Source organism: Canis lupus, chromosome 4 (assembly GCF_003254725.2).
Source record: "Canis lupus dingo isolate Sandy chromosome 4, ASM325472v2, whole genome shotgun sequence".
Lineage (NCBI taxonomy): Eukaryota > Metazoa > Chordata > Mammalia > Carnivora > Canidae > Canis > Canis lupus.
Window position 1 is genome coordinate 73,109,651 of NC_064246.1, and position 218,484 is coordinate 73,328,134.

General features: G+C 38.7%; 2 protein-coding genes and 1 long non-coding RNA gene across 19 annotated transcripts; 1 reads left to right on the top strand and 2 right to left on the bottom strand.

Annotated features, from left to right (window-relative positions):
• Window positions 1-27,520: 27,520 nt before the first annotated feature.
• On the bottom strand, window positions 27,521-198,680 carry SPEF2 (sperm flagellar 2). 15 transcript variants are annotated; one of them, XM_049109377.1, is made up of 37 exons: window positions 198,432-198,680; window positions 187,065-187,167; window positions 180,418-180,670; window positions 177,143-177,313; window positions 174,874-175,014; window positions 173,111-173,175; window positions 168,555-168,741; window positions 162,159-162,347; window positions 155,201-155,388; window positions 145,272-145,440; window positions 128,980-129,199; window positions 127,358-127,512; window positions 125,847-125,922; window positions 124,430-124,491; window positions 121,308-121,411; window positions 119,693-119,949; window positions 112,058-112,166; window positions 110,868-111,025; window positions 107,782-107,955; window positions 104,302-104,376; window positions 99,112-99,260; window positions 94,066-94,193; window positions 93,844-93,982; window positions 89,718-89,855; window positions 84,055-84,209; window positions 80,153-80,333; window positions 73,554-73,701; window positions 71,488-71,616; window positions 70,251-70,389; window positions 67,193-67,422; window positions 54,891-54,997; window positions 54,009-54,191; window positions 48,057-48,149; window positions 41,162-41,341; window positions 34,162-34,401; window positions 33,843-33,965; window positions 27,521-27,852 (listed from the first exon to the last, which is right to left on the bottom strand). In XM_049109377.1, exons 1-37 carry the CDS (start codon window positions 198,487-198,489, stop codon window positions 27,763-27,765), a joined length of 5,466 nt encoding a protein of 1,821 aa, XP_048965334.1. In that variant the 5' UTR covers window positions 198,490-198,680; the 3' UTR covers window positions 27,521-27,762. The 15 variants fall into 15 exon arrangements, 14 of the variants coding, with proteins under 14 accessions (XP_048965334.1, XP_048965332.1, XP_048965333.1 ...); XM_049109368.1 differs by lacking the exon at window positions 177,143-177,313 and adding an exon at window positions 186,629-186,693 and having other exon boundaries at window positions 27,528-27,852; window positions 198,436-198,679; XM_049109369.1 differs by lacking the exon at window positions 177,143-177,313 and adding an exon at window positions 186,629-186,755 and having other exon boundaries at window positions 27,528-27,852; window positions 198,436-198,679.
• LOC112652659 (uncharacterized) lies at window positions 47,241-141,522 on the top strand. 3 transcript variants are annotated; one of them, XR_004815056.2, is made up of 10 exons: window positions 47,250-47,442; window positions 80,038-80,081; window positions 80,928-81,032; window positions 93,892-94,079; window positions 98,849-99,004; window positions 119,841-119,941; window positions 132,791-132,924; window positions 134,247-134,297; window positions 136,696-137,132; window positions 141,255-141,522. It is a non-coding gene; the product is annotated as an uncharacterized LOC112652659 (long non-coding RNA). The 3 variants fall into 3 exon arrangements; XR_004815058.2 differs by having other exon boundaries at window positions 47,241-47,442; window positions 136,961-141,522; XR_007410383.1 differs by having other exon boundaries at window positions 47,241-47,442; window positions 136,990-141,522.
• Window positions 56,102-67,186, bottom strand: LOC125755006 (zinc finger protein 862-like). Its single transcript, XM_049109378.1, has 5 exons — window positions 58,370-67,186; window positions 58,025-58,242; window positions 57,695-57,903; window positions 57,476-57,599; window positions 56,102-57,394 (listed from the first exon to the last, which is right to left on the bottom strand). Exons 1-5 carry the CDS (start codon window positions 59,513-59,515, stop codon window positions 57,040-57,042), a joined length of 2,052 nt encoding a protein of 683 aa, XP_048965335.1. The 5' UTR covers window positions 59,516-67,186; the 3' UTR covers window positions 56,102-57,039.
• Window positions 198,681-218,484: the final 19,804 nt, after the last annotated feature.

The window sequence follows — 218,484 nt, forward strand, 5'->3', positions numbered from 1 at the left end:
CACTTGGGAGGTGAGTCAGAGCCAGCTTCTTTCCACTCTGGGGACCCTGCACAATATCATAATTCAGAGCTCTGCCAGCCATCCTCCCCACAGGAAATAGTAAGGACTTCACTTTACCATAGATATCACTTTCCTCTCCAATTTCTCAGAGAGGACAATGCTCTGATATGGTCTGGCTTTCCCCCCCAACAAAGTGTCAGATGACTACTAAGTCCTGGAGGAGAATGGCCATTCAGGTGGGGCTGGAAATTGAGAAAAGAAAATCCCTCTGTCTTCCTATTCCCCCACAGATGGACTATACTTGAGGGAGGGACTGAAGGAACCAATGAGAGAATACTCTGAGCCAGAAGAATAGTTACCTTCCTCCTGCTTAAAATCTGTTTTATAATGTAGTTTTCTGTGTAGGATTTTGTCTAGAAAATAAGTGAGGTCTACTGCTTAAAAATTAAAAATCTCTAGGTTCTAGTGAATAGGGCATGGCTTTGGAATCATACCTGGGTTGCAATTCTACTCTAGCAAGTGCCTCTCATCAACAAAATATGGTAATAATATTTAATTCTGAGGGTCACTCTATGGTTGAATATATGCTTCAGTGCCTGTCACATAGGTATTTAGTGCAGGCAAGGTTTCTCCACTATCTGCTTTCATCAAGAGGGTAACAAAAGTGGCAGGTGATATAAAATGTTAAATCATGTGTCTTCCCAGTCACTAACTTTTACCCAATGATCCTCCCCCAAAGATCTCTATTGCCCCAAGTGAAATTTTTGATAATAGAGAACAGAGACTTCAAATTTCTAGCTTTTAATTTCTTGATTGTGTTTTTCTTTTTTTTAAAATATTTTATTTATTTATTTGACAGAGAGAACACAAGAGCACAAGCAGGCAGAGCAGCAGGCAGAGGGACAGGGGGAAGCAGGTTCCTCACAGAGCAGAGAAAGCCCCATGCAGGGCTTTATCCCAGGCTCCTAGGATCATGACCTGAGCCAAAGGCAGATGCTTAACCGACCGAACCACCCGGGCGCCCCTCTAGCTTTCAATTTCAAAACCATACTCTGTAAAGTAGGAAAAAATTAGAACAATTGTTTTTCAGACAAGATATGTTGTCCTTTCCCTACCTCATTTGAAGCCAATCCTATATACAACTCACTCCTACTCATGCCCCTCTCTCCTTCTCTCATAACTAGATAGAGAACATATAACTGAGGAAGGAGAAGAGTCAGAGCAGAAAAGAGAGAGTTGAGTGTTGGTGAGCACTCATGATATGGAGCCCAGTATCCTAACACCTCCCTGCACAAGGATATGAATCCAAGATGAAGGAGAAGGTCCCTAGATAGGCTGGGAGGATGGGAGAGTAGAAGGGTGCTTCACTTCTCACCAGCATCCTGGGAGGTGGCCATCCCACAGGTCTCCCTAAACCTCTAGAGCACTGGAAAATAGAGTAGAGGTGGTACTGTAGTTCCTGGTAGTGCAGTAACTGTGCCTTTATACTATAGCTTTGTAATTAAGGGTTTTTTTTTTTTTAAGATTTATTTATTTATTTGAGAGAGAGAGGGAATGGGGTGAGGGGTAGAAGAAGAGAGAGGGAGAGAATCTCAAGCAGACTCCCCATTGAGCATGGAGTCAATGCAGAGCTCAATCCCAGGTCCCAAAGATCATGACCCAAGCTGAAAACAAGAGTTGGCTGCTTAACTGACTGAGCCACCCGGTGCCCTTGTAGTTAAGTTTTGAAATCAGGAAGTGTGAGTCCTCCAACTTCATTCTTTTCTTCAAGAATGTTTTGAGTATTTTGGGTGCCTTGCATTTCTGTGAATTTTAGGATTAGGTTGCCAATTTCTGCATATAAGGCAGCTGGAATTTGATAGGATTACATGAAATCTGAAAAATGCTTTTGGGAGCATTGATATATGAACAATATTAAGTCTTCCAATACAGGGAATTTTTCCATTTTTAAGGCTTTCACTAATGTTTTAAAAAATTAAAACAAAACTAAAAGCAGTAAGGATTTCATTATACAAATCACACTCTTTTTTGTTACATTTATTCCTAGGAAATTTAATCCTTTTGATGCTCCTGTAAATGGTCTTGTCTTAATTTCCTTTTTATGTTATTTGCTTGCATATAATAATATAATTGCTTTGAGAATATGGATTTCACATCTTATAATCTTTCTCAACTCATTTATTCTAGTAGTAGTTTTTTTTTTCCTTATGGATTGATTAGTAATTTCTATACACAAATCATGTCATTTTTGAATAAAGGTAGTTTTTCTACTTTCTTTCTGATCTGGAACATGTTTAATTCTTTTACTAGACCAATTGCCCTGGTTAGAGTTTCTGGTACAATGCTAAATAGAACTAGTGAGAGTGGACACCCTTGTCTTGTAGGGGGAAAGCATTCAACCATTCATCACTGAACATGATGTCAGCTATGGGTTTTTGTTAGTTTCCTTTTACCAGGTTGAGGAATTTCCTTCCTATCCCTACTTTGTTGAGTATTTTAATTGTGAAAAGGTATTATATTTTGTCAAATGCTTTTTCATCTGTTGAGATGATAACGTGAATTTTGTCTTTTATTTTACTTGTATTAATTTTCAGATGTTAAACCAATCTTCTATTCTTTGGTAATGACCTTGTTATGTTACTGGAGTCAATTTCGCTAGTTGTAGATTTTTGCATCTATATTCATACAGAATCCGTAGTTTTTTCTTGTGATGTCTTTGTTTCATTTTGATATAGGGTAATACTGGCATCTTAAGATAAATTTGGAAGTCTCCCAAGCTCTTTTACCTTTTGGAAGGATTTGTGAAAGATTAGTATTAGATCTCTAAATATTTGATAGGACTTATAACTGAAGCCTTGTAGCTTTTTTCATTGTGGAAAGTTTCAAGCTTACTTATTCAATCTCTTTATTTGTTTAGGGTCGTTCAGATCTTCTATTTCTTCTTGAGTAAGTTTTCATAGTTCATGCCTTCCTAGGAATTCATTTATCACCTCAATGATTTAATTTGTTGTCATATGGTTGTTTATAGTGTTCCCTTATAATCCTTTTTATTATTGTAGGATTGATAATGATGTCTCTTCTTTCATTCCTGAATTTAGCAATTTGAATCTTTTTCTTTTTTTGTCTAGTTAAAGGTTTTTGTAAATTTTGTTGATCTCTTCAAATGTCTTTCTAATTTACCATAGGCATATATATTTTTTTATGAAAATCATGGAGAGGAGAGAAGGGAGGGGAATACATTGTGAGACTATCCCTTACAGTCCCATATCTGATTAGGGAAAGTATTACTAACAAAAGAGTCCTACTTTAGTATTATAGTATGATAAGCTAGAATCACAGCACAAATACAGGAAAAGACAAATCATAGCTCAGATGATGTGATTTAAAGAATTGTATGTTGTTAGTGGGATTCCAATGAGAAAATTTCTTATTTCACATTGCATAATAAGCTCACAGATATGCAGACAAGATTAACGTATGGCTGAATGGATGGTGGTTAGATGTTCAGAATTTGGCTCCTTCCAAGGTATATCATCTTTAAATTATATTCTTTGGGTCAATTGATATAGCAGTTAAGAGAGTGTGTTTGGAATCATACAGATCTGCATTTTTAAAATAGCAGTGTGACCCTGGAGAGGTTATTCAATATCTCAAATTCTGAGCTTCCTACTAAATAAGGTTGTTATCATAATCAAATGAGATAAAAGAAGATATTCAGCATGTATTAGTGATGATGGTAGTGTTGATGATGAGGATGATAATAATGATGATGATGAAGAGTAGTGAGCCCCACACATGTGCATTTACTCACTTGACTCTTTATGGAGATATTGGTAATGTCAAGCCTCTTCAGACTTGCCCTTCTCTCATTGCAATGCAGCTCTTCAGTAGGCTGCTTTTCACCGGTACCTTTCCTACCATGAGCTATATATTTTCTCTCCTATATGGGCTTTTTCCACTCATCATTCAGAACTTTCAGACTATTATTTTGATAAAAGTACTCATAGTTCCTTCTCCCCTTTCCTCCACCCCCAATTATGGTTGTATCAATTCATAATTACCAGCTGGCATTCATAAAAGATTCTTACTTTACATCAGTCAATCCCTCAATTGTTTTATAAACAAACATTTCTTATAATTGTAAAACATCTACCTAGAAAGTTGAGGGAAAGGGTTGGTTTCTTTTTTCAGTGTTAATCAGAGAAAGTCTGAAAGTGATGCCTTATGACTAACTTTTGAAGAAATGAGACAATTCATGTTGATGAAGTCTTTGTCTGGAGTTAGTGGTTAGCATTTAGTACATACTTCTAACATCCTTTTTCATTATCTTGACTAAAGTTTAAAATTTCATATTCCAAGTGATGAAATTTAAAATTTCCCAATAACAATAACTTTAAACACTGCAAAATATACTTTTGGATCTTATTTTTCAGTTCATTTGGAAATGTGAAACACAGTGATGAGTTACTGTCTTTTTGACAAAAGGAGAAAAAGTGCTATGCCACAGTAAACCAAAATCAATGGGAATACAAAGGTGGAAAGGGGAACACAACCTACATCTACATACAAGAACACTGGCCACAAAAAAACATTTATTATCATTATTATTGTTTTTGCCAAATGAGGGACAAATGAAAACTCATGTGAAGTAAGAAAGAAAGATAAATGTAGAGAATATATGTCTACCAGAAAGTATTGAAATAAATGCAGACAGTAGTGAAGACTGCTTATTTTATAATCTCCTTCCATTGGTAAGTTGAATTTTTAAAATCATTCTAAGGGAGTAGGCAGTTTTATTTCTTCTTCCCTGGCTATGTATCTCCTCCATCCTCCTAGGAGCAGATTAACTTGGGAGGTAACAGCTCAAGGACTACATCTACACAACGACAGAACAGGAGGCTGTAAGAGGGAAATACTCAATTCATTGTGTGACTGACCTCCAAAGATTAATTTGCCTGCTTTTATTTTAATTGCCTGACTCTGAGGATTTAATAGAATGATTCCAGGTTTGCATGGAATCAGAGGAAGGTAGCAGAATCAATTTTTGGTACAGAAGACAACAACAAAAAAAGCAGATCTGAGGGCCCAGCCAGCAGTAATAACCACCATTTGCTGAATACCTGTTATATGCCAGGTTCCTGGTAAATGCTTTAAAGCTCTTTTGCTGAGGTCTGTAGACATCAAGAATTGCTACTCGTGGGTTTTCCAAAAAGCCTTCACATGCAAGGTGAACATAACTAAAATACATGCAAAGCTGAAATCCTTCATGTTTTTATTGCTGTACCATCTCCCAGCCCTTTGGCTCTCTGAAATGTTTCTTCAGTGTCTCTCCATTTAGTTAAGATCAATTCTCAAATCAAGCTGCACTTTATTTATTTATTTATTTATTTATTTATTTATTTATTTTTATTTATTTATGAGAAGAGAGAGAGAGAGAAGAAGCAGAGGGAGAGGAAAAGGGAAAATCTCAGGCAGGCTCCTCACTGAATGTAGAGCCCCACTTGGGGCTGGAGGTGAGGCTGGATCCCAGGACCCTGATATCAACACCTGAGTTGAAATCAAGAGTTGGCTCCTTAACTGACTCAGCCACCGAGACTCACTGAAAGCAAGCTTTAGTCTTAAACATGTTTTTGCCCATTTTTCTTTCTCTTTGGTTCCTTTCCTCTTTTTGTTGCAGATGAGAAACAATTGGCCTCATTCTGGTTGGCTACAGCTATTCTTGTCCTTGTTATCTTGCAGTGAGTTACTATGTTAAGCGATGTCTTAACCATTGCAGGCAAGTACCTTGATGTTTCCCAATGATTTACCAATGTGCTTGCTGAACAACAACAAAAAAAGGTGTTTGGGTAGGAAATTTTAGAGATTAGGTTTTCCTGTTTACATAGTTTAGGCAATAGTTCTATCTTGACACACTGGCTTTTATTTTTGTGATGCATCAGAAATTGATTTTGTTTTACTTAGAAGTAGTGGTGCATAAAAAAAAAAAAAAAAAAAGTAGCAGTGGGCCCTGAGACAGTTCAAGTGAGTAGGATTTGATTTTTTTTTTCAGACAATGGAAACACAATAAAAATATAGAGCCTATTTTAAATTGAAATTAAGAGGATCCCCCACACCGTTCTGCTTGGTTTCTGAGGCTAGTTCATCCTAAACCATTTTATATCTATCAACCTGTTACCTTTTAAGCTGTTAGCCAACTTATGGTCTCAGTCAGCATTTAAGGCCACAACTGTGTTGATATCAAATTTTGCTTACAGATGCAAATTGTTCTTGAACAAATTGTGGGAACAAAGGGCTTTGTTAATGTGACACTCTGCTTGTGGTTTATAGGTGTTAAAAACATTTTCCCCAATAAGGGAACACCCAAAACACATGTAATTAGCACTTTGGTAATTATATAATAAAAATGAATGGATGGATGGTTTCTATGGATAATTCTGAAACTTACAAATGCTAGACTCTCCAAAAACTCTAGTGCCATTTTGGGTTGTATTTCCATGTGTCCTCAATAAAGAATATTTTATGTGCAGCAGTATTCAGTATCAAAAATGTGATATCCAAGCAATGTCTTATATGATACTCCAAAAAAAAAAGAAAGAAAGAAAGAAAGAAGAAAGAAAGAAAGAAAGAAAGAAGAAGAAAGAAAGAAAGAAAGAAAGAAAGAAAGAAAGAAAGAAAGAAAGAAAGAAAGAAAAAGAAAACTCACTAGTTAATTTGATCAAGTCCTGCAAACAGGTTTTTTATTTGAGAGATTCAAAAAAATTTTTTCAGCTACAAGTCACTATTCTAGTAAGATGAATTAAATCAGTCACTTTAAAAGAAGGTAAGAATTGACTAAAGGAGCAGTTTTGTTCTTAAGAATGATTCTTGATAAATTAAAAACACTCAAGGAGAAAAAAGAACACAGAAAAAAATGTTGCTATCTAAATAGCAGAGTAGAATAGGATTGGTAATAATATTTTCTGTAATTTGTTCCAATCTGATTGTAGAGGCAATTCCATAATGATTTTAATTCATGTTCCCTCTCAGTAAGTGTTTCAGAGAAGCCTTATAGAATTGGAAATAGGTCAGCCAGTGTCAGTTAGTGATTTACAATTGTGCAACACATTCTCATCAAAGTAGGTCAGGTCAATGTCCTGCTAAGCACAATTCTACTTGTGTAAGGAGTTCAGCTTTCACAATACACATCTATGTATCATTTAAAAAGAAGAAAGAAAAAAGATTGGGGTCACACAGCCCTCTTTCCAAAGGGATGGGATGAAATATGAGTTGCAGTCCATTCAGTAGAATTTTGGGTAGAATTATAAGACTAGCCTGTCAGGCTTCGGGCTGGGATAGAAACAGATAGACAATAAATATCTGACAAAAATTGCCTTTAAAGCAAGATGTCATTACTGTGGTATCAAAAACTTCAGAAGTTTAGCAAATGAGGTAACCCAGAGGGATGATTAATTAGGTGCTATCAATAAATAAACACTCCTTAGGGCAACACATGGTTAAAAAAAAAACACAAAAAAGCTGAGAGGGTATAATTACAGGAAAACTTACTTGATGAGTACTTACAATTGCTTTAGAACCAACAACATTGATATGTGAATTTGATATTGTTCTTATTTCCTGCAATTCCCCCAAATTGAGATGACATTAATCGTAAGGTTCATTCTAATTTTTAAGATATTCAATCATGGGGGAAAAATCCATCTTTTGAATCAGGAACCACTTTTGTCATACTCGTCCCTGTAAACACATGTCTTTGATATTGGAAACAATAGAATTATACAGCTTGGAGAATGTTACATTGCTTATTCTTGTCTTTAATTCAGAAAGCATTCCTTATTAAATCATACAAATGAATATCATGCCATGAAACAGAATCAGGGGACTCGCAAGTTGCAAAACGCATGATTTGTGTGCCAAATCTAAGTTTTTTTTTCCCCTTCAAATTTTTATTTAAATTCTCATTAGTTAACATACAGTGCAATCTTGGCTTCAGGAGTAGAATTCAGTGATTCATCACTTAAATACAACACTCAGTGATGGACACAAGTGCCCTCCTTGATGTCCATCCCCCATCTGGCCCATCCCCTACCCACCTCCCTCCATCAACCTGCAGTTTATTCTCTATCTTTAAGAGTCTCTATAGGAAAAAAAAAAAGAGTCTCTATGGAAAAAAAAAAGTCTCATGGGGTTTGTTTCCCTCTCTTTCTTTTTATCCCCCTCCCATATGTTCATCTGTTTGGTTTCTTAAATTCCATATATGACTGAAATCAGGTGGTATTTGTCTTGCTCTGACTTATTTCTCTTAGCATAATACTCTCTAGCTCCATTCATGCCACCACAAGTGGCAAATATCCCATTCTTTTTGATTACTGAGTAATACTGTGTAATATTCCATTGTGTACATATACTATACCTTCAGTGGTAGGACATTTGGGCTCTTTCTATAGTTTGGCTGTTGTCGATAATGCCGCTGTAAACATCTGGGTGCAAGTACTCCTTTCAATCTGTATTTTTGGATCCTTCGGGTAAATATCTAGTAGTTCAAGTAGGGTAGTTCTATTTTTAATTTTTTTGAGGAACTTTCATACTATTTTCCAGAGTAGCTACACTAGTTTACACTCCCACCAACAGTGCAAGAGGGTTCCCCTTTCTCCACTTCCTCTCCAACACTCATTGTTTCTCATGTTGTTAATTTTAGCCATTCCAACAGGTGTGAGGTGGTATCTCGTCATGCTTTTGATGTGTATTTCCCTGATGACGAATGATTTTGAACATCTTTTCATGTGCTAATAGCCATTTTTGATGTCTTCTTTGGAGAAATGTTTTATTCATGCCTTCTGCCCATTTCTTAACTGGGTTATTCATTTTTTGGGTGTTGAGTTTGATAAGTTCTTTAAAATTTTGGATACGAACCCTTTATCAGATAAGTCATTTGCAAATATCTTCTCCCATTCCATAGGTTGCCTTTTAGTTTTGGTTGATTATTTCCTTTACTTTGTAGCTTTTTATCCTGATGAAGTCCCAATAGTTCATTTTTGCTTTTCTTTCCCTTGCCTCTGGCGACATGTGTACTAAGAAGTTGCTACCGCCAAGGTCAGAGAGGTTTCTATCTGTGTTCTCCTCCAGAATCTTGATGACTTCCTGTCTCACATTCAGGTCTTTTATTCAATTTGAGTTTATTTTTGCTTATGGTGTAAGAAAGTGGTCCAGTTTCATTCTTCTACATTTTGCTGTCCAGTTTTCCTAACACTATTTGTTAAAGAGACGGTCATTTTTCCATTGGATATTCTTTCCTGCTTTGTCAAAGATTAGTTGACCACACAGTTGTGGGGCCATTCCTGGGTTTTCTATTCTGTTCCATTGAACTGTGTGTTTGTTTTTGCACCTGTACCATACTGTCTTGATGACTACAGCTTTGTAATATAGCTTAAAATCTGGAATCAGGATGCCTCCAGTTTTGTTTTTCTTTTTCAGGATTGCTTTGGCTATTTGGTGTCTTTTGTAGTTTCATAAAAATTTTGGGATTGTTTGTTCTAGCTCTGTAAAAAATGCTGGTAGTACTTTGATAGGGATTGTGTTAAATGTGTAGATTTCTCTGGGTGGTATAGACATTTTAACAATGTTTGTTTTTTCAATCCATGAACATGAATGCTTTTATACTTTGTGTGTGTGCCTCTTCAATATCTTTTGTAAGTGTTCTATAGTTACCTGAGTACACATCTTTTACCTCTTTGGTTTAAGTTTATTCCTAGATATCTTATGCGTTTTGGTGCAATTGCAAATGGGACTGATGCCTAGATTTCTTTTTCTGCTGTTTCATTATTCATGCAACAGATTTCCATACATTGATTTTATATTCTGTGACCTTGCTGAATTCATGTGTTAGTTCTAGCAATTTTTTGAAGTCTTTAGGGTTTTCCACATAGTGTATCATGTCATCTGCAAATAGTGAAAATTTGACTTATTCCTTGCCAATTTGGATGCCTTTTATTTCTTTTTTGTTGTCTAATTGCTGAGGCTAAGACTTCCAGTACTGTGTTAAATAGTAATAGTGAGAATGGACATCCTTGTCTTGTTCTTAACCATAGGGGAAAGGCTCTTAGTTTTTCTCCATTGAGAATGACTTTAGCTGTGGGTCTTTTGTATATGGCCTTTGTGATGTTGGGGTATGTTCCTTCTGTTCCTATTTTGTTGGGGTTTTTATCAAGAATGGATGCTGTATTTTATCAAATACTTTTTCTACATCTATTGAGAGGATCCTATGGTTCTTATCCTTTCTTTTATTAGTGTGGTATATCACACTGATTGATTTGTGAATACAGAACCAGCCCTGCACCCTTAGAAAAAAATCCCACTTGATCGCAGTGGATAATTCTTCTAATGTACTGTTGATTTCAGTATGCTAGTATTTTGTTGAGAATTTTTGCTTCCATGTACACCATGGATATTGGTCTGTTATTCTCCTTTAAAGTGAGGTCTTTGGTTTTGGAATCAAGATAATGCTGGCCTCATAGAATGAGTTTGAAAGTTTTCCTTCCATTTCTATTTTTTGGAACAGTTTGAGAAGAATGGGTAGTAACTCTTCTCTAAATGCCTTGCAGAATTCCCCCAGGAAGCCATCTGGCCCTGGAATTTTGTTTTTTGGGAGATTTTTAAAAAAATGTTTTACTTATTTATTTGAGAGAAGAGAGAGAGAGAGAAAGAGAGCAAAAGCAGGAGAGAGGGAGAGAGAAGCAGACTCCCTGCTAAGCAGGGAGCCTGATGTGGACCTGGATGCCAGGACCCTGGGATCATGACCTGAGCCAAAGGCAGACACTTAACCAACTGAACCACCCAGGTGCCCTAGTTTTGGGGAGATTTTTACTGGTTATGAGTCTGTTCAAATTTTCTATTTCTTACTGTTTCAGTTTGGGTAGTTTGTAAGTTTCTAGGAAATTGCCCATTTCTTCCAGATTGCCCATTCTGTTAGCATATAATTTTTTGTAATATTGCCTTATAATTGTTTTTATTTCTGTGGTGTTAGTTGTTTTTTTGTTTTTTTGTTTTTTTTTTTTGTGGTGTTAGTTGTGATCTCTCCCCTTTCATTTGTGATTTTTATCTATTTGTGTCATTTCTATTCTTTTTCTTGGCATATCTGGTGAGGGATTATCAATTTTATTAATTCTTTCAAAGGATCAGCTCTTAGTTTTGTTGACCTGTTCTACTGATTTTTTATTTGTCTGTTTATATGTTTATTTCTGCTCTGATCTTTATTATTTCCTCTCTTCTCCTGGCTGCAGGCTCTATTTGTTGTTCCTTTTCTAGATCCTTTAGATCTAAGGTTAGGTTATGTATTTGAGACTTTTCTTGCTTCTTCAGTTAGGCCTGTATTGCAATATACTTTCTTCTTAGGACTGCCTTTGCAGCATCCCAAAGGTTTTGGATTACTATGTTTTCATTTGCATTTGCTTCCTTGTACTTTTTATTTCTTCTCTAATTTCCTGGTTAACCCATCTATTCTTTTTAGTAAGATGTCCTTAACCTCCATGTATTTGTGTTCTTTCTGAATTATGGTTGACTTTAAGTTTCATAGCATTAGAGTCTGAAAATATGCATAATATGATCTCAATGTTTTTGTTGAGGGCTGATTTGTGACCCAGTATGTGATCTATTCTAGAGAATGTTCCATGTGTGTGGGAAAAGATTGTGTATTCTGCTGCTTTAGGATAAAATGTTCTGAATATATCTGTTAAGTCCCTCCAATCCAGTGTGCCATTTGAAGCCATTGTTTCTGTATTGATTCTGCTTAGATGATCTGTCCTTTGTTTTAAGTGGGGGTGTGGGATGTTAAAGTCCCCTACTATTATTGTGTTATTATCAATGAGTTTCTTTATGTTTGTTATTCATTGATTTATATATTTTGGTACTCCCAGGTTGGGGGTATAAATATTTATAATTGTTAGATCTTGATGATAGACCCCTTAGTTATGATATAAAGCCCTTCTTCATCTCTTGTTACAGTCTTTGTTTTAAAATCTGGTTTGCCTAATATAGATATGGTTATGCTGGCTTTCATTTGATGTCTATAGGCAAGATAGATGGTTCTCTAACCCCTCACTTTCTTTTTAAAACATTTTATTTATTTGAGGGGGGACAGAGGGAGAGAGAGAAAAGGGGAGAAAGAGAAGCAGACTCCTTGCTGATGCGAGGCTTGGTCCCAGGACCTGGAGATCACGACCTGAGCTGAAGTCACTTAACCAGCTGAGCCACTCAGGTGTCCCTCCATCCCATCACTTTCAATCCAGAGGTGTCTTTAGGTCTAAAATGAATCTCCTGTAGGCAGTATATAGATGGATCTTGTTTGTTTGTTTGTTTGTTTATCCATTGTGATACCTTGTGTCTTTTGTTTGGAGCATTTAATCCCTTTACATTTAGAGTGATTATTGCAAGATATGAAATTAGTGCCATTGTGTTACCTATAGAGCTAGTGTTTCTAGTAATGTTCTCTGTTCCTTTCTAGTCTTTGTTGCTTTTGGCCTTTCTTTTCCACTCAAAGAGTCCCCCTTAATATTTCTTGCAGGGCTGATTCTGTGGTCACAAACTCCTTTCGTTTTTGTTTGCCTGGGAAACTCTATCTCTTCTATTCTGAAAAACAGCCTTGTTGGATAAAATGTTCTTGGCTGCATATTTCTGCCATTCAGTGCATTGAATATATCTTATCATTCTCTTCTGGCTGTCAAGTTTCTGTGGACAGATCTGCTGCAAACCTGATCTATCTTCCCCTGTAAGTTAAGGACTTTTTTTCCTCTTGCTGTTTTTAAGATTCTTTTCTTGTCTGTGTATTTTGTGAATTTGACTATGATATGCTTTGGTGATGGCTGGCTTTGTTGAATTTATTGGAAGTTCTCTGTGCTTCTTGGATTTTGATGTCTGTGTCCTTCCTCAGATTAGTGAAGTTTTCAACTATCATTTGTTTGAGTAAACCTTCTGGTCCTTTTTCTCTCTCTTCATCTTCAATTCCCATGTCACAAATGTTATTCCATTTTAATGAGTAGCTGAGTTTCCTAAGTCTACTTTTGTGATCTATTACCCTTGGTTCCCTCTTCTTTTCAGCTTCATTATTTTCATTATTTTATTTTCTATATCATTAATTCATTCCTCTGCTTCATCATCCTTGTTGTTATGAAACTCATTCAGGTTTGCATCTCCACTGTAATATTTTTAATTTTGAATTGACTATATTTTTAGCTCTTTCATCTCGGCAATAAAGGATTCTTTAGTATATTCTATGTTTTTTTTATCAAGCCCAGCTAGTCTCCTTATAATTGTTGTTTTAAATTCTAGTCTAGATATCTTACTTATATCTATATGGATTAAATCCCTAACCATCATTTCTTCCTGTTCTTTCTTTTGGAGTGAATTCCTCTGTCTTGTCATTTTAGAGATCAAATAAATTAATTAATTAATTAAAGAAAACAAAGTAAAGTTAAATTTAAAAATTAAAGAAAAAAATAACTGAATAAACGAAGCTAGATCCTAGATGTGATTTGGTCTGCTTAGGAGAATCTTGATAGGAAAAAAAGGATAAATATTTTAAAAATAAACTTTAAAAATTGCTCATTCTGTATCCAAACACAAAAACAACAAAAAATCAACCATCCAAACAAACAAAGAAACCCAAAGGAAGCTAAATACTATTTCCCCTAGAGTTGAAGCTTTGTAGCACTCCATGATCAGTAGAGTTGGTGTGTGCAAGGGTTTTGTGCTGGTTTTCAGGAGGCGTGCCTTGCTACTCTGATTCTCAGGTGGACTTACCCTAGTGGAGATGTGCTTGCAGAGCGCAGGGGGCCTGGCTTGTTGTAGTGGCTCCATTCCCCACTTTGTAACACAGGTTAGCTCACTGAGGTGGATCAATGCTGGTGGTCAAGGAGTAAAAATGGCTTTGCCCTGCTGTCTCATTTCTAGAGTGGGAAGTTTGTGTCCACCACTCTTCAGGAAGCCTTCACAGATATAAAAACAATCACTTTTTCTGTGTCCCCAGCTTCCATCAGATCCCCACCTTCACCTTGTCCTTATATAAGCTGTCCACCTGCCAGTTGGCACAGAATTCCTGTATTTTATCTCAGGCATGCTGAGATAAAATCAGAGATCCTCCAACAAGTGGACCTATGCTGATCCTCTGGGGGAGGGTCTTGTGCTACAGCCAGTGTTGGCTTTTCCCAGAAAATAGTTGCATGATTGTGCAGTGGTTTGGAGTTAATGGGAAATCACAACAGCCCCACAAGGGTTTGCTGCCTTCAGGCAGAGTCTTTGTTCTTATGCTGGTGAATGGGGCAGCTCAAGGTTGCTCAGAGTCTTTTGCCCAAGGAAAGGCCATATCTCCTCTACCAATCACACTAAACTGGGGAACTACTTCTCCCTGAGTGACCCAGAGGATCCTTAGACTGTGCTGCTTGCTCCTGGGGCTCTATCCTGCTTCTCCATTGGGGCTCCACCAGGCATGACCCTGGCTATGGCACTGACCTCTGAAACTTCAGACTCTGTGCTCTGCTGTTTATAAAAAACTAGTGATATTGAAAGCTCTCCTTTTTCCCAGTCAATGGTTTGGGGGAACAGTTTTCTTGTGCAGTCCCCTGCATGTGTTTTCACTCTTTTTTCCCCCACTTTTTCTCTTTCCCTCTCATTCTCTCTCCCTACTCTCTCTGTGATCAGGGCTCCCTGCCCTCCACAGTGCTCATGGCTCCTTTCTCCCACAAATCAACTTTCTGCAGTTCTTACCTTCCAGAGGTCATTTTTTTTCCTGTTTGTAGACATGCAACTTTGCTCTCTAAGGCTTCCAATCAATTTATTGGGTGTTCAGAATGATTCTATATTTATCTAACTGTGTTTGAGGAAAGAGGCAAGCGTAGGATCACCCTACTCCTCCACATCTTAACCCTAAATGGCTTGTGTGCTATGTCTTATGTCTCACCAAGGAGAATCCCTCCCAGTCTATGGATCAACCTGGATCTTTCTGCAGTACTGATTGGTTACACTTCCAGGAAAGAGTAACAGATCTAGAGTCCTGAATTCCCAATTGACTTTCACATTCTTAAGGCATTGGGAAGGGGACAACATGTGACTGTCACTCTGGTGCCTTTTTAACCCATACAGATTAATGCCTTGTCAGGGAAGGAGGCCTGGACAATTACTGCCTGGTGGCAGTTCAGTCTTTGGCTGGAATAAGAAGTTATAGAAGATCAAAGACTCTGGTTCTCCTAATTGCATTGATGATGGCCTCCACCACTTTGTTTTGGGGACTCCTTGTCTACTGGATGGATGGTACTTCATTCCCACAGGAGGAGGAGAAGAATACAGAGTTATTTGCCAAGGAAGACTAAATGTTTATATCTAATTGGCATCTGAATCCCTTAGGGCTCCAACTTTTGCAGACTCATCTTAACAAACCATCATAAACAGTATACTACCTATCAACACTCTTCTAAAAAAATGAATACAGATAAAAAAGGAAGATGAGAGAAATAAACTGTCTTTGTCCTATTCTATGGTTACAACTTTCCTTCAGGAAGGAAACTTCTTAGAAAGGAAGGAAGTGGATAGCAGATGTTTTGGATGTCTATATGACCAGATATCTCAGTCCTTTTCAATTTACCATAGAAATAAACATTTTGGGTAATAGTAACTGAACATATTAGATTACTTATTTGTGTAGGTCTAATAGCTTTGCCATTGAAGTAAAAAAAATCCATTCTGTATTTTACAAGGGGAAAAATTTAAAAACCTGCATTCTGGTCTATTTCTGAAATGGTTAAAGCATTGCCCTGGACTATAAAACCAGAACCATGGTTTGGAAACAATCTTACAGATTATCTGAAAATCTTCAAAACAAAATGCAAGTGTGGCCATATTTTTTTAAGCTGATTTGCAGTACATGTATTTTAGGTGTCTGTCTGATTGCACTCAGATGTGGGTAAGCAGCGGGGAGGAAAAAATAATGTTTCTTTACTCTGTGGATAAAAAGACTTCAAATTACGTGCATCTCACATACTTTGGTAATCTGCCCCACATTCTGTACCATGATGTGGGCTAGATACTGCTAATTTGATGTTTATTTCTTTGGGGGAAAACAAGCTTTGAAGAGTGTGCTCTTACAAATAGGCGGCAATTTCTGAACTGTGTGAAGAGAAACTGGTGATAACTCTCAATGAAGACCTCAGGGAGATTTAATCACACTTATGGTGGCTACCCTTATGAGCAATTGATTTTGGGAATCCCAAATTATGTTCTCCCTGGCCACTATTGACACATCAATCTTCACTATTTTTTTTCTCTTGAAAGCAACTAAATGAAGAGATACCATGTAGGCACCAAAACTGAGAACTTTCAAATATTCATACTAAAAGTCTTCTCAAGGAAGTTTAGAGAGTGGGACCATGTTCTGAGAACATTGAAGTCTCATATATCTTTTTTATAGATTTTATTTATTCATGAGAGACACAGAGAAAGAGAGACACAGAGAGAGAGAGAGAGAGACAGAGACAGAGACGCAGGCAGAGGGAGGAGCAGTTTCCACACAGGGAGCCCGACATGGGACTCGATTCCGGGTCTCCAGGATCACACCCTGGACTGAAAGCAGCGCTAAACCACTGAACCACCGAGGCTGCCCGAAGTCTCATATTTTATCTTCAAATGAGTATGTAATTTGTTCTTGATGCCATACATAGGTATTTAATATAAAAATAAGATTTTTCCAATATTTTATGTATTAGCATATTCACACACATAATTTTATATAAATATAATAATTTATACATGCTATTTTAATACCATTTTCTTCATTTTCTTTTTCATTTGTCCCTTTTCATTCACAATCATGTCCTAACTCCTAAATCCATAACTTACTGTGTATCTTCTCATATTTTTATTTGCTCATAGAATCATATATAACATATACACGTCAATGTGTATACACACTACACACATGTATGTGAATACACTATAGAATACATATATTACATACATGTATAAGCAAACACATATGCTTTTAGTTTTTGTCTTTTATTTTGCAAAAAATAGGATCATTTAATACATACTTCACTGAATTTGGCTTTACTCATTCAACAATACCTGGTGGAAATTTCTTTAAAGCTACTAGTTACCTTCTGAAGCTTTTCTCTCTGTCCTTTTTTTTTTTTTTTTTTTTAATGACTGAGCAATGCTTCATGATATAGATATATCACAGTTAACTCAATCATTTCCTATAAGTGGGCTTTCCTTCATGTGTTTCCAGGGCAATAAATGAATGAATATTTACATATATACACACATACATATAATAATAAGTGTATAGATACATATATATAATAATGAACAATGCTTTCCTCTGGGTTAGAATGGGATTGCTGTGTTGGAGACTTCATGATTTTTAATTTTAGCAGTGTTGTAAGATTGCTTTCTGAAAAATCATGTGTTAATTCACATTTTTACCTCCTTAGTTCACATTAGAGTAAATACAAGGTTCTAAATACCTGCTATTCGGTGTGTGACCCACGATGGACCAAGAGCCTTGGCATCATCACCTGGGGAGCTTGTCAGAAATGCAGAATCCTAGTCCTACTCAAGATTTACTGAATCAAAATCAGTATCTTAAGGAAATCCCCAGATGATTCATGCATACTTTACCATCTGAAAATCACAGTTTTAAATCATTTGCAATCTGTGTTAAATTAGAATGGGGTGTATCTTCTCCGGAAGGATAATTAAGAAATTAGTAATAGTAGTTGACTCTTGGATGTAGCCCTGGTGGGACGGGCAGACAGGAATGGGAAAGGAAACTTACTTTTCACCATATATCTGTGTAACCTTTGAACTTCTCTATGTGTGTGTATTATTTATTTGGACAAATTTTAAGAGCAACTTCTTGCAAATATAGCAATTACTTTCCCCTCTCAAATCTCTAGGGAGATGGTGGCTCTGTGGCTCCATGGGTCCTCCATACACATGACTGCTGACTTTGTCATGCTAGTGTACTCTGGCTTAAGAAGTGCGGTGGGAAAGGAAAATTCTCCAAGTCACATGGCTTACTTTTTGAGGATATGAGAATGTAATGATGTCACTGGGGGTTTATCTGCCAAGTGAGCATTTGACGGAGGAGGTAGAATGAGTCACTCACATGAGGTACCTTCACGCTCTTCCTGCAAATCCCCCCATTCAAACTATGATAATAATCTGGGTGTGAAGTTGGCAATAATATCTGATTTCTCAATAGCCAAATGCTGCATTAAGAATGTTACAACTGATTCAACTTCTTGAGCTATTAGGGTTCTCAGGTTTCTTGTGAGTCAGAGAACATCAAAGTTTCAGGGTCTACACTGGATATGCGGACATATCCAGTTGAAGAGGGGTAGGCAGCTCCATCTCCTAAGGTCAGACATGGAGTGTCCCCACCACCCTGATGCTTCCTGGAAATCTTCCCAGGACAGGAATCCCCTTCTACCTCAGTGATCCATTGGACATACAACTGATTCTAGAAAACACCGCAGGCAAAAGATAAAATATATGGAAATCTTACAAAGGCTCTGAAGATTAAAATACACAAATCTTTTCAATTTGGTTTCTCCAGTGTCACTACCTATGGGTAGTGACTTTACGTTACAATAATTTCAACTTCTCTGGCCCCTGAACCTACCCACTCTCTCGGGACCACTAGACTCCTGAAAAATGTTGCCCAAGCATTTGAGGGGGGTGATCTTTGAGAAGACTGAAATGGTTCTTATATGTGCTCACAAACAAATGAGGCTGCCCCGCAAAGAATCTGTCATTTCTTACTTTTCACTGGGTTTGCCTCTTTCCTCTGGGCATCACCACTCCTGCCAGGAATTCTTTTTCTTCTGCAGAGTATCTTTCTCCTAAGGGGCATCTGTCTCCAGCTGCATCTGGGACACTGGAGTCCTAGGGTGTGTGTGGAGGGGTCGGGGAGGGGATTGAGGCCCCATGGCATTCTGGATGGGAGAAAAAAATGTTGTCTTCTTTTAGTTTCATTCTCTTTTAGAGACTCCATGTCCCAGGGTTTTAGTGAAACTGTTCTTTTAGCGTTTGCTGTCTCTAGTGTGGGAATGGAGATCTGTTGTATCCTGTGCAGGAAAGAGCAGCACACGTTGCCTCACAGGAAAGTTGAAGGAAAGGAGATTGTTTTTCATTCATAGGTGCCACGATGCCCCCAGAACTGCTGCCCACATGTAGCTCAGCTATGAGGTTGTTTGGTGCTCGTGAGTGGGTGGGGACAGAGATGCGGAACCAGAGGATGAAAGGAGAACCAGGGGAGGGCCTTCACCCAGAGCACCCCTATAATCAGTAACAAGGTTTCCAAAAGATATATTTATTTTCATAATCATTCTTTCCCCAAAGAATAAAGGGGATGTGATTGTAGCAATAAGAGGGACAGGATTGGCATGGGGAATAATATATCTTCTTACCATGTTCTTCTGTCTCTGGGAATTTCTTTGAGAAGGGAGAAACTTATAAAGTGCGTCCACAGCCAACTGGAAATAGATCCACCAGCTGTGGCTTCCGGAACAATAGTTTGATCATAACTGATATGTGAGTTGCTAGTAATCACCACTTCAGTGGTCTTGCCCTGTTCTTAGTCACAGGGGGAGGGATGAATACAGGAAGTTGTGCTGACTTTTCCATTTCAACTTAGCCTTGGAGATAAAATTGAGAGTTAGGAAGAAAGTTGCATTGCTAGACAACCACCTAAGGCAAAGGAACATGTGGGCAAATGCATTTACAGGCTGTATGATGTGTTTTTGTGCTTAATACTAGACCTGTCCAAGGCTACCACCTCCAGGCTTCTTTAAGGCTCAGCCTCATCCCATGCATGTGTTTAATATCTCTTTTCTACTCAACTGTGTCTAGCATGGGTGAGAGATGCAGGCAATAAGACAATAGGTTGTAGAGGGGGTTGTACCCTGGTCTTGGTTGAGCTGTGCACCCCTGGCCTCCTGGTAAGGGGCTCAAATGCTGGGAAGACAAGGAGTTGCATGATAGCTGGAGAACTTTGGCCTTCCTTCTTCAGACTAGTTTTTCATTCACATGGTTTGAGTGTCCAGATATGCTGAGTGAAGCCATACAAAGTCTGCTGTAGATGACTGGGCAGTTTGTGCATTGCAAAAATGCAACCATTTGAGAGGAAGATGGGGGCTGAACTTTATTCCCTGATATGTTGTGTCCTGCCATGTATTATATGAGTCTAAAGGAAGGGATGTCTCCCAGAGAGTGCCTTGTGGGGAGTCACACAAAGATGCTATATGAGCTAGTTGTGGCCCTGTACACACGGTACTGTGAAGCATTGGGTTTGGTGGCCTCTACTCTTGCTGCTACAACCACTCTGTGACTTGCTGTGAATGACCTACTTTGGGATACCGGACAATGGAAAATGGATCAGCAATGGACCACATATAAGGCCCACAAATATAATCATTTGGTTTACACAGAACTGGCTCTCACAATGTTTTAAAATATTTGAATGAAAAAAATACTTGAAAGAGTTGTCAATATTTCCAATTTAAGAGATTTTGCATGTGGATCAGAATTTCAGGCTTCAGCCACCTGGGTGGTTCAGTTGATTAAGCGTCTGTCTTCAGCTCAGGTTGTGATCTGGTGTCCTGGGATTGGGCCTCATGTTAGGCTCTCTGCTCAGTGGGGAGCCTGCTTCCCCCTCTCCCTCTGCTACTCCCCTTGCTTGTGTACTCTCTCTCTCTCTCTCTGTCAAATAAATAAATAAATAAACAAATAAATATTCTTAAAGAAAAAAAAAAAAAAAAGAATTCCAGACTTCTCCCAGTACTACTGGGTAGCACTTGGTAGCAGCCAGTTAGTGTGTGACTCATCATGCATGCCTTGTGGCCTCTCTGCCACTGACAATGAAGGTTAATTGTGTTTGTCATGATGCATATGCTCTGTTTTCCTATAGTAGAACTAAAAGTGAAATCTTCCCTGTGCTCTCTTAAAAGTGGGAAAATTAAAAATAGACTGAGAAGTCATGCTTTTAAGAAATCAGACATGCAACCACAGTTTTCAAATGCTAGTCCCTCTGGCATTGTGTTTGCAGCCTGTGTTCTCATGTCAAATGGTCTCAGAATCATGCAGTCAAGGAAACTGGAGAAGTTCAGTTAGAGCACATGTCCATTAAATTAACCTGTGACTGACAGAAGAAACTTGATTTATCATGATGGCTTTGCAGGAGAGGGCTTCGCAGGGGAAAAGTGTTCTGGAGACTCATCTGTCTCACCATACTCTGTCCAAAGTATTTGTCAAGAGAAAGGGTTTAGACCCTTCCCACTGAGCGGGGGGCTAGATGGTGAATGGACCACATGCGTTAGTTCAAGGGTCAAAAAGAGAGATGTTGTGATCAGATTTATGAAGATCTGAATAAGGGGGAGGAAGGAGAGTGAAATTAGCAATTCAGCCAAGGCAAGCCAGGAGGCCACAAAAAGTCAGGTATGTAGGTGAATGGAGTCATCTTCCATAGACCAAGAACCCTGATGGCAAAATTCTGTCAGCAGGGAGGCAATGCTCAAAGGGCAGAGGGTTCAAGAAACCAGTCCTTGGCTGAGGGGAGCTCCTGGGGACTTAAACACATGGTTATACCTTGCGATGTCTCTACCTGAACCACCCTTGGAGGGTTGAGCATAAAGACTGGGGAAGCAGATCACTTCCCTCCCTGGTTGGAATCCTAGACCCTCAGCAGCTATGTGGGTTAGGTGAGCTGCTTAACCTTCACACCTCAGCAGTGAGAGTAGCAATATACCTACCTTATGAGTTCTCTCTAGATGAGAATGAAATGAGTTAATTCTTAGAAAGTGCTTAGAATAGTGGTTGGCACATGTCAAATACCCAAGAAGTATTTATTACTACCTGCTTGCTACCTTAGGGAAATGCAGTGTTTAGAAACATGGTTATCAGCTTGGAGGAAATTGCTCTCTGCAAGAAATAACAGCTGCATGGTTTTACAAGTGGTACTTTAGCATTGTAAAAGAACTTTCCAAATAATCCCGCTGGCACGATGGGTAAACTTTGCGAAGGGCCCCTGAGTTCAGGAAAAAATGGTCACAGTCTCCTGTAGCATGAGCAAGCTAAGTGATGTTTTCCAATGCACTCTTCCTGTAGACACTTTTGCAAGGAGGCTGGTGGGAAAGGCTCTCCTTGATTTACAGGGACTGTACCATGAAATGGGCTCAAACAGTGAAACTAGTGGGAGAGGAGTAAGCCTTCGAGCGCATAGTAAGGTCTGCCGCGTGCGAGAAGGATGTTGTGGTTTCAGCCTGGTTTGTGGGGGCACAGCAAGGTGAGGCTGTTTCAGACAGTGCTCAGTGTCACTGTCTCTTTGTGGTTAGCATGAAGTGAGCAAAGACACAACAGCAGTTGCTTGGAGCTCAAGCGCTCATGGCGCTGCTTTGAGCCCAGGGTGGCCCCTTTGGGACATCTCTTTCCAGATTTGTTTTGACACAGGCTTAAAAAACAAAATTTCACTCCATTCTTATGCTAAGAATCTGAGAGTGAATGTGCTCATCGATTTATTTATCCCTAGCTTAACAGGATCTTTGGTGATGCCTCCAGGAACAGAGGATGCCCTCCTAAGTCTGTCAGAGAACATGAGAACTACTGCAGGCGGAGCTACTCCAACAGGCAACATAAATTCATTATTAAGTCAAATATGCCAGTAAAATAGGAGAGAAGACAGAAGAAGTTGCAAACGGTGTTGGGGCACAGTTAGGGCCCTTTGTTTAGAGGGCTAAGGTGTGGGGGAGGAGCTCAGGCAGAGCCCAGACAGTGGGGTCTGCTGGGCTGACCCATTCAGGTTTAGACCAGGCTCCATGTCCTCAGAGTGGACATGTCCTGATCACGGTGGAATTCTTGGTTCTCATTAGCTTGCATGAGTCAACCAGCCTCTAGGAGATGTACCCTGATGTCACTCAGCCTGTCTTCTCCAGAGCTGCAGGAAGCCATCTGGGGAGGAGGAAAGTGACCCTCTTACCACCTCCATACACATACTCTCACACACAAATGATCCTAAAAAGACAAAATCAATTCTCTCAATAGATCTGATGCAAGGGGTGAAAAAGATTATAGGAACATCTTTATTCTAAAAAGTTGCTCTCATCTTTTAGAATTTCTGGTAAAAGGAAACATCCCTCTTCATTCATTACTCTGTACTGTATTTGTTATCTGTAAGTATCAGAGGCTATGTTGAGTGAAGCTATATGAAGCTGAGAGTGAGAAAAAGATGATGAGTATAGAAAGAGTCAGATTCTAAGTAATATTCTAAGAGATGTGGAATTTTTTGACAGCAAGGATTCAGAGGGAACTTTTAAGCAAAAATGTGACATGCTTAAGCAGAGTTTCAGGAAGATTATTTTAAGAGTAGTGCGGAGGCTGGATTGGGGCAGAAAAAGGGAAGATGTAGAAGGCCCAGAAAGTAGGGGGTCAATTGAGAGCTAAAAGAGCCTAGAAGAAAGATTTTGAGGGTTCTTGAAATAAGCTGGGGATGGTGGGAACTGAAAGGGGAAGACAGATATGAGAGATATTTATAGGGGGTAATAAGACTCCAACTTGAAGGGGGAGAGACAGCCAGGAGGCAAGGACCTGGTACAAATTCTGAGTGTCAAAGACCGGGAGAATGGAAAGTGTTGCCATTAGTGGAGAATTAGGAGTTAGAAAGAGGAGCTGTTCTCAAAGAAGCTCAGAGATGGATAGGGCATCCTGCCAAATGCCCCATCCAATGTCTGTATCCCACCTGCACCCATTGTAATCCTCCTTTAGGGAGCCCTCGGCTGGCTCGGACAGAGTTAACAGCTAAGTGGCTGGAGTATGGCATTGGGCTCTATGGGTAGGGCTTCTGGTGCAAGGAAATAGAGGGTGCTCAAACTGTGGCACAAGCCTAATCAAAGTGCTCTAAAGAAAAGTGAGATCCATACATAAGGAAGACCAAGCTGGAGAGGCCCTTTGAGGAGATGGAAGTTGAGGTAGCAGAGCTGAGAAGCTGATTCAATAGAGACAAGAATTGCAGTAGGAGTAGGACCAGGGGTAAAGCTCTGGACTCTTGTCATGGCCACCAAATGTTTTGCCACTTGGTACTTGCCTTTGTCAGGATTCTTCTAGTAACTGGGAGCTTGCAGCTTCTGAAAACTGGATGGTGCAACATTCCCACTAGTGTTGGTTTATTCCTGGGGACTGCAGAGAGTACTCCTCTGTCCCTTAATGTGGAAGCTTCTCTACTCAGCCTAAGGCAAAGGGGCTTGAATTTTCTCACTTCTGAATAAAAAAAATCAGTTTCTCTGCATATATAAACTCTGCATATATTGAAGCGTGTGACCGTGAACTGCACGCAGAATTGCTGCCTGAGGTCTGGCCACCACAGATCAGAGGAAAGTCAGCATCTTCCTTACAACCACTAATTCTCTGAGGGCATTGGATTCTTTAGGGGCCACATTGCACAGCAAACTAGTCAAATTGCTCTGAATAAAACCCTTAGTTTTTTTTTTTAAAGGATTTTATTTATTTATTCATGAGAGAGAGAGAGAGAGAGAGAGAGAGAGGGGCAGAGACATAGGCAGAGGGAGAAGCTGGCTTGCTGCAGGAAGCCCAATGTGGGACTCGATCCCAGGACCCCGGGATCATGCCCTGCGCCAAAGGCAGACGCTCAACTGCTGAGCCACCCAGAGTCTCTGTTTTTATTTTTAAACACAGTTAAGCCATACTTCCTCCATCCTGTGCTTGTGCAATTTTTTTTTTTTTTTTGTATATAAGTTGAGCAAAATGGGTAAGAGGATGGCTTTTGGTGTTAATATCGAGTTCCTACTCTATTACTTACCAGCTGTGTGACTTAGGGCAAGTTAATCATCTCTCCGAATGTCGTTTTCATTCTATGTAAATGGCAATCCTAAGAGTACCTACCTTACAGGGTTGTGAGAACTAATGGAGACAATGCTTGGAAAGCTCTCGGTGGCATGCCTGCCTCATAGTAAACCCTCAAAACTAGCAGCTATTACTATCTATAGTCACCTATATTAGTCCCTTAAACTTGTTATTGGGTCCTCTTTCTCTTATTAAACATAGTTTAATTCAAATCTCTTCCAACACTATCTGCCATAATTACAGTTCACCTGGATCCTGGATCCCTTTTTGAATGTCTTTGTTGATGTTTTGCATCATAGAGATCAGTAAGACAGACAGGGGTAGTAGTTCCTGTAGCTAGCTGGCAGTCCACTGAGGAAGACACATAATGAATAATTTGTGTGATGAATCTTTTGTGTCCCTCCACTGGTTCCAAACTCACTTGTCCTTGCACTCAGTCCATAATTGTTGACTTTGTTCCCAAGGGTATTATGAATAATCCTGTAAAGGCCACAGTGATATCCAGAGAAAGGTAGCTGATATCCAGCTACAAAGGTAGTAGCTGGAGGACATAGCAATATTTAGTGCAAAAGCAGCACCAAAATCCTTTGAAGATAGTTAGGCATTTTCTAGACTTTTAAGACTTGAGAGGTCCTCAGGTAGATGAGTTCTAGCACATTCTTCCTTTGTCTGGGAGAATCCCATACAGCTTCTGGTTTCGATGTGAAGTCCCACGCTTTGTCTGCTCTAGGACCTGTGTGGGAGAGCTCCTTTCACAGCTTTGGGTAATGCCCAGTCACATCTGCTCAGTCTTGGTGATGATTAAGAGATTGTGACATGGTAGCGAATACCCACCAGGGAGACCTTTCATGTGGTGGTTGTTCTCCTACTACTTAGATGAGTCAATGGGCCCCAGGAGGACAGTTCTGCAATTTCCTTATTTAACAATGTTGTGCAAGAACATTAGGAGAGCGAGGGATATTGTTAGCTCTGCTTTTATTTTTTTTCTATTGCAAAGTACTGTTGCCTTGCCTTGTTCAATCCTTGATGAAATGTGGATTCGTTTATTGCCTGCATCCTCATCATATTTTACTTGTTTGAACTTGATTTTCAGTTATTCTTCTCCTCCCTTCTCTAGAATAACTAGAATTATCTGGTAATAACTGGAATTGCATGTGAACCAGCTAGATTGAATTTGGAAATCTCTGGCAGAATTTCTTTTCCATTCCTGTGCTTCTGGGTCACCACCATCCTCCAACATTTTGAAGATAAGGATTCTGGTAATGGAGCCCACAGGAAGTAAACTAAGGAGATGTATAACTCTCTGAAAGAGAATATAATTATTAATAACAATAGAAATTGTCTTTGGATTTCTTGTTGTTTTAGTGATCAATCCTAATGTGATATTTCCACACATTTTGCACAAATGTATTAATACAACTTAAAGCTGGCTATGAGTTTAGTCTTAGGTCTAAGAGCGTTGCAATGAAGAAAATACAAGAGACTCTCTGACTTCATGGAACTTACAACCTAGTGGAGTGATGGGCAAACAAAAGAATAAACGTAGTTTGTCAGATGTTGATAAGTACAATGGAAAATAATATGTTGTGTTGGGTTGCGGGTTATGTCTAGTTTGTTATGTGTTGAAGGAAGGCTTCCTGACAAAGTGTCATTTAAACAGGCACCTAAAACAAGCCATGCAGATATTTGGGAGAAAATCATTCCAGGCAGAGAAAAAAGTACATACAAAGGACCCGAGACCGAAGTGTGCTGGTGTGTTCTAGGTTCAACAAGGTGGATTTGTCACTTAAGTAGAGTGGGCAAAGGGCAAAACAGTAGGAGATAAGATCAGAGAGGTAACAAGTAAGCTCAAGGTGAGAACTTGGGCTGGGGGCTGCATGAGATAGGATGCTGAGAGAGGGTTGGAGCTGAGGGGTAACAAGACCTCACTTATATTAAGAAAGGCCCCCAGCATTGGCTTGGACAGATTGAGTTTACAATGACTAAGATATATAATCAAATGGACGGTATGACTGAAGTTTGGATTCTGGGGGATGATGGGAATGGAAATTTCAGTGTTAGCCTCTATAATACCCACAAACTAATGGAAATGGTTGAGTCATCCAAGGATTGACTGTAGATGGAGAAGGCTGAGATCTGAGGTCCTCCAATATTTGGAGGTTGAGTGAAAAAGGAGGATCCAGAAGCCAGGGATTCTCAGAAGGAGCAGCCAGGAGGGATGGAGATCAAGCAGGGGTTTCACATAAGGCCCACCACTGAGAATGCATTATCACTCACAAATTTTTTTTTTTTTTGTCTTGAGATAAGTATCACTGGCTTTGAGTCACTAATTTACACAAATAAAAAGATATAATTGTGCAAATACATCTATCTAGATAGGAAACATTATATTCTATTAGGAATAGATGATAGGAGCATGGCCGTACCAGCAGCTGATAACACAATCTTCTCTTCGGCTAGTGGGATGAACCTCAGAATTCTACTGCACATGGAGCAAGAATGATGAAATGTATGTATCAATACTTCCCTGATGTGGAACTTCGGGGGATTTTCACTAAGTTTGCCTAATGTAAGTACTTCTCACGGGGACTTTCATGACTTACGTTTGTGTTTATTTTTGAACATATTGTCCTGGTGCCGTCTATTCAGAATCACTTCAAAATGAATTCCTTCTTAGGATTTTTGCTCTGTAATTAAGGTTTATTATAGAATATTCTCTGGGTTAAAGAAGGCCCCTTTTTCATTACTCTTCATAACTTGGTAGGGGTCATTTCTATACTTCTAATGACAACACGTATGACAAACACCTTGTTTACATTTCATGTTTGGAAGATCCATTGCCAAATTATAAAAATCACACCCTTGTCTTCATTTCTTTTCCTCTGTAAGTCTTGAAGGAGATCTTTCTCCATCACTTCCTTGTACATGCTCACTCCTTTGGAGAATTATTTTAATATCCTAAGCAAAGAGATACAAAGAGAAGCAACAAAAGTTAATTAAGTGATTTAGGATTAATGATCATCTAATATATGGCAGTGATGAAACAGTGTTTTCATTTTTACTTTTTTCTTTAAGAAAATGGTTTTCTATTTATTTTAAATGTCACTTAGCATCTTACAGGCTGTACCCTTGGAAAGAGATCAAAGATCTTGGAGCCTTTGTTTCCTAATTTAATAATGAATGAAACTGTCCTATTATATTAAATAATAGTCGTAAAAAGCAATTACATAGGATTTGGCACATGATGAACAAGCCCAAGTGTTATGTCCCTGTTAATGAATGAACTGTATTCATTTTGTATTAAAGAAAAATCCTAATGCCAAATCAATCATGTCTACAGATTTGTAGAATTTCAGACCAGTAGATTTTTTTTTTTTGCAGGGGAGATTTTCTCATTTTTCCATGTTTTTTTAATATTAGGAATAGAAGATATGCTTTTCATCCATTTAAAATACCAGCATCTTACATTTTAAATCACAGATATTGAAAACATAAATTTAAAATTTTATCAAAATGTAGAGGGGTACAAACACGTGGAAAATGTAGAATTATATATATGTGGTTTCTTTTCTTCTCCACAATTTTGGGGAAATGTTTTAAGAGTGTAAGTTTCTTTTCCTCAGAGCTGAGTTCCAAAGGTTTCGATTTGACTGAGGTCATTTTACTCATAGAGACATGAGTTAGTTGACTATCTGAGCTGACCCCTGCCAAGTGACACACACATTGCTTATCATAAGTCATGCCAGGAATCAAAGTGAATCATTTTCTTGTGAGACCTTATTCTTTGAAAATACAGATTTCCTGCAGCCAGAGGTCAAACCTGAGTGAACTAAGTGAAAAAGAACATCCACTCACCATTGATCTTTCTGGTCCTATCCACCACAGTTGTTATTAACATATCACTTTTGAATAGTGTACTTTTGATAACTAATGCTGACTACTGAATGCTCATTTGGGGGTGAAGGAGTGAGCTGACCTGTGATCACCTGACACTCGGCAGCATGGACAAAATCATAAACTCCAGATGTTTAAACCAGCCCTGGGTAAGTTTGCCGTTGAAGTCAGAGGCCATAGTTTTCAATAGCAGGTAATGGGGGATGAGCTGAGAGAGTCTGGAATTGTTTGACATGTGTGCCTTGAAAACACAAGGCACCAAAGCAGCCATCATATTTTGTTATGAAGATAAAGGAGAAGGTTGGGGAATATTTTAAAGTCAGATACCCTGAAGTAATAGTGGGATGAAAATTCCTTCAAGTCATTAATTCCTTCTATTTTTAAACACCTTAATATTTCATATTTTGTCCTCACATAATGGGTCCTGACTCACTTGCTTATAGAAATTCTCCTGTGACATTCGGATTTTAACACTAAAAGATTTATTATTATCTCCTATTGAATGAAAACCCAAATGTTAAGGATGTACAGGTTTACAGGTTTGCTAAAAGTAATTTACATTTGATCAGCATGTGTTCATTATAAGAAACTACATTTATTTGGTTAGTATAGAAAATCATGTATTCATTTATATTTGTAAATATATTGGTCATGGGAAATTGATTCTGCTAACAACCCAGTTACAGTATCCTCATTGATCTTATTACATTTATTTCACCAAAGCATTTTCTTAATAATTTAGGAACATCATTTGGAATGACCTCTTTGTATAAGAACTATGAAAGTTGGGCAGCCTGGGTGGCTCAGCGGTTTAGCTCTGCCTTCAGCCCAGGGTGTGATCCTAGAGACCCGGGATGGAGTCCCATGTCAGGCTTCCTTCATGGAGCCTGCTTCTCCCTCTGCCTGCGTCTCTGCCTCTCTCTCTTTCTGTGTCTCTCATGAATAAATAAATAAATAAAATCTTAAAAAAAAAAAAAGGAACTATGAAAGTAGAAGTTAAATAAATTACTTTAATCGAATGATTATAAAATCCAACACAAAATCTGGATTTTCCCCATGTGTGGTCACGTGGGGATTTCTGAGACATCGGTTTGGATTCTTTGTCATCATAGCACCACAAACAAATGAAAGCCTTTTCTTTCTTTCCAAAGAGGAGACACTGAATTCAGGAGATGAAATGCCAGCTTATTTATTTATCCACATGTAATTTCACATGGCTCAGAAATACTTCCTGGGCATTACAACTACCAGCAAACCAGAAATAGTAGGAAGAGTGATAATAATCATAATGTCTAACATTTATTACCGGGTGCTTTCTACCTGCCAACCACTGAGCTAGGCACTTTGTACATTATCTAATCCATACAGGAGCCCTTTGAGGGTCTGGTAATCCTATCTTACAGATAGAGAAACCAAGGCACCATGAGGTCACTTGCCCAAGGTCACACAGTTTGTAGGTGTGAACCCAATCAGTGTGGCTCCTGGGCCCACTCTCTCAACCACAAAGCCAGGCCTCCTCCCAATAGGAGCAAAAATAAAACCTACCAAAATCATTATGAATACCCATTTTTTTCAAATACACATTTTAAAATGTTGCTGCTTCCAAACACAAAGCTGGTAAACACAGAGCTATCAGGCAACAACCTTCGCTTCCCACTGTTTATAACAGCAAACAACATTTTAACCTGAAAAACCACATTCTAGCTTTTGCTCTACTTATCTTGAAAGATCTTCAAATAACATCGCTGTGGTTAAAGTTCATTTTAAAATGTGATCTATTTACTTGTACATGGATATCTGGAGCAGCAATGGTGACAGGATGGGTTTGACAGAAACTGAGTCTTCGGAGATTTTTTTTTTCCTTTTCCCTTATTTATTTATTTATTTATTTTTCTCTCTCTTTTCTTTTTTGCTTAGTGAAAATGAGAGCAGAGTGTCTTACTGGAAAGGGAAGTGCTTTCAGTTTAGAGTATCGAGGCTTCAGCTTTTTAGGTGACAGTCTCAGCTCTCTGATCGACGGTCACAGGGATGAGTCCTAGGCAGTTCTCGACTGGAGGTGGAGGGGCAGGGAGGAGGGTGGGGGGTGCGGGCACAGGGGGCCGAGGCCGCTGACCCTGCAGAAGCCCTTGGGCAACGAAGGAATGGACAGACTGGTGACAAGCCAACCGGCTTTCCGCTGTCGAGGGTCAGGCCGTGCTGGTCCTGGGACTCCCTGGAGGTGGGACCCCCCACGCCAGCTGGCTCTCAGCCAGAGGGTGCAGCACACATTGGGGGGTGCGCAGAATGTGTGGACAGGGTGCTGGAGGTCAGGATGTAGGATCGCTCCTGGGACCAAGTAGGCCGCAGCCCCACGTCCTGGCAGACATCCCACCTTGCTGGAGACAGAGCTGCGAGGCCAGCACGGGGGGTGGGGGTGTGGGGGTGGGGGGGTACTGCAGGTGATCAAATTCCTTCCAAAATGCGGGAAATAATACATCAGTTAAAAAGAGCCCCACGGACTCTCACTTTCCCTAGGAGTCAGAACACCTTTTCAAGGGGCTGACTCAAAGGCAGTCATCCACTGGCTCTTTTCTTTTCTGGGGAAAATGCTGAACAGACTCTTCTCTGCAAGTTAATTATATCTAGTCTGGCCAGAGTAAAGATGCTCCCAAAATCATCTGACTTCGTAAGGAGGAAATAATTGCAGCATCACTTTATGTTCCTACTGGTTCTTGGTAATATAAGATGAATTCTAACATACAGACTTCTAAGGGGTTTCAAAAATTATCTGACAGGTTCAAAATGAGAGGGCTATTCCCTGAAACATAGAACAGCCATGCAGGATGAGATGTAGTCAAGGTGATGTGCCTCTGGAATCTACCTTACACAGAATGATGCTGGCTCAGAAGAAAGCAAGAAAGGGGGGTAGGTCCCCACAACTGGAGACTCTCTCCCATCCTCTCTCACCCTCTTCTCGCCATCCCTTCGTCTAGTTCCGGTGTGCTCTGTCCCCACTAATTCTAGGGTCACACTGACCTATGCCCTCCTCCTCCCAAGTGGGGAAAGGAGCTAGTCTTTATTAAATGAAAATCTGAGGTATAAGAAATCAAAAAGGGACATGTAACATATCAGTTTTGATGCAAACAGTAAATGTTTGTGGAACGAATGAGTATAGCAACTTGGAATAATTGCTAACCACGTTTCCAGATATTTTAGCCTATTTATATAAAGAGACACAACTTTTTCTTTAAGAGCTCTATTACATGTAGACACATAATGATATGATATGGTGAAGATACAAGAAAAAAAAAGCACTTCGGGATGAAGATGCTGATGTCACATCAGACCCTTGCTCAGAAGCCAACTAGCTCCCCTTCCTCCCACGCAGCCCTGAGTCCACACCTTTGCACCCGCCTCTCCTTTTCCCTGTGATGCTGTTCTCTCTCCACCCCGACAGCAAATCCATGTACACCTCATCTCCTGTCCCTCCACTTTCAACAATCCTGGCCACCTTTGAAGACTCAGCTTCTAGGAAAAAAGCACGTCCTATGTTTTGAATTCCTATAATGTGCTTGGGTGGCTTACCTTCTATCATTCTCTTGTAATTCTTGCATGTAAAAATTCTGTTGCAAACAGAAGTGGAATTTGTTTGAGAGTGGAAACTAAGTTTCGTACTTCTTTTGTCTCTCATGGAAACTTATATTACTAGCATTAGTAGTAAGTGCTCAGTAGTGAAGAGTAATTGTAAGAGCCGTCACTGCTGAAGTATCTGCTGAGTGTCTGGAACCATGCCATATGCTTCCTACGCATGATCTCATTTAATTCTACCACAATCCTTTGAGTAGGAATGGCTGTTATTCCCATTTAACAGATGAGAAAGCCGAGACGAAGAGAAAGTTAAAGTCGGATATCAAGTAAGTAGTATACCCGAGATTCAGTCCCATGACTCCTGAGTTCTTAAATGCTATCATCACACTTCACTACTAGATGAGAGTCTGTTAGCTTGTCAGAATCCATCTCAGTGATTTGACCAACATAGGTCATAGAATCTCCATGTAAAAAGAAAGATCCGTGGTTTAGAACAAATTTGGGTCTGAAGATATTCAAGTCACAGTAGTCTCACTTCTGGGCATGGAAGCTTATCACTGAGAAGTCAGGAGAAATGCATCTGAGATCACCTTCATTTTATCAAAGTGAAAGTGCTTTTATCTTAAACGCAGCAAATGCTTTATAGTCCAATAAACAACTAACAGGAGCCAAATAAGGAGATTTCATAGGGCCAAACTGCTATGGGAAGGGGTTGCACGCTTACCCCACTGTTAAAGGGGGTCTGCCTCTGTCTGCCTTAGCCCTTGCTGTAGGACACCTGGCACCATCCTGGTGGATGCACGTCCAGCACGTGTGGTACAGACTTGTCGGGTTACTGTGAACTCTGGGAGGCAGCTCTTCTTTTCTTGCTTCCTCCTTCTGAGTTGGTCCAGTCTCTCTGGGTTTTGTCCTCAGTTTCTCCATCTTGCCCAGTGTTTCCCTGATGGACCTGCCAGCCAGTCTTTTGTGTGCACTGTCACTATAATGCATTACACCAACGATGCATGATTAGAGTGCGGTGACGATGTCGGCACTTGGTGGGGGTCATAGTCTCCTTAGTTCTCTTTGGCAAAGGGGGATTCTAGTCTCCATACTCCTCAGTCATGAGCTAGTCATCAGAGGGCTGAAATGATCTGGAACACTAATACTGCCACTCACTCAACTTTAATCTCATCTACTCCAGCCTTCTGTCGTAGGTCCAAGGTAGCCCTGATAAGGCTGATGAGGCATGTGTGATGAGGCAGCTCCGTAATGCTGAGAGTATCATCCATGGAACTGCTAGCTACCTCTACTCTCCTGGACCTTGCTGCCCTCTGTGTATCATAGTCTGGCCTGTCTGAGCTGGTGCTATTACCAGTTTAGCTTCTCCTAACCCTGGTTTGGCCAACTCTAGCTTTCCCCCTGTCTCTGTCATCCCCACGGGAGTTGTCCCACCATGTCCTGATCCTGAGCTCAACCGAATTAGGAGAACTTTGGGTAATACTCACAGGGATTTTATAGTCTGAATAATTTGAAATCAGGTCTTGAATAAAAGGATGCTTCAAGAGAACAGCAACTTCAACTGGCTCCAGATCCTTGGCACCTAGGTCTTGAAATACTTTTACGAAGTTCTTTAAAGAAGAAAAAAAATGAAGTTAATTAACTTTATGATCCTGCAGATGTTAAACCTTATTTTCCTTAATAAAGGAATTTTGCCATAATTTCTATACAATGATAAATTTGAGAGCACTTCCAGGAAACTATGTTAAACTTGAGGTAACTTTTCTTATGTACAGACTGTCCCTTTTATGAAAGAATTTAACCAACCTCTGAGTAAGTGTTCTCTATCTGTAGGTGGCTGGTGAATCTGTTAGCATCCTGTACTTCTTTTCCTCCTTGGAACACTTTGAGTAGTCTTTCCAGGGATATCTTTTCAGTGTTTGCATTCTCAGGGATTTCTACTTCCTTTTCCTCCCTGTCTTCTTTTAATTCTCCTTCCTCATGCATAAAGTTTCCCTCGAGTTCAGGATACTCCTCAACTGGACTTGCATCAGTCAAGGAGGAGGACTGCATGATTAAATGAAGAGAATATGAAGTCAGGCTGAAGTCTTTCCAGTAGTGGAGACATTGAGAACACACCAATGTTGCCATACACTTTTCATGCAATGGAATCATGGTGCCTCCCACAACCTAGCCAGAGTATAGATGAGAATGTGCTAGCTGTACTGGAGATCACACCAAGATTCTAGACCAGTTTTGCCTGTAGGTTACAGATGCCTTGTGTGGGGTGTGTCTTAATGTCTTACCTCCATACATGCTTTGGCTTACTACGCTGCCAGGTGTTTTCCTCCATAAAGTGGACACTGGAGTGAATTCGTGTAACTGGTGTCAGATTTCTACACATGGATGTCAATTTTTAAAAGGATTTGCTTTGGAAATTGACTGTAGTTGAGAGCTTATGGCAAGTTAATTGCTCAAGCTTGATTGATTACAAGAGCTTCAGAAACATTTGCATACTAGAGGTTAAACCCAACTAAACATTCAGAAGGCAAGACAAAAAACAAATTGAACACAGAAAGTCAGGTGGGATTGTTATGGCTGCTCCTTGAAATGTGGTCAAGAGCCATGAAGTCAGCCACTGGCCCTGTGAGTATGGGAAATAGTACATTATTTCTGGTGTAATTTCTTGTTTATCAAAAGCTTAAAAAATATTCCTGCCTGCTGACCCTGTAGCTACAGGTCTAGGAGTTGACTGTAAAGAAATATATGTGTGCAGGAAGACTTTTGTATATGGATGTTCGTTCAGTGTTACTGACAGTAAACACAGAAGATCTGCAATTCCTAAAATGGGGAGTGGTGAATAAATTATAGTAGATTTCTGTGGTGAAATACTATACTGCCATGAAAATCGTAGTTTAGAAGAATACTTAGTGACATGAGGAAGCACTCATGGAATAAGTGCAAAATGAAAACAACACAAAATAATAAATACACTAGGATCCTCATTTTCTTATCTATAAATGCTTATTAGTCAAAAAAAGAAAGACACAGTAGAGTTAACAATGGTTACTCCCGGTAGGTACCGGTAGGTAGTGAAACAGGTGATGTCTTTTTCACTCAGTTTTGTACTTTCCAAATACTCTACAGATTTGTATTTGTTGTATTTCCTGTGATAAATGTGTATATGTGTGTGTGTGTTTCATGACAAAATAATCGATATTTGATGATTTGCCTTGGAAAAATGGGTGTTTTTAGAATTCTGATAGGCCAGATGTCAGAAAACACCTGAATACTGATTCTGTTTCCCAAAAAAAGGAAAAATGCTAAATTTAGGCTTTAAATAAAAGGAGCATTCCAGTTCTATAAATATTCACTTCAGTAGAAGTATTAGGTGCAAGTTAATTAATCATGCACATTAAAAAAAAAATTAATCATGCACATTCTTTCCAAATAGTTATAAAAGTCCCATGTATAAAAAGTTTTATGATACAGCAGCGAATTAAGCCTCTGATAGTTGCCAATCCTTTTAGGAGATTTGTAAGGGTCATGAGCAGTGTAATGAAGACAGGTTTCATTTGCCCTAGCTCTGTGTTTCTATATCCTTCAGTAAATTGTGAATTTAAACTAATGTAAGAGAGAGACAGAGAGAGAGAGAGAGAGAGAATGCTTTGCCAGGTGAAGGTTTTGGAATTAAGTATAAATATCTCTATCTATCTATCATCATCTATCTTCTATCACCCATCTGTTCAACCTTTTCTCTATTTTAAATATAAATAATAGTGAAAGGGAATATAAGGGAAGGGAGAAGAAATGTGTGGGAAATATCAGAAAGGGAGACAGAACATAAAGACTCCAAACTCTGGGAAACGAACTAGGGGTGGTGGAAGGGGAGGAGGGCGGGGGGTGGGGTGAATGGGGGACGGGCACTGAGGGGGGCACTTGATGGGATGAGCACTGGGTGTTATGCTGTATGTTGGCAAATTTGGGGAATATAAATAATAGTGAAAGGGAAAATAAGGGAAGGGAGAAGAAATGTGTGGGAAATATCAGAAAGGGAGACAGAACATAAAGACTGCTAACTCTGGGAAACGAACTAGGGGTGGTAGAAGGGGAGGAGGGCGGGGGGTGGGAGTGAATGGGTGACGGGCACTGGGTGTTATTCTGTATGTTAGTAAATTGAACACCAATAAAAAAAAATAAAATAAAAAAAAAAAAAAAAAAAAAAAAAAAAAAAAATAAAATAAAAAATAAATTTATTATAAAAAATAAAAAATAAAAAATAAAAAAATAAAAATAAACACAATGAAAAAAAAATTGAAATGTTACATTGCAAAAATGTGAAACTAGCCTTTCTCTGTCCACCTAGGAGTCTTAGGGATCATTATACTGGCTGCTTATCAATGATTTCCCAGGGCAACAGAATATTTAGTGTAGTGAAATGTACACAATCAAGATGTAAGACATCTTGCTGAGTGGTGTAGGATAAATGGATTCCTACCCAGACTGAAGCATAAATGCTGCATGGACATGATAAAGATAGAACCTGCGGGTGAGCAAATGACTAGTCAGATTAGACAAGCAGGTGATAAGTGATACCTAAATTAAACAGAGAAAGAGCCCTGTCTCTCTGCAGTATTTCCATAATTAAAGAGGGATTAATTTTTCTGAGACCCAATATAATCATCATGGGTCAAATGAATTGTTACCAAAAGGTAATGATTTAAACATTCGAAATTTTAATGAGGAATCCTTATTAATGTTAGAGCATACTTTTGCTATTTTTGCTCTTTTTGTTCTCCATAGTGTTGGGACAGAGTAGATTTAATGGTTCAGTGAGAGGGCAAGAAGAGAGGGGAAGGTGAGATGGGAATCGAAGGAGCCAGATAAGCTTCCTGGCCAGACTGTGGAGAGTGCAAGAAGGAGGCTCTCTTCACTAGACATCTCTGAAAGAGCACAATTTTGAATGTGGATGTATGAACAAAACAAGCAATGCCAATTCGAAGAAAAGCCAGTACTCCTGAATGAGCAATTACTAGCAGCATCAAAACTCTGTGTGAGTCACATTATCATCTGAGCAGCAGGACAGGCTGTGGCGCTAGCAAACACGATGTCCCATTCAGTTACTCTCAGAGGCTCAAAGTCTCTCCAAAAATGTGTCCCCAGAATGGTGCCTGGCCATCCATTTCTATCACTCACTCATTCCAGTTCCACATCTCAGAGGTCAGTCCTTGGGACTAATGTGGGCTAAGTATCAAAAGAGTAAGATGGAATGTAAATTTATATGTTTCGAACCCCAGCACCTCAAATGCTCTGCCAAGATGCTTTAACAACTTCTTCAAAATGGGGGAGTCTCAAGCTCACAATTTACTGAATTCCTACACCATAACCCCGTACCATTAAGCCAGAATGAACTATTTTTCCAAATGACAGCTTACTTAAAGCTTCACTAGGACTAGTGCATACTCATGAATGCTTCGCTCTTGAGCTTCTTTTAAATTACCCAAGCAGCCATGGATTTGAACAGGTCTGTGCCACACTGAATATAACAGCATGAGTCACAGAAATGGAGTGAAGGAGGAATGAACTATTGAGGAGCTTTCCAGTTGTTTATGTGGAAAGCAAAAGCAGAGATCTGATTTAATGTCTTGGGAGTGAATGTGGATCCTTTGGAGGTGTTATTTCTGAGCAGGCTCATTCTGGCTTCCTGGGATGAGGTTGCCCAGGAAACTAGAACACAGCAGGAAAGGGCACAGTAACAGAGTAGCATAATTGGAGGCAGGATGGCAAGAACAGGGGCTGAGTAAGAATGAGGGATGTGGGAGGATCCTGCATCTCAAAAGCTCAAGCTCAGAAAGTTCCCCCAGGGCCAGAACAAGCCTCTGTGTGTGGTCCTTCACAGGCATGCTCTCTGCCCTCTGCCCCTCCGGCTGGTTGTCTCTGTGGTGCAGTGGTTAAGGAGCAGTTCCTGTGCAGTGTCCTTGGACTTTAGAGGAGCTCTGGAGAGAAGCACTTCAGGGGTTTGCTTCCCTGGTGGGGCACTAGCTTCTGTCTGTGGGGACAGAGGGGATGCAGAGTCTTCCTGTGCTAACTAGCCTGGCTGTGACTCACCCAGGCAGCTGTTTGCTGCTAGGACAATAGTTCTAGCACATGCTTCCTTTTTTTCCTGGACTTTCCAGCTCATTGCAGTCTCCTGGATCGGCTATTGCTTCTGCTGGGAATGTTCGCTCTCTTCCTTTTTACATTGAGGAGACAGGATTCCATTCCTCCTCCCTTCTTTCCCATCATGTTTACAAACATTAGTTGAGCACTTTCTATGTGGCAGCTACTGTCTGGAACATAAAGATGGGTAGCATGTTGTCCCCAATTCAAGGTAGAAATAACTTAGCGGTAGGATTCAACAGACAGACTGCTGCCTGACTTACTGGCTCTTCTTATTTCCCTCCTTTCTCCCCCTACACTCTGCTCTCGACACTGTGGCCAGAGAGATCTCCATATATTTTAAGTCGGATAGCCATGTTCCGATAACTTCTCATTTCCTATCTTGGCAGAGTCAAAGCAAAGGTCCTACAGTGGCCCTCAGGGCCCTCTCCCCCTCATGTTTTTTTCTGTTTACTCTCCTTCAGCTCATTGTTCTTCAACTACAATGGCTGGTCTTTGGAATTAGGGCTTTGGCATCCACTGCTGTCTTTACACATGATTGCAATTACCTTGTTCATCTTCCCAGCATTGCAACCCACCTCAACACCTGTATTTTTCCCTATATTCTTTTTCTTTTCCTGTAGCATTTATTACCATATCACATAGTCTATATGTTACTTATTTTATCCCCAGGTCAAGGGGATACTACACTACACAGAAAAGCTGGATAAATATTTGTTGAATAAATGCATGTATGTATGCAGTAGTACTCAGCCCTCTCAGGGAAGATCTGAATATAAGGGGCCCTCGTTGAGAATGCTCAGTGTTGCTCTTGAGTGTCAAGGGGGAGCTTTGTCAGTCATCTGGTAGTCGAAAAAGGCCTGGGATACCAGGAAGGCCTTGGACCCTTCAGGATGAGATGAAGGTACTCCAAGTGGGAGCAATAGCAACAACAAAGATAGGGAAGTGGGAAAGAAGAAGGTGTAGACACTGCTTCTGATCATTAAGACCTTGTGTTAATCTGTCCTTTATACTGTGTTTCTTCCATGTTTGGGACATTTTTCTCCCATTCTTTTTTGCATGGATGGGGGCAATTAGAGTCCCTTGAGGGGTGAAAATTTGGCTTCTTCTGTGTCCCTTGCAGATCACAGGGCTATGCAGAGGGCATGATTTACAAAATTAATTAATTAATTAACTGATCCACTCAATGAAATTTTTGCTGAACTCTGTATCAGTAATTCGGGTTCAGGGTTGTGGCAGGTTCAGAACAAGATAGATGGCCCCTCTGCCCCTAGGGTGCTTAAAGTCTAGAAAAGAAGCTGACCTGAAGAAGTAGTTAGTGTGAAGAGTACTGTGTAAGAAGCACAGAATGCTCTGGAAACATATGGAAGGGGGTGCCTGACATCATCTGAGGTCAGGGAAGCTCTCCTGCATGACAGACATTTGACTGAGACCTCCTGGCAGGCCACAATCCATGCCAGGGTTGCCTGAGGCAGGCCCAGCCTATAAGGGGAGACAAGAACATCCCTGGGGAAGTGGGAAATGCAGTCCCAGTAAAGGCAGTTCACATCCAACTCCTTATTTACTTGGGAAAACTGAAACTGGCCTTCTGCTGTCTAAGAAGACAGAATTCTTGAGTGAAACCAACAGTCCTTGCTATACTTTCTGTCACTGTGTAAAAGTTGAAGTAGCATCTACAGCACGTCGGGCTAAAGAGTCCTGAGTGGTCAGCTTCCTAGGTACCAGTCCAGCCTCACTCTGGCCATGGTGGAAGGGGAAGGGCAACTCTTGTCCATTTGCTCAGGGTCAAAATTCAGGGTTGCATCTAAGAGTTTATTTCTTCCCAGATGTGAGAGCTGTCACAGAAACTTCGCCAACTTTTTTTTTTTTTTTTTTAAGGCAACCCAGCATACTGTATTTTGAAAGGCATGTATGAAAGGCAAATAAGTGTGGCTGGGACATCTGGAGAGTTTTTACTAGGCAGTATCTCTTTCTCTTCTGTGTCCATAAAAGATGGACAGGGAAAAAGCGTTTCATTACAAGGACCACAACTCTGTCCCCAAAGGGTCAAGGGAATACTAAAAAGTCAAAATTGGCACCTAATAAGTACATTAGTTAGCACCCTGTTCTGAGGCTTTTCCAACCAAAAAAGCTAGGGAATGCCAACCCGTTAGAAATCTAAAGGAGAATGTGAGGTTTTATTAGCTATTAAGCTTCTTCGTCCTTGGATGCAGGAGATACAAGGTACCTGTGGATTTCAGGTGGCTGGGTTTTGGCCTGAAATACTATCAGGTGAACATATATGTGGGATGTTTGAGGCCTGAACTTGTTTCACGTAGAATTTCCACATAGTATGACAGAGTGGATTGATACCCACTTCTTTTTCATTTATAAGGATCAGCACTTTACGTAAACTAAAGGCTGTCTTTTACAGAACAAACCTGGATTCCATCAAGAAACTTTGAGCAAATTTTGATTTTACTACAAAGGTATATTTTTGGATAGTGAGTCTCTAGTTCTTAATCCAATTGAGTAAAGCTTTATGAAGACCTACTTTGTGTAAAGTGCTGTGTTAGGCACCCAGAAAAATACAAAGATGAAAAAACCAAGCCTCTGTTGTTATAAGTTTAGGATCCTCTGGCATCCCCCTCCAAACCCCAATGCTAGTCCATTTCTGGAACATGATTACCTTTTCTCCAATAATAGCAATAGTTTCGACTGGTTGGAAGACATGAGTTCCTATGGCCACACTGAGGGCCCTGTAGACCCCTTCCATAGCATCTGGATGGCAAGCAAAATAGAGCAGCATCTGTGTGTAGTCAAGTTGAGGTGGATCCTTCTCATGGTCAGCAAATAGCCTAAAGAAAAACTGCCACACAAAAAGAATTTCAATCAAAGATAAAAGGCTTAAAATGAGTAGTCACTGGATGGACAGGCAATGACGGATCCTTCCAAGAGCTTTGGAAAGACCACTTTCTGAGGATTGAATCAGTAAACGTAATACATAATGAATGGTATTAACTGAAGAGTATGCTAAGTTAAAAAACAGAATAAGTAAGGCTCACAATTCTAATGTTAAAGAAATTATATGCTAGCATATATAATTATATTATATGCTATATGCTTTGTATCAACAAACTTGTTGATACAAACTTAGGAAAGAATGTGCTAATAAAGGTGGTGGGGACTATATTTTAAGCAGGAAAAGGGAGCTACAGAGCAAGAACCTATCTGTCTATCCTAATCACCACTCTGACAAATTGAGTCTTGACTCCTAAATATAAAGCTTCCACTCTGTTCCTGTATGGAGAGCCCCTGGGACTTTAGCCATTAAAATCTTTCAACCAAGGTGCCTGGGTGGCTGAGTTGGTTAAACATATGCCTTCAGCTCAGGTCATGATCCCAGGGTCCTGGGATTGAGCCCTGGGTCTGACTCCCTGCTCAGCCCAGAGTCTGCTTCTCCCCCTGCTTGTGCTGCGCTCTCTCTCTCTTTTTCAAATACATAAATACAATCGTAAAAAAAAAAAAAAAAAAAAAAAAAAATCTTTCAACTGGCCAACAGTGCTCTGAACTCCATACTCAACCTGTTGGTAATAACGTGACTTTTTCCACCGTGGATTCGCTCTGGAGGAGTGTGCTAACCACTGAATACCAGTGTTTTTTGGTAATTTCTCTCTCACTCTAAATGACTGAGCTGGAAGTCAGCTCTATAATGTAGTGTGCTGTGCATCTGGCGGTAAGAAAAGTTGGTGTGTGGCAACCCAATATCCCCTGTGGCAAAGCAGCTCAAACCCTGGGACTCACAGGTCACACCTAAGCAGTAAAGCACCTACGTGGCACTGCTTGAAGAGGACACTGGCTTCCTTATGAGCTCTTCTCAAACATGTACATTTAATGACCTGGAGAATCTTCTTCTAAAATTTAGATTTTTATTAAGTAGATGGTTCTGGAGTGATATAATGTTCTGCACATATAGTAAGCTCTTAGATGCTTCTAACACTACCGGTCCTGGCCTACACATTGAGGTACAAGTGCCCAAATGCCTAGATCCATAGATACCAAGTGCCTAGGCTATTCTCCATTACCTACAGTTCTTACAACTATGAACAAATTTAATTAGATGGTTGGGAGAATAAGTTTCTGATACTTGACAAATCCAATAAAAATTTAAATAAAACTCACGTTGATAGGAAACTGCATAAAATCTGTTATGTTACAAAGCAGGAAGGAGTCTTAGAGGTCAATGGAATCTGGAAGTTCATTCATTTAGTCACTTATTTCAAGGTTAACTGAGTTGCAGGTCTGTTATAAGCCAGGCAGAGTTATCCTGAGATGCTTAAAAACACTCTAACGGTAAGGCATCCTTTGATTTTTTTCATGATCCAGCTGGTGGGTTCCTTCAGGACTCTGTTTTCTTCATCCCCTCTTGCCTCTCAGTTACTTCAGGGATTTCCAGCAGGATTAGGAGTAGAAGGGGGACTGACACTAACAGATAACCACCAAAGGGTCCCTGAGGGCCTATCTTCCAGTTCTTCCACAGGAATTGTTGAAGTCTGCTAGGATTTCCACTGAATTGCCCTTATAAATGCTCTGCAGATGCAATGCATCATTATTTTCATTAACAAAGCAACTGAATATCCTATCTTGAAAAAAAGATGTGCAAAATGAAATAAGCTGATATTTGGGCTCTTTCTGTAATTACATGGCCTTGATTTTAAGTCAATGGATAGGACATTCATAAAAGGTAAGGCTCCCTGTATTCCTAAGATCATTTAAAATATCATAGTAGGTAGAATTCTAAGAAACTTTCAAAGGTTCCCACTCTCTGGCATATATATCTTGTATCATCTCCTCTCCTTGTGTGTGCATAGGGCTTGTGGCTGTGATGGGAAATCATTCCCAGAGCATCTGGGTGGCTCAGTTGGTTAAGCATCTGCCTTTGGTTCAGGTCATGATCCCAGGGTCCTAGGATCAAGCCTCACCTTGGGCTCCCTGCTCAGCAGGAAGCCTGCTTCTCCCTCTCCCTCTGCTGCTCTCCCTGCTTGTGCTCCCTCTCTCTCTCTCGCAAATAAATAAATAAAATCTTTAAAAAAAAAAAAGAAAATCATTCCCATTTAGTAAGTCACCTTATATAACAAAGATAAAGAGATTTTTGCAGATGTAATTAAGGTCCTTAATCAGATGATTTTGATCTAATCAAAATGAAGTCTACTGTTGGGCCTGACCTAATCAGGTGAGGCCTTAAGGGAGAGATTTAAAGCCAGAGAGATGCTTTTCTTCTGGCCATGGAGACTCAAACTGTCCAGTTGTGGAGAGGGCCATGTGGCAGGGAACAACAGGCAGCCTCTTATGGCTGAAATTCTCAATCCTACAACTACATGGATCTGAATCCTGCCAATAATCCATCTTGAAAGGCAGTCTCAGAACCAATCTTGGAATTGGCCTTGGATGAGATTACAATTGCAGCTGATGCCTTGATATCAGCCTTCTGAGACCCCCAAGCAGAGGACTCATCTAAGCCATGTCTGGACTTCTGATTCACAGAAACTGTGAGCTAATGAATGGGTATTGGCAAGGACTTATTGAACAAATATGATGAGCTAGGTATAGTCCATACCTAGCTCTGAGAATACATTCACTAAGAAAGAGATAAAGATGCCTGCTCTCAATCTCTGTCTTCTAGAAGGGGAAGACAGACAATGAAGAATACATAAAATAAGTTAGGTAAACTAGGTAGTGATTATGGAAACACATGCAAAAGGCAGGTCATGAAAAGAGGTTAGGAGTGAAGAGTGGGGCAGATTGCACAGCTGAGAAGGTAAAATTTGAAGATTGGAGGGTGTTAGACAGGGAGTATATCCGGGGTGGGAGCCTTACAAGCAGAGGGAATTGCTAAGTCAATGACCTAAGGCAGGGGCATGCCTCACAGGGTTGCTCCGTAAGAAGGCCAGGGTAGCTGCAGCAGAGTGCGCCAGGGCACAGCAGGCGATGAGGGGAGGGAGGAACAGGGTCAAGGCCAGGTTAGCTATTTAAGGATTTGGGCTTTTCCTCTGAGTAAAATGCAGAGCCATGGGAGGATATGAGTGGAGGCTGCTACGATCTGAACCAAGACAAGGAGACGCAGGGAGACCCATCATGTGGCTGTTGCAGTCTTCCAGGGGAGGACGCCTGTGGCTTGTTCCAGTGATGGCCATGGGGCTAGAAGAAGCAGTTTGGTCCTCAGTATATTTTGAGGATAGAACCACCAGGATTTCCTGAGGAATCGAATGTGGGCTTTGAAAAAGAAGATTTGGGGATGTGTAGTAGGACGTTGGCAACTGGAAGGTCCGAGTTGCCAGTGACTAAGAGGGACAGGGCTCTGAGTGAAGATCGGAGGGGTGGGGTGGAGGGGATGGGAGTCCAGGTAGCTAGCTTTGGACACAGAGTTTGAAATATCTACTAGAATATTCAAGTGGAGATGTCAAATGGGCAATTGCATGAAGGAGGTTTGCAAGGGAGGCCTGAGGCAGAAATAGGCACTTAGGATCTGTTAACAAACAACTAGTGTTTGAAACCTGGCTTCAACAAATATTACCAGTCCAAAGTAATAGAAGGATTTCACAGGAAAGGAAGCTGTGGAGAGATTAAGACAACACTTGTGAATTTGAATATGGCAAAATCAAATTGCCTTGTCAATTTATATGGCAATCGCTAAGGATTTTTAAATACTGGAGTAGTTGCTCTTGGTATTGAGTGTGTGGGATGCCAGGACATGACCTGTGGAACCCGGTCAGTCATAATGAAGTATGCCGTTACTGTCAGGGGACATCACTGTGATTGTGACACAGACATGTCTCAGAGTTCCTTTCTTGGAGGCAACGGGGCCTTTCATCCAGTGCCTGGGACTCTGGGGTCATCCAAGCCCCTGGTCTGTGCTAATGGCTTATGTCCAGGAGCCCCTGCCAGTGTGGCTCAGAGGTGGGCCCTGGGTCAGAGAGAGCACAAATGACAAAGCAGGGGCTCTGGGTGGGACCTGAGCCTGTAGTCCAGGGCTTCTCCTTAAGAGGGTAAAGAGTCCCTCAGAGGGAAGTGACCTGATCAGCATCCTACAGTGTGACAGACCTGGGGACAGAGCTCAGGGCTCCTGACCCTCAGAATTCCCTCTTCATGGGGCATTCCATCTCCACCCCCATTTGGTCTTTCCTATTCTAATTACAGCCAAAGGGGTAAAGTTGGTTTGTTGTTGTTGTTGTTTTAATTTTTATTTATTTATGATAGTCACACAGAGAGAGAGAGGCAGAGACACAGGCAGAGGGAGAAGCAGGCTCCATGTACCCGGAGCCCGACGTGGGATTCGATCCCGGGTCTCCAGGATCGCGCCCTGGGACAAAGGCAGGTGCCAAACCGCTGCGCCACCCGGGGATCCTGGTTTGTTGTTTTATCTTTTTTCTTTGCACCCCTTTCTTTAGCATGGTACCCATGAACCATTCTTCAACCAAGTACAGTTAGCGTGGCTGGTTTCTGCTTGGCTAACACGTACCCAGGGCTTACTCTGTGCCAATCACTCACTCTGCACAACAACCCTGCTGGAGACGGATAAAAGTAAACTAAGACACAGAGGGGTTAGGTAACTTCATCAAGACTTTGAAGCATACAAGCATTGGAATCTGTGCTTTTAATCCCAGTTTAAGAGCACTGAGACTAAAAAAAAAAAAAAAAGAGCACTGAGGCTTATGTAATCCTGAGCATCCAGTGTCTGAGTCATGAGGGGTGGAAAGTGCCACTCCTTTCCATCCTCCGGACATCAGACTGATGCACACACACACTCCCACACACACACCAGCCATCCCATCCTTTGCCCCACTGCTTTCTCAGGCTTCATGGTCCTGGCTCTACCGCCAACTTTGTTCTGTTCCTCCAAGCCATTCTCCAGCAGTCTGGGCACCAATAGGTGGCAGCCACTCCCTCCCTTGGCACCCAAAGGCCCCTTTCCTGCTTCACTGCCTTGCAGTCCTCAGGGCGCCATCTCAGGGCACAGTCTGCTGGCATTAGCTGCTGGGTGAGCAACTAAAGGGCTCTACCCTCAGTCAACATTTCTAAAACTTGTGACTGGAAGGGAAAGTGCTTTGACTTGACATCATATTCAGACTGCCCATTTCTTCACAGAAGAACCTGTTTACTGCTGGCAGATTTTGGCCTCCTGATGGCTTTACAGGGTTGGTCTCCATCTTCCAGTTTCACATTGAAAACTCCCACCACAATGAAGACAAAAAGCTGCTCCTGCACCTGCCAGTCTTAGGTCTTGGACTCTGGTGACGCCTTGACCTCTTTCTCTTACCTGCTCTCCTGCTAGCTCGGGAGAGGTGCTCGGAAACTATGCATCCAATTGAAGGAAACTGTTCACTTTAAGGCCGTAACTGGAGTCACGTACAATCTCCTATTGCAGTTTTAAACTAATGGCTGGCTGGAAATTGGACCGTTGATACACCTAGTTTGCTGAGCTGTCTAAATCCCTATTCAACTTTTCTCATATCCTGTTGAATTTGGTTGTGTTAGGTATATTTTTATGTTTTAAACACTTCACTGAAGCCAGAGTACTTTACAATATTAAGGTCCTGCTTTCTTTTGTGGGCTCAGGGATAGAGGTTAGTAATATCATTATTGGTGATAATAATATTGATAATAATAATCCAGTGGGTCATGGGCAATACTTATGCAACCCTTGGTATGTTGTACAAGTCAATGAAAGTCAAAGAGGAATAAACAAAAACATATACAGTAGTCCCCATTATCTGTGGTTTTGCTTTCTGTGGTTTCAGTTACCCACGGTCCACTGTGGTCCACCTCAGTCCGGAAGCAGATGATCCTCCTCTTCACAAATCATCGGAGGGTCACTAGTGGCCTAACACTACCTCACAACACCTATGTCATTCATCTCAATTCATCTCATCACATGGGCATTTTGTCATCTTACATCATCACAGGAAGAGTGTGAGTACAGCACAAAAATTTTTTTTTGAGAGAGAGAGAAAGGGAGAGAGAGAGAGACCATAGTCACATGACTTTCATTGCAGAATTATTTTTACAGTTGTTTTATTTTAATATTAACTATTACTGCTCGTCTCTCACTGTGCCTAATTTATAAGTTTAACTTATAAAAGCAGTATATATAGGGTTTGGTACTATTCACAATTTAGGTATACGACTGGGGTCTTGGGATGTATCATACCCAAGGGGGGATTGCTGTGTTGGTAAAATAACAGTTCTTATCCTAAGCTTTTAGAATTGGAAGGACACTCAGGGCAAATATGTCAAGTAACAGCTTACTTTGACAGATGAGAAAAGTGAGACCCAAGGGATTATGAAAATTGTTCAAGATCATACAGAGAGTTAACAATGGGACTCTGTTTAAGATTTTGGTCCCTCCCTCCTCCCTCCAAATTTTTCTGTGCTGCCTTATGAACATTAAAGTCTACATTCTAGGGATACAACAAAGGATCTGGGGGCGGGGGTGATGGAATCCAAAACAAATTACATGAGTGGAAGAAAAGACAGAAATTACCAGTGTTATAGTAGTGAATTTTGTAAAGGATCTCAGCAATTACCTCTATAAGATGCTCCTGCCTATTGAACGGCAGAGGTTCAAGAGGATTTTCTGGAATTTTTATATATTCATCTCCTGTAAACCACAGACCAGCCTATACAAAAAATAAAAATGAAAATTATTAAAGTAGCATTCCTCTAAAAGCCACAGGGATTGAACCCATCTTGTTCAACACTCTAAGAGTAGTGGTCTCCAAAATATGGGGTCAAAAACCAAGGGAAACAGGAGAAAATACTAGAACTTCCATTTATACATATTTTTGATATCACTCTTATATAATTTTTATTCTTAAATATTTGATAATATAAATAATGTATTCGTGCAGTAGTACACATGCATAATTTATAAATTAAAATCCACATATTGGGGATATTAGCTATATCTTAGCTGTCAGAGCATGTGATGAAGTTTGGAGGTCACTGCCCTGATTTTGCCTGCATGGCAACATTCTGGAGGGGTCTTCACTCATAACACTAGCTCACATTCCACATGTCCTGTTCATGTGACTATCTATTCTCAGAGCCTAGCGTGGTGCCAGAAAAATCTTTGTGAGTGAATGACTGACTCAAAAGCTCAATGGCCTGCTTTTTAATGACATCCCTCTTTCTCAACCCATATGTGATACCAATTATCGAAACCTTCGATTTCTATATGGCAATGAATCTCCCTTCTCTTCCTTCCCTCTAACCCTACTCCTGCCATCTTGGGGAAGAGCCTCTTTCCTGTCACAGGCCACCCCCGTAAGCTCCAAACTGTTTTCATCTCTAGTCTCCTTCTTATTTGTTTCAGCTTGTACCATGCAACCATATCAATTTCTTCAAGACTTTAATTTGTCATATTCTCTTCTTGGAACCATTTCCTGTTCTTGCTCTTCCATTCACATCATCCCTCCTACCTGGTGACTTCCTGTCCACCCATGTAAACCTGCACATCTCTCTGGGCTCCATTCTGATCACATCACCTTAGAGATGCCTTCCTTGATCTTGCTTCTGAATTCCAGTTTGATGTGTCTACACCACACAATGGACTTTTAGTCCATTGTGGTGCCACTCATGTTTACTATTGAGTATCAGGTATAAATTCCTTGGGTTTAAAGAATACATCATGCCAACCTTAATTTTTGTACATGGTAAGCACTTCATATACATATGCATTTTGTTCCCAGGTTTAGCTCTCTTACCATCTTCCAGTGTGATAACATACTCTCAGCACTGTTGCCAAGAGCCCCTAGCTTGCCTAACCTGACTCTGGCCTATGTTCTATGCTTTCTTTCCTTCTAAGTATCACCTGTGCTTTGAGAGAAGGCTGGAATGGCTTTAGGTAACTTGTAAGGGGATGAAGCTCCCAAAGGTGAGAACTGGAGGTTCTTTCATTTGGAACAAAGGAGATGTTGGCCACATGGAACCCTGTGAGAGAGAAGACTCAGAAGAAACTTAAGATCCAGTATGGGCTCGAGCTTTGAATATGCTTTTGCACTGAAGAGACCCTTGCCCAATAGCTAATCCATGGAAGGTAAGTACTACTCAATGGGAGGATAGAGAGATGAGGAACATAGGTAAGGAGTATGATGGAGCACCAAAGTTCAGAATTACTCTCCTGCTTTAAACAACAAGAAAAATGAACAAGATATCTGAAATTTTTTCTGACATTAGACAATAGGCAACATAAGAGAGTAATTCTTGAACTAAAGGAAGTAACCAAGGAGTCCTTTCAGTGTTTTAGCCTGGAGGGAGTTCCCAGGCTGTAGTGCCAGGAGAGACATCCAAATAGAGCCTGGTGATCTCTCTGAGTTGAGAAGATAGATTTTGCTGTTGAGGGAGGACAAGATGGCTAGAATTTTCAGGACAGAATACTAGTGATATACTGAGAGGGAGAGCAAGCCCAGAGATTCACAGATGGATTTCCGTAAGTCTTGACTCGCCAATCTGGTGATGTGTGTTTGTGGAAGATACCATAAGCTGGAGAGAGAACCACAAGAAAGGAGTAAGCTGAACAATTCCTGAGCCTCACATGGGGCTGGGAGGAAGAGTCCATGTCACCACCAGGCAGAGTGGAATGATCTCCTCAAACATAAGCATTGGATAGAGTCCCCAGGAGATAATTACCTTAGCAGTGGGAACTGATTAGCCCTCACCTAAAGGCCACACTGGACCCAGCCTTACAAATATTATTGTAACCTTGAAAGGATAAAAGTGATTCCAAGTAGCACCCACCAATATAGGAATCACAACGTCTGGCATCCAATATAAAGTTACTAAGTATACAAAAAAAAAGCCATATTACACGCCCATAGAAAAAACATCAATCAATAACAACAAACACAAAAATGACACAGGTGATAGAATGAATACAGAATATTCCTTCAGCTGTTCTAAATATATTTCATTTTTTCATGGAGATAAAGAAAAAAATATGCACATGAAGAGAGAAATGAAAGATATAAAATAGAAACAACTTGAACTACTAGAGACAAAAAAAAATCAATATCTGAAATGAAAAATACACTGCATGGTATTCATAACAGATTCAGCTTTGCAGAGGAAATGATCAGTGAACTCGAAGACCTAGGAATAGAAATAAATACAAAGTAAAGCAAAGAGAAAAAAAGACAAAAAAAAAAATGAACCAAACATCAGTGACCCATGGGATAGTAAGGACATGACTGGATTTTGAGAAGGGGTGGGTGTGCAGAAAAAGTATTTAAGAAAAAAAATCCTGAAAAGTTTCCAATCTGACCAGAATGGCAAAACCCATGGAGATTCAAGAGCTCAGTGAACCAAGCAGAAGAAACATGAAGAAAACCACACAAAGAAACACAATAATCAAATTGCTGAAAACCGGGAGCAAAGGGGAAATATTAAAAGAAGCTAGAAGGGAAAAAAGAAATAGAGATTGGATCCCAATTCCTCCTACCATTTCTCAGCCATTGCATAAATGGTATTGCATAAATGAGAACATTGTGTATTTCTCACACAAGAGGGCCACATTAGAAAGGAAAAAAAAAATAACCTGACTGGAAAACGACTTAAGATTTTTAAAAAGTCATCCGTGAAAATTTTAGCAATATGAAATGTTAAACGTAAACCTGGATAGTAGGGTTTAAATTAATAAAGCAAGGTTGTGTCAACCATATCCTGCCTCACTGAATTATTAAGTGATTTTTCCTTAAAAGATGGAAATGTCCCTTGTGCTCTCTTGCTAAAACATGGTCTGCTATAGGAAAAATATTAGGGTTTGAACCTGACGGCCAAGAAAGAATTCTTGAGATGTCTTTGGTGCAAAAGGGTGGTTTTATTAAAGCATGGGGACAGAACCCATGGGCAGAAAGAACTGTACTGGGGTCATGAGAAGTGGCCCATCATACGCTTCAAGTTGGGAAGGAGTTAGGGATAGGGTAAGTCTCCCAGGTATTTTGGAAACAAGGCTTCCAGGATCCTGAGGGGGCTAGCTATTGCTGGGAAAGGTCGTTTCTTACTGTTTAGTAAAAACTTGATCATGAAACCCTTCAGATGTTTATGGTCGGTCATGTACTTGGGGGTGATTGCCAACACTGTATCTTGGGGAGTAGAGATAAAGGGAGTTTCCAAAGGAATTTTTATATGTTAAAGTAGACTTACAGGGTCCTGGGCTGACTCATTAAGCCTGTAATCACATGCATTCTCACAGACAGAAGGTGAGCTGAGAGTTTAATATCAAAGAATCCTACATGGAGTGGCTCAGCCTCCTCAGACAGTGGAGGCAAGCATGTGACAGCAGCAGGGGGACTAGGGGTAGAGGGCAAACAGGCCCAGGTACACAGCCCTGTCGACGTCACCAACTCTCTCATTCCAGTTTAGAAGTTGGGGCAATCAGCACGCTCTTAAGTGACTGTTGTGACCTTGCAATTAGTCAAAAGAAAAGAAAAAAGATAAAATAAAAAGCAGTGCAAAGAGGCCTTCTCTCCCAGAGAACTCCATTTCAGCGATGCGTGCTATGCTCTCTTCCTGTTCTATATAGCATTTTTAACAAATCTCATAACATTTTGCTCTAAAAATGGTTTTGACTTTTCCCATATAACTTTTTCTTTCTTTCTTTCTTTCTCTTTCTTTCTTTCTCTTTCTTTCTTTCTTTCTTTCTTTCTTTCTTTCTTTCTTCTTTCTTTCTTTCTTTCTTTCTTTCTTTCTTTCTTTTCTTCTTTCTTTATTTCTTTTCTTTTTTCTTTTTTTTTTGGTTTTGTTTCTGGCGTGTGTGTGTGAGCTGGCAAGTGTTGGAAATCTGTGAAAGTCATGTGGGATGACCAACTGAGCCTTTCCAAATGGCCTCCTTCTCCTGGGGCTCCTGTGGACGAGGAATTGGGTGGGTGGGGAAGAGTGCTGAGTTCAGAAATCGGAAATCTACTGCTCCCCAAACACAGGAGGTGTTCAAATAAGTACTTCTGTGTTTCTTTTAAATGCAGTGACCAACTTTCTCTAAGAAATTTACACTTTTGGTAAAGGAGCTTTCTGGTTTTGGCTCAGCATTTTGGTAAAAATTGCCAACATCCTTTGTTTGTCTCATGTTTTGTACAAAAGGATGTTTAAATTGATAGCCTGGAGTAATTGGCACATACTGTAGTGAAGGTTGGTAATTTCGCAAGTGCTCACTTTTAAAATCTTTCAGTGATGAAACCAGAGTGAGTTTTGCTCTGTTTTTGTTTTTAGACAAAATCGTTTTCACAAGTTTTAAGTCAAGATCAGCGATAGTATCCATAAATCGTTCTACTAGGGAAGCAAATATATCAAAGCCCAATCAGCCAAGCACCTGCTTTGACCAGCCTTGAAGGAACCTTCTTCTATTCAAGTGTTATTTCCTCTGGCTGAACAGCACAAGCTTGGGAACATCGGGGCTGTCTATAAGCATACCATCCATTAAGGACAAAAAGAGAAGCAGGAAGGGACGTGCTCTTTCAATATTGAAATACACATGAGACACAGGCACTTAAAGAGTATTACCCTATTTCAAAATTAGAACCTTATAATTGCTTCCATCTTTTGTGTTTACCAGCAATGTGAAATGATGAGCAATAAGATGATTTCAATTAGTAGACACAAAATTAAGTAATTCAGTCCCCCTTAGTTATGGGGTTTCATTCTCCTTCCCTACCCAAACTTCTAAAAACTGAATTGACTTTTATCTTCACTTCCTAGAGATCTATTCATGTAATCAATCCTATGCAATCTGGATTCTGTACCCTACCAACATTGCTCTGGAAAAGGTCACCTGTTATATATCCTTCCTACCCAGTCCAGTGGCCAGGTTTCATGCTACTGAGTTATTCATCACTTTCGACACTTCCTTTGGGTATCTCGTCCCTTCCTAAATTTAACGACTGCCTACATGATAGTGACTTGCAATCTGTTCTGCATCTGCTATATCAGATTGGACGTTTCTGTCTGCACTTCTCTCAGACATTTCAAGCTTAACTTGTCAAAAACTATCTCATCATTCACCATGATCATGACCAAATGGAGAAAAAAAAAACAAAAAACCAAAAAAAAAAACAAAAAACAAAAAACAAACCTTCCCCTCTCCCTGTGTTCATTTCCCTGGGTAGTACTACTGTTACTACTCCCAGAGTATTGGGTATTGGACACTAGATGTATTAAAAGCTCTGAAGGCGATTCTAATTTTTGGCCATGGTTTAGAACCATTGTGTAGGAGCTAGGAAAAGGACAATGAAGCTGATGTGACTTCTTTCAGAACTCTTAGTTCTCCTAGCAGCTCTGACTTTTTCCAGATCCTTTCCCCTGGAGGTGGAAGCTAGACTTCCATCTGGCACTTGGACAGTGGCTGCACTGCCTCTGGGTGCCCAGACATGGACAGCCAAAGGGAAGAACACTGGCCCAAGACCTGGCAATGTGATATCAGTGGGTTATACGTTTCTTAGGCTAAAAGTACTCCAGTATTATTAGTGCCACCAGACCCTGGTAGCAACCTGCATATACTGCTCAAAAGTGATGGTGCCCAACTGCTCTTCATCCACCGCCTTGAACCTCTGCAGGGTTTCGAGGAGCTCTTCCTCCATGGGGATGGGCCAAGGCATCGAGATTACTAATAGGAATTTCCGCCAGTCCACAAACTCCGAATTTACTATTACTAAAGATGTTAACTCCTGCAACTAGAAGAAAACAGGAAATGCCATTGGAATATTTGTATGACTCTACCTTGAAACTCTATCAGTTCATGTTTTTTATGGGACATTCAGATGAAGGAAGGAGGAGTTTATATGGGTGAATAGATTGAGTCAGTTCTCAGGCTTATTTCCTCCGGTTCTACTAATCAATCCACATCAGATACTTAGGTACTTTTACTTTTTTGCTTCCTTGACATTTGGGTTTTTGCTTACTGTTATACAATGAATTTACACATGTGACTCCAGTGACTCTGTACCTTTTCAAGAGGGAAGATAAAGATTCTAGATGTGACTGTGCAAGGGCTCCACAGCCTGTAAGGAAAACTATAACCATTTTGTTTTCTGGTACATTCTTAAGGAACAGATTACACTGAAAAGCAAGAATGCCAGAATCATCTACTGTTACTAGTCAGGATCATTCCCTCTGTTAGTAACATATACAAGCTCACAGACTGAGCCTCCTGGGCTCCATGATGTTTCATTGACTGTCGGTGGCATCATTCATTCATTCAATACTGGGCACATGCATAGTGCATCTTACATTCAAGTTTGTTTGCTCTTCATTCAAATTTTATTGATTGCCTCCTAAAATGTCAGATACTGCAAGTACTGATGATTTAAAACTATTGTCTTAATTCAAATAAGAATTCTGAGTTTTGAAACCCAAACAAAATGGAAGCTTACTTCTGGTTGCGTGAGGTGCATCCAACTACTAGGTAAGTTGTTTGTTCCAAGGTTCAGGGTTACCAGATCCAGCAGAATGTCAGTAAATGCTTTATGTCCTATTATGCCTAGAGCATAATGAAAAATATTTTTTAATTATGTTATATGACACGGCTTTTTTTCTTTTGCTAAAGCAGAACAAAAATAGGCATTTGTATAATCACTTTATTCATGTTATATAAAACTATAATCTTTAGCAACAGAAGACATTTGAAAATATAAAAATACTAATCAGTTTCCTGATGTGCTCTCATTGTCTCAGCTAAGTTGTAATGTATTTTTCGGCTGGGTAATAAATCACTTCGGATTGGGCAAAAACACTGAGAATTTATACTTGAATTTTGAATATTCCCTTGACTTTTTGCTCAGAGTAGAATTAGTAAAATAAAAAAAAAAAAACCTCTTAAGTATTCCTATATACAGTAGGGTATAAGAATAAACTACTTTGGTGAGTGTGGGATAAAAGTGTTTCAAATGCATACAAATCACCACTGTAATCATGATAACACATTTATCCTCATTTTGCACTTAGTTCAGCAGAGATTTGTTTTTGTAAATGTGGGGAGACTTGAATTGTTAGCCCACTGGACTGGAAGTGACAATTTCATTATCTAACTGCCTCTATATTTTATCCTGTACAGAAGAGAGTCTGTCTCTCATTTCAAATTGCATGCACATGCATTAAAAAGAAATAGGAAAAAAATAGGAAAACAAAAATAAATGAATCTACTTAAAAAATGTCTGTCTACCCCTCTGACAGAAGTACCTTCTAGAGTCAGGAGAGACTCCTACATGTATTCGGTCTTTCAGGTCCAGAGTATAGAGCTATCCTTCTTTATTTAGAGATAAAAAGAGTAGAAATAGAAACATAGATGTAGCATCTCAAATTCTTTTTACATCTGAATTTTTAGCATTTATGAAAGTCCCATGTGAACCTTAACATTTTTTCTAACCTTTAAGAAAATGCATGAATCCTTTTTAAATGTCAGTGGTTCAAACCAAATACACAATTTTGAGTTTTGGAAATTATTTTTTTGGGTGGCAAGAGCAGAATCTATCTTTCTTTGATATGACTGGCCATCCAACAGGTCATTCAGAAATAAATTCTCTATCCTTTTTGATCAAACCCATGTATCCAATTTTAAAGAGATGAGAAACATTTTCCCAGGTAGTAGAGTTTTCAATAAAATGAGCTTTATTTTCAGGAAAAACCACATTGTCTTTAGACAAGTTAGAAATAATCCCTCATGTTCTTCAAGATGAAACCATAAATAAATTCTCTTTTATGAAACCATGAGGAGGCTCTAAGTATTTAAAAATTATGTACAATATAGTTCCACTTTCTTTAATAGCTGTGGTGCAAGCAAAGTGTTGTAAGACAATACTTCCAGCTTACACAGTAATTATTTATGTGGCGACCTTAGTGTGAAATGTGAAAAGTATTTTAATATATGATCTTGACATTGCCAAGGCATATGGTGATATGACCTTCACATAAAATGTGATAACATAGACAGATAAACTTAGAAATTTTATTCATGGATCTAAACAAACAAGCAAATGAACCTCTTTTTCGGTTTGGCCCAAGTTAGTTATCTAATGCAGCTGTCATTTAGAACTATGGGAAGGTTCTAGGCCAAAGGGAATTCAGACCATAGTCATAGTCTAGCCACCCTTAGCAATAACTCTGCAAAAGATGACATCAAAATAACACACTGCATCCAAAGAACGTGAAGGAATGTGTGGATATAGAAGTAGACTTAGAAAGGTACAGGATGGGGTGCCTGGTGGCTCAGTCAGTTAAGAGGCCAATTCTTGATTTCAGCTCAAGTCATGATCTTGGCATCCTGGAATCTGCCCTCAGCGGGGAGTCTGTGTTAGGATTCTCTCTCTCCCTCTGCACCCCCCCTCTTGCTCCCTCATGCACACTCTCTCTCTAAAATAAATACATCTTTTTTTTTTAAAGGAAAGTACAGAGAATTTTCACTTTGATAAGATGCCAAATGCCTTTCGTGTTTGATATGAAGAGTGCTACTTTTTTACTTCTAAATTTCAGATTACAAAGAATTTGTTTTTGCTTTGATCAGTGACAAAGTCAACATTTGTCATATTACGAATCGCTTTCATCATGGCTTTCGGAGTTTGATGAATAAGCAGAATTAGGTCTTGTGTCATCAGCTGAAGATGGTGTTCTTGTGTTCCATAAATGGATAGCTTTCCGAGGGTCAAAGTTATTAATGTCCGGAGAATTCAACTGAATTACAAGGAGATCCGTCATACTTTCAGCCTTGATTTTGGCACGCATTTGTGACTTGGTGAGTTTCATCTGACTAAAGCCACGTTCTGCCTCCGCGGAACTTGCAGGGAGGGTCAGCACGAGGTCCACTAACGTCAAGATATTTGGATACTTGTGTAAGTAAACAGAATTCACAAAATCCCAGGTCAATTTGCGGATGTTCTGAAATCTAGCGGGGAAGAATGAAAAATATAAATTATTGAGACTCCCAAGTGCCATTCAAACATTTGTAAATACCAACCATGCTTACCTAGCATACATCTCTAATTTCAGCATGCTCCACTCAGCGTCCACTTCGTCGATTTCCACGTTGGCAGCTTCCAGTACTGGTTCATAATGGGCAATCAGGGTGGATACCTCTTTTTCTCCAAATTCTGCCATCGATATACAAGAGAAAGAGTCACACATAAGAAAGAAACCTACAGACAGCCAAAGTACAAAAGGTTTGGAGTTAGTGCATACAGGGTACCTTGATTTATCTTCGCAGGCCACAGTTTAAAGCTTCCAATCATGGTTGCCTTCAGCACATCTTGGCTGGCATCTCTGAAGCAACCTTGCAGCCTCTTGATAAGATGTGTTAAGACTACTCTTCTCACATCAGAAATGTCTCCCTTTCCTCCCAGGCAGTTGCCATGAAAGTGCGTGACCGAATCCACCCAACGTTCCTTTGGTCCTGGTCTGGGGAGGAGAAAAAAAAATTCCCCAAATAAACAATTAAATGAAAAAGCACCTGGCAAATAATGTCCCCAGTCATGCTGTCTAGTTTGACAGACCCTCAGACCATTTCCCAACTCCTCACCTTGTTTGATATATTCTGAGCATTTCCAGTGTTGATTCTAATGTGGCAAATACATCAGCAATGGAAGAATTTCTGTTTTGATTGACACGGGAAAGAATGCTAAGGACATTAATGACATCCACTAAGAAGTGGATAAATTTAACAATGTTTGCTTGGAGAAGGAACCCCAGGAGTTCCTTGGCTTTCTGATGACTGGTGTCACTCCTGCCTTCATCTCCCTGTAACATAGATCAGGAATAAAATACTGGTTTGTCTTTCTCAGAGTTATGATTTCAAATTGCTTAATAAAAATATTCTCTGTCACTCTGGAAAGCTAACACAGCGTGGTATTTCAAAATTACTTACCGAATGCAGTTGCTGGACTATTGCAGGATATCCCTTGAGAAAGTTCTGGAGAGCTGCCTGTAGTTCCTGAAGCCACCTCCTGCCCCCTACTTGAGAAGGCATCACAGGTCGAAGGTGAAGGCCTTTGAAAGCAGTTACCAGAGAACTCCTGTGCAGAGGGGAACTGTGGTAGAAGTGGTAGATGCTGTGAAGAAGATTTCTGACGTCGTTGTACAGGGGAACGCTTTGGAACACCGCCTTGTAAGACAGTTCAAGATGGTGTGCAAAGCAGTATACAGTCAGAGCACATGGCTGGATTTCTCTTAAAAGCAGGGCCACCCTGCTGTTTTCTCTCCCTGAGCCAAGGGCACCATCACTTCCAAAACCAACCAGTTTCTTGGCCCAGTCTTGGTCTGATAGCTTAAGTTGAAGATTTCTCTCTAGAGTTCTTTCAATGGCATCTCTTATTGCCAAAGGATCCTCCCTTTCTACTGTCTGTACCCCAGCAATTTGGCAATGCACTTTTCCCGCGTGTGCAAACTGCACGTAGACAAGTTCAGCCGCCTTGGTTGAACTGTCTGTGATTCCGTCACTGAGGACAGAGAAAAATTTACTTTGTTCTAGTTTCTCCCTAAGATTTTTCCGTTCCACTTCAGCAATAAAATATGTAAAGGTTCTTGCTGATTTGTTAGTTCTGAATACGGGGCCGATATCGACCCCCTTCATATCATCCAACTTGCACATCCAGATAAAGTCTTTGAGAGGACGTCCCGTCTTGGCGATAGCATGGCATGATCTGAATAAGTTCTCTACTCTCCCGAGGGTGATTTTGCTCATGGTTGTCACCATGAGCTCTGTGGTGGCGACATTCACTGGAGAACCATTTGTTGCTTCCATTAGTGAAGCCTTGGCATGAGCCTCACTGAGATGATGTGCATTGAGAAATTCTGTCCTAAAGTTGTCAGTGCCATAAAAAAAACTCACTTGATTTCCCTTTGACTTCACTCCATGTTTACGACACAGGCCACAGAACATAAGATTTAACATCTCATCATATATAAGCCAAGGGTATTTTTTCAGCCAGATTTTCAAAAATTGATCGTTCCTTTTTGGAAGGTAATGGTCAAGCTTCTGCAGCCTTTTCTGCTTTTCAGTGACTCGGTTCATGTCACCTGGAGGATCCCTGCCTTTAAAATAACTCCACGTTGTTATTTTCAGCAACCCCCAATGTCTACCTTCAGTTTTGCTTATCTCTGACCCCAAAACTTGCTCACTATTTCTGGGAAAAACTACAGTGAGTGCTTACAAGTAGTATGTCAGGCATTCTGGCTAGTGCTTTAAGTGGCTTATACCACTTAATCCTCATAATCCATCATCTCCATTTTATAGGTAAGAAAATATACCAATTACTTGTCATTTTTATGGATTAAAAAAAAAACAAGGGTACAAAGAGATTGATTAATTTGTCTGTTGTCCCGGTGCTGGTGAGTGGTGGAGTAGTGGATCGCTAGCAGGCAATCCTACTCTACAGCCCTCATGCTTACTCACTTCACTATCACAGATTTCTCATAAGGGCAAAGGCTGCTACGCTCTCCTTCACTCTAGAATCTTGTTCTCTACGCATAAGAGAGACATTGCTTTTTGCTGACATTTGCTTCCTGTAGTGAGAAGAAAGAGTAACAGGACACGCAAGGCGGCATGTCTACAAGATTCACCTTGGCCATCTCTTCCCTCCCACCTCAGTCCATCCTCACTGGCAGTACTAGAGCCAGCCTGTTCATTTACAGAAAGGGCTTCAGGCTTCGAGACCTGTCCCAGGTGGTTTCAAGGAGCCATGCCTCATGCCTCATCTTTTTCTTTTCCCCAAAGATCTAATATCTGAAACATACATTTTGGAGACTGGAATATATATATTTATCTGGACCTAAGGACAAAAAATTTAAATTACACAAAGCAATGTCCTAAAATACAGGTTTTCTCTAAAGGCAGGCAGCCTAGGCCACCCATTTATTTCCCTCCTGTGACTTCGGTAACCCTCCCGATCATTAGATTATTTTGTCCTATGTTATAGGTTAACAGGAAAGTGGAACATGTGTTTGTGTGATATTGTACTAAATTACCTCATGTCAACATACAAGCTCAGCATTTCATTTCGTTTCACTGCTTTCCTGTCCTAGGCTGACTGACAGCTAGATTTTAAACTCTTCTGACAGAACCACACTTCTTTCCTTTGTGCTCTATCATGCCTAGGTGAGCGCGAAGCACTTGGCAGATGTCTAGGAAAATAAACATCCCTAACTGATTTTCATGATCACATATCTCTTAACGTCTTCTACTTGGAAGCCTTCAACATTAGTCAACCTGCTGCTGCCTTCTTCCCCGATTTGCACCTAACTTCTATTTTGCCTTTTAATCAGTTTTTTTTTTTTTTTTGCAGTTGTTACTGTTAAAACACATCCCTGTTTTCTCCACCCCCCACCAGATCCTAAATATTAACTGTTGTCATTTTCCTAGATCCTAACTATGAATTGTGTCCTGAAGTGAGCCCCCTTGTGGTTAATACGTCCGGCCTTCATTCTAGACCCTACTTGGGTTATCAAGTCTCCCACGCTAGACCTTGGGTCCCAAGCCGGTGCGTGCTCCACGCACATCCGTGCTGGTGAACCCAGGAATGAATACGTGAGACAAGAGGTCTCTAGTTACTGAAGGGAAGGACTTTAACTTTCACTACCGATTTGGCTAGCTTTTACATTTGTAGTTTTATGAGCAGATTTTCCAGAAGGTGTTATCTTGATTCTGAGCACATACTTCTCATTTGCCTCATGTAAATTCTCTGGCTTCATGAGAATGTGGTTCCTCCTGAAGAAGTAGCTGAAACTCTGCCCACAAATGGTTTTAACAGGTCCAAAGGCTTCTAGATTTACTACTGCATTTCCGTGATCTTCACCCACCGAGAGAACCACAGGACATACAGGGGCCTTACTCCTTTTTTGCATAATCCCTAGATTTTGTCACCTGGAGAGGTATTTCTGTTAATAACATCAATCCTTCCCTAGGGTACCTTTTGTAAGAAATCCTTCTGTATTTTTTGATTTGTGTAAAGTCAGACTAATTTAAGCAGGTTTCAGATTACATGGGGCTTACCTTCCTGCAAATATATAGAGTATCCTATTTCTACAATTTTCTCAGAGACACTAGCTTAAAAAGATCCACTGAACTTTCTAATGATCCCCCCACCCCACCCTCCATGCCCTTAAATCCTGTCTTCCTGTTGGCCAAGGCTCTGTAGCGACACAGAGCAGCATCTGCTGAGTTCTCAGACAGTCTCTTCCTCCCTGTAATCCACTCACCACAGCATCTGGCTCTAAAGGCCTTTGATAATCCTTTCCTGTGTGTCCTTTGCAAGCCACTGTGAGACTTGACAATCTGCCCACAAAGCCTTTGTGGTCCTTACCTCCTGCCTCCTGCCCCAATTGGTCTGTTGGCTGTCCCTTGAATATGTCATGCAACTTCAAAAATTTCAATGTCTACTCTCTTTTCCCCTTTGTATGCTTTCCCCTGCTTTTCTTCCTGGAAGCTTCCTTTAACAATTCTCCTCTGAGTTAACCCCTATTCTGACCTGCACAGGCAGCAGTAACTACTTCCTCCTTTGAATTCTTGTAAAAACCATGTAGCCGAATGATCTAGCTTAGCCACCACAGACAAGAGTTCTGTTTGTGCCTTATGTCTCTGAGGCCAATCATTGAACCTAAGGGTCTCTAAAAAAGAGCCTCTCAAAGGAGGTCCCCTTCCCAGTTTTTAGAACAGTATCATAACCTTGAACAACTACAAGCTGCCTCTCTTGAAGAAGTGATGCAGATGTGGAATTTGCTGGGCTGTGTTCTCTCAAGCAGAGCCACTCAAGCAGAAGCCAAAATAGCCATGAACCAAATATCTACAGGCATTACATGGAATACTGATGGGTTTACAAAGAAAAGGAGTTCTTTTGGTTTAAGTGGGGCCTGAGGAACATTGCTAAAGTGTTCTGGTTTCAACAGAATCCAAATAGCTTCCATTGGAAAAAGACTGTCTTCCTGATGTGCTTGGCACTTGATGTTTAGAGACAAGATGTTCCTCCCAGAGCTTAATGCAGTACACAAAATGAGTGTTTTTGTTTGAGATGTTTATGGTCCCCTTGGGGAGCCACATACCTTATGGTTTAATTCTATCAGGTGGTGTAATTTTTTTTTTTTCTGGAAATGTTCCAGAGTAATGCTCTAGATGCCTGTTGTGGTATGTGTACCTTCAGCATATGGAGCTAACATTTTAGGTAATAATTGAAATAGTTTGATTCACTATTGTATTGTATAATGTTACATGTTATATAATAATAAATATTATTTACATATATACAAATATTACTTTATAATATTATATATAATAATATATTACCATAATAATATAATTAGGGATCCCTGGGTGGCGCAGCGGTTTGGCGCCTGCCTTTGGCCCAGGGCGCGATCCTGGAGACCCGGGATCGAATCCCACATCGGGCTCCCGGTGCATGGAGCCTGCTTCTCCCTCTGCCTGTGTCTCTGCCTCTCTCTCTCTCTCTCTGTGACTATCGTGAATAAATAAATTTTAAAAAAATCTTTAAAAAAATAAATAAATGACAATGGCTTATATTACATTTAAATTACACATTCTATGTGCCAGACTCTAAATATTTTACTTATATTAATTACTTTAATGCTTATAGCAACTCCATTGAAATATCCGATTTTCCAGAGGAGGAAGTTGAGAAGAGAGAGGGTAAATAACTTACCCAAGATCATATACAATCATTTGACAAAAGGTAGATTTGAAAAGAGCTGTCTGACCCTTCTTAACCATAGCGGCGTCTTTTTACTCAGCCAGCCATGTGTAAGAAGTGAATCAACATGGAAATGCTAGCATGGGGCCTGACACCATGCCAATATTGGCTGTTGTTATAATTCAGAGGACGTTCACTAAATTTCACCCTGTGCTGGAAGTACGCTCATGGAAATGATTCCCGGGACAGTCAATAAAAGAATGTCTTGTCGATGCACTGGCTTTCTCTTACTTAAGCTGCTCCTGAGATTCTAAAGTATGGATCTTTGCTGGGTAGCATGGAAAATGCCAGCATGACAAATTGTTTCCTTGCATTTTGTACGATCTTGTTGGATTATCATGCATACAGTCATTTTTCCTTTCTGGCATTTTTGTGATGATCATATCAACAGATGGTATTTTATTTCTCATGACTACCTTTACTAAAGGAGATTTAAAATCATCACAAGTGGCAGATTTTGACCACGAGAGGAGTGTTGAATATATAAGCATTGCGGTATACGATGCATTTTCAATTTTCCATTATCTTTAGTAAGGACTATTTTATTTTTATTTTTTTATTTTTATTTTTTTTAGTAAGGACTATTTTAATGAAGACTTCTATTTTTCAAGTAGAGTAGCTAATACTCAGCAAAAAACTCCATAAGCTTTGGTTCTTTCTGTTTATATCCTGATACTAGTTACAAGTATTTAAAGTCACTTGTTTTACTTAAGGATTTTCAATTTCCATCAATAAATTTATTTATGCAACATAATTAAAAGTTACCAAAGTGAAACTTCATGACATCACCATTCCTTATAAATGTGCTAAAACATCCTCTGGTAGACCTGGTCATATAATGACGATGTGTAAATATGTATGCTTTTTTCCTAGAGAAACATCCATCTGTTCATCATATTTTACCATATTTTAGTAAGCTTCAAAGTTACATCTTAGATACCATAGGTTACATTGGCATTTATGAAATAGTTTAAGGAAATGCTCATATTTCTTGGCTTAAAAATAACAGCAATTTTCAAGCTCAAGGAAGAAGTTCTGTAGGATCACACATTCAGAAATGTGCCACTTTTAGCCAGTTGCTCCATACTTTGAAAACCGATCACTTCAACTAAGATTGTCTTTTGAAACTGTAGAGTTCTAAGGTAAACACAGTGGAAGGTATCATAAAAGACTGTTTTCTAGTTCTCGGAAGGAATATGACAAAAGACTTCACTTAAAAGATGGATGGCTGTATATTATTTAAGGCAGTGGACAACAATCACAGAGCTGAGGAAGAAAGACAAAGGATCTTTTTGGGGCTAAGGGAATTGGTGAGAAAGGGTGACTGGTAACTACTGGACTTCCTCAGGGAGGGCCAATGTCAACATTTGCAGCCTGACTTCTAAGAAATCATCACAGATCTGTGACTCTGGGATGCAGAAAATGGAATGATCATTATTTTGCCTTCCTTTATAACATTAGCAAGACTAATTACAATGAATATTACTTTTAATGATAGACTACCTGATACTGTGCTAAATCTTACATGTACTTGAAAAGCAATGAATATGTGTGTGTATATGTATTCAAATAGCATAATTGAGCAAATAATAAAGAATGTAAACTGATTTATTGAACCTGTAAGACTTCCAAATCTCACAGTATTGTATAGCCTTGTAACTTGTGCAGTAATTACAATGGTTATTCTTAAATCTGGGTGGATTCTCCAGCTTGGGTGGCTGGTGGTGGTTCCTCAGACAGAAAAGCCTTCCCCATCTGTTTGCCTGCTGCTCGTGCAGTTGGGGAAGGAGAAGCAAAACAGTCTCCTGACCTTTCCCTGAACATTCACACCCATGCCTCTTATTTGCATGTTGGCTAGTGGCTGTTCCTCTAACTTTAGATATCCTCTGTATCCCTGACCTACTTTCACTGGGCACTGATCCTCTCTTGCTCTGCATTTTTACACACTTTTATAAAGTTCATATTCTGTTCCAGAAAGAAACTCAATAGAAGTTTATATTTTCTTCTTCCATGCTTGCCTTTTCAAATTACATTCTAAGTCCCTGGGGCAAGTGGTTTTCCTTTTACATCTACATTTTAAATATATATATATATATATATATATATATATATATATATATATATATAAAACTATTTCTCCTCTGTCCCTCTTTTCCTTTCTTCCTCCTTCCTTCCTCTTTCTACCATACTTTGAAAGCTGTTGCATTCATTCTACTGTATTTAGAAAACAGATAAATGTATCAGTTGACATATTTTAGTCCCAAAGGCTTTTAGAGTTAATCTTCTAAGACATGCACATGCCAACTTATAGCTGCTGTTTGTTGTTTTTAAACGTTTAGTTGAAGTGCAGGCTCTGGTTTTGAGGTTGGATCCAGGAATGTATTGTGGTTATCATCATAAATACTAAGGTCTCTTTTAAAAGGGATTATGAGTGGCTGACAATTTTCAAAATCCTCTTCTACCTCCTGAAATGTCCCCAAATGCTTTTAGTTTTGACCTGCTAATTGGATGATTTCCATCCCATCACCCTAATGTAGGATTAAATCAAATCATATGTCATATTCAGGGTCTTTATACATGTATCTTTGTATTTTATATAAAAAATAGTGTGGATAAAATGAAGGGCAAAAGCAACCTTTGAGAAGGGAATATGTAATAAGAGGGCCTTGTGAAACCCACACGGTGGGGAAGAGAATGGAATCTGCTTGACCAAACAATGGAAGAGATTTTGTGGACTCAGCTTTATAAAACTGAGATTGTTTGGTACCTGCCAATGGCCACATTTCCTTCCTGCCCAAACACTGCCAACCAGTGTTGGTGTCCATCCACAGTTGTCATGTGTGCCTTTATATATTCGAGGTGGAGACCCACTCAAGCTGATTAGATGAGCTGATGTGTGCCAGGGTAGAGGGTCACCCAGGTGTATAAGATTTCACCTGTTTCACCCACTAGGCTTAGCAAAGAGGTGTTCAGATTTAGAGTAAAGGAATGTCCTTTGACTAATGAGATTTGATGTGGGTTTCCGGAAATAATGAACTTTTAAAAAACAAATGAAATATAATCACTATGAAAGTAGAAGTGTGTTAGGGCTAGACTAAAGTCAGTTGGCTATTCTCTAGGGAAAAAGTAATGATTTTCCAATAGGTGGATGTTGGAAGATAAAATAAACTTGTTTCTGAGAGGTGACTTAGTTCAATGAGAAGAGGCAAGAGCTTTGAATCTGAAGAGGACTGGATGACATATGATCATATGTAAAAACTGCTCTGTGACTCAGTGTCCAGCCCAGTAAAATGGAGATGAGATGCTAGACCTACATGATCTGTCTGAATTACTTGTGCTGTCAACTGATGTAATTCATTGAAGAATATCTGGAAGTCGAAAGAGACTGAATTAAAAAAAAAAAAAAAGCCCATGCACATACTATAGAGCCATAATGATAGCAAGTGAAGGAAATAAAGTGTCATAGGCATAAAATTCTATGTATACATACATGTGAACACATTACTCAATTAGGTAAATATTTTGGTGACAGCTTATCTGGTTCTGTTCTTAGTTTATGAAGCACTGAGAGAAAAGGGAAGTTCTCTACCCTGGTCTCCCTCCCCAGACTAGTGGGGGAGACAGAAACGCAAACTCATGATCCCAATCCAAACCCTCGACTGGACATATATACAGAGGCTGTCTCTCTCAGCTGCCATAGTCAGACTCAAGTTTACCCGCTTTCTGGCCAGGGCAGGGTTGGGCCAAAGAGGAGAATTGCCAGGAAGGAGGATCATCACCCTGCTGAAGTATTAGTCACTATCTTCCTCCTGTTTGTTTCATTCATATCTATGTTGCATAAAGCAAACATGTGGCAAGCTGGAACACAGTGAGGGCATCTTTTTGGTGACACGTGATCCCAGAGGGCTGATGTTATTTGTGAACAGGTTAACTGCTACCCTGATTAGTCTTAACTTTTTCTGTGGTTTTTCCACGGTAATTATTTTTCCTACCTTTGGGTGCAATATCTAAGAACTGATCTTTAAGACTGTCAAGCTGTTCGATGGTCAGGGTGCCATTTTCTTCCTTTTCCACAGGTGGGGGGCGCACTGGGGGAGGGGGATCTGGAAAGACTTTCAGATCTCCATTAATGAAGAAATCTTCTTGGTCTAGGTAAAGTTCATTCTGAATTTTTGTTGATGTTTCAATGTGATAACGGGCCACCTCAGTTAATTTTTCCACACTGAAAATGAAAAAATGAATAGCGTTATCCCCACTAAATACTACTGGGTTATCAGTGCTTAGGAGACAGATACACAAAGTCTACACACCGTACAGCTAAGGAAGACAATTCAACCTGCATGTTTACAAATTCCAGCTCTCTTCAAATCCACTTTTTGAAAAGGTGGAATAATAAATGCAGATTGGAAATAAAATATATGCTCATTATAGAGCTCACAGTCACATATTTTATACAAAGTGAAACAAAAGGGACTTCATCAAATATGGTTTTATTAACATTAGAACATATTTTTACTGTGTAAGCAAGATGATGTCAAGAGATATATTTCATTCTAAGTATGTACCAAAATATAGTTACTCATTCTAACTATGCAAAATAAGTATGCAGAAAAGCCTGTAAAATATAACTGTTAGAATGACACATTTACTTGGAATCAGGAAAAATTGTAAAGTTAATCAAATTTGATTATGGATTTCTAGAAGAGTGGCTTTTCTCTAACTTTGTATCAGGGAGTTTGAAGTTATTTAAGACACGATTGTCAGATGAACTCTAATAATATGAACCCACTGAAATTGCTTTCTATTTTTACAAATAATAATTCCTAGTTAAATCGTGTAGTATAAGCAGTAATAGTGAGGTACAGTGGAAAGAACATTGGAAGCTGCGTTATTATTCTAGAACACTCTGTAGCCATGGGTCCTTGGGAACTTATTTAAGCTCTCCAAATTTCCTTATTTTTGCATGGAGCTAGTAACACATAACTCCATACTTTATGGTTATTAATGTGAAATCATACAGGGAATGGATTTAACCTATACTGGGGATTATAGTTATGGCCCTAATCAAAGGGCCATTTCAAAAGCCAGAGAAGTTTTGTACAGGAAGAAATACAATATACTGCTTTACAGAAATGATTGTTTATAGTTTGCATTAACGATTGGACGTGACAGAAATATCCATTTTTAATCTGCTCATACGCAACACAGAACACCAAAATATATATACAGAAAATGTTTTAAAAATAGTATTAGTTGCTTTCTCTGAAACTAGAATTCAACTCCAGCATGCTGTACTGGTGAGCGTCCACATAGTGCGTATTCTCTAATTAGTTTATGCCTCGTGGGGTGTGTGTGTCTTGGGTGCAGAGGAGAAGGCACTGGAAGCAAGTAAGTTCCAAGCTTGTTGTGAGGACCGCCTCCCACTGCAGACCAAGACCCAGCGGTGACCAGGATCTCAAAATGGGTGTGCACCACCTAGTGGAGGTTACCAGGCATACCCTTCTCACAAATGGAAGAGCTTCAAAAATGCCTCCGGAATGAAAAAGCAAGATTTGAAGTTCCAATGGATGGACAGCTCTCTCTATATCTTCCTTCTATCACCAGAGAGTTTTTGTGATAACCAAAACAGAATGCATAGCTGGACAGTTCTAGGTTTAACTTCTTGTGGCCACATTGAGGGGTCAGATATTTGTACACCATACAAATCTGAGAAATTGGAGTATAAGAAGCATTGACGTAATGGGCACTGAGTATTATGTAAGACTGATGAATCACTCACCTCTATCTCTGAAATCAATAATACATTATATGTTGATTAATTGAATTTAAATAAAAATTTTAAAATGCCGAGAGAGAGAGAGAGAGAGAGAGAGAGAGAGAGAGAGAGAATTTACTATTGATGGCCACATGGATGGGAGGGTAATGTGAATTCTAGGAATTAAGAAGATATGTTTTCATTTGTAAGTGGTAGGAAGAGAACAGAACTGAACACCACTGCTCTATGATGCTAAGGAGTAATCAACTTGGCCATCCAGTGGTACAATTATTTTAAGCCTTACTGCAGTTAGGTTACCAGGCTGAGGGGTGTGTAAATGTGTGTGTGTGTGTGTGTGTGTGTGTGTTACTATATAGCATGACAGATATAAAAAAAACTAGGCTGAAGATTTTACAACAGAACTTTCATTATGAGACAAGGATTGCAGAAAAACCATAACAACTCTCTTTCAGGTGGCAGTCGTTTCTGAGAATACTTGCCATTTGTATTCTATGTAGGTAGTAACCTCTAAATTTTCAGTAAATGTTTATTGCACACTATAGTGTTCATAGAACCTAGATCTAGTAGAAACTTCTGAAATAGCCTGGTTGCTGTGTTTCCTTTTATAGATGAAGCCCATGGGCCCCAAGTGAATAGGCATGCTGCTCCTTTGTGGACAGTGAGGGAATCCCCGTCTCTTGGAACATCATGTTTCCTCTCACCTGAGGGCTATTTCTGCTTGGCTGAGCTGATTTTTGAGGGAGAATTAAGAGAATGGGATTCTCTGCCCCACATTAGAGATGAGAAGTCTGAAAAACTTTTGGAACCCAACAGCAAGCTAGAACTGGGTATTACCCTTACAAGGAATCAGCCTAACTGGTGTAACATTCCAATGACTGGCTTCTTAGTCTCCCACTAACTGGTCCTGATTAATAATAAGTCTGGCGTTAAAAAGATCAGAAGTAAGATATTATCTTACTTCTGAAAAATATTTTAAAATTGCCTATAATCAGACCTTGTAAACTAAGGTCCTCATTAAGCAGGGTAAAAACCACACTCAGAAATGATGTGCAAACCTGGACATTGCAATAGGACACTTTGATACATGACTCACTGTTTGAAAAGAACATAATATAAATACAATAGAGCATAATACAAATATATATGTGATTCCCTAAAAAGCCAAAACATCTATTTGTAAATGTAATTTACGTTTGTAAATGCCTAAAAATCTGCCAGTTTTGGCCTTTAGGAATTAAAAAAATACATTTTGAAAAGCCCATGCAGTACATTACCTGGCCATTTCATTCAAGTACCTCTCACCAAGCCACTTTTCCAAGAGTTTATATACATCGACCACCTTTGTTAGTAAATCTTCAAGGAAAGCCAATGCTTTTGTCTTTATCAGTTCAAGCCGGAACTGTGTGGCTATCTCTAATTTAAAAAGAAAGTGAAGGATTTTAAAATGTATTATATATACATGCATTTTGTAATCGATTTTTAAACCACTCATGCTTCTATTTGTGAAGATGTAGGTGCACATTTAATATACGACTATTGATAATATCCAATCTATGTCACTGAGAAAAAAAGTAAAATGCATGGTCGTGTAATTTGACAGCTTATTTAAGCCAAAACTATAAACTGAGCTAACATTTATGGCACTTTATAGCAATATATTCTTTGATAAATTGGAATGGGAAAATGCAAACAGATAATTTCTGAATTTCAAAAAGGGGAAAGTACAAGTCTCTTGATGATCTCCCTACTTTAGAACCTCAGGATAGCAACATCATTGTATTTTCTCAGCCCTGGTAAAACTAGGGTAAATGCTCTGTATCCCAGGGCCTCTTGCTGCCCATGGCACACTCTGTCTGTGGATTTTACCTCTGAAATAGTTTTCCCAGGTTTCCGCTTTGCTTCTTCCACTACCACTGGCCTAATTTGCTGATGTTTCTGATTTTTTTTTCAAAGTCCATTTTGAGCCGCATTATAAAACAAGTGGAAGAGCCAGGAGAATAGATCTTATAAAATCATTGCTATCTATAGAAAAGGAGGCTCTTGAACATTATTAATCCATTACTGGCTCTTCTATGGCCTCTGTTACCAAGAACTCACTTTTGGGGGCTGTTAGCCTTCAGTAAGGATTTATTTTCCTAATGAGAGGCCTAAATTATTCTTATCATATAAAACCACCTATGTGTATGTGGCTCTAAGCCTTCTTTCAACCTGTAAAATCACTCTGACTCTAACATATTCTTTTCATTTCTATTCTTTGGGATTGTAATCATTGCTGGTGTTCTCCTAACCCCTTCCCAACTTTTCTTTGTCTCTTTTGGAGATCCCAGCAGACAATTATAGAATAGTTGAATCTAGCCCTCATGGGGTCATATGAAAACAACCAACTAAGTGTTGTACTTTTTGATCGCTTTGCATTGTGTCCTCCTTGAGGACTTGAGCCAGTCATGGGCTGGTTGCCTCCTGGCCTATTTTCCCCTGAAAAGAATCATCTTGGTTCTTTTCCACTGCTACCTTCAAACTGCAGGGCAGCGAGGTGCTCTTCCTTGATTTTGAGCATCAGTTCGTTTCTCTTCTCCTTTTGGGTAATCTCCTCTGCTGTGACTGTCACAGGCGTGGCTTCTGCTGTCGGCGGGGATCTGCCTGAAAGGACAGTAGGAACTCAGGGAGGAGCGAGCGACATCCAATGGATGCACAGTTACTTGGACAAAATGAGGACGAAGTGAGATGTGCGGGTCTGTAGTAAATCTGTTGGGGTTTGGAAAGGACCGATCCTAGTCCTGACTGAGTGTGAAATGCTGATCTTTCCTTGTGAATTTTCCGTGTGTTATCTAGGCTACACACGAATACAAACGCCCCTATTGTGTAGCATCATGGAAAGATGAGGTGTGCAGTGAGGGGCAGACATGGTTATAGACTTCAAACAAGGTGCGATGCAGAGTCTGGGGACAGAAATGAGCAAACTGCAATATACCACGGATGCCATGAGCCCCATGGAGCAGAAGGACTGCTCCGTAAGAGGTCCTAGCATTAGCCAAAGGCCTCCCAGGTCTTCACGGAGAAAAGACCAGGGAACAACCTCCACGAGATGTGGCTGAAATGTGGCTCATGGTTAAGAATCTGTAACCTACGAAACAATCTTTTCACAGATTGCAATCTTGCAATCTTTAACTGCAAGTACTTCAGTGATTACATAAGATAATTAGAAAATAAGGATTTGTCAGCATTTTTCGGACAATTCACTCTTGAGAAACGACAGTGGGATTCCAGCTGCAGGCCCCGTCCACATATTTCTACTCAGTGCAACGAATCTGTCTTGAAGGTCTGACCCCAAGGGGTTCAAATCATGTGAAGATGACATAATTGTAAACAAAGCAACGGTAAGAACCCGTAATTGCAACAGTAGACCGATGCATAAATTACAGGTGAAAGGGAGCTTAATCTCGTTGGATTTCTGTTTTATCATCTGTAAAATTAAGGGGCTGGACTCAACCGCTCATCTATCAAGGTAAATTGAAGGGGTGCCTGGGTGGCTCAGTGGTTGAGCATCTGCCTTTGGCTCAGGTCGTGATCGCAGGGTCCTGGGTTCATGTCCCTCATCAGGCTCCTTATAGGGAGCCTGCTTCTCCCTTTCCCTGTGTCTCTGCCTCTCTGTGTGTCCTTCATGAATAAATTAATACAATCTTTAAAAAATAAAAATTTAAAAAAAATTGAAGCATGTCCTTCAAATACAGCTTATTTCTTTCGCATCTGAGATGGACTACATGGTGTGTTTTTTCTCGTGGTGCTATTATTCTCTTCGCTCGGGCGTCCCCCCCAGGGCCCACATCCTCAGCTCCTCCTCTCGCTCCTCCGCAGGGCTGCCTCAGTGTACCCCAGCTGCGAAGTGCCGCCCCCCTCCTGGCTCTCCGGGTCGCCTATCCCTCCCCTGCTAAGGAACAGTGATCAGTCACATGTCCTTCCCTGCCTCTAGCCTAGAGTCCCCACCAGGGCAGGGGCCAGTCTGGAAGCATCCCGCCTGCGTCCAGCCGCGGCCTAACCAGCACGTGTGAGCAACCGACTGGTGAGGCAGACTTCTGCTCTGGAGCTCCCGTCTCTCCCCCTCTTGCCTCGCCTTACCCTAACTGTGTCCACGTGGAGACATTCAGAGGGGAGGGTAACCGTTGTGCCCGAGTTGACCCCCAAGGTTGACAGGGGTCTCTCCCAGCCTCTGCTCCCTCCCAGGCGTCTCGGAGGCTGAGATGAGGCAGGAGGCCTCTGGGAGAGAGGAACCTCCTTGGATTAAGCCAGAAACCTGAATTCAACCTGAAACATATGTACGTATAGACTCGTTTCTCACCCCTTTGTGCACACATTTCAGATCACACAGTGTCATCTTGGAGTTCTTCCAGCATGTTCCAAATGCCCGGCTATTTGGATAAATAAGTCAGGTGAGGCTGGTACCCAGTATGACTAGTCAGCCAACACCACCACAGGAGCGTGTGGGCTCGGAACTAAACCTAGCCCACAGTAGCTTCATCGTGTGTGTTCTAGAGAGAGGCTGAAGCATCCACAGCTTCGGATGCCACAACCGTGAATACCTTTTGCTTTTTTGTCTGCCTTTTCTTTCTTGGGTGGTTCCTCTTTGGCTTTTTTATTTGTCCCCATCTGAGGAGATTTTTCTTTTGTGTCTGCTGGTTGGTTTTCCTTTTCTTCTTCCATGAGCCTCTGATGAATTTCAGCAGCCACCTGGTTGTAATCGAGCAAGATTTCAATTAATGCGACACTTGGGAAATCTGAGAGCCACGTGCATTTAGTCATCCCCGAGTTCCACTGAGGCCTCATCTCCTGTAAACGACCGTGCCACGTACTCAGTCTCTACAGAAAGCGCACTTCAGGGTTTTAGTGACACGGCAGCCTGGCCCTGGCCCCAAGAGGTGGCTTCTCTGCAGCTGTCTGTGCGCAGGTTGGTCACTTTCTCAAGCGCTGCCTGCACCGCAACCTTACGTTTCCTCAGGGCTGCCTCCAGACAGCTCCATGACGATGCTTTTGTTAGAAAGCTTTCTTTTTAATATCAGACTCTATGAATTTAACACCCACTATTCCTCCAGCGTATTCCCCTATACTAATGTTTCTCGCTTTTATATTATTTATTATTATTATATATTAATTATATTCATATATTAACTCCCCCAAGAGAGTTTTAAAGACAATTTTCCTAATAGTCCTACTCTATGAAATTTTAGTACTGCAAAAGTGTATCTGTCTACCTATTTTATATATGATTATGCTTTATACATAAAATGGGTAAGAGTTTCTCATGCCTCCTACCCAAGTTTCGGGATGGCATGCGCAATATTATTTGGATTCATGGACACTTGAATTCTGCGCTTTCACTGCGATGGTTGTGAGGATAACCTATCCCACAGGCTAACCTCATCTTTGTTGTCAGCTTCCTCTACTCGGGGGACATGCAGCTTCCTGCCATCTCAGTAGCTCCCTCCTTTCACTCACACATGTGTCCTGGTTTGAGTCATTAGTTGCGGGGCCACCCCATCTTAGCTGAGGAATGGGGAGTGTGGGGTGCGCTTGGGACCCCTCCATCTCTCCTCTGCGGCTCTGTGTTTCAGGCAGCAGGAAAACCTCCTCTTGAGGTTTAAGCAACTGGGGCCGTGCCTGTAGTTTCAAAGGCCAGACCTTTTGCAATAAGTCCAACCACCCCTGGAGAGGTGAAGAGCACTTAGGAGGATAGCCCTGAGAAATGAGAGCTGAGTAAAGACTCCCAAGAGGGAGAAAGAAAACCCATATACAGTGAGGAGGGAGGAGCAACATCCAGTTGAAAACTTTAAAATCTAAATAAAGCAACTGGTGAAGAAATGGGGGCTGTGAGAATTTATTTACTATATCCAAGCCTGTTGTTATTTCTGGGGAGGGCCTGGGTAAGGGGCTAGGAGGAGAAAGAGGAAGTTGACTGAAGGTGAATAGAGAGATGAATAAGGCACAGGCTCTCCCCACAAAGACATTTAGTTTTGGCCAGATATGCCATCCAATTCTGGCTCTCCCCAGATTCCTGCACACTTCATACCCTGGGGCTCAGCATGTAACTGTCCCCAGCTGGTCTATGAATGTTAAATGTGGTTCCACCCTCCAAATGGGCTTCAAGCAGCTTTTAGCACCTGCTATACTCATAGAGGATGCTCAGGAAATGATTATTAATAGATGGACTTTCTTTTAAAATAATCATATTCCACAGAACATACCCACAGTTTCTTTAAGATCAGTGGAACTTCAGAGAAATACAGAAAGGTTTCAGAGAACAAGCCAGTTTTGTGTGCATGTATGTATGTGGTTTTAATCAGATGCCCTTAATCCACAAAAATGGATTTCATGATATCTACTGTACTTTAAAATTCTTGGTAAAGCTGAAAGCAGACTTGTTAACATCCCTCCACCTAAATTGCAAGCAATTCATTTTTTTGAATCTGTTTTTGCAAAGCACAGTAAGTTAGCAATTTCCTTTAAAATTGGATTTTTCTCCTTTTAAACAACCTTATGGTGCTGGTGGTGGTGGTGGTGGTGGTGATGATGATAATTATCATCATCTGCATATTTTTGGTCCACTCCCTCAAAGACCTCTGGGTGTCTTTCAAAAATTAACATAATTTACAATACATCCAGTAATCTACCTGTAAGGCTAAAGAAACTCTATAAGTAATGTCTTGACATTGTGGGTGTTAACTATGATTTGTTTCTTTGAAATCATTGCATACCTGCTAATTACAAGAAAGTTTTTCTAAAAATTAGCATAGCACACTAAATGGGTAGCTCTTGGTGAGACTGTTGTGTAGAAAAAGTCTGAGTTAAAGCTCTCTCATTTCAGCTGTGCTAATCCTCACTGGCACTGTTTGCCCTACAACGCTTTGTCCAGATCATGTCTGTCTCACTTAAAACTCCCTAAAGGTCATGTGACATCAAGGTCATAAAACTTTATTAGAAACATAAAAGCAGGATTCAAATATAATTATTAGGAATACTGATTAGATCAGTAATGACTAAACTTTTCTCGCTTGCTTTCTATGTGATTTTTGAAGTCCACAAGGAAAATAGTACAGTTTTGAATACCTTTTTAACGTCATGATCTATTATATTTACAATTTCCAAAACACTTTGGTATACATTATTTCACTGGATCTTTCAACCATTCATGGAAGAAAAGATACATGGAATGTCTCCCATGTAATAGATTAAGGAATTGAAGACTGAAAGAGTTTAAGTCATTTCTGTAAAATCATACAATTTAACCAAGAGGGGTAGCCAATGTTCTTTATGCTGTATGCTACTCTTTCTAATAATGTAATATTCTGCAATATCATTTCCCCTAGGCAATTCTAATGGGATTTGTAAGACTTGTAAATTGCTTTATGTAGCTCAATAGGAATAAAAATTCATTCCTTCCCTTCAAACTCCTAGCTCTGGTTTCCCCACTTTCTGGTACTTGGTAGTGGTTATTTTGCAGTGATCACCATGGGCACTGCCATCATCATCAGTAGTAACAGCGTCATTGGTATAGCAGCAGTCCTATGTCCGATTGTGCTGAGGGCCTAGTATCATAATAGATGTGGGCATTATGCTAGGTGTAAGGTGTATAAACAGTCTTAGAATCCAATCAAGTGTTTAGGAAAATGATGAGATATAAATTACAATCACCTAGAAAAGAAGAGCTGAATGCCTGGGGAGGTACGACTGCTACAGGGATTGGAAGACCATGTGAACAATGAAGGCAAGGCTTCAAACAGGCAACCATCTAGTCAGGAATCAAAGCAGGTACTGGCTTCTGAAGACTTATAGGAAGCATATCATTTAATCAAAAAGAAGGAAGGAAGAACATATTTTAGGCGAGAAAGATGACATTAGCTGAGGCATGGAAATTGTTAATATCCACGGGATACGTAGGAAGCAACATCTAGTTGGTTTACAAGGGGGTTTGATGAGTTGGTACCAGTAAGATGGGGAGCCCTGAGCCTCTGGGTTAAGGGTTTAGGATTCCATGGCAGCTACTAGTGGTCATCACACACTACATCATTCTCTTCTCTGGTCGGTAACAGAAGATCATTTCTGTGTTCTTATAAGTATCATGTGCCTTTTAAAAAATAAATCAATCCCTTATCTGGATCATTTTGCCCTTATAAATATAAAGTAGCTATCAATATATTTGGGGTATACATTTACCATCTTACTATGTGCTTTCTATTGTATTGCTTGTCCTAAATCTTTTTCTGTTCTCCTTTCTTTTCTTATTTTGGATTTCACATTTTAAATTTATTCACCCTTTTTTTCTATCTTAGTTTGGAATTAACACACATTAATTCACTTAGTGGCCACTCTAGGAATAACACCATGAATTACTGACTAAATAATAGTTAGACTTTGATAAGTTTAAAATTTATGGTGTAATTCCTAGGGTAACCACTAAGAGAACAGTAATAGAATGCACTATTTCCAAAAGTAAGTAGGGGGTAAAAAGCAAGTAAGAAAAGATACAGAAAGGATAAAAATAAGAGGATGAACAAAGATATAACATGTAATTGATATTTAAAAGTCTAATTTCCAAAAAAAAAAAAAAAAGCATTGTAGACAAAGATTACCTCCCAGTAATAAAAAAGTTTAGTTCACCAGGCCTAGATGGCTTCTTGGTGAACACCACTAAACATTTCAAGAGGAAATAATTCCAACTTCCTCAGACTCTTCTAAAGAATAGAAATCAAACATATTCTGACTTGATTTATGAGGCTAGTATGTGGATGCTAAAAGTTGACAAGGACAGTATGAGAAAGAAAAGTTATAGGATTTCCTCACTCATTAACAAAAATTCAAAAATCCTAAACAAATTATTAGCAAAACAAATCCAGCAATATGAAAAAAGGATAATGCTTCATTATAATGTTGGACTTATCCCAGGATGTGATGTTAAGTTTAATATTAGAAAACTGACCAGTATGATATTTCATATTAATAGAAAACAGAAAAATATCATGCCAATCTCAATAGATGTGGAGAAAGCATTTGTTAATACATTTATGAAAAAACCCCACAATAAGCTAGAAATGAAACTTACATAATCTGATGAATATCATCTAAAAAAATCAATGGTCAACAGTTTTATGAATTTTGACAAGCTAACTTAATAATTTATATGGAAAGGCCAAGAACGAAGAAGAGCCAAAATGCTCTGGACAGATGACAAGGTGGGAAGATTTCCTCATCTAGATAATGAATAAATAATATGACATTATGCGGTTTTGGTACAAGGATGGAAAAATACAGCAATGTAACAGACCTAATTTATGATACGTGGTCACCTAATTTATGACAAGGATGATACTGCAGTGAAATGGGGAAAGAATTTGGTATAACTTATGCAAACTGAAGTATTATTTATAGTATAATCTACTGACATTGGAGATAGCCAATATTCTTAGCCATATATACAATGGTTGTGTGGGCATATGTGCTCCAGTAGACAAGTAGGTGAATGTCTACTGGAGCACATTGCAAGGATACCCATAATGGCACAAATTGGAAGCAGACTAGTTAAATAAATTATGATAAATTTATGTAATGAAACAATATACAGCAACAAGAATGAACAGACTACAGCTTCAGTCAACAACGTAGGATGAATCTCGTAAACAATGTTGGAGACAAAAGGTATGAGTCCATGCATTTAAAGCTCAAAGCAAGCAAAGGTAAACTATACTGTTTAGAGATACAGACTTGGGTGATAAAAACTCATGAATATGAAGGCAATGGTAAATAAAAAGGCAGATGGAGGGTTGGTGTTGTAGGGATGGGGGTTTAGGATGGGGAAGGGGCACAAAGACTTGGTAGATATGGACCTTCTCCACATGTGGTGGTTCCTCCGGTATCTACCTTAGATGCATCCATCAAGCCCTGCAGGTATACTTCATGTACTTTTTTTAGGTGTGCCAAAATCCACACTAAAATTCTTTATAGATACAGCAAGACAATTAAAGGATTCTACAATCATTTTTGAGAGGGAGAAATGAAAGAAGAAGAACAGAAGATAGAGAGGGAGAACAGAAAGGAGGCACGGAGGCTGCTGTAGGATAAATCAGAGAAAAGAACCCTGGAGGCAGAGTGGCCAGGAAGGGACTTGAGAAATGTCCCATCAGAAGTGTTGACTCCTAGCTCTGAGATCCTGAGGCAAGCTCCTTGGCTGCTTCTCCCACAGAGTCTTTGGGAAGGTCCACACTGCCTGTTTGGATGGAATATTTCAGGGAAACTCAAAGGAGGCCTGGCACAGAATGAGAACAAACCACGTTGGGCACCCAGGACTGTAGGATGTGGGAACACTGGTCATCCAAGCCAAACTCTGAGTGCACCTTCTGTACAGGTGGAAGCTTCTCCTGACATGAAAGTTATCTGCATGTTTTTCCCTTCTCTTCTGATTTGATCCGGGCCCCTTGCAGTCAGGGACCATTGTCCCTCCACCTCCCAGTAAATCAGAAAAAGGACATGAACTTTGAACTCATATAGTCCTAGGTTCAGATCTCCTTTTTGACACGTAACATGCTAAGTGACCTTTTAACCTTTCTGGATCCTCATTTTCCATGGTAAAGAGAATAATACTTACCTCATAGGTAACTTCTGTAAACTGGAGGCCTACAGGCCAGAGGTGAGTTTTGCCTGGCTCTGGAGAGTTTTACAAATTTGATTTCATTTCTAACATGCTAAAATCAGTAGGTTTCATATACAAATCTGGATTTCTGTCTTTTCTTGGAAAATTGGAAAATTTGGCTATTTATCATTCTGAAATGGGAAAGTTGGTCAGGGTAGATGGAGTAGCACATACCTCTTTAGGAGGATGATTTCCACTTGGCCCCAGTCCCATCTCTCCCTATTGCATTATACTTGACCCATGTCATTGTCTTTTCCTGACTGGCCCTTTTGGTCTTTGTGCTTGAAACCTTGGCCCAGCAGAGAAAATAATCTACATGTTGGTTTACTCCATTCTTGAACTCATATATTTGTTGACTGAATTGTTTCACTTCTTATTTCTTTCAGAAAACGAAACAAGTTCCCGAAGATATATATTTATACAACGCTGTGTAAGTTTTCTACCCATAGCATATTACCAACATTGGTACTTAGTGAAAATGTAGTAACGAGTCTTGCTCACCATGTGAGATATTGCTAAAGAAGCCTGCTGCCAGGTGTCCATCACCAACTTCTCATCTGCCTCAAAGTTTAACTCCACATTTTCCAGCGAGTAATCGATCTTGCCCTTTAGTATGGCCTTTGTTTTTGGTTTGGTCATAGCGGAATCCGGGGAAATGGATATTCGTGGAATTAGAGGAATTCTTTGAAAAGACAAACAAACAAAAAGGAAATATAAATATTTTATTGAACAGAATTCTATTTTTATGACCATGTGACTTTGGGAATTTTGTTGTCTTGCTTTAATCTCAATTTCCAAATTTGTCCTGGAAGAACTCTTCAAATGAAGAGAAGACTAAAAAAGACTGCATTCAAGGGGCACCTGGGTGGCTCAGTCAGTTAAATGACGGAGTCTCAATTTTAACTCAGGTCATGATTTAAGGTTGTGAGACCAAGCCCGGAATTGGGCTCTGCACTGGTGTGGGGCCTCCTTTGCTTGAGATTCTCTTTCTCCCTTTTCCTCTGCCCCTCTCCCCACCCCTGTCTTATAAAAAAAAAAAAAAAACCAGAATGTATTCAAATTTCTATAGTCTTATCAGCATGAATAAACTAGAAACAAATAGTAATACAACAAAATTTTTAGGTTTAATTCTCATTGATTACAAGGAGGGAAAAAGAAACAATGGCAATCTTGAAGAAATGCAATTTCGAAATATATCCAGGGCATAAACTTCTGACAAGAAACAAATCAGCCATAAAAAAACAAATCAAATAAAACTGTACATCATTCCTTTAAGATGACTAACATCATTTGGCTTCCTGAAGTTGGACAGTAAAAAAGCAGGATATGAAGAGGTGAAGACTGCAAGGAGAAATCCCATGGAGGCAACGGAGTTTTGGTGGTGAGTGGGGGAGAAATTCACCAGCCCTCCCCAGTTTAGAGTATGGATGATGAAATCTTCTCCTTGCTTTGTAAAGTTCTGTGAGAACACAGAGGTAAGCTCTCTCTCTCTCCAGTCTTTCAGCCACATTGCTGCCCCTATGTAGAAATTTTAGAGCTGCTCCCAGGAACATTCTATCCCCTAAGGACTTTCAAATCTTAAATGCTAAGGGAAGCAGGAAGAGGCCCACAGGGAAGAATGTTTATTATGATTGGGGTCCACCTTAGTAGTCCAAAGTGCAAAGAACCGTCTGCTGGGCATGGAAAGGGGGAGAGAGAAGCTCCAAGGATGCCTTTGTTGAAACTTGAGGAGTGTCAGGAACAAGCATTTGGTCTGGCTGACTTAAGCACCTGGGGGAACAGAGTGGTGATCCAGAAAGCTGTTTGTGACCTCCAGCAAACAATTAGCTTGGTCTTGTTTTGAAGCATTAGATGTGGTTTCTCGAACTTAACTCTTTGATTCTTATAGTATTTGTAATTCTGATAGTGTACTGTGCCTATAAAGGCAATGTGCTGAGGTTATTCTACGTAGCACACATCTACACACAAGGACAACTTACATTTTAATAATCAAGTAATACTAAATGTCAGTCACTGAGACACCGAGATTCATGTGTCTAACAAGCTAAGGTAAAGGTTGTGTGATCCATCTGTAAATGTTTAATATAGTACAACATGCATTTCCTAACACTTTTGCTTTGGAGGACAGCAATGGTGGCATATCATTTAGAAACAAAAGTTGGGAGCACATGGGTGGTACAGTGGTTGAGCATCTGCCTTTGGCTCAGGTTGTGATTCGGGTCCTGGGATTCAGTCCCATATCACGCTTTCCACAGGGAGCCTGCTTCTCCCTTTGCCTATGTCTCTGCCTTTCTCTCTGTGTGTCTCATGAATAAATAAGTAAAATCTTAAAAAAAATAAATAAGAAGAAATAAAATTTGGGGTTAGAATTCATTTACAGGAAAAAATTCTGGTCTAGCTAGCTCTGCCACTGTCAATGGATATGAATTGGGGCATGTCACGTGACTCTGGAGCTCCTTTCCTTGAATAATACAAATATATGACTACTACTATTACTACTGTTACTAATTCTTAGTCATTGCCAATTATTAGTTATCAACAAATTATTAGTTGCTATCATGTTGTTGTTACAAGAATAAAATTGACAGCTATGTGGAAATGATTAACAGTATGCTTGTTTCCCTTATTTATTTTAAAGAGACTATAGTTGATTGGTTGGTTGGTACACTGAGTTTCAGTAGATATTCATAGCAGTGATTTGAGCTTGAGACTGGTGCAAGGTTGTTTTGCAGAAATTAAGAACTGGCTGTTCTTTTCCCTGTTTCATTCTGCTAACCAACTTTAATAGCTTCCCCAATATGCCTGACTTGCTATTTTGTGCTAAGAACAGAATGCACTGCTACTGCGGACATTGGAACTTGGCCTCTTTTAATGGCTTTGATGGTTCATATTGCCTTTGGAATTTTTTATTGTTTTCAATTTCAAAGTTCTCTCTCAGTAGCTTGCTGAGTCAAACATTTCTCTTGTATTCGTATCAAAAAGATGTTACTTCTTGTGTTTTCTTGCTTACACATGGGCATGATGGGGACATGATAGGACTACATTGAGGAAATCTAGAGAGAGAAGAAGTGGGTCTCAGATCTTATGTATAACCCTATCATGTTCAGGTATCTCAAATCCTGTTTGGCACAAGGGAGGATAAAGCAAAGCAAGAACATTCTCACAATTAAAATATTGCATGTAAGTTATTGTCATAATATGTAATAATAGTCCCTACTTATTGAGAGTTATTGAGAGTGGATCTCAAGTCTTCTGATCCCCAGACATGGTACTCAGTGCTTTGAGGATTTCAGTTTCTGTAATCTTCACAATAACTCTACTTTATAGATAATAAAAACAAGGCTTAAGAAAGTTGAGGTGACTTTCCCCCAAATAAATTGTTCTAATTTATTCACATATGACTAGTAAATAACAGACCCAGGATTGAAACCACATCTATCTCTTCAAAACATATTCACTATACCATGTTTAGTTTCTACAACTTGTGTTACCTGCGTTGACCTGAGCATACTTGTAAAATAAAGTACATATACTGCTTTCAATCTTCAATACATATATCTTTGGAGATTTAAATTTAATGTTCATCCTGTATATTATTTTTTAAGTCTAACTTCTTTCTTTTTCCCCTCTTAACATTGTAGGTTCTTGTTTTCTCATTGACCTCTTTATTGGTCATGAGAAAATATTACTTTAATTCTTAATGCAGACATTTTTCTATCTGTTCATAGCTTCTCTGAGTTTGGGATCTTGCCCTTCCCCTGCTCCCACCCATTTGGTCTATAAATGCAATTATTTACAAACTTTTGTATTGAATAGGAATATTTGGTTGAAAATACGATTCCTTATTTTATTGCTCTGGCAGGAGTTTGATTTTAGACTATTGACAAGTCTTTCAGTCTCATGAAGTCATAATCAATGATTGAACCTTTACTGTTTCTCAGTTTCCTTACCTGTAAAAGAAGACTCACAACCTCTTCCATTTTCATTTACATGCCATACACACACACACACACACACACACACACACACACACGTACTTGGGACCTTTCATAAAAGTGATAGAGATTCAGGATTCCTTGCTGAAAACTCTTGGGCCAAAAGTTTTTCAGAATTCAAAATTTATAGACACTACATAACCCCTAATATCCGCAGCAGAGTTTGCTGGAAGCACTTCATAATGAAATGCACTATACCTCTCCAGCAAAGTACATAGTCACCATAATTTGGATAATAACGCATATCAACCGTCTTAAATTGAAGTTAGAAAATTTTTCACTTTTTGGAGCTTTTTTCAATTTTGGATTTGCAGATACAAGAGTGTGGTTTTTTATTACTGGCATTCAACTTAAAATCATGAGGTTTTTATGTTCAGACCAATTACAGCACTACATAGTCTACCTTACCTGAGTTGGCTTTCCAAAATGTCTCTACTACTATCCAGCTGGACCAACGGGATTCGAGTAAATCTCTTACTGTCATCGATTGGAATTTTGCATTCCATTCCCCTGTAATAATCTTGAAGGAGTCTCTTTGTATCTTGGAAACGGTTCAGTTCTGTCTTTAATAGCAAATATGAATGTTAATACCCAAGAAAAAAACGAACTAATCTTTACATATTTCCCATATAGGCTCTGTAAGCACTATTTAAAAATATTTCAGTTGAAATCAATTTTCTGGAAATTAAGAAAGAATTGGCTATAGTTGTGGATCTAAGGGCATATATCTTTCATAACAATGAAAGATAACTGGTGACTTGTGTTCTCTGTACTCATTGAGTATGATTCCACTCAACAAGATGGTATTTCTATGCCTCTTGACTTTATGACAAAAGATTATAGTATGTATGACAGCTGAAGTAGTACATATTATTCATTACTGTGACATTAAGAATTCCTGTGTCCTATATTCAATCACCCAATACCTTAACAAACATGTGAATGCCTTCTATTTTATCTATAGTATAAAATAAAATTACCATTCATATATTGTTTTAAATTATAAAGCATGTTTTAAATATTTGGATTTTAAACATAAATATAAATTTAAGTAAATTTTCAAACTAGCATTTTGAAATGATTAGGAAACTAAACAGTTTTTTCCTGCAGAGCAACCAAATTAAGTTTTAAAATATTCATATATGGATAAATCTCACAGTGCAATAAGTATTTGCACTTGTCATGCTTAAAGACAGAATCCTAGTTTTGAAGAGAATGTAACAAGTTAGTTGATTTGGGAGACACCAAAAATACGATATATACAAATAAAAAATACAAATACAGGTACAGGGAACCCTGGGTGGCGCAGTGGTTTAGTGCCTGCCTTTGGCCCAGGGCGCGATCCTGGAGACCGGGGATCGAATCCCACTTCGGGCTCCCAGTGCATGGAGCCCGCTTCTCCCTCTGCCTATGTCTCTGCCTCTCTCTCTCTCTCTCTGTGACTATCATAAATAAATAAAAATTAAAAAAAACAAATACAGGTACAAATACAAAAAAAAACTTGAAATATAAAGCAAGATTAGGTTTTGGTGCTGTAGGACTGTTTAACATAATTGTGGAGAAATGACAAGGTAAGGCAAAGTGGTAATGGGTAGTTCTCTTTTCACAGTTTCTATTCTTGCTCAATATGTATAGTAGGGAGACCATCTCCCCATGCTCCCAGCAAACCTTGTCTGTTGGTGTTGCCAGTACTGCCTTGAGAGAAATGGAGAACATAGAAGAAGTGGTGATAAGTCAGGCATCAGTCACTCACTAGGGACTCCCTTCCAGCCAAGGCACATCCTTTTGCAGTAATGAGGAAATGCATGCATGTCTGAGTGCCAAACACAGAAATGTAGACCATGAGTTTTCCAATCCCTTCTCCCATTAGGTGTCAGATCAGTTGGCATGTCCATGTTCCCCTTTGGTATTGTAAACATGACCTCCAAAATTTGATTTGGTTAGTGGGGCTACTTATACCAGTACCTGGGGGCCTAAAGACTGAAACTCTTCTGTAGAAGTATTCCATGATATGTAGTTAATAATAGCATATTTTCCAAAATGAACAAAACTGACCTAGTGTTCAAAGCCCTTAGCTGAACCTAACCCAAGGATATTTATGAAGGGATCCCAATATTTATCAAGCAATTAATGTTGCTATTTATTTCATAAAACATCAAGAAATAGTCTTGTACTGCCATATTCACAATTTAGAATAGATCACTGCTTTCACATTATAGTCTACAACAGAAGACAAAAACAGTTTCAGTACGTTTGGTTTTGATACAAAAAAGAGTAAGCCAAATTGCTCTTGAAAAGCTGTCTTGTACATCATTAAACTTTTCTAGGCAAATGAGTGAAACAGGAAAATGTTCACCTGGTTAAATTGAATCTATAGTATAAAATAAAATTACCATTCATATATTGTTTTAAATTATAAAGCATGTTTTAAATATTTGGATTTTAAACATAAATATAAATTTAAGTAATTTTTCAAACCAGCATTTTGAAATGATTAGGAAACTACAGTTTTTTCCTGCAGAGCAACCAAATTAAGTTTTAAAATATTCATATATGGACAAATCTCACAGTGCAATATGTATTTGCACTTGTCATTCTTAAAGACAGAATCCTAGTTTTGAAGAGAATGTTAGAAAATCATTCAGCTGGAACTATAGGATATTATGCTAAGTGAAATAAGTCTATCAGAGAAAGACAATTATTATATGATCTCACTCATATGCGGAATTTAAGAAACAAAACAGAGAATCATAGGAGAAGAGAGAAAAAAAATAAAACAAGATGAAATCAGAGAGGGACACAAATCATAAGAGACTCTTGATCATAGGAAACAAACTGAGGGTTGTTGGAGGGGTGGAAGGATGGGATAATTCGGTGATGGGCATTAAGGAGGGCATGTGATAGAATGAATTCTGGGGTGTTACATAAGACTGAGGAATCACTGACCTCTACCTCTGAAACCAAAAATACATTATATGTTAAGTAATTGAATTTAAATAAAATTTTTTAAAAAGAAAATCATCTGGGCAGCCCAGGTGGCGCAGCGGTTTAGCGCCGCCTTCAGCCCCGGGCCTGATCCTGGAGATCCAGGATCAAGTCCCACGTCAGGCTTCCTGCATGGAGCCTGCTTCTCCCTCTGCCTGTGTCTCTGCCATTCTCTCTCTCTCTCTCTCTCTCGAATAAATAAATAAAATATTAAAAAAAGAAAATCATCTAGCATAGCATTTTTAAAAATTTAATAGGTAGAAAACTTGTCCCATAGGCTGTGAGTACCTTGCTGGGGATAAAACAAACAAAACTTTGCAATGTCAAATTGTTTCAGAAATGCTGGGTTAATGTATCAAAAAGGTTTCTTTATGACATCTTGATGTCCTAGTATGTCAATATGTTTGTCGATCTCCCAAGGATAGGGAAGCACAGTGTGCAGTACCTCCCAATCTCATTTGATCATTGAGTCCTTTTCTGTGAACCGTTGTGTAAAACTAGTGTCCTGTGGAATGCACTTTGGGAAATGCTTATCTAGTTGTCTGTAACTCAGTACTGCAGGCCTTGAAGACTTTCACAAAGATTCTTTCCCTCATCCTCCATAGACATGGGCTTATAAGTTTCCCGGACAAGCAGCTCAGTTGCTTCAAAAGTCTGTTACTTGATGGATAGTTCTAGTCATTAGGCTCTTTCTTCATTTATTGGACTAAAAATCCCCTACCTATAATTTCCAGCTTTGGTTTTCTTAAGGTCCTTTGCTGTTCCACATGGCGGGCCTTCAACTATTTGAACAATGTTGAAGGATTGTACAGAAGTCCCGGCACAGGGTTGTTGCGAAGGTTTCATGTAACCTACGTCAGTCCTTCAAGCAGTGCCTGGCACGTACAGAGTAAAGAGTAAGGAATTAATGAAGAGCAGCTTTTATTTGCTGCCCAGGCCTTTCTCTTCTTTCCTCCTCATTAGATTTAGATGTAGATTCAGCTTCTCAGGACCAGAGCCTTCAATCTAGGTTCTTGCTGAGGTCTGAGACTTCTAACATTCCCCAGAGAGTCATGTACTCCTCGGACTAATGAGAAATGATTCACAAAAATTCTCTATTCCCTTTGCCTTCATTACTGGATTTCAGTTATTTCTGCCAGAAGCTTCTGACGCCCCTGTTCCAACAGTCAATCTCTGCTTGCCCAAACCAGTACCCCAGCAACGCTGCCCAGCATGGCTGAGGCTGCTTGGCTGGCTCACTTTAATCCTTTGTACAACCCACGCCTGGATCCCAGAGCTGGTATTCAGTGACACTGCTCCTGGGTCTCCACTTTCTGCTGACTTTTCAGGCCTCCTGTGGTTCAATCTGCCCCTGCACCACAGGCTTATCCTTCTGAAGGTTGGAAGTATCAGCATTCATGGGCATTGGCTGAATGAGCCTTTATCGAACACCTACTGTGCCCTAGCTTGGCTTGTCAGCTACACAGCCCTCTCTCCTGCCATATCGCCTCATGTAAGTCAATCATCAATCAGTTGAAGACTAAAACCGTACCCTTTTCCATTCTCTACCCTCACTGCTATGCTCTTAGGAAAAAATACTCATGAAGACACAGCTTGACCAACATAGGCTTACTATTCCCCTCAGCTCGGCTGAACTTTAGACAGTCTTCTTCCTATCTTGACACTCCTGGCCACTCCTTTTCTAATTTACTTTAGAAAATTTGTCATTGTAAATCCTTGCTCTGTCCCTTTGAGTTGTCTTTTTTTTTTTTTTAAGATTTTATTTATGAGAGAGAGAAAGCATGAACAGGGAGGGAGGGGCAAAGGGAGAGGGAGAAGCAGCCTCCCCACTGAGCAGAGAGCCCAATGACATGGGGCTCCATTCCAGGACCCTGAGATCCTAACCTGAGCCAAAGGCAAACACTTAACTGACTGAGCCACCAGGTGCCCCTCAGATGTAAATCTTTTTTTTTTTTTAAAGGTTTTATTTATTTATTCATGAGAGACACGGGGGGGGGGGTGGTAGGGGCAGAGACACAGGCAGAGGGAGAGGGAGAAGCAGGCTCCATGCAGGGAGTCTGATGTGGGACTCAATCCCCGGACTCCAGGATCACGCCCTGGGCTGAAGGCAGGTGCTCAGCCGCTGAGCCACCCAGGGATCCCCAGATGTAAATGTTTTTAAAAGCTTCTTGCCAGTTGTAGATCTCAAAACTGTCTTTCCTGAGTATCTGGGCACCATCTCTTTGAAATGTAAGCATCAAGGAACATAACACCCCTGTCCACCAGTTCCTCTGGGAGGGGAGGAGCCTAACTTGCTCCTTGAGGGTATCTTACTCCCAGTGGTAAAACTAGGTGAAGATAGGAAGGATCCTATTTGTACTACTGTTGACAACACTCTTGGAATAAGAGCAATGTCTATCTTCTTATCTCATCTAGTGCAAATTTTATTTAACAGGCTGCAAATGAGGTTATTCTGGTGAATGGTGGTTTTGTTTCTTTGTTTTTTTGTTTTTTTTTTTCAATCTGGACATAAACTTTTTTTCTGGAATCAAATGCCTGCTGCCATTGACCTTGCCCATGCTTTGTGGCAGAGATGCTTTCCTGGGCTTCTGCTGGCTACTTTGGGTGTCCATTGTGAGGCGCTGATGAGGCAACAACCAGTAGGGAGAGCATTTCTTCTGTCCCTCTCCACACTTCTAAGCCACCTGGTGCAAAGCTGGTTGGTGGTTGCTTGGAATGCTCTAGTGTGTGTGTGTGTGTGTGTGTGTGTGTGTGTGTGTGTGTGTGTGTATGTGTGTGTGTGTGTTTAATCAGACTCCATGTCCAGCTTCACAGGGTCTTGAGACCAGGACCTGAGCTGAGGTCAAGAGCTAAACACTTAACTGACTGAGCCACCCAGGCACCCAGGGACGCTTCCAGTTCTGGTGTTTGTTTGGCCCCGGACTAAAATGATTTATTTCAGCTAACTTTCTCAGCAAGTTGGAGCTCAGGCCAGGCAGAGTGCTGTGAGTAAAATGAGGCCTGAACAGGCCCCTCACACTCCCAAAGGGAGGGACAGGACACAGCTGTGGAGACAAGAGTCTGTGTTGTTGACAAGCCACTCTTACCTGCATTAGTGAGAAGAAATGGTTCATCGTTATTCCGATTGAGTCTTGCAACCAGCTCTCGTTAATGATATCCTGACGCTCCTGCTCTGCTTCTTCCTTCCGGGCATCACAGATGTCCCACAGGCGGTCTCTTAAATCCTGAACAGAAAGAACACAGTTGTGCTTTAGAACATGGCTCGAATTACCTCAGGGTAATGAAAATAGAATATTTTACCTGCCTTAAAAATGTCTCCAAAGAAAATTAGACCTAATGCACTCATGGATTTTATTCCTTCATTCAACAGATATTTATTTTGCTTCTTCTCTATGCCAGGCCCTTACTTTGTAAAACCAGCTCACCAAATCATATGCACAAATTCACTGCAGTTCACTTTATTTATGGGTGGCTATGTTTTATGTAGTATTCTAGTCCTTTCCCAGAAAATTTGTTTAGTTGAAGAAGTCCTGGGGTGCCTGTATGGCTCAGTTCGGTTAAGCATCTGATTTCAGCTCATGTCATGATCTCAGGGTCATGAGATCGAGCCCTGCATCAGGCTCTGCACTGGGTCTGCTTAAGATTCTCCGTCTCTCTGGCCACCCTCCACCCAGTTCTCTCTTTGTCTCTCTCTAAAAAAAATTAAGAAGTCCTTTCAGGGAATTTTTGTGGAAATGGCATATTGTTGGTGGATGAAATATGCAGCTGTATTTAATCCAAGGGCATAAGCCTATTCATTCACCATAAGTGGAACATGTCATTCACCAAGAAGTGCTGTCTGAACTTAATAGGATTGTCCAAAAATAAGCTTTCTACTAAAGAGCTAGCAGTAAAAAAAAATATTTTAAAGATCCCAGCTCTGCCATTTAGATAACAAAACAATAGCTACCATGTACTGAGGTCTTTCCATGGGTGTCAGTGTGTCAGAATGGAAGTCACTGTACTGATATCAACTCATTTAATGCCTCGCAACAACTTGAGGTACTATTATAATGTTAATTTTGCAGATGAGTTATAGAGAGGTTATCTTCCTAAAGGCACACAAAAAGTTGGTGGTGGATCCAAGATAGGAGTCTGTGCTCTTGAGTAATATACACCACTATTTCAGGTCTTATATACTTTACCTCTTACCTCTCGTGTGTGCTAAATTAGCTTATGTATTTAAAGTGCTTAGCACAGTATTTAGCATATGATAATCCCACAGTTAATAAAATATATCTTATAAGAATATAATATTATTTATAGCAATAAAATATTTCTTTAATAAAATATCCCATTAATGAAATATAGACAGTCAATTAAAATGTGACAGTTCTCACAATAATAATTTATTGAATGTTACTATGGGTTGGGCATTGTGGGTAAGTGCTTTACATGGATTACCTTGCTAGTCTCCACAATAACCAGGAGTAAATTCTGGTGAAAAAATTGATGCCCAGAGAGGTTAAGTCACTTGGCTATGGTTTCAGTGTGGGGTGGAGCCAGGAATCCTAATGCAAGCAGTTTCATTCAAGCATTTCCATTTCAGCCAGTGCCCACAGTGGGTTTTATTTCTGTGATATTGTGTTAATGGAACACTTAGCACTTTGGTTTGTTACCTTCAGGGAACTGGACATAAAAATGAAAGTATCACAACCATTTTTATAGTCATATGCTAAGTGTCAGCACAAAACATCATTATTTTAGAGCCGATCTTGATATCTTCATGGTCTTTCCACAGCTGCTCTGGCAGACATTCAGTGCATACTGGCTTGCGCTTACCAAGTATTTGTACATTTCTGAGAGCTAGAAGAGTTCTCTTTTTGTTCCTGCTTCACTATGAGGCCTTGGCAAGTACTAGCATCTCTGTGGCTCAGATTTCTGATGGTAGAGTGAAGACAATGCAATAGCAGAACCTCTCCATTAACTTCTCAGAATTGGAATGAAGTAAGTCAAGAACAAGCACATTGACAGAGCATAGAGAGGGTCCAGGATTATCCAGAGGCACAGCTGGTTTTCACACTTTATTTGGCAAAAACTAGGGAATTATTATATATCCCTGAATAATCAGAGTGGGTTGTTTTAAAGAAAAACTCATAGCTATTAATTGTGAAAGTCGTGCAGACAAAAATCATTAAAAATGATCACTTTCACAAAAGTTTTCAATGTTTTCTGCTGGGTCAAGAGCCCAAATTCAACTTATATATGACTTACTAGAGTCTCATATAAAATAATAGGACACAAAAAGGTCAAAAGTCAAAACTTATATGAGATAAACACAAATAAATAAAGCAAGGTTCCAGTATTGATATCAGATACAATAGAATTCAATACAAAAAAAGTACTTTGGGGCAAAGATGGTTATTTTATACTCTACAGAGTATAGGAGACCATGAAGAGATAGCTTGTCATGCTTCTTCATGGGTCAAATAATGCTGCATCAGAGCTGCAGTTAATTCAATACCTCTTGGGTTAATGCTCCAGCACCCAGATCATCTAAATCAGTATAATACCTTCACTTAATTTCAGTAGCTTCGCAATTGGTTTCCCAGCCTGGTCTCCCTTTTACTCCACTATAGACAGATCCTCTTAAAAACCAAAAACTAAGGCTTCAACTCTCATTCAGATCAATACCAATATCCTAATAATGACCTCCAAGGCCTTAGATAATGTGATCCCTTATGATCTCTCTGACCTCATCACCATCCACCTGGCCTGCTCATTCTGTTCCTCTAGCCACCCCCGTCAACTTACTGTTCTTTAAACACACTACTCATCCTTCCACTTCAGTGCCTTTGGCTTTTCTTCCCTCTGTGCCTGATACACTCTTCCCCAAATATCTACACAGTTCACTCAATCACACCTGTTCTGAGTTTGCTCAAGTGTCACGTTCTCAGTGGGCCTTTCCACAACCACCATATATAAAATGGTACATCAACATTCCTTTCCTGCCTCCTTTCTTGTTCTTCACAAAGCTCTCATTACCAATGACACACACTCATGGTATATTCTATATACTCATTTGTTTATTGCTTATCCTCTGTCTTTTGGCTACCAGAATATAAACATCTTGAGGTCATAGACTTCTTGTTCACTGTTGAGTTTCAAGACACTTGAATAGTGCTAGGACCATGATAGATGTTCAATAAATATTTGTAGAGAAGATAAATGGCTCATAGGATAGGTTTTGGCACTTTTTTGGTTATATAAATAAATATTAAGATTATAATCAGATTTGACTACCAGTAACCTATATTTTGGGAGTGGCAAGGGAAGGAATTCCTGTGACAGAAAAAGGGGCTCTGTAAATTTATACAGGAAAGACAAAAGGTAAGATATTGAAATCAGGCTTCTTGGATATCAGGAGTCCTTTTCTAAAGCATCAGGGTAATATATCCCATTTATGAAAATCTGCCTATTACGTGGCAGGCACTGTGCCTGCTGGAGATACAAAGATGTAAAAGATTTGCTACCTCCCCTCACAGGATCTATTCAATATTGGCAGGCTTTTAGGTTTTCCACGAAGTCCCCTCTTCCCTTCCTTGACATCATCCAACCATATGACTGCACTCAAGGTAGGCATGTGCTTAATACCAAGCATGGAGATAGTTACAATGCCAAACAAAGCTTTGGGTTAGGAGTCTACAAAAGAGATCCCAAGAATGCTCTTGCTTTACTGGACTTGGGTCCTTTCTCTGGAAGTATTGGCCAGCATGTTCTCATTCTGAACTCAAGTCTGGTCTCTCTCTGCCTTTCTCTGTGTGTCTCTCATGAATAAATAAATAAATCTTGAAAAAAAAATCCTGTTTAAAAAAAGTGAGGTGCCTGGATGGCTCAGTGGTTGAGCATCTCCCTTTCGGGTCAGGTTGTGGTCCCTGGTCCAGGGATTGAGTCTGCATTGGGCTCCCTATGAGGAGACTGCTTCTCCCCCTGCCTGTGTCTTGGCCTCTTTCCTGTGTCTCTCATGAATAAATAAATAAATCTTAAAAAAAAATCCTGTTTGAACTCAAGTTTGGAAGAGCCATTGCTCTTGAAAGTTGGTAGATAAATGTTCAAACCATTTCCCTCCTCACCCTCACACCTCATGGAAGAAGAAAGGAATGAGTTAGGCTTCTGCAGTACAATATTCATGTGTGTGGAGACCCTGGTGCAGCAGGTTGCAGATTTCCTTACATTTACTCTTTGGTGTAGTTCAGACTTTGTTTCTTCATCATCCCACAGGTCATCAGGAAGAGCATTGAAATCAGCCTGCCATTGAGATACAAAATCTTGCTTGTGATCTGGACGCCATAGAAACTGCTGGAAATTTGTTCTGTAAGGCATTAAGAGAGTGAGATGGAGCTTACACAACATGCCTGTAGACTACAAAATTCTGACTTTGGAAATTTTACTTACCTAACCTCGTATAAGTAAGCAACCACACTATGCTGTTCTTCTCTCAGATGCCTGAGTACTGTTTTGATGGAGTTTATGTAGGAATTTTCGATTAGTTCCCAGTAAGGCACTAAAAATGAAGGCATTTCCTGTTAAATGGTAAAGCATAAAATTAATCATTTCAAAGTGATAATTCTCTTGAATAATTGAGTCAGAAGAGCAATACTCAGCAAGAAGATCAAGATGAAACCATCTAAAGCATTCTTTTTTTTTTTTAAGATTTTATTTATTTATTCATGAGAGACACACACACACCTAGAGAGAGAGAGAGAGAGAGAGAGAGGCAGAGACACAGGCAGAGGGAGAAGCAGGCTCCATGCAGGGAGCCCAGGTCTCCAGGATCAGGCCCTGGGCTAAAGGCGGTGCTAAACCGCTAAGCCACGGGGCTGCCCTATCTAAAGCATTCTTTGTGAAACTTCTAGCCCTTCCTTCTCTCCCCTCCCCCAGCTAATCACTAATTCAAATACTTCTTCATGTCTCAGTTCAGACAAATTTCTTTCAGAAATCCTCCTCTGATTAGAAAAGTATTGAGGGCAGCCCGGGAGGCTCAGCGGTTTAGCCACCATCAGCCCAGGTCCTGGAGACCTGGGATCAAGTCCCACATCAGGCTCCCTGCATGGAGCTGCTTCTCCCTCTGCCTGTGTTTCTGCCTCTCTCTCTCTCTCTCTCTTTCTCTCTCTCTCTCCCCATGTCTCTCATGAATAAATAAATAAAATCTTTTTTTTTTTTTTTTTTAAAGAAAAGTGTTGAAGGTCATCCTCTAAAGTTCTGGAGTCCTATCTCAGTACCCTGCACTCAGCACTTTCTCCCATTATAGTAAGGATGACATTAATGGCAACTGCTCATTCATTTGTCCATATTCTCCTCTAGAATACCAGTCTCATAAAGAACAATGAGACCAATGCTGGTTTTAGTCACCACTCTCTCATTTTTCTTAAAATCACTACAGTGTCTGGGACACAAAAGGTACTCAAATATTTATTGAATGAATAAATAGATGTCAGATTTTGCCTACGTTGGAAAACTGCCTGTCATGGACAATATCTAACATTCATGTCATGGTGGTGATGAATCATTTCTCTGCATTTGCCCAAGTGGTTTTATCTTTGCTGTGTGCACCATGAAAGTTAGAAAATTTCTTTATATTATCTTTGATGATGCAAATAAACAACCAAAACCAAGAAATAATTGAAATGAAATAAAACTAAAGATACATATTATATCCAATATAAATTCTCTGTACTAAATATTACCTTATTGGTTGTGCATTTATTTACTCAGGATATTACACATGGGGCTTGGAGAGGTTATTTGGTTAATCTCCCTTCCACTAAGAAATACCAAATATTAAGGATAAGTTATCCCTCCATAGATCTCACTGAAACATTTCAGGGCAGGCCCTCTGGTGCCACACAACTATGTTCCTGGAAATTTTTCCTGTGTGTTGAGCAGAAATTTGCCTTCCTTTCCACATATCAGCCCTAGCTGTGCCCTTTGGAGAAGGGCACTACATTCATACAGTGTTCCTTATGACAGCATGTCAGATATTTCAAGACAGTAAGGAGGTAGGCTGGGATTCAGGATGAAACTCGCTTGTTTGTGTAGTCCTGGCATCTAGTACAGCATTTGCACATAACGGGCCCTCAATAAATTTTACTATGTAGACACCCCTGAGCCCAGTTTTATCAGCAGTTAAATTTTTAGGAGACTGGCTGGCTCCATCTAGTTCTAAAGGCCTATGATTTAATGTCTAGACACACTTGAAGTACTCATTTATCTAACTTAAACATTTACAGTTTCTTTAATGTTCCTCCTCTGACATTGTTTTGTTGTTGTTGTTGTTTTTAAGATTTTATTTATTTATTCATGAAAGACACAGAGAAAGAGGCAGAGACACAGGCAGAGGGAGAAGCAGGCTCCATGCAGGGATCCTGATGTGGGACTCGATCCCGGGACTCCAGGATCATGCCCTGGGCCAAAGGCAGACCCTCAACCACTGAGCCACCCAGGTGTCCCCCGACATTGTTTTTAACACCCTTCCCCCACCCCAGTTCCTCCCTCTGGTTTCTACTTTTTCATGATCTCTCTCAAAAGATGCGGTACCCAGAATGGTGCTGAAGACCATTTTAAAGAAGCCCACTACTAAACCTCCCTCCTGGATGACTTTAATCCATTAATTCACACTCTGTGTTACCTCCTAGAAATAGACCTAATTAAAGTAACACTCTGCTCACAGATCTCATTCGTTTCTAAGAACTTCATGAGAAATACTATTCAAAATACTATTTTGAACTCAAGATACACCTCCCTGATCCTTCTATTCAACCTTGCTGCCAAGGAAAAGGAATGGGCCAGTTCAGCAGGACTTAGTGAACCTGTGTGGGCTCTGGGGGAGCATTTTTGTCACTTAGGTGTGCTCAGAAGTCATACTTCTAACAATTTTCTCTCAAATTGTGTCAGTCCTGGTCTGTATGTAACTAAATCCCATCAGCCTTTTATTAAACATTTGGATGTTTGCCTATATCTGGTCTTCTGGACCCATATCCTCAGTGATTTCTATGAGTTATTGATAATGCCATATCTATAGGTTCTTCTGGTCTCTGGGATGTAATTTTTTTTAGCCTGGGCACTTAACTCTCATGATGTGACTAGATGTGTTCAGATCTATACTTTCCAATTAAATAGTCTTCTTTTCATTGGATAAGACTGAGGATAATTGGAAATCAGTAGCCAAAGCAAATATGCTCCAAAGCTTCAGAAGCTATAAAGAAAGACCTCTCACTCTGTCTTCTTGGTCCTGTCTGCAACCTCTCTTGTGGCTGACAAAGGGACAAGGACCCAGGCTCCTCTGGAACTTGACTGCTGCCTCCACCCGGGAGAGCCAGATATGAAAGCAATCTCTCTCAATCTCTCAACCTTTCTCTCTCTCTCTTTCAATCTACCTTCCCCTTTCCCCTCTATCTCCCCTCTCCCTTCCTCGATCTGTCTACATGCCTACTGAGGGAGGTAGATATGGGGTCCTTGAAAGGCCTGCAACTAGGGTTACCAGATAAAGTATAGGGGGCCCACTTAAAGCCATTGTTAATCTGAAATTAAAATTTAACTGGGCATCTGTCTTGCTTCTTCTTTGGCAGGTAAGCTCTGTAGCTGCCAAAGTGTGAGAAGCTTAGGGTGGGAAAAGGACTAGAGTGGATTATGTGGCTGCTTTGTGCTGCATATCTGTCTCTTGTCCCTCTAGACCAAGTCCTATCCTTCATTCTTCATGCTACTCAGTGCCCTGGAAGGCTGACTTATGTGAACTACTTCAGGAAACTGCCCTGCCTTCCATCTTCTGGGCAAGAGATGGGAGAGCAGAAAGATACGAGGTCTGGTTCTGAATCTCCCCGCTCTTCTCGGCCGCACCACTGTGGGTGGCTACATCCCTCTGCTGAAGGCCTCAGCTCCTGTCAGATGGCACTCTCCACATAAGTCCCCTCAAGTTCCAAGCATCTGCTCCCTTTCCTCACTTTCTCAGTCCTATAGGCCATATAGCTCCTGGCTATCCCTTGTTGGGGTATTAATTGAATCCTTATATTTTCCCTTATTTTTTATCCTTTATTAAACTCTCCTTAAATTATTATCTGTTTTCTGCCAGAATCCTGACTGCTAGAAGATCTACATGGGAGCCGATGTCGATGTCGTATCTCAGTGTTAATGTTTACTTTTTTACTTCTGTCCTCTATTCCTTCTTGTCCTCTATAAATTTATTTCTCTCATGAGCTTCAAGGTTTGGAGTTAAGGATTGCATTTTAATATTTTTGTCTCTCACTCTCCAGCCCTGCCAGATAATACCATTTTTATTTTATTTTTGTCCCAACAACCATTTCTATATCCTGATTCTATGACAAATTTTTTAATGTATTTATTTCAAAAAGTAGCTTCTGTTTGGCTGAGTGATATTACACACATCTACAATTATATCATTTAATATTATCACCTCCAAATATTTTCTAACTTCCTTATCAATGCTAATTAATTAAATCATTAGAGTTCCATCAAGAATCTACATTGTGTTTGATTCTGTATTGAATAGAGCTGATTATCCCACATGTTCCCAACCTTCTCTCAAAGAGTTTATAATCTAATTGGGGAGATAAGACATGTCCCTAGGAAAGATCAATAATAACAGCAACACCACAACCACTGAAATTCATCATGGGGTCTCAGATGTCTGGCACAGGCAGTCAGTGTTCAGAGTTCATAAGAGGAAGAATTCACTGAGAACTGCAATGAAGAAAAGAGGGGCTGCATCATTTACAAAGCTCTTTGTCTTTGAAAAAAAAATGTGAAAGTCCATTCTTGATTTTTTCTTAAGATGATTTATCTATTGAAGCAACCAGATTTTTCTAGGTGGAACTGGGCTTTGTGGTTGTCAGAGAACAAAGAACTGAATGGAGCTTCCCGGGCTCACCTGGGGGCATCTCCTCACCTTATACTGGCATACCTATTTAAAGTTCTCAGGCCAGACAGTGACCTGTTCTTTTGTTAGTTTAGTTAGCTTCAAAAAATTTCTTCTATTTCTCAAAAGTGAGAGGTTAAACTTCATTTGAAAGCATTATAATGTGGGCATGAGAACATGGATGGAGGGCTATAATTTGCTAGATATGTGTTCTGAGGAAGTCATTCTTCCAAGAAACTGCATCTCTGCTTGTCCTTAGGGAGAAAATTGGTCCTCACAGAACCCATTTTGTTCTCCTGCTTTCAGCACTTAATAGCCATTCAAAGCATGACTCAGAAACTCGAAGGAGTAGAGAAGAGGATACAATGTGATTGAATGTGTAGTCTCAAAAATTCACCTTGGCTTTTTGATGAAGATACATATCACCAGCTATGAAAGGCCTTCTGGATAGTGCAAATAAAGGTATGAATCTTACTTAAAAAAAAAAAAAAAGAGAGAGAGAGAGAGAGAGAGAGAGAGATTGAGAGAGAGAGACTAGTTTCTACTAGCTTAAATCTAAACCATCATACCTCAGGAATTGGTTCATTCACGTAGACCCATTCTTCTGATCCTGGCTTGGGTGGTGTTGGCACTATGGGAACAGGTGACATGTCTGTAGAATCAGCAGGTGATTTCTTTAGTGGTCCTTTCCCTCCTGGTGATTTTCCTTTAGGAGAACCTTAAATATGCATATTAAATCATTCTGTTACAAGTAGGTGAATAGAACCAGATTCTGGTAGATGAATAAAGCTAGAATTACCGTGGACTTAAGGCAAAACATCAAGCAATTTTGGGAAGACTTAACAAATCAAAAATCAAAAACTCTATTCTCTACAGCCTCCAAATTAACCAGTAGTAACAGTAACAGGTTTTTTTTTTTTTTAAAGCTACTTAGTTTCTTTTGTCCAGTTGGCTATGAAAAACAACTTGATATTTTATTTTTGTCTCTGTCCTTGCTTCTAAAATGAACAGTTTAGACTGTAAAGTGCATTTCATTTACTACTGCAAATACTAGTAAATTAAATTCTCATTCTGAATGAGAAAGAGAGTAAGTGTACTATGAGCAGGGCTCTTGATGGTTGTTTTTGCTTTTGTTTTTGTTTTGAAGCTCAGGATAGGATCAGGGAAGAAGGAAGTTACTATAAGAGTCAGCCAGAGTTAGTAAAGAATGCAAGGAAGGAGATAGGGTATTGCAGCTCCTGAATATTCCAACATTCCCTGAATGAGAAACAGGGTTTCTGAGTGGGAAACTATATTTCTTGCTACACTCAGGGAGTATGGATGAAAGTACTTGCTGTGCCATAAGCCTGGATGAACTAAGGCATTAAAGAGAGAGAGAGAGAGAGAAGGGAGCAAAGAGGAAGAGAGAAAAGGGAGAAAGAGGAAGTAGAGGAGGAAAAAGAGGAGCAAGAGAAAGAATACTAATGTTCAGTTGAGAATCCAAAAAGAACATATGCTTCACTTCCCCTGAGAGCATCAGGAAGGAAATCTAGACCAGTTGGGTGGCATGGCACTCTTATGGTCTGAAAGATCCTGTGATTGATGAAAATAGCTTAACTCAGAAAGCCTAATATGTCCTAACAGGATCAAGGTTATTATGGTTTAGAAATTCATTCAGTTTAAATTACACTTACCTTCAGAATAATTATTGAGATTTTAGATGCAGTTTATAGATGCCTACAGATGTGGGAACACTTTATTTCCCAAACTATATTTCCTTAATGAGTATTATTTAATGATAATGATATTTAGAAAAGTAAATATTCCTTACATTTTCATGCTATTCAAAAATATACAGACTATAAGTAGAGAGGAATCTGTCATTATGTCTCATGTCACCCCTAAATAGGTGACTTCTATTAAAAATAGTATCCATTACCCACAGGTCTGAAGTTGTACCTAGATCTTTTTATATTTAGAAAAATTTAAGAAAATCTTTGTTCAGGCAATAACTAGCAGTGTTCATAATTTGGTATATATTTCAATATGGTGATTTTCCATTATTTGACCTGTATTTTCAGTGAAATAAAAATGATAACACTATGGCCACTTTAAGATGAATTTCTCTAAGAAGAATTCCTAAGATATTTGCAATTATAAGTGTAGGACTGGAATGAGTTTATTATTTCTTCTTTTCTTACATATCATGATCATTCAGTGAAAACTAAGAGCCGGGTATTATTTTTGGACCATTGCACTTTGATTCCATTTAACTTTTATCTATTTTTTTAACAATGGAAATACTAAGGAGGAAAAATTTTAATGAATAAAAATATATCTATGCCATAGGGAATTAATATAGCTGTAATTTTTGAACAAAATCTGCCAGCATGTTAAATGTAACAAGGGGCATCTCTTCCTCAATATCACTCACCCGACCACATGGAAGCTTCAGTTTTTAATGAGAGACTGGCTTTTGCTTGAAAGCTGGATCATTTAGTCCTCAGTGTAGCCATTCAATGTTGAAATGGAAATAGTTCATATATATGTTTTTTCTAAATTGTAATCTAATTTAAATATTTTGGGGATGAGGCATATAAATAATACGTTAGAAATAATTGAATGTTTCTGATATTCCAATGGCGATAGTAGAGCAGTAATTCTTGGGCTCCAGTTTAATAGTTCTCCAATTTAGAATTCCCTAGAGAGCCTATTAAAACACAAATTGCTGGTCCCCCACAGGAGTTCTAGATTCGGTAGATCTGGGGTGGGGCCAAGTATTTGTGTTTTTAGGAGGTTCTCAGGTGATTTGGATGCTACTGGTCCAGGGACCATACTTAAAGAGCCACTGCAGCCAGGTATCTCAATTTTATTAGCCTTTTATTTTTTTTCCTCTGTTTTTCCATGCCCTTCCAGTTAAATGTCACTAATGTTTATAACACTGACATTTCATTTATTGCTAAGTGGCCTGGTAGCACTTACAACAATAAGTCAAGTCAGAAGGCAAGCACTGGAACAATGCCAATGCCAATATATGAGCAGGCCAGTGGAACAAAGACAAAATTATTCCCCAATGTTTGTTCCATAAAACTCTAGCTCCAGTGGAAACTGCTCCAAGAGAGAATTCTGCAGCCAAAATATTTTGGGATATTACATATTGTATCTCCCACTCCCTTAGAGGTGCATATTGATATATTTTTTTAATTAAAGACTTTTTAACTTGGCATAACTCAGTATTTTCTGCAATTAGTTGATTATGGAAAACTTTCTTCATTTTGTCCCTAATTAACAACTGATAGGTAAGGTCATAGTGTTGAAGAGCTGTTGTTTTATGAAGCAATAACCTGGGACAATGGCATATGGGTTGAAGAGAATAAGAAATGCTTTAAGAACACCAAAATACACTTGGCAATGGCATTTCACTGTCAAGATTTGGGGAGAAAATAGGTAGAGGTTGATCTATTATGCAGAGAAGAATAGGACTGAGTCGAAGATGTCAACAGCAGGAAATAAGGATAAATTTGAAGAATGGATATAACTCCTTAAACCATAAGAGTTGACTTCTACATCAGGACTACAAATTCACCTATTTCAAATATTATTAAACACAACAGAAATTCGGTAAAATAAAAGCAAAAAAATGTTTGAAAGTTATTAGTTAATTATATTGAGCTAACTGCAGCTAACTGACTCAGGTTAACTAACTGATTAAACTTGCATTTGCTTATGGTGTATACTTTTAACAGAATGTGTCTACTTTTTTTTGTTTTGTTTTGTTTTTTGTTTTTTTTTTTTTTTTTAGAATGTGTCTACTTTTAACTAAGGATGCTGTTAAAGCAAGTACATTATTATATTTAACTTGACTTGGTAACTAATGTGCATAGTATATTTAATTTTTCTTTAATTTGTATTTTTGAAGATTCTATCGTGATCCTTCATTTGCTTTTGTTGATCACAATGAGAAGCAAGGAATAAATAATGTAAACGTGAAAATTACTCTCCTATTAGTAAATAAGTAGAGCTGAGCATAAATTTTAAGATTTATGCTAAGATTTTTTTTAAAGATTTATTTATTTAGCTTAAGATTTTAGCTAAGATTTTTTTAAAGATTTATTTATTTATGATAGACATAGAGAGAGAGAGAGAGAGGCAGAGAGAGAGAGGCAGAGACACAGGAGGAGGGAGAAGCGGGCTCCATGCCAGGAGCCCGACGCAGGACTCCAGGATCACGCCCTTTTTTTTTTTTTTTTAATTATTTGATGCCTTTATTGATTCTAGGCAACTGGCCCAGATAGACCGATTTTAGTACAAGTTCCTTTACCCACAATACACATGAAACAGCACCATTCTCGAAGTCAACCTTTTACAGTTATTAAACTTCACTTAAGGAGCTTGAGGGCAGTGTTGAAAGGGGCCAGGTTCTCACATGCCCTCATCCACTCTGCACATTGGCTGGCACTGTCACGTTGCAGCCTCCCGTGTGCTGGAGCACAGACCATAACACAACATCTGCAACAGTGAGTTCATTCCCAACAAGCCAGGGGCTCTTCCCAAGAGCAGAGTTCATGGAGCGGAACACAGCAGGACTCCAGGATCACTCCCTGGGCCAAAGGCAGGCACTAAACTGCTGAGCCACCCAGGGATCCCCTAACTAAGATTTAAATCTCAGTGTTAACTCACCAGCTGGCTCTAGTTATACGTCATGTTACATAACCAGAGAAGGGTGAGATTCTCTTTGGGAATCATGGTTATGTATTTTTAAATGGCAAAATAAAGATCCTTTTCAGCTCATCAGTTTGTGAACTTGCATACTCCTGGCTTGCCCTGCATTTGGCAATTTGTAATGAAAAATTAAACAAAGGTACACACTCATGACAACCTTATTTGAATGTACCCTGAAAAAGCCAACTGTATATATTTATAACTGCATTTCAATCTTTAATTGGTTGTTATAGCAGCTTCAAATAAATCTGTTTTTAAGAGCCCAGGATTTTCTGCCAACTATTACTTGAAAATTATATCCCCTCTATTTCACAGAAACAGTTAAGGTAAAACAGAAAAAAAATTAAGTGAAAGTAGGGTGAGGAAAAGTACAACTTAAAGTGGAACGGTCAAAACTGGAAGAGGTATTAGGAAACCGATATCGAGATCTAGGAAAACTCTATCGATATCTCTTGCACAGATATGGCGACTAGTTTGGTTCTGAACTTCTGGACAGCCAAAATAGAAAAGGAAATATCATCATTTCGATGTGCTAATCATCTAACCACTCAGATGAAGAAAGATTTTCCTGTCCCTTGATTCTGAATGAAATGTCTCACCCGGGATTTCCTATAGGGACCATTAAATGATTTAGTGGGCATACCATCCCCCCAGAAAATGAAATACCAGGTTATTATTGGTATAATGCAAGTTTCACCTCCACTGCTATGTTACACTGTGAAAGGAGTTGAGTACTCTATACTGAAGGGCGTGTCAGTGAAGGCAATTTGACGGAAGCTCAAGAAAATATGGTTCACTGTATGTCTCTCTGATGGCCTAGCATAGCCCAAGGGTAACACCTGTAATTTCTATGATGGATGGATATTCTGTATGTTAGGTGTTTCTAAATTATTTCCCACAAGCATCACTTTTCTCAGCAGAACTTTTGCTAAAATCCGAGCTACAGAACAGCTGAGGTTATATTCTTTGGCAAGGGCTTATGGCTTACAAATGCCTGAGAGAAGTATTCGATGTATACAGAACCATGTCAAAACCGTATCTATCTTTAACTGCGGTACCTTTTCTTTTGAGTGAAGTGTCCCCTTTCTTTCCTTTTCCTTCCTGAAGAGAGTCTGGCTTACCAGTCAAGGGTTCTAAACAAAATTCAAGACATAAACATTATTGATGATTTTCTTTAATATCCTGGGCTATATTATTCATGAGCAATCAAATGTTATTCCTCACAGATAAACAGTCTTATTTCTGAGGTCTTTACTGTGAGCTAAAATTAATCTGAAGACAGATTGGATTAAAACTTCTTGAATGACAGCCCTGAGAGTGCTATTCCATTTGTCACGCTGAGAAGTTTAGTCTTAAGTTTAATGTCAATATTTGTTAGTGGATTTGGTGACAAACTCTTCAATGCAACAGAGCTGCAGAGTTTTAAAAGTTAGTTACAAGTTCATTTGAAGCAGATGGCTCTATTTTGACTTATTTCAATGAAATGATCCTTATATAATAAGATCACTAAATCTGTAATAAGAATGATGCCAAAAGAGCTTGAGGAAGAGCTGAATAACCACATTGTTTTGATATGGTGTATCCTGACCTCATGACTTGTGATTTCTACATTTCCACTTTGCATGGACTATAACTTGCAATGTAAAGGATGGTTTGGGTATGGTTATCTTGGATTCCTTGGACTCTAGTTCAAAACTGCACTGGAAGGGGGAAAATGGGAATCTGTTCATCTCAAGCTCAATATGGCATCCCAAATAATAAATTAGTTCCTTGAAAAAATTCCCTTCATCCCACATAAGTCACCAAACAAATGCAATCATTACCTACCCTTTGCCCTGGGCTACAGTTTATTCTTCATTGGAAGATTGGACAGATGAAGCAATTTAAATGCCTGTGATGGAGAAACCCTGTCTGACCTATTATATTTAGAAGTGATAATTATAAGAATGTGTAAATGGGTAGCACATGTCATATTTAAACTTCCCAGAACCAACAACCAAGACTTCGAAGAACTAAAACATAGAGAAGGATAACCTTGGAATTCAGTAAACTTCTATAAAAAGGCTTTTAAGTATCCAAATAGCCAACCACCAAACTCAAAAATAAGTAAATAAACAAATAATTAAAAACTAAATATTTGTTGAACTAGTTGCTTTTTTAGAAATAAGCTTAATAATAATAATAATAATAATAATAACGTTTAGATAAGCTCCTAGTTCCTTTAATAACAATATTTTGGATAACCAACTTTTTAGCTCTAAACAAACTCTAAACAAGGCAACAGAGAAAAGAAATTACAAAGAGATACTGGAATTTATAAAGCATGATGAGCAAGTCTAATTTCACCTGGGGGCAGCATGCACTCTACCTGTTTTTGTTTTATTTTTAATCAGTTCCTAAACAGATTCTGAAATCTCAAAAATTATTTTTAAATAGCAGCATGGATATAGTACTATTGTATTGTCACACTGACAACTTTAGTTTTAAATTAAATTCTGAAGCTTGGTAGTGGATTTGATAATAGACCCTTTAATGGAACATAATTGTGAACTCCTTCAAATTTAATCCCAAGCACGTTGGAAGCAGATACAAAATGCAGAATCACACAGGGGCACAATGACTGTTCGTACTCAGCGCACTATGCCCCCTTCTTTAGTCTGTTTCCACCCTGTTGGGTTTTTGTTTTTTGTCGTTTTTTGGTAAATAATTCCTCTTTTCATCTCAACTTCTAAAGATGGTTGTTGGGTATTTGAGCTGGGCATGTTCAGAAGCCTCAGGCTTTCATTTCTGAAAATGCTTTCATTTGAAAAAGAATTTGTAGATTATTTATATGAAAATAGTCAAACCTGCCAGGAACTTTTCCCCCTAAAATCGCTTCACTAAGCTTCCCTGAGCTGTAAGGGCAGCCGCCTGCTTCACTGCCTTGCTCTACTGCCCCACTGATGCCCAAAAGCACTGAAATCTCTTTCCATTAAGCATTATTGTTGGAAGGCAATAATTAGGCCTCTGGAGATGAACACTTGGATAAGTTTTTAAAGATCAGGCTCTAGGCCCGTCCTTGGTGAAAAAAAAGAGACAGATGCAAGCATTCTTTTAAGCAATGATAGCTTTATTATTCCTCTCACGCACAGTATTAAAGAATACAATTTTAAAATCGCAAGCAAACTTCAGAAACTTAAAGATGGAACTATGTTATAAGCAGAAACACCAGAGACTGGTTTCAGGGAATGGCTCAAGTACACAGTCCTCCAGATAGCAGGCAGACTGAGGGGGAGGTCGTGGTGAGGAGAGTCATGGTTATAGGTTAAAGAACTATATTGGATAAGTCTAGGCTTACTCGAGCCATCGTGGAAACTGTTTTCCCCAGTTCTAAACAGCATTTTAAAGGTTTTTATCTTTACTCCAGACCTCTGAATTTTTTTTTAATTCCTAATGGTTCACGGGAAAAGTACATATATATTTAATTTATGGCTTTGTGCTTTATTATTCCTATGATTAAAAAAAACATGTCTTTAGAATTTGCGCATATTTTGCCCTTTAGACAAGCCCCATTTTATTGGATATGATGGTCTTTAATAGACCATAATATATGTTACTTAAGTCTTTAAATGTATTTGTTCAACATAAAGAAATTCAATTAAAAAATTCACATCCATCTCAAATGTCCATGAAGCACAAAGATTCTGGAGTTTAAAAATGTGATGCTGGCACAAGATCAAAGATTCCTAGGTAGACTTGGGTAATGCGCGGCCAGCTACTTACAGAGCTGAAACTAGACACGACAGCCAGGTTTGCTTCTATGCACAGCACCAAACTGATAGTGACATTCTACCAATATGGTGCACTACAACAACTGAGCACTTCACTTTGGTCATTATCTTTATTGTCTACCACTCAAGTTAATGGTCCTTCGTGTTTAAGGATCTAGAAAGAACTTCAGGTAAAACATATTCCCTACACCAACTCGATCCATATATATTATAAATTACAAACATACACATTTACTGAGATGCCAGGTGCTCATTTCTATCCTTTTTATTATCACACAGACTCACACAGATGAGTAAGTTACATATGAATTCTAGGCTCTGATGAATGCTGTTGATTTGTTCCCTTTTTCTTGGGAAAAACTGGCTATGCTAACTCTCATTTTTTGAAGATGTTCTCACTCTACAAAAACAGAAGTCTACAGTTCAGCAAACAGTTGTGTGTCCTTTTGATGTGCTCTAAGTTCCTTCTGGTTACTCTCTGTGCCTATCCTATTCTCATCTGTGGTCTTATTCTAATCAGTAGAACTGGGTATGAGGACTCCACATTCCCTCCCACACAGGAAAGTACATGGGCCTTGGGACAACCACGCTGTTGGCTGGCTACTAAGGGCTTTTCCACTCCCATATGAGTGCATAACTTGGTTCCATACAATTGAAGTTGCTCAAAGTCTGAATCTAAACAAATGCATAGGTCTTGCAACTTATAATTCTTTTCTAAGTGAAAATAAGAAACTGGCAAACAGGATTATAAATTATTCTGTCAATCACCTGCTGGTGGTTTCCCTTTTGCAGTAGGAGTTTTTGAATGCTCTCGTTGAGGATGGGTTTCCTTCTCTTTTTCTGGCTCAGGAGGAGGAGGGGGAGGGGGAGGAGGAGGAGGCGGAGGCTCACCCAGGGGAACTTCTTTTTTCTCAGCTTCCTTTTCTTCTAATTTCTTTTTAACTTCAAAAAGATGATAAGAACAGACCTTTATTAGAGACTCTAGACACCTGCTATTTTACTTGAACCAAGATAAGCCTTAATTAACATATAACTGCCTATACTGATTTAAATTTACATCCATATTTTAAGGCTCTCCCTTAAATCATACAGTCCTTAAAGCTAGGATTTGAAGCCTTTTCTGCCTTGTTAGAAATGTTGTTTTCTTTGCCAATGATGGTGATGATGATGATAATGGTGATGTGTATGTGTGTAGCAGGTAGAAGGGCTTGTTGACAAAGGGTGCCAAAAGTAAAAGTAATAATCTAGATGTACCTAATGTAGTGGAATAGGAAAAGAAAGGATTATTTCAAAATTCCAGTGGAAAACCAAGGTGAAGAAAGCATGAAGAGAAGGTGAAGAACAATGTTACAGAAGCCGAGGGTGAGGAGGTCACAGAGGGGGTAAGACCTGTGCTCTATAGACTTCTGAGAGCAAATATGTGCAAAATATTTAGGATAGCGCATAGTACTCAAGTCTTCTTAGCAATTGGTTAACTCAAGCAGCAACTATTTATTGTATTTGAATTGTGCCTTGAAGGAAAGTAAGGGTAATACCAATGAGGTAAAACAACCTCCACTGCTGCTAATAATAGTAGTACAAACGACAGTAGCCACAGTTCTGGTTGCCAGAGATAGATCATCACAACAAAAAAAAAGAAAAATCCCGACCTTGTGAAGTTTGCATTTTAGTGGTTGTTGGCAAACCATAAACATGATGAGTAAGTTAATTTATATAAGGGGTGGTGGTATGTACTGTGGAAAAAAACAGAACAGAGTAAAGAGGATCAGGAGTGCAGTGGGGCAGCTTTTTAAGTTTTAAATGGAGGGTTGAACAGGGTAGGTACCTCACTGAGGTAACATTTGAGGAAAGACTTGAAGAGAATCAGGAAGTGCCACCCCACAGAGAAGCCAGTCAGCCTGGGGGCCTAGAGAGATGGAATGGGGCTGGGTGTGCTTTTTTAGGTATCTCTTGCTGTTATGGCTCTTTGCCTCTCACCCTTCAGGTTCACCCTTCCTGTCATGTCCTCCTGGGCCTCCCGTTACTTCCTTGCTGGGACCTTACCACTGGCAATGAACACCCACCCCCACCCTTGTGTGGCTATTTCTTTTCATATGTATTCCCTCTGCCCTTAGATTCTTCTTTTCTTCTTTTCTTTTTTTCTTTCTTTCTTTTTTTTTTTTTTTAGATTCTTCTTTTCAAGTCAGCAAGCAAGGGGCCTTTATTCTATTAAGATGTTTTCTCAAAGTGGAAAGTAAGGTGTTTTTTTATTTTCTGATTATAAAAATAATACAGAATTATTGTTTGCAAAAATCCAACAATTTAGACAAATAAGCAGAAAGGGAAATTGCCTGTTAAGTCTCTTTGCTCTTCTTCCTCCCATACCACCAAGTACTGTATAGACTGTCAGATTCTTTTCTGTGCATATATATTTAATACATAGACATACTTTTAAAAACAAAACAGGGCTATTTTATATATAACCAGCTTCTTCCTACTTAACAGTATATAATGGTCTTTTTTATTTTTTTTTTACCCCAGGGTATGTGTGTGTGTGTGTGTATATATATATATATTATATATATATATGTATATATATATATATATACCTTTTATTTTTTAATTTTCTTAACTTAGGATGTTTAATTCAGAGTGTTGGGCTAGGTCAATGTTTACGGTTTTAATGATAAAATATTTGTTAAAGTGATTAACCTATACTTGAATAAGACGCAGTTGAGTTGTTAATATATTCAGTGATTAGAATGTAAAATCTTCAGGAAAATATTGAAGTGAGTTTGACAGCTGGCAAAAACAAACTGATTCTAACCCGTAGATATTTGAAGCTACAGCTTAGAATTGGTATTTTTTTCCTTCCCAACCAAGACTCTAAGATTGCTGTGAGAGGTTTCTTCCAGCCTCCAGTCTAATTTCTGACTGTTAAATAACACATTAAGCCTCTTAAATAATATGCAAATTGGTATTTGTTTTATCTGCGAGTTTCAATGGCTGGCTACGGGGAGTAGACATTTGGATGTGGGAGCTTGTCTTTCTAAGTGCACATTCCTAGATCCTCACAGCAATTACAGCTTATAGTTATGTGCTATTTTGGGGTCAATCAATTGATACATTATGGTGGTTAGATTATAAATGAAGTGACAGGAGACAGCATGTTATCAAGGCAGTTTTAGAATCCTTGTGGTATTATTAACTTTGATTGTTTTTATTATACCAAGAAACTTCAGTTGTCAACACAATTAGGGCTGAATGATAAACAAAAGAGACAGATTTATTTTTCAAATCATTTTGCAAAGGTAAAATTGTCTGTTGAAGTTTGGCTTTGGCAGTGTATTAGCCTAAGATCCCTTTCAATAGTAAATTTCAATAATTCCATGAGAAGCTAGTGGGCAATTCTTATTCGTTGAATGAAGGAGGAAAGAGATCAGGATGGTTTGTGATGAGACGAATTCCAGAAGAAGGTTTGTAAATAAGTAGTTAATAATCAGTAAATTCACATCACATCAAGATTGAGGGAAATAAACTGCCCAGGGTATCCATCCTAAAAGGAGGGTTAACTCCTGAGGTTAATATTAAAATCTTTACTCTTTTCTGTGACATTTTAAATCTTAACTCTATTTTTTTTTATATGAGAACAATGTTTTGAGAACATCTCATAAGTGAGATGACTTATCCTGATTAAATTAAAACAGAGAAAAATAACACCTGCAGCAGAGAGCTAAAGTCCAAAGAATATACTTATAGATAGTATAACTCAAATAAAAGAGAGAACTTTGCAATTGCATTTTCATTTTTTCCTAAACTCATTAAATCCACACATCTTATTACATAAGTTCAAAGTTATAAAGAAATATAATTACCTTTATTCTCTTTTTTCATTATTTCAGTCATAAACATTTCTTTTACTTTATTGCATAAAGACTCTTTATCTACTTCAGCATTGATATTTATCAAAATATTTTCTGGCTCTGTAAACCATTGCTCCAACAAAGGCCAGTTGTCCAAGAAGCCTATAATTCTGCAAAAATATTGTATTGTAATGATTAAAATATGTCACTAATATTAAGCATAATTTACCTGACATGCATAATTAAAAAGTAAGCTGCCAATATAGTTAAGACTGAAAAAAACAACTCTAAGAATTATACAGACAGTGCAATATTATCTACTTTGAAGAAGAAATTATTTAATACTATCAAGCCATATTTTTTTGAGATATATGAAAGAGTAAAAGAAGATTTGAAAATGCCACCATTTCAGAAAAACTTCAGTGTAAGTTCGATTTCACTGTAGAAGTGAAAATCAACAGGAAGATCAACTGCACTCAGTAGAATTAACTGAGTAGAATTAGCTTCTTATGGGAGCTACAGCCTGAGGTCATCTGTTTTTCTCTTAGAGAAATCAAATAAATCTTTGAGTAAGTGTAGGTAGCTCAGATTCACTTGTCTGACTGAAAAATAATCTTGGAATGATTCTTGAAACTTTCTTGTCTTCCTTGAGAATAGATAAGCTTAATAAAGCTAATTAGCTAATTAATGTAGAAAATTACTTTTCTCTGGCTCACCTCCTATTTTTAGATTTCCTCAGGTTTCATAAAATTGTCTAACTCTGTTTTCTTTTCCAATGAATAAGTGGGTGTTTTTTGTTTTGTTTTGTTCTGTTTTGTATAACATCATTTTAGCAAAATGGAAGTCATTTTAAACTATACTCTGTGGTCTGATGCCTAGCTCTTTGAAATATCATGATCTTCACTGGCATTTGTTGAATGAGGACTAAATTAGGACTCCATGCAATGAACCAGAAAGGGAAGTATCACCTCATCTAATTGTTCTCTTCCCAGTCTATGATAATTTGTGTTCTGAATATGAGAGCCAACACATAAATATTTCACTCAATATCAAAACTATTTATTTATTTATTTTTTACTTGTTAAAAGGCTCAGTGCTAGAAAATACATCTTTTTTCTAGATCTGAAGATGCCAAAGTGACTAACGGTCAGTCTGTTCGAAGGGCAAGAAATAAGATGCAGGACACTGAGTTTTAAACTAACCTGTGCTGAATCTGGTCTCTTAAATTCTGGTCCTCATTCATATCTTGCTTTTCAGCAGTTACACGTTGAGTGATGTCTTCATGAGAAGTTTCACTTGAAAATGCTTCAGCTATGAAATGAAAATTTGCTAAACCAAAGTTGCAGAAGCACTGCTAAAATGTACTGATGCAAGACAACCAAATCGATATGATCTTACCATTGGTCCAATATTAATTAAAATGTTTAACAACATGTTGAAAGAGTATAGTTTTGGGATTGGAATTCAAATTTTCCTTGGAAATTGAGGAAAATGACACACCATACAATATTTCAATGTGTAGGATCCCAAGATTGACTGTGAAGAGGTGAAAATGAAAAGTGATGGGTCATCATGAATAACAAACTAGGAAACAATGAGAAAATCAACACTGTGGTGTAAAGAGTAAGAATGAAATAACAGGGTGGCCATAAAGTCAAACATGTAAAAATTATTTGTCCGTGATATGTTACAATCCAATCAAGTAAATTACCTTTCTTTCTAGACTCTGTGATCTTTTGTTATAGGGTAGACATAAAGGAACCAACCACAAGAATCCAAAAACAAAAACTAAAACATCCTCAAGTGGAATATTACTCAGCCATTAGAAATGACAAATACCCACCATTTGCTTCAACGTGGATGGAACTGGAGGGTATTATGCTGAGTGAAATAGGTCAATCGGAGAAGGACAAACATTATATGGTCTCATTCATTTGGGGAATATAAATAATAGTGAAAGGGAATAGAAGGGAAGGGAGAAGAAATGTGTGGGAAATATCAGAAAGGGAGACAGAACATGAAGACTCCTAACTCTGGGAAACGAACTAGGGGTGGTGGAAGGGGAGGAGAGCGGGGGGGTGGGGGTGAATGGGTGGCGGGCACTGAGGGGGGCACATGACGGGATGAGCACTGGGTGTTATTCTGTATGTTGGCAAATTGAACACCAATAAAAAATAAATTTATTATTTAAAAAAAATCCTCAAGATCTGATTGAATCCTATTTAGGATTGAATGTTACAAAGTCATGAACTTAGAATAAATGGAAAATAAGAAAGAGGGAAGAGAGCCTTGTACTAGATTAAAAGGAATTCAGTCAGTGCAACAGAACACTGAATAGTGTTCAGGAAAATGGAGGACCCTCACAGGATATAGCAATCAGTTTTTCTCTATCTACATTCAAGAGAGAAAAAGATGAAGTGATTTAAAATACAGAATAATGCTTTTTTTTTTTTAGTTATAATGGGCATTTTATTATTTTTATAACTTTATTTTTTATTGGTGTTCAATTTGCCAACATATAGAATAACACCCAGTGCTCATCCCATGAAGTGCCCCCCTCAGTGCCCATCACCCAGTCACCCCAGGGATGTCCACTCTCACCACTGCTATTCAACATAGTACTCGAAGTCCTAGCCTTAGCAATCAGACAACAAAAACAAATAAAAGCCATTCAAATTGGCAAATAAGAAGTGAAACTCTCCCTCTTCGCCGATGACATGATACTCTACATAGAAAACCCAAAAGACTCCACCTCAAGATTGCTAGAACTCATAAAGAAATTTAGCAGTGTGGCAGGATACAAAATCAATGCCCAGAAGTCAGTGGCATTTCTATACACTAACAATGAAACTGAAGAAAGAGAAATTAAGGAGCCAATCCCATTTACAATTGCACCCAAAAGCATAAGATACCTAGGAATAAACCTAACCAAAGAGGTAAAGGATCTATACCCTAAAAATTACAGAACACTTCTGAAAGAAATTGAGGAAGACACAAAGAGATGGAAAAATATTCCATGCTCATGGATGAAAGAATTAATATTGTGAAAATGTCAATGTTACCCACGTTTAATGCAATCCCTATCAAAATACCACGGACTTTCTTCAGAGAGTTGGAACAAATTATTTTAAGATTTGTGTGGAATCAGAAAAGACCCCGAATAGCCAGGGGAATATTAAAAAAGAAAACCATAGCTGGAGGCATCACAATGCCAGATTTCAGGTTGTACTACAAAGCTGTGGTCATCAAGACAGGGTGGTACTGGCACAAAAACAGACACATAGATCAATGGAACAGAATAGAGAATCCAGAAGTGGACCATCAACTTTATGGTCAACTAATATTCGACAAGGGAGGAAAGACTATCCACTGGAAAAAAGACAGTTTCTTCAATAAATGGTGCTGGGAAATTAGACATCCACATGCAGAAGAATGAAACTAGACCACTCTCTTGCACCATACACAAAGATAAACTCAAAATAGATGAAAGATCTAAATGTGAGACAAGATTCCATCAAGATCCTAGAGGAGAACACAGGCAACACCCTTTTTGAACTAGGCCACAGTAACTTCTTGCAAGATACATCCATGAAGGAAAGAGAAACAAAAGCAAAAATGAATTATTGGGACTTCATCAAGATAAGAATAATGCTTTTAGGTTACTTATAAAACCCAAAGATTACTGGCGTCAATGAAGGGTGGCAGAAGAAGGCTGTGGGGGTCTTTTCAAAAGGTGCTATCATGCACCATCTCCTACTCCTACTATTTGTCTTTCTAGCACTCCCACATAGCTGATGAATCTTTCCAATATCATCTAGTCCCTACACCCTTTCTCCCAAATTTACCATTATCTTGACTTTTTATTTTCCAGAAAACCTAGTCACAGGGTTGCACACTTCAGCTTCTCTCCCTCATTCAACAACTTCAATTTATGTCCTTCTGTTACACCAGCCTTAGATGATATTTATCTCTTTCCAAGTCTCTGCTCATACTGGTGGGCATCTTCCAAGGAAAATACACAATTTTGTGACTTGTAACCTTACTAATTCCTTGGCTCAAAAATCAGCTGAGCTGATGATGATAGATAGATAGATAGATAGATAGATAGATAGATAGATAGATAGATGGTAGATAGATGGTAGATAATCTTAGGTAAGCTTCTTGAGAGTTATCTTCACCCATGCTCTCCACCTCCTCACCTCTCCTTCATGCCCAGTCCACCCCGGACCATCCTTCCTGGTCCCCTATTCCATTGAAATAGCTCTCATTCCAGTCACCAAAAACATCAAGTCCAATGGACATGTTTCAGTTCTTATTTTACTTGATTTCTCTGTTGTATTTATAGGTAAAATTTAGCACATAATTCTTAAGTACTTTTACATATATTATCTTATTTTCACAACATAACTTGAAAGCAAGATTATGATTCTGTAATGGGCCCCAAATTGCACAGCTCATAAATGACAAAGAAGGGCTTTGATTCCAGTCAATCTGACTCCAGGCTCTGGACTTCTTTTTAATGTTTAAACTGTTTGTTGAACTATACCCACCGAAAAGAATGCATACATGAATATATAGCTCAGTGACCTTACAAACTGAAAACAGCACCCAGATTAATGAACATCATCAGCCTCGAGAGCATTTCCTGTTTCTTCTCAGTGGCTGCACTCAAAACCTCTCTATAGCTCTCTCCATATTATGAACACTGTTGCTCCCTCTCAGCTGGCTGATGGACTGAGGTATTGGCTAAAACCCAGGCAGCCACCTGTCTTCCATTCTGACACAGCCTTATGCTCCTAGACTGCTTGCTTCCTTTTGTCAGGTCTCCCTGGTTTCCTGCCTGTTGGCTTTGAGTCTGGTCCATTCCTCTCTGCATAGCCTTGGCTGGCCTGATGTCCAGGCTTTAAGCACACCTGGCTTTGGCTGTAGGCTGCTTCCTTCTGTTGCTGTTCTTCAGGCTTCTCCACAGACTCGAGCATTGCAGGACAGCTTGTTGCATCCAACCATAGAGACTGGGCTCCCACACCCCAGCTTGAACCTCAGGACTCCAGCCCCTACTGGTGTGGGATGGGAATAATACAACTCAATTTTGAAAATCTGTCCTTTCTTGGCTTATGAGACACTACTTTCCCTGATTTTCTTCCTCTCTCTCTAGCTGCTGCCTCTAAACACTTCTTCTCTTGCTCTCCCAATAAATTCTGATGTTTTCTGAGGGTCATACTGAATCTTTTTTTAAAGAATATTTTTATCCCTAGGTGATGTCTCTTACCTTCAAATTCTTAACTTTGGTACATGCTTCTTTCCTGATACCTAGCCCCATTTAGAGAATTGTACTCTGAACATGATAGCTTAAAAATCAATTCAAACTCACCATTTCCCTAAAAGATCTCTATGTGTAAATGGTATCATCATTCAAAAACTGTGAAGGTTAGAAATTTGCATTCATTTCTTTCTCCTTGTGCCACATCTCTTATCCTCACTGATCACTCATTTCTGTGGTTTGGCCCATAAATATCACTTGAAGCTGACCATTCCCATCTTGCCTCTCCCAGCTGTAAAAATGCCTCTGAAGTTTTTTAAAGAACAGTAGTTTTACTTGTTTTATTGCTTTCAACCTCACTCTCCTTTCAATGCATCCTCTACCCTGAGCCAGAATGACCATTATAAAAAGCATATCCATATCTAATCACATTAAATATCAGCTTTAATATCATTTATTGACTTCAGGAAGATGTTCCAACACCTTAGCTTGGGGCACGACTCTTCAGCTGGCTCATGCCTACTCTCCAGGCACATTTCTGCCCCTCCATACCTTGCTGTCTCTTGGCCCTACTAGGTCTTTGCTGTTCTCTAGCATAGACCATGCTCACTTGTCAAGGTTTGTGATGTGTTTCTCTCTACCTCTCTCCCTTTCTTGGTCTGATAGACCTCTTCCCATGCTGGGCAGACCTAACTATATTATAACAGCAGATAACTAACTATATTATAATAATCAGCTTACTTTGCTTCTTCTTACACTACATTGTAAACTACTTGAGGATAGGGATTTGCCTTTCAGTTGTATCTTATTAGTTCCTGGCAGATTATGAATCTTAAATGTTCACTAGTAGCACCATTTTAGCTCCCTTCACTCTAGACTAGTGCTAGGTTCTCCACAGGTCTGTGTGTGCACTTCATAACAACTTGACATATCCACTTTCAAGTCAGATTGATCTTGAGTTCAGGGTCCTGTTCTCTCACTAGTGGGCCATGGGTTGGCAGTGTTCTCAGCCAGTTCTCAGCTATGTCCTGAACAGGATGGGGAAGTTGGTTGGACAAGCAGAATCACTGCAGTCAGCATTGCTCCTACTCCCTTCTATGGATAGAAGTAAGTTCTCTCTTTTTAAGATCTGGTGGACAGCATCCAGTTTAAACTACTGGGCTCAACAGCTAAAGTATTATCTAACAGTTTTGTCATTTCATTTAAGTAAATGATGAGAGAAAACATGAAAATTACACAAACTCAAAATAAGGATGAGTGTGACCCGGACAGTCAAGTGCTCATGCTTTAAACTCTCAACTATAGGGGATCCCTGGGTGGCGCAGCGGTTTAGCGCCTGCCTTTGGCCCAGGGCGCGATCCTGGAGACCCGGGATCGAGTCCCACGTCGGGCTCCCGGTGCATGGAGCCTGCTTCTCCCTCTGCCTATGTCTCTGCCTCTCTCTCTGCGACTATCATAAATAAAAAAAAAAAAATTAAAAAAAAATTAAACTCTCAACTATAAATAAAATTATTGAAATAGATGATCCCTAGGCCTCTCCTAGCTCTGAATGTCACTGTATTAGTAATAACAGCAGTAATAAAAGAATGGTATGTTAACAACCAGTTCAAATGAGAATCTAACAGTCATATCTACAATCAGGAATGCTAAAATAGATGTTAATAGACGAAAAACTGGTCACTATGTATAGAGCGATCTAATACTCATAATTTATTCAAAAGTTTAGAAATTAATATATATTGATTAAAATTAATTTGCATGTCTATGCATAAGAATCATTTGAACTGCTATTGGTTTCTTACAACTTATAGTTATAGAAGATTTGAGTCAAAACCAATGAAAGGCATAGACTCCTATAGATGCAGACAGTCCAAAGTGTCCAAAAGACTGTATTCAGCCTTCTACTGAAAGGATATCTAATAATCTCTTGTTCATTTTGAAGTCTTCCATAACTCTTCCTGATGCATTTGCTACATGTTTATTACACTGTGCCAGATTCCATCCTAAGTGTTTTACATTGATCACATTTAATATCTGTGATACTGTGGTTTAATAAAAAATACATACTTGGGTCTTTTTCTCTGGCTCCTGACAAAGAACTTGGAAAACTCTTGTAATTTCTTGAGTGATAGGTGTGAGGAGTATTTTTCCTTATTCATAATAAGTCCCTTTCAATCTTATTTGAGTTTATGCTAATGAGGTGACTCTTGGAAGATGGGGCCTAGTTGCCAGAGGAACCAACCATGTAATTAGAAGGCTGGAACTTAAAGCCTTGACACTAGACTTCTTGGGAGGGGTAAGGGGATGAGGGCTGAGTTAATCACGAATGATCAAAGATTTAACAAATCATGCTTTTTAGAACCTCCAGAAAAGCTCTAAACCAAGGGCTTTAGAGAGCTTCTGGGATGGTGAACACATCCACATGCCAGGAGGGTAGTGTAACCCAAACTCCACAGAGACCAAAGTTTCTGGGCTTGAGACTCTTCCAGACCTTGCACTATATTCCTCTTCATCTGGCTGTTCATTTCTATCCTTTATGATATCCTTTATAATAAACCAGTAACAGTAAGCATTCTATGAGTTCTATTAACTATTCTAGAAAATTCAAACCTGAGGAAGGGTCATGGAAACCCTCAATTTGTAACCCAGACAGAAGAATGGGTAACCTGGAGATCTACTACTTGAAATTGGCATCTAAAATTGGGGGCAGTCTGGTGGGGCCAGGCCCTTAACCTATGGAATCTGCCCTAACTCCCAACAGTTAGTGCTAGAACTAGATTAAATTGTAGAACACCCAGTTGGTCTCTCCTGAGAAGTGGAGAATTGGGTGATGTGGGAAACCCACACATTTGGTGTCAGAAGTGTTGTGAGTAAAGAGAGTTTTCCTTTAACATCTATAACAATACAATGAGGCATTTTATTATATAGATTGTGGAACTCAGATTTAGAATAAAGAAGTACCTTTTCCAAGGTCAAATTCCTCATAACTTGGAAAGACAAGGTTCAAGAAGATATGCTTTTCCCCTAAGTATTTCATTTATATAATAAAGTATTACTTCCAGTTCAATGGTAAAAAGTAGTTAAATAAACCATGAGTGTTGGAAGGTCTATTCAACTTCACCATGTAAGGACTTTAGTCAACTGATACCTATTTCTGATTTTACACATAATCTCGGGGAAGGATGTTGCCAGACCCTTGCTTGCAGAACAGATGTGGTTTATGACCTTTATTAGAGTGACCCCCCAGGAAGTAGTAGACAGCCCCAGGAAGCTCCTCCATGCATGCAAATCTCATAGAGGGCACCTCTGGGCCAGGGTTGCTGCCAAGTTGAGGGAAGGGTTCAGTGAGATGTTTGCAGTCAGCATAGCATTCCCTGCTAGTTCTCTGCAGTGCTGAACACCAACAGTCAGAGCAAGAGGCAAATGTGCTTTGGAAATCTGAAATGGATTCCTTATCACCACTTCTAACTGTCAGTGGGAATATTCACTGACAGTTCAAAGATGAAATGAACAAAGAGCTTTGAATTATAAAAAAAAAAAAAGACTACCAAAACAAAGGAAAAAGTGTCCAGCTTACCCATTGTGTAATTCATGCGGTCCAGCAAGGAATTATCTGAAATATCTAATAACATGACAAAGTCAAATGCAGAAGGGGGAAGAGGCACTTCTTTGGAGGTGCTAGCATCAACAGCCAATGTGGGTATTTGTGTTTTTTTTTCTTCCAGTTCTAGGGCCTCTCTGTTGTAGCCCGTGAGAGCTTCCTCCAGAAGCTTTGCTTGGTTTAACGTCATTGGAAAACCATCCAAGACCCAGCCTTGATCCACAGGTACCTCACTAAATTGAAAATGGACACACCATTAACATTTTAATAGATACAAGTACTTTGGAAGTAACAACACAATCTATCTTGCCTTTACCTTTCGTTTAACTCCACAGTAACCTCCTTCCACACAAATGTTATTACTTTACAGCTAAGAGTGGGCTTATTAATGTACCACAATCACTCCTTTGCTTAAAAGCTTTCTGTAGGTCCCTGCTGCCCTCCAAATCTATTCCAGAGACCATAACATCATATTTAAAACTAAATGGCCATGACTTACTTCCCTATGATGTCTTGTCTCTCAGTCTTGAACCATTTACTTCACACAAACTGATCTCCTCACTGTTAGGTGAGGGTGTGCTGCATTTCCTAGCCTGTGTTCATAGGCAGTTCCTCCTTTGAACCTGTTTCTCATCTACACATAGTAGGATAACACACCTCACAGGGCCATTCTGAGGATAAATTGAAATGATTCATTTAAAAAACCCAGCACTGAGCTTAGCACAAGTGGATACTTGCCTTGCCAACCAGGAGACCTCTCTTACTCCACCCAACCCAGCAAGGAGACACAACTGCCTAATCTGAACTCCTCAAGCTCTCACTCACTTCATTATACAATCAATAATTATTGCATTTTTTGAGTAAGAAAAAATCAAATGAGTCTTCCTTATATCAGTTATAATTTATAAGGTTCCTATAGTGTGAGGAGCATTTCTTGGGTTTTTGCCTTCAATGCAGCATCCTCCATAGAGAATAGGAATTCCAGGAATTATTAGTTAAGGTCTTTACATTAAAAAATGATTTGAAAAGGGAAGAAACTTCAACTCTGCCCTTCTAAATCCCCAATTATGTAAAATTGAGAGTTTATTTTTGGATTCAAAGTTATGATTTCATTTCTTTCTCTTTTAGAACTCATATTAAACAATATAGAATTTCCTTTCTTCCCTGGGCAATCTCTCATTTCTTGTTGCCTTTCTATCCAGCACTGACCAGCCTTTGGATCCCTGGGTTCACTTCTTCCTCCTTAAACATAAAACAAGGAAGGGCACTGACCTGTGACCATACAGGTAGTGTTCCTTCCCTCTATAATGTGTCGCTTGGCTTTTCCAAGTATCTAACTTTTCCTTGAATTCCCAGCAGGGAATAGAACCTGACCTGTGCTCACATCTGGGTGGTGAAGTCAAGACTAGTAAAGTGGGGGGAAGTGAAATATAAGCATGCAAATTACAAAACATATCTTCATCTTGCTGTATGTTTTCTAATGTAGACAAGCAGTATCTATTCGATATTAAAAATAAGAAACATTTCTATATTATTCTTTATATACTTCCACTTGATAAAAAATATATTAGTAGATTAAAAAAATACATACTTAATAGCATTTACCAAGATATTAACTAGCAACATGTCAGAAATGCTCTTTCCTTTCTTCAGCATCTTTTCTGATTTTGCACCAAGCTGAGCCCGCACAGTCAGCTGTGAAAATAAACAATGAATGGTAGAGTACAGCTAATTTAAAAGTCAGAATCTGAATATTTCGGGGAAAAATTAAATGAGCATGCTCTCTTGTAAAGACACTGATCATCTGGCATAATTCTGGAGTCAGCCAAGCATTTAGGGGAAATGTTTAGGCAGATTTTGATGCTGTGTTGTGGTTCCCATCTTTCCAAGATCTTCCTCTCAATTTCTAGCTACTCTGACATCCCCAACCTTCATTTGCTAATACCTTAAATTGAAACTATTCAAGATTCTGCTTGAGTTCTAGTCATTCTTATGCTATGAAGACGTGACTTGTCTCTGGAAGTTCCCTTCATTCAATGATCCAATTCCATACAATTTCTGTCTGACTGGTTTATGCTGCTTGTCTGCCGCCTTTGCTTTTTACTGTCTGCTTTTGACCTTCAAATCATTCTCTTTTCTATCTTGTCCAGCATTTATAGCATTATCTGTAGTAGGGCTAGTCCAATAAAGCTGCTCTATCATCAGGAAATTCCCTAGATTTTATTCTTAAATCGGCCTCTAGTGAGTATTTTATTTTTTTAAAAAGATTTTATTTACTTATTCATGAGAGAGAGAGAGAGAGAGAGAGAGAGAGAGAGATGCAGAGACACAGGCAGAGGGAGAAGCAGGCTCCATGCAGGGAACCTGACATGGAACTTGATCCATGACTCCAGGGACTCCAGGATCACGTCCTGGGCCGAAGCAGGTGCTAAACCACTGAGCCACCCAGGGATCCCCATCCAGTGAGTATTTTATAAGTCAAATGATATTAGATCTCTACTCAAAACCCTGTAAAGTTTCCTGGTTTACACTGAATGTCCTAATCATGCCTATAAGGCTGACTTGATTTTTCTCCCTTCCTGCTCATCTCTCTAACCTCAGGGCTTACTATTATCCCACCTTGCTGGCCAGGCACCTTCCTGCCTCATTGCTACCAGACAGCTATTCTTACTTCCTGAAATGCTACACCACATGCACTTGGCAAGTTCTCTCAATCTTCTTTCAATCTGGTAAAACCTCACTTTCTCAAGGAAGCCTACTCTATTTCATATAGTAACCCTCCCTCTTTTCCCATATCCTTAGTCTTGGCCTGTGCTTCTTATCCCTTACTCCTCTCTACATTTTCTTTCTTCCTGGTTTCATTACTATCTAATGGATCATATAATTCATTTACTGTGTGTATGGTTTGTTATCTATCTCTATTAGAGTATAGATTCCTTAAGGTCCAGGAATCCCATCTTTTCTTTTCACTGATATATCCCAAATAATTACAATGGCATACAAAAAAAAGTATGCCCTTTGAATTAAATATAGAATTTGGAGGATTTATAACTCAACAAAGGCAAATATAAAAAATACACTTAGCCTTTCTGCTAATTTATATTTCAAATATATGAAGTAAAAATTGTAAATTCTCCTTTATCACTTCTAAGCCCATTTATCTCCCCACTGGCTGTCATATTTATATTTTGGTGTATATCCTTCCAAAACTTTTTCTGTCTTTAAATAATTCTGAAATCTAAAATATTAGAAATCTAAAATATTAGAAATCTAAAACTATTTTCTAGAGGTGCCTGGGTGGCTCAATCAGTTAAGCATCTGACTCTTGATTTCAGCTCAGGTCGTGATCTCAGGATTGTGAGATTGAGCCCCAAGTTGAGCTCTGTGCTAGCGTGGAGCCTGCTTAGGATTCTCTTTCTCCCAAGGGGAACCATCTTATACCTTGGTGGGACTGGATAAAATAGATGTGATACACACACACACACACACACAATAGAATACTACTCAGCCATCAAAGAAATGACGTGTTGTCATTTGCAATGACACAGATGGAACTAGAGGGTATTATGCTGAACGAAATAAGTCAGTCAAGGAAAGACAAATACCATATGATTTCACTCATATGTGAAATTTAAGAAACAAAACAGATGAACATAGGGGAAGGGAAGGAAAAATAAAATAAGATGAAAACAGAGAGGAAGGCAAACCATAAGAGATTCTTAACTATAGGAAACAAACTGAGGGTCGCTAGAGGTGGAGGGATGGGGTAACTGGGTGATGGGCGTTAAGGATGGCACTTGAAGTAATTAGCACTGAGTTCTGTATGCAACTGATGAATCACTAAATTCTACCTCTGAAACTAATAATACAATATATGTTAATTTAACTTAAGTAAAAAAAAATTTTTAAAGACATTAGTTGAAAAAAAAAAAAAGATTCTCTTTCTCTCTCTGCCCCTGCCCCACACCAAATAAAAATAAAGAAAAAATAAAACTATTTCCCAAGGTGAAATGCATAATAAAAGTAATTAAATGTAATAAAAGTAAAGCAAATAAAATCTCACTTGATTAATCTGGACATTCTATTCGATGACAAAAAGATGTCTCCATATACAGAAAAGCAATGCTACACAAGGAAATACCAGCTTCCATTAGAAGTAATAGTCAGTGACTTACAAATATTTCTTGCAGGGATTAATCAAAATTCTGTAGAGTCACCACTAAGTATAAGGAGAAATTCTTGGGAAAAAATTATTTAAAGGTAAAGAGAGTAGGACAAGAAATGAAAGTAATAAATTAAGCAGTAGATAAAAATACATAAATATAAATTTGACATAAGACTAACATTTTTAAAAAGCACATATTTACCTTCTTATCTGGCAAAACTGAGTAACAATTTCCACCACTTTAGAGATAAAGAATATAAAGAAAATTAAGTAACTCAGATTCAGCTAATATGTTACCATCATATTTACCGTAAGTAGGCTCCATGCACAGTATGGAGCCCAACATGGGGCTTGAACTTACGATCCTGAGATCAAGACTCAGGCACGTAAAACCGACTAAACACCCTCCCCTAGTGCACCATCATCATATTTACTTTAAACCAAAGAGAAGCACACTGCTATTTCATTTCATTTGAAGAAATACCAAGAAACTATGAATCATAACATATTTCCATATACTAGTAGCCAAAATTAGACCATGTACTTACTTCAGAGAAACTATCACTTGATTTGACTTCTTCAGCTTTTGGAGTTTTATTTGTATCAGTACCTAGCAACAGGAAAAGTGGTAAGAAAAAAATTCTGGTATCTACCACTAACAATCATGTTAGTATTTGATCATCTATGGTTTGGGCAGATGGGCTATCGGTTCCAGCCATGCCCGAGATGCTCAGAGGAGGCAGTAACAGGGTCACCGCAGAATGGCATCACCTTCCTTCCACCACATGAAAATCCTGGCCATCATGTGGCCAGGCATTTTCCACTTCCTTCTTTCCATGAAGACTCACCCATAATATCATTAGAAGAACATTAATATAGCTTAGGTTTTCTTTTCATAAAACTAGCCAAATTTCTCAAGAAACTTTGTTAAAATGTTAATTCATTAATTTTTATTTTCCTGAATTATCAAGTTATAGGTAGTAAATATGGGTAAAAGTAGAAAACTCTAGAAGCCCGAAGGTTGTTAGTTAAAATCTATAGAATAAAACACAAGTTTTCAGAGTCCATTTATAATTAACTGGAGTTTTGTAATACATCATACAATACTTGTAATAGTTTAAAAGTCCATTAAAATTATCTTGTATGAAACACATAACTGAAATAATGGACAGGTTATACCTTTTAAAATATAGGAAACTCAGCTGCTCTAGGAGAGCTGCATGCTCACCACACCATTCAGGGGTGATGGTGATAATGACGTTGTCATAGGAGGATCTGAACTTTATGCTAGAATGTGAGGAAACTATTAAACATGGCAAGCCTTCACCAGCCTAGTCAGAAAAGATATTTAGGACTTAACATTGTTTTCCTTCAATGTTTCTTTTTAGCGTCTGAAAGACTAGAACCAACCCAGATCCCAAGTGAGATAACTTTTCATCGGGTTTGAAAGCTTGTTTCTATTTATTTGCCTTGCCCACAGCTGGAAATAAACTTAACTTTATCTAGAGAACCACTCTTCAGGTGGGTGCAAGAGGCCAGGCCCTACAGCCTCCCTCAGCACAGTGAACAATACAGGGCAGTACGCAGGGGGCCGCAACAGTACCACTCATGGGGATCTGCATAGGCCAGAAGAAACAATAAAATACAAAATACTGTCTCCCTGCAAAGCCAGGAAGAGGGAGGATTCTCCTGTTACCATAAATCCAACAAAACTGAGCAACTACTTGAAGGGGTATAAAAAGGTTCCTTCATTAATATTCATCTCTTATCCCTAGTTGTAGACACAGGTTAGGGACTCTTGTGTTTGTCTTACTTCCTCTGTTAAGTGACCAGGGAGACAACTATGTGAAACTCCCCTTCCTTTCCCTGAAAGCAAGTTTGTGCTCACATACATGTGTACTCACTATTTATCTGTCCATCTATCTAACGTAAATAACGGATGATTTTTTTTGATATCTCACTTACTAAGTATAGTTTTATCTTCTGTTTCTGGTAACGCTTCTTCTGAAACTGGATGAGGTGAAAATGCATTCTGTAGATCCTTTGGGAAGAAAACACATACACACACACACACACACACACATAAATTTTAACACTGTTATATTTTAATAACATTTAAAATTTTATTTCTATAAGTAAGGTTTATGCTCTTTCATCTATAACATTGATAATAAGAAGAACTGAATGATTTCTGAAAACAAGAAAAATTTGATGATTATTCTTACAGAAACACACAGTAACCTATGATGTACTCTTTCAAATGCCCTTCAATTCTATGTAAAATACAGCAACTGCTATTTTGAAAATACAGCAAAACCTGAGAAAGGTAGAGTTTGTAGAAAGCCATTTTAGAAAGAACAATCCTAGAGGTGTCAGCCATAGCCACAAAGGAATAAAGAAAAATCATGTCCATTATCTATCATACAATTGATTAGAAAACAGAATAAGAGGCAGCCCGCACTTCTCCCGGTTATTTTCATAATTCGTAGTTAAATGGTATTTATCTTGCAGCCCATGCAAATGATCCAGATTAGATTCTCTGCTAATTTCTTCAGTTGCAGAGACAACATAAGGTAGGGGAAGGAATGTTGGATTTAGAATCTGGGTTTCCACCCACAACACTCATCAACAAGCCTTCTGCCTCCAAGCAAACCAATTCACACTTAGGACCTCTATTGTCTTCCCTTTAAAATGAGGGTGCTGGACCATGTTAGGACTCTCAAGGTGGGGCCACATTTTCATATTTTCTGCAGTAATGTAGCAAGATGTGATACTAATGGGAACGCAATACAGGTAAGAACCACAGAAAGACCTCCCCCTTTTCCACCGCCCTTCGAATTGACATCTCCTCACAGATCAAATTCAGCCAGCCAACTGTTTTATATGTGTTCCCTGGGCATCCTTCTGCAGAATAGCATCGTGAGCCAGGGGACTAAGCCTGGCATCCCCCTCTGCCCCTTCTCTGCTCTGATCTAGCATCCGCCTCAGCACTGGTCTTTAACTATGCAATGGATACTCTGCTATTGGCCACTGCCAGGGTCTCAGTGGTGAAATATCACTCTAGGAGCTGGTGACTTGGTGAACTCCCCCCACCCCAACACCCATACCCTACCCTCCTCCAATTCCTTGCAATTCAGCCCCTTCACCCCTTACCAGTCTTATCAGCCTGTGGCTCTTTCTTCAGGAGTGTCTCCAGCTGATGGTAGCTGGACACAAAGTGGGCCAATAACCCTGGATGACCAACTAGGCAAACAGTGTGTTGAGGGGGTGGCAGGGAGGAATTTCCTCTCTCATTATATAAATGCCCACATAATAACCTTGATTTTGCCTCTTGGTTCACAAAATGTAAAATCTTTTCTCTCTGGGCTTTTCCAGAAAACTTTGCTAACCTCTGGTCTAGAAGATCTCTTAGATTCCATACGGTTTCCAATCTCTAGAATAGGAGGAGCATAAAAGAAAACTAAAATCACACTTGCCTGGCTTTCTTTGTTCTTCTCTTGCAGAACTGGTAGAGACTTTTCTTCAGCTTCTTTCTCAATTGGTAGAGCCTCACTGATTTTTTCATTGTCATGGAATGCTTTGATTGCTTCTTGGACAAGAGTGTCAATAGAAAGTACCTGAATAGGAAAGTCTAAAGGGCAAAAGAATTCTATTAATAACTTGTCATTTAGGAAACTGACATAATTATCCTTCTGTGACAGCCCCATCCAATAACACTGTCTCTAGGGTCTCCTAAAACTGTCTTTTGGATGAAGCTGCTTATTTTTTTTATTGTGGTAAAATTCACATAAAATAAATCTAACCATTTTAGATACACCTCAGTGGTACTTAGGTCATTTATTTTGTCCAACCATCACCACTATCTTGTTCTAAAACATTTTCATCATCCAAAAAGGAAACCCTGTACCCATTAGGCAGTCACTCCTTATCTCTCTATCCCTGATCCTGCAACCACTAATTTGTCTTCTGTTTCTATGGATTTGTCTATTCTGGACATTTTACATCAATGAAGTAATATAATATGTGGCCTTTAGTGTCTCCTTTTTTTCATTTAGCTTCATGTTTTCAAGGTTCATCCGTGTTGTAGCAGCTAAGAGTATTTCACTCTTTTTTCATGGCTAAGTAATATTTCATTGTATAGATACACCACTTTTGTTATCCATTCATCAGGTGACAAGCATATGGATTCCCCCCCCATACCTTTTGACTATTATTAATAGTGCTGCTATGAATGTGCTGCTATGACTATTCCTACACAATATTTTGAACACCTGTTTTCGCTCCTTTGGGGTACATATCCCATAGTGGAATTGTTGGGGTCATATGGTAATTCTTTAATTTACTGAGGAACTTTCAACCACTTTCTATAGTGGCAACACCATTTCACATTTCCACCAGCAATATATAAGGGTTCCAACAACACTTCCTCACCAACACTTGTTATTTTCCTTTTCTTTTTATTATACCCATCCCAGTGGGTGTGAAGTGGCATCTCAATGTGCCTTTGTCAAACTTTTTAAGGAGGTCCTTTAAAATCTCAATATAATATACCCTTGTCTGTCTCAGAATAGTTTTAGATGGACTAGTCTCTACAAATGGTGAGTTTTTCCAGTGAAAACAGCAAAAAATAAGTGTAATTGAATAAAAACTAATTAAACAGAAGGAAATCTTCTAACAGAATGAGCTTCAAAAGAAAAAGCCAAAGGTTCACTAAAAAGACAGAACTCAACAAATGTGAAGAAATAAAATGTTTATAATTTTAAGTGCATTTCTTTTGTATTTGTTATAAATTATTAATTTCCCCTTCATTAGTAGGTAAATAAAATATATGAGTCAAAGTTGACAACTTGTTATTTCTCAAGGCTATGCACCAGCATTATATAACATATCCATATATCCAGGTTTGCCAGTTTATGACTCTAAAATCCTCAAATTGTCTGCCTTGGACAAGTAATTATATGATCACTCTATTATAAAATTTTTGATGATGAGAGATTCCCAATATATCAGCAGATTATGTATGTTGCCCACAGACATAGTCATTTGCTACAGTCAATGTAACTAGAATCCAATAAGTGAAAAAAAAAAGAAATTCTACCTTTTTGTAGAGCCTTTAGAGCAGTAGTTTTTCCACTAAATGTTTTTCCAACTAAGCACCCTTTAATAGCAAATGAAGGTAATTCTAGTACTGTTGATTTGACTTGAGGAGGATGAGATTTTTCAATTAATCTGTGAATCACATGACCCAATATGGTATTGTTGGAGGGTGGTAAATTATCAACCATTTCTTCTGGTAAAGCCCACTCTCCAACCATATTCTGCAACATAACAATGAAACAAACCAGAACATCCTTAAAAATGTAATTTAGGCATATACAAAATTTTAATATTGAAAATAAACAAATTATAGCAAACAAAAGTAATACTTTAAATAATTATATTACATAAGTAATAACATAAATAATATGTTCATAGTAGAGAACAAAAAAAATGAGCTTCTTATGTAAAAATAAAAATGAAAAACTCAAAAATCCTTAACAGTTTATGAAAGTAAGCATATTGAGTTTATTGAGACAAACTGTAACTCAGGTTGAGCATTAAGATACTTAAATTGAAGCTACCCTCAGTAAACAGATAAAAGAGAATAATAGTTATCTGCTATCTTATGCAAATACTAAACTGATTTTAAAATATTTTGTTATAAGAAAAATAAAGGAGAACATTCATGCCCAATATGGTGTGCTCTAAATCTATTGTTTGACTCCCAGTTACTTTGAGTTTCTTGCTGAAATGATCAAATAACTATAGGTTTAAAAACAAACTACAGACCACAATCTCTGAAATAAAACTAGAAACTGATTTTAGAAATATATGAGAAATATAAACATTTAAAAATTAAAAGCATTCTTTTAAAATAATTCTGGGATTAAAGAAGAAATTAAAATTAAAAATGTCCAAAAAAGAACATTAAAACAATAGATTTATTAAAAATATGGTATGGGATCAATCTGTACTCAGAGGAAAAGTCATAGCCCCATACAATGCCAGATCTAAAATTTTAAAAAGGGAAACAGTGTTAAAATAGGAAAAAATAATTTTAAATAAATAAATGAGGGAGGAACTCATAAAAATGGAAATGTGTAGAGAGCACAACTATCAAGATACTTTTTATATATTTCTAGAACTTGTCCAGACTAAACACAATAAGGAAATTGCTACTAATTCTGAACAAAGGTGAGGAAAGCAAGTATCAATTTTGTAACACACTATGAAAGAAACAAGAGATTTTAAGGATATCTACAAAAACGTTAAAAATTTTCTTATTTTATTTACATTCAGTTAATTAACATATAGTGCATCATTAGGTTTCCAGAGGTAGAGCTCAGAGATTCTTCAGTTGTATATAACACCCAGTGCTCATCACATCACATGCCCTCCATAATGCCCATTACTCTGTTACCCTATCCTCCCATCCCTCTCCCCTCCAGCAACCCTTGCTTCCTATGGTTAAGAGTCTCTTATATTTTGTCCAATTTCTTATTATGTCTTATTTTATTTTTCCCTTCTTTTCTCTGTGCTTTTCTGTTTTGTTTCCTAATTTCTACATGAATGAAATCATGATAATTGTCTTTCTCTGATTGACTTATTTTGCTCAGCATAATACCTACCATTTACATTGGTATGGATGGAACTGGAGAGTATTATGCTGAGTGAAATAAGTCAAGGAGAGAAAGACAATGATATGGCTTCACTCATGTGTGGAATATAAGAAATAGCACAGATGATCATAGGAATCAGAGAGGGAGACAAACCAGGAGAGACTTAACTATAGGAAACAAACAAGGTTATGGAGGGGAGGTGGGAGGGGTTAGGGTAGCTGGATGATGGGCATTATGGAAGGCACGTGGTGTGACGAGCACTGGGTATTATATGCAACAATGAGTAGCTGAACTCTATATCTTAAACTAATGAGGTACTGTATGTTGGCTAACTGAATTTAAATTTTAAAAAGAGGGGCATCTAGGTGGCTCAGTCAGTTAAGCATCTGCCTTCGGCTCGGTGGTGAACTCTGGGGCCTGGGATCAAGCCTCACCTTGGACTCCATGCTCAGCAGAGAGCCTGCTTTTCCCTCTCCCTCTACAGGTCCCCCTGCTTGTCCACTCTCTCTCTCTCTGTCTCATAAAAAAATTTTTTTTAAATCTTTAAAATAGATAAATAAAATGAATAATGAAAAAAATGAGTTTCAGAAAGATACAAATTTCATCAGTGCACAAAAATATAAATTCTATAAATAAGGCTAAGTATATGTAGAAATGTAGTACATAATAAGGTTTATATTTCACAGCTGCAGAGAAGGAGATTATTTCACAATCGGTATTAGAATAATTTATGCCCTTATATGTGAAAATAACAAAGTTGGATATCCTTATATTTTTCATGAAAATAGATTTTGGAACCAAGAAATAATGAGGGCACCAAAATCTGGATGAACATTTATATGTTCCATGAAAACCATAAAATAAAAGGCTGATAAATCTGATTATATAAAAATAAAATATTCTACACTCCCCCCACATAAACATACTTACATACACACAATTTTAAAATAAAGAACAAAAGGAAAGTGTCTGTAAACACATCATGTTTGACAAAGGGTTAAGAGTCTTAGTTTATAAAAAGCTGTAAGCAATAATATGAAAAAGAAAAATATCCCAACAGAAAGGCACAAAGAATATGAACAGTCAGTACCCAAAATAGAATAAAATGGTCAACAAGTTTTTGAAGCAAGGTTCAAATTCACAGAAATAAAGATATCCAAATAAAGCAGTGATGCATCATATTTTGCTTAACACAAAAAAGATTAGTCATACTTCTCATTCAATATCAGTGGGAGAGTAAATTAGCACATTATTTTATTTTCTAACGTGCCCAAAGTTGCTGTAACATCACCATAATAATAATAAAAAATAAAAATAATTAAAGATATAAAAACATAAGAATTAGAGTTTAATTTACACATAAATCACTGCAAAATTAGGTCTGATAGTATTTTTCTGAAGTCACTTAAAGATCTTAAAAAATTATCTTTGGTGAATATAAAAAATTTAGTAACATAAGTAGGTAACAATTTCATTATATAAATATTCCATTCACAATCTACCAGAAACGAGTAACAATATATGTCATTTATGATATATTTGAAGATTACTTGGAAATATACTGAACTCTAATCTGAGAATAATGATGTACTAAATGTTGGGTAACTAAATTTAAATTTAAAGATTATTTGGAATTAGTACATGCAACCTATTTATTCAACTTCAAAATGCTCTAATGTATTGTTTCAGTGGTGCAGAACATTATGAATTCAAGATATATCAGCTTATTGGCTTTTTAAAAAATCATGTGTAAGTCTTCCCCAATCCTTATTAAAGATGATCCATTTTATTAGTACTTTTTTATTATGTCCCTTGCCCCCGGTCAACTTGCCCCCAACCACCTTAACTTAATCTTCTTAGTCCAAATAATTGGGATGGAAAAACAGGAGCAGTAGCCACTGGGGGAGAAACTGAGCTTCCTCAAAAACATATGCCTTCATGAAAACAAAAACAAAAGACAGTTCATTATATTTCTTCACGAAACACTGACCAATTTTTCAACTTCTGCTAATCTGAATTGTCTTACGACATTTTTTATTTGAGAGGAAGATATATGTCTTTGTTCTGACTATACGTCAGGATTTATATCTTAATATTTGTTATATTTATATTAATATATTCTATATGACATAGCATAAATATTCACACATGCTAGGTCATATATAAGTGTATGCATGTTTTTATGTATGCTCTGTTATGTTAGGTACATTAATAAATACACATCTATGTTGTTACATTTCTTTTTATCAGTATTCGTTTCATATCCATCCAATATCTGACAAAAAAAAAATGTTTGCTCAGAATATAAGCTGACAGATTTGATGAGTGCTATAGAAGACTTGCCTGGCTTACTGACAGAATTTCTGATACAACAACATTCTGAGGTAAGGAAATGCTTTTTGAAACAAATAAACAAAAATCCCCCAAATTATTCATAATTGGTTTTCCTTTAAAATTGGTGGAATTTACTACTACATAAATATAATTTTATCTGATTGCCACTTGTATACAAACTGTCTTTTTTTTGTAAAATTTATTTTGTTTTAATGTCTTCAGTTCTTCTAACAATTCTGTGCATAATAATTATATGCATTGTTCATAATTAGCTAAATACTGAATTGCTTTCCATCATCACTGATTGCATTAGAATCTATTGCTTGCTTCTGCTTTCATTCATTGGAATCATTTATACTTCTAAATTAGACAAATGATAATTATTTTATGTAACATGACCAATTAGAAATGAACCAAATTAAAAAACAAACCAGAGAAATTGTTATTTTAAGAAAAAAAAGTTTTAAGTCCAAGGCCGATTTTAAGTGAAAAGTTTCCAATGTTCTAATGATTTTTGTGGTGCAGTCATTTAATCTGTTATAAAGGAACCAGCCTAGGACTGAAATCAGATGACCTAACTTCCTACAGTAGTTCTACTACTTGCTTGTTTTGTACTCGGGTGATTCCCTTATCTTTCGTGTGATAATAAGATCTATCTCATAGGGTTGCTGTGAAGATTGAATGAAATGCTTGTGTGAGGAGCCTATGTGACCATGTACTTTAAATGTTCAACTAAAAACGTTCTCAGGCCACTGTTGGAGGCACATAATAGTGTCACATAGGAGGGCTGGCAACAGGAGAAATCACATGCAGCTTGCACCCCCATCAGAGAGGCATCTTCCTCACAAAGGGATTAGAACAAAGCCCTGTTCCATCACTGAATGAGGTATAGAACAGTGGCCAAACACAATGAGATAGAATGTTGACCATGCAGAGAACATTTTCTTTGATTGCTTAGGTTAGGAAAAGGACTGAAGCCCAACCTGTGGAGATAAGGGGATTAAGGATTTGGTGGAACATATTTTGCAGATCATCTTAAAAATACAGTCGATAAAATTTCTATGTAAAGACCAAAAATAAAAGGGTAAGTCAAAGTAATCATCTCAGGTTAGAACAAGAACATGATGAGTGAAAAAGAGGTCAGAAGAACTGGAAAAAGGAAAAGTCAGAGCAGAATGAAGATTACTAGTTAAGCTAAAGAGTTTTTTCATTCATTAGTGAAGACAAACTAGATTTTTATTTTACCAGATCCCTATTTTATTTACATGGTTTGTTATATATAATTACATTAATCATATAATAAAATTTTATTAGACAAAAATTATATAATAAAATGTACAATACTTAATCCTTCAAGTATTGTTATAAACAGATACCTGATTACTAGTTTCAAGACTCTGATGCCTAGAGTGGGCAATACTAGGTAAGTACCACTTGGTTCAAATTATTGCTTTCATGGGACACTTTTTCTGTGTAGATGTGCTCCATGACACTAGCACTTGACTAATAGAAACTGCCATATATGTAAAATAATTATTAAGATGTCTTTAACTTAATATTTTTATTATCCTTGCATAAATACCATCAGTATGCATACTTGAGAAGGTACAAGACTCAAGATCCAACAACATCTATGGGCCCTGTCTCTGTGAATTCTTGTCTACTGACATACAGAGACCATGAAATTACAATAGTATAAACAGCCTCTGCCCTTGGTTGAAAGTCATAACCTATTTACCCTCACTGTTTTCATTAATTGATCTTCATTGATCTTTCCAGAAACTGAATTCTGAATTCCTGGGACCATAGTATCCATCTATTCTTCCTATCTTCATAAATTGCATGGACATAACACACTACTTTCCAGTCTGGATCCCCACTCACATTCACATGGTTCTCTATATCATGTTGTAGGTACCTCATGGTTACCTAGACTTCTGATTCTGGTTACTTCCAGTCTATCATATCCTTTTTGTTTCCTATGCTTTGGTGTATTATTATCCTTCATCCCCCTGTTATTAACCATGGCTAAAAACAACATGAGCATTTACAGATAGCATCTGCTTGGAGACAGTGTCCTTGAATGTAGGCTGAAGTGCACACTTCAAGGGCAAGCCTGAGATCATCCATGTGTTCAATTATTTAGATGCCCTCTCTAATTGCCACATTATCCAAGTGGTTAAATGATGCTGCCAGTGGAGCTGCATAGTTTTCTCAACAAATTGTTTACTTCTGTGTACATGATTACCCTTGGACTCAAGCCAATATAATTCATTCTCATTTCCTGCCACTTCCAAATATCCAAGTTAGGAATAAAGCTTCCTCATCTACTCTTTTAAAGAGGGGGCAGACACAGTTTACTTTGATCAACTTGGATAGCCAGGATCTTGGCCTTGGGAGATATTCATCACCGTCCATAAAATCTGAGTGCCACCAACACAACATTCAACAAACATTGGATCATATCAGTGATATTTAGTAATGACATCCAAATATGGCTTTTGTAGAGTGGGGTACTAGTCTGAAAGCACACATAATTGACCAGTTTGATCTCATAGATTGTTAGAACTCACCAACATCTGCATGGCCTGAAGTACCCCAGATAGTCTCAGGTTGGTAGGCTCTACCTGTCTTATAATTCAATTACTGATGCCTCCAAAAAAAAAAAAAAAAAAAACGAAAACAAAACCCAAGACAGATGCCTTTTCTCTTAAGAGAGAGAAAGAACTTCTTAGGGAATACAATACTCACAGTGTTTTTGACACCTGCTGGTTTCCTTGGGTTTTTTTGAAATGCAATCTTTGAACCTATATAAAATAGAACCCAACAACTGACAGATTATTTTGGTACAGTATGGTCAAAGGACTTAAGATAGAAGCTTCTAAAAAACTATCTTTAAGAAACACCACAAGTAGCAGCTCCATAAAAGAGGCTATGCACCTTTCAGAGTACAGCTGATGCAACACAAGTCCATCATACCGACATTTGAATTGCCTTAATCTTGCAACTATTATGGCTGGCTTTCTCTTGCACATCACTCTGCAAGAAGTGAGGAAGTGATGATAGTCTGTGATACCTGAAATATGACTTTGCTTATACTATACAACTCACTAAAACTCACCCCTTCCACTATGTCCTCATAACCTCCCAATGCTTATCCACACTTAACATCATACTCTGGAATTTTTTTTTTTTTTTACCCTCATCTCCACTAAACTGTGAGCAGCAGGGAAAAATCCCTATCTTAATCAACTTCATATCCCCGATACTTAGAACAGTGCTGGCACATAGTAGATAGTCAATATTTATTGGGTGAATTAATGAATCAAGCAATCAGTAGTATAGGCTAAACATACATGAACTGAATAAATGAGTGGATACATGGATATTACATTTTAGTAATTTTGATTAAGTACAAAGATGATTTAGACACAATTCAACCCAGAATCTAGGAACAAGATCAGAAAATATCATCCTCACAGAAGTTAACAAGAATCCATACACCATGTATGAAATGAGCTAATCCTGGAACCATTTCTAGAAGTAATGGTTGGCAGCATGACTTTGAGGGAGTTTCTCTATTAAATCAAGCCATCTTTTTTTTTTAATGGTATAACACAGCATCTCAGTGAAAATGCAGTAAATTTAAATAAATTTATAAATTTGGAACTTGGTAAGAAGCTCTGCCAGAGGTTTCTCAGAGTCCTGAGCAGGTAAGAGCAGCCTGTATGTAAGGTAAGAGCTGCTCTGTGACAAGCTGCCTGTGACCTGGTTAATTTCATACTCCTAACTGGCTATTTTCCTTGTGTCTGCGAAACTAGGTTCACCTAACCATGTACCTCTGACTGGCAGATAACAAAAAGTAAGTGGCAGGCATTCCAGCTCTTTTTGTGGCAATTGACCAGGGCTTCCTTACTTTGTTTCCAGGCCTTTAATGTGAGTCCTATTGGGTTTCAGCTCTGCCTTGCTTCCAGGCCCTGCCTTTGTTTTCATTTTCTAGTCTGGTTTTCACCCAATCTCAGCTTTGATCAATGGTGTATTCAAAGGACTTGGCTTGAGCCCACCCCTGCCTCGTCCTGTTTTCAGCTAAATTATCCTGACCGTCTTGGTTCCAGCTCTAAGAATTCAAGCCCTGGCACCAGCTCTCCTGGCTGACCTCTGGTCTGGATCTCTCCTGTCTCCTACCAGAAGGGATCTGACATTAGGGAAGCACATTTACTACTGTGACAACGCGGAAAGTCAAGTGGCCATATTCCAGGTATTGTGCTTGGGAAATCTAGCACTCAGAAAAAAGCCATACTCCACAGAGAAGAACTAGGATAAAACTTGGTAGCTTTCAGAAGCTGTGTTCTTTGTCTCCCTTTCCTGAGCCCTCTTGTCTTCCAATCACCCCTAAATCTTGAAGGAATCTGGAAGAACTGCCAAGATCTGCAATTTAGATTTAAAAATTCCTGACAACTGGCCAGAATTCTCATGAGAAACAGAAAGGGTAATTGGATGAATTGTCTGATAGGGAGTTCAGCTCATGTAACCTGGTAGCCCTAGAGTGTTTCTTGGCCACTGTATGGTACTTGTTTGATAGCCAGGGGCCAATGGAAAGGACTGATACTGCCTTATACTGCCTTTGACAAGGAGGAAGAGAGGACATAGCAGTTGGCTGATGTGCATCTCAATTCTGACTTCTCGTCCAGGAGTTGTCATGGAATGGATTCTATGTAGGGACCCAGATTAAAGGTCTCAGGACAAGTTGAAAAGATGAACTGGCCCTACTGAGTGAGCCTGGCAGCCTTTCTGAGTCACCTGACCTCCAGTCAGGTCTGAGTATTAAAGGCTTCCTGACCATACCTTCTGGCCAAACAGTCTGGCCTTCAGATTCCAGAGAAGCCAGGGAGGTGGGGATGTGCAGTTCACACTGACAGTGGCAGCGGAGATGCACCTCCAGAGAGAAGGCATACCTCCACACCCCTCCGTGCTAGAGTGTTCAGACTGGGCCACACCATTCTCTACCACCAGGAAATACAAATGTGACTCATGGTAATGAGGGGAAGGAAGAGGTTAACTCTACTTCCCCTGCCATGCTGAGCTGAAGACTGTGTTGGTCAGAAGCAGGATCAGGAATCAGCAGTGCCTGTCTATCAGTCTCATGGTTAATTCCAATTCATCAGGAAATCTGAACTGGTCTTAATCAAATAATGGTTTTCACTCAGAAATCTGATCATTTCTGTCCCAGCAGTAGCCTTCCCCAATCCGCCCCGATCTACTGTTATGGAAACAGACATGTTTAATTCTAACCTTGCCCAAAAGAAGACCTAGGGCAACAGAGGCCATCAATCATGGACTTATTTTTAGAGGGAAATTCAAGTTTGTCAATGTCAACCATGTAGCATGTGATGCTCATCTCTATCAAAGCTTATAGGCCCACACTTGAGGAAACCTCTCACTTCACTCTGCGGCCCACTCACTCTAGCTGGTAACAAATCCAGAAGTTCAGAATGCTCAGCACTTGCAAACAGGGGCAGGCTTCTTTTCCTAAAACTTTGAGCCACTTGATCACTTATGTATTAGGCAGCCAGAATCATGGGGCTGATCACTTTGACTTATAGGTCTGATTAGTAGGGGTAACTGAGACTAAGCCACTCTGAGAGATCCTCTGTCCTAAAAACTTACATTTCAGTAAGTTATTGAAATTCAGTGACGAATTGGATACAAACAATATGCAAGGGCTTCTACTTACTTAGCATTTTCATTTCAGACATGTTCACAGTGATTCACTGAGGGTACTAGTGGGAGAGTAGCTTATTTGACCCAAATGGCAGGTTCTGGGATGCCTGGGTGGCTCAGTGGTTAAGCATCTGCCTTCGGCTCAGGGCATGATCTTGGAGTCGCAGGATCGAGTCCCACATCGGGCTCCCGACATGGAGCCTGCTTCTCCCTCTGCCTGTGTCTCTGCCTCTCTCTCTCTCTGTCTCTCTCTCATGAATGAGTAAATAAAATCTTTAAAAAAAGACAGGTTTCTACTCCTGGCTCCATTCTCTGCTCTGGCAAGCGGCCAAAGACCTTCCAAGGCATTAAACATGGCACACTGGGAATTACAGCAACTGTGTGTCTAGCCCAATGTTTTCCAAAGCACAAATACCTGGAGCTAAAACAAGTTGAGACTCTAAAGCTTACATTTCTCCTGACTCCAAATGCCCTTGGGACAGCATCATACTGGACTTTATATCAGAGCCCTTCCTATGCCAGGGCCACCAAACAGTTCTGGTGTGGTGGCTGTTCTTATAAAAAAATAAAAAAATAAAAAAATAAAAAAAAGTAAATTTCATTCCTTAGTTGCTCAAACCGCATTCTATTTATCAGGGAGGTGGTAGTCTCCCTCAATATCACTTCTATACTAACTTCTGTGGTCTTGCTGCTCAAGTAACTTTTCCAGAAGCTTCTAAATCTGAATTCACCTATCTGCTGCCATTGTCCAGCTAGGGATAGTCAGACAGACTTGTTGAAATTTCTCTAATATCACAAAGTGTGTAGACACTATGATTTGGTCTACTTAACACTGAAAAATTCACGCAGAATTTTTCCACAGGGAATACTCTATCTCATAGTAATGACTCCTGCATTCTATTTTCTTTGCTTCACTGCTAAGGTTGATACCTTAAAGAGGTATAGGCCCCAAAAAAGCTTGGAGGTGACTACCCAATGTATGAAAGTAGTGTATGATAACACTACTGTAAGTCCAGTGTATCAAAGAATATGACTGACAGGTCTGAGGTACTAGGTAAGAAGAGTGGGGTGGGAGAGTCTCCCAGGTGGTAGGGTTTTGGTTCTCAGCCCAATATACCCACCCCACACCAAAACTCACACTTTCTTAGATCCATTCAAGTTTCTTGAGATTAACAATCCCATGGGTTCTGGGACGCCTGGGTGGCTCAGCAGTTGAGCTTTTGGTTCAGGGCATGATCCTGGAGTCCTGGGATTGAATCCTACATCAGGTTCCCTGTGGGGAGCCTCTTCTCCCTCTGTCTGTGTCTCTGCCTCTGTGTGTGTGTGTGTGTGTGTTTGTGTATGTCAAATAAATAAATAAATAAATAAATAAATAAATAAATAAATAAATAAGATTTTATTTATTTATTCGTGAGAGAGAGAGAGAGAGAGGCAGAGACACAGGCAGAGGGAGAAGCAGGCTCCATGCAGGGAGCCCGATGTGGGACTCAATCCCGGGACTCCAGGATCACGCCCTGGGCTGAAGGCAGGCACCAAACTGCTGAGCCACCCAGGGATCCCTAAAATCTAAAAAAAACAAAAAACAAAAAACAAAAAAACAGAACAAAACAAAATCCTATGTGCTCTTGTTATATTTAGCTGACAAGACATAATTTTAGAGTTCAGATCTTCAAAGGCTGTTCTATGATATTAGGTGGGCAGTATGAGTAACTGATTGAAGATAAGCTGGACTTGATGCATAGAAGCTGGCTGAAGCTGGCTCCTGTAGTTGGCATAGAAAGTATAGGATGAACCAGAAAATCAGTGGTTGAAAGCCAAGGGAGGCCCTACCCATCCTTTGTCTTGCCTCACCCCAGATGAGAGGAAGCCTAGGAAAGGACTGGCTTCTCCCTAATCTATGCGATCAAGAGCAAATAATGGATGGTAGACATTCACTCTAGTTTTATTCATGTCACCCATCTAAAACTCTTCTTCCTTGGCTATATCCTTCTCACCCCTCATTCTATCTGAGTATCAATCATTTGGCTTTGTAAACCATTTTTTTAATTCTGGTCTAATGCCTTGAACTTGATACCATTCCTAGCATGGTTCTCTAACAAATTTAGGTTGTCACCTAAGTATAGTAATTTGGAGTGAAATACCCTTCCTATGACCTAAGGTCTCCTTCCATTCCTTCACCTCACAGACAGAAGTCCCAGACTTCTGCCAGACCTATTCCAGCCCTCTGAAACCCTTGATCCACAGGAGTTAGAAGATGGTCGTATTTCTTGGCAACCACAGGTCTAGAGCAATTATGGCTCCTTTTGGAAACCAATACATTGACACTCTGTTCTGTAAGTTAGTACCACTATGGATGACTACATGAATATGCCCTATTTTAGGGCATACTGGTGACTTCAACAAGACACAGCCACATAATGAAGTTTAGTTTGAAAAATCCAGCCAGTTAGCCTTACTATTTTGGGAGAAATCTAGGGGGTTGGAGGCAAAACTCCAAGCAAAAAAGGAGAAGAAACTGAAACCATGAAATGCATGACATATAAACTAAACTAGAATGGTAGTGAGAATATTCCTTTCAGTCCCAAACTTCTTTCTTAGCTATTTGGATGTTGATCATTATTCTTGTTACTTATCTTGGGAAGTGTTTGTATTTTAACAGATACTTCTGAAGTCTTAATCCAAAAGAGTGATAATGTGGGGCATTAAGTCCAATGGCAGGCAGAAATTTCAAAGCAGAATGACTAACAGAACATCTCAACTAAGAACATGAAAGCAACTGCTTACCCTACCTACTTAAAAGGCAGCTACATTCCTGAATGTATGGAAACAAAAGATACAAACATATCTTCATAGTCAAAAAACAAGGTGTTAAGACTTCTTTCTCAACAGGGGATAAAAAGCAATAAAATAATTTCATTTGATATTAAGAGTTCTTATACTTGATTGGCAAGTTTGTACTTTGAAACATTTTGTGTGTCCTGAATAGACATATATGTTACAAAATGAGCTGTGTCCCTCCAAAATTAATATGTTGAGGCCTTAACCCCACTGTGATGGTATTTGGAGGCGAGCTTTGGGGAGGTAATTAGGTTTAGAAGAGTTTATGAGGGTGAGCTCCCATGATGGGATTGGTGTCCTGTTAAGGAGAAGACCAGAGTTCTCTCTCTGTGTTTATGTAAGGACACAGCAAGGTAGCCATCAGCAAGTCAGGAAGAGAGTCCTCACCAATGAACTAAATCAGCTGGCATCTTGAACTTGGGCTTTCTGGAACTGTGAGAAATAAATTCCTGTTATTTAAGTTACCCAGTCTACAGTATTTTCTTATGGCAGCCAGAGCTGATACAACACATATTTTTTAAATAAATAAATAATAATAATGATCTATTCCCACTCATCTACTAAAATTAATCAGTATACTTGATTGGGTCAGTTACCCAGTGATGTCACTTGAGTGATACAGGCTTCAGGTTAAAATTCTGTCCATATGGGAACTGATTAAGTAATACACTGTGAAGACTGGGTCATTCACTGGGAAGCCAGCCAGGGAAAAGGCGGGAGCAAAGCTGAAGAGTCTGCTGTCAGAAGCTGAATCTAGAAAAGCCACTGGATCAATATCGAAGCCTGGAGTTAATGAGTAAGAGCAAGATAGTGTCGGGAGCCTTTGGGTCAAACAAATCAGATGAGACTTATGTAGGAAGAGAAACAACCCCATGGTCCATTGAGTCTCACATTATTATTCTCTAGGAGAAAAAGACCTGATAATGTGCCATTGTGTAAACAAATTTGAGGATTGGTGTGTATACATTTGTTGCAGTGTATAAGTGTTAAACCATGACATATACAAATGCATCTTTAAAGTCTAGTAGTGGAAAATCATAAGCCAAAGTGCAAAGTGTTGTTGATAAACATGTGCCTTACAACACAGACTGTAGGGTTAACCCAGCAACCACAGCAACCTCAACTGATCATGAACTTAAACAGCAAGTTTTCATTAAAAACAAAAATAGCGATTAAAACCATGACCAACTTAGGGTGAACATGAAACATCCTGCCTCCAAATTGGGAATTCCAAATACAACTTGTTTGTGGGCATGCACAGCAGATCTTCACAAACTCCCAAGTGTTTTGTGGCAGAGACTTAGAAAAATCTGTGTCTTCAAGAAAGTATGGCCAAATTTTAGTTTAGGAATATCAAATTTTAGTAACTCTCAAACTCACTCAGTAGGTAATTGCTAATAAGCAGCTTACATAAAAATCAAATGTTGTGGAATTCTGGGTAATTTGTCAGTAAGAATCGTGAAAAGGACCTGCAGTTGGGGAAGTCTGTGATTTACCAAGGGGAGTCTACTGCAGAGTTGAGATCCACTGGCTGCTGGGTGGGGGCTGTGCTGGAGCAGCTGTTGCTCTAGAGCAGTTGGGCTCCTGGTTTAGCATGCTGCCCATGGTCCACTGGGATTTCAGAACTCCTCCCCACTCTTTACTGAATAGCTCATGGTTATTCTGTAACGGTGATGTCCTGGCTGCTCCATAACGCTATTCGTGTTTCCTTTCTGGAAGAGATAAAAGATGTCCCTGGTCGTACCATTCCTGAACTAGACCTCTCTCGTGTACCCGGCTTATAAAAAGAGTGTGACGATTTGAGAAATGATTTAGGAAATGATGTTAAGCAATGAGGGCCAAATTTTGGCATCTATATATGATCTGTACATGAGCAAGACTTGTTTTTATGCCCTTTTAAGCATCATAGTTTATACTGACAAAGCTTTAAAAGTGTGGGCTCAAAGGACAGTGGGTCTGGGTATCATTATTTTGAAGATTAATTTCTAAGTTATGCATTTACTTGAAGGATTTAAAATCCTGAGTGATTTTAGCAATAATGTAGACAACGTCCACATCTAACATATATGGTCTATTTTCTATCATGTAGTCAAAAGGAACATAGCATATAAACATATATCAGAAATCCTAGGGCAATTTTCATTTCTAGGAAAACAGCAAAGGCTATAAACAAAATAATAGATGTTCACATACTCCTAACAAAAGCTTATAATTTCCTGCAAAAGAAACATACCAGCTGCTTCAGGATGTGGGTAAGACAAGCATGTTCCTGTGGTAATGATTTCCCAAACAAGAAAAAAGTTAGAAAGGCAAATCTTTGTTAAGCTGTAGACTACCAGGTCTCCTGATTTATGAAAGCAATAAGAATAGGGTAGATAGAGCTGTTTAAGAAAGAACTTAGAAATAAATACTCTATAAATAAGAAAAATCTGCTAAGTTGAATGTCTTTTAATTTACCACAGAAAAAAAATACCTTCACATATTTTAATAATGTCAAAGCACTTATTTTGTAGTATATTTTAGGTTGACACACTAGATCTACTATATTCCACAAGCATACAAAATAAATATGCATATATATCCTGTAAAGTCCCAGTAAATTCTTTTAGTGATACAATTGCAAGGATGGCCACTTAATTTCACATAAGCTGACTTATAATTTTATAAAAACTTTATCTCTTTTTTTCAATTGTTTTTATTTTTTTATTTTAAGTAGGCTCCAAGCCCAGCATAGAGCTTAATGTCAGGCTTGAACCCACAACCCCAAGATCAAGATCCAAGCTGAGATCAAAAGTCAGATGCTTAACCAACTGAGCCACTCAGGCACACCCACAAATCTTTTGTAATATTTCCATATTAGTGTTATTTCACACTTTGCCCTGTTCATTGTCATTCACTCATTCATGCATCCTTTCAACTAACATTTTATTGTATATTTGCTAAATATCAGCAAATTAGGTCAAATCATTCTTCCTTCTCTTTTTTTCACATTGCACTTACTACCTTTCTAAAACTCATTCAGTAATATAATGGACCTCATTCTTCTATCCACTGACGCTTATCTGCTCAGAACTTCCATCTGATAGCTCTTAATTTTACATCTTTCTTTCTTTTCACAGATGAAATGTGGTGGGAAGAGCAGGGTGGTGAGGGAAGAAATTAATATGCATTATTTGCATCCAATATGCAGTACACTTGATGATGTATTTAACATTATTAAATGTATTATCTTAGATAAGTTTCATGACAACAAAATGAACTGAACCTCTCCCAGGCTGCCCAAGGTCTCACCTTGGTCTACCTGACCCCCGAAGGCTTATCAGCAGCTCTTTTAAACACAATGGCACCTACTACATTTTAAAATCTCTGAACAAAGTTTTTTTTTAACCTATGCTACTCCTAAAACTCAGAACTTCTCCTTTTCCAGATGTCTCTAAAAACTATATGTAACTGCACACTATGTAAACAGATTACTAAAGAAACATCTTTATGCAAGGGTTTTTGTAGCAAAGGTAGACAGCTCATACAAAGAAAATGCTAATGAACAAATCAAGATAAATTTTTAAAATTCTGAAAACTATCAGCCCTAACAATGTATTATGTTTTATTTTTTCAGACCACTCTTCTACTATTACTGTGAGTTACAGATAATAGATTATGAATAGGTGAGGCAATTAAAAATTAGTATATAAGTAAAAATTAAACCAAGGGAAGATGCAAACATAGAATGTCCATTTTTATTAATAGGGATGAAATGACATAATGTTACAAAATTAATGTTAAAGAAACACCATGTATTATGTTGCATTGTCTCCCATTATTCCATATTAGTGAGTACCTTATATTCTTCATAATCATTGCTATCCAGCAAGTCCCTCTTCTCCAGTTCTATAACTTGTTCTGCAGAGGGCGTGGCTGGTAGTTGCTTAATAGAGGCTTGCTTGTATATGGGCTTTCCATTAAAAAACAGTTCCTTCCAATCATGCATCAACTTATATGGAATCAAACTATAGCAAAAAAGATTTAAAAAAAAGGTAGAGATGAATCAATGGTTAGTCAAATATACACCTTAAACTTATTCTTTCTAGTGTCATATTCATTCCCAAGGGTCTGCTATATGAGGCTAGGGATTCCACTTACTATTAATGTATATTATTAATGGTTAGTAGACTGTTTGAAACTTAGGTTTGAATGAATCAATGTTATTTCAAGCGACAGGTTCTTCAAACTTTCATACTGACTGTGCACTCACAGAACAAAATATCTGAAAATAGTGAACACTATCCTAAAACTTAGGTTCTTTAATTCCCAGCTATGACATTAAATGACTGTGCAATCTTAGGAAATCCTTTAAATGCTCTAATATCAGTGTCTTCCTGTGCAAAATGAACAGACTATTTTCCAAAGCCCCTTTAATATGACAGTTGGTTTACATATTTGTAAATAAATTGTAATAGAAAAATCAAATGTATGGTGGTTTTATTGTCATTGTGTATTTGATAACCTTTAAAATTATTTTTCAGTAATTATTTCTGTTTAAGTCTGGTGAATGATTAATCAGGATAGGTTGATGGGAAAATAGTTTCAAGAAGAACAAAATGCAAAGGAAGGAAAGAGTCTGACATGGTTCTGATGCATTTCTCTAAATATAGTTGGATTAGAGCTTGGAATTACAACAAAAAAAAGTATTATGTTTATTTCATTGCTATACATGCCACATGGATGAGACTTCAAGACATTAGGTTAAATGAAATAAGCCAGATACTAAAAGAACAAATGATGTATGACTTCATTTATATAAGATAGATACCCAGAATAGACAAATTCACAGAGATCACGTAGAATAGAGGCTACCAGGGGCTGGAGAGTTATTTAATGGGTACAATACTTCAGTTTGGAATAACAAAAAAGTTCTGGAGATGGATGGAGGCAACAGTGGCACAGTAATGTGAATGTTCTTATGCTACGGAAGTTTATATCTAAAATGATTAAAAGGGCCAATTTTATGTTATGTATGTTTTGCCACAATAAAGTAGTATTTCAATTAAATGTACAACTTCAAATATAATCACATTATGTTTTCCATTAACAAAATATTTATAGTTGCGGAAGTTTACTTGTAGAGATATGGAGGTTTAGAAATTAACAAGCTCAGGCAAAGAAATATTATAACATCAGAATTATTGAAATGGCATTGGTTTCTATGGTGAAGTAGGTGATTAACAACTTATATATTGTCCAAAACTTAATCTTACAGTTACTTAATTAAATCCTATTATCTGTTAGTAATAATTTCAAGAAGCAGTCTAAAAAATCAGTTCTGGGATCCCTGGGTGGCGCAGCGGTTTGGCGCCTGCCTTTGGCCCAGGGCGCGATCCTGGAGACCCGGGATCGAATCCCACATCAGGCTCCCGGTGCATGGAGCCTGCTTCTCCCTCTGCCTATGTCTCTGTGCCTCTCTCTCTCTCTCTCTCTGTGACTATCATAAATAAAAAAAAATTAAAAAAAATTTAAAAAATCAGTTCTGCTGAGTAGGCTGATACCAAAAATATACCTGTGCTTTATAAAAAATATATACTGATAATACCTTGTTTAATGAAATAACATGAGTTTATCTTACTGTTAGTAGCATAGACTAATAAAATATTTATATGTGTAATTGTAGTGTTTGGTTGCAATTAAAAGACACGGATCTTACACAGTACACGAAAATAACTCAAAATGAATTAAAGACTTGTATCTAAGACCTGAAACCATAAAACTCCTAATAGAAAACATAGGCAGTAAGCTCTTTGATATTGGTCTTCACAGTGATTTTTTGGACTTGATACCAAAAGGAAAGGCAACAAAAACAAAGATAAACAAGTAAGACTACATTCAACTTAAAAGATTCTGTAAGGCAAAGGAAACAATCAACAAAAAGAAAAGGCAACCTACCAAATGGGAGAGAATATTTGCAAATACATACCTGATAAGAAGGTAACATCTAATATAAGTAAATAATTCTCACAACTCAATAGCAAAAAAAGCTAACAATTCAATTTTAAAAGCAGGTAGAGGATCTGAAGGACATTTTTCCAAAGCAGACATACAAGTGGCCAACAGGTACATGAAAAGATGCTCAACATCACTAATCATCAGGAAAATGCAAATCAAAACCATAATGAGATACCACTGCACACCTGTTACAATGGCTGGTATCAAAAAGACAAGAAATAAAAAGTAAGGATGTGGAGAAAGGAGCCCTTGTGCACTGTTGGTGGAAATGTAAACTGGTGCAGCCACTGTGGAAAACAGTGGGTTCTCAAGAAGATCTCAGTCTAGGTAATTTGAGAAATATACACATTTAACTTATCTTTGTTCTTGTGGAATTACTTGGACTGAGATCTACTGCGATGTCATTCCCCTCAAGCTTTCAGCAAAGAGTATCTCAAGAAATAAGTCGATGATGCCTAAAAGATGATGCTGAGGGCATTCTCCACTAGATCCACTCTGCTACTTACTGTGCCTTAGGTGAGGGTACCACATGAGAGAACTGTTGTTCTAAACTGAGTGCCATGAAAAGTTTTGTATTTTGTAAAGAACCAGAATGGAAGATGGAAAACACATGACAGATTATATTTTCCTTTTTCTTTGGCTACCAGGAAGCTCACGTAAAATTTGCAGCTAAGTTGCAACAACTGGCAAATCTGTGGCGGCTAATATAACTGTGTTCCAATTTATCAGTTGTTCTTAACTTCCTACTTTAATTTGAATTTTCCTCTGTTCTTATTCTGGCATATTATTAATATATTTTGTATTGTTGAACATTTCCTTATAATTAAGGATTATAAATACATTAATTTCCTTTATTTTTTATTTTTTAAGCATTTTATTTATTTATTCATGAGACACACACACATACACAGAGAGAGAGAGAGAAGGGGGGGGCAGAGACAACAGGCAAAGGGAGAAGCAGGCTCCATGCAGGGAACCCAACGTGGGACTCTATCCCAGGTCTCCAGGATCAGGCCCTGGGCTGAAGGCGGTGCTAAATCGCTGAGCCACCTGGGCTGCCTACATTAATTCCTTTTAGAAATAAGATGTAATGAAAATAGATTTAATGACTAGTAAAATAATATTCAAATAATTCCAGTCTTTTAGGAAGTTCCAAGTGTTTCAAATAAACTATCATAGTTGTCTTTGCAAATTGTAGGGAATTTAGACACAGAGTTTTAATGTTAAAAATATATATATAAATACACCTTAAATAAGGCTCACTGGTGGGTGAATTAATTCAGTAATCCAGGTATCCTGGACCCCACTTCTACATATTTTTTCTTTTTTTTTTTTTTATTTTTATTTTTTTTTATTTTTTTTTTATTGGTGTTCAATTTACTAACATACAGAATAACACCCAGTGCCCATCACCCATTCACTCCCACCCCCCGCCCTCCTCCCCTTCCACCACCCCCAGTTCGTTTCCCAGAGTTAGCAGTCTTTACATTCTGTCTCCCTTTCTGATATTTCCCACACATTTCTTCTCCCTTCCCTTATTTTCCCTTTCACTATTATTTATATTCCCCAAATGAATGAGAACATATAATGTTTGTCCTTCTCCGACTGACTTACTTCACTCAGCATAATACCCTCCAGTTCCATCCACGTTGAAGCAAATGGTGGGTATTTGTCATTTCTAATAGCTGAGTAATATTCCATTGTATACATAAACCACATCTTCTTTATCCATTCATCTTTCGTTGGACACCGAGGCTCCTTCCACAGTTTGGCTATCGTGGCCATTGCTGCTAGAAACATCGGGGTGCAGGTGTCCCGGCGTTTCATTGCATTTGTATCTTTGGGGTAAATCCCCAACAGTGCAATTGCTGGGTCGTAGGGCAGGTATATTTTTAACTGTTTGAGGAACCTCCACACAGTTTTCCAGAGTGGCTGCACCAGTTCACATTCCCACCAACAGTGTAGGAGGGTTCCCTTTTCTCCGCATCCTCTCCAACATTTGTTGTTTCCTGCCTTGTTAATTTTCCCCATTCTCACTGGTGTGAGGTGGTATCTCATTGTAGTTTTGATTTGTATTTCCCTGATGGCAAGTGATGCAGAGCATTTTCTCATATGCATGTTGGCCATGTCTATGTCTTCCTATGTGAGATTTCTGTTCATGTCTTTTGCCCATTTCATGATTGGATTGTTTGTTTCTTTGGTGTTGAGTTTAAGAAGTTCTTTATAGATCTTGGAAACTAGCCCTTTATCTGATATGTCATTTGCAAATATCTTCTCCCATTCTGTAGGTTGTCTTTGAGTTTTGTTGACTGTATCCTTTGCTGTGCAAAAGCTTCTTATCTTGATGAAGTCCCAATAGTTCATTTTTGCTTTTGTTTCTTTTGCCTTTGTGGATGTATCTTGCAAGAAGTTACTATGGCCGAGTTCAAAAAGGGTGTTGCCTGTGTTCTTCTCTAGGATTTTGATGGAATCTTGTCTCACATTTAGATCTTTCATCCATTTTGAGTTTATCTTTGTGTATGGTGAAAGAGAGTGGTCTAGTTTCATTCTTCTGCATGTGGATGTCCAATTTTCCCAGCACCATTTATTGAAGAGACTGTCTTTCTTCCAATGGATAGTCTTTCCTCCTTTATCGAATATTAGTTGCCCATAAAGTTCAGGGTCCACTTCTGGATTCTCTATTCTGTTCCACTGATCTATGTGTCTGTTTTTGTGCCAGTACCACACTGTCTTGATGACCACAGCTTTGTAGTACAACCTGAAATCTGGCATTGTGATGCCCCCAGATATGGTTTTCTTTTTTAAAATTCCCCTGGCTATTCGGGGTCTTTTCTGATTCCACACAAATCTTAAAATAATTTGTTCTAACTCTCTGAAGAAAGTCCATGGTATTTTGATAGGGATTGCATTAAACGTGTATATTGCCCTGGGTAACATTGACATTTTCACAATATTAATTCTGCCAATCCATGAGCATGGAATATTTTTCCATCTCTTTGTGTCTTCCTCAATTTCTTTCAGAAGTGTTCTATAGTTTTGAGGGTATAGATCCTTTACATCTTTGGTGAGGTTTATTCCTAGGTATCTTATGCTTTTGGGTGCAATTGTAAATGGGATTGACTCCTTAATTTCTCTTTCTTCAGTCTCATTGTTAGTGTATAGAAATGCCACTGACTTCTGGGCATTGATTTTGTATCCTGCCACGCTACCGAATTGCTGTATGAGTTCTAGCAATCTTGGGGTGGAGACTTTTGGGTTTTCTATGTAGAGTATCATGTCATCGGCGAAGAGAGAGAGTTTGACTTCTTCTTTGCCAATTTGAATGCCTTTAATGTCTTTTTGTTGTCTGATTGCTGAGGCTAGGACTTCCAGTACTATGTTGAATAGCAGTGGTGAGAGTGGACATCCCTGTCTTGTTCCTGATCTTAGGGGAAAGGCTCCCAGTGCTTCCCCATTGAGAATGATATTTGCTGTGGGCTTTTCATAGATGGCTTTTAAGATGTCGAGGAATGTTCCCTCTATCCCTACACTCTGAAGAGTTTTAATCAGGAATGGATGCTGTATTTTGTCAAATGCTTTCTCTGCATCCAATGAGAGGATCATATGGTTCTTGGTTTTTCTCTTGCTGATATGATGAATCACATTGATTGTTTTACGGGTGTTGAACCAGCCTTGTGTCCCAGGGATAAATCCTACTTGGTCATGGTGAATAATTTTCTTAATGTACTGTTGGATCCTATTGGCCAGTATCTTGTTGAGAATTTTTGCATCCATGTTCATCAGGGATATTGGTCTGTAATTCTCCTTTTTGGCGGGGTCTTTGTCTGGCTTTGGAATTAAGGTGATGCTGGCTTCATAGAACGAATTTGGAAGTACTCCATCTCTTTCTATCTTTCCAAACAGCTTTAGGAGAATAGGTATGATTTCTTCTTTAAACGTTTGATAAAATTCTCCTGGGAAGCCATCTGGCCCTGGACTCTTGTGTCTTGGGAGGTTTTTGATGACTGCTTCAATTTCCTCCCTGGTTATTGGTCTGTTCAGGTTTTCTATTTCTTCCTGTTCCAGTTTTGGTAGTTTGTGGCTTTCCAGGAATGCATCCATTTCTTCTAGATTGCCTAATTTATTGGCGTATAGCTGTTCATAATATGTTTTTAAAATCGTTTGTATTTCCTTGGTGTTGGTAGTGATCTCTCCTTTCTCATTCATGATTTTATTAATTTGAGTCTTCTCTCTCTTCTTTTTAATAAGGCTGGCTAATGGTTTATCTATCTTATTAATTCTTTCAAAGAACCAACTCCTGGTTCTGTTGATCTGTTCCACAGTTCTTCTGGTCTCGATTTCGTTGAGTTCTGCTCGAATCTTTATTAACTCCCTTCTTCTCTTGGGTGTAGGATCTATTTGCTGTTTTTTCTCTAGCTCCTTTATGTGTAAGGTTAGCTTTTGTATTTGAGTTCTTTCCAGTTTTTGAATGGATGCTTGTATTGCGATGTATTTCCCCCTTAGGACTGCTTTTGCTGCATCCCAAAGATTTTGAACGGTTGTATCTTCATTCTCATTAGTTTCCATGAATCTTTTTAATTCTTCCTTAATTTCCTGGTTGACCCTTTTATCTTTTAGCAGGATGGTCCTTAACCTCCATGTGTTTGAGGTCCTTCCAAACTTCTTGTTGTGATTTAGTTCTAATTTCAGGGCATTATGGTCCGAGAATATGCAGGGGACAATCCCAGTCTTTTGGTATCGGTTCAGACCCGATTTGTGACCCAATATGTGGTCTATTCTGGAGAAAGTTCCATGTGCGCTTGAGAAGAATGTGTATTCAGTTGAGTTTGGATGTAAAGTTCTGTAGATATCTGTGAAATCCATCTGGTCCAGTGTATCATTTAAAGCTCTCGTTTCTTTGGAGATGTTTTGCTTAGAAGACCTATCGAGTATAGAAAGAGCTAGATTGAAGTCACCAAGTATAAGTGTATTATTATCTAAGTATTTCTTCACTTTGGTTAATAATTGATTTATATATTTGGCAGCTCCCACATTCGGAGCATATATATTGAGGATTGTTAAGTCCTCTTGTTGAATAGATCCTTTAAGTATGATATAGTGTCCCTCTTCATCTCTCACTACAGTCTTTGGGGTAAATTTTAGTTTATCTGATATAAGGATGGCTACCCCTGCTTTCTTTTGAGGACCATTCGAATGGTAAATGGTTCTCCAACCTTTTATTTTCAGGCTGTAGGTGTCCTTCTGTCTAAAATGAGTCTCTTGTAGACAGCAAATAGATGGGTCCTGCTTTTTTATCCAGTCTGAAACCCTGCGCCTTTTGATGGGGTCATTAAGCCCGTTCACATTCAGAGTTACTATTGAGAGATATGAGTTTAGTGTCATCATGATATCTATTCAGTCTTTGTTTTTGTGGACTGTTCCACTGAACTTCTTCTTAAAGGGGAATTTTAAGAGGCCCCCTTAAAATTTCTTGCAGAGCTGGTTTGGAGGTCACATATTCTTTTAGTTGCTGCCTGTCTTGGAAGCTCTTTATCTCTCCTTCCATTTTGAATGAGAGCCTTGCTGGATAAAGTATTCTTGGTTGCATGTTCTTCTCATTTAGGACCCTGAATATATCCTGCCAGCCCTTTCTGGCCTGCCAGGTCTCTGTGGAGAGGTCTGCTGTTACCCTAATACTCCTCCCCATAAAAGTCAGGGATTTCTTGTCTCTTGCTGCTTTAAGGATCTTCTCCTTATCTTTGGAATTTGCAAGCTTCACAATTAAATGTCGAGGTGTTGAACGGTTTTTATTGATTTTAGGGGGGGATCTCTCTATTTCCTGGATCTGAATGCCTGTTTCCCTTCCCAGATTAGGAAAGTTTTCAGCTAGAATTTGTTCAAATACATATTCTGGCCCTCTGTCCCTTTCGGCGCCCTCGGGAACCCCAATTAAACGTAGGTTTTTCTTCCTCAGGCTGTCGTTTATTTCCCTTAATCTATCTTCATGGTCTTTTAATTGTTTGTCTCTTTTTTCCTCAGTTTCCCTCTTTGCTATCAACTTGTCTTCTAGGTCACTCACTCGTTCTTCCACCTCGTTAACCCTCGTCGTTAGGACTTCTAGTTTGGATTGCATCTCATTCAATTGATTTTTAATTTCTGCCTGATTAGCTCTAAATTCTGCAGTCATGAAGTCTCTTGAGTCCTTTATACTTTTTTCTAGAGCCACCAGTAGCTGTATAATAGTGCTTCTGAATTGGCTTTCTGACATTGAATTGTAATCCAGATTTTGTAACTCTGTGGGAGAGAGGACTGTTTCTGATTCTTTCTTTTGAGGTGAGGTTTTCCTTCTAGTCATTTTGCTCAGTGCAGAGTGGCCAAAAGCAAGTTGTATTGGGAAAAAGAGAAAAAGAGAGGAGAGAAAGAAGGAAAGAAAAGAGAAAGAGAAAAAAAAAGGGAAGAAAAAGAAAAAAAAAAAAACGAAAAAAAAAAAAAAAAGAAGAAGAAAAAGAGAAAGAAAAAGAAAGGAGAAAAAAAGAGGGTGGGGGAAGGAAACAAATCAAAAAGCAAAACAAAACAAAAACAAAAACAAAAACAAACAAACAAAAAAAGAACCACCGGGGAGTATCTTCTGATTCTGTGTACTTTAAGTCCCTTGGCTTCTCCTGGAAGTTGTCCGTCTAGCTGGTGTTCTGGGGGAGGGGCCTGCTGTGCTGATTTTCAGGTGTTAGCAGTTGGGGGAGCTGCTGTGCCCCCTCCTGGTGCAGGGCTCGGTGGGGGTTGTTTACCCCGTGAGGCCGCAGGAGGAACAGCCCCAGTGGCGGGGCAGCTCTGGAAACCTGGATTCAGCTCCGGCAGGAACTCCGTCTGCAGGGCCTGGAGGCTCCGGGCGGGGCCGCTGATCTGCTCAGCTGGGGCAGGAGCGTCCTCGCTGTCCTGGGCCCTCCCGGCCTCTGCCTGTCCCGGGGGAGGCCGGATCCTGGGCTGTGTCCCGGCGCCCTGTGCTCCGGAGCCCGCGCTGTTGGATTCGCGCTCCCGGGCCGCGCAACCCCCTCCGCGGAGCCGCCGCCCGAGCCCCTCCGAGCTGCTCCTGGAACCGCGCAGCCCCCTCCGCACGGAGCCTCTTCCTCTGCCCGAGCCCCTCCGAGCTGCTCCCGGGGCCGCGCAGCCCCCTCCGCGGAGCCGCCGCCCGAGCCCCTTCAGCTGCTCCGGGTCCCGCCGGGTCCCGCCGTGCGCGCTGCAGCCCTTAGGGAGCTCGGCGCACTCTCCTGGGTGCGCAGTTGCTGTTACTGACCCGGGGAGCCCGAGGGCATCCCCTTCCTTCTGGGTCCTGCTCCAACTCCCTGCGAGCCCCTTTCCGCCCGGGAAGGTCGTGCAGCTCCTGCTCCTCCGGGACGGGGCTCTCCTGTCCTGGGGACACTCGCCCCCGCCTCAGCCCGGCTCCTCGCGGGGCCCCTCCCCCTTGGAGGCCTTTGTTTCTTTATTTCTTTTTCCCCGTCTTCCTACCTTGATAGAAGCGCGAACTCTTCTCACTGTTGCATTCTAGCTGGTCTCTCTTTAAATCTCAGGCCGGATTCATAGATTTTCAGGATAATTTGAAGGTTTTCTAGGTAGTTTGGTGGAGACAGGTGATTTGGAGACCCTACTCTTCCGCCATCTTGCTCCTCCCCCTCTACATATTTTTTCATGAAAAATTTTTGTCTCACTTATCAACTGAGTGTCTACATTACAATCTTATCCTTTCTCACTTTCTGTGATGTCTCTACTGTAATGATTATAAAAAATAACACTTACTTATTTGTCAACATCCGGTAGTCTGACACTTTAGTGGAAAGATCAAGTATTTGATCCAAAATTTCTGCACATATTGTATAATGCTTTTTGTAACGAGCTTGAGCTCTTTCCACAGTGATCTGTTCATGAATTTCCTTCTCTCTAATGGCTTGTTCCTGAAAATCAATCTTGGCTTGTTTTGCCAAAGCCTAGGAAGGCAAAGACATTTTTAAGTCAATGTAATTGGGTGATGATTCACATGAAGATAATATTATTATCTCAAAAGGCAAAAAAAATCTCTAAACAGAATGAAACCTCCTTTTACACCCAGAAAAGCTTACTCATGAAAGAGCACTTTTGCCTTATTAAGTACTGAGTACGATGGCAAAGACAATATCGGAAATATTCCACCTTTGGCTTAGCTTATCGGTGAAACACAGTACAGAGAAAAGTGGTCTAACTTCAGAAAGCCAAGGTAGATTAATGATAAATTGGATCTTAAGTGTTTAAAAAGAAGCCTTGAGTTCATGTGTTGCAAATAGTCAGAGTCAGGGATCACAGAGAAGCAGACAAGTCTGTGCCAGACCCTAGCAGAGCTGATCCCTTTGTACCCATCGTAGGAGCCTTAACCTGACATAGCTGCTCCATCCAGCCAGTGCCCTCCATCTTGTAGTGAGAGTTCTAGGATACTGATTTGTACTTAGAAAATATTTTGGAAGACCCCTGTTATAATTGGCTTGGGAATATCACATACGCACTAACAAATGTTAAATGTACCCAGACAACGACAAAAATTCTGCTGTTGTAACCATAATAAATTGGTAAAATTTACTTACAGAGAACATTTATTTCTGCAGAAAGTAATGAAATACTTATAGTTTGTCATTACCCTCTGCTTGGTTGGCACTATTATTTTGTTTAGAGAAACTTCACACAAAGGCCAAAGGTCAAACCCAGCATGCCTATATGTTGCTTTTCAAATAGTTATCCCAGCTCCTTGAGAAATTATAGCCTGTGCTAACATGCTCCAGAAACATGACTTGCCTCCTATAACTAAACCCAATGAGTGTAAAATGGAGGTGGCCTCAGAGAACATGCCAGTCAGTCAAGCCCCAGCCTGTATACAGAAGTCAAGTCCTAGGCTCCTCATCCGAGCCTCCCTCAGTGTTAAGTGGGGTATTTTTTTTTATTTTATTTATTTATTCATGAGAGACATAGAAAGAGAGGCAGAGACATAGGCAGAGGGAGAAGCCTGCCTATGTCCAATGGGGAGCCTCAGTCCCAGGACCTGAGGATCATGACCTGTACCAAAGGCAGATGTTCAACCAGAGCCACTGAGGTGCCCCCATTAAGTGGGGTATTAAGAAGACTTGGCATACACAGAAAAAAATCACCAAATCATCCTGTTGGGGCAAATATATCTTATGCTATGATTCACACATGACTAAATGCCCAACAATGGATTACTTTTGTCCACTGAACCAAATGGAAGATTCATTTGTTTTTGTTACTGTTATTTTATTTTGTTTGTTTTCTTTTTATTGGGAAAGTGGTTGGACTGGGTGACCCCTGAGGTCGGTCCTGTACATTTGGCAAGTTCAGAAATCACACCAGAATTTGTTATTGCTGTATTGTTCTGTAGGCCCTGTCTTCCTAGGGAAAGCATACCATTTAAGTACACAACTTTACTGTGTGCTTCAGAACCTGTGAAGAGGTCAGAGGAAGAGGAATCTAAAAGAGCAGGAGTAGCCAGATGAGAATTTGGGGAGTGGCAGTAAAATGGGTTGTGAAGTTGCTTTCCTGCAGAGTGCCTGTAAAGCATGTGGAAATGTTTTGTGTGTGAAGAGAGCTCAGCCTTGCAGGGAACAGTGGAATGATCCGAGCAGGAAGACAGCAGCTTTCACCTCAGTGCTGTCTCCCTACCTCCCTCCATGCCTTTCTTCCTTCTTTTTAGCTACCAGTCTTCTACCTTTACCCCACCCCACCTCCCTGTGCTAAACCCACCACAATTTCCTGTCCCATTACAGCAAAGTGGGTTGAAGCCCTAAAAAAAGAAAGAAGGAAAAGGAAAAAGGAAGTCTGTGGGAGGTAGTCAATCTCGGCGGTTATGAGCCCAGACTGTGCTCCTGTCTCCACCACTGACAAGCTGTGTGAATGCAAGCTTTCTTGCAAAATGTAGACAAGGATAGTGTCTACTTCCAACAGCTATTGTGAGAATTAAATGTGCATGTCATCAACATAGCTTAATGACTGACTCACAGTAAATACTAAACAATGTTAAATATTATTATAATTAGGTACTACTACTAACAGAAGGTAGAACAGAAGTTCAAAATCAGAAACTTACAGTAGATGCCCAATTATCTTAAAGGATGAGGTAAGTAATCTAAAAACAAAACCAAAACAGAGACTAATAATGGACAAAACAAAGTTGTCTCTCTCTTCTCCCTTCCTCCTTCTCCTTCTCCTTCTCCTTCTTCTTCTCTCTTTCCCTTTCTGCACCACTGCGCCCCCCCACCCCCAACCTTTCTTTGTACCAGACGTTGACCTAAGCCCTGCAAAAAGAGTAGTGAGCAGAAGCAACCATAATCCCTTTCCTCATGGAGCTTACATCCAGTGGGAGAGGCAGTAAAGTCACACAATGAATATACACCCACGCAAGAGAAGTGTCACCAGGAAGGACTATGGAGTATAACCCATCACAGGAGGCCTGACCTAGACAAGAAGGGCCCTGTGCACGGAGCTCTGAAACGTGAGAATTAGCTGGGGAAAGGCACGTGGGAAGAAAGAGAAGAGCAGAAGAAATGACTTATTCAAAGATCTGAGAGTGGACAGTATGGCTAGAGTCCCGGAGACAGAGGGGAACAAGGTATGAGCAAGGATCTGGTCAAAGAGAAGCCAATGGTCAAATCTGAGAATCCAGAAGATTCTTCTGGCTGCAGAATGGAGAATGATTTGGAGGATATGATAGTAGGGCAGGTGATTTGTATAAGTTATCTCTAATATCCCCTTCTTTCCTTTCTAACAGGTAGACAGATGTCTTTTTAAATCCTGCTTTAGGGAATTTCTGCAGCACAGAAAAGCAGAAAATGTTAGAAACTCCTCCACACTTTAAAGTGTTATATTCAAAGGCAAATAAATCTAGGTCACTCCAAGACAGAGGAGAGAAGGGAAGATTTTGAGGGCAAAGAGAAAGAGGAAGAGATGTGCATCTACTCCTTGGCACTTCCTGGGGAGCAGCAGAGCCTCAGAAGGGTACCTGGGAGGGACCGACAAAGGCTGGAACAGCCTCTGGGAAGACATGTGCCACTGGAGGCAATGCGTGGGCTGGAGTAACTGAGATCTCAAAGGCGACAGGCTGGGTCTGGGCTTGATGACTGCAGTGTTTCCCTGATAACTTGGCCTGTGACCTGGGGCACTGTGCATCTATCTCTGTGGGCAGAGGTGGGTTGCTGGAGTTCAAGCTTAGGTTGATTTAAAGAATATAAAGAATGTTACGTTGAGACACCTGGGTGGCTTGGCAGTTGGGTGTCTCCCTTCCATCTAGGGCGTGATCCTGGAGTCCTGGGATTGAGTCCCACATTGGGCTCCCTGCATGGAGCAGGCTTCTCCCTCTGCCTATGTTTGTTTCTGCCTCTCTCTGTGTGTGTCTTTCATGAATAAATAAATACAATCTTTTAAAAAATTGTGTCATGTTTTTGCATACCCCAACTGCACTTGCTAATTCATAGCCCTCAAAATTAATGAAGGAGACCATTGCAGTAGTAGTAGTAGCAGAGACAGGGGTGGTGGTAGAGACGTAGTTTGGAAAAATGGACAAATTGAAGAGATATTATGATATGAAATGGACAGGACTTAGTGATGTTCTGGATATGGAAGAGAGGACAAAGCAGGGTTCAGGTTATCCTGAGATTTTGCATTTGTATAACTGAATAAATGGTGCCACCATTTATGGAGATAGGGAAACTTGACAAAGACCAATTTAGTAACAAGGGTCATAAATTTGGCTTTAACATGTTGAATTTGAGGTGTCTCTGAAATACGGGAGTAGAGATGTCAGGAAAGCAGTTGAACAAATGGGTCTTTACTGCAGAGGACAGATATAAATGCATGAGTCGTCTGTCTATTGCAGTAATTATACACCATGGTCGTGGATTAAGAGGTTGTCTGAGGAAATAACATAGAGGAGCAAAGAAAGTGGCTTAGGATTAAGTTTTCCTTAAGGGGTCCTGACATTAAAGGGGCAGCCAAGGAAATAGGAAGAAAACCAGGAGAGTGCTTCCACAGCAGAACTCAGCAGAAAGGGACCATGTAATTACAGATTAATAATTAGTATCAATAATATCAGATATTATTAATAGCCTGTATCATTAACAGACTTTATTTTTAAATTTTTTAAAGATTTATTTATTTATTTGAGAGAGAGAGAGAGAGAGCAGGGAGAGGGAGAAAATTCCAGGCAGACTCCTCACTGAGCTTGGAGCCCCACACAAGGCTTGATCCCAGGACCCCAAGATCATGACCTGAGCCAAAATCAAGAGTCAAGTGCTTAACCAACTGAGCACCAGGTGCCCCTTTAACAGACTTTTTAAATCTTTAATACATTTAAAAGTACTTTTAGAATTCTCTCCCTCTCCCACCAAAAACAATAACAAAAACAGTAATAAGTAAAAACAATTTTTAAAAATTCTCTCCTCCCAAAAGTGAAGCAGTAGAATGATTGGCTGCAGGGAGCAAAATGTTTTTTGTTTATTTAGTGCATGAGACTAGGAAGAAAGGTTAACAGTGCTTCTTTGGCAAATTCAATTCAGTATTTATTTCTTTGGCTCCTACTTATACACCAGCCACTGTTGATGTTGGAGGCAACAAATTCAGTGTTTATGGAGATAACCTGTGAAATCAAGCCACCTCACAGAGAGGGGTGCCAGGAAGTAGATACCTCAGCTTTAAGAAAAGGTAATTATTGTGAGAGGAAGGGATATAATTTTTTTCAGATGCTTCAGAACCTCACAGTTCTTTTTTTTTTTTTTTAAGATTTTATTTATTTATTCATTCATGAGAGACACAGAAAGAGAGGTAGAGACATAGGCAGAGAGAGAAGCAGGCTCCCTGCAGGGGGCCTGATGTGGGGCTCAATGCGGGACCCCAAGATCACGACCTGAGCTGAAGGCAGATGCTCAACCACTGAGCCACACAGGTGCACTAGAACTTTACAGTTCTGGTGTCTGAGGCCCTAGCAAGCCGGACTGTTCCAACCTCAGAAGTCAGTTAAGCCTCATTAAAGAAAAAAGCAGGTAATGATTCTCATCACAGAGAGCCCAGTCCTGCTATAAATGCTTTGCTATTCTGTGCTTCATTCACTGGGCTTGAAGAAACAAATTTTTCAAGAGGCACTTAGAAAGATTAGTTAAACATATCATTTATAATGTAAGCAAATGCCATTCAATCCATTCGAGTTCACTCTGGTCAAATAAGAGGGATGAAACAATTATCTAGATAATTTAACTCTTGAAGAGGACACTTGAGATCTGTGTTGATGCAGCTCAAATTCATGGAGGTACAGTTCTTCACCCCTACCCCTAGTAGTTCTACTATGTCTGGTCTAGAAAGGCAAAAGCACCATTTTCCTGACTTTCAAATGATATTTCTAAAAACTGCATAATTTTGGCAAAAGCTGTATTTCATTTTCATGAAATATCACAGTGTAAACCATGAGTCTGATAAATAAAGGATTCCATTCCTATTTTCTATAAGGTTTTCTCTTCTATTCGGCCTAGTTTTGTGAATATTTTATGCAAGTAAAGACTGGCTATCTAAACTGCCAATCACATGAGTTTTGTATTTCTTCAACCAACTCTGGACCAACAGATTGAATAAATTTGAAATATCTCCAATAGGAAACAGGTAAGAAGTAATCTACATAATCCATTGATAAAATAGATCTATTTTGATTATTAGAATCCATATATACAACAAAGATAAGGAAGAAATATTAACGCATTAAATGATCAGAAAATCAGACATTTTGATTTCCATAGCTATAAAAGGACCTGGATGTGATGATACCAAAGTAGCCAAGAGCATACCTATCATCAGGATCTTGGTGTCTGTGGACCATTCTTAAATGCAATCAACCAAAATACCCTGGATTAGTTGCTTATTTTGGTTTGGAGGAAGGAATACTATAATATGGGCCTGATAAAATCCTGTTTTATCAGAAAGCAAGGAATCATTTATTAAAGACTAATGATGTCTTACAAAAAGAAACCAACTTCAAAGTGCTCTCACTGCCTGAGAATGTTCACCTAGAATAACCAAGACTAATACCATCCTGGCAAACTTGGCAGATTTTAAAGAAAAATAAAGTTCTGTATGCATCTAGAAAAATGGAGTAATGACACAAGAAATTGAAAATTAGATTATTCATCTTTTTGAGAATAACACTTTTTCCTGAAGAAAATGGAATAATGTCTTTAAGATATTCAAGGAAAGAAAATCTGAATAACGAATTTAAGATATTCAAGGAAAGAAAATGTGAATGAAGGATTTTATATACAGCAAAACTGACAATCAGGTCTATAAGGCATGTACCATTATCAGTATACAATACACAATATCCAATACAATTTATGGGGAATACCATTCCCTGAGCCCTTCTTAAAGAATCTACTGAAGAATGAGTTTCATACAACCAAAATAAACAGAGAGACATGAACATAAAGGTGGGTGGTGAACATCAAAAATTAGTGGAATCCAGAATGAAGGGGAGTGTAACATGTAGGAGCTCTATGCGCTGTCAGTGTAATTACGCAAAAATAAAAATGGGGATATAGGAGAGAGATCGTATAAAAAATTAACTCTTTTTAAGTGACTGGCAACTAAATAATTTTGTTTACCTTGACTTGGTAGAAAGGATCAAAAGTAAGCTTAGACAGATTTTTTTTTTCTTAGACAGATTTTTAAAGGAGCTATTGTTTACCGCTTCTCGATCAAGAGCATCCTGGAAATCTTTAAGTCGTCTTTCCTCATACTGTTTTTCTCGGAAAATTCTGTTTTGCCACAAAACTTCCTTTTCATGCCGAACATGCATGAGCTGCACAGAGATCCTGCGCTCCTGCTGGGACTGCCGCATCAGCCGATTAATCAGCTGCTCCTCCCGATACGCCTCCTGAAAACACCATTGGAGAAGCCAATTATTTGTCAAGGTCATGTCCAAATTTCCCATTGGGTTAAAGAAGTTGATGCATAAATAATGTGCACAAGGCAAAGTATTCCTTGGTGTCAGCTTGTGTCATTTGATTTAAATTTGAACGTGGTAAAAATCTAGTTATAAAAATAAAGATTTCCAACAAAGGCTGTACCATTTTGGTATCTGGAAGCATTATATTTCGCAAGTCACGATTACTTTAAATAAATTGTTACTTTGTTTAAAATCCAATAAAAAATCAATTAGGTGACTGTTTCCAAGGTTTTATAAACAAAGGATGGGATTCTCAATTTAAGAGCATATTTTCAGAAATTCGAAATTCCAGCAATAAATATTGGTTGTAAAAACAAATGCAGACGTCAGCTGAAGATAGCAGGTCTGCTAATTGTCAGTGAAGATATTTCACTACCTATATGAGGACAAGCTATATTCTGATGGAATGGGAAGGCTGGAAGAGAGTCTGAGGGGACATGGCCTATGGCTTGTCTCAGAAAATCTGACTGGTTGTAATCTGAAAGAGAAACTAGATGCATTTTCCTGACTCTCTTGTCTATTTTAATAGAATAGAAGGGCAATCAGTACATGAGCAGTGGTAAAAAGCATTAAATTGGGAATGAGAAGCCATTGCAGCTCCAGTTGTACCATTAATTGGCTTGTGTGGCTTCGGACAAGTAACTTGGACTTCAGGGCCTACTTCTTGACAGGTGAAATGAGGGGGTTAGATGGAAAATGATCTCCAAAGCCCCTTCAAGCTCTTATTCTGTCTAAACAGAGACATCATGTGGAAGGAGGAGGTAATTAAAGTTCTCAAGGGGGAAGATGTAAAAAAAATGCTTAAATATTGGAGTTGTCCATTTAACACTCAACAATCAAATTGTTTAGGAAGAAAATCTAGCATCATTAATGACATTTTTTCAAATGATGTCTGCCATGATGAGATTATGGGAGAAATACTGTATATATTTTCAGAATCTGGATACATATGATAATAATGCTCTGTGGTAAATTCCAAAACTTGAACCTGAGAATTATATAAGAACACAGACTGAATAAAACTTCTACTGAAAATAAATATGAATTTTTTGTTAGTAACATATATAAGATAAAAAAATAAAACCATGAATAACTTTGAAACATGTCTAATCTAATAATAAAATTCTGGAAACTTTTATTTTAATAATTTGTTTCCTTTTGAGATTCAGTAATCCTTTTAATTCTGAGGCAGAATTAAAAATAGCCACAAATCCTTCAGTTTTCTTCGTCCACATACTTGCAATGGTATCCTGCAGTTATTCTTATCAAAAAGTAAAATCTATTTCTCCATTCCCTAAATATGGGATATCCAGTAACCATTTGACTTGAATTGACCAATGGAACATTATCAAAACAAAATAAAACAAACTAAAAAACCCATACACGTATGGGATCTGATTTTCTTAATTCTCTTGTGAGTCTACCCCACCACTGCCGCCACAATTTCTGGTCTGCTAGAAATTTCCCCATCTCAGGTGATGACCCTATAAAGCTATGGCTCTGACCTAAAACATTAGTGCTGTCTGAAATTCATTCCTCTCTTTTATTATTCCTAATATCTAGTTCTTGAAGAAGTAGTCTATTTTACCTCGTATGTATGCTTTTAAATCACTCTCTACTCCATTCTATACCTATTGACATTGCCCCTACCTTGAATAATATCAGCCCCTCCTCTACCATGCCTTCCCCCAAGCTTCTCCAAAACCCATCCAAAAAAGCTCAAAGTGATCTTTCTAACCCGAAATCTCATCATTCTATTCATGTAATCACATTTTTTTAGAATCACTAGGCAAGATAACAACTTGAGCATAGATCTCTGACTCGCTCTTCACAAGCTCAACTAAAACAGAGTATACAAACCTCAGGGAAAACTGCTACAACATGGAAACTAGAGAAGATATTTAGAGGCATTTTTGGTAGATGCAGTACAAATGGAGCCAAAATAAAAGCATCCAGGGCTGACATCAGATTCATGCCATGCTCTCAAAAAGCGGCAGGCACTTGAGAGAAGCACAAGAAATCCTAGCCCTGACAAATACCATTTTCTCTTTAGAAGAGAGAAGGATGGATAGGTAACAAGCCATGTTGCATGTGGGAATTTCATAGTCCACCACTGTGACACAGGGACATTTGTGTCAGCTGTGCAGGGAGGGTGGGGACCCTACACTTAATAAAAAGGAGGCAGTGGGAGTGGAGGTCCCCTGATGCATACCCCAGGCTGGTTGGAGGAATAGCAGCTTTCCCAAACACTGAAAAGAAACAGTTCCTTTGATGGAAATATCCAGAGCAATAACACACTTTAATGTCCTTTTACTTACTGGATCCCCGAACAAATCTCTGGTGAGAGACTTGAAAAACCAATGCTAATAGCATCCTGGTACAAAGTGAAGAAAGTCAGAAAGAATTCAGTCACCCCATTTCCAGGTAATTATCAGGTCTAGATTATAAGCAAAACAATAGAAAGAAAAAAACCTAGCAGACAATACACAAGTGTTTTGTAACACAAATAGAAGTGTGTTCAAAATTCCATTGCTAGTTAATGAAACTTGAAATATGTAGATATTTTACAATCTACTTTTTTCATCTAATGTCTATAACCTGTAATTCTTCTAATTAAAAGATAGACTATGAAGTAAAAGTAAGGATACATGGCTGAATAAAGATATACACAAATCTAAAGTAAGAAATAACTTTTTAGCACAAAAAAATGAATTATTTTTTGAGTTTTTCTCTAAGAAAGGAGTGAATCCATTGATAAATAGTTTTGCTTCTTCATACTTATGTGAAGCCAGTCTTTCATATTTTAGACATGCAAATTTGTCCTATTTACATTCACATCTCATATCACCTTCCTCCCCAAGACTGTTCCTCTGCAGCATCTTCCATATTCACAGTAAATGCCACTTCCATCTACCTAGCTGCCTAAGGGTGACATCTGGCCCCTCATTTCACTTTTCCACTGCCCCATATCTAATGAACCATTAATTCCTATTGGTTTTACTACTGAACTGGCTCCTAAAGCTACTTCTCTCCATTCCCATTGTCACACTACCCTAAATTTAAACTGGCATAATTTCTCACCTGAATTATAGCAATAGCTGCAACTTGTTTTGCCTTCCTGTCACCTATTCTCACAACTAAAGCCAGAATGATCTTTCTAAAGTAAAGTCTGAACCTATCACTCTTGTTCCCCTTTGCACTCAGGATAAAAGCTCCAATTTCCCTCTATATTGCTGGCAAGGCTCATTATGATTTGGCCCCAGATGACTTTAGTTCACACTGAGTGCTGAGTCTTTCGATATGATATTCTCTCTGGAAACACACTTTACTTTTCACCATTCCAGCCTCTGCTGGAAACTAACCCCCACTCAGACCCCACCAAAACTACCCCTGTCTAGAATTAGCTGAGTTCTAATGCTTCCTAATATTTCTATTTATTATCCTCCAGAAACTATCTTTGGACTAAGTGAGGGCTGGATTTCCCTCTCAAGTGCTATCTGTCCCTCCCATCATCTTCACTGCTCCTTCACACTCTACCCTAGTTTTTTATTTATAGATCCTCCCCAAACTGCAGTTTCTATGAGAAGATGTTTCTCAATATTCTTGTTCACTATGGTCTACAATAGTACCCAGAGCACAGAAGAGGCTCCATAAATAATGTGTTCAATATAAGAGTTGATCAGTGATTGTCAAACTATAGCTACATCAAATTACCTAGAGGACCTGTTAACACAGATGACTGGGCCCCACCCCAGAGCTGTGATTTGAATTTGATTCAGTAGGTTTGAGGTGAGCTCCAATTATTTACATGACTGAAAATTTCCAGATGATTCTGATGCTGCTGATCCAGGAATCACACTTTGAGAACCACTAGAGTAAACCAATTAACAAACTGAGAGGACTAACAATTTCTCCATATTGTTTTTATTTAAAGAAAAGCCCCTTTGGGATGCCTGGGTGGCTCAGTGGTTGAGCATCTGCCTTTGGCTTACGTCATGATCCTGGGGTCCTGGAATCGAGTCCTGCATCAGGCTCTTCACAGGAAACTTGCTTCCCCTCTGCCTGCATCTCTGTCTCTCTCTCTGCATCTCTCATGAATAAATAAAATCTTTAAAAAAAAAAAGTTCCCTTTGTGATCATCTCAATAGATGCAGAAAAAGCACCTGAAAAAAATTCAGTATCCTTGCATGATCAAAACTCTCAACAGATTAGGTGGAGAAAGAATGTAACCCAATATAATAAAAGCCATATATGATAAGCCCACAGTCGACATCATAATCAACGGTACAACTTGTCAGCATTCCTTTTAGATCTGGAATAAGACAAAGATGCTCATTCTCACCATATCTTTTCAACATAGTACTGGAAGTCTTTGCCAGACCATTAACAAGGAAAAGAATAAAGGGCATCCAAATCAGAAAGGAAGAAGTAAAATTGTCTCTGCATATGGTAAGATTTTATATACATGGTTGTACAGTCAATTGATCTTCAACAAGAGTGCTAAGGCTACATAATGGGGAAAGGACAGTGGTACTAGAAAAATTGGTCTCTTCAACAAGTGGTGCTGGAAAAATTGGATGTGCACATGCAGAAGAATGAAAATGTATCCTTATCTCACACTGTATTCAAAAATCAAGTCAAAATAGATTAAAGACTTACACATAAGGCCTAAAACTATAAAACTAGTAATAGAAAGTACAGAGGGGAAAAAAAGTTTCTTAATGTTAATCTAGACAATGATTTTTTTTTCTTTTTAAAATGACTCCAAAAGTACAGGCAACAAAAGCAAACATACACAATTTAAAATTAACTAAAAAGCTTTTATACAATAAAGGAAACCATCAACAGAGTGAAGAGGCAACCTACAGAATGAGAGAAAATATTTGCAAATGTACTTTTGGTTAATATCCAAAATATATAAGGAACTCAACTTCATAGCAAAAATCGAATAATCAAATTTAAAAATAGGCAAAGGACTTGAATAGACATTTCTCAAAAGAAGGCAAACAAATGGCCAATAGGAATATGAAAAGGTACTCATTGTCACTAATCACCAGGGAAATGCAAGTAGAAACCATAAAAAGATATCACTTCACATCTATTAAAATATTTATCACATTAAAAAAAATACAAGAAATAACAAGTGCTGGCAAGGATGTGGAGAAAATGAAACCCTTGAAAACTGTTGCTGGACATGTAAACTTCCATGGGTCCAGCCTCTATGTAAAACAATATGGTGGTTCCTCAAAAAACCATGAGTAGAACTACCATATGACTCAGCAGTTCTACTTCTGGGTATATATCCAAAGGAAATTAAATCCGTATCTCAAAGAGATGTCTGCATCCCCATGTTCAATGCAGCATTATTCACAATATGGAAAAACCTAAATGTCCCTTGATTGATAAATGGATAAAGAATGTGTAGAATATACACACAATGGCATATTAGCCTTAAAAAAGAAATTCTGCTACTTGTGACAACACAGATGAACCTGGATGACACTATGCTAAGTGAAATAAGTCAAATGTAGAAAGATAAACTTTGTGTAATCCCACTCATATATCAATCTAAAAGAGTTGAACTTATAAAACTAGGTCTTAAGTGTTCTCACCAAACACACAAAAAATTAACTATGTGAGGTGATGGATGTGTCAATTAGTTCCAATGTGGCAGTCATTTCACAATGTATACACATATCAAAACATCACATCGTTCACATTAAGTATATATAATTTTTGTCAATTATACCTCAAAAGAACTGGGAAAAGTTTCCTCTTACCTTCAAAAGTAACAATAGATACACATGGTTGACGTGGATTTTAGGTTTCTCCCAGGATTTTTTTTACCATGGGAAAATATACATGACATAAAATTTACCATCTCAACCATTTTAAGGGTATCATTCGGTGGTATTAAGTGCATTCACAATGTAGTACAACCATCATCAGATTTTAGATTCTTTAGTAAATGTTTTATGCAGATTTTTTTCCCGACTCTATCTGCTGTGATGATGTGTTGACAGTTGATTCAGGTAACAGATAATAAAGAAGATACATCTATGTATCTTTAGTATAAAAGACTAAATTTTGCAAATTTTCCAGTACTATTATTCAATCAATATCTAAATATTTTACCTCTTGTGCTTCGTGGGCTATTAACTGGTCCATTAATAGTCTCCGCCGTCTTTTCTCCCTTTGCTCTCGTGCAAAAGCATCTTCTTCAAGGCGCTTTTGGATTTTTTTAATGTAGTCATCATCCGAATAAGTGTTTAACAAATCAGTAGTTGTCTGGCCTGCTGTATCTAAAGAAGTCTTGGAGGCACTAAGGACAATAGTTTTTACTTAGATTTAAAAAAAAAAAACAATGTAATGACATGCCACTACTTGTGACTATGGAGGAAGACCTCAGAAAAAGGCTCCTTTTAATGCTCTGTTAATTTATTAATACAAGCATTAAAGCAAATATTAGAACTTCATTGTGACATCCATAGCTTATCATTAGATTCCATTTGCTGCATTTTGGGACTCTACATGGGAGGTCATTAGCAGAGCCTTCTTTCTAAGCCTATTGCTTACTTGTTCTTTCACTTCTTGTGATCTTCACTGTGCCCAGAGATCTGGGTTTCTCTCTCTCTCTCTTTTGCCAGCTGGCTCTAGGCCTCTTGCCTCCCCTGTTTTGAGTCAAGAGTAGGCACATGATTAATAACCAAAGTGCCAGGGAAGGCATACCTCTAGTCCTAATGTCAGGACACTGAGTACTTCCATGGATGGTTCCTCCAGTACAACCCACCTCTCCCTTATGCAAATGCAAGTTGCTGTATCAACTCCCAATAACCTCCAGAATGCTTAAAGCAGTGGCCCAGTTCTTACTGGAAGCTTGGCAGCCAAAAATGACTTGCTCATCATGCCACACTGGCAAGTATAGAAACTGACCTAGCCTCTTGCCCAAGTCCTAGAGATCCAAGTAAGAGGCCTACTTCCATTCCTGTCCTACCTTATGTCCAAAATTAAAGGGTAAGGAAGAGCTGGTGGTCTTACCAACAGAAAGCAAACACTCATTTTAGTGGGACAATGGTGGTTTAGTACAAGAATTTATAGCTTCATTCAAAAGTTATCTTTAGAATCAAAAGATACATTTTAATGTATGTAAGGATCAAATAATCAATTCTCATCTGCATACCCCTTTATAAAATAAACAGAATACAACAGTATAATGGTACAAGACATATCTCGTTACCTGCCAATAACAAGTCTTAATATTTTAAATAATTATTTTTAATGTTATTAGTTATTAATGTAGTCAGTTTAAAATACAACTTACTGTGTTATTCAAAAGACAAGGACCCCTTAATAGGGATACATACCTTAATATGGTATGTAGGAACTAAATAGTCATCAATTCCTATACAGATAGTATTCTCATAAATGCATAGTTAATTCATGTTTAACGAAGTAACAGTTGCATGTCTGCAGTGATCATATTGCATTATAGATAATTTTTTGTACATTTGCTGCTCCCAGATGAGCTCTGAGCTCATAAGAAAAGTATCCTATCCTCTCTGTCCTGGTGGCCTCATAGTCCTGACATGCAGTTGATGTTTGCTCAATTTCATATGACATGCTAAGAAGCATGATATAGAGTAATTCTTAAAAACAGCACACACTGAAATTCTGTTATCAGCAGGAGCTCAACCTTCAGTTGTATCCTGTCACAAGAATCTTTGAGCAGAAATTGTGTGTAGGATCTAATACAGACCTTAACCTCATTAAGAATTGGTACAATTAAGTACTTAGAAAAAAGAAAAAGAAAAAAAAAGTACTTAGGAAAATTATGTGGCATAACTTTTTAGATCATTCTTTAAAATTCTTATGTTTTTACTCAAATGTGTTGTTCAGCTTTTGATTGTACATGGCTTACTACACTTAACATGTTGCTTCTTCTTTATTTATCAGCCTATCCTCCACCCATCCGTCTGCTCTCATTCCAATTAAGGACTGAAGAAAGATACATGATATTTTTTTGAATAAATATTGTTTTCCTAGATGTGGGTTTCTTGCGGGTAATAATTATATTTCTCTATATCTGCTTGTCAGCCTCTGCAGAGTTAATAATTGGGTGTGTATGAATTACTAGTAATTGAAACCTTGGCCGAATTTGTGTATATTTAAAAATAATTGCCAGGAAGAGTCTAAAGTAAATCTATGAATTCGAGGGTCAAATGAAATCAACCAACAACCTCGTTTTTTTTTTTTTTTTTTTTTAAGTAGCAGACAGCATTTATTATTTGTGTTACAAAATAAAGACAGTGTATAATGGGGGAAAGCAGCCATGGGAGCTCTTGGCATTGCTCTTCCTGAGACATTTTGTTCTTCCACAAAAGAAAAAAAGATGGACTTTGAGGTAACATCCCTGAAGAACTGTTTCAGGAGCAGGCTGTGAAAGCAGCAGCTGCAGAAATTGCTCGTTATGGTCAACTTATAAGATTTTAGTGCTTTTTTGGTATCAGGTAGTGTGAAGCTTTTAAAAGAGCCCAGAATATGCTTGATTCTAAGCTAGAAATTCAGAATGAACTAATGCAGTGTTTAATAAAAAGAGGCTTAACAAAGGCCATACTGTACCATAACTTTTGTTTTCTTTAATAGTTTTCTCCAGACCAGTGCTTCCCAACATCCTTTATTTGGGGCCACCGAGAATATGCCTTCTGTGCAGCATACCAGGAGGGATTTGGAGTCTCAGATGAAGCTGCGCAATCCTGGGTGACTGGCCCAGGGAGACTAGCTGCCCCAAGCCCTGCCCTGCTGCTCTGAGAATTGAAGTAAGGATGTCTATATTTCATGGCCTCCCAGTGTTAGATCTATGGCAGGATCAAGTGGAGGCTTCTACAGAGAAAGGACCTGGGATAGACATGACTCTTTCTTTCCCTTTTTCCTCAAAACACAGCCCCAGTTTTATTCAGGAAAAAAAAAAAATGTACCCAGTTAAAGACTACATTTTTCAGCCTCCCATTCTGCTAGATGTGACCAACATGACTGAATTCTGGCCAATAAAACATAAGCACAAATGTTACCTGGGACTTCTGGAAAGGTTCTTAAAAGGAGCTATTTCAGGTAATTACTTTTTGCCTATCCTCCTTCTTTATATCTAGAATATGGGCCAAATGGCCAGAGCTCCAGGAGTCATCTCATATGTATTGTGAATGTGGATTTGAGGACAAAAACCACACAACAGGACAGCTGAGCTATAGAAAAGCCTCAGGCCTCAATGCCTTTGGAGCTCTAACACAAGCCCTGAGCTGCTTACATTCTGGTTTCTATTACATGAGAGAGAAGTAAAAATGCATCTAATTTAACCCACTCTTGTTTGGGGTTTCTGAAGCTAACTGATAGACCTAGGTTCAGGATAGGATGGGTTGGCAATAACAAAAACAGTGAGCAGAGTGAATGTTTGTAGCTGTATTATACAAGGATGATCTTCAAAATATTTATTAATTGACATGGCAAGGACATTAATCAATTAAAATGGGTACTGGTGAAGGAATTAGAAGACACTGCTGTGTTTGGTGCTAATTCTGGTTGTTAAATTGTGTGAAAATTGAGGGGTCCCAGGAAAGGGGCCAGCCCTAGAGCTATAGAGAATACCATTCACCTGCAAATAACAAAAGTATTTCAGCATTTTAAGATGGTTTATATACCATCTATTTATCACTCCAGAGCATGTGGCTGGTGAGGTGAGTAAAAGAGGAAGAAATCCAGTGGTTTCATGGGCCAGTCCAGGGGAGGGTGGTGGGGTTGGGGTAGTGGCTACATGAATGGGTAGGCTTGGATTGTGTTTTCTTTAGTCAAGGGTGGCACAGATAAATGGCAGTAGGAATCCAGAGTAGGGCATCCAGAGTTTCTGCAGAGGGCAGAAGAAAAGGTACTCTCCATTTTGCTTTATTTTCCTTCCAGACCTGATTTCCTCACCACCTCTTCTTTTTTCTTATTCCTCCTCATTTGAATCTGTCTCTTTCCCTCAGAAATGTTAATATGGAACCGATTTATAGGATTTATGTCTGTTTTTCTTCTCCAAATTTAAGAATCCGTAAAGTTTCCATTTAAAAATGTGAAAGAACTCAAGTTGCTCCCACCTATGCAGACCCTAATCAATTATCTTCTGTGACTCAATGACCCCTAATAGGAAAGGAAAGGGGAGAGGATCTTTATCTTTAGGCAAATGAAGCCCATTAACCGGGCAGTTTTTGGGATAAACTCACCGAACTGACCATCTCAGTGACGGTTAAACTCATTTGGCAACTTTTTATTGCTGCTACCTATGCTAAATGCTGAGCGTGCAACATGAAAGAAACCAAAGAGTGTCTAATAAAGGCTTTATGAAAAATTTAAATTAGTGGAAACTTGAAACAATTTTCATAAATGCTTAAAAAGTGTGTGAACTTAGGACAGTAAGCATATCATAGAAAAATACTGCCCATCTCATGATAGCCATTTCCCTCCTAATCTTTACAAAAGTTAATGAACAATTCATCTGAATTTTAGCTCATTTACCTTCCTTTGTATACTCTCTTAATGAAGCTTCTACAAAGTAAAAAATCCATGAAACAGCTATTCGCCGTAAACTATTTCTAAGTATTTAAAACTTACAGGTAGAACAGAATGCAGTTCTGTGCTTGTTAAAGTGATTCACATCTCACCTTTCTTTGGCCTGGAGATCCTTTTTTATTAAAGCTTCAAACTTCTTAATCTCATTGGCCACATCCTTTAAAGAAAATTCATGATCAGTTTTCCACTTCTAAAAACCATTGAAAATCTTAATTTACTATATTCACTTCACAAGTTTACAAGGCAGTATGCACTACTAATTGAGTCTAATTAGGAGGCATGATATAAAAAGCTGTGTTCAAGAATATTTTTATAATTCTGAATCATTATTTTTAGACGAGGCTAAATATACCTAAAAGAGTGTGAAAGCTGACTCACCTGAATCATTCCATTCACAAGTCTAGTTCTGACAGTGCAACAAAGGCCACTTAATGATAATGAAGATTATCAAAGAGTCAGGCCATGGATTTTTATTTGCAATTCTTTTAAACAAGAATAAATATTTTGGGGGGGATATAAAGACTTCTTCAAAAATTGTTGTCTCAGATGCTTAAACATTTCTTGTGCAACCTTATTTATGCTATTAATTTGCTCTCAGGAGATTAGTTCAGCTCATCCTTTGTCTACTGCAAATCCTTATTAATAAACTTTAATCACCTCAGAGAAATAGAAGAATTAAATACTTTTCTAAAATTCGGGTCTGAAAACCTCTATGGGTGAATATTCTTTAAAATCCAAGTATAGGATATTTTTTAAATGTTAAACATAAAATGCAATGGATTTAGATATCAGAGAGGACTGTCAATCTCTGCTTTACTATCCTGTGGACCAGACTGAAACAGGGTGGCTTTCTGAGTCTCAGTTTCCTTATTTAGAAATTGGGGGGAATAATATCCTACTTGGAGAGTTACTTACAAATGAAAGATAATGGAAAATGGTCAACCCACAGGCTGACATAGCAGATGCTCAATAAATGGTAGCTATTATGCTTTTCCTTAGGTCACAGGAGAAAATATCATTAATAATCACTGTAGCAGTATGCAGTGTAGACTGCAGCAATTAGTAACAAATGTACTATTGCTCCCCTGTGAAATATAAGCAGATGGTATCCTACTGGAATGACCAGCAGCTGGTATGATCTAGTAAAATATCACTAGTGTAAGTTATCTTAAATTTATTTATTTATTTTAAAAGATTTTATTTATTTCTTCACGAGAGACACAGAGAGAGAGAGAGAGAGAGGCAGACATAGGCAGAGGGAGAAGCAGGCTCCATGCAGGGAGCCCGACGTGGGACTTGATCCCGGGTCTCCAGGATCAGGCCCTGGGCCAAAGGCAGTGCTAAACCGCTGAGCCACCTGGGCTGCCCGGTTATCTTAAATTTAAATACACTGACAGCAAGCAAGCCACTTAACATTTCTGGTACTCAGAAAAATGATGCAGCATAGTGGGAAAGAATTGAGTGAAACATATAGTAGGAATGGCATATATATGGTATGTGTACCTTGATTGACATCTCTGTACCCATGGTGATTAACGACCCATCACAGCAGCACCATTCTAGAATATTTTTGTAGTGATCACAGAATCCTTCTCAAACAGGGGTCCAGATTGGTACTGTCATTTAACATGAGTTTCTTATCCCTGACCTATAGCTACATTCTCTCATTCTGAACAAATAAGAGGATAATATGGATTAGATACGCACCCAGTGGAGGGGTTTTGAATGAAAAGGAGCAAGGCCACAGATAATCTGAAAAGGGAACTAAGAAGTTGGGGGTATTTTCTATGTTTTAGAGAAAGATCATTCTTTCATTAAGATTAACACAACACCAAATTAAAGGATTATCACTTACCTCTGCCTCTTTTTTCTTTTTCATCATTTTTTGGGCCTCCAGTGCTCTCAAAGTACGATTTGATGCAGGTTTAGGAATCTGTATGATAGCTGCTTGGATTTTGGCCATTATTTCATTTTGTCGTCTCCTGCTCAGGCGTTGCTGAATATCCCATAGACATAGTTATTCCACTCATCAAAATAACAGCCTATGTTACACACTCACAGGTACATATCTATACATTTTTCAGAACTCATCGATTTTCCAATGGACTAGGTGTCACAACTGTGTAATGTTAGGAAGCAGGTGTCAATATGACTCATTTTGAAAAGTCAGATATTAAAACACAATTTTGGAATCCCCAAATTATGCATACCAGATGTGTGTAACTTCATTCTAGATGATGACACTAAAAGGATAATAATGACACTTCAAATACAAAGAATATAATTCTTTCCCCATTCTACCCTCATGACCTGCCCAATAATGGAAAGAGAAAATGCTGTCTCCAACGATGGTCTGAAGAGAAAATTCCATCTAGGAGATGATCTCTAGGAGGACTTCTGGGGAATCCAGGAGAAATGACAAAACTTTCCCAAAACTCAGTCACACTGAAACAATGAGCTCAGAGGCTATGTCAAATACTGAGTTAATTATTGAATTATGTTATACTACCATTATTGGGTCATCTCTACCTGGGAGTAATTATTTTAGGTAGAATATTAGAAGGAGGGTACAAGTGAAGAAAAAATAGAGAAAATAAGACAAAATATTTTTAAAATGGATGGTTTAAGAAGTGACATGTAAAACTAATCATGACTTTGCTACTAAAGCATTATATTAGAACTAATAAGATGATTAGTTTCTATATCCAAAAATCTTTAACCACTAAAAAGTAAAAAATTATCAATTTAAATTTTTCTTCATTTTACTTTCCAAAATATGAATTCTTATGTAGTTGCAATATGTTGATCTTTTCCTCTTAAGAATATCAGGAAGACATGTCCTCTTGTCCTATTTGCTCCCTACCATTTTTTTTTTTTTTAAGTGGGACAGACAGAGTACAAGCGGGGGTGAGAGGAGGGAAGAGAAGAGAAGCAGAGAGAGAAGGAGAGAATCGTAAGCATGTTGCACACCCAGTGTGGAGCCCCTCATGGGGCTCAATCTCATGACTCTGAGATCATGACCTGAGCTGAAATCAAGAGTCAGGCACTTAACCAACAGAATCACCCAGGCTCCCCTATTTCCTATCATTTTTAGCACAATATATTTCAGAACATACAATGGTTTCTTATTTCCTTTTTCCCAACTTTCTTTGGAGACTTTCTGTGTTACACTTGGCACGTCAAAGTCGGACAGACTGGTTTCTTAAAAAGTAGAGCCCCAGCACTTGGCCTTGACTTAAACACTACTTTAAGAGTGCCTTGTCTTCTTACCATGCAGTGCGAATGGGGAAGCCCAGGGCTTTATCTACTCTCTGGCAAGTAATAAGATCTTCCAGAGTTTGTCTCTCATCTTTCCCTTCCTCTGCGCAGGGGGATGACTACATTCAGGATATGTTTATTTCTTATTATTCTAAATATATTAATTTAAAAGGTGATTTATAGTGCAAAGAGAAGAAATATAATTCTTTTTGCCTGTAGTTTACACATTCCATATACATAGTCCCTTGAAATTCTCTAAAAATCTTTAGCGATTCCATGCACCATCATGTTCTTGTATATTTAAAGGCATAGGAGATCATTAAAGATTTTCAGAGAAATTTGAGGAGCAGTGGAGAGTTAGACCAAGAAGGGCCAGAAAGAAGGCAAGAGATTTTTAAGGGGCTTGGAAAGGGAAGCAAGAAGAAAATCACCCCACATTGCCAGGATGAGAAAAATGAGGCAGGGCAGGAAGACCAAGGGATTGCAAAAGAGGGAACAGGGAGGTGGAATGCCCGCCTTACATCCCTTAGCAGAGACAGCAGTTGCAAGTCTTCACTAGAGTAGTTAGTAGCAACCTCCGATTACTGAAGCATCTCAAACATTCATTTCTACCAGACAACTTAAAAAGAGATCAAGTTGTCCTACCACTCCAAGAATGGTAGTTCTTGTTCTTGGTCACAAGGAGAGGTAACAGCAGGAGTGGGATGGAAAAAAGGGAAGAGTGAAGGAGAGAAAGGTGGAGCATGAGTCAAAGGAACATGCAACTTGCGTTACATTAATGCTTATGCAATGTGTACTAGAGGCATAAATCGTAAACAGTATACACTATGCACTAATGAGTTTCTGGAAAAAATCGTACTGTAAACCTTTTCAATATTAAAACATCTTTGTTCTTCCTTGAGTTTTTGAAATTTTTCAAGTTTCTCAAAATGCATGTGGACAAGATCTTCTTTCATGTGTTTATATTTTTCTTGAAACCTGTGTGTAACCTGCATCAGATTGAAATCAGTTTGACGTGGTATCAGGTTTCTAAGTCTCTAAATGGAGAAAGCATTTCAAAAGATTTCATTATTAGAATATAAAAATTATATTGTCATTAAAAGCACACATAAAATTTGTCTTCAAAATAAAATTTTTATGAATTATCATTGATGATTAAAATAAATTCAAGCCCCATGCTAATCACTCATATCTTTAATTCACACAAAAACAATAAAAACATGAGTTGAGTCCTTTCTTATAAAATAGTTTCACATACATTTTCATATTTTTTGTCCAGAGTTTAATTTTTAATGAATAGTGTTTGAATTCTTAGAGAAGTACATTTTCATAAAAATAATTTCAAAAAAAATGTTCTTCAACATGTAAGAGATAATATAAGAGGGAAGTTCTATTACTTAAGCTGCTTCCTAGTAAGAAGTGAAGAATCATTAAACCTTCAGGCCACTGGAAATGAGAATCTAACAGCATAAGAAAATGAACCTCAAATATGATTATAAAATGAGGCACAGAGCAATATGGCTGATGTATTTAACTAAGACTTTTATATCCAAAAGTAATCTCCTCGAAATCTAAAGACTTACGAAATTGTTTTTTTTTTTTTTTTTTTTCAGATGGAACTGTTATTCAAACCATTTTTGGTCCTACTCTTCTAAAATAGCCTCAGCAGATCCTGGCACTTTTGCAGATAATCTCAGGACCTTTCAGCAGATGTTCCTCACCTTCCTGCTCTTCTCAACATTAAAAATGGCCTGGCCTCCATCCTCACAGAGGCAACAAAAATATAAAGTCCTTGAACATCCTACTTGCCTACTCTAATATGTATCTGTATCTTCGGCTTAATTATTATCCTCCCCCCAACCTAGGAAACAGCCACTGAGATAGAATACAGCTTACAGTTAACTGTGTGGCTTCTAGAGTCACATTGCCTAGGTTTGCTGCAGCTTTACCCCTGACTAGCTTCATTAAGTTGGGCAAGTTACTTAACCCTCTGCACCTTAGTTTCATCATTTGTAAAGTGGGAATAAGAAAAGCACCCATCTCATAAGGCTGCTGTGAAGATCAAAGTAGACAATGTATACACACTACCTGGAACAGGGCTTTGTACCTCACTAATGTATGACCAATAAATTTTAGTCATCATTAATAATATTATGGAAGACACCTGTATTTTCCTCCATCTGATAGTAAAGAAAAAGACATATCTAGTTTTTCCCTAAGATACCTCCTCCTCCACCTAAACCATCAGTTGTATCCTCCTTTCTTCCCTAGAGGACTTGGTTTCACTTGGTTCTCACACCAGTCATCTGCTGCCATTGATTCTTATTCTCATCCTGCCAGTTTCCTCTATGTCCATAAAGGAAACAAATAACCTCACATTTCTCATGAGCTTCTCTTCTGCAGCCACTGTTTTCCCTTCCTCTCTTCTCTTCTCTTCTCTTTTCTTCTCTTCTCTTCTCTTCTCTTCTCTTCTCTTCTCTTCTCTTCTCTTCTCTTCTCTTCTCCCTCCACATTTCTTGAATGAATAGTCTAAGCCCAAGTCTGCTTCATTTCAAGTTACTCTGCAACTCACCACATTCCATGCTACCCCACTGAAATATTTTTCTCTCCTGAAAATGGGGAGTTGGTATTTTTCTTGTGTTGATCATTGTGTGATTGCCTGGCATAAAATAGGAGCCCAGTCAATATTTAATCAAAGAATGAATGACTGACTCTGGAAGGTCACCATGGCCAACATTAAACACAATGGTTTCTGGCTGGTCTCAACTACACAACACACTTGTGCCTTTACAAAGAATTTTCTTGTATATTGCTTCCTTAAAACTAAAAAAAAAAAAAAAAAAAAAAAAAAAAAAGCCAAACTCTGAGGCAGGTAGAGATAACCAATCTTGTTTTAACAGCCGGGGAAACAGACTGAGAGTGTTTCAGGGATTGGACCAGAGTTACTCAACTTGCAAGTCAAAAAGGCAGAGTGCAATACCAAGTTCTTCTGTGGTAAATCTAATCTCATTTCCAGCTTTGCATGGTGCTGGGCTCAATCTACTACCAGATGTCATAAGGACATCTGCTAAGAACAGATAAATCTGAAAGTGGAGATGGCCCTCACATCCATTATGTCATCATGTCTTCAGAAATTCAACTTAAACATTCAATTATTTCCTTTTCTATTTAACGCATTGGATCAGTGAGGCACTCCCCATTATCCTAGAGGCCTGGAAAACTAATGTACTTCACTTGCTATAGGAAATAGCACAGGAGCTGGAGATAATTGTCAACTAAAAAGTAGTATCAATTAATGAAAACACATTTAATGAGTATTTGCAATGTTCAAAACATTGTACCAGGCATATTCCTTGAATTTGAGAAACTAAAAAACTTGTGAGGCCATATGACAGATAAATCATGAAAGCTGACCAACACTATCAGCAGCAGGAGGTTAATACCAGAGAGCAAGAATCGCCCGGGCCCTAGGAATCCCACAGGAAGAATCCATGTGTGCTGGCAAGGTTGTACACCAGTGGAGGGAGAAACGTTTGCAGGAAGAGGAGAGAGGCAAAGTGTGAGCTTGGGTGAAAGGGAGGGAAGAGTGGAAATATACAAGAGCTATTCAAGGACAGGCTGCTGACCAATGTAGAAAAAACAAAGACTTCATGAAGAAACACAGAAAGACCACTGAATGAAAGATCTTGAATATCACTCCAGGTTGGAGACAGGATACACATAAAATGGAAGTTTTCTGAGCAAAAGAACCCAGTGCAAGTGGAATTTAGGAAAGATTCATCTAGCAGTCGATTGGCCTCTGGCAGAAAGCCGGAAGACCAGGAGACATGTTAGTAGGCTGCTACAGTCGTTCTTGCAGGCAGCTGAGCAGATGTGACAGGAGCAGAAATGAAGAGAGGAGCAAGGCATTAGGAACAAACAGTTTCATATACTATTGGCGACGTGTATTAGATGGAGTGAGACATAAAAAATGGATCAATGAATTGAAAATATTAATATAAAATCAAAATCCAGATTTGGCCAATTACATCCATAAGACACGTAGACACCCAATGGGACTTCTTTGTGAAGGCAATGTCACTGTCAGTTTTCTTTCCTGAGTTTTATACTGTGTTATATTTCTGTTTCTTTGCATACTTACATCTCGAAAAGCCTCACTTTTCATACTTTGGTATCTGACGTTTGCCAGGGGTTGCATAGTTTGCATTTCTATTCCAGTCAGTCCACTTTTCTTCTTTTTCTGAAGAACAATGTACAACTGATACAAGAGTTTGGTTGCCGCCCCAGGCTTTTCCGTTATGATGTTGTGGGCCACATTCTGATCAAACTGCACACCCAGAAGGTGAAGTGTCGGCTCCAAGCGAGAAAAATTATTAAGTTTGGCATTTGAAACTCTAGGCATTAAAATAGTTTACAAAGTTAGACACTGGTGTTGAATTAAAAGCAACAAATATCAGAGGTATTATCATGATCAAATATTATGAGTTATCCCACGTTCTTTTCAAAATACCATGCCTCTCTAAAGCCACTCAGTCATGTAAATATAATAAGATTTTCTACTGTTCTGAACACCATATGTTTATTTCTCTTCAATGGTGAAACTAAAACTCATTTTATACACTTTTCTGCTTAAATATACTTTTTTCTGCTTGTAGAATGTTTACAAGAGGTCTATACAAAAACAGATACCTATGTATCTTCTACAAAATGGAAAAACAACTATGATTTTGAAAAATACTCAGAAGGCAAAATTGTAATTTAAATTTCCATTTCTTTAAATGATATTATACTGGAGTCAAAACATAGCCCTAAATATTGCATTGATGACTTTAACAACAATCCTCTCAGGCACTGTCAGAAATATTTAATTAAATACTATAAGCATGCAATCACACTGATTATATAATCTTCACTTTAAAGTTTAAGAATCAGTAAAGACTTTCTAATTTTAAGTTATTTTTGAGTCACTATGAAATTTTAATGTTTATTAAAGTCTTACAAAAATGAATAGGATGTAGTCCCTGGCCCTGAGAGTTTCACTGTGGGGTGAGGGGGGACAAATGTGTAAATAATAAGTGATAAATTGATAAATAAGCCTCTGAATCCAGTGGCCAGGAAGGCAAAAGAGATATTGGATGCATTTTCAATTCTTGTGCCTCTCTGTGTTCCAACTAGAAGCAAATATCAATTTTAACCCTTAGCCTATTTCCTCCTTACTTTAACTTCCTAATATGCAGTGACAATTTTCAGGGAAAAAATATACTGAATATACTCAGATATAAGTGAAAGTCCCACCCTTCTCCCCCACAAAAAAATAATAGCTTAGAAAAGAAGGGGGTTGGCACATACTGGGTAGAATTTCTGTTCATAGGATTACTCACTCAGTAACTTCATTTTGAACTATAAAATTATTTGGGTGAGATACAATGATATTCATGACTTCAGTTAAATTTTATAAGTTTGAGAGGTTGCTTAACACTTAAACTTTATATACTACTGCTAATATACTGTTTCTCAAGGGATTGCTCTTTGTTTTTTGTTTTGTATCACAGATACTGCTGTGGAACACCATGGAACCTGTACCACAGGAAAGAAAACACACTCGTGCACATACACAAAATGTGTATGCCATTGTTAGATGTTTGTGAACCTCCTAAAATCTAGCCTAAAAGTGCCCATGTTCTGCAAATTAAAAACCCACGGCACAAAAGGAGGTGGGGCTGAAGGACTACATGAATAATTTTGAAATATGAATAAGGAGTCAGTATCACAGGAAGGCCAATGTCAACAAAAATAGTGACACAACAACTTGAATTCCTCTTCCAGTTAACTGGTGTAATTTACTATCCTATTTCCTCTGTTTAATATTATTGTTTTAACAGAAATATTTGGTAAAGTATACTTGGCATATCAAACTACATCAACAAACTTTGAATAAAATATTTTAAATTAATAAAAGAGAAACAGGTTTCAGAGGGGATGAGAAGAAATAATGAATGCTACAGGAAAGCTCACAATAAAAGTAAACATTTCTTTTAGGTCTTCTTATGTCCAGGTTTGTAGTTTGCTTCCTCACAAGTGCCCTTACAGTTTGACATAACACATATCTACCTAAAATGATGAGAGTAATGCTGACCGTGTTTGAAAAGTATGGTTGTAAAGGGCCAGTGAGATCAGTGACTTGTGCCTTCCTTCCCTGAACAGGCACCTGACACTCCCTCTTGCTCTTCCATCACAGTTATTCTTTCATGCCCTCCCTATCCACAAAGTCCCGAGTCTTGCCCATCACACATGTTTGAAAAGATGGCCAGAGAGTCACTTGTCAGAGCTTTGGCATTGGTCATAACCTTGGGCTACAGAGATTAAGGGCATCAAAATTCTGGAGGGAAAATCCAAAAGGAAACACTATCCATTTCCAAATTTTATCAGAACATAGCCCTGCACCCAATAAAAATGGAGACCACTTCCTCTCGTCTTGTTTTACATCACCCTATGAATAAAGTGTAAACCTGTTAGTATGAAGGATCAGTCACACATTTAGGGTTTAAAACGGTTCTTATGAACTGGTTGAAGTACCAGGTATAATAGTACTTCTCTCTGGAGGTTTTTAATATACATAGTCCAGATTTCCAAGCAATCAAAATTGTTAGAACATAATTGGCATGTAAATTGGTGGAAGTCCACTCTTGTTACAACATGTGCTTGATCAGTATAGCATGATAATCAACAGTTGTTTTTGTAACAGAAAAACCATGAAGACATCCTTGCTCTGGAGACAGAGTATATGAGGTAAATAATGACCTCTGAGGGAATAAGGAATGCATTCTGGAAAAAGTCTTCTTTTTATGTGCAGTGTTTGTTTTTAGCATTTGATGACTCATTTTTCTTATAGTAAATTCCCAGATTTTGTGTGTAATGTTGCATAGAGGGTAGTGAGTGGGCATGGGGAGAGGAAAGAGGTTACCTTTTTTTTTTTTTTGCTTTTCTTTGTTGACTGGACAAAAACATGCCACTGGTAATTTAAGCATGGAAGGGTTTTCCCTTTCATAAAAGGTGGAAGGAAAATAATCAAGAACAAAATCTCTTTTGAGGCAAATCTGATCTACAGTATTATTTTTCTCATGTACAAGCACTGCTATCTGTCGTACATAACATAGAAAGCAAATTAATAAGTTCACGGCAATTCATGTGACATGTTTGTTCATGATGATTTTAGCATTCTATTTATTGGTTTAGGAGATGAAACTTTTGTGTCTCATATTTTGGTTGCCATGATTCTTAGCTTAGCTGATTAGTTTTTATTTTTTTGTTTATTCCTGTTCTAGGACACAGAGGAAAAATCATATTTTTTTGTGATTTCTCTAAGTTATTAAACATTCTTAGGATTATTTTATATTTTTTTAGGTTTATTTATTTATTGGAGGGGGGAGAGAGTGAGCATGGCAGGCAAGGGGTAGAGGGAGAGAGAGAGAGAGAGAGAGAGAGAGAAACAGAATCCCAAGCAGCCTCCCCACTGAGCACAGAGCCCAATGCGTGGCTGGATCCCATGACCATGAGATCATAACCTGAGCCAAAATCAAGAGTCTGACACTTAACTGAGTCACCCAGGTGCTCCCATTCTTAAGATTATTTAAATTATTTTAACTATCTGATACTTGTAATTCTTATTTGCCCAAAGATTACCTATCTTCTCTCCTTCTTGCCACCTGGTAAGGGTACATATCTTACAAGGTAAGTAGAAGCTGTTCCCCAGGAATATCCATGCTCCTTTACTCTTTATTCTTTTAATTAATCTGCTCATTTTTCACCCTTTGAGATGTACTGCACATACCCTAAAACATAATTATTTCAGAGTTAGATGAGTTCTCAGAATTAAGAATTTCTAAGGAAAATAACTTCAGTTACAAGCATCATTTATATTTTAGACTAAAAAGAAAAAGGTAAAAATAGTAGACAAGATCCCCAAATCATGAGCCTGAGCATTAGACATCTGCTAAAAAAAATAGGCTTTGACAAGGAAGGATCCTTTTCCCCACAAAGTACACTACTACAAAGGTCATATCCATGGATTTACTGATCCTTCTTTAAAAGACCATGTATCCCTGGAAAAATGTTTTGTTCCAAGAATTCAAGAGGAATGGAATTTGGTTATCAGAACAAGGAGGTTCCTCTTCTCACTTTAAGGAATGCAGTGACAAAGTTAGTTCTTTGCAGTGGGTGAAAAGCAGGGCCATTACACATGATGTTACTCAGGGCACACCCCTGTCCAAAGGTGGGGCAAGGGTGTGAATTTACCCTGTGCTCAGCTTGCCAAGCCTTCTCCCTGATGCAAGGCTGTTGCATACAAAAAGGCCTTTCCTTTGCACAAGGCCTCTATGTTCACGGAGGTGTGTGTCTTCACAGATCCATCCAGATGAGTTCCCCTTTTTCTATTTAACACAAAGGGCCTCTACGGCACTGCTGACAAAAGTCAGCTTAGTATACCTGAAATACTATAGACATCATCTGGTCAGTATGGTGCTTTAAGTTTTCTATGGCTAAACAGGTATGCTTTCTGACATCATTCATTTATTCTGTAGAGAAACATAATTGCGGTCAGCTATGGGCCAGGGACAATCTTTGGAGCACAAAGAATGCACATGCAAACATATTCTGCAACTTTCAAGAACTGTCATTTAAAACAACTCCTACTAGGATGGCCAAAATCTAAAACACTGACAACATTAAATGCTGGTGAGGATGTGAAGTAACAAGAACTCTCATTCATTGCTGGGAGGAATGCAAAATGGTATAGCCACTTTGGAAGCCAATTTGGTGGTTTCAAACTTAAAATACTATTACCGTATGATCCAACAATCACGCCCCCAGATCAAAGGAGGCAAAGGAGTTGAAATTTATGCAAAGGAGTTGAAATTTTATGTCCACACAAAACCTGCATGTGGATGTTTACAGCAGCTTTATTTATAATTGCTAAAACCTGGAAGCAACCAAGATGTCCATCAGCAGGTAATAAACCAGACATTGAAATATTATTCAGTGCTAAAAAGAAATGAGCTACCAAGCCATGAAAAGACATGGAAGAAATTTAAATACATTATTTCTAAGTGAAAGAAGCCAAAAGTTCCAACTATATGAGATTCTAGAAAAGGCAAAACAACAAAGATAGAAAAAAATCAGTGGTTGCCAGGGTTGGGGTAAGGGAGGATGAATTGGTGGAGCATAGAGGATTTAAGGCAGTGAAAATACTATGTATGATACTATAATGGTAGATACAAGTCATTCTACAGTTGTCCAAACCCATAGAACGCACAATCCCAAAAATGAGCCCTAATGTAAACTATATACTTTGAGTCAACATGTATCATTATATATCATGTTCACCAAAGTAACAAATGCACCACTCTGGTCAGGGAGTAGATAATGCAGGGGGCTATGAATGTGTCAGGGCAAGGGGTTAAAAGGAAATCTCTGGGCAATCTGAAACTGCTTTAAAAATAAAATAGGAAAGGATTGCACAACATTTCGCGAGTGAAGCTATACAAACGACTAATAAGCACATGAAAAGATGCTCACTATCATTACTCATTAGGGAAATGCAAACCAAATCCCAAGAGATACTGCTTCATACTGACTAGGCAACTATAATCAAAAGACAATAACAAATATTGATGAGGATGTAGAAAAATGGTAACCTTCATACATTACTAGCATGAAATAAATGATATGGGCACTTTGGAAAGCCATTTGGGTGTTCCTCAAAATTGTAAACACAGATCATGCAACCCAACAATTACACTCCTAGGTCTATACCCAAGAGGAATGAAAACATTTCCATGTAAAAACACAATGCCCATAGCACTGTTCACAATAACCAATAACTATCCACAAATTAGTAAATTGGTAAATGAAATGTGGTATATCCAATAGAAATTACTCAGCAAATAAATAGAAATTCAGAAGCAAGGCATCTGGGTGGCTCAGTGGTTGAGCGTCTGCCTTTGGCTCAGAGCGTGATCCCAGAGTCCTGGGATTGAGTCCCACATCAGGCTCCCCAGAGGAGGCCTGCTTCTCCTCTGCCTATGTCTCTGCCTCTCTCTGTGTGTGTCTCTCATTAATAAATAAACAAAATCTTTAAAAAGTGGCACCAATACATGCTATAATACAGATACACCTTGAAAACATTATCCTAAGTGGAAGGAGCCAACACAAAATACACATCGTGTAAGATCCCATTGATACGAAATGTGTATAATAGGCAAATCCACAGAGACAGAAAATAGATTAGTGGGTACCAGCGGCCGGGTGGTTAGTGGTGATGGTTGTGAATATACTGAATATGTAAATATGCTTACCACCACTGAATTGTGTGCTTTAAGCTGGTCAATTGCAATTGGTGAATTAGATCTCAATGTAGCTGCTATAAACAAAAAATATTACAGGGTTTTCTTTGGCCAGGATACTATAAGTTGCTTCATTTCTCTTAAAAGAAAGAAGAACCAATTAACAAAATAATAAGTGATTTGGCCTAAGATTTCAGAAATATAGGAGATATAACAATGGGTCCCATCTAGAGAGGAGGTCTTGCTACAGCCATATCAGTTTCTCTCCTTTGTTCTCCTGGGACAATGAAGCAAGTACAGGTGATGTCCATGTCAATGGTATGGTTGGCTGGTTCAGGTTTGGAAAGAATCTTGTGGCTCACTATCCTTTAAAGTTAACTTTGGGAGCTAAAGCCATCCAGATGCCAAAGGCATTGACCCTTAGTAGGAAAGAACTTATCTCACTAACCTGCTTTCTGAAAATTCCGAAAAATCACCCTGAAGTTCAAACTTGTGCAGAATTTCTCCAATTAGATAGCCACTGGAAAATGCCTTTGCAAATGACTTGGGACCTGAATTTTGAAACATAAAGATAAAAAAAGTAAATTATAATGTTCCATAGAGAGCATAATTATTTTCATTATGTATACATAGAGCAAAACTCCAGAACTTGACTTGAACTCAAAATGCCATGAAAATATTTCTAGAAACATCTTTTAATAATCACATAAAAAGATTGGAGCTTAACAGATCATGCCTTATAAAGATTCTTAAGTAAATATAAATCAATAATTGAAGATATATGAAATGTTGAAAGAAAACACAACTTTTGATTAAATTAAAGCACAGCAATAAAATTTATTTCAACCTTAGATCTAAAAAAAAGCCTTCAATTTATTTTACAGAATTACACTTTAATACCTTAGTTATCAAGGCAGTCTATGGATGATGATAACATATTCTAGCCAAGAGAGGTGCAATCTTAAGTCTTAAAGTTAGTAAACTTTAAGACTTAATGTTAACCTTTTTAAAATGGAAAGTTTACAAAAATCATCTATCTACACCTTCTCAAATAAAGCCTAATAAGCATCATCAAGCTTTTCCTTGGTAGTTCTGGAGGTCACTCTGGTCCAGTTGTTGTCCCACACAATGACAGAGATAGCTCAGAAGAAAACAAAGTTTGGAGCCAGGGACATCTGCATTGGAATCTTGCCTCTGCCCCTTACTAGCTGTGCAACCTCTGGCAAGCTGCTTACCCTCCCTGAGTTCCCAACGCCTCATCTCTAGATAGATAACCATATCTATATCTCTCTTGAAGAGCTTTTGTAAACATTAGAGGAGTGTATGAGAATTGCTTGGTAGCATGCTTGCCACAGAGTAAGCACATAATAATAGGTGCAGGAAAAAAAATTGTGTTAATAAAGTTTGCTTTTTTAAAAAATGTCCTTATTGGTGGGTCACTTATATTTTTCTTACAAAATGAAGGATTATCAGGTTACATGGTATTCAAGGATGATATGCAAAATTGATAGACAAAATAAATGTTGTCATAGGACAAAGCTATCATCTCTCAAATGATTTCAAAATCTTCCCAAAACCTTCAACATGTTCCTATCAGGGTCCTTTAGATAACAGCAGCCCAAACACTATATATCACTGAGGTATAGCAAGCTTATTGACACCAGATTGTCCTCTTTTATCTATTTGATCAGTAATAAGGTAGCTACTTGATTACAAGGATATAACGTTTCTTCCTGATTTGTAGTAATGGTACTTGGGGGATTCCTGCGTGGCCCAGTGGTTGAGCGTCTGCCTTCAGCTCAGGTAGTGACCCCAGGGTCCTGGGATCCAGTCCCACATCGGGCTCCCTGTGGGGGGCCTGCTTCTCCCTCTGCCTATGTCTCTGTCTCTCTCTCTGTGTCTCTCATTAATAAATAAACAACATATTTTTAAAAATGGTACTTAGTGTGTGGTTGCTATGGTAGCGTGGTGGGGTGAGGTGAGTCGCCACAAGGCCACTGTTGCCCAGAGACCTTACTCAGCACACTACATACTACATGTTATCATAAGAATACAACTCTTGTATAGCTGACACAGCTCACAATTTTGCCAAAGCTCTCCTGATATTTGTTCTCAAAATATTTTATACTCTTAATAATACCTCAATTCTTAGGTTGAATCAATATATAATAAAAGTAGTTAAAAATTATGTCAACTATGCCCACTGATTCTATTCACTTAGGGCGAACTCCAGAACCATCCGGCATCACAATCTGTTGACTGTGTTTCCCGGCATCATACAGTAATAGTATTTGAAGCAACTGGAATCCAAATGGCTCTTTCCACATCCTAAGGTTAGAGGTGTGCTATCTTCTCCTCCTGAGTCATTTCTGCTTCCTCCTTTCCTTAAAGACCTGACACTGTTGGCCACCAATGCTGCTACCTGGTCTTTTTTTTTTTTTTTTTTTTTTTTTTTTTTTTGCTACCTGATCTTGGCTGCCATCATTGTCCCTACTGTGCCATATGGACAGCTCTGGCTACATCTTGCACCTCTTCTATCTTTGCTTCCTTCTTTCTGGATTTTTTCCCCCTTCTCTCTTCCCTACCTCATCCTTATTTTCCTCTTATCTTTCTCAGGAGCCATTTGACATACAGCCATTGTCAGACTATGGATATCTATTAATAGTCTAAAGACTACTATTCTGAATTCTGAAGCTGTTGCTCTGTCACCTTCAGGTAGTTCCATTCCTCTCTCCCTCCCTCTGGATTTTGCACTGGATCTGCTGTTCCTTTGACTGAATGCCTGAAGTCTAGCCGGTGAATAACCAGGGAATATCTGTATCCTGCTCTGTCGCCCTCGATGTAGTAGGCAAATGACCTTTAGTAAACTGTTTATTACACAAAGGCCACAGAAAAATAAAATTATAATCCACTTCCTTTGAAATGTATGACATATTAATAAGGCAATTCTGATATGAGCAAAATAGAGGCATTTACGGATATAATGGTCGAAGAACAGCAAACACTTATTTCATTGTCAAATAGTTTACTACAAATAAACAAGTACAAAATCATGTCTGCAGTTTCGTATGCATAGGACACTTCAGATTTCCTGTATGCTGCATAAGCAGAAAAGAGAACAGTGAGTGAAGAATGAGAGCAAATGAGAAAACATGTAGAAAAAAAGAAAGGAAAAAAAAAAGACTATGTGCAAGAAATTAGACAGAAATAAGATGATGAAGACAGCATATATTAGCCAGGAACGTACAGATTGAAAAGTATGAGAAGACAGAGAGGAAGCCAGAGAGAGAGAGAAAGAAAAAGAGAAAGGAGAAGGGGTGTGGGGAAAGGAAACAACAAGGGAAAAGAGGAAAAAGCAAAGGAAAGCTTATTTTTGCCCCTTGGTTTGTTATATTTGTCTTCCTACTAAATGTTTCTGGATACCATGACTAATTTCATGATGGCCACCTTATAGAAGCCATCTTCTTTTCCTGCAGGAAAGAAGAGGTGGGCTGACTTTAGGACAAGATCAATGAATAATACAATAAATAATTAAACCGTGGGAGCCCAGTGATATTCTTCATCCTGAGCTCTAAAGTAATTTACATCTGGGACCAGGTCATTCAACAACAACTCAACTTCGCCTCCAATTTTCCATGCAACACGCCTGATTCCTATCACTATGTGTTCTTTTGCTGCAATCTTTGATGTGGGCATTTCTGGAAGGTCCAGATAAGCAGGATACAACAGATGAAATGACCCATGTGCTTCCCACCAAAATGACCCTGAACCAGCTGGAGAAAGCACATAAAGGAGATAAGCTGCTCGTATTCCACAATGGAAATGAGGATACCGCAAGCTCTGGAGAAAGATTCTCTGGGTTAGATTCCTTGTCCATTTACAAGCCACTGAACTCTGGGCAATTATATAAGTCTCAGTTTCTAGTCTTGAAAAGAGGGAGAGTGACAGGTTCTACCTCAAAAGAGTTAGTTTGAGAAGTAAAGGAGATACTGCATGTAAATGTTTAGCATAATTCCTGGCATATAGTTAAGTGATCAGTGACAATTTTTGTTATTATCACTGCTTCCTAATTTAAAATAACAGGTCATATTAATTACACAATCCATAAGCTCAATGACCATAGTACTAATGCCCTTATTTTAAAAGTAATTCAATACTTAGCAAATATCAGACACTGTCTTTAAATTCAAATACAGACACCCCCCCGCCCATCAGGTCCAAAAAAGGTATAATACTCCCACCAGAAGCACATGTATGTAATCAAACACAGTTGATTTCTACAGCAAAACATTTCAATTGGAGAAATAAAGACTAAACAAAGCATGACAGCATTTCTGGTTAAGTTTTGCCACCAAATGAATAAAGAGATACTTGAATTTCGGAAACGTAAATAAGGGTCTGTATACCTATAGATTCTGTGCTTAGTGGTCTTCACTGTTCTTTTACTAGAAAAGCAAAGATCTAGTCTGTGTTATCAACCACATTTGAAAAGCCAAGCAAATTTACTTCCATTTGAGAGAAAGAAAAGCAGCTGCTGAGGGCTTGGCACTGACCTGGCCCCATCAGGCCTTGGTGTTCCCAGGAGTTGGCCCAGCACTCACAACTAGGCCTTGGCATTCTCCTGCTGAACATAATCAATTTCATAGCACACCAACACCAGACAAGGCCACTCTGTGACCCTGACAAACCAAGACAAAAACAAAATTCCTCTGTAATCATGTCTGTATTCAGACCAAAACAGTACTGTCCAAAACACAAAAATGACCAAAAATGCCCTATTGTGGTCAATATAAGTGTTTGCTGCTTTTTTTTTTTTAACCAATTATGGCTTTGTCTCATTCTGTCTACTTCCTAGATAAGATTTATTAAGATACCCAGTCATAGAGTTCCCTATGCTTCTTGGCATGGTCCAGTTCAGAGCAAAGCACTGCTTCCTCAAACCCTCTTCAAAAAACACCTAACACAAACCCAGATGTTTAAGTCCTTTTTAACACCCTCTTACTGAATGACCCACAATTCCCCATGGCATGTTTTCTCTTGTTGGACATGAGTTAATAAGGACAACTTTTTTTCTGTCTCTTATTTAGGATAATGCCTACTATCATGCCTATCCTATAAGAGGCATGTTGTAGCTACTTGTTTATTACATGAGAGTATACCAGTGAGGCAAAAGTAAAGTATTATTTATTATTCAACTACGGGTGTGTAATCCTATGATCTCTGGCTGGAGGACATTGACAATTTATTTTCTTCCAGGATAACAAGAGGATGATCAACCCTCTTCTTTGAAGACCCTATCATAATTCTCAAGATTTACTATCTGAAACAAAATCTCCAGATCGTTCTAAATTTCTCTGATGGTTAAAACATTGGGTGGCATTCTTTTCTTGGGACTTCATGTCTTCACATTTTTGACATTGATTTACACAAAAGCCTTCAGCTATCAGATTGGATGCCTCAATTTCTAGGCAACGGAAGCCAAATTTTCATCAAGGAAAATGCTGCTGAGCTGGCCAGAAAATGCCAAAATCCGTTGCATTATGAGAAACAATATATTTCCTAAGGACCCTGAGGGAAGGGAAGGAGTATAAGGAAAATGTGTGGTTTAATGACACTAGGTTAAAAGAGGAATGAAGTTTAAAAAAAAAAAATAGAGGAATGAAGTAAAAGTGAGCAGACTTAGAATCTACTGGTAAGTTGCCACTGTAAAACCTAAACAGCTGTAAAACCTAAACAGCTGTAAAACCCTAAACAAACCTCTGAATAAATGATTTAGTGACCCCCATATGCCAAAAAAGAATTAACTGATATCTAAGATTCTTTTTCATATCTAAAGTTATGAGTCTATGATATGGTTAAGGTCACAGGCCAGTAAAAGGTCACCACAATGCATTATAAAATATTGTATGAAAATAAATATCCAATAAGATATTTAAAAATCTCTGTTGTGTTTCTCAAAACAAAATTTGATGCTGACCTAATGTTAATGTTTGATGTTGACCTAATCAACAAAGTACAGTTAGTGCACAAGAGGGCCCAAATAAAGAATGTCTCTAAAATTTGGGACAAATAGAAAATATAACTCTCTAAAAAACTAGTGAGATTTAATATAAAAGGATATAATTAGGGGCGCCTGGGAGGCTCAGTCAGTTGAGCAATCTGCCTTTGGTTCAGGTCATGATCCCAGGGTCCTAGGATCAAGCCCCACATTGGGCTTCCTGCTCAGCGGGGAGCCTGCTTCTCCCTCTGCCTGCCGCTCCCCTGCTTGTGTTTGCTCTCCTTTGCGCCCTCTCTGTCAAATAAGTAAATGAATAAAATCTTTAAAAAAAAAAAAAAAAAGGGATAAAATTAGCCACCTATGGAAACTTGCTTATAAGACAAAATTAATAAAGAACATAGATTATTTCTTAAAACTCACAATTTACCTATTTAAATTCTTTACACTTCAGGTAGACAATAATCTTGGATACATTAATTAACCTTATTCAGAATAGAGATTTGCTGTAATAATAGAAGAATACACAAATATTGTAACTTTAAAATTTTTTGTAGTTGTAACAGCACTGGAAAATATCATTGGACAATATGGTTTATCCATGTACTTGTGGAAGAGGAAGAGGAGAGAATTTAACTGAACCTAACACAGTTACAGATAAAATCTCTAGATCAGAGAAGTAAAACATATCAAATATTAGTTTGACTTGAAGGTTATTTTGGTAATGTCTAATTTCTGATTATCAATGAGAAATCTGACTTATAAATTTGATCTTCATCTGCGTGTATCAGCCCATCAAAATGATGCATCATGTACAATTGCCAGTATAAGTCATTTTGCTCTTTTTCTTCAGGATAAACTGGTAAACTGGTACCTTGATTTATAAAATCAAAATGTAATCTCAGTTAGTATGAAACAATTTCTAAAAAACTGCTCAAAGTAATAAAACAGAACTTCTGAAATCACAAAGATGAGGATCAAATTACCCAGGGTGACCTTCTCAAGATGAACAAATTCATAAGATTCAACCTAAAATAATACTTTACTTTTGCCTCACTGGTATACTCTCATGTAATAAACAAGTAGCTACAACATGCCTCTTACAGGATAGGCATGATAGTAGTCATTATCCTAAATAAGAGGCAGAAAAAATGTTGAAATAATATTTATTGAGTATCTAGATCTAGTATAGATGTTAGGCATTGTGGTAGGTGTTTTCCATTTCCAATCTCATTTCATATCCTCCCAAATATAAAGAATTTTTTTTTACCATTTTTCAACTGAAGTATAGTTGACACACAATGTTACATTAGTTTCAGGTGCACAACATAATGATCTGACAACTCTGTATCTTACGCTGTACTCATCCCAAGTATAGTTACCATCTGTCACCACACAACACTATTAAATTCTATTGACTATTTTCCCTATGGTGTACCTTTCATCCCATGACTCATTTACTCCATAACTGGAAGTAGAACCATTATTATTCTTACTTCTCTGGGCATGAAATGCGGACCTAGAGAGAATTATTTATATTTCAGATGCTACAAAATTGATAGAGAAATGTAACTGTCCCAAATCCAATTTTCTCTTTATTACACCTCTGTCACTATTGATAACAACGTTTAGGATTATTTTTAAAATATTTTCTTAATTTATTTGCCAGAGAGAGAGCAAGCAAAAGAGTACAAGCAAGGGGAGCAGCAGAGGGAGAGGGAGAAGCAGACTCCCCATTGAGCAGTGGGTCCTGATGTGGGGCTGGATTCCAGGACCCTGAGATCATTGAAACAACTTACAATTTTCAATACTTACAATTTTCAATATATCCTAATCCAGGATCCAAAAGAATATGGACTATCTTGTATATACCCATGTTTACAAAAGATCTGATCTGGACAACACAGAGAATACAAGTTTCCACTCACTTAGGAGAATGTTCAGTTATGACATTCCAAAGCTAGTTTCCTTATGTAGTAAATTCATTAAGGAGGTTCATAAAACAGAAGCAATTCTTATTTCTGAAAATAACTAGGAGTTCCTGAAGAATTTTACAACAAATCTTTTAGTAACATTAGTCTTTATTACTTATTTTTCATTATAGAAACAACTACTTGAAAAAAACTGCTTGAATTTCAGATGTAATTTTGTGTTGAGCAACTTTTTGTATTCTAAGACATTATCATATACATCTAATAAGCATTATTCTCTAGAAGATATGGTCTAGTTAAATTAAACTCACTGGAGATCCTTAGCTTTGCTAACAAAGCTTTGAATCTTCATATGTTGAGACTAATCAACTCTCGGGTGACTCCCAGAAACCTCATTAAGTGGAGGGAGATGGTTCTCAATTGAGGATCATTGGAATTTATTTTCTTTACTGCTGATATTCAGGATAGTCCAGGCAACATGAAATTCAATATAGCATGCTTTATCCAAATTGACTACTACTGTTCAGAATAATGCAGAAATCAATCGGCTTTAGCTGCCTTGCCAATGACTGAACAATTATTCGGCCTCATCAAGACAGTGTAAATGCACTCACCTAGCATTCTCATTGTTTTCTTCGTCCTAGCAAGCAGTACAGGACTGAACCATTTTGAGACAAACACCAATAAATCCATCTTTGCCATTTACCATCTAGGAATTAGGTTACAACATGCCTGGGTGGTTGAATTTGTGCACTTCTTATAACTTCAAACTAAACAGTAATCCTTATAAAATGAGCTCAGATGAATACAATTGAGAGAGTTGAGTTTTTAAAAAAATATATTCCCTCACTATAAATTGCAGTATACAACATGGTGCCTAAGAGCATAAGTCAAATTCTAGCTCTAGGATCCACTAGTGTTGTGAGCCTGAACAAATAACCAAGCATGTCAGCTTCTTTTACTAATCTTTACAGCTAGGACAATGCCTCTAGGGCCTTTTTTTAGAATTCAAAAACAAACAAATAAAAACCCATAAAGGGCTTAGCACTAGTATAAGTGCCTAAGTGTCTAATAAAATTTTTTATTTATTATTATTTACTATTTTTCATCTACAAAATTCATCTAAGAAAATAATTCTTATGTAATCCTCCCTAATACTTCATTATAAGATGCTTACTAATTTCAATTAAAAGATGGTAAGCATCCTTTTCTCCTGTTTTGTCATATGAAGTTTGATCTTTTTTGATTTTCTATTTGCAATCCTATGTTGAATTTTCCTTTCAAATTAGGAAGGCAATACAAGCAACAAGCCAAGCAGCACCAATGTATAAAGAAAAGCCAGCAATCCTCTCCTTACCCAAAGTAATCAATATCAATACACTAGTTTATATCCTTTTTCACTTTTCCCTATGCTTACAAAAACAAACAATATGAAGATTCATGTATATGTCAATAGTCCAGTATATGACCCTTCACATATTTCTCTGTACTAATATAAACAGATAGATCAATGTGTTTTTGTGTCTGAGTGTATGTGTATCTGTATTTCCTAGTTGGTACAAAAATGGAATTATACTCATCACAATAAACTGTAACTTTTATTTTTTACTTGACAAAGAACATGAATATCCTGTAGGTCAAAAGTTATAGCATTAACTCATTCTTTCTAATAACTGCGTAACAATCCACGGCATGAATACAGCATCATTTATCCAAGTATGCCACTATTGAAAGATATTCAGATTGTTTTCCATTTTTTGATTTTGTCCTTACAATTCATGTAGCAATAAACGTCCTTGTTCAAATATCCTGATATATTGGTGATTTTATTGTAGTATGACAGTTTCTGAAAACTGAGGTTTAGCATTTATTATGTACGAAGCATTATTCTAAATGCTTTACATTTATTATCTCATTTAATCTTGACACAACTCAATGAACTATTATGATTACTCCCATTTTGAGTATCATGAAATTTAGGTAAATAAATTGCCCAAGATCATTCTCTAGAGGTTGTAGTCACTTACAGTCCTTCCACGATAGTTCCTATAAGCCATTCCAAGCCTTCCACTACACACCACAAAATGTCTTAGCTAATGACCAGAATCAACAATTGGCTGTGTGCTTCCTCAGGAACACAGATCCTTGCTTGTTTCCAAACACATTTGAGTGTGTTTCCTATAACCTGAAAGGCCTTTCACAATATGGATATGGTTACATCAGGGACTATCTCTTCCAACTCCAGTAAGCTGGTAGGGTCAAGAAATAAATATGTATTCCAAATGAATGGGATGCAGAATATTGCAGCCATCTCTGCTAACAGCTTCAGGGAAGCAGACATGGGAATTCTCCATTCATAGTTTATGTCGTTAAAATTCATACTTAAAATGTCTCCAGTCTTTCAATCTTTACAGAAAGAGTTAATACTTCCTCTCAAAACCCGAATTCCAAAAGACTGGTTAAAATTATAATTACAACTATTACAATTATAATGGCATAGTACTCGTGTTATGTTTCTTATTAATTTTATTTACTTTTTTCAAAAGTGTTTCAATATGCAATAGAGTCTTAGGGACTTGACCAAAGGGTGTGGGTATTGCTAATCAAGTAAATGAACCAAATTAAACTCAGCAATCTGTAACTGTTTTTCTTTGGAAGAGCATAACTTAAAATTATATTGCACTTTGGCTACTATGGTAAAAAAGGAATTTTTAAAAAAAGGAATTAAAGAAATGCTAAACATCGTGCTGAAACGCTGATCGGGATATTTTAGGTGAGAAACAGGGACAAAATGGGATGATCATAGAATTATATGAAAGAATATATGGCGGTTCCCAGGGAGCGTGTGGAGTATGGTTTGGCAAAGAGTCTAGGGTTTATGCCTCAGGAAATGCAACTGGAGGTGCTCCAACAATAAAGAGCGTAATGCTGATAATGAATGAACATCTTGCTGCTTCAGAAACACGACTGGTCTAGCAAATCCACGGTTGACCTGAGGTCGGGTTGGCACTATTGTCCTTCTGGTAGCAACTTGGCATTATGCAAGGGTGCTTCTGCGAAAACAGACTGAAATGATTTGGGCTGAAAAACCTCTTGCCTTGAGCAAAAACCATACCAGCTGGAAAACGAAGTGCTCAAGAAACCACAGAAAGAAGCGGAGCTGGAGGAGAGTGCTCTGTTGGAATCACTTGGCTGTCCTAGGAATCGCCAGCACGTACAATTGCCCCTGCGGTTGTGGGAGTCGGAAACTTCGGATGGCTACTTCACGGCTGGGATAAAATCGGATTAGGGACTAAAGGTCAGCTTTAGCCAAGAGTCAAGAGTGGTCGGAAATAGCTAATGTTTGTAAATTCTGAGCTACAACTGCTACAATTGGTAAATGTTAACCTACTCTGCATTAACTTGCTCCCCCTCCCCCTCCAAGGTCGTTAGGTAGGGAAAGTACGATCCGATCTATTTTATGCTGCAGGAAAGACCCTCCCCACCCCCACCCCCCACCCCCCCGCAGAAGGTGCTGGAATTCGTCCCTGGCCGCATACCCAGTCGTGCCCTAGCTGACTTTAAGGCTTCAGAGCTCCTTGGCCTGCAAACCCACCATGCTTTTTTTTTTTTAATTTTTTTTTTTATTATTGGAGTCCAATTTGCCAACATAGAGCATAACCCCCCAGGGCTCATCCCGCCAAGACCACGCTTCTAAGGTGGGAAGGGAATACTGTGAGGACCGCACCGCGGGGTCCGGCAAACTCCGCTCCCTAACCCCTCGGCTTGCTTAGGGCCGCACAGTAGGTCAGAGGCTGGGGCCGCGGGCCGGGGTCGCCTTCCCGCCACCTGCCCTCGCCACCCGCGCTCGGGGCTCTGCGCCCCCGGGGCCGCGGGCCGGGTCACTCACTCACGGTCCGGGACACCTTCACCTCCTGGTTGAGCCACTGGCACAGAATCTCAGACATGGCCCGGCCCGCGCCTCCCCGGGAGCCGGCGTAGGAACGCGCGGGAAACCCGGCCGACGGCCCCGCGTCCTCCGGTTGCCCAGGGCAACCGGTTGCTAAGGAAGCGTATCCAGGCGGGAGCCTGGGGGCAAAGGCGGGGGCAAGAGGGGCCCCGGGAGCCCCGCCGCGGAGCACGGAAAGCCGCGGCCCGCCCCCTGCCGGCGGGTGAGGCGGGGACGTGCGCAGGCGCGGGGCCTCCCGGGGGCGGGGTGGGGGGGGGGCGAGCCCCGGAGCCCCGGAGCCCCGGAGCCCCGGAGCCCCGAGGCCGCGGCCTGAGCGCGGGCTTCGTGCATGAGCAGGAGGAAAGCGAGCAGGAGTCTTGACCGCAGGGGAACTCTCTTCCTTCCTGCTTTTCTTCTAAAGAGAGCTGGTTCCAGGGGCGGCCTTGCGTGGCCCCTTGCAGTGCCCGCAGGCATTCAGGCGCGGTCCTTGTGAGCGGTGGCCCAGCTGCAGTGAGGGTGGCCCCTGTCTCCACGTTGTGCTGAGAGGGGACTATTTAATGAGCTTTGTGTTCCGGTCAGGTTTTCCTTCCAGGTGATTATTTTTAAATGTAGCTTGACAAAGCCTTGTGCAAAGCCCAGTGAGGCTCCTTTGAGTCCTCTTCTCCTGGAGAAGCAGAACTTGAGCTCAGTCCTTACCTAGCTCCAGTTTTACCTAGACTCCAGTTTTAGCAAGAATCCTGCTGGGGCTGTTTAAGGGGAAACCTCCTCCGCCCATGGATCCAACTCCACATCCCTGTACCCTTGACCTCTGCTCCCCCTGGCCTGCCTTCTGCAAGAATCTTTCAGGTCGGTTTAGCCAGTATCCCCGTAGCCCTGATGTTTCCATTTAGAAATTTTCCATCCGGGTTGCCTGAGTGGCTCAGTGGTTGAGAGTCTTGGTCTTGAGCCCGGGGACCTTGGAATGAGTCCCCCCAACAGGCTCTCCGCAAGGAGCCTGCTTCTCCCTTCGCCAGTGTCTCTGCCTCTCTCTGTGTGTGTCTCTCATGAATGGATATGTAAAAATAAAATCTTAAAAAAAAAGAAAAATTCCCTCCAATAATGGTCATGAGATCGAGCCCCAAGTTGGGCTCCACCCTGGGCATGGAGCCTGCTTAAGATTCTCTCTCTCCTTCTGTCCCTACCCACCCTCCCACTTTGCATGTGCCCTCTCTCTCTCTCTCAAAGAAATAAATGAAGAAGTATACTACCAGGATGACAAGAAACAGAAGTGCCTCAGCAGCAATTTCTAGGCACATATGTGCCCTTTAGAAGCCTTTTCAGGGATGATATGTATCCAATGGATAAAGCTTTCTTATATATATTCCCCTTGCTATAGAGGCTTCTAGAAACATCTGATCTTCCGAATTTGGATAGCTCTAAGGCGAGACATATCAAATGACATATCAAATGTCCCTCAGAATTTCCATTGTTCCAACACTAGCCCTGTTCCTTGGCTGTCAATTCCCACCTTCCTTATTGTCTTCAGAATGGAGGCCCAACTCTCTCCCCTGCTGTAAAACCCCATTGCAACCATTGGGTGAATAAAGTCTTCCTTACCATCTTTAACAAAGGACAGAAATATTTTTCTTTAACGATTTCTAAAAGTTCAGATGGAGTTATAGAAAAAATTAGATGCATTTGTAATTACTTATACTTAATCTTATATGTATGACAAATAATGCATGACAGTGTTTTTATGTATGTCAAAAATACAAAGAATTTCCCCTCAAAGGTCTGGATACAGCAAATTATGATTCTTTTGAGCTGTATGCACAATCACAGTGATATCCTACAAGAATAAACGTCTTTTAAGATTAATCTAAAATTGATATGTGTGTCCTGATTGGCTAAAAGTTTAGCACCATTCAATTAATTTTGTAAATCAGCCACCCCATGAGTTTCCTCACACCCAAATCAGCAGACATGACTGTCAAAACAATGGAACACGTTTGAGTCATCACACTTCACCGACTGAGCCACCCAGGAGCCCCATTTAAATTGATGACTAGTGCTACATTTAGTAAGAGATTCCAAGCTTTAATTTCAGTCTGTGGGACCTGGGGTATAGAAACCAATGTCTTCTGGATTGCTGAGAAAATTGCTTTTGAGAAAAGATGTAGGTTGTGGTTCATCAAACTCTGCAGCTACACCAGAAGAAAATGCCTGAGCTGGTACACCATCTACAGATAGGGGTGTGTCCCCAACATCAAAGCAAAATATCTCTTTGCTTGTCCATAGGAACTGAACTGTTCAGTTGTTGTTTGTTTGTTTGTTTCAAAGGGTTATTCATAGTGTTTGTCGTTGGAACCCAGAACCAAACAACAAACTGCCCATGTGATCTTTAGGAAATTAAGTTTCTATATAAAAGTTAGAGGGGATCCCTGGGTGGCTCAGCGGTTTAGCACCTGCCTTCAGCCTGGGGCATGATCCCGAGGTCCCAGGATTAAGTCCTGTTTCGGGCTCCCTGCATGGAGCCTGCTTCTCCCTCTGCCTGTGTCTCTGCCTCTCTCTCTGTGTGTCTCTCATGAATAAATAAAATATTTTTTTAAAAAAAGTTAGATACATGAAGACATTTTACAAAATAAAAGGCAAAGTTCTTCATTTCTCAAAAAGAACATGATATTTTCCTTAGTTCCTAAAGCATCCAACTTGAAAATGACCTGACATTAAGATATTAATAAAAATTTGAGCAGTTAATTACAATTTGCCTTCTGCTATTCATTTTTTTCCCTTGAAATTGCTACTTCAGTTTTTAGCCCATGTTTAACATTTAATCTCTTGCCTTTCCATTGAAATCCAAGCTCTGGGTAAAGTTTCTAGCACCTCTCATGTTGGTATTTTGTGTTAATATGATAAATAATTTGTTTGTTCCCCATGTGGAATCAGTTGGAGAAGAGAATGATTAAAGACAAGAACAATTTCCCATCTGTTCCTGAGATAGCTTTCCTATTATCTTTTAATTAAAGTTTTTAGAATATTTGGCTCCTGCATCCAATTATAACTACCACAGCAATTTAAAAACTAAATAAAAATTTATTTTTGAAGGATTACCTGTCATTTAAATTATAAATCTTTGTTTCTCCTCTACAAATAGTCAAAGGCAGATTATAAAGAGTTTCTTTAAGCCTACAAGTTGGTTTGAAAAGTTGTGCTGTGTACTGAAATGAAATACACCTTATTCTTTTAAAAAATAATTGTAACATTTTTTTTTCATAATTGAAATATACCAATAAAGCCTAAGCTTTAGAATCAGACACACCTGGGTCGGGATGTCTGCTTTTGCTCTAACGCTTCAGATTTAGAAAAAACTAAACCTCTCTGAGCCTCAGTTTCCTTATTCGTAGGATAAGGACATCAATATTTGTTTGACAGGGTTGTGAGGATTAAGCAAGAAACTGCACATATTAATGCCTGGCTCTTAGTAGATGCTAAACCAATATTTCTTTCCTTTTCTCCTGAGGCAGTATGAATTTTTCCATTGCATTACTGGTTAGCTTAGTTTTGAGTAGCTTAGATTTGCTTATACTACTTCAAAAAGTTTTTAAGGCAAGTATTTCATATAGTTTCTCTGATTTTATTTATAACTAATTCAATACTTATACATGCATAAGTACATATACATTGATGGATTTTTTAAAAATCTTATTTGGTCTTCCATGTATGTCTTGCATGCATTTCTTCATTTCCCCTCTCATCGCTCTTAGATCATTCTCTAATTCCCTCTCAAAACATGTTTTGCAATGGTCTTACTCTCTTTATATTCATTAATTCAACAACTGTTTTTCCCGGTATCCACAATAACCACCCAAGCTACATTTCCCTGTCTCCTCCCCTCTAGTCACCCTCTACAAACAGTCCAGTTCATTTTCCTGAAGCCCTACTCTATTACTCCACTCACACACGTTCATGAATTTCATGAGAGCAGTGTTTACCGACTGTGGGTCTTGATCTCTTAACAGGATATGTATGTAATTCCATCAGTGGGCCGTGCCAGAATTCTTTATAAATGAAATGTGAAGTTTAAAATTGGATAGAATATATCAGAGGGGCGCCTGGGTGGCTCAGTTGGTTAAGCCTCTGACTCTTGATTTCAGCTCAAGTCATGAACTTGAGGTCCTGGGATGGAGCCCCTGATCCAGCTCCACACTCAGCAGGAAGTTGACTTGGGGATTCTCTCCTTCTGCTCCTCCCTCTGCTCATTCTCTCTCTCTCTCTCTCTCTCTCTCTCAAATAAATAAATCTTTAAAAAATATCATAAATCATTGATAGGAAGGGTAAGTATGGGAGCTTCTTTTTGGATACACTTTTGGAACCACTGTCCTGGAGGATGGAGACCCTGTGGAAGGTCCTTGACAGTCTAGCCTCAATCAGGTCTTAACTGTAAGCTGAAAGTTCCCTTTGCACAGCTTGCTCACATTTCTTTACCAGGTCCCAACTTTCCCACCTTTACATCCTTCCTTTGCAAAAAAAAAAAAAGGCTACTTCCCGTCTCAGCCAATCCTACTTGTCCTTCAAGATCCAGAACATCAGTTACCACCTTCCCAAAATCTCCTACTTTCTCCATCTTTCCACCCTCTTCTCCCTTCTAAGAGCTCAAAATCTCTAGTTTCCTTTTAACTCTTGTTCAAGACACCTGACTTACCAACCGCCCACAGCTTGGCCAGCAATGCCATTTTGGAAACTTCAAATGACTTCCCCAACATGGTTCCAAATGTGTGTTGATTTAGGCTCTTTCAGTTCTTGTTATTTATGGCAAATAAAAATACCACCACAAAAGTTTAGTTCTCCTGCAAAATATTTGAAGTCTTTTCTGTTGAAGCAGATCTGACTTCTTTTATGGTGTCTTATGTTCCAGGCCCACAGGATTTGTCTTATGTATGGATTGCATCTTTCTCAGGAAAACATTTAGATTTCTAGTCTTAGAGAGCAATCAGGTTTGAAACGAAATCAAGTTAAAAACAAAACAAAGAACTTGGTACCATATGAGGAAAAGTGAGTCATATGTTCTCTGAGACAGATAACCAAATTTCCTTTATCAGAATTCTTTGTTTTAATTTCTTATTTTTCCATCCTGACGTTTTCAGAGAAGCCAAGTCATACTCTAGTATCTTAAATTTATTTTTCATTTGTCTAGTAACAGAACCTAAAACTGACAGAACTAAGAAACATTAAAATTATATACAATTAAAATTAAAAGTACATAAAATTTTCATTGGAGATTTTAGCACATCATTCAAAATATCCTTATCTCAATTGATAGATAAGATATTCATTAAGGATATACAAAACTTAGAAAACATTATCAACCAAATTAACATAATTGATTTTTTTCTTAAAAATTTTATTTATTTGACAGAGAAAGAGAGACAGCACAAGCAGGGGGAGTGACAGAGGAAGAGCGAGAAGCAAGCTCACACGTAAGCAGAGAGCCAGATAGAGGGCTTAATCCCAGGACCCCAGATTATGACCTGAGCAGAAGGCAGATGCTTAACTGACTGAGCCACCCAGACACCCCTAATTTCATCTTTTTATATTAAATCTTAGTAGTTTTTAAGAGAGTCGTGTTTTCTATTAGTCCCAAATTGATATTTACAAAACAATACCTAAAATATACATGTACCACCCACTTTAAAAGGAAGCAGGTATTGAAAGCCGATTATTTAACTATGCAGTAGAGAGCTATTGGATACTGTGGAAGATTTAGTTGACTCTTTAATTACTTCAAAAGTCATTTGGAGAAACTGACTTTAAATTTTTCTTCCTACTGTGAATCTTTATTGTCATCATGTTGCTTTAGGTTCTATTCAGTTAAGCTCTCATTGATTTTTGAACTTATCTGTTCACATTTTAAATTTTTATTGGGGGATCCCTGGGTGGCGCAGTGGTTTAGTGCCTGCCTTTGGCCCAGGGCGCGATCCTAGAGACCCAGGATCAAATCCCACGTCAGGCTCCCGGTGCATGGAGCCTGCTTCTCCCTCTACCTGTGTCTCTGCCTCTCTCTCTCTCTCACTGTGTGCCTATCATAAATAAATAAAAATTAAAAAAAAAATTTTAAAATAAATTTTTATTGGTACATTTTCAAATATATTACCTAAAAAATAACGATTTTCCAATATTACTAAAAAGGTTTATATAATTACATGATAGAAAGTCACTAATTTTATAGGGAATATGGGATTAGACAAAGAAATACGGTATTTCAGTAGCCTTTCAACCATTCAAGTACTCCATGAAATAAGAAATAATTAGGCTATACTTGCATTCTGTCGTTTGTTGGTTTGCTTGCTTATATTTGTAGGTGAGGTAGAGGGAGCCTCTCTGCATGGCCAGAGCAATAACATAAAATTTTCTACAGAGTGGCTTACAAAAACAGAATGATAATTCCCTTTCATTCAGCAAGAATGAAGGGAGTGTGTGCACTTCATGCTGGTGACCGATTTCCTGAGTTTTGCATTCTACTGGGTGGTAATTCTCCAAAAGCAAATTTGATAGCCAGTGTTAGATTGCCAATTTTCTTGTTTGTTTTTTTTTCAAGTAAGAACATAAAAACAAATATTGCATCTTCTTTGGTCATCATTTCACATAAGAAAGAACATTTCACAGTGAAATAAATAGGAAGCATAAAATTTGAGCATGAAAAAACAGTACTTTGAACTGAACAATAGGGATTATGAAAAACCCACAGTATCTACAATGGACCTGTGAATGTCCTTAATGGATTGGACCTATTTTGCCAAACTCTGTCTCAGAACCCGATACCTGAACAGGACCACTTGAAATATTAATCCCAGTTCCATGGTATTTGCAGTCTTTCCACACTGAAATGTCAGAGGGCTGGAAAGTGTGCGTGTGTGTGTGTGTGTGTGTGTGTGTGTGTGTGTATTGAGGGTAAAGTATCTCTGGGTACTTTTTCAGCCTAAGCCATTTTTTTAAGGATACCTTTTATCTTTTTATGCCTTCTGAAAGAATATAGAGTCAGATTTGAGGGAAAATATTTTCAAGGCATGGAGATTACAAACATGAATAGAATTTGAAGGTCTTCTATAGAATCTATGGAATCTACATGCACAGATTTCACCCTAGAATTTCATGGTATAGGAGAGAATTGCCCTTAATAAGTCAAGTTCCCAAGAAGAAATTTTTTTTTCCTTCAGATTACATGACACCTGGAAGATAGGTGAATTCTCCAGGTAATAACCTGGATCCTCGATAGTTTAAATCATGCTATTTTCAATTGTATCAGGAAGTCAAATCCAAAGTAAAGCTTATAATTGCTCTGACTACTAGCAATTTCCATACCACATTCTTATATAACTGATCTGAGCATGTGATTAGATTATCAGACTGTTTAAAAGTTTGAGAAGATTGGGGCGCCTGTGTGGCTCAGTCAATTAAGCGTCTGCCTTCAGCTCAGGTCATGATCGATCTCAGGGTCCTGGGATCAAGCCCTTCATCCCCATAGGCTCCTTGCTCAGTGAGAATCTCCTTCTCCCTCTCCCTCAGCCCTTCCCCACCATGACTTGTAAGCGCTCTTTCTCTCCCTCAAATAAATAAATAAAATATTTTTAAAAATTTGAGAAGACTGGATCAAACTGTACCAAAAACAGATCCAGACACTTTAGTGAAGCATGAAGTCAATGTCAGTTTCTTTACTTAGTTATTACCTCCTGTATTTTGCCTCACTAATAACAGGTTTTTAAAAATGTATTTATTCTAAACCACTCAAATGTGACAAAGGCAGCCTGTGATGAAATGTAATAGAAGTGCACCTATACTTATTAAGAAATATGATTTCTTATGCCTAATTTGTTTTTGGAAAATTGAACTCAATGTTCAAGTACTACTAATTTCATATATCTACCAAGTAGATCTCTTTTTATATGAAATTTCTGCTAGGCTCACCAAATAATTCCTACTAAAGATATTTAGGGCATTTACAAAGGCAAGGCAGGTTTAACAGTTACCAGGAAATTATTGTTTGTAATGTATACTAAAGTAGTGATGATGTGATGACCAATAGTTATATTAAGTTCTGTTGCTTTGACAGTACCTTTATTTTATCTGTCAAAATGGAATTTTTATTCTGACAAAAGGTTCACGAGGACAAGTCAACTGGATATGAATTTAAATAATTTGCCAGTCAAATAATGGAAATATTCTGTATCTAAAAGTCATATCCAAAGAAAGGTCTATATTTATATATCTATATGCTATATTTATATGCTAAATTATATGTATATGTGTGTATACATATATACGTTTATATAGATATAAACATATACATGTATTTACGTGTGTGTGTATGAAAAGTGCATTAAAATGGGAAGAGAGGAGAAATTGAAAGAGAGGGAATCAGTGGGCTTCTATTGCAAGTTGAAAAGCCATGATGAGCATTTGGATGCACTGTTGCTTATAAACAGAATAGGTCACCATTACATAAGAAGCTTGTTAAAATATGAACCCAGTGTGTATCAGTTAACCCTGATAGCTGCATTTCTTTGGGTTTTGTCTTGGAAATTGTGAGTTCTTTATTAATATGAAGTTTTTTGGTAGGCCTCTATTAACAGAAAGACCATTGGAGACTTAAGGGATCACTTCTTGCCGCAACTATCTGTTACATCTTGAAAGAGATCAGCAGGAATGGGATGCAGGAACTTGTTGATGAGCTGAGTATAGCAAAAGGAATAATTATTCTGGAAATGGAAGGGGAACTGATGAAGGGAAGGTGGGAGAGGATGGAGAAACTTTTATTTCTTCTGAAATTTACAAAAAGTTAAGCATGACCTTTAAGATGACATCAGGGCATAAAAGGTGTTACATAAGGGAAAAGTCAAAGAAATTCTGAATAAGATAATATTAGGACTTGCAGAATTGATACCTCTTTTGAACTATCATGAATAACTCCATGGAGTATGGAGTTGGAAGGGAGCCAAAGAACTTTTTGAAAGGGAATGGGCAAAAAAACCTTAGTAGTAAGTGATATTACATGATAACCACAAATACAAGAGTGAAAAATATGGCTAGAGAGGTAATAACCAAAAACAAGATGGAGAAAAAAAACTTCATTTTTTAAAACATCATCTAATGACAATGTGATGTTGACTTGGTGTTTTTCTTAGCTGCCTAACTCATATTATAGAAATAGTGAGGGAAAAAAAACATAGATGGGAATTTAATATGGGAGATTTCCTTTGGTAAAAACATTGGTCAATAACCATCATCAAAAGAAAATGACAAGTGACTGAATTCCCCTTACTGTATTGTCTCCAAAAATTATGATTTGATGTGACTAGGAAGTACCTAGATTTATGCTGAGGGTCATTTGGTAATCAGTGTACAGAAGATAGAGACACTATGGAAAAATAGAAAAATGAAAAATTTTTTGAGCTCAAGAGGAATAGGAGAGCAGAAACATCATGCTTCCCAAATATATTGGAGGTTTTCATTCTATCTTGACTGAGAGCTGAGGCTAGGGGGACACAGACTTCCCAGGAAATCAGATCCTGAAGTAATATAGGCTAAATGTGATTATGCAGATTGTTGGATTGATGAATACTGAAAAAGACAAAAACAAAAACAAAAAAACAAGGAATTCAGTAACTGCATAAAAATAGACTTGGTATCTAACCCCATAGTTCATATTTGCTCACCTTGGCCACTGTCTCTAAAAATGTTACCATCCTTTTGTTGACCTTACTGCTCTAGATCTCAATTCCCTTTTCTGCATGTGCACTGTGTTGGTCTGGATGACTTCAAACCTTTCTCAACTCTATGCCTTTGTGAATTCATTAGTTTTTGTTGAATTCAAGATTTCATTTGAGGGCACTGGGTGGCTCAGTCAGTTAAGCATCTGCTTTCAGCTCAGGTCAGGATCCCAGGATCCTGGGATGGAGTCCCACATCAGGCCCTCTGCTCAGTGGGGAGCCTGCTTTTCCCTCTCCCTCCACCCACTTGTGCATGTGCTCTCTCTCTCTCTCTTGCTCACTCTCTCTCCCAAATAAATAAATAGAATCTTAAAAAAAAATGTTTTCACTTGAGAATGGTTGGGTCTTATGAAGACTGTTATGAGGAAGGTATTGGAGATAAGCAGAGAGCTGATCATCATGCCAACAGCAACATAAATCTCAAGAAAGGGCAGAAAAAATAGAAACCCTAGTACCTCCTCACTTAGCACAGGTGAGGAGGGTCAGGGAGGACAATGTCATGTTTGACAATAGAAAAAATTAGAAAGTAATGGAGAATTTGTGTTTCAACACCTTGTAGAGACTTGAGAGTTCTTACAGAGGAACCTGAGTCTCTACAGTTGCTCTGAATCTTGGCAGTTGTGCTATTGCCCAACATTTCAATCACCAAGTTAAAATGCACTGTTTTTGAGGGAAACCATGTGGGGAAGGAAAATTCTCCTTCTTGGGTTCTCCCAGTGGATCTGAGAAATAAAACAATGGACAGATTAACAAGAGAAAAATCATGCAAATTTATTTAATGTTATAAGTTTTACATGTCACAGAGGAGCTTTACAAAGAGAAGAGAAATCCCACAAAGAAACTGCTAGGTGGGGCACCTGGGCAGCTTAGTGGTTGAGTATCTGCTTTTGGCTCAGGTCCTGATCCTGGGGTCCTAGGATTGAGTCCCACATTAGGCTCCCTGCAAAGAGCCTGCTTCTCCCTCTGCCCATGTCTCTGCCTCCCTCTGTGTGTCTCTCATGAATAAATAAAATCTTTAAAAAAAAAAAAGAAAGAAACTGCTGGGCTTGGAGTCTTCTTTTTTTTTAAGATTGATTTATTTATTTGAGAGAGAGAGCTTGTGGTCATGGGTGAGGGGAGGGGCAGAGGGAAAGATAATCCTCAAGGAGACTCCATGCTGAGCACAGGACCCCATGCAGGGCTCTATCCCAGGACTGTGAGATCATGACCAGAGCCAAAATCGAGTCACATGCTTAACCAACTGAACCACCCAGGTGCCCCAGCTTGGAAGCTTTTAAATTATCTTGACCTGCACCCCGATGTTTATAGCAGCAATGTCCACAATAGCCAAACTGTGGAAGGAGCCTCGGTGTCCATTGAAAGATGAATGGATAAAGAAGTGGTTTATGTGTACAATGGAATATTCCTCAGCCATTAGAAATGACAAATACCCACCATTTGCTTCAACGTGGATGGAACTGGAGGGTATTATGCTGAGTGAAATAAGTCAATCGGAGAAGGACAAACATTAATTTGGGGAATATAAATAATAGTGAAAGGGAATATAAGGGAAGGGAGAAGAAATGGGTAGGAAATATCAGAAAGGGAGACAGAACATGAGAGATTCCTAACTCTGGGAAATGAACTAGGGGTGGTGGAGGTGGAGGAGGGCGGGGGGTGGGGGTGACTGGGTGACGGGCACTGAGGGGGACACTTGACGGGATGAGCACTGGTGTTATTCTGTATGTTGGCAAATTGAACGCCAATAAAAAATAAATTTATTATAAAAATTTTAAAAATGAAAAAAAAAATTATCTTGACAGAGGAGAGTAAATATAAAGGGAAGTGACAAAACAAAAGAAAGGGATTTGAGTTTCCAGGGGTGACAAATTGTAAGAAGACAAATATATGGGAAATTAATGGTAAACAGGGGCTAGTTAGTAAGGTCATGCACATTTAGTCCATATTAATTAGGGAATTATAGCTTAAAAATGATGAGGTACCATTACACATCAAGAATACAAAACTAAATGTTAGCAAAGATGTGAAGCAATAGAGACTATCATTCATTGCTAGTAAGGATGCAAAATGACATAGGCACTTTGGAAGATTGTTTAGTGGTTTCTACAAAACAAAATAACCTCTTACTATATAATCCAACCATTGTGCTCCTTGCTATTTACCCAAAGGTGTTGAGATATTATGTCCAAACAAAAACCTGCATGCAAATATTTATAGCAATTGTATCCATTATTACCAAACCTTGGAAGCAACCAAGATGTCCTTCAGTAGGTAAATGGATAAATAAACTGTGGTACATCCAAACAATGGAATACTATTTCAGTGCTAAAAAGAAATGAGCTATCAAGCAGTGAAAAAACAGGGAGAAAACTTAAATAAGCATTGCTAAGTGAAAAAAGCCAATCTGAAAAGGCTAAATACTGTATAATGCAGCTATGTGACATTCTAGAAAAGGCAAACCTATGGAGCCAGTAAAAAGATCAATGGTTGCCAGGCATTAGCAGGGAGACAAGGATGACCAGGTGGAGCACAGAGGATTGGGGGCAGTGAAAATGCTCTGTATGACACCATCATGGTGGATCTATGTCATTATACATTTATCCAAACTCATAGAATGTACAACACCAAAAGTAAAGTCTGATGGAAAATATGGACTTTGGGCAAGAAATAAACAAACAAAAACACAAAGAAAACAAACAAGCCCTTTCCCCCACAAAACATGTATTTGAAAATTAACCCAAGGTGAGTATGTGTAGGTACACACACACATACACATGTGTATTTCTATATATTCAATGCATTGGAGACAAAATCAAAACAGAAATTATGAAATATTTGAACTGAGCAACAATTAAAGTACTACCCATAAAAATTTGTGGGATGTAACTAAAACAATATATATCAGACAATTTATTGTCTTAAGTGAACATGTCAGCAAATAAATTTAAAATCAGTGAGCTAAGTTCTTTCTCAAGAAATTAGAAATAATACAGCAGAATTTTAAAAAGGGAAAACGAAAATTGTATGTTAGAATCAAAATTAATTATTTTTCTTAAATGGAGCAGACCAGGGACACCTGGATGGCTCTGTTGGCTAAGGGTCTGCCTTCTTGCTCAGGTCATGGTCCCAGGGTCCTGGGATGGGGCCCCATATTGGGCTCCCTGCTCAGCGGGGAATCTGCTTTTCCCTCTCTCTCTCCTTCTGCCTCTCCCTACTGCTCATGTGCTCTCTCTCTCTTACACATAAATAAATAAAATCTTTAAAATAGAGCAAAACATGGGCAGCCCTGGTGGCGCAGCGGTTTGGCGCCGCCTGCAGCCTGGGGTGTGATCCTAGAGACGCGGGATCGAGTCCCACATCGGGATTCCTGCGTGGAGCCTGCTTTTCGCTCTCGCTGTGTCTCTACCTCTCTGTGTGTGTGTGTCTATGAATAAATAAATAAAATCTTTTTAAAAAAATAAATAAATACAATAGAGCAAAACAAATTAGAAGAGTGCACAGCATCAAGTCTCTCACTGTGTGCTGTTATCATAGTTAAGTGAAGGGAGGTAATAAAAACATGTATCTACTAAGGATCAAGAGATCTGTCTTCTAGTCCTTTTTCTCTAAATGGCTAGATATTGTGCTACGTGTGGTGAGTCATGTCATCCTCTGGACCTTACTTACTTCATATGCAGAACAAGAAGTTTGGATGAAAAGTCTTGCTCAGTTCTGTGTTTCTGGATTCTATTTTACCAGGACCCTGGTAGAGGCAACAATTCACCTTATATAAAACTCAACTTGTGGACTGCTATTAGCATGTGGACCAGCAGTGCCTTCATGGGATCCTAAAAAGGATGAAACACAACGAGTTACATCTAAACTGTGCATAACTATTATGATTAGTAGTCATAGTATTAGCACTAGCAGTACAAAACTTATAATACAGTTGACCCTCTTGCCACTGTTATTTCCTTTTAGGGTGGTCACAGTTAATTTGTGACTAACTTCCCAACAGGAAAACCAAAACCCTTTTCTCTCTTGAGAATACTCTTTCTTCAGAAATTTTATAACTTTCTTCTAAGGCATGTTACAGAGCAAGCTGCAAGCTGCTGCTAAGTGTTCCTAGCTTGTTATATCAATGTCATGTTCATTTACTCAAGGAGATTCTGGTCTGAAAGAAAAGCAAGGCAGACAGACACTCTCATTTCTCCTACAAGTAGAAATGAAATAGAAAATCCTTTTCTTTCTCAAAGTTGCAGAAAAAGGTCATGGTGCATTTCTTTGCACAGTATGGGGAGGTGTTTCTTAGCTTTCTCTTGATCTTTCCCTTCTAGTACATTGTAAAAAAGAATACTGATAGCTAGGAACAGGACCAGAGGAGCCACTGTTTCTCTCCAAGCCTGTGGTTCCCAAAGTGTTGTCAGAGACCCTTCTGGGGGGTCTGTAAAGTCTAAACTCTTTTCCTAGTAACAGGAAGACATGATTTACCTTTTTCACTGCCATTCTCACCTGTGTACAGTAGAGTAAGAAAAACAGACACCAGACTTTGGGTTAGAATCTAAGTCCAGGGGTGCCTAGACGGCTCGGTGGTTGAGCATCTGCCTTTGGCTCAAGTAGTGATTCCGGGGTTCTGGGATCGAGTCCCATATCTGGCTCCCTGAATGGAGCCTGCTTCTCCCTCTGCCTGTGTCTCTGCCTCTCTCTGTGTGTCTCTCATGAATGAATAAATAAAAAAATTTTTTTAAATAGAATCTAAGTTCATAGACAGACCCCACATTAAGTCATCGAAGCTCCATGAGAAGCAGAGACTTTAAATTAAAGAGGGGAATGGGGTTGGTCCAGAAAAACTCTCAGGAGAAATGTTTCACAGAGACTGAATGTCTTGAAGACCCGACAGAGGCTTTATCCATAAAAGCCGACTTCCTCTGGTCTGGAGGCACAAGCTTCTGAACCCAAGCATCTATTCCCCTGGCTATAAAAAAATTACCAACACTGCTTGATGGTAGTACATTCAAATCACACACAAAACATGTAGCCATTTTACATTGCTAGATCATTTCCAAATGGTGTCCTAACGTACTTTAAAAAAAAGTATTTAAAATTGAAATTTTAGACTGAAAGAGGTAGAGAATTTAAAAAATAAAAGAAAGAAAGAATCAAACCACATCTTTCCCCCCAGGGAAAATTTAACTAGATTTGCAAAAAAGGAAATTTTACTTACTCTGCCATTTATGTTAATCTGTCCTAATATCATTAAGCAATCCAAATGCTTTGGAAAGCATCCTCGATAAGTACTTCATAATAGATAAATGTTACCTAAATGTACTGTTTATTTACAAATCTTGTTCAAAGATAAGACCCGGCTAGCATATGTTAAATGTTTAATGCACATTTTGACACATATGGTTATATAACTCATTTTAAACCACAAAGATTTTTAACCACTATGTATCCAGAAGTAAATAACAGGTTTAATATTTTAAAGCCAGAAACAATTTAATCTATAATTAAATATGTTACCGTATCTAACCTTCAGAGTTGCAATGGAAATTCCTTTGTTTCTGTGAAGCTTTAGAGAGTTGGGGTAGGAGAAGGAATGATTCTCTGAATGCAAAGTGCCCTATTGTCTTTTCCGTCCGAATACAAAATCAATTCACCATCTTTAAGCTTATTATACAATTTCAGAATTGCAGGAGTAAACTTTTGGGGGAAAGATTAGCTTGCTAGTCATGCTAGAAATGTACAGATAATGACTATAACGAGTGATCTTCTGGAAGCAAAGTAGGAGAGCACAGCCTTTTGAAAATTCCAAACAAATTTCTTCTCTGTGGTGTTATATAAAGGGACACTGGTGCTACCCTAGTGAGTGGCTTTGCTTTCTCATGTTCCTCTTTAAGAACAATGGGAAAAAGTTAAATAGACATATTAGCTTTTGTTGAGAGATTAACTTGAAGTGATTACTTGTACTTTTCATGTGACATCTCAGGTGGAGAGAGCTTGTGAAGTATTTTGTGTATATAAATTTTCAGGCAGCCTCTGGAATGAAACAAGGATTGTAAAGGCTATAGACACGCGCCTTGATTCTTTCAAAAGAAAATGTTTATAGAGAACATACTAATGAATATATAAACCTAAGAAGACAGTTAAATTTTTCTTAAAGGACGCTTTGAAAAAGGAGATTTCTGAGAACGTAGTAAGTCTTTTGCTTTCCATGTCAATCAGCCCATTTCGAAAAGGCAGGATCCAATGGCCAGGAGATCCCAGGTCACAGCTCAGTTGGAAATGAAGCCCCATTATGCATATAAAGCTTCCCACAGTGCTTGGCACATAGTGAGCCAATACATATGATTAATTATTCTTTCAGAAGGTAAAGTCTAAGGGAGTATCTGAACTTTTTCCCCATTCCTTCTTATCCCTTAGCTACCTTTTCTCCTACTTCCTTGCCTAAATGGGGTTAAGTCATTTATTTAACAAATATTTACTGGGTGCCTATTCTATGGCAGGTACTGTTGTAGGCACCGACTGGCAGCGTCAAACTTTACTTAGCCTGGAAAACACTGAGGACAGCATCTATGCCTGCATATGCGTGGAGACCCAATGTGGGAAGCCAGCAGGGACCAACCAATGGTCAGGCACCAGAAACCTCTCCCCAGTGATGGTAGGACAGTGGAGGGCTGGAGCTTTTCCAGGGAGAAGAGATGCTGAGGGATCAAAGGAGGTCTGGATTTCATTAAATTCATACCAGAAACAACTGAAACAAAATCCACTTACCCTGAGCTGATCAAACTAGGTTTTCCACCATCAGGTGAAATATGATCTTAAATAGACTTTAAGATTTCACTCGCTGATCATGGGGTCTGAAATACCAAACTTGTTCCTTTATTTTACAGTATTCATTATTTTTAGTATTGATAAACAGGAAACCATCCCACAGTATAGCTCTGTTTCTCTGAATCCAGATTTTTTGTTTCCCAGAATCCAGCAGAACACCCCTGGTACTGATGGTCAGTGCTTCAAATCTTGGGCATTCAGTAAACATCTCTTGTTTGGCTATTAGTTTTCTTGTGTCTTCTTTATGAAATGTCCCTTTGGGGTATCCCCTCACATTAGCCAATCAGAAGGGAACACATGACCTCTAGTCAAGGAGAATGAAAAATTCCATAATCTCAACAGTGTTACTGTACAACTCTGGGGGGAAGACACAGGTTGTATTGACATGTAAAGAACACTTCCTTGAGTTGTGCAATGTGAATTTCACCGCTCACAGGCAGCCACTCCTTAATGATCTGAGTATATTTCCTTCCGCCCAGCATTTCTGTTGACACATTTTATACCCTCTGTAAAAGGATTTTTAGTCCTTGCCTAATAATTTTAATACATATGTCATAATTTACATAATAATTTCTTTACTTTTTTAGTATGTTTACAAAATCTTGCTATTAAAAATATAAATGGAAATATTATCTTGAGTTGTCACTTGAGGGTAAATTCTCAGAAATAAGTCAGAGGGTATGGACATTCCCAATGCTCTTTATACTCAGCTAAAAGTTGCTTTCCAAGAATATTGCTCTGATTTACTCTCCCATTAACTGCGCATGAGAGTGGATGTTTCACAGTGACTTTGCCAGTTTGAGAAGTCTCATTCATCAAATGGCAAATGAGCAGAGATCAAGGTAGTGAGTGAGCTGGAGGGAGTCAAGTTTTGTGCATTTCAGAAAGATGGTTTCTTGTTGACATTAATGTGTTCAAGGAAGTTAGAAACATGCACACCATTTGAACTAGTAAACAAAAATTTTCATGGGAAAAACTGGAGAGCATGAACAAAAAGGAACATTTGCAAATGTTTATTACAGTGCTTCAAAATAATGAAAAACTGAAGCAACTTTTAAAAAATAAGTTTATTGAATTATGAAATGCCTGCATGAAGAAGCATTATAACCCCCCTAAAAATGTAGTCAAATGTTTAACATGGTATGGTAATGAGATATTAAGTAAAAAAATCAGCTAACATAAGTAAAAAAATTTTGGAATTTTTAAAAAATTAGATCTTGATTTTTTTAAATTATGTAAAGAAATACCAAAATATTAACAATGGATTTCTGAGTGCTTTTAGTGTTTGGTTTGTTTTTCCCAATATACTTTATCTTGTAATATTTCATATTGTAAAACATATAATTTAAATAAAAAGCATATAAAATCTTTATGTCAATAAAATTATAATCATTGGTCCAGAAATTTGGCAAAATCCACTTTAATTAACATTAGCATTTTATTTTATTTTATTTTATTTTTTAAAATTTTTTTAACAGCATTTTAAATAATTTTTTTGGAAATCAGTCAAAACCATTTATCAGAGTCAGTATAGTTTTTATTCTCTGAAAAACAGATGTCTTTCCTCAGCAATCCTAATGTGTTGAATATTTTTTGTCATTCATTTAACAGTAATCATGAGTGAATGCTTCATATTTCCCATAATTTTCCTTAAAACTCATAAAACAAAACAAGACAATGTTTCCATAAGTATTTTCATATATTTTACCATTGATAAAGATTGACAAAAATCATAAATTTTAAGAAGACTTTTAAATATATAAAAATGTGTTCCTCTTGGAAGCCCACCTGCACAGATAGGCAGTCTTGGCTAAGTTCTCTTTCCCAGTGTGTCCCACTCTGTCGCAGCTAATCATTGCTAGTTACTGTACTTCTTTGCTGCTCAAAATGTGTTCTGTTAACCAGGGGCATCAACATCTCCTGGGAACTTTTGAAAATGCAAAAATCTCCAGTCCCTTTTAAGACCTACTGATCTAGAAACCACAGATTCGTTTCTTCATTTAATTCCTACTCAAGTTCATGTTTGGGAAGCACTGGGTCAGGAGTGATGAGAATAAACGCTTTCAATTATCTTCTCCTTTTTTTGGTTTTGATTTGTTGAACTCTATTTAAACCTCACCTTGAAGGTGAAAACAACTATTACATAGTACTTTTCTGCCCAGCTTGAAGTGAATATCTTTTTTCTTTGACAGGGGGCAAATGCCACTACATGATTTCAAAGCAAACAAATCAAGATAAAGTTTTCCTGGGAAATTCAAAGGGGGAAAAATCAAGAATAAACAATTGCCTAAGTATACTTGCCAAAACTAGATGTATTGTTCAAGTGATAAGATTCCTTCTTTTTATCCACAGGTCATAGCAAACAAAAACACAGGCTCCTTTATATAGGTAATTACTACATCAGAGTTTTATAAATGACACTTTCTGCTGGCAGATTCTTTTTGATGAAAGTGGGTTCTTTGAAAACTACACTTTAAAAAGTATGAATATTTGTACTAGAACAATTCAGAAAAATAACGTGTAACTTTTTGACCACTGAAAGTCAATAGAGTATTTTTTCAACATCTAGTAGAAAATCGTACCTCTGATTTAAAAGAGCAGATGGAAAATTTTCTTCTGAAAATCATTGTTAATAAGACCATCTCTTCAATCCTTGCAAGAATTTCACAATGTGTACAACTCTAAACAGAGTAACAGGAGAAAAACAAGCTTATTGTTTTTCCTATGAACCTGGGGGAAATAATCACTCTTTTCATTTAATCTGTGAGGAATAGATAGATAAAAGTCTCTAAAACAAATACTTTCACTTATTGTTATATCGTTCCTGGGAGATTCTTCTGCACACTTTTTTTTAAAAAGATTTTATTTATTTATTTGAAAGAGAGAGAGAGAGAGCTAGAGAGAACATGAATGGTAAGGAGGGGGAGAGGGAAAGTGAGAAGCAGACTTCCCACTGAGTGGGGACTCAGTAAACACGGGGCTTGATCCCAGGAACTCAAGATCATGACCTGAGCCAAAAGCAGACATTTAACTGACTGAGCCAAACAGGACGCCCTCTCCTGAGCATTCTAAGAAGCTAGACTTCAGGTAGACAGCTTTTGGTAGATTGAGATGGCCTTAAGTTCTTTGACATTCCTCCTTTCAATAGGTTGGGTCTAATGCCACTCTGTTTGCACCTGAGGTGGCCTTGTTACAGAATGCAGGGAAAGTGACACTGTGATGTCCAAGGCTAGAACACAAAATCAGAAGGCAACCCTTGCCTTACTTCTTGGAATGCCACCTATCTAGATGCCTCACATTTGTTCCCCCTTCGGGACCCAGCAGCCATGCTGCAAGAAGCCCAGGCCATACAGAGAGGCCATGTGCAACTGCTTGGGTGACTGCCTCAACTGACAGCCCTGTGAGAATTATTGTGATATCCATGGCTCCAGGCCCCAAGCTACGTCTGACTGCAAAAG

Excerpts from the sequence above, each read along its gene's own strand:
- SPEF2 (XM_049109377.1), bottom strand. The coding sequence starts at position 198,489 with ATGTCTGAGATTCTGTGCCAGTGGCTCAACCAGGAGGTGAAGGTGTCC. Across the intron at positions 94,194-99,111 it reads TGAATGAACCAATTCCTGAG|GAAATGCCTTCATTTTTAGT; the intron begins GTATGATGGTTT and ends ACCATTTAACAG. Across the intron at positions 34,402-41,161 it reads TTGCTATTATTGGAGAAAAG|TCCTCCTCCTTGACTGATGC; the intron begins GTAATCATGTTC and ends TTAATCATGCAG.
- LOC125755006 (XM_049109378.1), bottom strand. The coding sequence starts at position 59,515 with ATGAACCGAGTCACTGAAAAGCAGAAAAGGCTGCAGAAGCTTGACCAT. Across the intron at positions 57,904-58,024 it reads CTCAGAATATATCAAACAAG|ACCAGGACCAAAGGAACGTT; the intron begins GTGAGGAGTTGG and ends TCTCCTCCCCAG. Across the intron at positions 57,600-57,694 it reads GCCTGCGAAGATAAATCAAG|AATTTGGAGAAAAAGAGGTA; the intron begins GTACCCTGTATG and ends TATCGATGGCAG.